At 47.6% G+C, this 288358-nt stretch overlaps 5 protein-coding genes and 1 long non-coding RNA gene across 9 annotated transcripts; 4 read left to right on the plus strand and 2 right to left on the minus strand.

Moving 5' to 3' along the window:
- Window positions 1-1626: 1626 nt before the first annotated feature.
- Window positions 1627-55346, plus strand: LOC149331932 (uncharacterized). 2 transcript variants are annotated; one of them, XR_016285124.1, is made up of 3 exons: window positions 1627-2415; window positions 51974-52113; window positions 54899-55346. XR_016285124.1 is itself a non-coding variant. In XM_089556945.1 (3 exons), exons 1-2 carry the CDS (start codon window positions 41205-41207, stop codon window positions 51977-51979), a joined length of 1116 nt encoding a protein of 371 aa, XP_089413071.1. In that variant the 5' UTR covers window positions 40638-41204; the 3' UTR covers window positions 51980-52113; window positions 54899-55346. The 2 variants fall into 2 exon arrangements, 1 of the variants encoding a protein (XP_089413071.1); XM_089556945.1 differs by lacking the exon at window positions 1627-2415 and adding an exon at window positions 40638-42314.
- Window positions 55347-59144: 3798 nt separating this feature from the next.
- Window positions 59145-134371, plus strand: LOC149331933 (uncharacterized). Of its 2 annotated transcripts, none has more exons than XM_089556947.1 (4): window positions 59145-59364; window positions 81717-81833; window positions 82641-82753; window positions 133756-134371. In XM_089556947.1, the coding sequence occupies exons 1-4, from the start codon at window positions 59328-59330 to the stop codon at window positions 133894-133896; spliced, it is 408 nt and encodes a 135-aa protein (XP_089413073.1). In that variant the 5' UTR covers window positions 59145-59327; the 3' UTR covers window positions 133897-134371. The 2 variants fall into 2 exon arrangements, with proteins under 2 accessions (XP_089413073.1, XP_089413074.1); XM_089556948.1 differs by lacking the exon at window positions 133756-134371 and adding an exon at window positions 111464-111562.
- On the minus strand, window positions 130284-144279 carry LOC149331934 (uncharacterized). Its single transcript, XR_016285125.1, has 3 exons — window positions 143774-144279; window positions 131454-131562; window positions 130284-130348 (listed from the first exon to the last, which is right to left on the minus strand). It is a non-coding gene; the product is annotated as an uncharacterized LOC149331934 (long non-coding RNA).
- A 30287-nt stretch (window positions 144280-174566) lies between these two features.
- Window positions 174567-178541, minus strand: LOC149331935 (nucleoredoxin-like protein 2). 2 transcript variants are annotated; one of them, XM_089555600.1, is made up of 3 exons: window positions 178309-178541; window positions 177366-177451; window positions 174567-174984 (listed from the first exon to the last, which is right to left on the minus strand). In XM_089555600.1, exons 1-3 carry the CDS (start codon window positions 178495-178497, stop codon window positions 174840-174842), a joined length of 420 nt encoding a protein of 139 aa, XP_089411726.1. In that variant the 5' UTR covers window positions 178498-178541; the 3' UTR covers window positions 174567-174839. The 2 variants fall into 2 exon arrangements, with proteins under 2 accessions (XP_089411726.1, XP_089411725.1); XM_089555599.1 differs by having other exon boundaries at window positions 177366-177469.
- Window positions 178542-191241: 12700 nt separating this feature from the next.
- On the plus strand, window positions 191242-219067 carry LOC149331936 (uncharacterized). The gene is made up of 6 exons (XM_089556946.1): window positions 191242-191637; window positions 204999-205149; window positions 207496-207641; window positions 209084-209213; window positions 210380-210480; window positions 218341-219067. Exons 1-6 carry the CDS (start codon window positions 191607-191609, stop codon window positions 218487-218489), a joined length of 708 nt encoding a protein of 235 aa, XP_089413072.1. The 5' UTR covers window positions 191242-191606; the 3' UTR covers window positions 218490-219067.
- Window positions 219068-259233: 40166 nt separating this feature from the next.
- On the plus strand, window positions 259234-271595 carry LOC149331937 (uncharacterized). The gene is made up of 5 exons (XM_089556949.1): window positions 259234-259386; window positions 267486-267624; window positions 267821-267966; window positions 269223-269352; window positions 270200-271595. Exons 1-5 carry the CDS (start codon window positions 259335-259337, stop codon window positions 270450-270452), a joined length of 720 nt encoding a protein of 239 aa, XP_089413075.1. The 5' UTR covers window positions 259234-259334; the 3' UTR covers window positions 270453-271595.
- Window positions 271596-288358: the final 16763 nt, after the last annotated feature.

Raw genomic sequence — 288358 nt, forward strand, 5'->3', positions numbered from 1 at the left:
CGCACTGACCAGGGTCCGGACATTTTTGAAAAACAAGCCCTCTGCATAGATGAGGCATCGAAGATAACCTCTGCAAAATACTAGAGCCATGCGCGCCCCGAAAAGCTGCGAAAATTCAAATCAAAGCCCGCTCGTTCTTTCCTTCAACAAAAACGTCCCCGCCCCACTACTCTGAACCCCCTTGACGTCATGGGGGTTACTTTCGCTAAAGGCACTCCATTCGTGCATCGTTCTGACTGACGGGAGAACGTTGGGGGTAGCCTTGGCGTCGCGTCGTCTGGTCTGCACAACGCTTTCTGCAGCGCCTTCTGTTTTGCCACATGCCTACAAACCCGCATGAAGGAACAACAACAACAACAACAACAACAACAAAAAAAAACTGCGGAGGGAGCGTACTGCGACAGCCGTGAACCCTAGCCATAAAAAGTAAAAAATAGTAAAATTGAGTGAGTTGGTGAAAGCATGAAATGCAGGACGATGCAGAAGCGTGCGCCGACACGACGAGATGCAGGCCTGACAAGAATGTATATGCAGCGCGTTCGAAACTGTCTAAAGTGCGTAGAGGCGAAAACGTTTTCCGCATCACTTTGCCTATGTGACACTGGTGACGTCACCACTGGATTACGTCACACATAATTGATGACGAAGTAATGACAAACTATTAATTAGTAACCAATTACTCATTAATGACCAAATACTAATTAACTGCTAATTAATGACGCTTAAGCTTCGTCTTTAGGAGTCGAACGCGGCAGCGTGTTGTAGCGCTGCCAGGCAGTCCACGGAACGCCACCACCCGTTCGGCGCGATGCCTTGCTCCCTCCGAAGAAGGATGGAACCAACTCCTCAAAAGGCCAGACAAGAGCATCCAACTGGCACTCATTTCGTGGGCCCAGGAAGTCGCCCCCACCTGGGGGCCACACCATGCCCACCTGCCCTAAATCCCTCCAATCTATGGCAATAAAGTTGTTTCTCTCTCTCTCTCTCTCTCCCTTCGAACGCGGCGCTTTTTGAGGAAAGGAAATGGCGCAGTAATTCTCTGTCATCTTGGTGCACAACCGGACCGCTCCGTAAAGGAAGGAAGGAAGGCCACCACCCGTTCAGCACGATGCCTTGCCCTTTGAACACAACGCTTTTTGAGGAAAGGAAATGGCGCCGTAATTCTCTGTCATCTTGGTGCACAACCGGACCGCTCACTCTAAACTCACACTTAACGAGATCCCGGCTCACTCAAACTCATGGTCTCAAACTCATATAGCTCAGAACTCACTTGAGCTCATTCACACTCAAGATTCATCGGGTAAATCATTTTTTACGACTCACGACTCAACTGGACTCTTTTATCTCGAATGACGGCTCATTGGCCTCACTGACTATTTATGACTCATTTGACTCAGTTTAGCGCGTCTTTTCCCTTTTTGAGAGACTTTTCTTGCTCCTGCCTTTCGCTCGAATGTTTACTTGCCATCCATTCTTTCAGTTTTTTTCCTGCACATATGCACCAAGCTTGCCTTTATCAATCGCATGGATTATTTCCCTCTTTGATGGTCCCTAGGCGCTGATTTGTAGCCAATCTCTACTGAAACGTCCCGTACGAGTCGCTTGTATGGAACTATGGAAATAAGGATTTGATATGATATGGAAAAATACATGGACATCCATATGTTGTCTCTATTAGGTCTATGAACTTTTCATATGATTTTCATATAGCTTCTATATAGTGTGCACGACTTCATATAGAGTCCGTATTCCATAACCTCTATACTGTCTCCATCTGCTCCATACTGACACCATATAATTCATATAGAAATATGTAGAATTATGAGACTCGCCTCAAGAGAACTTTCAGCAGGGGTGGCAGTAGACACAATAGATCTGTTTACTGTGCAGGCAGATACTTATTTTGTTGCTAACTGCCAAAGCTTGCTGTTTAGAGCGCGGACAAAAGAGCCCAATGGCATGATCGGACGCCGCGCACCCCACTTCTCTAGTTTCGAAACCGAAACCCAGTGTTGTGCGGCGGCCGGCCAGTAAAAGACGTGTAGGATAGAATGTCCAGGGGACGCTGTGTGCATCTTTATATTCTTCGGGAGACATTGGCTTGGCATCATTTGCATTATACCAGGACTATTAACAGACACGGTAGAGTAGACGTCCGCGTTCCGCGTGCATCGAACGTACTGATATCGCTGGAAAGCAGTGAAGTTGGTTCAGTCAGTCAGTTAAATGGCATGCTGAAACACTGCATTGGTGAACCTTCTGATCGGTCGGGCGCCCCGCAAGAGACTGCCTGGTGTTGCGTGTTGCTTGTGTGTGAATCACTGCGACTACTAAAGCCATGGACGACCGTGCAAAAGAACTTGGCGACGTCAAGTGGGTGATCCGCGTCTTGATTGTCAACAGCGGCCCTACCAGGTATGCTACCTTAGTGAAAGACTATCGTGCTACACAGGAGGGCGGACCGATGCTCTACATTGGGTTTGATTATCCAGACTGCCTGAGCTTTCTTAGAACCTTCTCTCGTGTAGCGCACTGGGGACGACGTGCTCATCAGCGCAAAGCTCAACGAAAGCGTTCGCCATGTACAGACGATGGTCCAAGCTCAGAATGCTCGCGAGACCGTCCTGCGTCCTGTAACGCGTCCAGCACGGGAACGGCCCAGCGTTCCGCAGCTTACGGAAGCCATGCTGGAGAACATACTGAAGCTCATGAACGAAGGCGATGTGACGGCCCTACCAGTTATGCTACCTTAGTGAAAGACCACCGTACTAAGGAGGGCCGTCCGATGCCGTACTTCAGTTTTGACTATCCAGACTACCTGAGCTTTCTTGGAAGCCTCTCTCGTGCGGCGCACTGGGGAAGACATGCTGATCAGCGCAAAGCTGGACCAGAGCGTTCGCCATGTACTACAGACATTGGGCCAAGCTCTGAAGCCTCGCGAGCCCGCCCGGCGTCCTGGAGTGCGTCCACCACTGGAACAGGCCAGCGCTCCGCAGGTTCCGGACGCCATCCTGGAGTGCATACTGTAGCTAATGGGCGAAGATGATGTGCACGAACGCGTGATACAGGACGCATACTATCCGCGCTACGGTACGTCGCTGGGCGTTGAGCAGTACGGCTTCACATCTCTGGAAGACTGCCTGGCGTGGGTCCGATTGGCGGCAGAGAATGAGGCAAGCCTGCTACAAGCTATAATTGCAGCGTTGGCGCAGTACCCGGAGGTAATTTACGCGCCACGTTTCGCTGAGGCGTCTGCACGTGAGCGAGGCCGTTCGTCGACCACGATAACCGTAAAGCTGTTGCGCCGCTGCCGCAAACTGTTCCGCGTGCAGAACGACTCTTTGTGAAATTTCATCCTCCAGCCAGACGTCTATTCAGCCGCCGTGTTACCGCCTCCGGAACCTCTGCCTGCCAAGTCTGCTCTGCGTTTGACCGGCATGTGTGCTAGCGCCGGCGTACTGACTGTGGCTCTGTTGGGCGTCTATTTGAACGAAACCCGTAGATTTAAGTTAGTAAATAATTCGAAGTCTCTTGAAGTCGAGTGTGGTGATTTTCGTCGATGATTTTTTTAGAGCGCAGCTCTGGCGCCCGTTTCTGCGTTTCGCGACATCGCCGTCGCCGTTGTCCGCTGTAACTAGCAGTGGACGCCTTACTTCGAGAACAGTGGACAGCTCAATCGTGGTTCAAGCTATGTGGAGGTAAAATTGGCAAATTGGTTTTTGAGGAAAGCAAATGAAGCAGTATCTGTCTCACATATCTCGGTGGACACCTGGACCACGCCGTAGGGAAGGGAGGAAGGTGAGAGTGGAAGAGAGAAAGTGGCGCCGTAGTGGAGGTCTCAGGAATAATTTTGACCACCGGGGATCTTAACGTGCTCTGACATCGCTTAGCACACGGGCGCCTTTTGCGTTCCGCCTCCATCGAAACGCGGCCGCTTGTCGGGTACGAACCCGTGTACTCCGGCTCAGTAGACGAGCGCCTTAACCACTGAGCCACCGCGGCGGGTTGCTGTAGTGATATATGTGCGCTGCATGTGTTGGCATTGACAACGTTGTGCCAGAAACGCGTCGCTGAAGCCATTGTGCGGGCTCCCTGGGTCAGTGGACGCCTGAATCGCGCTTATTGGTAGAAGCCGCCGCGGTGGCTTAGTGGCTATGGTGCTCGGCTGCTGACCCAAAAGACGCGGGTTCGATCCCGGCCGCGGAGGCTGCAATTTCTTTGGAGGAGAAATTCTAGAGGCCCGTGTACTGTGCGATGTCAGTGCACGTTGAAGAACCACAGGTGGTCGAAATATCCGGAGCCCTCCACTACGGCGTCTCTCATAGCCTTAGTCGCTTTGGGACGTTAAATCCCATAAACCAAACCAAACCAAACCAGAAGCCATAGGCGCTGAAGCGCAGTGCGCATAACTGGCTCCCTGGGTCAGTGGACGCCTGAATCGCGCTTATAGGAAGTACGTGGGGTGATGAGAGAGAGATGTGGGCTGCATGCGTTACCGCTGACAACGGTGAGCGAACTCTCGCGATCAACCATTAACTGCCATCTGCCATGGTGGCAGGGTGGGTGGGGAATTTAATGTAGATATGAACACAAACAGGAATTTCTTACCGTTTATGCGGGACAACATCCAGTTCCTCTCGCTCGTAACGCCTCCCATGGCTGACAACCTCGCGAAATACTTGCACAGACCTTGTATTTGAGAACCAGGCACTGGTGCAGCAAGTCGAGCATATATGTATATCTGTCTATTTCTCTGACCACAAAGCTTGCTTGATGACAGTCAATAACTGTTAGTGGAGTGTTTCTTGAAGAAGGAATATGCGTGAAAAATAAGTTGTCTGTAATTGTACATACATGTCTTGCTCCAATTCATTGCCTCAGTCTATAGAAAAACGAGCAGCTGACGAGCTGTGCCGAACTTTCGCATTAGGAAGGGTAGCGGATCGGGCTAGTTGGTGCAGTTTTGACATTTTTCGAAGCGCTAAAACAACAAGGACGCAGAGGGAACAGACAGGGACGAGCGCTCGTCCCTGTCTGTTCCCTCTGAGTCCTTGTTGTTTTAGCGCTTCGAAAAATGTCAAAATCGCTTTTGGAAGTAACGTAATCGGCGATAATTTTTTTCATGGGTGTTTAACGTCCCAAAGCGACTCAGGCTATGAGGAACGCCGTAGTGAAGGGCTCCGGAAATTTCGACCAACTGGGGTTCTTTAACGTGCACTGACCACACACGTAACACGGGCCTCTAGAATTTCGATGGAGGCGAAATTCTAGAGACCTAGCGTAATGTGGCAGGAGAAAATGAATGAATTAATGAAAATGGATTGGCTAGGTTGGGTGGTGTAAATTAAATTGGTTTTTGAGAAAAGGAAATGGCGCAGTATTTGTCTCGCATATCTCGGTGGACGCCTGAACCGCGCCTTAAGGGAAGGGAGGGAGGTGTTGGCAAGAGGTGCCGTAGTGGAGGTCTCCTGAATAATTTCGTCACCCTGGGGATCTTTAACGTGCACTGACATCGCATAGCACAGGGGCGCCTTTTGCGTTTCGCCTCTATCGAAACGCGGCCGCCGTGGTCGGGTTCGAACCCGGGTTCTCCGGCTCGGTAGACGAGCGCCTTAACCACTGAGCCACCGCGGCGTGTTATGGGTGGTATAAGCAGCTCAGAGCTGGGCTCAGGTTTATCTCCGCATTGGTCGACGACAGCAAAGCTTACTAGCAGAAAAGCTAAACAAGGATCTTCAAGAAAGCTGCCAAAGACGCAAGCTAGCAATTCTCAGAGCAGCGTGCTCATGTCAAATATTAACGCAGTTTACTGAGAGCTCGGAGGAGAGAAAAGACTAAAGAATGGTGCGGTTCGACTATTAAGGCGAAATCCTTTAATGCCTCATACTGTCGTTAGCAGACGCGTCGGCAGCCGTGTCGACAGACGCGTCGGCAGGAATGTCGACAGACGCGTCGGCAGCCGTGTCGGCAGACGCGTCGACAGACGCGTCGGCAGCCGTGTCGACAGACGCGTCTGCAGGAGTGACGACAGACGCGTCGGCAGCCGTGTCGATAGACGCGTCGGCAGATTCGTCCGCCTTTCGGCGTCACTGCTCAAAAGGCTCAAGGTTCCAGCTTGAATAAAGGCGCGTCAAGTGAATGCATGGGCTTCATAAATAAAATAAAAGGAGTAAAGTCAAGAAAAGGGAAATAAAAATAAGGAAACAAACAAAAATAAAAGCAAAATAAAAAGATGTGAAAATAAAAATAAAAAATAATAAAATTAAGAAAAGGAGCAAAAACAAAATAAGAAATATGAAAAATAAAAAAAAGTAAATAAAACAAACAGTGGCCAGGAAACGCTTTCGCCTTGCAGCACTTTAGAGACCAAAGTGCACCATGAATTTTTTACTGACCCTGGTTACAGAGCGAAAGCTATGGCGTATCGGCCAACTATACTCCGTCTCACAAGCTGTTTGCAGCACTACGAAAGGTACAGCTCTCTCGTCCAATCAGGATGGCGCGCACTACATTAGTGTGTTCCTACGCGCCTGTGGTTCGATCCACCTGATGTCCAGGTGGCTTCTTTCTACCTCTAGCAGGTGGCGCGTGATGTCTTTTTATTCTTTTTTTGGTTTGTTTTTGGACAGGCGGACGCCCGTTCCAAAGGGACTAGCCCCACTTTTTTTTTTGTCGCAACCTGTTCTCATCAGTTCCTCTGTTGTCGCGTCGCAGTAAATTTCAGTAATCGTGTCATGTGCATATAAATTTATTTACTCCAGCGTGCCGAGGCAGCCGAGTGTCGATGGTGGCGAAATGCAAAACAAGCCCATGTGCTGCGCGAGAGGCAACGCACGTTAAACGGGCTCGATCATCTCATCGTCCTCATAACTCAAATAAAATATGCCTACCCTGGCGTCGCAGCTCCGCTATCTGGCGCAGGTACCGGCGGCGACACTGCACAATGTGCGTCGCTTCGATTAACATCTCATTCCGAGAGCGCTTCTTGTATCGGAAGCCGAGTTTCTTCAACATCCTCTGCATTGTCGCTGCGGACACGGTCGGTAGCGTTTCGTCCTCTTCGAAATGCGCAACAACCTTCGCGATAGTTGGAATTTCCCCTCTCTGGAAAAAGGTGTGTACCACCCTTCGCAACACGCTCAGGTCAAAATCGTCAAGCTTCTTCGTCCGCTCGCGGCCTCTTCCGCCAGAACGCTTCTTCGGTGACAACACTCGGCCCGCGTTCAACGTCTCCGTTGTGCACCAACGTTTCTATAAACGTTGTCAACGTTGTTGTCCACTTGTAAAGCGTTCGCTCGCTCACCTGCGTGAGTTTTGCCGTCCTCTTGATGAGCGCATTTGTACTCCAACTGCCCCCGCACTCAACGCGAAGCGCTTCAAGAACATTTAAAGCCACCTGCTTCGCCTGCTTGGGGAAACAGCGCACTGTCGGTGTAGAGCAGACAGGAGACACAACAGACTCGACCGACGCCATGTTGGAAAGTGGCGACGCATCACTACCTCGCAGCAGGCCTCCGCAGAGCTGTGTCCGTACGGGCTTTGTCTGGTAATTTCACCAGTGATTGAAAGTTGTTGTTGTTGTGACTGAGAGAAGGATGAAGAGGAAATTGCACGGGCCTGCGACTGGCTCTAGTCAAGCCACCACCGCTGCCACGTGCAGATAGAGGAGAGTTAAAGATCACAGGAAAGAGAAAAAGGAAAGAAAAGACGCGCGTCGCAGCAACAACTGCGTCCGCCGGAGCGGACGCTGCTCAAAAAGAAGCGGCCGAAGCCGCGCTCGCCGAAGCGAGACACTCCCTACCATTTAAATATAGCTGTCCAAATCATGTTTTTAGTTGCAATGCTTATTGTTTTGATTAATAGTCATACACTCCTCAAATATTCGAGGGACTATTTTCTGCGTTTCTGCAGCCCTGATTGGACGAGAGAGCTCTACCTTCCGTAGTGCTGCAAACATCTTGTGAGACGAAGTATATACGCGACTTGGCGTCTGTAACGAGTGCGTTCCGGACTCTGGATAGGCTGCAAGGGTTGATGCGAGAGTTTGCTCACCAAATGAACGCCGACGGCCTATGGCTTCAGCGCCGCGTTTCTGGCACAACCTTGTCAATGCCTGCAGCCCACCACATCTCTCTCTCATCACCCCTCGTACCTATAAGCACGATTCAGGCGTCCACTGACCCAGGGAGCCAGTTATGCGCATTTCCTTTCCTTAAAATCATCGCAGTGTAAAGCGGCTTCAACGCCAACGCCAATAACACAATGAACGCTGACGGCCTATGGGTTCAGTGCCGCGTTTCTGCCAGAGCGTTGTCAAAGCAAACGCACGCAGCGCACATCTGTCAGTACCACCACGTAGCTTAAAGCACGACTGAGGTGTCCACTGTTCGAAGAGGGCGGTTATCATAGAGTTTCTTACTATTACCTAGAGGGAAAGCTGGCAAGCCGTCTATGGGAGTTTGCATGGAGACCCCACGTGACCACCTCAGCCACCATGGGCGCTCAAAGCATCATGGGGCGGTGAGCTACTTGTTGCGGAACTGTAACTTTTGGCCAAAAAATAATAAAAAAATAAAGCTGTTTGATAGCTACAAACGTCCTAACATTCAATATCTTGTCTAATGATTGCAACAAACGAGCAGAAAAGCATTTAAGTGCAAAGTTTGCCTAAAATAAGACATGACTAGCTTTCCTATTGGCCAAGTGATGAACACTAAAAAAACTAATATTTCGTAATTAACAGGCGCACTTTTAAAAGTAAATATGTTTTCAAAAAAAAAATGTTGTTGTTTAGATACTTTAAGAGGTTTTTTAATGGCATTTCGGAAGAGTAAAACCTTTTATTGGCGTCGTGTGTCGTCGCGTCTTCACTACTATGGCTTTTGCACACTGCGTTCGCGCGAAAGTCGTCTGCGCACACACGAACTACGTTTTCGGAATGAAACGCCTTAGTACTGCCACTCTGTGTTCCCGAAAAACTACGACTGTGCCGCAACAAGTAGCTCACCGCCCCATGATGCTTTGAGCGTCCATGTCGGCAGAAGTGCAGCGCCGCCAGCTTTCCCTCTAGGTAGTAGTAAGAAACTCTATGGCGGTTATGCGCCTTTGCTTTCCAAGCATACGCTCCATTGGTTTCGTAGCTTAAAGCGCGATTAAGGTGTCCACTGTACTAGGAAGCCAGTTATGCGCCTTTACTTTGCTTTCGAAGGTCAAGGTCATTTGAATATCAAATTTGCGCGGTCCTGGATTAAAACCTGAGGTCCCGTAGGGAAGCTGTCGCTTCAAAAATTAGCTGCGGTTCAACTACTGCTGAACCTGGTTAGAGAGTGAAAGATATGGCATATCGGGCTACTGACTATACGCGGCTTGACGTCTGTGACGTTAAGTGCGTTCTGGACCCAGGATAGGCAGCGCGCCCGCTCTGCCACCCTGGTAGGTGGCAGTTAATGGTTGATCGCAAGTCTGCGCACTCAATGAACGTTGCGTCCTATTGCTGCAGTGCAGCGTGTCTGCCACAACGTTGTCAGCGATAACGCATGAAGCCCACATTCTCTCACCACCCCACGTATGTATACCTCAAAGCCGCCGCGGTGGCTCAGTGGTTATGGCGCTAGGCTGCTGGCCCGAAAGAGACGGGTTCGATCCCGGCCGCGACGGTCGAATTTCGATGCAGGCAAAATTCTAGAGGCCCGTGTACTGTGCAATGTCTGTGCGCGATAAAGAACCCCAGGCGGTCGAAATTTCCGAAACCCTTCTCTACGGCGTCCCTCATAACCTGAGTCGCTTCGGGGCGTTAAACCCCCATAAACTAAACTGAACGTACCTCAAAGCACGATTCAGGCGTCCACTGGCCCAGGGAGCCAGTTATGCGCACTTCCTTTGGTTAATATCTTCAGAGTAGAAAACGTCAGCGCCAGCGCCAGTGAACGCTATGAACGCCGACGGCCTATGAATTCAGTACCGCGTTTATGCCATAATGTTGTCAATGGCAGCGCATGCAGCGCACACCTGTGAGCTCTCACTTCACTACCGCCACGTAGCTTAAAGCACGACTGAAGCGTCCACTGTTCCAAAGGGGAAGGTATGCGCCTTTGCTTTTGAAGCTCCCGCTTCATCGATTTCGTAGATTAAAGTGCGACTAAGGTATCCACTGTTCCAGGGGGCCAAGTTATGCGCCTTTGCGTTGCTTTCGAAGGCGCCGCTCTTCATCTGTTTCGTAGTTTAAAGCGTGACTAAGATGTTCACTTGAAGGTCATAGTACTGCGGTCCGCGACCTTGGCTTTATATGGCGTAGTGAAGCTTTCGCTCCAAAACTTATCGCCATTATCAGTGCCTTTAAGTGACAGCAAAATCTGAAAGACCCCTCAAACCCTCCAGAACGCCTAATCTCGACAGACACCTCATTACTCAGATCCCCCGGGGCAACATTCTCCTTGATTTGGAGGCAAGTTGCGACACACGAGCGTCTCAAGGACGCCACCGCTTATCTCGCAGAATTCTTCGTACGACTATCAGTGTAAAAAAAAAAAAAATCAGAGGGCAGTTAAGACAGGTTACGTACTGTGAAGGCGAAAACACGTGTGTCATCGGTAGTTTGACATCGACGCGTTTTGCACACTGAGAAATCTGAGAAATGAAACGAAGACGCGCATCCGAACGCTGATTCTACGAACGCTGAGTCCACATAGGTCCGATGAAACACTGGGACACACTATTTGAACACCTGTCGCGAACTAGCCTCAAAAGTAAGAGACGTATGCTATATGCAGCCTGGTTTGGTTTGGTTTATTGGGGTTTAACGTCTCAAAGCAACTCAGGCTATGAGGGACGCCGTAATGATGGGCTCCGGAAATTTCGACCACCTGGGGTTCTTTAACGTGAACTGACATCGCACAGTACACGGGCCTCAAGAATTTCGCCTCCATCGAAATTCAGCCGCCGCGGCCGGGACCGAACCCACGTCTTACGGGCCAGCAGCCGACCGCCTTAACCACTGTGCCACCGCGGCGGGGCGCCAGAAATCTTATGACCCCATGCGCAACTGTGCACGACGAACGGTTCCGTCACAATTTTGATATGAAAATTAGGTTTTGAGGAAAGGAAATGCGCAGTAGCTGTCTCGCATTTCGCTGGACGACAGAACGACGCCTTAAGGAATGAGGTAGTCAGGGAAGGCGTACAGTTGAAGTATAGGTAGTCAGCGCGAATCCCTGTCGCAAGCTAGACTCCAACAATGCTAGCACATGTACTGAGCTGTATGCAACGAGAAATCATAAGGCACCGCCCTGAACTCTGTGCGGGAAACGATTCTTCATAATTTTGGTACGAATTTAGTCGGGAAATCTGGCGCCATGTTGAGGAGAGCCAGTGTGGGGTGTATATAGGCGAATTAGCATATAGTGAGCATTATCGAGTAGGGCACAGGGTTATGTAAGGCTGCCGGCATCGTCGTTTCAGCGGACGCGGTGGTTGCGACGCGCGCGTCTTTTCTTTCAATCTTTCCTCTCACATCTTTCAATTCTCCTCTGTCCGCACGAGGCAGCAGTTGTGGTTCAGCTGAGCCAGTGTGAAGGCCCGTGCACTTTCCATTTCATCCTTCATTCAGTCGTAACAACTAGCATGCACATGACTGTCTGAAATGGCGGTGTTCGGGTTGTTGTGGGCGTTTCTTGCTATAATTCCTCCCCGAGGTCGTCGTGCGTGGAGGTCCGGCGCATCCAGCGCCCACTTCTGTTAAGGTAAAGGGGTAATGCCCGATGTTGCTACGGCCTCTCGTTTGACCAGTGAACGGCTCCCGGTTTGTCGTCTTGCGTTGTCGCAACCTCATAAGCAGCAAGATTTCACTCGGAAACAGAACGCAGCAGCACGTCGCAACATTTCGCGGCAACACTAAAGTAAGCGTCACACTCAGGGACAAGTAATGCACTCGTATTTACATGTCATAAGAATTGCAAAGTGCCCCCATAATTTTTATTGCGAAAGCAATACTACTTGCACTTTCACGCCTTTGCCATGCCACGGCGGTGACCACCATTGACCTTCATTTGACCTTGATTGCATTAGATTGGATTAGATTAGATTGGATTGGACTGGACTGGACTGGATTGGATTGGATTGGATTGGATTAGATTACATTAGATTAGATTACATTGGATTGTAGTGGACTGAATTGGATTTGAATTGAATGGATTGGATTGGTTTGGATTGGATTGCATAACCGATGCATCACCGCAAGTCTAACCGCAAGCACCACCACCAGCTACACTACCAGCTGTACCATGGCGTAGGTACGGATATTGGTTTCGCAATTACCGGGCTTAACCAAGCTAAGCCACAGCGAATTTTTTTGATTTCGATTCTCTGTCTAGGCGGCTCGCAACCCGGTGGGTAGGCTTCGATGACTTCACAAACACACGTGACATCTCTCAACAATCATTAATTTAATTGCCACCTGCAACGATGGGCAGGTAGCTCACAACAGTGTGGCCGAGTCGCCACCGACCACGGTGGGCAGGTTTGTGATGACGTCACTAGATCACGTGCTCTCTCTCGACTAGTCCATGACTTTCATGACGCCGTACATCAGCGAGGTTTTGGTGCGACGACTCCAATGCTATCGCATTGCAGGGTAAAATTCGCCGGAGTGGAGGGCTGTAGATTAATTCCAGGCAGCGGGGGATCTTTAAGATGCATTGCAATAGCAAAGCGTACGGGCGCCTCTTGCGTTTCGCTTCGATCGAGACGTGAAGAATGCCGAAAAAATACGATAGCGACAAGAGAGAGAGAGAGGGAGAGAAATAAATTGTTAACTTACGTGTTTCCTGCCATCCGCCGGCGAGACGAGCAGCAGGAGATATGCTGCTAGAAGCACAGCTCCACAAATACTGCACAAAGAGCGAAGAGCAAAATGGTAGGCAGCGTCTTGAAATGAATGCGACATGTTGCGGGCAGAAAACGGCCAGGAGGGATAATTGCTTTATACTCGCTCGTTCTACAAAGAGTGTCGGATCCAGTACAAGCTTCCACTAATTTCCCCTGCCTGGTTCCTTGGACGCACGAATCGACAGGCACGGAGGTCAGCGTTTAAGAAGCGTACCGTGAAGCGACCGTCTTACAATCGGCTCGCCACTGCGTCGTTATCCTCTCGGCTTCAATTGCACCGTCAACGAGACGAGCGTCCTTATTCAGTCGGTAGTTCAAGCAGGTGGTTGGGGTGAAAAGCATTTATTATATGTACAGAGACGTTGTTTGTCTGGGAGGTGACCTCTAGTGTGCCACCCCACTACTAGATGGGGTTCCTATTCCGGGACCCCATTTGAGTCTACCGCAGCTCGGGTACACCGGACCATGGCCTGTTGGTCGTGGAGCCGACTTCGTGAAGCCGAAGCACTGTCAATCCTGGAATTCTGCGCTGAAGTTAAACACTCGGCTTAAGATTTCAAAAAGTGAATACAGAAGTGACCCCGACACGACGAGTGCCGACAAAGGTGGGACTAGTCGCAAAAAAAAAGTGCGGTTTAGCTTTTGATGCGGCCTCTCTACCGATGTGTTCAAATCGAATGGGCCTGGGCCAACAGATGAAACACTCGGTATGTGCGCATTGAGCTTAATCGTGTTCACCAGTGAGAACAAGGCAGAAGAGGTGATCTTGTAATTGTGGCGTCTCAAGTTGAGCCTCGAAAATGAGGCCACCTTCTAATTGTTTACCCACAACACCTGTTTAGGGACTTTACTATGAAATTCGCCAGTGGGATAAGCGCAGTGCTAGGAACAACTACTCTGACACTGCACTCCATTTTTAAACGTACCTGCTAGGAGAGGCGTCCCTAAATGCGTTTTGCACAGGCATCACTTTGCATGAACCATCACACGCAGAAGAGTTTTATTTTCAGCTTTGGATTCCTTGTATTTCAGTACAACGCATACATAGCTGTCACCGACTCCAGCAGAGCAAAAAGTCGCTTGCGTAATCAGTGGTTGTCACGGCAGTGAGCGGTGACTTCTCTAACATCTACCTGCTCACGAACTCAGGCTACTCAGCAGCCTCAAAGTATTTTACCGCCTAAGCACACTGGACTGTGTGCTTAGGTTCGGCTGCGGTGCGAACTTAGAGCATAGTTGCAGTCATAACTTTCCCATTATAGAACGTGCCGCACCTTTGTAGAGAAAGGAAAAACAACTGATAGTCCTGCTGAGACCAACATTCAGGCCACGGAATATTGCCGCGTTTTCTATGCCGACTGACCGTAAGGCATTTGCCAAGAAGGCGCAGAGTAGTGGACTATTTAAAGGACACTCGCGATAAATTCTATTAAAGCGAAAGCTTTACTACTTGCACTTTCAAGCCTTTGCCGTGCGACGGCGGTGCACATGAAATGACCTTTCGCATGACCTCTGTGTGACGTCACGCCGAAGAGCTGGGCGACCATCTCGCGCCGTCTGCGAGTAGTGGCGGTGCCACCACCGGCGGCCTTAGATTAGATTGGATTGGATTGGATTTGTTTGGATTGAATTGGATTAGATTAGATTACATTAGGTTACATTAGATTAGATTAGATTAAATTAGATTAGATGAGATTAGATTACATTAGATTAGATTAGATTAGATTACATTACATTGGATTGGATTGGATTGTATAACCGATGCATCACCACAAGTCTAACCACAAGCACCACCATCAGCTACACTGCCAGCTGAACCATGGCGTAGGTACGGATATTGCTTTCGCAATTACCGGGCTTAACCAATCTAAGCCACAGCGAGTTTTTATTATTGTTATCAGTAAAATTTAGTTCTGCGGCACTTTTTGGGTAAGTTGGATTGTTTGTGGCAGAAAAACGCTCTTTGATTGGTTTGAAAATTACCCTTTAAAATTTTCTCGTGACTGGATTTGATCACAGTACGTCTACACCGAATAGGAATCCGTGATCGACATATAATGAACTCCTCCCCCCGAAGAAATTGAAAGGAAACTCTGTAGAGACAAGCAGATTACTTGCGGAATCGTCCGGTGATGGCGACAGCAGTGCTTGATTTTTTGGCCTTTACTGACTAGCAGTAGCCCAGTTTTCAGTGACGATAGCGTCTTTGTGGTTAGAATTCTCGAAGCTATCTGCTCAGGCCAGTACCAGTTCTTCCTCAGAGATTCTATAAAGATTAAGGATTGACCAGCTTATTTAAGCTTCATATAGCAGTTATCTCAACAGTCGTTAACCGTCGCGAATGTTGCCGGCTGATAAAAAAGTGTGTCGAGAACCAACCTCAACTTTCAGTTTAGAATTGTTTTGCTCTGATTCCGTAAAAGCACCTGCTTTTAATAGTAATATTTCCTTTTTCGATGCTGTATTTCTGTGCACTTCATATCAAGAATGAAAACATGAAGTGAAGCTTTTCTATTGCGGAAACCAAACCACTTGTGCCTACTCACTGGCAAAAGCGGTTTGTGTGCGGCAAAAAGAAAGGCAGGAAAGTGATTGCCCATGCCGAGGCTGAGTGGGCTCCGGATCAACTACACAGTATGTAAGGGTCTTGAAGACTGAAGAAAAGAAATATAACTTGCACCCTGAAGGATGTTGACACAAAAATATTACCCGCATTTCTGGTTCTGGCTGTTCATGACATACAGTAAAAAAAACAAAAAAAACTGATGTCTTAAGAATGTAGTGGAGTTTTCAGCGTTTCTATAAGCATGTAATAAGTAAAACAAGATAAAAATATGTATTGCTAACAAAACTGCTCGAACTAATGGCCGTGGACTATGATTAAGTCTGGTCTAACAGTGATCATGCGTGAATGAAACAGAATAACAAAAAAATCGCTTGTTATCTTCTAAATAAGATTTGTGGACGAATAGAGAAACTGCCTTTACGACAACGCATAGTGTCTTGTCTCCTTCTCGATGCACTAGAGTGACATATGCGCATTTCCTAACATCCCGCAAGCCTGGCCATGCATTCTTTTTCCTGGAGCCCAGAGACAGAATGTTACATTGTTTCATGCTTCGTCAATTCATCGCATATGACTGACCACAGTAAGGCTGAGCTCTAAAGAGAATCCATTCTTCTCAGAAGCGAAAAGATTTCATCACGCAATGGTTGGGGGGGGGGGGGGGGAGGGGGGGGCAGAAAGGCGAATCTTCAGGAGCCCAACCAATTAAGCGTCCCATTATGTTTCGCGCACGTCATATATTTCGCATCTTACGTTCGAGAGCACCTTTCGTGCTCATGGGGCCTGTTCACTTATAACTGCATGCACTGTTGAATTTGGCAAGTCACTTCTGCGTGGCAATGCCGCCGTTCACACAGCTACAAAGTAACCACGCACGATGGAGAGGCGTCAGGTTCACGTATACGTTGACTACCTTTCCTTAAAGGTGTATAGACACCTAACTTTCGGGTCCGTGTTTTGCTTGCTTGTACAGGTGGGTAAGTAATTATAATGAGTAGATTACCACGCCGTATCCTCCTATGACCGCTAAACAATTTATAATCAAATTTCTTTCTAGCACTGTTTCGGTTTCGGTTCCAACAGCCGGAGGATGACTGTGGCGTCAGAGAGAAGTTATAGGTCACGTGAGGGAGGAAAAACTGCGATATAATCGGTGCTTCTGCATTCGTTGTCATTCCGGCGCTTGAGAAAGGCTGGCTTCAGTGGTGCAGTAAATTAAAATGGTGAAGGAGTGATTGCATGGCAGTTTTTTCATGCCTCTCGTGACCCATAACCTCTCTTCCACATCCCAGCCATCGTTCAGCTGTTGAAACCGCAAACCGAAACAGCATGACAGAAAAGTTTGATTATAAGTTATTTAGCGGCCATATACGAATACCACACTGTGATTCATGCATAGTAGAGAAGAAGACATGCTACCAAAATTAGGTGTCTATACTCCTTTAAATCAGTGTCTGGACAGAAAGGACACGACACCACTAACAGGAGAAGAGGAATCAAGAATGACACAAATAAATTGCACGCAAATAAGGGCATAGAAACCGAGCTCAACTTACGCTTGGGATCTGGAAGCTGCCATGCACTGCTTGCTTGGGCCGTGGTCAAGACAGTATGCGGCTACGTTGAATCGGCTTGAAGGCGAAAGACGACGACGCATTCGCTGCTTAACGTCCAGGGAAAGAGTAACATCGGCGCCGAAACTATGCTAGGTCTTGTAACCAGGACGAAAAGAAAAATCAAATACGAAAGAGATAACAATGAGGAACGAGCAAGCGAGGGACAAGGAACTCTTGGCCTCTGCGCCCAATCAGCCCAGAAAGACTTCCGCAAAGACAGCCGTAGTGAAAGCAATTGGGGGTTGCTACATCTTTCTGCCCCTCCACCGCCTCCATTAAGAAACAACCCTTCCTTGTACTGCTATCCTTCTCAAAGTCCTCCTCCCTCTCCTCGGCATTACAACAAGAAACTATGTGTCTTTCTACACATCCTGTCGCACGCGACCCGTTCTGTCACATCGGCGAGTTCATTCTTTTATCGCGTAACGACTCCTGTAATCTCTTCGTCCGGTGCACGAAACTCTTGGGACAAGAAACTCTTGCTTGGGATGGGCCAGGGAAGATACTCGAGTGCATGATGTCCTTACTGCAGTCCAAAGAATGGGCATGGGCGGGGGGCAGGGACCAATGGTCCTTTAGGGTAATCTATTGGGTTCCAAGAGCGGGTAATCCTAGCAGGAGGCGTGAAAGAATCAGGTGGATGGATGAGATTAGGAAGCTTGCGTGGATAAGAGGTCCGCAGCTCATACACGCAGGGTTACACTAACGGGTGCGCTAGTGAGAGAACAACTTTATTAAGCTCTAGATTTGCTTTTCTTCTGCGGCGGTCAGATGGCTTCGTCCATCTGCTGTACAAAGGTCGGCTGCCCTTAGTCCAGGGCTCCGCTGGAAGCTGCTGCCAGTTGTGCTCACCGAATCAGACCTTCTTGGTCGACTCGGCGATCGCTGGAGAGCACTCCCTCCCATTGCTCCGCACTCGGGTTTGTTATAACTGGTACCACGCTTATCCTCTGGCATGCCCACGTTATGTGGTACAGCGTGGGTGGTTCTTGGCACCAAGGGCATTTGTCAGTGTATTGTGTGGGATACATTTTGTTGAGTACGTGTAGGTACGAGTGCGAGCCCGTTTGTAGCTGCCTCCACGCGACAGAGCGCTAATTTATTTTTCGCTCTATTCAGCTATCTCCATTTTGATTACTTCGGGCTAACCGTTTAAACCTTTTGTTGAGCAGGCTGAGGTACCTGCTATTACATTGGGCCTCGAACATGGTGTCCGAAGCTCATTCCGACGTCAATACTTCTCCCTTTCCCATTTTCATCCTCCACTTTTGCAGCCTTGCTGCTCTTTCGTTTGGTCCATAGTAGAGAAGCAGGCAAGATAGAAGTTTCCAAGCCACCCCATCCCCTTTGCCTGTTAGGAATACCGGACCCAACTGTGACCTTTCTGGGCTTAATTTTCATTGCCACTTGCTCGAAGACTATTGGGATACTTTATTTATTTATTCACACTGTCAGCGTTATGCCAAGAAAGGAGTTGTGGTTATAGGGTAAAAGAAAGTACAGTACAATAAAACGAAATAGAGTTGAACTTCGCGAACATTCAACAATTCAGTACGTAGTATTTAGGCTAACAAGCATAACATAGCAGAACATGAAGATAACCAATTTATTTCAAGCGACTCAAAAACATAATTACCTGAACTGAAAATTCAGAAGTAAGATGAAACTCGTCAACGCATCAGCGCATCAAGAGGGATAGAATGATTACCTCAGTCTATTTAGAACCATATAGTACCTTATACAGGTGCCAACAGCAAACAAGCCGTAACAATGATTAAAATTAAATGACATGTTATACATAAAAATTGAGACTAATCACAAATATATCACGAGGACGTTTTCAAAAATTTTAAATCAAAAGACTGAAAATCTTTTTCGGAAATTTATTCCATCCATCAATGGTTCGAACTAGAAAAACAATATTTGAAAGCATCTGTCCGAAAATCATGCGATGTGATCTGTCTGAAATGCGTTCTTCTACTGCCGGTAGGATTCTATGGCTTAGTGTGTCGGTCAAGTTTACCTTATATTTAGCTTTCAAGACGTGAAAAAAAAGGATATGAGCCTGTTATACTGCATTTTCTGCTTTACAGTTGTCAGCCCGGCCCTGCTTCTATATTCAGACACTGATTGAGTTCTAGAGTACGAGTCAAAGATGAAATTTAGAGCTTTGTTTTGTACCCGTTTACATTTTGAAATGTTCTGTTCAGTGCACAGCTTCCAAATTTAACCGGCGAAAGTTGGCACAAGACGTAGATACAATCCTTAAGCGATTAGTTTTACCTCTGTAGCAGCATCGTGAAGTGTTCGTGGCAATAACCAGATCTTATGCATGACCTTATTGCACACGTTGTCAGCATGCGTTGTCCTGTTTTCCTTGTTTAAGATGAATTCCTAGACATGTTGAATCGGTTACTTGAGTTAATTCTCCACCGTTGATGCTGTGAGAGAAAAGTAATTATTTTTTTTTTTTTGGCGCGTCAGGTGCGTGAAAATTTTTTCCTTTGTATTCAGTTCCATTTGCCGCTCGCCACATCAGAGACTAATTTTCTTCAAATGGTTGTCAAATTCCTGCTGGTCTTGAAGACAGTGGCCACTTGAGGTTGTTGGTACAGTTTCACAGGAGTGAATTGCCCGAAAATAAAAAAAGACAAGACGTAGAAAAAGACAACTACGCGCGCGACTGTTGAGTTCTTCCAATGTGCTTTTCTGTCGGGCCGTTCGTTCGTGCGAAACCATTTCACTGCCGTTATCACCAGGATGCGAAACTCGACGGGTGCGCAAATGAGCTCCGCATATTCATGTTCCGGATTGTAACGAGCGGAACCTCGTTCAGAGCGGCGATGCTGCAATATCCTCAAAGCTCAGCAAACAGAGTTCCGTCTCACGCCCACAGCGCTGCAGAGGTTCGCTTAGTCACAGCACAGTCACCCTGAATTGCAGAACATCCTGACAGACGCGTTCGAACAAATACACGCGCACGCGCTTATTAGTGGCGCAACAACTTTGGTCTATGTTCGTGTCAGCTACAAGGAGAAAGTAGGAGCCTGCAGCAAACTTCCCCACTTCCTTGTTAGCTAGCGCCAATACGGGTACATACGACGTTCTGAGCGCTGAATTAAAGAATAATTATTGGTTTGTTTGTTTTATGGGGTTTAACGTCCCAAAGCGACTAAGGCTATGAGAGACGCCGTAGTGAAGGGCTCCGGAAATTTCGACCACCTGGGGTTCTTTAACGTGCACTGACATCGCACAGTACACGGGCCTGTAGAATTTCTCCTCCAAAGAAATTCAACCGCCGCGGCCGAGATCGAACCCGCGTCCTTCGGGTCAGCAGCCGAGCACCATAACCACTGAGCCACCGCGGCCGCAAAGAATAATTATTCTCTTTATAATTAGACTTCTCTTGCGTGCCTATTGTATTGTATTGTTTATTTACTGACTATTAAAACATGAATGAATGAATGAATGAATGAATGAATGAATGAATGAATGAATGAATGAATGAATGAATGAATGAATGAATGAATGAATGAATGAACGATACGGGTCAGAGAAGGGTTCTTTTTAAGGTGTCATTGAAAATTGGCAACTTTGGAACAGCCTGAAATCACTCTGAAGATATTGATTCCGTATCAAACGACTCTAATAAGATTTATGAGGTGCTACGGTGAGTTCCCTTCCAGAAAAGGCTAATCCCTTTCAAGGTAGAAACTTCAAATCCGCCAGAATGGCGCGCACGAAGCGTCAAAAAGGGGAAAGCTGACGGTTCCAGAGTTGTGTACCTATATGACTTTCGCGCCACCTGTGGATTTCGAAGTGTACCGCTGGGAGTTTTTCTAAGCACCAAAAAATAAAGCGACCGTTCACTATGAAGAAATAAAGGTTGCGCTGATATCGGTGCTTCCTGTTTATTAATCACGCCATGGAGATAAGCTATAATGGAGAGTTTTCGAGCTGTTTAGGTTATTCCTAATAAAGGCCAGTTTAAATTGCTTACACTATATGAGGTATGCTATGGAAGATATTGCATTGGTACATCACTGACGACCCAGTGACAGGATTAAAGATCTAACGGTCTTCTATAATGTGGCTCTTTTTCATTAGTCGTTCGTTTTCACTCCGTGTACTGTACTTACGGCGATGAACCAGTAGTGTGAGGATCCACCTCGTTTGTGGGAGTTGCGGGTTTCGATCCCAGCTCCACTGGGTACCCAGCGGTTATTAAATGGTAGCTGGCTCTCCGCTGGCCTGTTTCTCGGATTATACAGGAGAAATACTTTGGAAAAGCGTCCTTGACTTGGAGCGTCATGGAGATCAAACACTAGCCACGGTCTTTGCACAAGAGTCTGCAGCGCCATTATCATAATCATCATCATCATCCTTATTTCCTTTCGTTTTTTTTTTTCGCCCGCAGACTCGCGTTCTCGTTACTACAGTTCTACCAAACACGGCAGCCATGCCACCTTTTCTTTCAGTGATTGATGGACATAACTGGCAGGCTGAGGAATTACGACTATGTTTCGACAGTGCGTAAAGTATCGTTGACTTACGGCTGAAGTATAAATTCATTCCAGTGCTCATTCACGTGTCAGTGTTACCGATAAGTCGGTTCCCTATCACACTGCCTACTCAAACGCATACCTAGTGTTATCGTAGTATGTATCGATATGCTGTTCTTTATTATCTGCTTTGTTAACGCCTGGAACGCCATAGCAACTGCATCAAACAAGTTATTGCACAATTCGCTGGCACGATGACCGTAACTCCTGCCTAGCGACCGCTCTGTGGGAAGTTAGTGTGCTCATAACTATTGGAGAGTTGTGTAGCTCGGGAATCCCTACGCCAATATGCAATGTCCATTGACCGTGTAGGGTTCTACCAACCCTACACGGTCAATGGACATTGCATTGAACCCGTGTAGGGTTCTACGAACCCTACACGGGTTCTGCGAACGACCTGGCAGGATCCTGCGCTCGAAGTTTCCTCCTCGGTCACCCACTTGAGTCTTCAAAGAAGGCGGGAGTTCATTCGTCCCGCCTGGGCCGGCGAGAAGCCAGGCCGGCCAGGCAGTAGACGAGAGTCCTTAATCGGGTTGCCTATGCTTTCTGTTTGAAAAAGTGTCGAGAAAAATGTGTGCTCATCGTTTCTTTATTGAACTCCAGTGGATTAAGGTCGTGGCGGTGCCCTGAACAGGATGCAAGCGTTCTGCCGTATTGCTGTCGTTAGCTTCACCTGCTGGCTTTCATACTGAGTGTTATTAGGGCTGTTTCAGCAGGCTGGAACGGCACAAAATGTGTTCTCACGTTCGCGGACATCGATACGAAATATATTGGCGCCGTTTTTCCGGGGTCTGAACTGAGAAAGGCTGCTCACAAACTAAACAAAAAGGTGATTTTTTTCCCCCTCATGATGTAAAAGAGAGCACCGGAAACATATACACGTTTCGGTACAGTTATAACAGATCACAGCAGAAAAAATACTTTTCAGGAGGGAATAGGTACTAGGCTGTTCCATTCATGATGACAAGGATAGCACAAGGGTAGAAATGATGCGGACAAGGGGACACCTTATCGCGCATTCAGCTCGAGTTCCACAAAACACAAAGTAATAAACGACTTCTAAAAATTATCCAACCAAGAACACGTCCATGTCGTGTGCGAGTCCAAGTCTAGACGTTATTAATCTGTAGACTACCTCAAGACTTCCTGCCGCTGTGCTAACGTCGCGTTAAAATTTAGCTAAGAAATGTCTTAAAACAACAGCCTGAAGCATCCTTTATTTCCTTCCAATACGCTTCATTTGCAGCCTATTTCGCCGTTTTAATGTCGCTTTGTGAAGTTTATAAATCTCAAAAGCTATGTGCCTTTAGTATTCATTTTTAAAATCGGTATTCTTTTTGCGAACCAATGGAAAAAGCTCTGCTGCGCTACGTAAAAAAGACCGCGCTTCACCAGTGAACATTTTATTTTATTCATTGCGCAAGAAAACAGAAACAATGAGTCAGCAAAATGAATTCTGATTGGCATTAGGATTTATTAACAAGTTTCTGCAAGGTGGTCAGGAGGTCTAAAAGATCATTTCAAAAATTCCTTAACGGGAATCAGGTGCAGAAGGCAGCACAAGGAAGCAAAGTAAGTTCTGTTCACCAACCTAGAGAAGTGTAAAATGTTTTATGGGAAGCATCTCCATCTGTAAATGATGGTTAATTGTTAATGGGGGTTTAACGTCCCGAAGACGCACAGGCTGAGGGACGCCGTAGTGAAAGGCTTCAGAAATTTCGACCAGCGAGGCTAGTCCATGTCACGGGGGAGAATGCATGGCGTAAGTTTTCTGCAGGCTGTAGAGGCAGAAAAGTGAGAAAATAAAGGAAAGCATGGGCACCTGTGTGGGGACTTAGGCCAAAGAGTAAAAAGGACGAAAATGTCGGGAAGTTCATTCAGCTTTACCACTTGATACCCTCTACACTTTCAAAGGGTATAGCTCTGTGCTGCTGCACGTGCTGCACATGCGCCAACAACAACGTTTTCTTAGTCCCATGGTGCACCTAGATAGCGCGCGTGCGAAGGGGGCTACCGGGTTGAGCTATTTCCTGCAGTCAGAGCGGCGCACGCGGAGTCCTCTAGACGTCTCAGCTAGTGAGCGAAGCAAGAGCACCGCAAGACGTCCGCCACGCCTTCCGTTGTCCTCACTGTTTACGACTGGTTCTACTCCGCGCCGAAAGATGGCGCCATGGTTCCGCACTAGTTTCACTCTCCCGCTTGAGCGACACTGCAGATGGATGGTTATAATCCGTGACCTTGCCTTGCAATGATGTTCAGTCTCTATAATGCTCTACGCCGGTGCTGCGAAACATTTCATGCTTATCTCTACTCTCGGCGACAAGAGCGGGTGCATTTTCTTGGCGGGAGCGCGTCTTCCTCGAACGGCAGTGTATCTTTACTCCTCTCTGCATATTCCCGAGTGTGCATATTTGCATTTGAGTGTGTGTGTGACTCAGGGTGTCGAACCGGAACTGAACCCGAACCCGAAACCGGAACCGAACCCGAATTTTCGCCCGGAACCGGAACCTAACCGAACCCATATTTTTTTCGCCATCTTGGAACTGAACCCGAACCGGAACGATTCAAAGGATTTGTTAAAACAGATGCTTGGGCAAGTTGGTAACTCATTTTCACCGGAACAGCGCGCACTAAGACATGGACAAGAAGGGAGACACGACACACACGAGCGCGCGTGTGTGTCGTGTCTCCCTTCTTGTCCGTGTCTTAGTGCGCGCTGTTGCGGTGAAAAAGATTCAAAGGAGCCGTTCCGAACCGGTTCGGGACCCGGTTCAGCCCCAGTTTTTTTGCATCCCGGCATACGTCTTGTTTTCCGACAAAATGAGATGATCTATCGCATAGATCTACCCACCCGTAGCTGTCTGCGCTGGGAAGTGAGAAAATTGTACCCAGTATATACGACAGCAAACTTACAGGAGATGTGGTGCCTGGGAAGAAGCCTAATTGACCCTTCTGTAATGTACTACCGCCAATTCTAAACACTTGTAGAGTACGGTCCACTGTTAAAGGGAACATGCGATCGCGTGGCCTCCGCGCTTCGCGGAGCGCTGCCGCCGAGAACTTGTGGGAATTGTCGGCACAAGACGCATGCGCAGTAAGCATGACGACTGGTCACTCCGTGCATGCGCCTGATGCCGCCTATTCTCGCCGCATCCAGGCGGCAGGGCTACCTGAAGCGCAGAGCACACGCGATCGCATGTTCCCTTTAACAATGGACCGTACTGTACGTCAGGTTTATGAGAAATATTGAGTTAGTACTCCTCCCCTTTTACATATTTGCGTAAATCTTTAATCAAACTGTTAGGACTGCTCTAATTCAATGAAGTACTATAGACACCAAACTTTTGCTTCCGTGCTTTCTACTTTCGAACAATGCGTTAGACGTTGCTGTACATGGAGCACCGCGTGGTATTCACCAAAACATAATAAATAATTTACATTTGAATTTCTTCTTGACCCTGTTTCGGTTTCACCAACATAACGATGGGTGTGACGTGTAGTGGAAATTAGGTCGCGTGAGGGGCTACAAAAACGGCAATATAACTGCTGATACGTCGTTCGTTGTAATGATAGGTCTTGAAGCCGGCTGATTTAAGTGCTACAGTGAGTCAAAACAGCGCATCAGCGTTTGTATTAGCTTTCCCGTGCCTCACGTGACCTAATGTCGAACTCACGTAACAGCCATCATTCGGTTGATGAAACCGAAACAGCATGGAAGAATAAATTATTTTCTAAATTATTTAGCGGCAGTAGCCGAATACCACACGGTGATCCATGCATTCTAATATCTATGGCGTCATTTGAAAGGAGAAAACACGCAATAAAACTGGGTGTCTATAGGCATTTTACTACCGATTGAGAATGCCTTCCTTTTCTTTGCGTCATTTCCGACAAATAGACGAAATATTAGTGCGAGGACCCAACAATGTTGTGAGAAAAAGAAATGGCGCAGTCTGTCTCACTTCTTGATGGACACCTGAACCGCGCCGTAAGAGAGGGAGGAAGGTGGGGATGAAAGAAAAAAAGAGAAACAGGCGCAGTAGGGGTGGGCTCCGGAATAATGTCTACCAGCTGCGAATCCTTAAAGGGCAACTGCATAGGTTTTAGAAATCGACGAGCTTAAAAGGGTCAATTTGTGAAACTTCCAGGTAAAGTATGCGAAGTCCTTTTGGCCTAGCATTTGAAACGGTGACGTAATCACCAATTAAAATGGCGACGGCCTTCAAGCTTCTCCGCAGCGCACAACGCTAAGGGGGGACGCATGATGACGTCATCGAAAGTATCCGTATATGTCCAACGCATAAACGCCTTTGAAAGAAAAAAACCAACGCCACCGAAGTCAAAGCCCGGCGAACGTTGTTTGGCAGCCTCCAACGAGGCACGGCAGGGCGTGGCTGACGGCAGCAGTAATTTGAAATCATACCTTCCGTGACATCTCACTGAACTTCGCCGCACTCCACTGTTGCTTTGAGGAGAAGTGCAAAATTTAATCGTCGATTACGTCACTATTTTAAATGGTAGTGCAATGCAAGAGCGGGGGCTAGTTGGTGCTTCATATTGATCAATTCGCGCTACAAGGAACATACACACGGAAACACAAACGGACGAAGCGCTTCGTCCGTTTGTGTTTCCGTGTGTATGTTCCTTGTAGCGCGAATTGATCAGTATGGGTAGTGCAAAAAACTTAGCATACTTTACCTACAGCCTATATAGATTTCAATCCTTGAGTATCGCGAAATTCTCAAAAAGTGGCGCAGTTGCCCTTTAACGTGCACTGACATCGCGCAGCCCACGGTGCCTTTTGCGTTTCGCCTCCAACAAAACGTGGTCGCCGGAGCCGAGTTCGAGCCCGGGTACACCGAATAAGTAACCGAGCGCTCGATCTTGAATTCTCGATCTTGAATACTCTGTCTGGCGACTTATGTCTACTTCTCGCAGTCATATTTGCCGTTCTTAGTGTCTGACACGACAGGCTTATGCTTTTTGGCGTTTTTTCGTAGAACGCTTGGGCGACTGAATGCGTTGAGCCTTCACAACAATCTGCCTCGGCTATATCGGGTACAGGTGGGTGATGAGGGGTGGAGAGATTGGTGAAAGTTTTTGAAGGTGCATTTTTACCAGTGAATGCTCTGATGTGCACCCACCGGAGTGTGAATCAAGGATGGAGGCTGCACGCACACAGCGAAGTTATTTTTGGGAAAGCAGGCTATACTGCTACCGCAGTAAAATGAATAAATAGAAGAGTATGCATAATCTAACCTCTGACTCCGAGCGGGATTCGTACTAATGGCGGCGCAACAGAAAACTTTGTTTACAGATGCTTTAAGCTATTCGGCTATCTTGTAGGCTTTTTTTATGTTTTTTTATGGGGACTGGCAAGTCGGTTTCGGGGTGACGGAAAGGTATCTGCCTGTATGTATACGTGCCGACACATGACAGTTTCGTTTCTCAGTAGTGCGCGGGAACGTAGAGGGCACGTGCGGCGGAAATTTTGGTGCCCCGTAAGTACACTGCGTACGAGAAAGTACCAACTGACTCTCACCCAGACTTCGCGCACTTTTACTGGGAAGCTCCCAGACACCCTTAGAGCGTGTGGGGGTAGAGGTCTCGGACTCGAAGGAGCTGCCCTCGACTCAGCGTGGCAAGCTCAGCGGAGACCAGCCACCAAGTGACAAGAGGTTTTTGGGCGTTCGGTGCCCAGCTTTCGCTGGTCGCAAGCCAGAGAATGGGTCGGAGCCAAAGGTTCACAAAACAAAACAAAGTTTATACAGCAATTGAGACGATACAGAGGGTTTCACAAACACTAGCACAAAGACAAAGTGATTAGCAACACAATGCATCGCGTGCAAAGTTAAACTCGAGAGAGAATACAATACAGAGGCAATATTGCACCTAAAGTGCACTAACACAAGAGAGAGAGGTAAACAAACAAAACACAATTTGTTCACCGGGCACTTCGGCAGTCCGACGACCAGAGTTCCACGACGATGCCGTCCCGCAGACTGGCGAACGTTGCCTCGTTGGTCCGATGCTGGCCGAGTGGTGTTTTCCCCGGGAGTCGAACGTGCGCGCTTCGATGAAGCTTAAACGGCGGTCCGGACTGACTTGACAGCGGTCAATGCCTTCTTTTATAGGCTCGCTTTCCCGTCTGTTTGTTGTACGCGCCAAAGTAGGCGCGCACATACACTCAGCATTTACAGTGCTGTCTCCCTTCTCTATTCTCACTGGCCGCGCGTCCCCATTGGTCAGAGTGAGGAGTCGTTTCGCGAAGGTTCCAGCGTGTTCTAGCGTGGCGCCGTCGTGGCGGCGTCGCCGACGTCCGAGTGCAGAGGAGGGGGACGTGACTTAGTGCACGCAAGGCTACGCCCTTTTCCTCCGGTCAGCAGAAGAACCGACTCGCATGTTCGAGAATCTTCGGCGTGGATGACTCATTCCTTCGGCGCACGCCGTGGCGATGGAGAGAGAGGCACGCGCTCGGCGGGGGCTTTCCCTCTCTCCTGTTGGGCTCGCGCCGGTGAGACGCTGTGCGCGCGGCAGTTTTTCTGTGTTTGTTTCTAAAATGCGCCGAATTTTGTGACACTGCCCCTTCCTTTAAGAATATTGTGTAACAATATTCACAAATCACAAAATTCGCGCGCACATGCATGCGCTCACAAAGTCAGTGGCGAATGCCAAAATACATACATCAATACCTTGGTACTTTCACATACATAACCCAGTGCAATAGACAGGTTGCACTTCAAAACACGCCGCATTTCGATGGTACAATTCGCGCGCAAGTGCATGCGCTCACAATGTCAATGGCGAATGCCAAAGTACACACATCGATACCATAATGTTTTCACGTACGTAACTCTATGCAATGTTCACAATGCACATAAAAACACACCGCGATTGGGCAGTACAGTAACACAACATTGCAAACAGGAAGCACACAAGTATGAGGCATACTTTCTCCTATACTTCCAAGTTTGGCCTACACAGTTCACGGCGAACAGACTGGCCCTGTTCTAAAATTCGGGAACACGCCTGGCTCTCTTTCCTAAGTGATTCTTTCGCTCTGTCAATGTCTGCCTCTTGGCTTTCTGCCCTGGGAAATTCTTTCATATCCCAAGCATACAAAAAGTTTTCGGGGCGGCATGCACATGCGAACAAGACAATCGACATGTTCCAAGGCACTTGCATCAGAACGCAGAGACTCACAATAAGGACCGGTGTGAACACTCTCCTGGTATCCTTCCCGAATTTGACGGCGCGGCAAGCAAACAGCCGAAGCAATGTGCCGATCAGCACGAGAATCATTTCCAGAGTGTGTATTGCGCTGAGTTTGGCAGAAACTCCTGACACATTGTTTTCGCGTGTCCTTCTCTGGTTTTTCGTTCCTTCCTTCGGCGTTCGTGCTCCGCTGCGGCCACTCACTGGCTTATCCTCTAGCTTCTCACAGCTGTTTCCTTTGTTTCCGCACGTTTCTTGCGAAGTAGGCTTCTCTTGCGCGGAACGTTCCTGCGCTACATTTTGCCGTTCTTCCTTCTTGGGGGATTCTTTTATTTCTTCCTTTCTCGCGCTAGCTCGCTCGCGCTTCCTTCGCCGCTTTTTTTCCTGTCGATCACTGCGATGCTCTGACGTGCAGGATTCGCATTTTCCTCCCTCGCGGCGACCGTCTGGGTCCTTGGGAAATTTTGCCCCCTTGATGTTACCCAATATGAGGTCGTATATGGGGCGTTCCATGCAAAGTGCAGTCAGTTTACCGCTGTAGTAGGGAGTCTGCACCTGTACTCTAGCTTCTGGTAAGCGCTTAAAGGATCCGTCTACTAGCCGCACAAGGCTCTTCGTTCCAGTGAGATCCTTATCTCGCACCAAGCCTCGCTTTATGATGACCGCGCTGCTTCCTGTGTCTCGCAGCACTGAAATTCTTCGCGGCCCTACTTTCCCTTCCGAGACAGGCATCCTGTGCATACCGGCTTCGGGTCGCGCGTTCACTACCGCGTTCACAACGGGTACCTTCTTGCCGTTTTTCAGCTCGACAAAGCCGTTTTCGTCTTCTTCCTCCAGGTGATCACCTGAGGAGGCTCGCACGCACGATACCTGGGGAACGGACTTGCCCGGGTTGGAACAAGCCGCGGCTTTGTGCCCCTTCTGGCCGCACTTAAAACAAGCTGCAAGGTTACTGTTCGTGGCGCTGTTGCGGCAGTTAGATGCGTAGTGGCCTGTCTTGTTGCACAGGTAGCACTTCGGTGGAGGCTTTGGGCTGGATCGAATATCGCGGCTGTCGGATTTCTCTGCGCTTTCCGAATTTGTATTCTTGACTTTACTGAGATTGGTTCCTCCTTGGGCTTCAAGAAATTGGTCGGCAAGTTCTAGCATTTCAGAGAGGGTCTTGGCCCTTCTCTCCTTGAGGTATAGCGCCAAGTTCGGGTGACAACTGCTCAGGAATTGTTCCTTGATCAGCAGCTCGCGGAGTGCACTATATTCCTGTGCAATTTCCGACAGTTCCGTCCACCGATCAAAATAGTGGCTTAATCGCGCCACATATTGGGTTGCCGTTTCTCCGTCTGTGGGCTTTCCTGTCCGGAATTTGTCCCGAAATCCCTCGGTGGTGAGTCGGAACCTTTTAAGCAAAGCGGCTTTCACCTTGCCATAACTTGCTGCGTCTTCAGGAGACAGTCGCCCGAATACACCTAGTGCTTCGCCACTCAGACACGTGCTTAGAACGGTGGCGCGCTCACTGTCTGACCAATTCTGGCTCACTGCGATCCCTTCGAATCGCTTAAGGAATGCGTCGAGATCGTCCCTTCTTTCATCAAATTTTGGAAGCAACCTGCTGGCATCTATACGCAAGCTGCTACCTTCCTCTCTAGGGCTCTGAACTACAGCTGACTGATTCGCACCACGTTGCAGTTCCAGTTTCGCGGCAAGCAGCTTCATTTCGCGTTCAAATTCTTTCTTTTTCTTTCTCCGCTTCTTCTCGAGCCTTCTGCCTTTCTTTTTCAATTATCTCTCTCTCTTTTTCGGCTTCTTCCCGAGCCCTCTCTCTTTCTTTTTCGGCTTCTTCCCGAGCCTTCTGCCTTTCCTTTTCAATTCTCTCTCTCTCTTTTTCGGCTTCTTCCCGAGCCCTCTCTCTTTCTTTCTCGGCCTTCTCTCTTTCCTGGTCCACCCATTTACGCAGTCCAGCTCCGGACAACCCCATCTGGGTGCCCACCTCTACAAGCTCCTTTAAATTCATAGTTGGAGGCCGAACTCTGTACTCAAGGAAACGAGTACCTCTCCACGGTGAACCTCATTAACCGCTTCGGCGCGGCACCTCACAATATCGCTCTGCTGCTAACACTCGTTTACGATTCGTAAACTCCTTCTGACTCTTTCTCCGTTCTCTGTGCTTGCAACACCAAACGTCCTGTCGCGGACGCCAGAATATATTGTCACCCAGACTTCGCGCACTTTTAGTGGGAAGCTCCCAGACACCCTTAGAGCGTGTGGGGGTAGAGGTCTCGGACTCGAAGGAGCTGCCCTCGACTCAGCGTGGCAAGCTCAGCGGAGACCAGCCACCAAGTGACAAGAGGTTTTTGGGCGTTCGGTGCCCAGCTTTCGCTGGTCGCAAGCCAGAGAATGGGTCGGAGCCAAAGGTTCACAAAACAAAACAAAGTTTATACAGCAATTGAGACGATACAGAGGGTTTCACAAACACTAGCACAAAGACAAAGTGATTAGCAACACAATGCATCTCGTGCAAAGTTAAACTCGAGAGAGAATACAATACAGAGGCAATATTGCACCTAAAGTGCACTAACACAAGAGAGAGAGGTAAACAAACAAAACACAATTTGTTCACCGGGCACTTCGGCAGTCCGACGACCAGAGTTCCACGACGATGCCGTCCCGCAGACTGGCGAACGTTGCCTCGTTGGTCCGATGCTGGCCGAGTGGTGTTTTCCCCGGGAGTCGAACGGGCGCGCTTCGATGAAGCTTAAACGGCGGTCCGGACTGACTTGACAGCGGTCAATGCCTTCTTTTATAGGCTCGCTTTCCCGTCTGTTTGTTGTACGCGCCAAAGTAGGCGCGCACATACACTCAGCATTTGCAGTGCTGTCTCCCTTCTCTCTTCTCACTGGCCGCGCGGCCCCATTGGTCAGAGTGAGGAGTCGTTTCGCGAAGGTTCCAGCGTGTTCTAGCGTGGCGCCGTCGTGGCGGCGTCGCCGACGTCCGAGTGCAGAGGAGGGGGACGTGGCTTAGTGCACGCAAGGCTACGCCCTTTTCCTCCGGTCAGCAGAAGAACCGACTCGCATGTTCGAGAATGTTCGGCGTGGATGACTCATTCCTTCGACGCACGCCGTGGCGATGGAGAGAGAGGCACGCGCTCGGCGGGGGCTTTCCCTCTCTCCTGTTGGGCTCGCGCCGGTGAGACGCTGTGCGCGCGGCGGTTTTTCTGTGTTTGTTTCTAAAATGCGCCGAATTTTGTGACACTGACTAAAGCTTTAAGGGAGACCTATTACTCGCGCTACGGGGTCTCCCATACTGCTGAAGCAGGAGGGTCTTGTACATGCAAAATCCATCGGCTTTTCGTCCTACACCTCATAAGGTGGATTATACCTTGGGGGATACCCCTAAAAACATTTGGTCAACACTGTTCCCACTTCGAGTTATTGCTCAATTCGCTCTCGCCCTACCATAAGCTTGCCGTCCTGGTTAGCTCAATTGGTAGAGCGACTGTTCCGGTGTAGCGGTGGTCCTGGGTTCGAACCCGGGACCAGGACGAATTTTTATTTAACTACGAAGTTTCTGAGAAAGCTGTATAGCTTTCCTTTGTAGCCGTTTGGCTGCGCTCGGGTGGACGTCAATGAGTAATTACTCCCTTATTACAAGGTGGATTATAGCATATATACATAGCCGATTTCCATTAATTTCGAGTTCATTTCATTTTGCGGCTCTTGCCGTAAATTCGTCTTTTTGCTGCCGACAATAAATAAAATAAGAACTCACATTAAACAATTTTTTCATGCTCAAGTAACGCAGTAAACGCGCCAAAAGGAAGACGGGAGACGACACGAGCGCAGACTAACAACTGGTTTTTTTATTCTGGGAAAAGTATATTACCACGCGCCTAACGCGCCGCGCGGCCTCCGCGCTGAGTCGAAGACGACGACGAAGCGGCGGTGGGCTCTCGTGGCGCGCTGTTCTGTTGTGTGTCGTGGAAGTTGGCTCCATAATTAAAAGAAGGCTCCCGGTCTTGGGTTCTTCCCGACGTCTACCTTCACGGCTCCTCTGGTCGGGACACTGGTGGAGGTGCGGGGTAAGGCGAAGGCCCAGGAGATGGGGCCGCGCGGCGCACGACGTCCGCGTACGTGACTGGCTGGACAGGAGTCGGGTACGGCGCGGGATCGTATGGGGTCGGTTGCGGCGCCGGCACAGCTGCAGCGTCTTGTGCCCTGAGTGCCTGTCGGACTTCCTCGCGGATGACGCTGGTGACGGAATCGACGCGAGGGGCTAAGGTGGCTTGAAGGTGCTGCAGCTCCTCGCGGACCACGGAACGAATGAGTTCGCGAAGGGAGTCCGCATTCGTCCTGGGTTCATGGTCGAACCGGTCCAACGTTGATAGAGTCGACGTTTGGCGCAGTTGCCGGTCGTACTGATGGGATCTTTGCTGCAGCAATTTCTCCATGTGCACGGCGTCGGCCAGGAATTCCGCGACGGTGTTGGGCGGGTTCCGCACGAGGCCGGAAAAGAGCTGGTCTTTTACGCCGCGCATCAGGTGCCGAAGCTTTTTTTCTTCAGGCATGGCCGGATCGGCGCGATGGCAAAGACGCTTCACATCCTCGACGTACATGGCAACACCCTCACTGGGAAGCTGAATTCGAGAGGACAGTGCACGCTCTGCGCTCTCCCGGCGGTCGGTGTTGGCGTACGTACTCAGGAGCTGACGTCGAAAGTCCCGCCACGTAGAGAAAGTAGTCTCATGGTTTTCGAACCACGTTCGTGCAGAGTCTTCAAGGCTGAAGTAAACGTTACGCAGCTTTGTAGCGTCGTCCCAGCAGTTAAAGGTCGCGACCCGTTCGTAGTGAGCCAACCAATCTTCGGAATCTTCAAACAGGTCGCCGTGAAAGGGCTTAGGCGTGCGTGGAGTCTGAAGGGTGAGATAGGTGGGGCTGGCTGCAGGGACAGTCGTAGGCAGGGCTGGCAGTGGCGTCGCCATGAGTGGAGTGGTAGTTGAAGGCGCGCTCACAATAGGAAGGGCCTCGGGGGACAGGCCGCGGATCCTCCGGCTGGCACGATGGACAGGGGTGGTCACAAGAGGCGGACGCGTCGAGTCGTCCTCAGGAGTAGGGAGCATCGGCCGCACCTCCACCAGTGTCACGACCAGAGGAGCCGTGAAGGTAGACGTCGGGAAGAACCCAAGACCGGGAGCCTTCTTTTAATTATGGAGCCAGCTTCCACGACACACAACAGAACAGCGCCATGCTGCCGTACGGCGACGCAGAGCTTCCCCCTGAAGCTGGCCACTTCGTGGAGCAAGCAGAGCAGGCCCGTCAGCTGGCCCGCTTGCACATCAAGGACCAGCAATCCGCCGATGCCCGACACTATAACCTTCGGCACAGGGACGTGCACTACGAGCCGGGCGACCACGTGTGGGTGTGGACACCAGTGCGCCGCAAGGGATTGTGCGAAAAGCTTTTAAATAGGTATTTTGGCCCGTACAGAGTCCTGCGCCGCCTGAACAGCGTCAACTACGAAGTTGTCCCCCATGGAACTGTGGTCTCCGGCCCTCAGCGTCAACGGCCTGAAATCGTGCATGTAGTGCGCTTAAAGCCTTACTTTTCGCGTGACTGAGCGCTGTGTTCACGCTGTTTCGTACCTTTTCCCCTTACCCCACGTGTGAACTTGACTCTCCCTGCATGTCATCTAGCGCGCACTGTATAGTTCACCTCACCCCCAGTCTTTTTTTTTGTTCCTCCTCCCCTCACTGTACATACCCCATTCCACATCGAGACGATGTTTGCTTTCGCGGGGGGAATAATGCCACGCGCCTAACGCGCCGCGCGGCCTCCGCGCTGAGTCGAAGACGACGACGAAGCGGCGGTGGGCTCTCGTGGCGCGCTGTTCTGTTGTGTGTCGTGGAAGCTGGCTCCATAATTAAAAGAAGGCTCCCGGTCTTGGGTTCTTCCCGACGTCTACCTTCACGGCTCCTCTGGTCGTGACAATATAAAGCCGCAGGACACAGGAAACAACCTCAAAAAACAGAACAAAGGTTAAAACTTAAAAACCATACTGCGCATGCACATCGCATCCTGACGTCTTTTTAACGAAATTCGAAGAGTATCTATCTTCCACAGCAGACGGCACTCCCCTAAATCCTGGACCTCACACAACGCCAAGAAAGCCTGACTCCTACTACCAAATTGATAGATGGTGAAGCAACACACTCATCGGCTTCCTTCCAGATTCCATTGGCCTCGACCAACTCCCTACAAATGCAAACGGGGTTATTAAACAGGACACTTGTCTTATCTACTGGGGGAAGCAATCGTTGCACTCGCTGCAATACAAAGCCAATTTGTACGACACCGCTATCTTTTTCACCCATCTGTGATGCTCGAACAATTGCTCATTGCTTCCCCAATTAGGAAGACAAGTCTCCTGTTTAATCACCCTGATCGAATTTGTAGGGAGATGGTCGAGGCCTTTATGAACAGGAAGGAAGCAGATGAGCGGGTTGCTTCACCATACATCAATTTCGTTGATAAGGAGCCAGGCTTTCTTGGCAACTGTGTGAGCTCCAGGAGATAGGGTAGCGCCGTCTACTATAGAATATAGTCTTCGAGTTTCGATGAAAAAGATGTCATGACTCGACTATGACGCGCATGCGCAGTACGGTTTTTTTAGTTTTAATCTTTGCTCTTCTGTGTTTTGGATTGTTCACGGTGTCCTGCGCCTTCATATACGTTTCCGAGAATGTAATAACCAGTTGTTAGTCAGCGGTTGTGTAGTCTCCAGATTTCCTTTTGTCCTTTTTCATGAACCCTTTACCAACTAGCCCAGTTTTATGTTCTTGTAAACAAATCTTTGGATTTTTTATTTTGTACCGTGATGTGCAAGAAAAAAGAAAACGCATAGCAAGGTTGACTGAAACCCATCTGCGTTATAATTTTTTTTTGTCCTGAACCCGGTTGAACCCGTTTGAACCGGTTCGAGACGGTCCGAACCGGTTCGAACCGGAACGGAATGGCCCTCTGGAGCCGAACCCGGAACTTAACCCGAAAGGCGTGAACCCGAACCCGAACCGAACCCGAAAAAATGGCGGTTCGACACCCTGTGTGTGTGTGTGTGTGTGTGTGTGTGTGTTCCATGCACGTGTGCACGGCATATAGAGAGAGCCAGAAAGCGCGAAGAGGCTTATGAATACGGACGTCTGCGCTAGCTCTGGTTTTGAGTTTCGTCGGCGGTGTCAAGCAGGTCCCACCGCTGTTGTCGACGTTAATAAGTCAGCTTTTTCGCTGAGGTGCCCCCCAACCTAGAGTTGGAAAATAAACATTGAATTGAATTGAATTGAATAACATCCCATGGAGAGTGCTCCCAGCCATACCCCAAGTAAACTTGGGTCCCCACCTGGAACAAACGGCACACTCTCGGGAGCACACACTTACAATGCAAATGACCATAATGACTGAGACCCGCTTGTACTTATGCACCTGGCCAAAAGGAAGGGCTCAAGTTTCCCTGAACCTGAGCCATCCTCTTCATTATCCACATGTTCGAGCGCGTTCTTAAAGGTCGTAAAAAGATCCCAATATGCAGGTTCGGGGACCAGAAATTTCTTGTTTCGAATTGTTTAGTGCAAGGTGCAGGGTTAGTTCTGAGAAACATTGAGTAATAAAAGATGGTTGTGAATCGGCTGGTATGTAAACGCCTGGCTAGATTCTGCTCCAAGCCCTAAGCTGGAATGCAGCTGTGTTGACAACGCTGTGCCTTTCCTCTTCATCCTTTCGCTGGCATTCGGCGGATCCATGGGCAGCTTCTGACGGGTGCTACTGATGGCCAGATGTTTAGACGAACCTCCCAAGATGAAGTAGATTTGCAATGAGGGAGTATTTCCTCATTGCTGTCCATCCAAGCGCAGCTATTCGGCTACAAAGGAAAGCTGTACAGCTTACACAGAAACTTCGTAGTTAAGGAAGACTTCGTCCTGGTCTGGAGCTCGAACCCGGGACCAAGACAAATTTTTCCTTAACTAGTTCGAACCCGGGGCCACTGCCTCACCAAAGCAATAGCTCTACCTAAGCAGGAAAAACAGCGCACAAACACGGGACGAGAAAGAACATGACGTCACAACGCGCTGACTGGCAACTGACTTTTATTCCACCAGATGCGGGATATACATAGCCGCAAAAAAGATCTGAACAACAAAAACAAAACGTTATCGACCACCAGGATACATAAGGTGCGATTATTGCAGACGCTTAGCACGAGTCAAAAAGTGGGCTGAACCCCGGACCGTCGCTTCACCGGATCAGTCGCTCTACCAACTGAGTTAACCTGGACAGATAGAATATGGCAGGGCTAGAGCGAATTTATCTGTAACTCGAAATGGGAACAGTGTTGGTCAGCTGTTCAGGGGAATCCCTGAAGGCGGAGTAGATTTGTAATAAGGGAGTAATCACTCAATGGCGTCCACGTCAGCCATATGGCTGGGCTTGGGTGATGCGTATAATTCCTCCCTTATTATATGTACTACTAACAATCAAGCGGGCTGATGCTATGCGCATCATAGAAGCCAGCAGCATTGAGGACATCCCACATTTGTCACATATTTGCTAGCATGCACGCTGAAGTCATTGAACATATATAATTAATTCTTCTGAATGAAAATCCTCCATGATTTACATATTTAGAAAATTCCTGAAGTATAGCAGAAGACCACATGCAGTTTAAGAAGACGAGACAAGCGCAATCACGAAACTATTTAATCGGAGTGGGCGGCCTCCAAACATTCGACTCAGGTCGGCGCACGCGAAATACTTTCAAAACTGTCCCGACGGCATTCTTGAAAGGAAAGGATTTAAAAAGGCCATTTGCAGAAGGCCGCTTTCGTGTCACTGATGTAGACTTGGGCGTTCTATGCCATATAACTTTCGATAATTTGGGGACTGTAGAGTTGTGGCTTTCTTTATGAATCTGTTATCTCTCGTAGCCGTGGTCAACTCGGGCAGTCGCTGTATGTACTGTATCGTAAAAATTTGCATTTTCTTCATCGTTTATTGATAATCTTTCGAGCTCCCATGCGACGTAATTTACGCAACGCACTGTCTGGCCAGAGTATTATTATCTGCAGGTCAGATTGGGCATCCACCCATTTCGAGCATTTCACCTAGGGCTTACTGCGCTTCTTGGCGCAAGGACTCTGCTTGCAATGCGAGAGCAAAAGTGTCGCTATCAGTGGCCCAGGAAATCACATAAAAAAGTTCCTCTTCCCACTGGTGCCAGCATTGCAGCAATGTAGGCGTCGCCACCGTCGGCATGTCGAGCCGCAAATGGGGAACAAAAACGCATCCGCTAAGCAGCAGTGGAGGAAGACGTAGGAGAGTGGGCGAGATCTTGCTTCTTTAGCTTCTTTTTTTCGGGAGCTCGACTTGCCTCCAATTATTTAGACCAATCAGAACAATCGATTTTGAAACGCGCGCTGCGCATGGGGAGCCTCACAAATGATACAATCGAAGAGCTCTGGTCGCCCTCTACCCCCGCTAGGCACCGTTGCGGACCAATCAATCAATCAATAAATAAATAAATAAATAAATAAATAAATAAATAAATAAATAAATAAATAAATCAATCAATCAATCAATCAATCAATCAATCAATCAATCAATCAATCAATCAATCAATCAATCAATCAATCAATAAATACATAAATAAATAAATAAATAAATAAATAAATAAATAAATAAATAAATAAATAAATAAATAAATAAATAAATAAATAAATAAATCAATAAATAAATAAATAAATAAATAAATAAATAAATCAATAAATAAACCAATCAATCAATAAATCAATCAATAAATAAATCAATCAATAAATCAATAAATCAACAAATCAATCAATAAATAAATCAATCAATAAATCAATCAATAAATCAATCAATCAATAAATCAATAAATAAATAAATAAATAAATAAATAAATAAATAAATAAATAAATCAGACATGAACTTGTACGTACAGTATATGCCCACGCGATGAGACAAAAGGAAGAAGCTGCTGGCATTCTTCCTGACGAGGTCTCACCCCGGGTGACACATCAAAAATAGAAGGGTGATCAGATTCATTAAAAAGTCAACAAACTCTTCAGGTACGCTTTCCGTCCCGTCCGTCGGAACGACGAGCTCCGACCCCGGCTCCTGCGCCTTCGGCTCGACGCCGCCGGCACCGCCGGAATCAGTGGAGCCACAGTGAGGGTCACTTGCCAGACCGCCGGTTGACCGTGGTGGTCGTACGCGCGGCACATGTAAACGTCTGCGTCTACGAGGGTGACGTTTCGGATGACCAGCGTGAAGTCCGATAGCGTGACGTAACGGGCGCTTAGCGAAGGCAGCTGCTTGCCGTACCACTGGACGACGGGGAGAGGGTAACCCGTGGCCATGCATTCCAGGCGCGCCGTCTCGAACATGGGCACTGTCACCACCGTGCCTGAAGGCCTGATCGTGGCTGGCACTGAGGTTAGCGGCGTCGACCAGTTCACACAGCATGCAAAGGGATGGAGAAGAAGAGAGGAGAGGACAGTGAAGAAGGTGCATGAGATTTTAGCACACGGTGAAATTACTATAATATGCAAGTCATTTGACCAGGCGGGTTATCCATTTTTGCATGTCTGTTTTTATAACCAACAACTAAGCCCCCCCCCCCCCCCCCCCCGTCCCCTCCCGGCCCTGAGTATGCATGAAATGACACATCACATAGCAAGGTCCAGTTGTAAGCAGTCACATGACCTATAGATGTAGACCTGTGTGATTGCGGAGCCTGACCACACCTTAGCTAGGGAGCATTTGGGCTGCTTACGTGGAATTTAACGCCAGAGATTTCTGGCGTCGCTGTCAGTAACATTTAAAAGTGGTAATAGGATCAGTCATTTGCGCGGTGAACAGCATTCGACAATGACGCTGCCAATGGTACTTGATCATGCCACTTTCCATAGCACAGCATTTCATATGTAAGAGGGTCTAGGGTTTCCTCACTGCAATGCGAAATAGCAGCTATAACCTGGGCCCCCTCGATTTGGTTGCAAGCGTGTCCAAATAAATGAAATGAAATAATTCGGCTGGCCAGCAGCACTTGATGGTGCTGCTGGTGATAAGCATTTGATAGTGCAGTTGGTGGTAAACATTAGATAGCGTCGAATTATCGCTCACCGGGGAAGCCGACGTACATGATCTGTCGGCTGGTCCAGGGGTTGTCTGTGGCGCGGATGGCGAACCCAAGTGCTGCTCCTCCTACCAGGCCAGCAGCCATGAGCAGAGGAAGCAGCCGGCTGGACACGCCCTCCACCACCTGCTGTGGGCGTTCCTCTTCCACCTCCACCGGCAACGGAAAGCTGCCGCCCGATTGGACACCACTTGACGACGACGGGCCTTTCTGCTGCTGCTGCTGTAGCTGTTGCTGCTGCAGCTGTTGCTGGCGCTGCTGCACGAGCGAGGTGCCCGAATTCTGGACTACGGAGTTCCACGGAGAATTTTCGGCGCTGGGGCCACCGCCGTCCGTTCCGCCGTACCCGCGTTTCTGTGGGTTGGAAACCCGCGGAAAGGCAATGGACAAAACGGAACGTTTTAAAAAATTTGAAGGGACACGCTTAAAGTCCGCCTTAAAGGGAGACTGAAGCACTTTTTCTGAAAATCGGGCTGGCAGCGGCATCCTACAGTTTTCCATACTGTATGCTGGAATATCGCATCCAAATAAGGCAAAAACAAGCGCGAATTGCCTTTTTTAGCCGAAATATGCGGCCTGTGCCGCGGGGCACGCCGTGCGGCGCGCCGCCGCCCGTGATTGGTCAAGAGAGGTCGTGACGTCACTTTGAGGACTGGAGAAGCTGCCGATGCGGATCTGGCGCTGCGTTGGGGGCAGATCGCAGCTTTCCGTGTCGTTGTAACAGCGAATACGGCGACTATTTTTTTTTACTGACCACCGAAGAAAAGGATACTACAGTTTGCTCATTCCACGTATCGCCTGAAACCAAAAAAGACACAAGCAAAAAATTCTATGCCTAGCACAAGCATACGCCAGCGTCAAAGACGCGATACAGCACAACATCGGCTCGTATTCTCGGAAAGGAGGGAGGGCGCCACCAGCGCCACCGTGATCGGCTGTGCGCACACCGAGCTCCAGCAAAATCACGTCTACGTCCAGGTTCCTGACCTCGGATCGCCACCAACCGGTCTATAGGAGTGCTACTTCATCGCCTGTACGCCTGGTAATCAAAATTCCAAGCGTTCTGCGCCGTTTTCTGGCACATCAGCATCTGGCTGGCCGCCCACGCCGGGCGCGCTAAGCCAAGCCTACATCTGCACCGCCGGGGCAACGCCCCCCGCGCTCGCCAGCATGCTCGCAGCCGGAACGGCGGGGAGCTCGCCTAGCCAGTCAGCAGCCCAGGCGCTGAATCACAAGCACTGTGCTCCCGCGGCGCCCCGGCAAGCCACCTCAGCCACGATCGTCATGAAATTTGCGAACCACCTCAACCTCGGCAACACTTTATTCCCTGTGCTCTGTCGGTCCGTCATGGATTCCGCACGCCTAACCAAGACTGAACGTGACAATACCTACATCAAACTCCGCACCTCGCAAAACATCCTGGCCATCGATACCCACCGCCCAGCCGCTGCTGACAAGCTGCTCCAACTCAAGCAAGTTTCACTGAACAACACCCAGTACGAAGTCACCTCGTACGTAGCTAACGACCCCCTTAACGCCCGTGGTGTTATACACGGCATCACCATGGACTTTACCGAAGACGACTTTGCCGCTAACCTTCGTGTTGACGGCACCCGACTACTAAGCGCCCGCCGTCTCGGTCGTACCAACACACTTCTGCTCACCGTCGAAGGGCCCCGTCTACCACGCTATGCCGTCTTCTACAGCGGAGTGTACCGCGTCTACCCGCAAAAGCCCCACAGCAAACAATGCACGCATTGTCACGCCATAGGGCACCGTGCCGACGTCTGTCCTAACAAGCCTAGCCTTGTTCGGTGCTCGATGTGCAGCCAACCGTTTCCTCCTGACCAAGACCCAACGACTACCCCACATGAATGTGAACCACACTGCTGGAACTGCAAGGGCGACCACACACCGTCTCATCCTGAGTGCCCCGCAAGGAAAGACGCCGACGCTGCAGTCCTAAAGTGGCACCGCGCCCAACGACGCCATCGCGCCCGCGCCGCCCCTCCACCCCCTAAAGCCGACGCGACCATCTGGCCGCCCCTGCCTACCTCGAACCGCTACGAGGCCCTTCAGCTCTCCTGCAGCAGAAACAGCAGCAGCAACAGCAGCAGCAACAGCCCGGGGCACGAGACCGCGCAAAGAAGTCAATCTCGAACCAAGCCCTCTGCCAAGCGGCCACCGTCCACCACTTCTGGTGCGGCAACCAGCACCTCCACCTCCTCTACTAAACCGCAAGCTTCCGTGATGCAGTCACAGACTCCACCAAGTCACCAGGTGAGCGGTCCATCTCCCACATCCATCGCACCCCCTCCCCCGTCCTTCCAACACCGGTTTTACTCACGTCCCTCCACACCTACTCCACTTTCACCCCTCCCTACCGACAACGCTATTGCTCTCATACAGCAATCCCTTGCTCCCGTCCTATTGGCCTTACAACAACTGACGGCTCGCGTCGAGCAACTAGAGCACCATCTCCTCTCCCTCGCGTCCTCTGCCCCATGCTCTCCCGACACAGACTCCAATGCTCCCCCTCGAAAGCGCGCAAGCGCCCCTCCTGTGCCTAACCTCGACACCATGGAGGAAGACCCGCATGATGAGTGATATCATGCGACACACATCTCCACCCCAAAACCCTCTAATTATTTGGCAGTGGAACTGCCGCGGTTTTCGTCGCAAGAAAAATGCCCTCTTGCAACACATGCGGATTACTGGCGTTAACCCAGACGTCATCGCACTGCAGGAAACGCACGGTGCCTTTTCTCTTCCAGGTTACGACCATTTTACTCAGCCAAGTATAGTCATGAAGAGAAAAGGACATCAAACGCCCCCTCCTCCGCCGATTTTGACGGTTACATACATACGGCGCACGATACCCACCATTCAGGAAGAATAATCCCACCTCAACTCCGGGACGAAAGAGCATGTCCTGACACACTCCACCTATCAGGGTCACCGTATCACGATTTTAAACTGCTACTGGACTCCCTCCGACTCTAAAACCAGCATCCCACTTTTGCATACGGCCCTCCCTGCCTCTAATGTCCCTACTACTTTCGTCCTTCTTGGTGACTTCAACTGCCCACACCCTGCATGGGGATACGACCGTAGTTCAGCCTCCGGACGAAAACTCGACCGCTTCGCCAGTATTCATCACCTCACCCTCCTGAATGACACGTTCATGCCTACACGTCTAGGATGTGGAGCACAATCCGACAAAAACCCCGACCTTGCATGGATTCGCAGCGATCTCCGCGCTTCTTGGAGTAATACGGGTGACACGATGGGGAGTGATCACTGTATTCTTCAATAACGCTCACGTCCCAGCGACCCTCCAGACCACCCGGAACACATCTACCTCCCACTATGCTCGTAGACTGGCCAAAGGCTCGGCCAGCCCTCGACTCCTTATCAGTCTCACTCGAGGACCCCGAAAAATGGTGTAGCGCCATTATGGAGACCGTCTCCCAACACACCAAACATATCCACCGATCTCCCGACTATCCATACATTGACACACACCTACTTGGGCTATGGAAACAACGTCGCCGGGCCATAAAAGCTTGGCGCAACTGTAGATCTAGCCACGCACTGAAAAGAAAAGTTGCTGAACTAACGCAAGCAGCCCAAGAATACGCTGACCAACTAGCCACGAACAACTGGCTTCAGCTCTGCGATGACATGGTCGAGAGACTCCACACTCCAAAAGTCTGGCACATTATGCGCACTCTACTTGGACAGGGTAAACCTCGTAACACACTTCAAAAGCTACAGTTGGCCCTCTCCGTCTCACAAGAAGAGCTGGCTGAGCAAATCCGAAATCAATTTTACCCATCCTCTACTTCTCCTGCCAGCTCCCCGTCATACCCTTACACCGAAGAAGAAGCAGACGAGCAAGGAATGAATTCTGACTTCACATTCGCCGAACTTCAGGCTGCTCTACGCTCCCTTAAGCGAAACACAGCACCCGGCCCAGATAAAATTACCTATGGTATACTCCGTAACCTCCCCGATTCAAAACTAGACGAACTTATTCAGATCATTAATACTGTTTGGCGCTCCGGGAAAATTCCCGCTGCGTGGAAAGAGGCACACGTAATTATGATTCCGAAACCAGGAAAATCCTCTGCGCTGATCACTAACCTCCGACCTATATCCATGACTTCTTGCCTAGGGAAGCTGATGGAGAAGATGGCCCTTACCCGCCTCGAATGGCACCTGCATACCAATCGCTGTCTTGCTCCCACTATGGTGGGATTCCGCGCCCACGTATGCACACAAGACATTGGACGGCAAATCTATAAGATTTGTACGCCTTCCCAAGCAGCGCACAGCTTCGAGTTTTGACCGGCGTGGATATCAAAAAGGCTTTTGATAATGTCGCCCACTCCGCAATTCTCACCAACCTGGCAGACACTCGGCCTGGGGTCCGCATGTTCAACTACATCAAAGACTTTCTTACAGACAGGACCCTCCGAATCATTGGCCCCGACGGCACACCTTCCGCCCCCTTTCCCCTCACCGCAGGTACACCACAGGGATCCATTCTTTCACCTATGCTTTTCAACTTGGCAATGAAAGAACTGCCCCGAAAACTCGCTGAAATTCCTGCCTACGCCACGCTATATATGCGGATGATATCTCTCTCTAGTCTACCACAGGAAACGCCGGGGAACTAGAATCTACTTTGCAGCAAGGCCTCGACGTCGTTCAGGAGCATGCACGCCGCATAGGTATGAGTTGTTCCGCCGAAAAGTCGGAATACATCGTGGTTTCTAACGCTCCTCAAAAAACCGCTTCTTCCTACCGCGAACTCATTCAACTCTCTCTCGCGCAAACCCCTATTCCCCGACGGAGCCACATCAAGATCCTTGGCTTCACTTTTCAACAAGATGGCAAGTGCAACGTGTGGCTTAGCCAACTCCTGCAACAACTGAACCAAATTCGCCACATGCTGTCCCGTATATCTCGTCAAAAGCATGGACTCAGAGAACACGAACTCCGTCGAGTTATAGAAGCACTCGTTTATTCGAGGGTCATGTACGCCTACCCCTATCAACGCCTCACATCCTCTCAAGTAAGCAAACTGGAAGCGTCTCTGCGTCGCTTCACTCGATTAGCCATGGGAGTTCCCATCTACGCCGCAAATGCTCTGATCGCAGACGCCGCCATTTTCAACTCCCTCGAAGAACGCGCAGCAGCACACCACCGAGCCCAGATACACCGTCTCTCTACCTCCGAGCAAGGCAGAGACCTCCTCAGCCTTTTCGAACACACCATTTCCCAACTACCCTCGCTTCAACCATCTGCTCCCCCGTGGAAAAGCCTCCCGCGTCTTACTGTAAAACCCATTCCACGCCACATGTCTCCAACGATAAATCCCGGGCGGCGTGAAGCACTGGCGAACCATTTACCCGCACTGGGCCACGACACTTACTATACCGATGCCCATATCCTCGAGCACCAAGTAGTTACTGCAGTAGTCGGCCCTCGAAGCACCTCCACGCATCTCCACACAGGAGTGCCCTCCTCAACCGACGCAGAAACGCTGGCCATAGCAGAGGCGATTACGCTTCACGACCACCTTTCCTCCACCATCACCATACGTGCAGACTCTCAGGCTGCCATACGCTCATTCGAATCTCAAAAACTCCCTCCCCATATCCTAGACACTTTGCTGCAATACCTAACAGCCCACCCTACGCTCCATGTCCGCCTTGACTGGATTCCTGGTCATCAAGGTATACCGGAGAATGAGCTTGCTCATGCTCTGGCCCGTGAAAAAATACCACCGGGCCCTCCGACTGCCTGGCCAGCCCATTATAATCCCAAGGCAGACCGCGCTACACACCGACAGGACCGCCGCGAACACCTTCGCAATTTGCGCCACATGCGACGAACCCTTCCGTCACCCTCCCATTTCCTTTGCCTTGCTGACGCCACTCTAATTCGACAGGCACAGACTAACTCCCTTCCCTGCGAACTGTATTCCCACTGCATCCTTCATAAACCGGGCAAACCCGCCTGTCTCGTGTGCGGAGAGCACCCCTCAAACATTCATACATATTGGTTATGCCCCCGCGCCACTAACTCTCCCACCATACCTTCCTCGCATACCTTGCCTCCCCCCTTTCACCTCACGTGGGCCCGATGGACCGCTCCACCAACCTCTCCGCAGCCCACCCTCTGGCCGCTCCTCGCCGCCCGCATCCGACGCATCCAAGGGACACGTGGCCCCACTCCGCCACCGCCGATAAATAACGCCCACCAAACGGGCAGATAAGAAGGCTCGGACTTGAGCTGAAAAATAAAAGTTATCTCTCTCTCTCTCTCGGAAAGGAAGGGGTGCGAACAATACTCAAGTCAATTACCACCACCGGACGCCTCCTGGCTCGCCCGGAAGAGCGTCATCCTAAAGAAAAGGCCCAAAGCACTGTGTAAATCCTGTTCTCAGTACCCGGCGTTGCAGGTTGGGGCAAGAAAGTATTTCAAGTGAACGATGAAGGAGCACAAAGTTGGTGTCAAAATTAGCGAAGCGCAGTGGCCAAGCACTGCGAGGCATGCGACCACAAGATAGTGACGCAATCATGGTGCGCTGGAAACCAAGCCAAATACGCGCACAAATACGCTTCACTCGTGGCGCGTTCAGCAGATGCCTGAAAATATTAATCGCTGCCTCGGAAACGTTTGCCCTTCCTAGATTTGCAGTTTAGGTTCAGTGAAGTAGTTGCTAACTATATGTGTGTTTAAAAGCCAAGCTAGCTGCAACTCGACCGCTGCCACAACTTGATGAAGAAACCGAGTAAGGTTGCGGTGTTTTTTTGCAAAAACTCGGTTGGAATTCATTTCTCTCATAAATTTGCATCCGAAATCAACGTCGAACGCTTTCATTTTAATTGCTTAGCTAGGATTAAACGAGATGCCGCATATGAAGAGCTTCGATGCTTGCTTGCTTTGCTTTATTGTGATTTGCTCTGCTTGCTTGCTTGCTTGCTTGCTTGCTTGCTTGCTTGCTTGCTTGCTTGCTTGGACACGTCGAACCGAGTATAAAATCACTAACCGAGCCTTGCTGAGCACGTCTCAGGTGGTCTGGCCGCACCTAAGCTGAGGAGAGCGACACATGCTTAAGCCTCTATAAGGTTTCTTCAGGGGCTAAGTGAGCATGTTTCTACTTTTAAAAGAGGCGCTTCTTCAGAATGGTGACACGCCTCTTATGCGCGAGGAAATCGATGGAACTGTGTCATGGTTCAGCCGCGCCTTTTCGACAGAAATCTCCAGAGATCACACTGGGACAAGCTCTGCCTGTAGCCGCTCTTACGAAAGTGTTTCGAGCAGAGTAAGCTTGCTTTAGTCGGCTTGAACTCTTCGTCACAGCAGCGAGCGGTTGCGCTGCGAGCTTGTGGTCTTGCGGAAAACAGTGGAAGACGACACAGTCGCGGTCGTAGTTGTTCGTGGACACGAACGCAGAGTAGCACCTGTTGAATCTGATTCTCAAGGTCGGCTGACACGCTTTGTACGTCGCAACGCACGTAGTACGAGGAACAACGCATGCAGCACGAGAAACAACGCGCGCTGAAAGCGCGCTCGGGTGCGCCGAAGCATCCCCGGCTCCTCAACATGACGTCACGCAGGCCGACATGGACGAGGTTTCCCTCTCCGCTGTTCCCCTCTCCTGCGCTCGCGCGGGGCGCGGGAAATTTAAACAGCGCGTTTTAATTGGTGATTGCGCCACTGTTTTAGCCAAAATCGAAAAAATAATTTCACAGACGTGATCAGCAATGACACTACTTCAAAACCCTAGAAGGTTAGCCGATTCGAAAACCGCCTCAGTATCCCTTTAAGGGTATGATGCGACAGCGTTAATGAGTGAATGCCCGTATATGCGGAATTGGTCACTCTGGATTTTCACCACTCCTGGTGCAGTGGTGCAACGGTTAAGCGATGCGCCACACTCTAAAAAAAAAAGGTAGTTGAGGTTACTACATTTTGGGCTAGCAACAACCGTCACATATATGACTACCTATGTAGTAACTGTGCGTAGTAACTGGAAGGTAGTAACATTTACTACCTCTGGAGAGGTAGCAACAGTAACTACCTGCAGTAACATTTGCTAGATTGTTAGATTTGCTGCCATTCAGGAAACCCTTTTCATTATATAAAAACATGGGGCACTGAGTAGCAATGTCACCAGGAATGTTAGTGTATATACGTGTGCATATTCCTATCATCTATTTCCAGATCAACGTAGTAATGGATACTACCAGGGTTATAATGAGGTAGTACAAGTGTAATGACTGCCAAAAAACGTAGTAACAGCAGAAGTCTCTACCTTGTTACTACTTAATTTTCTTTTGAGGTAGGAACAAGGTCGTAGGAACATAGTACACAGGTAGTAAGGGTTAAAAAAAAGGCTGCAACAGCAGCCGTTACTACGTTTCCACTACCTTTTATTTCACTGCCCTGCCATGGCAGGTGCTGCCACCGGTGGGTCTTGTGCGACCCAGGTTGCTCTTCCCAAGCAAACTATCATTAATTTAACTGCCACCTACCACTGTGGTCCGCCTGCTCATAATCCGGTGGGCAGATTGGGATGACGACACACGGTCACGTGACCTAGTCGGCCCACCTAGGCTGCTTCTCTTGGGATTCTTCGCTCATAACGCCGACGACGGCGGCGAATTATCTGGGGAACGGGAGCCTTAAAGCTATCGCGTTAAAATTAGGGACCCACTACGGGAGACGTGGGATGCTCTGAAGCGATACTGGGGAATTCGTTTGACGCTCTAGGGTAGCTGCTGTGTATGGTATTCCGCAGGGAGCTTCTTTGAGGGACCACTTTTGGAGCCGCTGCGGAACCACTCGTTTTGGTTTGGTTTGGTTTATGGCGTTTAACGTCCCAAAGCGACTCAGGCTATTAGGGACGCCGTAGTGAAGGGCTCCGGAAATTTCGACCACCTGCGGTAATGTCAGTGCACGTTAAAGAACCCCACTCGTTTTGGGATAGCTAATCGAATGTAAGGTTAGACTCCTGAGAAAAGAAAATGCGCGGGAACTTCCGCAATAAGATCGCACAGCGACTGGTTGTAGCTAAGCGCCGCTGTAAGGGGTCTGGTATTTCGATGGTTGCAGATGTCGAGAAGTCAGCCCCGCTCGTTCGGTGGAGTTCGCGGAGATCTCTGGGGTTCACGTTTGGGAAAGGGGTCGAAACGCGTCTCTTCTTTTGTCCTTTTTAATCACGGCAGCTATGCGAGGGGCTAAAAAGCACGTTAATTTTTCACGCTCACCAAGTTACGGTCCTGCATCTTCGACCCCTTCCAGATTGTGGACCGAACACCAAAGAGGACAGACCGTGAAGACGAGAGCTCGCGCTTGCCGCATCCGTGATCGTTTTCGCTGCAGTGGAATAAGTTTTCTGTCGCGACATAATGCCTCGACCAAATGCGGCCCCAATGATGTTTGCGCAGAGGAAAAAAAATCCTACTGTCGTAAATTAAAGAGGTGGTTAGAGCCAAACAAAGATTGCTGTTTTTCTGTAGATTGGCGCCCTACTTCTGCATTAAGAAGAGGAAGACGAGAAGCCATGCTCGCGGCTGCGCTCATTTTTTTTATGTGCCTTGGCCACTCCCCCGTAGTGGGTATGTGCCATTTTGTTTGAGGCCGTCCAACCAACTCATGGTTCCATGCCGCACGAGCCAGCAGTCCACGTCGCCATCTACAAGACTGGTCGCTTTCCCTAGCAGCCATCTTTCTCGGATCTGGACTAACTGGGCGTTGCTCTAAGTGTACAGCATCACCACCATCATCATCATCAGCCTGACTACGCCCACTGCAGGGCCAAAGCCTCTCCCATGTCTCTCCAATAACCCTGTCCTGCGCTAGCCGCGGCCACCATATTCCCACAAACTTTTTTATCTCACCGACCCACCTAACTTTCTGCCGCCCCCTGCTACGTTTGCCTTCTCTTGGAATCCACTCCGTTACCCTTAAGGACCAGCGGTTGTCTTCCCTTCGCATTACATGCCCTGCCCAAGCCCACTTCTTGCTCTTGTTTTCAACCTCTTGCCATATTTGCATTCGGGCTGGAAGCACTGTACGTCACGGGGGTATAACTCAGGTCGATCTGCACTGAGCGGCCGTAATTGACCTAAATCTGGAGCTGGACTACGAAGTGCGCACGCATTCGAACCGCTTTCAACTCTCGGTCCCGCCTTGGGGAAACCGTCCGTGACGGGTAATGTGCAGCTGGGTTTATCAACGTTGATGAAATCTTGCGCAAGGACCGCCGTTCATATGAGATGCGGTGCGATAAACCACAGGTGCAGTGAATAGGAAACGTCACAGCGGAAGTACCATGTGGTCCTTTTTTTTTCCTTTCTATTCCTGGCTTGTCTCGTTGTATATCACAGTGAATTGACCAACTTGCCCAGCTTTATAACCTTTCTAATCGGGGTGCAGGATGGACGCTGGTGGTTAGGCTAGCGATCTTCAGGACGGCGGTTTGTTATAGCTCTTCCGTAAATGCACGGGTAATTGCCATTGGCCGGTGCTCCAGAGAGAAGTTTATAGGCTGCTGAATAGTTCTCACCCATAGGCAGGATAGTTCTTACCCATAGGCAGGCCCATGAAAATCCTACTTTTGTAGGGGAGAATTTCTGGGCAGAATTAACGGCCTAGTTCCATCCCCAAACGTTGGTTGAAAGTATACATTATAAAGCTCATCATCCAAAGGCTCAACTTCGAAGAAACCTTACCGGCATTCCTCAGCTCTAAATAGATGGCGAGAGCGTTGTGCACGTAGGCGATGGCCACAGTACTTCGACCATTTCTTTCCTATTGTAGCCTGCTGAGAAATAAATTCCAACGTTTAAGTTGATTAAGAATGGAGGTATACCCTTAGATCACGGTACTCGGTTGACAACTCTACATTAAAACGGTAACGCATGGACACCACAGCCCGTGGTGTCCATGCGAGGTGGGCGCATGGACACCACGGGCACTTACTACAGTCCATGTACTTGGGGTTTACGTGCCCTTCTGTGCGCTCCTTCCTCTTATAGAGAGACCTGCCTTATAGAGACCTGCATTTTCGGTTTGCGAAATTTAGTGCGTGCGAAATAATCTAACGGCGAAATCATTAGCAAGACTTTGAGGTATAGAATAATAAGTTTGCAGTATTCGCCGCAAAAGTAATGTGGGTGGTCCGTTACGGTGAAGTGATAGCACTCGACACCCCGCACTTCCGTTTATATACTCGCACAGTCAGATGTTGTCACGAAGGCAAAAAATGCACAGGAACACCTAATTACATTGACTTTTAATTCGATAGCATTAGAAGCTGTTGAGGGCCGCCGCGGTGGCTCAGCGGTTATGGCGTTCGGCTGCTGACCCAAGACGCTTGTTCGATTCCGGCCGCGGGGATTGAATTTCGATGGAGGCTAAATACCAGAGGCCCGTGTGCTGTGCGATGTCAGTGCATGTTAAAGAACCTCAGGTGGTCGAAATTTCCGGAGCCCTTCACTACGGCCTCCCTCATAGCCTGAGTTGCTTTGGGACGTTAAACCCCAGTAAACCAAACCAAGCTGTTGATATATTTAGGGATGTGACGTCACTTCCGGTCTAGTGATGTCCCTGCCCTCCAGCCAATGGGAATTATCAGGTGTGGTGACGTCACCTTCCTTCAGCCAATGACCCGGTCTGGTGAGGTCTCTTACCACCAGCTAAGGAGAATGACCATGTCTGGTGACGTCATTTCCCCCAGCCAACGGGAATTATTCGCTCTGGTGACGTCGTTTTCCTGCGGACAGCGGTATAATTTTATGACCGATGGCACAATTTTTTTTCCCCGATGACACTTTTATTGCCATCGCAATAACACTCCAGGCTTACTCGTGGGGAGCCGGGTAAAATTATCCTTCATGGTGCCGTGAATGACGCAGGCGTGATCGGTGCCCTGGTGGCCACCGCGGTGGACCTGCTGGTGTTCTCGGCGAGCCCGCCCACCCTGCAGGTGTAGATTGAGATCCTCATGACGGTGCCCATCCTCTGGCTTCCTACATACATCGTCACCCGCGGACTGGTAAGCTCCATGTTCTCGATGCGCTGTTAGAGCCCCGCGGGAGTAGGTCAAGAGCAAATTCAATAGTAAGGTGGAAAGTTGGGCGAGTTGAATCTTATTCATGATGAAGTTTAGCGCCAAAAACGAGGACAAAGTAGGAGTGAAGACACAACACAAGCGCTCGTGTTGTGTCTTCACTCCTACTTTGCCCTCGTTTTTGGCGCTAAACTTCATCATGAGCAAATTCAAGCACTCCTTAGAGCTGTCAGATCTTGATACTCGTTGGTGAACACCGGGCAGGGCCGGATTAAGAAAAGTGGGGGCCCTGGGCTAATGCGCATCTAGGCCCCTTCTCCCTTTTCCTCCACTGATCCCCGTGCCCCCTGCTGCACTACTCGAGCCGCCGCGGTGGCTCAGTGGTTATGGCGCTCGGCTGCTGCCCCGAAAGACGCCGGTTCGATCCCGGCCGCGGCGGTTGAATTTCTTTGTGGGAGAAATTCTAGAGACTCGTGTACTGTGCGATGTCAGTGCACGTTAAAGAACCCCGGTGGTCGAAATTTCCGGAGCCCTTCACTACGGCGTCTCTCATAGCCTGAGTCGCTTTGGGACGTTAAATCCCCATAAACCAAACCACTACTGGAATGTGTCCCATGTTTCATTGTAATTCCACCTAATTAAAATGAACGAAGTACGATCAATGGGATTCGTGTAACAGTAACGCAGTAGCATTAGTTTTGCGCACAAAACACTACGGGACTCTTGGAACGCGCGACACGTGTCCGTCGGTGCCCGAGCGCCGAACGCCACGGAAGAGCCGCGTGAGCCGACCGACATCATGCGAGGCTGCATTGCAGCTAAATTGCAGCGCGCTGCGTGCGCCGCCTACTCTCCTTTTTCACTGACACCGTGCACAAGCCGACAGACAGGTTTTTGTTCGCAGCACTGTTTTAATGCTAACGCATTAAAGAAAAGCAGGCTGAGCTAGCTTCCTACAGTCGAGCTGGGTGCTTCGGCAGCGACTACGAAATAGAAACACTCGTTAATTAGTGCCCCGAGAGGGTAATATTAAAAGTTGTTAAAATTAATTTGACTACAGGATGAACGTTTACTACTGCCCTCACGAGGCGCATTTGAATAGCAGAATTAAAGTCCTGGATGAGTGGTGAGCGTGCTCGGCGCTGAGCCGAGTATCCGGGTTCAAATCCAGCCGCACGGCGGCCGCGTTTTGATGGAGGCGAAATGCAAAAATGCGCCCATATGCTGTGCGATTTCAGAGCACGTTAAAGATCCCCAGGTGGTCGAAATTATTCCCGAGAGCTCCAAAACGGCACCTCTTTTTTTTTTTTTTTGCTGCCGCGGTGAATCAGTGGTCATGGCGCTCGGCTGCTGACCCGAAAGATGCGGATTCGATCCCGGCCACGGCGGTCGAATTTCGATGGAGGCGAAATTCTAGAGGCCCATGTACTGTGCGATGTCAGTACACGTTAAAGAACCCCAGGTGGTCGAAATTTATTGGCAGTCTGCTATCATTTTCTTGTACTATTGAATTATTTTCTGGGGCAAAACGTAATGCTCTTGGTTCACTGTCGGGCGACGTCCTTTGCAAATTTGTAGCTTGACACAGTAGAAAGAAAGACTGTGCATCCATCAAGGCGTTACAAATGCAAACTGTGGGCTTTACACCAGATCTCCTTATTTGTTATTCAAAGAAAAGTCGTGGGAAAGTACATAATACTTGCAAATTAATGCTCCAAAGCTAGACAGAGGACATTGAAGGATGCCCTGCTGCGGGGTCCAGGTTACTTTTGACCACCGGCAGTTTTGTAATGTGTACTGGCATTCATGTATTTTAACAAAATATTGTTAAAATGCATAAATGCTGCTGTCAGTGTAGTCGGCATTAAGAGAAAAAATTCCGGTGGCCCTCCTGTCACTAAGTCACGTGACCTTGTGACGTTATCACAACCTGGATCTAAGAAACCCCACCAGTGGCTGTGTTTGAAACAGCCGCTGTTCCAAACATAGCCACCTTCTGTGGCAGTGGCACATCACTTAACCGCTCCTCCACTGTGCCAGGATCGGTAGGAGGACTTCCTCCGTTCAATAAATGTAAAGTAGGGAATGGCCAATATTGCATACTTGGGCATGTAAGTAGAACCTAGGCGACAGAGAAGGACTACTTGTGCGAGAGGTATCAGTAATGCTATTGCACTGTATCCTTAAGTGTGGGTTAAGCGTTACGTGATGGCGAAGTAATTCTTAAGTTCAGGTTAAGCGTTACATGATAGCATAGGAATTCTTAAGTGTAGGTTAAGCTTTACATGATGGCGAAGGAACGAATAGTTTCCATTTCTGTGAAGTGATATGCCAAGAAAACCCTAGGCCACTGAAGGGACCATTTACGCTATCACATCATACCCTGAAGGCGGGGCTTAAATGCTCCATAAGGTTTTTGTCCCTAGCTAAATGCATATGAGCATTGAAACCGTGGTGTGGTGCTCGTCAGCTAAGTGCCTAAGCCACTGAGTTTTTGTGTAAACATTGGATTAGGGCGCTTAGCTTGTACTAGCTAAGTATAATAAGCCTCTTAGTAATCAACTTGCCTAACTTTGTTTTCTGGTGGCAAGATGTATTAGGCTGTTTCATTTCGACCAAGTTGTCTATCCACTGGAGAGAGAACTTAGAGCAGTCAGAATAATGAACACAACAGGAAGGGCACTTCTCACTGTACTTCCAGTGGTTGACCCTCTTGTCTGTCCTGGCTTCACTTGTTGCATCAAGTTGCTGATTGTATGGTTCTACACAGGGCGCGTGGCTATTGAATACTTGGATCCAAACCCCGAAGTGCAGAAGAAGTACGCCTTCAAGTGTCACCGTGCCAAAGACAGCAATGGCATCGAGCTCATCTACCCTGTGAACGCAACTGTGAACGCATTCCACAACTTGTACAACACATTTGCGGCGGGAGACAGTGACGGCCACGTGAACATCTGGGACGGCTTCAACAAGAAGCGTCTCTGTCAGTTCCACAAGTACCCATCGAGAATTGCATCCCTGGCCTTTAGCCATGATGGCTCGCTGTTGGTTATTCATTCCTCTGCGAACAGGGCGAGATTCATAAAAAACCGCACGACGCCATCTTTGTGCGTCGTGTCACTGATCAGGAGACAAAGCCGAAACAACTCCATTATCACTGACTTGTTTTTGTTTTATTTCTTTATTTTATTCAATAAACATGAATGTTTAACTCTGAACACCTGTACTGTCTCCACTTCAGCACCCCTTTTGAAGTGACCTTGTGAATTGTTCTTTATCCGTTTTCATTTTGCTGGATGACTTTTGAGCTTATAAGCTTTTAAGCAACAGACATTAGCTGCATATGGAAAGTGTACAACTTGGTTGATTTCAAGAAGCAAAATTGGTTGTTAGTAAGTGGAGCTCAATGCTCACAGTACTTTCATCCAATATTTTCCTTGTTTGCATTAGCTGAACTCAAATTAGAATATTGAAAATTCGAACTCGCCAGAATCGAGCTTTTGGTTCATTCGAACTGACGAATTGGCCGCGTCTGAATTACGTGTATCTCAGTAAGAAAAAATGCCTACTAATTTGAATGCACGAGCGAGTGCCACTGTTAATTCGCTCAGTCTGAGCTGAGATTTGCCATCGGGCATCCGCAGGCCAGAAGTTGAGTGGTCGCACGGCGAACGAGTAACCACGGCGAACCACGGCGAACGATTGCATAAGCTGCCACGCGCAGTCTGCTGCGCTGAAATTGGCCATGGTTTCTTTGCGGCAACCGAAAGCTCCTCGCGAACATAAACGTAAGCCCAGCTGTGCTGCTGAGAAACGTAGCAAAACATTTTAAAATTCTATGTTTTGGGCATAGGAACGTTTCTTTCCGCTTGGTAAGCGGCTTTGGGCAGAGTTTCGTGAGAATAGTATGGCAACATTGGGATAGCAGACGGCGAGTACGTCTCACGAAACTCCGCCGCGGCTTTTGTGGAAACCCTCGCACATTGACTTACATTAGAGGAGTGAAGACTGTCACCAGCGCTGAAATCACATACACAGCCAGTTTAAACCACTAGAGTGGTTTATCACTGAAACAATGTTATTTATTTCTGTCACCAATATCGGCAACTGTTATTTTGCTGGTCCTGGACTAGGGTGACTCGTATCCCCATCGAGGCGCCCAGTTGTGGACGTGATGTCACTGCGTTGTTGCCGTGGTGGCAGTCGTAACTTAAAAAAAAAATATATCTAGAAAATCAGAGCTAAATATAACGATTTACTTGTAGTGGCATACAAAAAAGTCAGTGGTGGGAATGCTGCGGCGATTGCGCAAACTTGCGCCTTTATATTAAATCTGATACATGCTGCTCCAAAGTGCCGAGGGGCTGCACATGCGCGGGAAGGCTTAGCGCGGTTTACGTGTCCGCTGTTTGGAACGCCTTTGTCGGTGACTGCTTTGCACCCGCCGCGGTGACTCAATTGTTAGGCGCTCGGCTACTGTGCCGCAGTACCTGGGTGCGAACCCGACCGCGGCGGCCGCGTCTCAATGGAGGCGAAATGCGGAAGGCGCCCGTATTCTGCGATGTTATTGCATGTTAAAAATCCTCAGGTGGTCGAAATTATTCCGGAGACCTCCACTGCGGCACCGCGGGTGCACAGTACCATGTAGTAACTGAGCTGACGTCGCATGAACAGAGGCTTCGGACGACGTAGGCGGGACTCGTCTCAGGATATTAGGGACGGAAACTACCTCGACCGGGTAGTTTTGCCGGTAGAAATCCGTCAGTGCATTAGAGTCGGAGCGCTCCCTACCCAATGGGCATTGGAAGTCCTATGGATGTCCTGCGGATGTTTAGGATGTCTGCAGGACGTCCATGGGAGGTTCAGTGCCCATCGGGTAAGAATGTGCTGGTGGGTCGTCACGATGGACGGAGAGGGCCAAGGCGCAGCTCCTTAGAGAAAAATACTCGGGGGATGGAAGCACCGTGGAGTCTCCGCTGGGAGCATTTCCCGCAAGGTAGTAGCCTCGGCAGTTACGCGAGCAGAGTTGGGATGGCTGAAGAGGATACTACAACGCTACGAATTACTCAGGAAGGCGCCAGCACCATTCTTTGCGATTACAAGACGGTCCTCCGCAACATTGCGCGAGGGCGAATCTCCGCCACCGAGTACCACGATGCCAAAAGGCAGGAAAGTTATTGGCCTGGTTTGGGTCCCGGCTCATGAAGGGGCCTCTCACCAGTACGCTCGAGGTTTTGTCAGCCGTGCTGGTGAGGAAGACTCCGACGCGGGGACCTTGCGAATTGAGACGCTGGACAGCTGCCAGGCCATTGCGAGTTATTACAGAGATCTTAGGGGCGAGTCTGCCTCCCCCGAATACGTCGCTGAGCCGAGATCAAGCCACCACGGGGAGGCGACTGCAGACACGGTCGCTGCCAAATTCATGGATCAGTGCGAATATATTTCTGATCTAGTAAATCCTTACTGCCAGCGTTGCGGTGAACTAGCAACGCTGGATCACATAATTTGGGATTGCGCGGAGGATCTGTCTCCAGCAGGCCTGGTTATAGCTCCCTCAAAAGCATGGGAAGCGTACAGTCCAAGGCCGTGGCAAGAGTGCAAGAGGTAGCCAGAAATATTTTTCGAGGGTGTCATTCGCCGCCGGTAGAAAAGTAAAAGAAAGCCTGCGCCCAAACAGTATCGTAGTCCATAGAGTTAAAATACTTTTAATTGCTTTCATAAAGCCGAAGGGTCCGTCGTTTCGTTCACTCTAATCTCTACATAAAATACTTGTGCACACAGGATTGCGTGAACTTGATTCGCAGAGAACATACGTAAAAAACGAAAAGTCGCGGCAGTTTCAACTATTTTCATGTGATTTACAACAACACAAGAGCTTCTGCTCAATAGCAAAGTCAGCAACTGCGAACGAATGGTATTTGTCAAAATTTATACTTCATGCATGTAAACCTGCGCCCGGCCGCAGAGGCGCTTAAAAAAAGCACTTTTTATTTTCATAATAGTTTATGATCATTTGAGGACAACGCAAAGGATGAAAAAGTAGGCTGACGTGAAAAGGTATGTTTAATCGGGTGAACTGCGCCTACTGTTAAAAGGAGTGCCATACTTCGTGCGGTAGCGAAGAGGTGTGATTCTTCTCAGCAATAAGTTCCGCTTCCTATTCTAGAGCCACGACAACGTAGTACATACATCGATCTTTTCGGGAATAAACCGACACTCTTCTTATTTTTGCTTTTACATTTTAATATATCGATGCGGTGTGTAAATAGCATCGGCGAAATAAAAAGGCCGAAAGGTGTGTGAGAGAGAGGAGATGCGGCACTCAGAAAATTTCGGGGGGGGGGGGGGGGGGGGGGAAGGGGTGCTCTGGCACTGACCCCGCAATGTGCAATATTCGCAACATTCGCAATATCCACAATATTCGCAATGTGCTTTCCTTCACTGTTTATGCTCTAGTGATATAATGGTAACGTTCCAAGGCGCCCGTTCAAGTGAGCGCGGTTTCATCGATAACTTGCCTTATTCCGTTGCCGTCTCTCCTATCGGGGTGAATAGGTGACGTTGCACTTGCATGAAGCAGCCTGAAAAAAGTCAGTCGAGCGCAGTAGGGCGAGAGCCTAAAACTTAGGTGAAACAATGCGATCGCCGCCTAAAAAAAAAAGAAACAAAGGTTTTTGCTGTAGCCTCAGATGGAACACGTGCGAAGTAAGGCAAAAGATAAGGTCACACCCGCTTGTTCTCGGCACGGCGGGCGAGAATTCGCGAGATTAGGCCTAAGTCTACCGGGCAGTAGCGATGCGGCGGCAGCATGGCCGCGCCCTTTCAGTGGTGCTCGGGTGTAATTATCTTAATTATTGGTGACGTTGTTGGAAACTGACCTTGACTGAGTGAACTAATGAAACCCTTCCTGCCTCGCTCGTCGAACTGTGATGTCTCCTGAAGCCCTGCATTAATTGGGGCCTTGAAACTATTGTCAAGTTAGAGTCGGACCAGAATTGAAGAAACCAGCTATTACCGCGGCGCCTGACAACGTCGTGTTTGTGCCACCTGTTCGCCTGTCCATCGCTAAACACGGCGGATAACCTCTTCAATCACGAAACAACGAACTTCTGCAAAGGTACCACTGCTGCCAGCCTGTCAACGAAGTGCGGTGTTTTCGGCGTCGCCCCTTCAAAGGGGGAACTCGGCTTGCATGGACGATGCCTTCCCAAAGCTTCATCCGCGGCAGCAAGAACGGTAAGTGCGATTACAATCGGTCCGTTCTGCTACTCGCACTGCTGGATTCGCGAGTTTTGCAATACTCGAGCTTCTGTTAGCGTAGAAAATGCGCTGAACGCACTTACGAAGATAGCGTAACAACTTTTATCCGGAGTGATTTCTGGCGCCAGTCGCAGAAGCACAGCTAGCTGTAAGCAGGGATAGGCAACATGCGATCATGTGTAGCTGAGGGGTGATCGCGTGTCTGTTGTTGGTCTAGAAGTTAGGGCACAGCTGCAAGCAACGATAGGCAGCACGCAGTGATGTGTAGCTGAGAGGTGATCGCTGATCTAGAAGTCAAAGGCACGCCCTGAGACGAGCGTCTCTTCTAGAAAGCTGGGAGGGAAGTAAGCACCGAAGTTGTCGCTCAGCGATTACTGCAGATTAAAGAATTAGAAGCACTGTTTTTCCCGGTACCGCAGGGATGGAACTTTCGTACCAGTGGGTTTAAGCATTCTCCTTTAGGAGAGAAAAGGAAATGTGGGGAGGTTAGCTGGAAGAGGACACCGGATCGATACCCTGCACTGGGGGAAATGGATGAGAGGATGTCAAGGTGCACGAGAAACGGTAAAGCGCTGTTCTCTAAAGAATGAAAGAGCCGTTCCACTTCGTAACACCTTAGAAGACTTCATTTTTTAGGTGATAGAAAGGCACGAGATTGGCTAGCATCGGCCCGAATGCTCCGTCTTTTGCATCGATTGCACTGGCACGCATATATTGACGAGGGGGCCCGAAGTTTCGCCGAGACTTCAGCCCACTCAAGTTGCGCTACTATGAACTATGTCGAGGGCATTTTGTTGGCACTGTGTGGAGGGGGGTGGGCATTTTGTTGAACAGCGTGGAGGGCATTGTGCTGCCGGCTGCCTGCCTCAGCTTTATCTGCCGCTCTGCGTTCGCACAACAGAGTACGCGGCCCTGTAATTAGCCACAATGTGTACGCAGAAGCAGAAAACCTTCGCAACGTTGTCGCAAAAAAGCCCTTGGCGTGAAATTCCTAACTATTCGGCTCCGGCATACATGATCGTATCGCACAGATCTTCATTAACTAGTCGCGTTCTTTTATTTTTGATACCTTTTGATCGGCCACAACAAGAAGTAGGACCAGATTCATGCCAAGCTGTCGCAGACACGATGCGCTGCCAAGTTCCAATGCTATCGGGATTTCTTCGCCTATCTACGTAGCGGTTTGCTGCGATTATCTTTACAGTCACCATTCAGGTTCATCACCGCCGACGCGCGGCCTTAGCAATCGTCTTTCGCCAGGACTCGCGTATGCGCGCCAGACGTGATTAGAAGGCTGGCGAAATATCGCAGTTTTGAAGGAGAAAAGCTTCACTACCCGCACTACAGCCGCGCTTAGCGTGAGCCGTCGGAGCCAAGATTTGCCGCAGCTGCGCATGCGCGAAACCGAGCGACGTCACGCGCGGCGCAGGTGGCCGCAGCCGCCGCCGCGCCGACTCCGCCGCCTGACCGGGCGGCGCAGCCGCGCGCTACTGCGCATGTGCGCAGCCTCCTCACCGCCGCTACTACTGCGCGCTCGCCTCCTCGACACCGTTTGACCTTTCGCTGCAGCCGCGTGTTTACCACAGTTACTACGTATGCGCAATGAGGGGCTTGCCTACACCGTTATCGTGGTGCTCCCAGTGCATTGTGCGCGAACTGCGACAGCCATGACGTCAAGCAAAGCATAACTGCAGCTTTTCGCTTGTATATCCAGGCTTAACCAGAGCTAAGCCACTGCCATTTTTTTTTCACTTATGATTTCGCAATGTTAGAAACTGTTCGCAGAGAAGTATGTATACGGGCTTTGCCAAAAACACCATATATGTTTCACCTAAGATGTTCAGCAATTTTTTAATATGGGCTTTTTCAGTTAGAAGAGTGCTTTTTATCTGCATAGCATTGTCAGCGGTATAGCTCATCAGAGTACTGCTAAAACATGCTAACTTGTAGGCTGATTAACTAAACTTTGCAGTTGTTGCTCAGTTTTATTTAGTGAGATGCGTGAAATCCTTCGTGAGTAATATCCATGCCAGTTTTTAGAATTTCGAAAACGCATTTACTTTCGCCCCGCCACGGTGGCTCAGTGGTTACGGCGCTCGGCTGCTGACCCGAAAGACGCGGGTTCGATCCCGGCCGCGGAGGCCGAATTTCGATGAAGGCGAAATTCTAGAGGTGCGTGTGCTGTGCGATGTCAGTGCACGTTAAAGAACCCCAGGTGGTCGAAATTTCCGGAGCCCTTCACTAAGGCGTCCCCATAGCCTAAGTTTCTTCGGGACGTTAAACCCCAATAAACCAAACCAAAAGCATTTACTTTCGGTGCCACCAATTTTGCCTACGTCGCGTCAAAATACACGCGCTCTCGAAAAGCTTGCAGGCGAAGCAACCCCTGCAGTGCTCGTCCAAATAGCCAAAATATGTTGGGCCATAGCGCGGAGAGCAGCTGCGTTTCAATTCTAAAAACTGATATTCATATTATTTGCGCTGGGCCACATGCCTATCAGTAAATAAGGAGACTAACAGTAATAATTAAAAGTTCACTATTTTATATCAGTTACCATCCTACTAGTTAGTAGTTCTTAACTGTATTCTGATGCGCTACACTGCGGACAATGCTGTGCTGAAAAAGCGCTCGTGTAGCTCAAAAAGCCCATTTTCAATACTCGCAGGTCTTCTTAAGTGAAAAACTCGGTATGTAGTACAGCCTGCCTAGTTCGAATCCGGGCCATGCACCGTGGCTCGCTTTGGCGGTCCAAATCTGTCGGCTGTGAGGCGAACTGTTGCTCACCTGTCCGGGACTTCCCAGAGTGCTATAGACAGCCCCAGTACATGACATATAAACAAACTTTTTTTGGCTGTTTTCCTACAGCGGTTGCATAGTCCAGCGCAACATGAAGGTTCACTGTCGCTTAGGCCGAAAGGCACCAACAACTTTTTACTGGTGTAAGGTTCGTTTACTCGCCAGCCAATAATAAAAATGGCGGTACAGTGTTGAGAAACCTAATGACTAGCTGTGCTGATGTGTGCTGTACTCAGCCTTCTTGAGGCATTGCACAGCGTTAGAGTACTTTATTTTAGGTGAATTAGGCCCGAAGTGATCGCCTGCAAATCGCCAGACTACGTATTATCGTGCTCAGCATGCAGTTCAGCGCCTGCATTCGACGTCGACCATGCAGCGGTATGCGCTACGCGGTCGCAAGGTTAGTTGGTGGAGCGTTGTCTAGGAAAAAGTAAATATAGCTGTAATTTAAACGTACACTGAATAGTAATCTGAACTCGGCTTTTTACCGCGGGAACTCGATCTACACGTTCTAGGAATTCTTAGAAATTTCGAATTATAGTCCTGTGCGACCGATTTCCTCAATTTAAATCGAATTAAACTTCCGTCTCCCGCCTTTTTTTGAACTCGCCGCAGACGGTAGGAGGAGTCAACCGATATTTCAACCAGTTCCGTGGCGGCTTGCCGCTCTGCCATCGGCGGAATGATACGTACCGGTCGGCGAAAGCAAAGAGTCCGCGCGTATTTTTATTTCTGTGGGCCTAATTTGCGGCTATGTAGCCTCTGGCTGGAGTAATTTATTCACGGCAACCTAAAAAACAAAATACAAGCGAAAGCGAAGCCGCCACACGACCGCCTGAAAGGCACTTCACGCGTTAGTTGACTCCTCCTACCGTCTGCGGCGAGTTCAAAAAAAGGTGGGAGCCGGGACGTTTAATCCGATTTAAATTACGGAAATCGGTCGCACAGGACAATAATTCGAAGTTTCCATGAATGCTCGGAACGTGTAGATCGAGTTCCCGCGCTAAAAAGACTAGCTTCGATTACTCTTCGGTGCACCTTTAACACACACCACACAGAAAGACTGACGGGACGGGACGGGCTCCGAACGACAGCGCCCGTCCTGTCCGCCTTTCTGTGTGCTGTGTGTTAAATTAGCCCTGTTTTTACCTTTTGTTAGATAGACACCGCTTGAATGTGTCGTGATGGACACTGCAGAAGACCATGCACTTTCTAGTACCAGCTGCGTGTATAACTTTCCGACACCGCCGGGCGACCGCTGCTTTGTGATTGGAGCTCCGCCTATAACTTGAGTATTTCAAGACATAGTGAGCGCCATGGTGTCCGTTCATGGCGTCTGTGGCAACAGTGTTCAGAGTTTCGCTTGAATAGCGTGGGATCCCCACGACTGTATGGTACACGAGTCACTGTCGCTGCTATGTCGACTTTCTTTCGATGATCCCAGGCAAAAGTTAATTCACCCAAGAAATGGTTTGCTTTGGAAGTCACATTTACAGACCTGCCTGCATTTTGTAACCGTTACGTAACTCTATGCTGAGCCACGTTGCAAACTTTACTACGTTTTCTGGCGTGCAGGGGCTTGTCAGTTCTGGTGAATGACCGTGACGTTTTCTCTTTACCGCAAAGTCAGTTTTTTTTAGTGCTTCGGCAGTAGACGGATCAGTACCGAGGCACTTGATCGTCATTACCTATGGCGTCCTAAAAATCACCCTCAGTTCCCTCTGCCTGCCAGGTAGCACCGAAGCATTAGACCAATGTGACATTTTTCTTTTGGTCAAACGTTAATTAAGTTTTCTTAATGACCTTTTTTAATAATTTCTTTACGTTACAGATGAACATCCTAGTAAACTTTTTCTAACATTATTTAAACATTATAACAACGTAAATGTAATATTGTCGAAAATAATGAAGCAACCCTGCACTAGTATGCAGGCCCACCATTGTGACAATTTAATCAACGCTTTGCAAGGACCAGCAACGAAGGCGACACTTCGTCTCCACAGTAGAGCACAACATGCGACTAGAATGTACTTACCTCCGAAAGCATGCAGTGGAGTCAAGCTTACACGCCCATTACTGAGAGGTGTCCCATGAGTGGTAGTAGCGAAAGGATAATAAGCAGTTTAACAAAATAATCTGCTTGAGCATGTTACCTATGGCGGGCACAATCTAAGAGATTTAGTTGCGCGAAGCACTGCTAGTTGAAAAACATGTTTACTGTAAAATTAGTGGAGAGTGTTCTGGGGCTCGGTGCTAGAAATATATCTGCAGTGTTTTATAGTTATGATTCAAATATAATAATGTTTAATAAACAATAAGGAGACATTGCTGACTTGGAACGTTAAATATATGTTTATGCTGCAGCGTTTACCATCATTTGTTCATTTTTAACATTATAACAAGAGTTGAAAGCCAGGATTGGAATAATATTTATGTTCAGTGTTAAACTAATTTTTATGTGTAACATATAAACTTAAATATTAATTTCTAACAGTTAATGCAACGTTTCAATGTAACAATGTTACTGAACTTGCATAAATTTTTCATAAGATTGTTCTAATTTTCCGTGCTACCTGGGCGTGGCCAGCATATCGCCTTTGACACGTGTGGGGATGTGGGAGGGACAGCTTTATTTTAACAAAAAGGATCCTTTGTTCCTGACCAAGAGTCCAGGCGTCTGTGCTTCACTGAGAACTCTGTACACTTGCCATGATTGGCTAGCTGGTTGAGCAACTAGCAGAATGTCATTCCATGAGGAGGCGGACCGGTTGGGTATGGGGGACCTGCCATCGGTTGGGGGCATTCCCACACCGTGTACTGTGCGATGTCAGTGCGCGTTAAAGAACCCCAGGTGGTCGAAATTTCCGGAGCCCTCCACTACGGCGTCCCTCATAGCCTGAGGCGCTTTGGGACGTTAAACCCCCATAAAACGTCCCACAGGTTGTGTATGAGGGTGCCTTGGCCGCCCCACATGTTGAGCAGAGTAGGGAGGTCAAGGTGGGGTGGTGGCGATGAAGGAGGTGCGATGAATGTCTGCAGTTGCCGCCAGACTGCACTGTATTTTGAATTTCGTGTACGGTGAGGTGGTGGGAGGGTAAGCGCCTGTTTTTCTAATAAGTGGTTTTTTTTATGTGAGAAGAGCCCCAGAGGATTCCTGCGTGGGCTTGGGTGTCCCATCTTCTTAGGGCCTGAAGGATAGTTCTTGAGTCAGCGTATGAACACGCTGGTTACCGGGGATCGATACTTACCCAGGAACCCACGTGAGGGTTATCTCTTGGGTAAGCGTATGTCCTGATGCGAGAATGCGTCGGGCGATTGACGTGATAACGCTTTGCTGAGTGACGGTACACAGCTTTGGAGACGGTGGAGATATCCGTGATGTTGGGATCTTGTGCATAGTGTATAAGCACCAAGCCCATGGCCGCGCCTTCAGCCTCCGTGGGGAAGGTGGCTGCGGCCCCGATGGTGCCATCCTCGATAGTAGGCGGGGACAGCGGCATAATAGCCTGGTAGGGTGCGTTGTGCCGCGTTTACATACATGTCGGGTCTGCCTCAGTAGTGCTTGTTGTAATACTAGGCTCGTGCCTGGCGTCTGGCCCCGTGTAGCTCGGGGCTCATATTTCTGGGTAGAGGTTTGATGCGCATTGGACCCTGGATGTCAGGTGCAATGATTTGATAGTTGGGGGCAGGTGAGCATGTAGATTGGAGCCTGGCGAAGATGCCGTAAGAGATGTTGGCCGGTTTCTGTGCGGGTTAGTTGAAGTATCTGGTTGTCTCGTTTGGCTTCGTGTAGTTCCGAGATAGTTTTGTAGGTGCCCGTTGAGAGTAGTGATTTGTGCTAAGCGACTGTGGTAGGCGGAGCGTTGAGATTATTGCCTTTCTAATAAAAACATCAGCTTTGTCTTGTGAGAAAGCGGTAAGGAACGTGAAAAGTCGTGTCTGGTGATGAGGGCGTCTGTCATATTAAAGGTTTCCCTCTCCGACAGTCCATGGTTGCATGTGGCTACACTGTGGACGAGACCCTCGATTTGTTTGGTTCGCTTCTCCAGGAGTTGTACAGGGAAGGTTGCATCCAAAACGTCCTGTATGTGCAGTCCAAGGACCTATGGAGTCAAGGACGTTGGAGTCCAAGGAGTCTATTGACCAACTCCAGGGGACCAGCGGTATGTGGTCGTCGTACATTCGGAGGTGCATGCGTGGATCCCGGGGAAGTGGTCTGATCATCAGCAGTTCCGATTTGAGCGGGGAGCACATAAGGCCCATATTGGTCAGGTTCGAGGTGATGATATCAACTGCCAATTGTAAGGTGTCTTGCGCCTCTCCTGTGGAGCCTTCAGTCGTTGATGTCGGCGTATATTGCCGAGTGGAGGTCAGGTATGTTGGTCAGGTGTTTGGCCAGCGGGGCTAGAGTTACATTAAATAAGAGGGGGGAGAGAAGAGCTCCTTGTGGAGTGCCCCGGTTGGGGAGGGAGAACGGAGGTGACGGTATAGTGCCGAGTTGGATCTGGGCCGTTGATTGTGTCTTATTAAGAAGGCTTGGATGTAGCGCCACATTTGCGGAGGTTATGTTCGTGGCTAGTATTGTTTCTGGCTACTTTAACTATCTTATCCATATTTTTATTTATTTTATTTACATGATACTGGAGACCTTTTTGGTCCAAGCAGGGAGGCAAAAGCAAATTGTACAAGAAATTGTTACAGAGCATTGAACAAATGCAGCTTACGTGCATACATATGTTTAAAATTCATGCATGCAGCTATAAAAGCACTCCGAGATACTTCTTTGTCAGATCTAAAATAGTCACAAATGCAAGTTTCAGAAGGGCATTTTGAGTGGTTAAAAGATATATATTGCTAATGACATTTCCCTCTTTGTCTCTTAGCGCATACATCTAGTATCTACCTATGAGTAGTTTTTTCTTCACTGCTTTTAGGCTACCTCCGTTCCACTCCTACCTTTATTCCTTCCTTTGCGGCGCTTTTCGGGTTGTCCACCGAGATGTGTGATGCAGTTACTGCATCATTTCCTTTCCTTAGAACCAATTCTCAAACTAATTTTGTTTTCTTCAGGGCTCGGCTTAAAACCTCGAAGTCCGTCTCAAATACAGGAAGCATCCAGTAGCAGCCGGCCTCAACACGATTGATTCCTTGTTGCGTGCTGCCCCTTTCCATGTTGATCGTATTATTAACTCTTCCTCAAAACACATTAAAAAAAGTAATCAAATCAGTTCCAAAATACGATGCACAGAGCGATCTCCACAAAAGCGATTGGCTCTCCGAAGCGCGCGTCCCGCCCTACAACTTTGATAGGGCACACTACACTTTCTCTTAAAATTAAAAAGAAAACAAACTAAACTGACCCCGGAGTTGAGTTCTACACGGGTCTATCCGGCGCCTTCCTAGAACACATTCAATTATGACCTCCCGAGCGTTTCCCACGCTTAAGACGTTGCCGTAAACCGGAAGGGTCACTGTCGTGCGATCTTTGGCCGTTTGCGATCTGCTGTCGCTTGCCGTTCTGATCTTCTTTCTTAGAACTGTCCTATCTCCTACTCTCTTCTTGGTTTTTCCTTTTTTCCCGGCGGCGAGGGCTAACATTGTGTGGCGGACGACCCTGTTTCGCGCCATATTAGGTTACAGTGGTGGTGCGCAGTTGGCGTGCGTAGGGCTTTTTAAGGGCTCCTGTCCAGTCCCCATGTTGGGCTCCGCGGTGGGCGGCTGGCGCCTTTGTTGAACACCAAAACTTTTTTATGCCTTCTCATTTTTTAACGCCGATCTCCGCTGCAAAAGAGGGCGCACCGAGACAGCAAAATTCTTCCCAAATAACCAAAACAGCTTAGAACGGTTCCACGAAGTGCACTCTGAACACGCAGAGAAGAACGGCTAGATGCATTACACCATTTCTTGTCACCAGAACTTTCACAGATAGCATAGGCCAGGGCTATAAGATAAAAAAACCAGCAAACGGTGACCTCCTACTAGTAATCCTGTACAACCACCAGCACGAAGAGTAAGCAGAAGTCACCTCTTTTGGAGACACACCTGTGACACTCAACCCACCCCGATCCTTGAACACAGTGCGAGGAGTTAACGCAGACGACGGCCTTAGGCATGTAACAGAAGTACTTCTTGAAGGACTAGAGGAACAAAACGTGACTAACGTGTAGAGAATAAAAATGAGGAGAGGCGACCAAGAAATAGCCACGAAACACATCATCCTGACTTTCGCATCAAGCATATACTCCCAGAATCCGTAGAAATCGGCTGTATGAAACTTCCCTTCGGGCAGTACATACCAAACCCACGACGTTGCTTTCAGTGCCAACGGTATGGCGACAGCTCTCAGAGCTGCCGAAGCCAACTGACTTGCGCGAAGCATGCTTCACACGAACATGATTCTGATAACTGTACACTTGAACCACATCTGTGCGTAAATCGTGAGGGCAGCCATCCGACGTACTCATGTGCATGCCTAATAGCGATATGCGAAATACGCAGCGCCAACTCTCGCCGCTCCGAGAACCAAGTCCTCCGTTTTGGTTGCGTACAGAAAACGAAACCGCGGCCCAGCGTTTCGTTAAAACGGCTGCGCTTCGTTTGAAAAGTGAAATGCCGATGGGCTTTTACGCTACGGTGTCCACTACACAAAGAAACTACGATGCGTGCCAGAACCTGGTGTGTTCTAGCTTGTCGCTTTTCTATTTCTTTTACTCTGTCCCAACGTTCTCCAAATGCCATGCGATCGAGGTACAAACTTAGGCTCTAAGCACGAAAACATTCTAAAAAAACTATAATATCTTCCGCCGCAACCGAGAGCAGGTTAGCAGAAGTTCGGATGGCGTTCCCATCATCGTTAAAAATGGAGTTGCATTTCGCGAACACAAGCTTAAAACTAGATTAGAAACTGTGGCAGCCATCCTACAAACATTTAAAACATTTACGGTATGCTGCGTGTACCTGGAGCGACATGTTAATCTAAGCAATCATGAATTAAAAGACCTTTTGGAGCAGCACCCAGAGCCATATCTAATATCTGGAGATTTTAATGCGCACTCCAGCTTGCAGGGTACTGACAAAACTGACACTAGAGGACAATTCATTGATGATGTTATACTGTGTAATGACCTCTATCTATTAAACACTGGAAAACCAACCTGTTGTTCTCCTAGCTCAGGACAAATGAGCTGTATAGATTTATCTTTTAGTTCGCCATCTATTTTTAGATACAAAATTTGATGACCTAGATAACCCACATGGAAGTGATCATCTGCCTATACTAATCAACATCTTCACTAGAAGTCACTCCATCAAAATCATGACGTTGGAAGCTGCATCTCGTCTACAGGGCACTGTTCCGAGAAAAGGCCAGCCTAGAAAAAAATAGTTACCGACAACCTCAGTTTTAGACAACCTTAACGAACTTTTCACGACGTGTACTATTACCGCTGCGCGCCTAGTCATCCCTCAGTCCTCTGGAGTAGTAAAACAGAGTAAAAAAGTATTGCATACAAGAACGTAGGGAAGCTAAAAAGATAGAAAAGAATGCTTGGGGATTTTCCCGTAGGTATGAAACGCAGGATAATTGAACAAACTTTGGTTTGGTTTTTTTTATGGGGTTTAACGTCCCAAAGCGACTGAGGCTATGAGAGACGCCGTAGTGGAGGGCTCCGGAAATTGGGACCACCTGGGGTTCTTTAACGTGCACTGACATCGCACAGTACACGGGTCTGTTAAGAAGGCGAGAGCGAAAGACCGATGTATCCGTCACAGTGCCGCAAAAACGTCTCGGCAAAATTATGTGTCGTCATAAACAGCTCAACAACATTAAAACACATATGGGAGAAAGCTCTAAAGATAAATGGCAGCTATTCCCCATTCACAGTTCGCCTTCTGACAGCCCCTGCTGTATAGACAGATATAGAACAGGAAAGCATTTCGGGTGAATACTTTTCTGCAGTTTCCAGTTCGTCACAGTACACAGAAACAGTCCTAAAATACAAAAACACAGCTGAAAAACACACTGACAACAAGTGGCAGCACAAATGAACCTTGCAATAGTTCAATCACGCTTCAAGAAATCCATGAACTAATTTCCACTGATAAAAAGGCTGCACCCGACCCATATGAAGTACCGTCTTTGTCAAAAGTAACCAGGCTGGATGGTTTGCTTCTAGCTCGTGCAGTGGAGCCCTTACGGCTTCCCTGAAGCTGTAATGGTCGTTAAAGGTAAGGACTGGGTGTCTTCTTACCTTCCAACCTCTTTTGATCTTTAGGAAAGCCCCATGGGCTCCACTATACAAGCTAGAAGCAAACCATGCAGCCTGGTTACTTTTGACAAAGACGGTACATTATCAAATGCTAGCCTATCTCTCCAGATATGTCGTAGATACACTTTGAAGACTTTTTTGTAACAAATTTTGGGCATTGGGGAAAGTACCCGAAGCCTGGAGAAAAACTATTATTGTGCAGTTTCTTAAACCAGGAAAGCCACCAACCTCTCCTAACAATTATAGACCCATAGCCCTTACCAGTTGCCTCTCAAAATACTTTGAAAGTGTCCTGAATATGCGATAAACTTTTGTCCTTCTATCCTCCGAACTTCTTGACATCCGTCAGTGTGGTTTTAAAAAGGGATGCTCCACTCCAGATCACCTAGTTCGTCTTGAAATGCTGTCCGGGAAGCTCTTGTACACAAACAACACTGCAGTCTCTTTTGATTTAGAGAAGGCATACGACACAACCTAGAGGTTCGGAATTATTCATGACCTTGCCGAGCTTGGCATCCGAGGCAGAATGTTGACCTGCCTAAAAGACTTCTTATCTAACCGTTCATTCCATGTACGCCTAGGCTCAACCCTTTCGAGGAATTTCATTAAGTAAAATGGATTACCACAGGGGCGTATTTTAAGCGTAACACTTTTTGTTGTAAAGGAGAACTCTGTTATAAAAATAATTGCAAGGTGCATTATGTATTCACTCTATGTAGACGTTCTTCAGATGGGCTGCACATCGTCCAATGTGCCAACAAGTGAAATAAACTGACAACATGGACAGACAGAAATGGTTTCCGCTTTTCTTTAGAGAAAACAGTGCCCATTTTTTTTCTCTCTGAAACGAGGCTTAAAGGCAGATTCCATCCTACACCTGAACGAAACTGAGCTACCCGTAAAAGATCAACATAAATTTCTAGGCATAACGTATGACATAAAGCTCCCTTGCCAGCCTCTCATAAACGCGCTGAATAAGAAAGCCTTCCGATCCTTGAGCATACACAAAGTACCTTCACGAAAACACTGGGGGGCAGATAGGACATGTCTTTTAGCAATATACCACTCTGTGGAACGCTCTGTCCTGGTTTATGGATGTATATTGCATGGTCAGCGAGACCATCGTATCATAAACGAGTGGATCCATTACATAACTTTCCACTGGCGTCTACAGGTAGTTGCCCATAAATAGTCTTGATGTAGGAACTAACCAACCATCATTTACAGACAGAAGAACCATGCTTACGTGTTCATATATTCTAGAAATTCGTTCACAACCTAAACACGTCTGTCACCAAATAGTTACAATGTGCCCTTCTAGAATACTTTTTAACAATAAACCGCAAACTACCAGGCCACATGCTTTTGCGTTTTGAAGAGATGTGCCAAAACATCTTCGTAGAAGACACATTACCTGGCATTGATCGAAGACGAGATCCACTGCGGCCCTTGGTACAATTTTCGTGCAATCTGTGATTTCACTCTTGCAGAGTTCCGTAAAAAAACAAACCACAAAGCAACATGTAATAGCAGAACTTCTTGCGCTCGGGGAAAAGTACAGTACTTTCAGAGCTTTTTGTACAGATGGTTCAGAAACAGATGTTTACGTTGGAAGCACAGTGACACAAGGGAATTTGAATGAAATAGTAAGGCTTCCGCAATGTGCTTCCATCTTCACTGCCGAATGTTACGCCATCTGTGCAGCCACTGAAAGAATACTAAACAAGAACCTCACAAATAGCATTATTTACACAGACTACATTAGCAGGGGGACGTAATTACGGCAGCTTTTAACACATACAGCCGTTCATTTAACAAAAAAAAAGAACGAAAAAGCAAGAGAATCGCAGGTTTTCAGGTATAATCGGAGTGCTTCCCTTCGAGTCGTGAACAATATTTCCGTGTATTCTCGTTCCATACATATAAATAGTAAATATAAATATAATGAACTCTTATCTCCACCCGCATAACCTAGTAGTAGTAGTATTAGTACAAGACCTTTATTCGGCTAAAATTTACAGGCCGAGCATGTCGACCGCCTGGGCGACCAGGAGTCGCTGTTCTGCCTCCCCTTCAGCGCCAAGCCAGTCGAGCCAGGTGGTGATGGATAAAGAAGGTGGGGGTAGGAACCCGACTGCTGAGCAGCCGGGCAATAGAAGGGCAATGAGCCAGGTCCACATAGATACAGGGGCAGTTGGGACAGGAAGGGTCTGATCGATAGCGATAGAGAAAGAGGCGAGACGGGGTGATAGCTGCATTCATTTGGATGTGCCGAAGAAGGCCAGCCTCCGGCACCGTGAGCGATGGATGTGGGGCCTCTCCCTTGTTCTGGCTCGTAATTCCGGGAAGCTATCTCATGAGACTAAAGATCTGATTAAGAAACGGCAAAGCATGAGGACGTCTAACTCCATAGATAGAATAGAACTAATAGAGCTGTCGAAGTTAATAAATAAGCGTAAGGTAGCCGACATCAGGAAGTTTAACATGGAGAAAATCGAGCATGCTCTGAAGAGCGGAGGTAGCCTAAAAGCAGTGAAGAGAAATTCTAGGCATAGGTAAAAACCAGATTTATGCGATAAGAGACAAAGAGGGCAATGTCATTAGCAATATGGATAAGATAGTTAAAGTAGCCAAACAGTTCTTCACAAATCTATACAGTAGCGATTGCAATCAGAATGTTACTGAGAGAGGCAGTAGAGCACACCAATGGGACATCCCATCAGTAACAAAGGAGGAAGTAGAAAGCCTTAGGAGCCATGCCAAGAGGAAAAGCAGCTGGTGAGGATCAGATAACAGCAGATTTGTTGAAGGATGGAGGAGAGATTGTGCTCGAAAAACTAGCCACCCAGTAAACGCAATGCCTTGTGACTTCGAGCGTACCTAGAGCTTGGAAAAACGCTAACATTATCTTAATTAATAAGAAAGGAGACGTCAGGGACTTAAAGAATTACAGACCGATCTGCTTATTGTCGGTTGCCTGCAAGGTATTTACTAAGGTAATCGCTAATAGGGTCAGGACAACCTTAGTCTTCAATCAACCAAATGATCAGGCAGGCTTTCGTAAAGGATACTCGACAATAGACCATATTCACGCAATCAGTCAGGTGATAGATAAATGCGCAGAATATAATCAACCCTATATATAGCCTTTATTGATTAGGAGAAAGTATTCGACTCAGTAGAAACCTCAGTAATCATGCAGGCATTGCAGAATCAGGGTGTAGAAAAGTGTTGTGTGAAAATGTTGGAAGATATTTATAACGATTGCACACCTACCATAGTTCTCCATAAGGTCAGCATTGAAATTCTAATAAGGAAAGGTGTCAGGCAGGGAGATACGATCTCGCCAATGCTCTTCACTGCCTGCTTACAGGAGGTATTCCGGGGACTGGAATGAGAACAGTTGGGGAGAAGAGTTAATGGAGAATACCTGAGTAATCTGCGATTCACTGATGACATTGTCTTGCTCAGTCTCTCAAGAGATGAGCTGCAAAGCAGAACGGTAGGTCTTAAAATTAACATGCAGAAAACCAAAGTAATGTTCAACAGTCTGGCAAGGGACAAGCAGTTCGCAATTGGTAGCGAGGTGCTGGAAGTGGTAAGAGAATGGCTCTACTTAGGGCAGGTAGTGGCCGCTGATCCAGATCATGAGAGGGAAATAACTAGAAGAATAAGAATGGGGTGGAGCGCATATGGCACGTTCTCTCAGATCATGAATGGCAGTTTGCCGTTATCCCTCAAGAGAAATGTATATAACAGGTGTATCTTACCGGTACTCACCTAGGGGGCAGGAACGTGGAGGCTAACAAAGAGAGTTCAGCTTAAGTTAAGGACAACGCAGCGAGCTAGGGAAAGAGAAATGATAGGTGTGACGTTAAGAGATTGGAAGCGGGCGGAGTGGGTGAGAGAAAAAACGGACGTTAATGATATCCTAGTTGCAATGAAGAGGAAGAAGTGGGCTTGGGAGGGCATGTAATGCGAAGGCAAGATAACCGCTGGTCCTTAAGGGTAACAGAGTGTATTCCAGAAGAAGACAAACGTAGCAGGGGGCGGCATAAAGTTAGGTGGGCGGGCATACGATGGCTGCAGCGGGCAAAGTACAGGGTTAATTGGAGAGACATGGGAGAGGCCTTTTCCCTGCAGTGGGCGCAGTCAGGCTGATGCTGATAGTGATGATAATGTCCCCGTGAATGTGTCCATAAAGTTGATTATTCATAGAAACGAATATCCGGGAAAAACAAGCCAATTTATTACGAAAAGAAGTTGGTGACGAGAGTTTGCCTCTGTGCATACCGAGGAGAGCATTATTATTCAATGCAGACAAAGCTGAGCTACGTGAAGGGCGTTCTCTCGGTCACCATTGTCCCAAAGATACTGAAGCGTTTTCTGTGGAGACCCAAGCCATGGCAGCACTCTTCGATGGCTAGATTTAATCCAAGTGTTTTTTGTTTTCTTCATAAGCGCACTAAATTCGCATGTGTACTCGCCACTCTTGCTCTTCATAGAAGCATTCAGTTCCATTCTTGATGATGACGATGAATTCTTATGGCGCAAGGCCATAAGAGGTCAAAGAGCGACACGGCACAAGGTTTTTTCGTTGCACAAGGTGGGGTCAAAGACCCATTTCCCAAGTATTTCACCCTAAAGAAGCCGAGCACCAGGCCAGGGGAATCTTGTGCCATTGTATCGCCGGTGGGCATCCGGCGGCACTGGGGACATTCAGTTCCATTCTTCCGAACTTCATGCTGGCCATTGTAAGGCTTTCGACTGGCTTCGCATCGCCTTCACTAGACAGCTTCCAAAGAATTTTCTACATATTCATGAACAGCTTGCTTGGTTGAGATGTAGGATGTTCTGGCTGTTCAGAAAGAGTGGTAGCTAGTGTACTGACACCGTCGATGTGCATCAGTGGGTCGAAGTGCAACATCACAAGATAAGCTTACAATATTGTAAATAAACAAAAAAAAACGAAGTTGTGCAGCTTGGTCTAGGCGAGTGGTTGCGTTCCTTTTTCCTCCGAGGAATGCCGCAGGTTGTTTTTAGCGTTGGTGGCGTCAGAGTTCAACTCCCTGGACGAGTGTTCGCGCCCTGCTCGTTTCCGGTGTCCCCGTATACCTCCCTATACTAGATGTGACCGTGGCCGGGGCACAAACAGGTGCTGAGTTTACGTAGCCACGAGCTCAGTGCCACGAGATCATCGCCGCGCGCATTCGTACCGCCTTGTTGACTTCAAAAGTGTGCCATCGGCATTCTCAGTTGACCCAAGTAACGAGCCCATCAGCCTGTATTCTGAGGTTTGTTCACCATTGCTGTAAATTTTGTGCGTGGACACGTCGACCTACGGAATGCGCTGTACGCCGCTTTAGCAGGCCACGAGACGACGTAACAGCTTGCTGCCTTTGAATACCCGCGCCTTGTGCATTCTTGCCTGCCCTCCGCTTGTTAGGGCGGTGACTGGAGAACAGAACAGTGGAGGGGCAACCCACAAGTAGGCGTGAAGTTATCAGCAGATCAGCTCAGGTCTCCTTGACGAGCCGTTAAAGGTTTCAGAGCCGCGGCCGGGCTGCAGCGGGGTGCTTTGAGGGCTCCGGATCCGTGGACCGTGCGAGTAACCCGAGAGACGCTTAGACAGCCATGCTGCTCTGTTGATACTTATGACTTGGAGGCAAGTGCTGTCTCGCTTTTCGAAGAAATTACTGAGCGCTTCTCCCGAGTTCTGCATGTAGTAGAGGGCAAAGGCGTGGTCGTAGTTTCCTGCCTAGCCGAAGGCAAGGAAGCTGTAGGCGTTCATTCTCTCCCTTTTGCTTTTGGAAGAACCGCCGCACGGGAGACAGCAGCGAACGGATTGCTCATTTCGTCCAACCACGTGACAGCTATTGTTTTTTTTTCGAATATTTTATATTGGTTGTACGTAAACCTAAGTTCTTGGTCTCCAGTACCGTTCTGCCTCTATCTAGCAAGCTCCCTCCCTGGTGAGGAAATTCATCGGCCACAAATCACGTCAGCCTCCGGAAAATTAAGAGTAGGGGATCGAGAGAAAAAAAAATTTACTCGTGCGCTGCGACAAACACGAGGTTACTGCTTTGCATTGGTAGAAATGCTTACTGAAACGCAGGAGAGAGAGAGAGAGAAACAACTTTATTGCCATAGCTTGAGTGGATGCTTGTAGCGCGACAAAAAACAGACAAGGGACAGAAGACGAACGGGACAAGCAGCCGCCGCGGTGGCTCAGTGGCTATGGTGCTCGGCTGCTGGCCCGAAAGACGCGGGCTTGATCCCGGCCGCGGCGGTTGAATTTCTTTGGAGGAGAAATTCGAGGCCCGTGTACTGTGCGATGTCAGTGCACGTTAAAGAACCCCAGGTGGTCGAAATTTCCGGAGCCCTCCACTACGGCGTCTCTCATAGCCTTAGTCGCTTTGGGACGTTGAACCCCATAAACCAACCAACCAACGAACGGGACAAGCGCTCCCGTTCTTGTCCCGTTAGCGCTTGTCCCGTTCGTCTTCTGTCCCTTGTCTGTTTTTGTCGCGCTACAAGCATCCACTCAAGCAAAATGAACCAACTCGCCCAGCAAAAAGTGTTATTGAACTTTATTGCCATAGAGTGGCGGGATTTAGGGCAGGTGGGCTTGGTGTGGCCCCCAGGTGGGGGCGACTTCCTGGGCCCACGAAATGAGTTCCAGTTGGATGCTCTTGTCTGGCCTTCTGAGGAGTTGGTTCGATCCTTCTTCGGAGGGAGCTGGCAGTAATGTTCTAGGGGGCGGATTTCGAGCGCAACCCCAGAGGATGTGCGCCTGGGTGGCGATTTCTCCCTGGTAACAATTTTGGCAGACGGGGTCGTATTCCCCGTCTGTGATGAGTGAAAGCCTAGAATGGCTAAGGATGGAGTGTGTCTGCAACCTGCGGAGCAAGGTGGCTTGCGCTCGATTCAAGTCGGGGTGTGGAGGCGGGAACTGGCGTCTCATCTCTCTGTGGAGGTTGGTTATTTCGGCAAAGGTCTGGGGAGCCTCGGCAAGAGCGTCTGGGTCCGTGGGGCCGGCCGCCCGGTTGGTTAGTCCTCGGGCTAGTCGGTCGACCCCTTCGTTTCCAGAGTTTCCCGCGTGGGCGGGTGCCCAGACCAGGTTGGTCTTATGGTCGGGAGTGCAGCCGCGAAGGGTGCGTGCAGCGGGGTGGCAGATAACACCTGCCGAGTAATTTTGTATTGCTCTTTTGGAGTCGCTGAGGACTGTGCGGGTACGTGGGTCAGCGATGGCCAGCGCGATGGCGGTTTCTTCTGCCGCTGTCGGAGAGTGAGCTACTACTGTGGCGGCGGTGACGAGAGTAGATTGTGGCGTGGTTGCACAAGCCACGTATGTGTTTGCACTTTGCCGTGCAGCATCTACGTATATTGCGTGTTAGTCGGCAAGGTTTGTGGCATCTAGTGCTTGGGCTTTCAGCTGACGGCGCGTATCATGGCGGCCAGGTAGCATGTTTTTGGGGTTGGTTTTATAACTAGGCGGCTATAGACCCCTATCGGAATGGGCGTCGTGGGGTGGACGTCGCCTATGGGGTTGATGTTGAGACGGTCAAGTATGAGCCGCCCGTGTTTAGTGCGGGAGAGGCGGTGGATTTGGGCGGTCTTGTGTGCCTCTATGAGTTCTGTGAGCGTGTTGTAGATGCCGAGTTGGAGGAGGTGCTGTGTGCTGGCGTACTGAGGTAGCCCCAGTGCCGCTTTGTACGCTGAACGTATAATGCTGTTCACAGCTTCCTCGTCCTTCCGGCGGAGGTGATAGTAGGGGTAGGAGTAGACTATCCTGCTAATGAGGAAAGCTTGCGTGAGCCGACAGAGGTCATCCTCCTTCATACCTCTGCGGCGGGTGCTGATGCGGCGGATAAGTACAGCGTTATGAACGCCGCTGTGAGGTTCTTAGCTTTGTTATTCCATTGCCCAAAGTTTGTTTTCATGCAAAGAAGACGTAAACACACTGAGAAAGTTAGGTCCTTGCGAAAATTCTCCACGTATACATAACGAAGTCCGTACTAGCGAGGTACGACTATATATAATTCCGAACCACGATGAGGGTGAAACGCCGTGCCATGTTTGATGAATACATAGTATAGCGTTGTGCTAAAATAGGCTAGTGGGAAAACAACTCAAATGAATAAAGAAGGAATGAAGGGACGGTCTAGCCAATACCATGCGACTGACATACACGTCGAATGCATAAGCTTTGACTTATTCGGTTGCTTCGTAAGCAGCGTCACTTTTTCCCGGACCATTTGCGTTGGGAACTATTATTTAGACGCTGAACAAATATATTCCAGATGCTACATCACGAATAGTTCACCTACCACGTGTTTTTTTCGCCACATTTTGCATTGGGCTGATCATGGTGAAAAATTCGTGGTCGGTGTCGCACAAATCTATTCACTCAATTTATTCTTTTCATTCACAGTTAGTGAATCGAATCGATTACAAAGAGGCGTTATGGAGTGCATAGGCGCGCAGTTGTCCTCTCCTTTTTAATTTCTCCGGCACCAGTCCTGTTTTTAGTTTGCGATTCTCGTGGGCATGGCTTCGTCATCATTCTTTTCTTTCCCTTTCCTTCTATCATAGGACATAAGTTAGGTTGGCGAGCTGTTTTCGTAAGGATCGGCAGCACACTACACTTTTCTTCAGGCGTTTTGCAGGGGCTTCAGATGCCTTGCAGAGAAGCGAGAGGTTTCGCTCAGGTGGACTTTGACGGGCGAGCCGATGTAAAAAACGCGCATTCCAACCTATGCGCCGTTGTGGCCTACCTGTTTTCACGAGTGTAATTTAAGGAAAGTAGACATTTGTGATAAATAATAAAAAATAACAGCCAAATATACAACGAAGCCGCTTACAAATACATATAAATGAATACAACTTGGTTCTGTCGTGCCTCAATGAGCGTTATTCCTGTCGCGTGTGTCCTGCAAAATTTGTATGTGTGCTCATGATTGTGTTTTTTATCAAACCGGTAATATAACACGTATCATCAAATATCCCTCAAAAGCGACCTTAAAAAGCGGTATTAGTTGCTGTCGACATAGAAGCCATACATAAACGCTCTGAGCTCTCATGCCAGAATACCGGCTTTTCTTCTTGCGTATACTTTGGATAGTGTATGCAATGTCGGGTGCAAAAAGTGGTACGCAACATTAGAGGTTGTATGGCTTGCTGCTTTTGCGGCCATTTTCGGCATTTAGGCCAAGCTGGAGCGCCACTCATCGAAACGAGCAAAATGACTTGCCTCTGGATCAAAACGGTCTCCTTCGATCACAGTACACCACATATCTAAGGTGCCGTAACTAGTTGTTACCAAGCTTCTCACATGATTCTCGGTCGATAGATTTTTATTTGCCTACTCAAATTTGTTCTATTTATTTTTGATTTTTTTGAAGCCGGTATCCGACCTTGAGGTCGCTAATGGAAACCTCAACCTCAGATGCTTAGAAACACTTCTAGAAAAGCTACCAGAGCCATATCTGTTAGTCGGAGAACTCCTCTTTCTGGGGAAGTGGAGAAACTAATCCCAGAGGTCGCATTTTAGAAGATTTTATTCTGTGCAGTAATGTGTGCCTACTGAATTCAGGAAAGCCCATGTACTGCTCCCTAAAAACTGCAAAAATTAGCAGTTTAGATTTATCGTTTAGTTCACCATCACCTTTTAATGATGTTAAATGAGATCTTCTGGACAACCCACGCGGAATGGATCATTTTCCACCCATTATTATACCTGAAGAGATAACTGTACAGCAGCTGTATCCCACCAGTAGTCACATACGAGGCAGAAACGAGGAGGCTAACGAAAAGGGTTCTGCTTATGTTAAGGACGACACAGCGAGCACTCAGGACCAATGCCACTCCGCTAGCCCCGATTACACTGTGGAGGTCGACAGGACCAACACACCGAGGTATAGCCCGCAGGCAAATTGTTTATTTGGGGTGATTCCAAAACACGATAACCGCCCTCGGTAGCGCAGGCAGCAGGAAACGGGCACGGGGAAAGCTCGATGTCACCTGGAAAAGCCGCGTTTGTCTCATGGCTCCGTCCATCCCGTCCATCCCGTCACGCTTTGTCTCATGGCTCCTTCAACTCTCTCCCCGTGGTGGGCTGCCCGTGCGGCCACCGAATACACGAGGGGGAAAGGAGGGTCGCCCACGTGACGATGTGGATGCTGCTTCCCAGCTTTCTTCTCTGCCAACCCCGAGAGAGCCGGGAGGGTAAGGGTCGCTGTAGGCCACTTGAGAGAGTTCGGCAGGATATGCGCCGCCTAGGGCGGTCGAAGGGTAGACTGGATGCTCGCAACTGTTATCCCCAACCGTTCCCAATCTAGGTCTCCGAATACCTCCAGCAACTAGGCGGTGAATAGCATTGGAAATATAATGCCTCCCTGTCTGACATCCTTCCGTACTGCAATTTTATTGCGGTGGTTATGGAGGACACCTGCGATCTTCTAGTCAAGTGCACCCTCGGAGGGCGAAGCCCTCCTCTAAAATAAGCAAATCACGGAACATGTGCTACTCTCGCTTGCACTCACTTCCTTCTCTCGACCTCATCCCCTCCGTTACTCGCATCCCCATCCCCCGAAAAATTAATTTGGGCCCACTGCTCTCTGGAGTCCCGTTGTAGTTTTTTCGGGCGCGTTCCGACTCGTCCTATAGAAACTGCCCCCTTCCATACGCCGACCTAGGACAATGCCACTTCCATTGTCTTATCGCCCTCCCAATACCTATACTTCTCTCAAAATCCACCTAGCGTGCCTGGCTGGGATCGGCACAGCTGGCCGACTAAGTAGCCCTGGGCGCTCTCCCAATGTCGTGCTGCTCTACCCTCCACCATGCTTTTCCATCCACCACCATGATTTTCATTACAATAATTCAGCAATATGATGGCTTCCAATATTCCCTTCATAAGCTGTTCTAGTGTGAAGACAGTGGCATTCTTCGGCATTGAACCCCAGTCCTCCGGCTCAGTAGCCGAACACCCTTACCACAGGGCTAAGGCAAAATTCAACAGCAGCCATGGGCTGTGCACTGTCCGGGCGCGTTAAAACGTCGGGTGGTCCAGATTATTGTGAAGATCTTCACTGCGGTGTCTTTCATAGCTCATGAGCAGTTTGGGGACGTTAAACTGAGCACAGCATGTAGCACTGTCACCTTATAAAAGCTGAAGCTGATCCAGGGGTTGCCTGGATCTTTTCTTATCTTGCCCTTAATTCCCTTACCCCCCCCCCCCCCCTGGTAACAAATTTGTGCAGGTCCGTGCTGTACCCGAGCGCGGGGCTGGATGACCGGAGGAACAGGAGAAGTTGTCCACGTTGCTGCGCCTGAAGCCTTGGGCGGCAGAGCTCACCGTCTCCGAGAACCTGCACACGGTGAGCACATCGCGCAATTCAGCCAAAGCTAAAATGCTGCGGAACCATCTAAATGCATAGTCCGCAGGAGCAGGACTAAGGAAAGCGAACTTTTTTTGGATGTCTAGAGTATATGAGCTCCCCTTACTGTCACAGTTGTATTGTGGCCATGATGTTCATGAATTATAAAAGATCAGTTGCGTTTGGTATATTTGAAGGACTGGTCATGCTTGCAGTCTTGCTTTACATGTTGTTTGGCACCTGTGCCCTGCTGCAAGCGCGCTATAGTAGAAGATATACGCGCAGTGCAAAAGCAAGGAGGTGACACATCAGGGGGAAAAAAAAAGGCGAGGATCCGTGTGCGAAACTACATATACATGAACTACGCGGACGACTGGGTGCTGTGTGAGTATTTGGAACCCCGGGGCCTGCTGAACTAGTTGCAAGTGAAATTAGTGATGACACATTGGAATGATGCGTGAGTCACGGATACGCTGCGAAAATGCTGAGAATGATTGAGTAATTGGGTGCGATGTCAGGCGTCACTGCAATTCAGCAGTGACGCCGTATGGCTGCTATTTAGTAATTACTTTCTTATTATAAATTTACTTCACCGTGGGGGATTTCCCTAAACATCGCACTACTCCTGTCTTCTAAGGTCCCTATAGTGGCATGCTAATTGATCGCATGTATAAAAAGAGAAAAAAATTCCAGAAACAGAAAAGAACAAAGAAAATACCTGAAGAGAACCGTAGCAGGCACCGGGCTAACCGTGACGAAAGTTGACAATGGGCTACAGTTTCAAACCCCCATAACAAATTTGCGCAGGTCACGACTGTAGGCAGACACGTGGTTGGATGACTGGAGGTGCAGGACACGTTTTCTACGTACACGAGAATCTTTGGACGGCAGAGCTCACCGTCTCCGAGGACCGGCACACGGTGAGCACGTCACTTATTGCATTCCGTGCGACAATGCCGCAGCGTCAACGAGATGGTCTGTAGAAGCAGCAGGATTGTGGAAATTGCAAACTTGACTTGGCTGCACAAAGTACCTGCGCTCCCCACACTCCCACAGTTGTGTTGTAGCCAGGGTGTTTATAATATATCTCAAGGCAATGATGTTCGGTATATGAACGGACCAATCATGCTCGTCAGTGGGAATTTCGAACTGCATTTTCTATGACTGCTCAACTGTGAGCATTATGGAGTAGTAGTATAAACTTCATTCTGCAAAATGGGACGGGGTTTAGGGGTTGGGGTCTTGAGCAGCAGGTGGTGTTCCTAGATACAGGGTCCCATTGGTTCTTGCTGCCTCCTCGGCCCGCTCAACCAGCGCAAGCTGATCTTGCGGGTCGGAGCTGGACAGAAGCGCCTCCCGCTGCTCGACTGACGGGTTTGTAATTTTGGGCTCTATCGGGCTCGCCCGACAGCCCCATGTGGAATGGTAGAGGGTGGCTATCTCTCCGCACCACACGCATTCTGGAGTGTATTGCGAAACACAAGGCGCCATGATGTGAGGAGAAAGAGGCCTAGCTTCTCTTTCGAGGGTGACAGCGCCCGAGCAGTTACTTTTGTGAGACAGGATGAACATCATAATCAGAGAGGGGGGGGGGGGGGGGTGGAAAGGAACGCGGATTTCGCGCGGACTGTTGACGACGCGCAGAGACATTGCAGAATCGTTTGGAGATAGCGACGGCCCCACGGAAACGTTTTTCCTTACAATCAGGCTCATCCTTGCATTGATTCCGCGGAACAAGAATTCCTTGCTGCTGGAGGCTAAAAAAAAATAATGTGGCTTGTAACCGCTTATGAAGTGAATGAACGTAATGGCCTCATTATACGCGGAAAGCTTACAAGAAGGTTAGGCCCTAGCGTCCAATGGTGGCCATCAGGGTGGTTCCTGGTAGCGTGTTCTCCCCGCCTTTTCGGTCGGGTTTTGCACGTTGTTCGGCGGCTGCCGGCATGGTTCACTGGAACAAATTATTCGCTTTGTCGCTTTGGGGACCATAGACGAAGACACGTACAAACTGCGAAAACGAAGTGCCCACAGTAATTTTTAACTGGCTAGCGAAGCAGCACTTACCACCAATTCGTTCTGCACTGTTTAGTTCACACGCTTGTACTGCAAAATTACAAGACATCAACATGACGAAAGCCGGCGCTGTGGCCGCTGGGCCCAAAAGACGCTGGTTCGATCCCGCGGCGATCCCGCTTCCACGGATGATGATGATGATGAAAAGCCTTTATTTAATAAAAGAGGTGAGGCTTTCTTAAAGAGCCCCGCAATGGGTGGAGTCCCTATTCCGGGACCCCATTGGTCGAAGCCGCCAGCTTAGCCCTCTTGACCAAAGCCTTTTGGGCCTGAAGGTCCGAGCAGCCAAGCAGGGCCGCCTCCCATTCCTCTCTGGTAGGGTTGGGGTGGGGGGAGAGAGCTGAGTTGCGCTGGCAAGCCCAAACCATGTGGTAGGTGTCAGCCACCTCGCCACAGTGTTTGCACACAGGCGACATGCTAGAGGCCCATGTGCTGTGCGATGTCAGTGCACGTTAAAGAACCTCAGGCGATTAAAACCTTCGGAGACATTAACTAAGGCATAGCCCATATCGTGAACATGAAGACAGGAGGGACTCCGACTTATAACTTTGTTTAATGAAGGTACAGTCGGGGACAAAATTCTCCGGACCACGTGTTCCTCTAACGAAGCCGATAGCTTTGCTAATAGTCGGCGGCTGGGGACCACCCTTGTGGAGGCAAAAGTTAAATTTTTGTTCTTTCATCTCCACAAGTGCGGTCTCCAGCTGCTGTCTGATAGTAGAGCTATAAGCTTTGTTTGAGGAACACGTGGTCCGGAGACTTTTGTCCCCGACTGTACCTTTATATTTCTATATCGATCGGCACACTGCTGCAGGTACCGAGGAAGGCCACAGCAAGGACACGTGGACAAGACATCCGAAAGATACCACGCACGCTTTCTTTTTTTTTTACTGGACGTTTTGTTTCATAAACGTTCATGAAACAAAACGTCCAGTATAAAAAAAAAAAGTCTGTGTGGTTGCTGCGGGCTTCTGCGGTACCTGCAGCAGCGTGCACCCTCCTCTTGCGCTTCGCTTTTTTTTTTACGCAAACAACTTATATGGTTCCAAAATTTCCTTGGCCCACCTTTAGCTGCGCGATCAGGGGATTACTTTATTTTACTCTGGACGAGGACCTATACAAGCAGTTTCTATCATCGATAAGATTCCCATTTTCGGTCTATTCCTTTCTCTCCCTGAAGCCACCCGTAGTTGTTCAATGACCTCCTTAAATTCCTTATTGCGTCAGCCTCGTGGTTTCCTTTTCCTTCCCAGCGGTTTGTACCTTTGCTTGTTCCATTTCCATACTGCTGAGTAGTTCTAATTACAATCCCACTTTTCCATGGGGCGTTAATCTTATGCTTTCTCAACGCCTGCTGCTATTAGCGCTATTTGTTGGACGTTGAATTTTGCTTTCGTTTTTTTTGTGTTTTATACATTTCTCTTTTGATCAGGGCACGCATATGCAGAATAATACATCTATGATCACATCCTAGGCTATACTCTCCCTCCTCGTCTATTTACATTTTGGAAAGCTTGCTGTACAGGGTGTTTCACGTAACTTGAACCAGTGATTAAAAAAAGTGGGGAATCGGATTTGGGTGCAACCAAAGACATATTGTTTCCCGTCGTGTGGCGCTCCTCAGTGTATCTTTAAAATTCTGTTTAATTAGTTAAGCATCAAATTAAGCAAGTTTCCTAATACTCACTTTAGAGGCACGTGCGTTCTGTTAAGTGTGTAGAGGGGGTTTAGAACGAATCGATTCAGCTTTTTGTAGCAACGTACTTCCTCCTGATCATCATCAGCCTGACTACGCCAACTGCTGGGCAAAGACCTCTCCCGTGTCTCTCTATCTAATAACCCTTTCTTTTTGCCAGCTGCGGCACCCGTATCCCCGCAATCTTCTTAATCTCATCCTCTCACCCAACTTTATGCCCCCCCCCCCCCCCCTCCCCCGCTACTACGTTTGCCTTCTCTTGGAATCCGCTCCGTTACCCTGAAAGATCAGTGGTTATCTTGCCTTCGCATTACATTCCCTGAAAATGAAAATTGGTTTTGAGGAAAGGAAATGCCGCAGTAATTGTCGCACATATCTCGGTGGACACCCTAACCGCGCCGTAGGGAAAGGGATAAAGGAGGGAGTGAAAAAAGAAAGGGGGTGGTGGTGGTGAAAAGCATTTATTCGGCTATATTGTAAGCAATTTCTTCGCCTTCGTCGTCGTCGCCTCTCTGGCTGCGACTTCATTCTCTTTCACCTGATGATTCCCATCGTCATCGCTTGAGGCTGTTCGCTTGGAAGACGTCTCTGGCGAAAGGGCTAGAATAAACGTCTTACGTGAAGTCTTCCCTTACAATATTTACAGAGAGGTGCTTGCCCCTGAGAGGCCCCTAGTGGGTCTCGCCCCTTGCAATACTTGGCGGACTCCCTCATTCCGGGATCTCGTTGGTCATGACCACTGCGCACGTCCTCCGAACCAGGCCGTGTTGGGCGGATAGTTCCTGGCAGCCGGGCAGGGCCGCCCCCCAGTCCTCGCGGGTAGGGGAAGGGGTAATGGGGGGGAGAGAAGGATTTTTCATGCATGCCCAAACCATGTGGAAGGTGTCGGCCACCTCCTCACAAAATGAGCAGCGGCCTTCCAAAAAGGATTAAAGTGCTTGAGAACCGCCGGACACAGCAGGGTGTTTTTAATGTTTGTAAAGAACCTGAGGAGAGTTCGTTCGCCAGCTTTACCCAGTCCCTTCATAGGAACCGGGTAGCGCCGGCGTGCGGCACGTTAGTGCTCAGCAAAGTCTTGAGAAGAAATAAGAGGGCTGTGATCTGGGTTAAGGTCCTCCGAAGGAATGCCTGGTGCCCGGTGAGTGAGTGCGCGGGCTACCTCATGGGCGGCTTCGTTACATGGCATGCCTTGGTAGCCGGGGACCCATATGATTGAGCGATGAGTTGGATCGCCGTCGCGAGTACTATGGTGAAGAATTTGGTAGAAGAAAGGAAGAGAGGCCGTCGTGGCGGTGGCGAATAACATTTATCAACAATTAAACAATTACAGAGATGTGATTGGGGTGGGGCCCTATTGGCACCTTCCCCTCACAATACTAGAGCCCCTATTCCGTAATCGCATTGGCAAGCAACGCCATCCTCGTCCGTTGAACCGAGACCTTTTTTGGGTCTTGAGGTCTTGACAGCCGAACAGGACCGCCTCCCAGTGCTCTCTGGTGGGGTTGAGGCGGGGGGGGGGGGAATAGATGGGCACTCCCAAACCATGCGGGAGGTGTCAACCACCTCCCCACAGAGCTGGCACGCGCCGTCAAAGGATGTGTTGAAATACTTAAGCCCCGCCGGGCACAGTACAGTGTTAGAGTTTTGATGAGGAGGCGCTCGTCAGCGCGTCCAGTCTCTTATAAGGGGTCGGGTAGTGCCGGTGCTCCTCCTTGTAGTAATCGGTGATTTGTTTGAATGTAAGGGCCAGATTGTCTGATTCGGAGTAGGCTTCCAAGGACAGGGAGATAGCCCGGGGAGAGAGTGCGCGAGCGGCCTGATCGGCCTGTTCGTTTCCCTGGAGTCCCTGGTGACCGTATGCCCAAATCAGGTTGCGTGAAGCTGGATCTTCGCATCGGCAGCTAAATTGCAGTATGCGCCAGACAAGGGAGGGCCACTGAGCCACCGCGGCTCCGCTTAGGCCCCATTTATTCCTCTTGATTTCATCTACGATGTCCTTTGCCAGTTGCGGCCACCGTATCCCCGCAAGCTTCTTAATCTCATCCGCCCACCTAACTTTCTGCCGCCCCCTGCTACGTTTGCCTTCTCTTGGAGTCCACTCCGTTACCCTTAAAGGGCAGCCCGCAAGGGCACCTTGTGTAACGAGGTGTTGGTGCTTGGCGCCACCACGGACCCTTAGTCCCCATACCGAAGCTGTCATCCGTACCGTGGCGATAGGTTGAAAGGTGGAGGGAAGAAACCTTGAACGGTGGTGGTCGAGGAAGTGGTCAATCCTCGGCCGATGGGCTCCTCGTCTGTCTACCAGGCGGGGAGTCCCGGGACCTTCCTCTGTGTATAAGGGTGAATCAGAGGCGACAAAGTATCAGGAACCCTTAGTTTATACCTGCCGTATGGAAAAATCTGCAAAAAAATCTGATCGACCCCCGAGGGTCGCACCGATGTGAAGAAACTGAGTCCACAGAAGCCAGAAACGTTTGCGAAGTTTTTTATGCTGCACTCAAACACTAATGTACCGGTAGGCAACCTATCTGCATTTGTCATCGCCAACACCCTAAAAAGTTGTGTAGGCAAAGACTACAAAGCAAAAAAGCAACGAACCGGAGACCTCCTTGTAGAAATAAACACAAAAGAACAGAGCACCAAACTGATGTCATTACAGAATCTTGGAGAAATGAGCATACAGGTAACCCCGTACCGCACCCTGAACCACTCAAAGGGCGTCATATCTGAATATGAACTCCTACAGAGTACCGATGCGGAAATGGAAGAACTAGCCGAACAGGGAGTAATAGCAGCCCGACGAATAACCATCCGGAGAAACAATGCTGAAATCAAGACCAAACATATTGTACTAACTTGCAATAGCACAAATCTGCCTGACTCCATCCATGCCGCATACCTCCATTGTAAAGTCCGCCCATACATACCGAATCCGAGACGATGTTTCAAGTGCCAGCGCTTTGCACACAGCATGTTGGCCTGCCGAGGCAAACCCACTTGTGTCACATGCGCAGAAGACGCACATACAGAAGAAAGATGCGAACGCACACCAAAGTGCATCAACTGCAATGGCGCACATGGCGCGTACTCCAGGTCGTGCCCAGTCTGGAAAACAGAAAAACAAATCATAACTTTGAAGAACACAGAAAACCTGTCCTACCTTGAAGCAAAAAAACGCGTCTCTTTCCAACAGAAAGGGACATACTCTGAAGCGGTGACGCGGGGACCGCCGCCGCCTTCAGTTTCTGTCGGCACACAGGTCGATCCGAAGGACCTGGGGACGACAACCAAGTCCCCACCACAGAAGTCGGTGACACAGTCCACAGGGCTGAAAATTTCGCGGGAAGACCACGCGATCCTCGCCGGAGGCCCTCAGGCCCCACTTTCAGCAGCGGCATCCTCGGCGACAGACACCCAGAACAGCTCTGCTGAACTGGACCTGTTGCCCCACCCCTCTAAGAAGGCAACTGCTGACCCAAGAGACTCTGCCCCTGGAGCAGAGCATGATTCACTATTGCCAACAAAAAAGACGAATGCGAAGGCCACGGGCCATCGCAAACAAGAAACATCCTCCACGTCCACCGTGGAGGAGATGGATGTCAGCGAAAGTCCGCTGACATCTAAAACACACGTATCCGCGGATTCTCCGCGGAAATCCGGCGCCACGAAAGTGGCGATGGATACAACTCCTGGTTCGCCACCGCTGCAGCGGCGGCGAGACTCCCTAGAGAAAAAAGGGAAACCACGAATCACTGCCCCTGAGAATAAGTAACTTTCCCCAATCCCCAACTTATCACAATGGCGTATCTAATACAATGGAACTGTAGAGGTCTACACAGAAACTACACAGACATAACCGATACGCTCAAAACAATGGCACCTACAGCTGTGTGCCTGCAAGAAACGAACCTTGGGCCACAGCACACAAACATCTTAAAAAAATATAATATTTTCCGGAAAGACCGAGTGCAAGCTAGCCGACTCTCAGGAGGCGTCGCTATCATAACGCAAAGCGATGTCCCTGCAAGAGAGGTATCATTAAAGACGAACTTAGAAGCGGTCGCAGTAAACATCATTAGCCATAAAACAATAACAATATGCTCTGTGTACATACCACCACACAACACAATAGCCATGCATGACATAGAAGAACTTCTGGAACAGTTGCCAGAGCCATATGTAATAATAGGGGATTTTAACGCACACTCCTCATTCTGGCGAAGTGAGCATACTGATTCCAGGGGTCAGCTCATCGAGGATTTTATTCTTTCGAATAACATATGTTTAATGAATACGGGAAAAGCCACGTACTGCTGCCCCAGCTCTGGAAAAATGACCTGCCTCGATTTAGCATTTGCATCACCATCTGTTTTTAATGATTTTATTTGGGATGTTTTAGATGACTCCCGGGGAAGTGATCACTTACCTACGGTTTTAAAACTAACATCAGCTACATTCGTCCTCCCTACGAAGCCACGGCGATGGAAAATTCACCTCGCCGATTGGGCACTTTTCAGAACGAAGGCCACACTAGAAAAAGAATATGCCGAAACCCTTACTATAGAAGAACTAAATGAAAAATTTGTCACATGCTTAATATCTGCAGCAATAGAAGCCATCCCAGAAACATCTGAAATTTCACGAAAAACACATAAAGTTTGGTGGTCAATGAATGCTCAATGGCTAAAAAGCAGCAAAACAAGGCTTGGGGCAACCTTCGCAGATATCCCACTGCAGGAAACTTGCTCATCTTCAAAAGGGCTAGAGCCAAAGCACGATACATTAGACGCAGCGCAGAAAGGGCATCATGGCAAGAGTACATATCCTCCATAAACAGCTCAATATCATCAAAGAAAATGTGGGAGCAGGTGCGGAAATTCACAGGAAATTTTACTCCGTTCACATTTCCAATCCTAACAACACCCGGTACTCAAACAACATTAGAAGAGCAGGCCAACATATTGGGTGAGCATTTTTCCACAGTTTCAAGCGCATCCAACTACACACACACATTTCAAAAGCACAAAACAATAGTAGAAAAACAAAGCCTGCCCTTTGGAACATGCATACATGAAGACTACAATCAGCTTATTACCATGCAGCAACTAAACACAGTACTAACATCCGGTAAAATGACAGCACCAGGCCCAGACAATATACATTATGCCATGCTTGCTCACCTCTCTCAGGCTGCCATAGAGGCTCTCCTAAAATTTTTCAATAAAATATGGATGAGTGGAGAAATCCCCCAAGCATGGAAAGAAGCAATCATAGTACCCTTTCTAAAACCTGGCAAACCACAAACTAATCCCACCAGTTACAGGCCAATAGCACTAACTAGCTGTATAGCAAAATCATTCGAAAGCATTCTAAACATCAGACTAACCTTCATACTTCAGTGCCAGCAACTTTTAGATATACACCAGTGCGGTTTTAAAAAGACATGTTCCACAACCGATCACCTTGTACGCTTTGAGAACACAGTCCGGGAAGCGTTCATCCACAGCCAACACTGTATCGGAGTCTTCTTTGATCTGGAGAAGGCTTACGATACCACGTGGAGGTTCGGTATCCTCCGTGACCTAGCGGACCTAGGTATCCGCGGCAGGATGCTGAGCTGTTTGAGCGACTTCCTGACCAATCGAACGTTCAGAGTCCGCCTAGGCGCAACCTTCTCCAAGACTTTTATCCAAGAAACTGGAGTGCCCCAAGGGTGCATCCTCAGCACGACCTTATTTGTCATCAAAATGAACTCCATAGGAAAAGTAATCCCAAAATCGATAATGTACTCAGTTTACGTAGACGACCTCCAAATAGCATGCACGTCTTCCAGCATACCTACCTGTGAGCGGCAAATACAAATAACAATAAATAAACTGGCTACCTGGGCAGATAGAAACGGATTTAGATTTTCCCCTCAGAAAACAGTAGCGGTTCTGTTCTCTTCGAGACGAGGCCTACAGGCCGACCCCACACTATATTTAAACCAAACCCCACTACCTGTCAAACAAGAGCATAAATTCCTAGGGATAACTTTCGATAAAAAGCGCACTTTCTTGCCACATATAAACAGCTTAAAGAAAAAAGCTTCCCTGGCCCTCAATGTGCTGAAAATACTATCAAGAAAACGCTGGGGGTCTGATAGAGCTTCCCTGTTACATATATATCGTTCTCTGGTTCGCTCTAAGTTAGACTATGGGTCCATAGTATATGGCTCAGCAAGACCGTCCTACATAAAACGACTGGATCCTGTCCACAATTTTGGTTTAAGGTTGTCTTCCGGTCTCTTACAGAACTTCACCAATAGCAAGTCTGTATGTGGAAACTAATGAACCTTCCTTACAAGATCGAAGAACAGCACTAACTTGTACATACATCCTCAAAATCCTTTCTCAGCCCAAACATCTGTTACCCAATTGTCACGAAATGCCCATCCCGAATACTCTTCAACAACAAGCCCCATGCGATTAAGCCGTTGCTCTTGCGCTTCGAAGAAAAATGTCAAACTCTGAACATACTAAACGAAATCAAAAATATTGCTCCAAGACACGAAGCGCTACCACCGTGGTACACTCTCCCCACAGTGTGTGACGTCACACTAACATGCCTCAGGAAAACCTGTACACCACACGACCATATAATACAAGAATATCTAGCACTACAAGAAAAATACAGAAATTACACGCCATTTTATACTGACGGGTCAAAAACTCATGCTCATGTAGGAAGCGCAGTAATACAAGGAGAAAATAAAAATGCAGTACGACTGCCGTCTTGTGCTACAGTTTTCACCGCTGAGTGTTATGCCATTTGTGTTGCGGTACAGAAAATAACAAATGAAAACATCAAAAACAGCATCATTTATACAGATTCACTGAGCGTTCTTACAGCATTAAAATCCAAAAATGCCACGGAGTCACTGATAGGAAGCATCATACACAACATAGTAAAGATCACAACACAAAAACATGTTATAAAATTCTGCTGGGTTCCCAGTCACGTTGGCATTAGGGATAATGAGAGAGCCGACATGTGTGCTGCACAAGCCGGAACCATGGAAATAAAACAGGTGATTTTGCCTCCTAGGGATTACATGAAGTTAGTACGTAGCAAACTAAGAGCCAAATGGCAAGCCTCTTGGGAAAATGAAGGAAACAACAAGCTGCATACTGTAAAGCCCATTTTAAAAGAATGGAAATCATGCCGCCATAAAGAGCGTTTTATCGAAGTAATTTTATGTCGTTTACGCATAGGTCACACACACATCACCCATAACTTCTTATTAACAAAAAAAGACAGACCTCTGTGTGAAATGTGTGGTGAGGAGCTCACAGTAAAGCACATTTTAATTTCTTGTTCGCATCTCGAAGTACTTAGAAAAAAGTTTTTTACGGCATTTTACAATGAACACATTCCATTTCATCCCGCATTGCTTTTAGGCGAGCAAACACTTGTCGAGTTTTCACTTGTTTGTAAGTTTCTAAAGAAAGCCAATGTTTTAAATCTATTATAATGTAACCTCTGTACACTTGACATAACATCATCTAACCTTGTGTTTGGCGCATGATAGCCATAGTTGCTTATGCGCCATAAAACCCCATATAACGTAACGTAAGCTTAAAGGGCAGCTGCACCACTTTTTGAGAATTTCGCGATGTTCAAGGATTCAAATCTATATAGGCTGTAGGTAAAGCATGCCAAGTTTTTTTGCACTAGCATTTAAAATGGTCACGTAATCGACGATTGAATTTTGCGCTTCTCCTCAAAGCACCAAAGGAGTGCGGGGAAGTTTAGCGTGACGTCACAGAAGGTATGATTTCAAGTTACCGCTGCCGTCAGCCACACACTAGCGTTCCTTGTTGAATGCTGCCTAACAACGTTCGGAGGGCATTGCCTTTGGCGACGTTGGTTTTTTCCTTCAAATTGGGCGTGTATGCATTGAAAATGTACCGATACCTTCGATGACGTCATCATGCCCCCCTCCCCCCCACCCTTGGCGTTGTGCTCTGCGGAGAAGCCCGAAGGCCGTCGCGATTTTAATCGGCGATTACTTCACCATTTCAAATGCTAGCCCAAAAGGACTACGCATGCTTTACCTGCAAGTTTCAAACATCCGACCCATTTAAGCTCATCGATTTCTGAAACCAATGCAGTTGCCCTTTAACGACAACCGGTTATTTTGCTTTCGTATTACATGCCGTGCCGAAGGCCATTTTCTCCTCTTGATTTCGACTGGGATGTCCTTAACCAGCGTTTGTCCTTTCACCCACTCCGCCCGCTTCCGATCTCTTAACGTTACACCTATGATTTTTCTTCCCATAGCTCGATTCGTCGTCCTTAGCTTAAGCTGAACCCTTTTCGTTAGCCTCCATGTTTCTGCCTCATAGGTGAGTACCTGTAATATACATCCGTTGTATACTTTTCTCTTGAGGGATATTGGTAAACTACCATTCATGATATCTGAGAGAGCCTGTCATATGCGGTCCACCGCATTCTTATTCTTTCAGTTAATTCATTTCATTTATTGTTTTCTTAAACGCCTGAAGGCATTACATAAGGGGGGACGTATTGTTGAAACGGCTTAAGGCGATGTGAACATGCATAACAAACAGGAAATCAAACGTGCACACTCACATGGCAAGGGCTCCAACCATGACAGGATTCGACAACAGGTGATACACCACTCTTGAAAGACAGATTAAACAATATTTGCTGCAAAGTGCGCTTATGCGACCAGGATCTGTATGAGATGAATTTTTATTTTCTCCCGGAATGTTTTGTGATCAGTTCATGAAACGATGTCGTTAGGGTGTGAATTCGAGTGTTCTCGCGTTGGCAAAGAATGGGTTGTTGTAAGCATTCGTGCGGGCACCCTATGCGTGCTATCGGGTTTCCGTGACTGAGCCGTAAGGACGTTCGTAGTGACGTGGTTAATAGAGTGTGTCGTGTTCTCGTGCTATGACAAATGTATTGAGTAATCATAGGCGGGAAACGACAGGGCGTGACTCGGAGGGACTGCTTGAGGGCGGTGACGCCGGTTTCTCTTGAGTAACATGAAGTAATGAACCGAGCTGCACGATTTTGGATCGATTCTAAATCGACGGTGAGATATGATTGCCATGGGTGCCAGATGGATGATGCACATTTAAACCTATTCAAGTTTATTTGCATCTATACATGTACAGATGACGGGAGTGCAGACAAAAATCCAAATGGATTTGGCTTGACGGGGTCTGTACCCCCTACAGAAATGGCACTATGCACAATAAAGAGAACGCAAAGATACAATAATGGATAAACGAAAAAAAAGTATTAGTGAACATTCTATAACATTCTATGCTATAACAGAAATACATACGGCCAAAAAAAAATCAATGATAAAATGCTGAAAGGATTTAAAAAGCAGAAAGCATAAAGCATAAAATTATACAAATAAAATAGCTTTGAAATTCACAAACATAAATAATAAGTTACTAACAAGCAAAGAAAATTGGTTAGACATTCATGGCGTCAGTGTATACTACAGCAAAGCAAACAAAACAAAAAAACGAATCCACAATGAGCCCATAAAAGGAGAGCTACGTTGTTATTAAGTTTCTAATGAGTTTAACAAAGATGGCAGTGTGTGGCGTAACATTTGTTGACCGTAGTTAGTGCGCGTTTTAGGAACGTACCATGTTTCTCTGTGACGTGTGTTGTAAATGTTAGAACTCATTGTCAATAGAGATAAATGCTCGAAGTATTTGGTGTTCTGTTTTTTCGCAGTAGTGAAACGCTTGAGTAAAATACTACGATATATGGAGGTGACCGGCTGTAAGTTAAGGGCACTGAAAAGAGGCTGCGTATGAGCGTCATATGAGGAATTAGCGATAGCGCGCACTGCTTTCTTCTGCAAAAGATAAAGCTTTGTGATGTAAGACATTGTGGTGTTTCCCCACACTAAATGGCAGTAATTCAGATGGGACAGGAAGAGACAGTTGTAAAGCAGCTTTTTCACGCTCAACGGAAGAAAAAATCGAAGTTTCGTTAGTATCCCCACAACACGAGCGATTTTGTTAGCAACTGAGTCTGTACAAAGATTCCAAAGTAAGTTCTCTTGAAATACGACCCCGAGGCACTTAATGGATGGCACAATGTTGATAACCGAGGAACCCATTTGCAAATGGCCGTCAATGTGGACATTTTTGTTTTTAGGTTGAAAAAGTACAGCCTTTGTCTTGCTTTTATTTATAGACAGTGAATTCAATGAACTCCATCGATTGAGTTCGCTTAAAGCAGCGTTCGCAAGAGCCAACAGGTCCCTTGCACAACCAGATGTAAAAAACAGACTAGTGTCGTCAGCGTATATGATGAATTGGGCAGTGGTGTCAATATTTATTATGTCGTTAATGTAAATATTAAATAACAAAGGTCCAAGAATGCTTCCTTGAGGTACACCAGAATGAATGGGTAAGTTATCTGAAAGACAGTTATTTATTGAAACCCTCTGACACCTGAACTGCAGATAGCTTTTGATTAAGCTAAAGAATGGGCCCCTGAAACCATAAATTTCAAGTTTTGTTAGCAGTGTGGTGTGATTAATTGTGTCAAAGGCCTTTGAAAAATCGATGAAAATGCCTAGTGTCACAAAATTTTGCTCAAATGCTTGTAATATTAGTTCCTTTTGTGTTAGTAGAGCTAACTCTGTCGAACGACCCTTTCGGAAACTGAACTGACAGTCAGTAAGGATATTGTGTTTTTCGCAGAAAGCGGTCATTCTGAGTGTTATTAATTTTTCTAGGCATTTTGAAAATACAGGTAAAATGGATATTGGTCTGTAGTTAGACATGTTGTTTCTATCACCGGCTTTGAAGAGCACTGTAACCCTTGCGAGTTGCATGCGCTTAGGAAATATACTGTTTACAAAGCACAAATTATAATTATAATTATAATTTTGGCCGTACAAATGTTTCGTACGCCAGCTGTTTTATGTTAGGGGATGCAGATTTCAGATTATTTCTCTGGCAGCCAAGTGTGAGTGAAGTATCGGAGCAAATAGTTGTAATGTGGGTGACCCATGAAAATGATGGTGCGAGATGTACACCTAGGTGATTATAAGATATTGCAGCGGTGATCGGCACTGATGAGATACTGTTAGTGTGCACATGCGATATGGTGGGTTTGTGAGTGAAGGAAAATGATGTGCATTCAGATAGATGTAATGACGCTCGCCATTTTTCGCACCATGATGCAATAACGTCAAGGTCCTGTTGCAAAACAAGGTTATCAGTCGGGATATTTATTGCATTATAAATGGCGAATCATGCGCGAAGACTCGTAATTTGCATTGAATGTTAGAGGGTAGGTCGTTAATGTATATTAAGAAAAGTAATGGTGATAGGCCGGCCCCTTGAGGGACACGTGATGTTACATCTCGTAAGGGTGACTACAGGTTTTCTTACTGAATTTGATCCTAGTGCCAGTGGAAATAATCTACGCGCTGACTGATATAATCTGCGTGCCATGAATTTAATCTGAGTGCAAAACATTTAATCCACGCGCCAGCGTATTTAATCCAAGCGCCAACTCAAACAATGCGAGCGCCAACCAATTTAATCCCAATGCCAACGCAAATAATACGTGCGCCATCTGTTTTAATCCAGGTGCCAACCAATTTAATCCACACTCGAAAAACGAATGCTGTAGAAGACTCCAAAGCATAGAACACGAATACCAGGAATAGAAATTAGGTAATTTTTCAAACCATGCGATGCCTAAGCGAAGTGTCCACACATTGCATAGCTTTCATCAATATTATAACCAACACTACTTTGATACAAGTGTTTTAAAGCGCACAATATCAGCATTAAAAAGCTGCACAGGGGCTCAGTGCTATGGCTTACTGGCTCTTTATTATGACCATAGAACGGAGGAGGGCACAAATGCACACACTGTTTATAATGCAGCATTGAATCCACTGTCTTCAATAAAAGATGCGATTATTTTGCCAGATAGTCAAAGAAAGTGTTAATAAACCGTACTTTAGATTAGCCCTACGTAGTTTCGTGTGAAAAAAAGGTACACAGCCAATGATGGAAATTTCCAAAGCAAAAGGCAAGTTTTGCGCCTCCATTTCTTGTGGATTGTCGTCTGCGTTTGCAAAATATGCTAGGACAATGAAAAAGACATAGATATGTGCACTCGTTATAGAAATCTGTGAACTTTCTTTTTCAAGAAATAAGATTTATTTCTCAGGCACGTAAAAAAGCATTGTTAAAAACACAGAAGAAAAGGAAGTTTCAAAGCAGACGGCTTTGTGTGTGCCGCATTGTGGCTACATTTGCACAACGGAGTAGAGCCGGACGGTGGTGGTACGCACTCGTATACTATAAGCAGGTGATAGTGTACCACTTTTCTTACATCTCGCATGGACATTAACGCGCAGTATTTTCTTCCATGGAAGACGATGAGCCGTGCTCTTAGGTCCTAATTGGACACCGAAAACGAGGACCGCCATTCAAGCTCCCAGATGCACCAAGAAGAAAGAACAGCAAAGTCTCTGAACATGACAGGGCCAGAATTCTCGATGTGTCAAGGCGCGGAGGAGACGTGAAAAAAAATGGCAGACACGCTGGGCATCAATTTAAAGACAGCAAGATCAATTGCAGCTACCGATAGAGAGGTGTTGAAGAAAGGCGGAACGTCGAAGAAATTCGGAAATGAGGTTGTAGCGGCTCTCAAAATTATTATGGACAACAACCCTGCTTTCACTCTAAAGCAAATAAAGCAGGCGGCGGAAGAAGAATTGCCCGGAATTGCCATCAGCACAAGTAGCATCGATCGCCTACTGGATGCGCACGGCTACTCTATGAAGTTGGTGACTCAGAGGCCGATCGACCGCAACAGAGATGACGTGAAACGCACCCGCAAAACATATGCGCAGTGGCTGCAGTGTGAAGGACCCCGCTTGTGCAGGTTTTACGTTGATGAGACCAACTATAATATATGGTGTTCAAGGAGCTTCGGCCGTGCGATTAAGGGGCAACCTGCGGTGCAGACGACGACTGGCACCAGAGGCGCAAACCTTAACATTATCGCCTGTATGTCAGCAAATGGTGTCATACATTGGACGGCTGTCGACAAGGTTCAGTGGGTCGTGTTTAACGAATTTTTGAGCGATATATCAGCCCGTGTCGAAAGTGAAGAGGCTGGTTCAGAAGCCGTTTTTATTTTTGATAATGCTCCCGCTCACAGCCAAGCGGAACAGGCAATCCTGGCCAGCCAGCTGCACTCAATCAAGAGGTTGCCTCCTTACAGCCCATTTTTTAACCCTATAGAGGAAGTGTTTTCGAAGTTCAAGTCTGAAGTCAAAGCTTTCCTCAGCGAGCGGAGTGACTTGGCGCTCACCACTCCGCCCGGACTGACTAAAAGGGAGCATCGGCGCAGTTTATTGCTCGACGCTGCTCCACACTGTATGCAGCAAGTACAGCGAGTAGAATGCGCTGCTTTCGACCGCCATAACTTTTCTTTTACACCAGCAGCTCTGCGTGAAGATGACATGTAAAATGTGAGATCACACTTTGCGCCACCTAATGTCCTACAGAAAATAAAACTGCATTTCAAAGACGGCCCCTTCTGTGCTTGTATAAACCTAGATTGTTAACACCGCTATAAGGCAGCCGCCAGTAGCTATTCTTGACCTAGGCTGTAAGCTCCGGTGTAGCTTCTCTCACTTTCCGTTCTAAAACTAAATAAACCTTGCAGTGAAGAACCGTTCCTCCGGTTCTGTGACTCGTCCCACCTAGAAGATCTCTGCATTACACTGCTACCTTTGTTTCTGCTAGTGGTGTTGAATCTTTATCACAGCCTCCCGAAAAAATTCTGCACCGGTTGCATGAAAACAGTATAAAGGCCGGAATTGTAACTAGCATGCAGATTCAGCGCATAAGAAAACCCATAATCAGCAGTGCTTACCCAACTAATTAATACACGACAGTCACAAGCCTCAAGAGTTGCATAAAATACTGAGGTTTAACAGCTGCTAATGGCTCTTTGATGTTGCAAGGTATGCGAAGAAAACGAAATAGTGCATGAGAATGTGACTCACAGGCTTGCATGGTCTCAGAAGTTATCTTAACTTCGCTTTATTTATTCTCTGTTCGCATTTATTCGCATGCGGATTAAATTGGTTGGCACCTGGATTAAAACAGCTGGCGCTTGTATTATTTGCGTTGGCACTGGGATTAAATTGGTTGGCGCTGGATTTGTTCGAGTTGGCGCTTGGATTAAATACGCTGGCGCTTAGATTAAGTGCATGACACTGAGATTAAATTACATAGCAGGCAGATTATATCTGTCGGCGCTCAGATTATTTCTGCTGGCACTAGGATTAAAGTCAGTGGGAAAACCTGTAGATGTCATTTGCGGATTTGAACTTCGAGCGCTCTTTTAAAAAAATGTTCAAGCCAGCATAATTAGATTGGTAGGAATCCCGAGGCACGAAAGTTTCGCAAACAGACGATGATGAGATACGCATTCGAATGCCTTTGAAAAAGTCTAAAAAGATTGCATCTGTCTGGAGGTTATGGTCCATGTCCTTAAGTATGTGTTGGGTGAACACGGCCAGCTGTGTTTCACGTGAAAGCGATTTCCTGAAGCTATACTGATGCGGATAAAAGAGGTTAATTGAATCTAGGTGGCACATTGAGTTTGATGCTATAATGTTCCCTAGAAGTTTAGAATTTATGCTAGTAGGGGATATTATATGATAGCTGGGCATGCGCAATCACCTGTTTTGAAGATGGGAACAATTTGGGCTATCGTACGATCATCAGGAATACTTCCCGTGTGCAATGATGGGGTAGATATTAAACGTCTAATCTAATCTAATAAATCTAATCGAGCCGATTAAATTTATGTCTATAGGGTAGAGGATACACCAGAATTTGATGGGATTTGTTCTGAGAATAGATATAACAAGCCAGGAGATAGAAATTTGTCTTCCCTTTCATGATCCGGAATAGCGGTCACTACGTGACCTAGGTAGACGTATTGCCTTACCAGAGTACACGTTTCTTCCCTCCTTTATTACTTCTATTTCGGCGAGGTTCGGGTGTCTATCGAGACGTCAGGAAGTTAGAGCGGCATTTCCGTTCCTCAAAAACGAATGTCTTTATGCTTCGGAAAAGGTAACACTGGAAACTAGGCAGTTTTTTCGTGTAAGCTGGCCCTTGAGTCCGTGAAGTGTGCTGGGAAATCCGCGAGCGGCAGAAGGCCGAGTGTGCACTTGAGCACAAATCCGCTAATGCCAATCAGCTTTCGCAGATTAATGCGCTAAGCCGGCAAGCTTAGCGCGAGGAACCTTTCAATCGAAAGCCTTACTAGCTCAATTACGATAAAAACGGGCGGCGTATATTTTTTTATTCAGTTCCGATACTCCCATGGCCCACAGGGCATTATTGATTTGAGCGATACATAGAAACAAAAAATTCATTGGTTACAGGAGGGCATAACGCATACAGCAAAAAAAAAAAAAACCACTACTGTGACACAATGAAAGATAATCAAGAGGAAGAAATGGGCTTGGGCAGGGCATGTAATGCGAAGGCAAGATAACCGCTGGTTCTTAAGGGTAACGGAGTGGATTCCAACAGAAAGCAAACGTAGCAGGGGACGGCAGAAAGTTAGGTGGGCGGATGAGATTAAGAAGTTTGCGGGGATACAGTGGCGCCAACTGACAAACGACAGGGTTAATTGGAGAGACATGGCAGAGGCCTTTGCCCTGCAGTGGGTGTAGTCAGGCTGATGATGAACTGGCGGAAATATGTCAGTCGATAAACCGAAGCACGAGAATGAATACATATGCCAAGAGGAAAAAATTCACACAAGGAGGCAAATTGATATGAGAAATATAATAACGCCATTTGTGCAAATGTTGAACACTCAGATGGGCACGTTATAGAAGGCTATAATGTAACAGAATGCATGGGTACAACCAAATGAAACGCAGAATAGAAAAATTCAAAAATGACTATGGTAAGCAATCATATACTGACATCTTCCTCTTGAACTCTTCAATCTCATTTCCGAGTAAAACTTGTGGTGGAAGGTGGTTCCACGCCGACGATGCATTTGGAATGAAAGAACTAATGCATATTGTTGTACAGCACCGGGGAACGCCAACTTTGCATGATCGATCAATGTGGGGTGAACCATATGTGCGTCGTCAGTGCATCTCGAAGAATTCAATTCATCCTGTAAATTTTGAAGAAACAGACACATGAGTGATACTGCCCTGCTAAGGAAAAGAGGGGTTAGGGACAATTATTTTTTTTATTTCATTGACCCTCGACAGCCCGTCATAGTTACGGGTGATAAGACGGGCAGCTCGGCTCTGTACTGCTTCCAGGTCATCAATAACATCATCAGCCTGACTACGGCCACTGCAGGGAAAAGGCCTCTCCCATGTCTCTCCAATTAATTCAAATAATCATAAATTACTTAGGTATTCTCCATCAACTCTTATCCCCAACTGCTCCCACTTCAGGCCCCAGAATACCTCCTGTAAACAGGCAGTGAATAGCAAAGGCGAGATCATGTCTCCCTGCCGGACACCCTTCCGTATTGGAATTTTATTGCTGACTTTATGGAGGACTATGGTAGATGTGCAATCGTTATAATTATCTTCCAATGTTTTCACATAAAACTCTTCTACACCCTTAATCCGCAATGCCTGAATGACAGCTGAGTTTTCTACCGAGTCGAATGCTTTCTCGTAATCGATGAACGCTATATATAGGGGCTGGTTATATTCTGCGCATTTCTCTATCACCTGATTGAGAGCGTGAATATGGTCTACCGTCCAGTATCCTTTACGAAAGCCTGCCTGATCATTTGGTTGATTGGCCCCGCCGCGGTGGCTCAGTGGTTACGGCGCTCGACTGCTGACCCGAAAGACGCGGGTTCGAATTTCGATGAAGGCGAAATTCTAGAGGCGCGTGTACCGTGCGATGTCACAGCACATTAAAGAACCCCAGGTGATCGAGATCTCCGGAGCCCTTCACTACGGCGTCCCTCATAGCCTGAGTCGCTTTGGGACGTCAAACCCCAATAAACCAAACCAACAATTTGGTTGATGTAAGTCTATGGTTGTCCTGACCCTATTAGCATAACAGAGTTAGCATATTCGAATTTAGCGCGGACACGTGACTTGTACACAAGAAGCTTGACAGGTGCCGGTGCTAAATAAAAATTAAATTTCAGATGTCCAAGCATGCGGTTAGAATGACGCCGAGATGTTTGTAAGATGTTAGGGGTGTCAGAATAGAAAAAGAAATAAAATAGGAAACGTAGCATGAATTTCTGCGACGCAAATGTGCATTACATTACACATAGCCGCGTTAAGCGTCATTTGCCATTGCGAACACCAATTAGAGATAGGTATTAGCTTTGCCTGGAGTGATGGAACGTCGTCTGCAAAGAGTCCTATTGAAGATGTTACATTTTTAGGGAAGTCGGTAATGTATAGAAATGCATTAGTGTGTGTGCAGTGGCACATGGTACGAAAACTCCCAACAATGGCAAGAAGAATAGGGTAGCGTCAAAACAGAAGCTTGAAAGAACGCGAACATTAATTCATAGAAAAGGAGACGTCAAGGACTTGAAAAATTACAGGCTGGTCAGTTTACTGTCCGTTGCCTATAAGGTATTTACTGAAGTAATCGCTAATAGTAGGTATAACCTTAGATTTCAGTCAACTGAATGATCAAGCAGGCTTTTGAAAAGAACACTTCACACAGACCATATTCATACTATTGATCAGGTGATAGAGAAATGAGCAGAATATAACCAAACCCTATATATACCGGGTGTCCCAGCTAAATGTAACCAAACTTTTAAAAAAGGCGAAGTGTCATAGTCTAGTGAAACCAACTGAGAGTTGTTCATAAGTCGCGTGGCCTAGTCTTGAGTATTTCTTCGCCCTTCAAATTTAATTAATTATATAAGTTTAATTAGCTAACTTTTTAATTATTGACTTCAAGAAGAAAGTGTCAATACAAAAGTTTTAGATCACCTCGAAAAACCGCTAGTAGTGCTGTTTCTGTCAAGTTACGATTTACGTAGATTCATTTATTGGCATTAAAAGAAAGTTGTCACGTGACCAGCTGCTCGCTCACTTCTCTGCCCCAATGTGCACCCAAAGTCTCATCGAGGAGAGGACTTCAGAAAAAATGGATTTTATTCTTTAAGGCGCGTCTTGGGAGGTTGAAGTGGCACAGTTGTCATGTGGAAGCTTTTCCTTATTGTGCGGGTTATGGTTAAAGGCTGGTAAAAAAACTGCTTTACGTAAATATTACTTTGCTGCAAATGTCTCAGTAAGCTGTTTCTCAAAGCGATCTAGAACTTCTCCATTGACACCGTGTTCCTCAAGTCAATAATTAAAAAGTTAGTTAATTAAGCTTAACTAATTCGTCAACCTTGAAGAACGAAAAAATACTGCAGACTAGGTCACGCGACTATAAACAACCCTCATTTGGTTTCAGACGGCTAGGCCACCGTGTGTTTTTTAAAAGCTTGGTTACATTTAGCTGGGACATCTGGTATATCGCGTTAATTGATTACGAGAAAGCGTTTGACTGAGTGTAAATCCCAGCTGTCGTGCAGCAATTGTGAATTAAGGGTGTAGAAGAGTGTTATGTGAAAATATTGGAAGATATCTATAACAACTGCACAGCTACCGCATTCCTCTATAAGGTCAGCAATAAAATTCCAATAAGGAAGTGTGTGAGGCAGGGAGACACGATTCCGCAAATGCTATTCACCGGCTGTTTGCACGAGGTATTCCGATGCCTGATTTGGGAACAGTTGGGGATAAGACAGGGTTAATTTGAGGGACATGGCAGAGGCCTTTTCCTTGCAGTAGGCGTAGTCAGGTTGATGATGAGGATGTATGAGACCAAAAATGGCTCAGAATACGGTTCTGTGAGCAGGAAGTTAAAATTCGAGAATCGTAAGTCATTAGCATACATAAATCAGGCGGTCATTCCAGGCGAACTCAGTGTCAAGTAAGGCGTCCGAACATTTAAAAGATGAGCCATACAGAACCAGCGAGCGAGTGCAACAGTAGTGGAAGAGTTAAACTTTTTTCAAATGATTGTGGAAAGAGATAAGCTGTTTTAGAGACGTTCACACTAACTGCATTTTGCATTTGGGAGCTTGCGACTGAGAAGCGGTAACCTTGAGTGGAGTGTATGCAAGTAGTATCCGATCCACAACCCAGGAGATGAAGTGAAAAGCATGATCAATGAGTTAGACAGTCAGTGTAGAACGGGTCATGAGGGGATAATAACTAGAAGAATAAGAATGGGGTGGAGCGCTTATGGCAGGTTTTCTCAGATTATGACTGGCGGTTTACGAATATCCCAATTGGTACAAGGCGCAAGGGTAGACAGGACGAACGAAGAACGAACACGGACAAGGGGGAGGGGGATACATGAAAAAAGAAAAAACCTTTATTGTAAGAGAAATTCGGGGCACGCCCCAGGGTCCTCGCACGACACCACTGCACTCAAGTGTTATGATCCTAAGGTCGATAACACTGGCAGCCCAGCCGGGTCTCCCAGTCCTCCCATGTCTTGAGGTTCTCTAGGTCCCACGGGCAGAGGCGAAGGGTTCTGAGCATAGGGAAGGAGTGAAGGGAGAGAGTGTGTAGTCTGTACCAGAGTGTTGCTTGTTTGTTATCTAGGGAGGGGTGGGGAGGGGGCAGAACTGGCGTGAGGCCCTGTAGGCCTACGTCAGCACGCTGAACGAGTGCATGCGCTTCTCCGTGAATCCCTGATCCGAGACCACCTGAGCCCGGTCTAAAGAACCTCGGGCTAAATGGTTGGCGGCCTCGTATCCGGGATTCCCGGAGTACGCAGGCACCCATATCAGCTCCATTTGGCGGGGTGGGGGTGCATCGGGCGAGTCCAGTATGCCAAAAGCAGGGACTTAGACTCGGTATCGAGCAAAATTTAGAATCGCAGTTTTCGAGTCACTTAAAATGTACCGGGCTTCCGTGCGGGTGATATCAAGCGCAGTGGCGGCTTCCTCTGCAGCTTCTGGGGACGTGTCTGGAGGGAGAGGTAGTGTGAGGAGGCCACCACACCCGCTGTCGCTTCATCATCCGTGCAGGCAGCGCCCACCCATACGGCGTCTGGCTCGGAGCCGTACGCTCGATGGAGTGCCATCGCACGTGTTCTGCGGCGTTGGTCATAGTGGGACGAGTGCATATTCCTCGGAGCTTCTTTCGCTGTTACCTGAGACAATGGGACGGTCGGGACGGTTTGGTTTGTGAATTTTCGAGAGGAGGTAGAACCGTGCGGGGACTGGTCTGGCCGGTGTCATTGCTGTAAACATATCCTGGGACATCTTTTGTTTTTGAAGGAGAGATGTTATCTGATTGTTAACTTCGACTTCGAAGTCTCCTATGGGGTCGCCAGTGAGTTCAGTGTAAAAGTGTTTATTTTGGAATTGTCAGAAACCTTCCTTTAAGTAATCGGTCTTGTCCTTAACAACGATAGCGTCGCCTTGGTCCACAGGCTTGAAGACTTGAGGGGTTGTTGTGGGCTGCTTTTGGTTTAGATTTTGAATATGATGATAGGAAATGCTATTGAATACCAGTGATGTATACATATGTAAATGTTTACCTCTGTGTTTGACTGGAATCCATGATTTGCCGGGTGTCCTTGGTACGTTCATTTCACGGTCTGTTTCGCGGTTTTGGAAACACTCACGCAGGCGTAAGTTCCATGCGAACTTATCTGGATCCTGGTATAATTGGAACTGACTAAATTTCTCCCGTCATGGGGTAGAAGGTTAGACACGTAGAGAGGAACTCATTCCGATGATTTGAGTGCCAGGCTGGATACGTTCACCATGTTATCAGATCTAATGGAAGACTCGCTATTAATAGTCGCGCAGTTCTTCTCAGGGCTGACGTGTTTCTAGTAGGAGGCAGGGAACGGGGCACTGTTGTGACACCAGCCTGCCTGGGTTTCCTAAGTACTTTCGTTCTTCGAATTTCTTTTCCTTAATTATTTGTGTCGCCGTGAGATCCGGTTAGCGACGGGTATGCTCCAATTCGATTGTTTTTCGTTGACTGTGCCGTATAAGTAGGTCTGCAATGCATACTGAACGGTTGCGTAGAATACCTCTCCACTCAGGCTTCTCGTCGGCATTAAGAGCGGGGTTAGTTGCAACCGCAAACCGTTTGGTACGTTTCCCTGTCATCATCATCATCGCTCAATCTTGTCTTCGGAGGCGTGGCCGCCATTCTTGCAGATTGTAAATAAGGGTATTTCACCTAAGACTCTGCACAGTTTTTAAAAATATGCTCTAAGCTTGAGGAGGGCTTCTACCCGACAGCACCTCATGCCTGCAATAATTGGGGGTTGCATAAAAAAAAAGAAATCGTGTCATGCCAGCCGTTTGCCGCGGAATGTTCCGGATGGTGTCATAGGATTCAGCGCGTCGTGCAGCATAAACTCACTATTATTACTATCAGTATTGATCGATTAAGCAGTTGAAACAATTTAAAAAAAATGCAAAATCTGTTCAAAGGTGCCAAACTGACCAGAATGGAAAGCCTAACCAACTATACCGGGTGTTTTTTTTAGAAGGCCCAAAATTTAAAAAAAAGGTAAATTGCTTTAGATTTATTTTAGCACTGGGGCTATACCGGAGGCTACGGCGGGCGCCAGGCAAGAGGAAAACTGCTTTAATTAGTTCGCTGATTAACTAAATATGTTAATTAACATTTCTAATTTTTGTTTTAGGGGCTATGTTGTATTCGCAGAATTGGAGATCGTCCTCTGAACAGTCGAACCGAGAAAAAACAATTTCAATTAAAAATTTTACACGCACGTTAAGAGGCGCGAAAAATTCAGCCTGGTAGGCATCTTCACACCGTAACGCAGCGGCGGGAGCGCCTCTGACGTAGTTCACTGCGCCCTGCGCTATCGCTGCTTATCTCGCTTCGCTCCGCGGCCTCTCGGAATGCCGCGCTGGAACAAAAACGCATTGGGCGCATTTGTTTTTCAGTCCCGGACTGTCCGGGACTACTTGCGGACTCGAGTCCGGTATTTGTTTTTCTCGGGCAGCCCGAAAGCTCCGCCCACCTGCTTGCATCGCCATAGCAACGCGTTCGTTTTTAGCCTATGGCAGTCCGCGGGCTGCTTGGGGCTGCTGAGAAGGCAGCAGACGATAGCTGCGCGCCGCGCTGGCAGCCATATTAAGTTAGACTCCGTGTGCATTTTGAGTGCTTTTCGTGTCCCTGGAGGTCGATATCATGCGTTAAACCTTCACATGAGCTCCGTAGCTCCTCTCTGAGCCATCGCAAGACTTTTTGTTCTTGCATCTTTGTTTATTTTCTTGAAATCCACCGCACACGGACGCGCGTTCGGAGCTGCGAGCGCGTATTGTTTGCTCGTGTCGTCAAGAGGTTCTTGTTCGCTTGTTTTGCCACATGCTGTCTGTACGCTTACCTGAAAGCATCGCAGGTGAACCACTCGTATACTGGAGCAGCTATAGAGCTTGTTGTCAACATTTTTGCGGAGGCTTTCGTCTATCCGCCTTTCCGCAACGAGTTGGGCTACTTTGTGCGAACTTCGCCGCAAGCAGTAGCGGCGAGCATACCTCCGAAGCTGAGTTCTGTAATGCACCTACGCTAAGCTGACAGTACAGTCTTTAAATCGACTCAGTATCATGATCGAGCGCACGGCGTTGCTTCGGCGTCGTAGTGGCCGTGGCTTGCATCGTCTGCTAGCAGATGACAGCGTCCTTGTAGGGTAACCGAGGGGGAGCCCGACTCTGGCGCCGTGTTCGAAAGCAGCCTATGGCAAGTAGGTCATGTGACCATGACGCTTTTCCTGTCCGAGCGGAAGCCGAGACCTGCCAGCAAGTAGTCCGGGACTGGAAAAACAAATGCGGCCATTGACACAAAGTGCAGGGCGGAGCGAGCTACGTCACAGGCGCTCACAGACGCTGTGTTAGTGTGAAGCTGCCTACCAGGGTGACTTTTTCTCGCTTCGTTACGCGCGCAAAAAATTTTTGCATGAAAATCTGTTTTCTTGGCTGGACTGTTTGGAAGACGATCTACAATTCTGCTTATACAACATATCCCCTAAAATAAAAGTTAATTAGCGTATTCAGTTAATCAGCGAACTAATTAAAGTAGCTTGCCTCTTACCTGCTGTCCGCCGTAGCCCTCGGTATAGCCCCAGGGTTAAAATAAATCTAAAGGAATTTACCTTTGTTTAAAAATTTTGAACCTCTCAAAAAAAAAAAAAACACCCGGTATGCTATCGCGCCACCTTCAAGGTGGAGCTCAAGTGTCATCTGCAATATTTTATTCGGCATCGGAGTGCTAGCTTTCAGTATCAACCAGCATGCTGCTGCAGGTACCGTAGAAGTCCGCAATAGCAACCAAACACTGACAAGAAATCCGAAAGGCACCACGAACACTTTTTTTTTTATTGGACGTTTTGTTTATCATGAACGTTCATGGAACGAAACGTCCAGTAAAAAAAAAAAGAGCGTGTGTACGTGGTGTCTCTCGGACGTCTCATCAGTGTGTGGTTGCTGTGGACTTCTGCGGTGCCTGCAGCAGCGTGCGCACTCCTCCCGCGAATGCGGAATGATGAGGAAAAAAAAAAAAGAACCGTCCTCCCCCGGGGAAACCTCCGCTGGAGCAACGGGCATCCGCCCTCTGGATACCCGGGGGACAGCGAGAAGAAGAGCTGTGCTTTTAAGCACAGGTCCTCCCCTTGTCCTCCACACACGGCGGCCGAGCTGTGACGCTGGTGGGACCACCAGGCACCGTTTTTTTTCTACAGCGATCTGCTGTGCCGGCGCTGGGAATCGAACCAACGTCGGTGGGGATATTCGCCCAAGCATTGCCAACTGGCGCGCTAACCACTCGGCTACCGTGCGGCTCTGGCTTTTGACGGCGTCGGCGAGTGCTGATAGAAGGGAAGGGAAGCAGGCCGAAACTGAGCATGCGCGGGGGATGCGGTTATCTCGAGATCGGGCGTGCCAGCAGAAGCATGCTGCGCGTCGAACGTGGAGCGGCCGCACTAGTGTGGAAGTGCGATACCGCGTGCGGCACCAGCCCCGTCATGGTATTTCGTCCGTGCAGATGAAAGAGAGTTGGGAATGCGAAAGCCGCAACCTGAAACTCGATTGGTGCCATGGAAGCGTTGATGGGACCAACATGGCACAGAGTACATCGCTGTACACATTCAGCCAAAGCGTTGAAGCACTGTGTACTGTTTAATAAATATAATACAGATTTCTGGCCCTTGCAGCCGGACCGAAGCGGAAAAAATATCGCGAGAAATGAATGCTCACACGTAATCGTGTTGGACTAACCCAAAGAGGCAACAAAACAGGAAAAGGGCAAATTGGTCGAAAGAGACCAGTTACACAGTCTAGTGTCTGAAATGCAAAATGAACAGTGTATACTGAACGAAAGAGACCAGTTACACAGTCTAGTGTCTGAAATGCAAAATGAACAGTGTATACTGAACGAAAGAGACCAGTTACACAGTCTAGTGTCTGAAATGCAAAATGAACAGTGTATACTGAACGAAAGAGACCAGTTACACAGTCTAGTGTCTGAAATGCAAAATGAACAGTGTATACTGAACGAAAGAGACCAGTTACACAGTCTAGTGTCTGAAATGCAAAATGAACAGTGTATACTGAACGAAAGAGACCAGTTACACAGTCTAGTGTCTGAAATGCAAAATGAACAGTGTATACTGAACGAAAGAGACCAGTTACACAGTCTAGTGTCTGAAATGCAAAATGAACAGTGTATACTGAACGAAAGAGACCAGTTACACAGTCTAGTGTCTGAAATGCAAAATGAACAGTGTATACTGAACGAAAGAGACCAGTTACACAGTCTAGTGTCTGAAATGCAAAATGAACAGTGTATACTGAACGAAAGAGACCAGTTACACAGTCTAGTGTCTGAAATGCAAAATGAACAGTGTATACTGAACGAAAGAGACCAGTTACACAGTCTAGTGTCTGAAATGCAAAATGAACAGTGTATACTGAACGAAAGAGACCAGTTACACAGTCTAGTGTCTGAAATGCAAAATGAACAGTGTATACTGAACGAAAGAGACCAGTTACACAGTCTAGTGTCTGAAATGCAAAATGAACAGTGTATACTGAACGAAAGAGACCAGTTACACAGTCTAGTGTCTGAAATGCAAAATGAACAGTGTATACTGAACGAAAGAGACCAGTTACACAGTCTAGTGTCTGAAATGCAAAATGAACAGTGTATACTGAACGAAAGAGACCAGTTACACAGTCTAGTGTCTGAAATGCAAAATGAACAGTGTATACTGAACGAAAGAGACCAGTTACACAGTCTAGTGTCTGAAATGCAAAATGAACAGTGTATACTGAACGAAAGAGACCAGTTACACAGTCTAGTGTCTGAAATGCAAAATGAACAGTGTATACTGAACGAAAGAGACCAGTTACACAGTCTAGTGTATACCGAATACATGATATCCATTGCAAAGTCTAGTGTCTGAAATGGAAAATGACAGTGTATACTGAACGAAAGAGACCAGTTACACAGTCTAGTGTCTGAAATGGAAAATGAACAGTGTATACTGAACGAAAGAGACCAGTTACACAGTCTAGTGTCTCAAATGGAAAGTGAACAGTGTATAATGAATAAATGAAACCCATCACACTCTGTCTAGCACCTGATAATCCTACGAACTCCTGCGAATTTGAAGTGGTCTCTCGCGATGGCACTGCCGTTGCAACCTTGTGTTTCTTGAAGTAACTTATATCCTGCTGTCCCTTCGTGCAGGTGTGAAAGAGCACTCCACGCTGGGTAGTGGCCCCACCACGACCAATGTCCACGCACCTCCTTGTCCTCGGCCTGGGACTGAAATCTCCGCTCCTCCCATCCGTGCCACTACCTGCGAGGGTGGAGATTACATACTCAACGAGATTACAACTCCGATGACGCATTCCTCATTCAATGCACGTGACACTGCCATTATTAGTACGGCAGCATCTCTGTGCGGTAGGCCACGCACATGCCAGAAAATGTCTGCCATTCACGAATCATTAATTACCAGGAGGTTACATACGTTTCGCTCACAGAAACAACGCTCCTTTGCGCGCGCCATTACCGACAGGTCCCTTCCCGACCTGTCAATCTCACCGATACGGGGCACCAGGAATCCCAAATGTAACAACCCTCCAACGCTTTTGCGTGCTACTGTATACGTACGCTAAAGCATCCCACAAGTTTTTGGCTTGCGCTTCTACACCTACAACAAAGCCATACCCGTTCAAAAGGTTCCCGGCCATCTTGCCTCGCCGCGCGGCTACCTTTTTCACCGCCGAACAATCGCACCGATCGTGTTTCAAGTTGCGGCTTTGGCATTCCGACCTTTCTTTTATCTGCACGGACGAACCGCCATGACGGGGCTGGTGCCCCACGCGCTATCGCACTTCCGCCCTAGTGCGGCCGCTCCACGCCCGATGGCGAGAAAACCGCATCCCCCGCGCATGCTCGCTTTCGGTCTTCTTCGCTTCCCTTCTATCAGCACTCGCGGACGCCGACAAGAAACAGAGCCGCACGGTAGCCGAGTGGTTAGCGCGCCAGTTGGCAATGCTTGGGCGAATATCCCCACCGACCTTGGTTCGATTCCCAGCGCAGGCACAGCGGATCGCTGTCGAAAAAACTGCGGCTGGTGATCCCACCAGCGTCACAGCTCGGCCGCCGTATGTGGAGGACAAGGGGAGGATCTGTGCTTTTTCGCACAGCTCTTCTTCTCGCTGTCCCCCGGGTATCCAGAGGGCGGATGCCCGTTACTCCTGCGGAGGTTTCCCCGGGGGAGGAAGTTTCTTTTTTTCTTTCCCGTCGTTCCGAATTCGAGGGAGGAGTGCGCACGCTGCTGCAGGCACCGCAGAAGTCCGCAGCAACCTCACACTGACGAGACGTCCGAGAGACACTACGTGCACACGCTCTTTTTTTTTTTTTTTACTGGACGTTTTGTTCCATGAACGTTCATGAAAAACAAAACGTCCAGCAAACAAAAAAAGAAGGGTACGTGATGCCTTTCGGATGTCTGGCCGGTGTTTGGTTGCTATTGCGGACTTCTACGGTACGTGCAGCAGCATGTTGATACTGAAATGCATCCGAAAACGCTACGTACGGTTTTTTTTTAATGCACTCATATCCTGATGTTCCATAAAAAAAAAAGAGAAAAAGGGCGTCCGCAGTGTGATTCGTATTTCTGCCCAGTGTGTGCTTGCTGCGGTCTTTCAGGCACGTGCAGCAGCGTGCCCTTTCGTATCATAATATCTAGCACATTCATGACAGTACGCACAATACAGCGGCTGCACTCCTCATTGTCTCTCTCTGCACTGTCAACATCTTCGTGTCTTGTATTGTTGCTGTATTAGCGCGCGCACTGTACAACGTAAACTTCACTAGCTCTAGTTATTGCTTTGCCAGCTGGTCCATGTCGCCTTGCTACAACTGAGCAACGTAAGGTGCAGGCTGCAGACAATCATTGGAATTTACTCTCCTTGTGCGAATGGCTCACCACTTCCAATTATCACAGTCCGTTGCAACTCCCGAATTGATGGCCACTTGCCACAAAAGTCTGCGAGAATCCGGTAAGTGGAACCGTTAACACTTAGCGAGTCTTCTCTAATTACTGGCCTCCGTCTTGAATGCGCTACGTAGTTCTACATTGTGCAGTTCACGCGGTGCTACAGCAATATTGCATGTCACAAACATGGGGAAAGTGCAGAGAGAGTCGATGAGGACCGCAGCCACTGTAAACAATTTCCTTTTATGATGATCATTTTATATCGTTATACTAATAGGCATGCCGCTGCAAATACCATAATAGACCGCAGCGAGCACACATCAGAAAGACACTAGGCAGACCTTTTTTTTTTTTTTTACGGGACATCAGGATATGAGAGGATGCTAAAACAATTATCCAGGAACAAAAAACCAGACGCGTACGTCGCGTTTCCGGATGTCCGGTCGATGTACGCTCGCAGCTGTCCTCCACGGCACCTCCAGCACCGTGCCAATCAACGTCCTGCGGTCGCAATCAGTAGTTCCCCGCTGAATTTACTCAGAAGGGTTGAAATGCGGGCCAGTTGGTACATTGTAAACTGAGAAAAAAACCAGTCACACAAGACGACGGACAAGAAGAGAGTACACACCACAACGACTGGACTAACAACTGAAGTTTATTGGAAAATACATGGTCCGAGCAAGGCCAGCAGAGCATGCGCAACAGCATCATCACTAATCACTGCGCAAAAGAGACAAAGACAAGAAATCTAAACTATCGTGGACGATCTAAAAAAGCAAATTCTTTTTCAAGTAGGCGCACCGAAGTTGTGCTTATACAATCAGAGCCTAACAAACCGATATGATATGCCTCCAGTATTTCCCGCTCCTGTTTTCCCTTGCCTCTACCAAGAATGGTGGCATTGCTAAACAAAGGATAACAGCCACATTCATTGCAATGGCGAGGCAAGTTTGCACCGCCACCGGACCCCAGGGAGGAGTGATGCTCACGAAGCCGGTCATTAATACACCGGCCAGTTTGGCCGATGTAAACTCTCTCGCATGTGAGGGGGAACTTGTACACCACCTGTGCGACACATGTCGTGAAGCGATTCTCATGCTGCGTTGTGCAAACGTGGTTTCTTTCCCTGCCTCGAGAAATGCGCGAACACAGTCCCGACAGCTTGCAAGGAGCAGAGAACACCATGCTCACTCTCTGCTTGGCCGCCACTTTTTTCATGTTGTGGCTCACTTTATGCACGTACGGCATGACCTCGAACTTCTTTCGTTCAGTTGGCCCAACGTCAGTCCTCTTCGTGCGTCCTTTCTTGAGGTTCTGAAGCAGCGATTCAGCCACTGCCTTCAAAAGGGGTTTAGGGAACCCCGCGGCTTCCAAACCTTTGCATTGATTGTCAAGGCTGGTTTTGATGGTATGGTGACAGCTTTTTCCCAGTGCATTGCGGAAACAGTTCATCGCAATCCCTCTCTTTACAATCTTAGAGTGCGCAGAACCGAAAGGTAACAAAGCTTTCTTGCTTCTAGGCGAAAACATCCAGCATAAATGGCCATCGTCAAGGAATGTTAGTTGCAGTTCTAGGAACCTGATAGAATGATTGCTAGGCAGTTCATGAGTAAAATTAAGAGTGCGTGAAGAAGCTTTAAAAGCAGTCAAAACATCGTCTACTGCTGCGGGCAGAGTGTCATTAGGTGAAAGGTCTAAAAATACTAAAAAATCGTCCACGTACCTAAAAACTTTGCACACACGCTTGTCATGAAGTAAGTTTTGAAGTGTTCTGTCAAATTTTGCTAAAAATATCTGGGAAAGCACTGGGGCAACGCTAGAACCAATACATATTCCATTTTTCTGAAGGAACAAGGAACCTTTGAATTCAACAACAGTAGATGACAGGTAAAAAGATAACAACTCCAAAAAAGAATCAACCGGCATGCCACATGCGTTCTGAAAGTTCACAGGACTACAATAATCAATAAGATCACGCACGGCTGCAAAGAGTTCATCGTGGGGAATGCTGTAGAAGAGGTCCTCAATGTCAACCGAAAAAGCCGTGGTGGCACCGGGGATGCCGAGATTAAGTGCGTCAACAACCGCAGCCGAGCTGGCCACGCTATAAGGGTCCTGTACAGGAAGGGCCGTCAACTGCTGCTGAAGAAATTGGCTCACTACCTTCTGCCATGAACCATTCTCCGTAACGATGGCTCTCAGAGGGCAACCCACCTTGTGTGTTTTAGCTGAAAAGAACACTTGCAGGCGGTCACCCTTGCTTTTCATGACACCATTCGAAAGTTTCTCCAAGTTGTTTTCTTTCAGGAGCTTCATGGCGGCGGTCTTTATCCTTGAGGGCTTCCGACTAGTAGGCACGAAGTTCTTCGACACAGCAGCCAATGCCTTCTCTCCAAAAGACTTTGTCGGGAGGACCACGAAGCCACCTTCCTTGTCCGCTTGGAGGAGGGTCAGGTCATTTTCGATGAAGTGGTCGACAACTCGGTTTAGCGCTCGTTTGCTCTGCACTAACTGCTTGCCATCAACCTTCAAAAGAACGTCCACCCCTTCAGACAAACAGCGCTGTTTCTCATCCTTGTGTGCTTTATCAGCCAGCCGATGTACGGTGGCTAGCAGCTCATGGCTCCTTAAGTTTGGTGTGAGGCTGTACTTAGGGCCATTTTTCAGCAGGTCATCAACATCCTTGGGCACTGTCGCACCTTCCAGGTATACAACTGAGGCTCTGTTTTCCTTTGCCCGTTCTTTTTTTGGCAGATGCACCCTTCGTTCTGGAAGCGTTCTGGAATCAGCTGAGGGTGCATCTGCCAAAAAAAGAACGGGCAAAGGAAAACAGGGCCTCAGTTGTATACCTGGAAGGTGCGACAGTGCCCAAGGATGTTGATGACCTGCTGAAAAATGGCCCTAAGTACAGCCTCACACGAAACTTAAGGAGCCATGAGCTGCTAGCCACCGTACATCGGCTGGCTGATAAAGCACACAAGGATGAGAAACAGCGCTGTTTGTCTGAAGGGGTGGACGTTCTTTTGAAGGTTGATGGCAAGCAGTTAGTGCAGAGCAAACGAGCGCTAAACCGAGTTGTCGACCACTTCATCGAAAATGACCTGACCTTCCTCCAAGCGGACAAGGAAGGTGGCTTCGTGGTCCTCCCGACAAAGTCTTTTGGAGAGAAGGCATTGGCTGCTGTGTCGAAGAACTTCGTGCCTACTAGTCGGAAGCCCTCAAGGATAAAGACCGCCGCCATGAAGCTCCTGAAAGAAAACAACTTGGAGAAACTTTCGAATGGTATCATGAAAAGCAAGGGTGACCGCCTGCAAGTGTTCTTTTCAGCTAAAACACACAAGGTGGGTTGCCCTCTGAGAGCCATCGTTACGGAGAATGGTTCATGGCAGAAGGTAGTGAGCCAATTTCTTCAGCAGCAGTTGACGGCCCTTCCTGTACAGGACCCTTATAGCGTGGCCAGCTCGGCTGCGGTTGTTGACGCACTTAATCTCGGCATCCCCGGTGCCACCACGGCTTTTTCGGTTGACATTGAGGACCTCTTCTACAGCATTCCCCACGATGAACTCTTTGCAGCCGTGCGTGATCTTATTGATTATTGTAGTCCTGTGAACTTTCAGAACGCATGTGGCATGCCGGTTGATTCTTTTTTGGAGTTGTAATCTTTTTACCTGTCATCTACTGTTGTTGAATTCAAAGGTTCCTTGTTCCTTCAGAAAAATGGAATATGTATTGGTTCTAGCGTTGCCCCAGTGCTTTCCCAGATATTTTTAGCAAAATTTGACAGAACACTTCAAAACTTACTTCATGACAAGCGTGTGTGCAAAGTTTTTAGGTACGTAGACGATTTTTTAGTATTTTTAGACCTTTCACCTAATGACACTCTGCCCGCAGCAGTAGACGATGTTTTGACTGCTTTTAAAGCTTCTTCACGCACTCTTAATTTTACTCATGAACTCCCTAGCAATCATTCTATCAGGTTCCTAGAACTGCAACTAACATTCCTTGACGATGGCCATTTATGCTGGATGTTTTCGCCTAGAAGCAAGAAAGCTTTGTTACCTTTCGGTTCTGCGCACTCTAAGATTGTAAAGAGAGGGATTGCGATGAACTGTTTCCGCAATGCACTGGGAAAAAGCTGTCACCATACCATCAAAACCAGCCTTGACAATCAATGCAAAGGTTTGGAAGCCGCGGGGTTCCCTAAACCCCTTTTGAAGGCAGTGGCTGAATCGCTGCTTCAGAACCTCAAGAAAGGACGCACGAAGAGGACTGACGTTGGGCCAACTGAACGAAAGAAGTTCGAGGTCATGCCGTACGTGCATAAAGTGAGCCACAACATGAAAAAAGTGGCGGCCAAGCAGAGAGTGAGCATGGTGTTCTCTGCTCCTTGCAAGCTGTCGGGACTGTGTTCGCGCATTTCTCGAGGCAGGGAAAGAAACCACGTTTGCACAACGCAGCATGAGAATCGCTTCACGACATGTGTCGCACAGGTGGTGTACAAGTTCCCCCTCACATGCGAGAGAGTTTACATCGGCCAAACTGGCCGGTGTATTAATGACCGGCTTCGTGAGCATCACTCCTCCCTGGGGTCCGGTGGCGGTGCAAACTTGCCTCGCCATTGCAATGAATGTGGCTGTTATCCTTTGTTTAGCAATGCCACCATTCTTGGTAGAGGCAAGGGAAAACAGGAGCGGGAAATACTGGAGGCATATCATATCGGTTTGTTAGGCTCTGATTGTATAAGCACAACTTCGGTGCGCCTACTTGAAAAAGAATTTGCTTTTTTAGATCGTCCACGATAGTTTAGATTTCTTGTCTTTGTCTCTTTTGCGCAGTGATTAGTGATGATGCTGTTGCGCATGCTCTGCTGGCCTTGCTCGGACCATGTATTTTCCAATAAACTTCAGTTGTTAGTCCAGTCGTTGTGGTGTGTACTCTCTTCTTGTCCGTCGTCTTGTGTGACTGGTTTTTTTCTCAGTTTGAATTTACTCATGCAGCGCAGTCGTCTCGCGTACACCGTATCCTTGGTTTGGCCCGTGGAAACCCGTTTTTCTCGCGCCGACATTCCGCCGCTTCGATTTTGCACTTTCTGCATGTTTAACCTCCATAGCAACTCCTTCGCTCTAGAGAAGCCTGCAGGCAGTGGTGCGCAGCTGCCGGGAAACTAGCAAAACGCGACCGCGAAGGATGTATATAGTGAGTGTTCAACTTCAGACTTTACACATCTTTTTTTCTTCTAAAATAGGCTTTCTGTGTTCAAAAAACACTTTTTTCGCACTGTCGGCGGTGTAGTACATCAGAATGCAGCTACTACGTGCTATCTAGCAAGACGATAAACCAATATTCAATAGCTATCTTCTAAACTGTTACTGTTACGAACCTTGATTATTAAAGGTGCAGTGAAGAAAAATCTGAACACGTTCCGAGCATTGTTAGAAGCTGCGACTTATTGCCTTGTGTGGCCGATTTCTCTAATTCAATCGAATTAACGTCCGGCTCCCGCCATTATTTCTTGACTTCTCCCCCGTACGGTGGGCGTAGTCGACCAATGCGTGGAGTGCCTTCAGCCAGTCCCGTGGAAGCTTTGCTTTCGCTTTATTTTGTCTTTTTGGTTTCCGCGAATAAATAGTTTCATTCGCAGATAATATAGTCGCAAAATACGCGCGGACTATTTGCTACTATACTCCGTCTCACTACATGTTTGCAGCACTACGAAAGGTAGAGCTCTCTCGTCCAATCAGCATGGCGCGCACTAGATTAGTGTGTTCCTACGCGCCTGTTGCTCGATCCACCTGGCTGGACATCAGGTGGCTCGTTCCATATAAAAGAAGGCGTACTGCTAATTAGCTTCTTTCTACATCTAGCAGGGGGCGCTTGATGTCTGTTTATTTTTGTACAGGCAGACGTCCGTTCCAGACGCACTGGCCCCACTTTTTCTTTTTTTTTTCTGTCGCCACCTGTTTGTATCATTTCCTCTGTTGTGACGTCACAGTTATTTTCAATGTTCCTGCTATGTTTAAATGAATTTATTTATTCCAGCATGGCCACTACACTATTAAGCAAATGCAAGGGTCAAATGCAGGCCGGGGCAACCGAATGTCGATGTTGGCGAAATGCAAAACCCCATGCGCTGCGTTAAAGTCAACGCACAAGCGGTCAAAATTAATCCGGAGCCGTCTGCTACGGTGTCTGCAATATCTCATGAGAGACGCTGCGAGGGTACTCCGACTTTCGCGCGTACGTTAGCACATTAATGGGGCTCATCACAACTCCACTCAACTCTGCTGGTTTGTGTCGTCGTCCAGGTTGACAACAACAGATGGTCCTTGGTCAACAGCATCGTCAATGACATGGTCCAGTTTCCTCATCCCATCTTCCTCACTAATAGCATGCTGCACGTAATTCTTCCATTTCTCAGTAGTCACTTGCATGATGCCTTGCCAAACCAGAGGCTCCACGTCTTAGAGCTTAAGCGTCTTGTTTTGACTGGCGACGAAGCCCTTGACATCGCTCCAAACAAACTCTATCGGGTTCGATTGGCAGTGGTAGGGTGGCAGGCGCACATCGAGACGGCCAGCAGCTTCGGCGCTGCAGTCCACACGGTATCGGTCCCCACCTGTGTTCACGTTGTTGCCAAACTTCATGAGCTCGGCCTTCACCCTGTCGCTACTCCACGCGACCCGTTTTCCAGGTCTATGTCTTTTTTTGAGGCTACTCATCCGCCGCACTTTATCCTCCTTCACAGAATGATATGGCGCGTTGTCCATCGGTGTAACGCAGCCGTCTTCTTCAGGGACAACATTCGGCCCGCCTTCAACGTCTGCGTTGTCCACTGGTAAAGCGTTCGCTCGCTCACCTGAGTGAGTTTTACCCTCCTCTTGGTGAGCGCATTCGTACTTGAACTGCCCCCGTTCTCGACACGAAGCACTTCAAGAAGCCAACTGCGATGGTCTGCTTAGAAAAACAGCGCACTGTCGGTGTAGGGCACACTGACGACACAACCGACTCGGCCGGCGCCATGTTGGAAAATGGCGATGCATCACTACCTCGCAGCAAGCCTCCGCAGAGCTGTGTTCGTACGGGCTTTGTTAATTTCACCAGTGATTGAAGCACTCTATACCACCTAAATCTACCAGTCCACATTATGGTTTGGTTTGGTTTATGGGGTTTAACGTCCCAAAGTGACTAAGGCTATGAGAGACGCCGTAGTGGAGGGCTCCCGAAATTTCGACCACCTGGGGTTCTTTAACGTGCACTGACATAGCACAGTACACGGGCCTCGGATTTCTCCTCCAAAGAAATTCAGCCGCCGCGGCCGGGATCGAACCCACGTCTTTCGGGCCAGCAGCCGAGCACCATAGCCACTGAGCCACCGCGGCGGCTTAGTCCACATTACGCTTTCAATTGCTGTGCTCATTGTTTGATTAATAGTCCTACACTGCTCAAATATTCGAGGGACTATTTTTTGTGTTCCTGCAGCCCTGATTGGACGAGAGTGCTCTGCCTTCCGTAGTGCTGCAAACAACTTGTGAGACGAAGCATACGTATTACTCCGCCGATGGCACAGCGGCAAGCCGCCACGGCACTGGGTGGCGCGTTGGTCGACTCCGCCCACCGTACGGGAGAATTCAAAACAAAAAAAAAAGGTGGGAGCCGGACGTTAATTTGATTTAATTAGGGAAATCGACCACACAGGGCAATAAATCGCAGTTTCTAAGAATGCGAGAAGCGTGTAGATTGAGTTCCCGCGGCAAAAAGACGAGTTCAGATTTCGCTTCACTGCACCTTTAAGAGGCCTGCAGCCCACAGTAGCATCCAAAGTTTTTACAATAATAACGGCTACTCTCAGCGCTGTGGCACAACAAACGTTGTCTGTTTCGACGTCTTACATGCACTAGGGAGTTTGCTGTGCCTCCAAGCTTCTTGAAAGATCGTGCATTTTGCCTCGATGTAGCCACGTAACTCGTCGAAATAGCCAAGATTTGTTGGCCCACACCCTCGAGGGTAAGCGTATTTTCGAAATTATAAAAACTGATGTAGAAATTACGATAGGCTACAGGGGTCTCAATAACTAAGCAGCCTACTAGTAAGTCAGTTCGGAGCTGACACTTACACTCACCCGATTATTCGGGCCAGTTGCTATAGCATTTTCGAAATGTAAACGTTACCTTTGACAGAACGAGCACTCGGTTTCCATTACTTATTCTTCAGGCGGGAAAAGCATTTGTAGCATGGTGTTAGTAACAACTTTACTTTCAAGCAAAAAATAAAGTGAAATCAGCTCTTTCCAGGTTGTTGGTTGGGTGGACGATTAGGTTTTCCGTGATTTGCTGAGGGTGTTGTCCAGAGGAGGGGGGGGGGGGGGGGGGCTTGGGATGTATCTGCCTGTGTTTGTGGAGGATAGCCAGCAGTACAACGGGCTTCAGACAGTTCTTGTAGAGTGTTACGGACCCACATGCGGAGGAGCCTGTTGGTTGAAGTCCCTTGAGGCGGATTTAGGCCCGATTTGTCATCAGCATCAGCCTGACTACGCCCACTGCAGGACAAAGGCCGCTCCCATGTCTCTCCAATTTACCCTGTCCTTTCCCAGCTGCGGCCACCGTATTACTACACATTTCTTGATCTCATCCTCCCACTTAACTTTCTGCAACCCCCTGCTGAGCTTGCCTTCTCTTAGAATCCACTCCGTTACCCATCAGGGCCAGCGGTTATCTTGCCTTCGCATTACATGCCCATTTCTGCCTCTTGATTTCGACTAGAATGTCATTAACCCGCGTTTGTTCCCTCGCCCGCTTCCGATTTGTTAACGTCACGCCTATTATTTTTCTTTGCATAGCTCGCTGCGTTGTCTTTAAGCTGCACTCTCTTTGTTACCCTCCACGCTTCTGCCCCATAGGTGAGTACCGGTAAGATACATTGGTTGTAGACTTCTCTCTTGAGGGGTATTGGTAAACTGCCATCTGCGCTTCACCTCATTCTTATTCTTCTAGTTAGTTCCCTCTCATGATCATGATCAGCTGTCACTACCTGCCCTAAACAGCCATATTTTCTTCCTAGACGGTTGAGTATAACTCATTGATCATACTTTGCAGTTCATACCCTGATCGACTTAGCAAGGCAATATCATCAGCGAATCGCAGATTACTAAGGTATTCTCCGCTAAATCTTATCCCCATCTGTTCACATTCCGGGCCCCGGAATACCTCCTGTAAACATGCGGTTAATAGCATAGGCGAGATCGTCTCTCGCTGTCTTATTAGCACGTTTACGATGTGGGAATCCTGGCCTTCCGCCGTCGCCTTTGCGCGGCTGTGCCGGCCTCCCGCGTTGTTTCTCCTCTTTCCCTTGCTCCCGCCACAGGCGGTGGAGAGGCGGCTGGGTGACTAATCACTGTCATTTGGCCACAGCTCCGCCCCGGCTCCCCAACGGCCTTTGCCATTGGCGCCTTTTGGCGGGAATTTGGGACCCGCTTTGGGGGCCGCGCACCGCGCGACCGTCCGAGCGGGGCCGAGAGAGAGATCCCTCCGAGACAGCGAAAGGTGCGTACGTTACTGTTTGTCCCTGCCGGCCTTTGCCGCTCGGACCAGTGCTTACTCGAGCTCGCCCGCACGTGTCCTCTGACCTGCAGCGGCTCGAGCCTGTCCAGCGGGGTCCAGCGACCTCAGACAGGCGTACCTTGCGTTGATTGCCCACTCTCTCTCGCAACCGGCCCAACGGTCGACACGAGAGGGAGATCACAGCACTGCCGCGGGGACATTCTCCTGCAGCGGCGTGCTAGCGGCGCGCATTACTCGAGTCGCTTCGTGCGCGCAGCGGAGCCTTGCTCCTCGCGCGCCCCCGGGACGGGGTGACTATTGAGTGTTTGTGTACCTGCTGAAGGAAGACGTGCATAAACGTCTCCTTTGTGAACTTGGAGGCCTATTTCTTTGCGGCGAATCGCTCTCCTCCCAGCGGAGGTTGAGTGCGCCGCATCGGTGTCCCAGTGTGTGTGTGGTGACGGCTGATCGGGGCCCTTGGCTCGCGCGAAGCTCGAACCCGCGGTGGGTGGTGGCCTGTGTCCACTTAGAAACCCACAACTCTTTCCTCTTCTATCTTTGTGAGGTGGAATATAGGGCAGTGAGTATACCATTCTGCTAATCACGAATGCTTGTTTGGTATTTTTTTGATTAGCCTGATGCTTTGATGTGTCATGACCGTGTGTTTGGACAAACGTTTCCAGATGCGGAGTTTCTGTACCTCCGATACTGGGAGGCCGTCGACCGTCACTTGTATAGAGGGTTTTCCCTTTTTGTGACGGCCCGCAGTCGGGTGGAGCAGCAGGATTCGGTCAGCGAGTGTGCAAGGCCTATACAGGCCACGCAGTCCGTACCGCTTCCGCTTGGAGGCTTTCCTCCATTTCGCTGGAATTTTGCCGTGGTCGTCTGCGTAGGAGTGGGATCCGCTCTAATTTTCGGCCCATGGGTATGGGAGTGGTGTCGAAGAGTAGTGGAGATAAAACTCAGCCTTGAGATGTGCCCCTGCTTTCTAGAGCTAACGAGGGGGATTGTGTGGACCCAAACCATATCTCCGCAGTCCTAGTTACTCATAAAGGCGGTTAAATACGCGTGTGTTCTAGCCCCTACACCTCAGTAAGATAGTGCGTTTAGTTTGGTTTCGTGCGTCTGCCGTGTCTCAGGTGTAGAATTTCTTCTGAGTAGGGGTGTGCGAATATTCGAAAATTTCGAATATAATTCAAATATTATTTTTTTATTAATCGTGTTCGATTCGAAATCCACATATTCGTGTTGTTTCGATTATTCGACACGACGCGAATATTCGTATCTAGCCGAATATTCTACTGCGAGCACCGGCGTTCATTTCGGTCCGCAAGTCCTATCGACAGAGACATAACAACATGGCGGCGCCCAGAGCAATGCGTAACGTTGGGTTCTAGGCACTACAGTTGTGCCATGCAGTAGCTGACTGCACTGGTGAACTTTTTTGTGGCTATACCTGCGAAGCTGGTATAGTCAGAGCAGTGCACGAAATACCTCTCAATACGAGCCAGTTCAGTGCCAATTGAGAGGGCATTTTCTGTAGCTGGAGAAGTTGTTTCAGCTAGAAGGGAACTACTTTTGCCTGACCAAGTAGAGCAGCCGACAACCTTTTATGTTCATCCCAGCAACGCGCTTTTGTGCTTATGGCAAGCTAGCCTTGATCAATGCTGTGTCCTAGCCACCTTCTCTGATATTTTCACTCTTCTAAGAACAGTGCTCGAGACTGATACTTTTTGTGCAGCCACACGCACCTTTCGTGCTCATTTCATCACTGATAGTTGAACTGTGATGTTCTTGGGTGCTCAAATAAATGTTTTGTAGTGGTTAAATGTGTCTGTCCTTGATTATTCGTATTCGATTCGTATTCGAAAAATTTGATATTCGCACACCCCTAATTCTGAGATTTGAAGCATCACGTCCTGCGTCGTGTACAGTTTGCTTCTAAATCCCAGCCTCGCATGGGGGAAGAGGCTGTGTTTTTGCATGTGGGTTTGGAAACGGCCGAGGATAGCGTGTTCGTACAGTTTTCCTAGGCACGAGGTGACCGACATGGAACGGAGGCTTGCCAATTGAACTGGTTTACCTGGTTTTAGAATAAAGGTGACCTTAGCGTAGGTCCATTCCGGGAGGGGGTGCCCCTCTCCAGTGTTCATCGAAAAGCTTGGTTACGGCTTGAACCAAATTTTCGTCCAGGTTCAGTAATGTTTTGTTGGTGATTTTATCCGCGCCCGGCGCCGACATGGTGCGCAGCTTGTGCATACCTACTCTCACTTCCCTTGTCGATATGTCTTCGTCAAACACGGGGTTCAGAGGGCTTGAGTATTTGAGGGGTAGGCTTCTAGCTGTGGTTGTGAGATACCCGTCTTTTAAGTTTTGGATCAAAGCGCTGTCTTCCACAGTTAATTTCTTGGCGCTGCGATTTACGTTACGTTGTTGGGAGTCTTTAGTGTTTTTTGCTTCTAAGAAACAACGTAGAAGCTTCCACGTGTTTTTCAGTCCCAGATTTGCAACCGCATGGAAGCAAATCTGGATTTGCTTCCATGCGGTTGCAAATCTGGTCCCACTGTTGACGGGTTAGGTGTACTGCGTGTGCTTCAATCTTTTTCCTAAGGCTGCTATCCTTAGTTTAAGAGGCCGTGTTTGTTTTTCAGCCATCTTATTTGCATACTGGAGTGTGTTTCCCACATGTGGACAAGTCTGCTGTCCACGATTTTCGTTTCCCGATTACTCGGGATGTGGCACTTCCGACGTCCTATGTGAGTGCATTCACCCAGTTTGCAAGGTTCTCTATCTCAGTAGTGGATTTCTTCCGGAGATTCCTGACTTTATCCCAGTCTGTGATTTTTAGTGTCCTTTTTACAGAGGGAGAGATTGCCTTCAGTGCGGAAGTTGTTTGAATGTTGTAGTCGTCGCTGCCTAGGGAGGTCTGCGTGTTGGTTCACAAACACTGTGCGATGTTTTTGGTGATCGTGGGATTGGGCTGGTGTTTAGCTGCGCGCTGTTGTGTATCGTTAACGGGTTAGGGCCTCATTTTGCATTAATGTCCAGTGTTGCGATTCTTTTCTGCACTTTTGCTTGTAACCCCAGCTTACGTTTCTTGCGCTAAAATCTCCTCGGGTTCTTCGCGCGGTTGTTTAGCACTTTTGTAATAACCGCAAGCGGAGGGGGCGAAGGGGGGGGGGGGGGGGCTCCGCTGCTTTTTGGCGCGCTGTACGTGTTGAGGATGAACAAGCTGGGGCTTCTTCTGCTTTGGGACGGAGGGGGAGATGCAACGGTTTGTCTGATGTTGCCATCAGACCTCGGGATGCATCGGGCGGTTGGTGTGTGTATAGTGTTTTATGGCGCACAGGCAATTAAGGCCATCATGCGCCAAGCATACGGTGTTACGAAAATTTTTCCGCTGAATTTTATAGAAAAGTGAAGAATCATCGGTGGTGTAGGGGGCCTAAAACGTTAGTGCGACCTAGTGATCACATAGGAAAGAATTTCTAGAAATGGCTAATATTAAAACCTTTAAAGGGGGTTGGACACCTCAGCAGCTATCCTTGTTGTCTTGTTTTGTTAGCAGGAATTGGTCCGTAAGGTGTGTGTGGCCTATTCGGAGATGACAGAGAACCACTTGCTTGAAACGTTCCTGCTGCACACATGACTTCCATTCACCCTAAAGCTATCTTTACCAAGCGCAGTTTGCTATTTACTTCATTTTTCAAAGGCGAATGGCCTTTTTTTTCTTAATTTACGTTGTACTAAATTCGTGCAATCCTTAAATGGTATACATTGTTTATTTTGTCTTCCCACAAGCTTCAGCAGCGCACAAATCTGCTCTGTCGTTGCCTTTCATTCTGACATGACTGGGGACCCAGCATAATTTTGTCTTTTGCTATGTTGTGAATGGTGTCACCCAGTGACGGAGTGATTGCACTTCTAGAGTGAAGAGATGTCAGTACCATTAGGGGGCCTGTGTAAATAATACTGTTCGTGAGATTCTCGTTTACTATTTTTCCTGCAGCTGCACAAATGTCAGGACAGCGCCCGTCCTGTGTTTTTCGTGTTACTTCTGTCCTCGTTCCGTAGCGCTGTTGTGAATCTATTTGTCAGGTAATGTGTCCTGTATATTGAGATTCTGGCATATCTCTTCGAATCGCAATACCAGTGGCCAGGTAGCTTGCGGTTTGTGGGTAAATAATATTCAACAACGACATTTCGCCACAACTGGATAGTATATATCTTTTGGTAGCGATTCTTCTGTATTCAAGGGAGGTTTCATTTATTTCTGCACAGAGGTTGACTATGGGAGTTGTTCTGTATGCGCCACATGAGAGCGCTAGGCCTCAGTTTTGTACTCGATCCAATTTTTACGGCATGACAGACCTGCCCAACCGTACAGTGAACCCATAATCTAATAAGGAACGTACCAAACTGACAGTTGCAGGCGGAGTGCTCAGGCGGTCGCATTTATGATAAGGACATCAGCTTTATCTTGTTGTGTTTTGATGAGAAAGTGGTAGGAAAGGTGATAACTCAGTCGGCTGGTGATTCGGGCGTCTGTCATGTTAAGGGTTCCCCTCTTCGACAGGCCGTGATTGCATATAGCAAATCTGCGAATTAAGCCTGCCGTTAATTTCGGTTCCCTTGTCTAGGAGTTCTATATGAGGGTGGCACCCAAAGTGTCTTGTATATATAGAGGCCAAGGATTCCGAGTCTGTTGGCCAGGGGTGTGTCGCAGTGTATGCGTAGAACCCGAGGAAGTTGTCTGATCACGTGGAGTGATCATTTGAATGGAAAACACTTAAGGCCCATAAAGGTCAGTTTCGAAGTGATAATATCAATTGTATATTGTAAAGTATTTTATGCCTCTCCTATGGAGCCTTTTGTCGTCCATGAAGTGGTGTCGTAGGTGTATAGTGCCGCGCGGAGGTCAGGTATGATAGTGGGCTAACGCTATTTTCAGTAGGAGGGAGCAGAGAACTGCACCTTGTGGAGTGTCACCTTTATTAACCCTCCCAATCCAGAACACTCCACAAGGTGCAGTTCCTGGCTAAACAACTCACCAACATACCTGACCTGGATGGGGACGGATGTTCTTCTTGTTGTACATTGCCCCCCCCCCCCCCCCCCCCCACTGTAATGCCACGGCGCTGTGGGTTCCTTACTAAATAAATAAATAAATAGATGGTATAGTGCTGGCTGGAAAACATGTTCAAACAGTTTTTTCACGCAACTGATGAGGGAGACAGGGCAAAGGTTTCGGAGGATGACTGCCTTGCTGGGTTTGGGAATAAAAGTGATGTGTGCATGTTTCCAGGTGGAGGGCAGCGCTCCATCAGTTCCTAAAGTGAGGTGTCGTCAAGGTTGCGGAGGACCTTGTGTGTTATGTGGTCTGGTCCGGGGGCTGTTGGGCGGCGTATGGTAATCAGTGATCGTTCGACTTCATCAAGGGTGTTGTCCTTGTCGAGGTTCGGATTAGGCCGAGGGGGCCCAGGACAAGTGATTCCGTCCCAATCGATAGAATTGTTTTCGCAGTGCATATGTCTTGTAGAGTTCGGTTGATGTCAGTGCCCTTTTTGTAGATCAAGGTAGCGAGACGGTTCTCGCAATCACAAAGAGAACAAGGAAGAGGAAAGCCTCAGGGTGCTTGCCAGCGTTTCGGCAAGAAGACTTCGTATGGCCCAGGTGAACAGAAGCCCCCTTCCCCTTCCTTGTTCACTTTGTGTCTTTTGTAGATCAAATTGAATAATCTTCTTGACTCGTTTGCTGGGGGTGTGTAAAGCTTGCTCAATCCTACTCGCCCAGGGAGCTGGTTCTGGTGCAAGATGAGAGCCAAGTTTGTCTCGCTCTCTGAGGAGTTGAGTGCTTTGGGTTATTGGAGTTTAACGTGCCAAAGCGACTCAGGCTATGAGGGACGCCGTAGTGAAGGGCTCCGGAAATTTCGACCACCTGGGGTTCTTTAATGTGCACTGACATATCACGGAAGAGAACAGTGGGGAAGAAATATTTTGGTTTTGAATGTATGGGTAGTAATAAAGATGGGGAGGTTGCTGCCGAGATAATCTGCTAAGACACCCTGTGGCTTAACCAAGACGTGCGGGCTTGCATATGTAAGCAAGGTCACCGAGGGCCCGCATGTAACACGTGCCGATTCTTGCGGGTGTGTTTAGGTTTGTGTCGGTGTACTGTTTATAACTGGTAAGGTTTAAGGAGTGAGGATGGCTGTGTGATGTGTGGGTGCTGTCACCGAATAACATTTAAATGGGTTATGACTGCGTTTTTCAGACTCATTTTGTTCGCTATGACTCTCGGAACAACTGGGAATGAGGTCATTTGGTGCAACGAGTAATTTGTAATTGAATTTTTAAAACTTGTGCTGTACCGTGTGGTAGTCAGGTAAGAATAACGCGCTCGCGATTCATGACGCCGTGAACCAACGCTCACGTGCTTTCTCTCAACTGAACGAGTGAACTGCGCACTCCTCGTAACGAGCGTAGGGGAGTGGGTGGCTCGCTGTTCGGGATAGGAGTGCTGAGGGTAAAGGGGGGGGAGTGACGGCAGGGGGACAAAGGCAACAGAGGTCCGTGTCCTTCCCTTTTCTGTCTACTGCCGATCTCGGCGGCTTAACTGTAATGTGTCAAGGTGATTTTGCATCGGTTTTCCACCAGACGGCGGCGCTGTCGGGGGAGGGGCTTAGAGTCAACTTCAAATTGCAATTTTTAGCTAAAATGCCCAAGTAGAGCCCTGCTTCTTTTTTTAAGTATGCATAACAACGGTCGTGGCTAGAACGCCACGATTTGTTGGGAGATCATAAATGACCCCTTTAATGTACAGGTTGCTTGTTCCTGCGTAACTGCGTTTGGTGTGGAATTCTTCTGTCTGAATGTATTGTTCGACTCCTTGGTGAGTGGTATATGGTGTACGTGACGGTGGAGATGAGCCTGTTGGTTGTGAATGGCCTCTTGGGGGGGGGGGGGGGGGGGGGGGGGTTACGCTTTCTGGACGACGTATACCTTCGTGCGTGTCCTACTGACATGCACTGACGGATGACTATGTGAGCAGCCTATCCGTCAAGCTCACCAAGACAGCACAGGCATAACTGTGTGTGCCCACCCTCCGCCATTCCTAGAAAAGCTTTTCCCGCCAAAAAAATAAAACGGTTGAAAGTAATCGCTCGTTCTGTTTGTCGTCCCTCTGCTTCAGGCCTTCCTGTCAAGGTTATCGCTTCACTTCAAGAATCACACACAAGCATGATTGCTCTCTCAGTATACCAAAAACAGGTTTCCTTGTGATACTTCATAAATATCACGGCTGCAACACCGCTGTCGCTGTATGCATGAGGAGCACATACTATAGACATATAAAAAAACTGCGCTTTCCGCAGTCCTGTTGCTACTCGCCCCACTGTCAGAGTTTGTGCTTCGTCTACAGACCATTCAGTAAACTGTGCTGCATTCTTGCGCGGCCTGAAATGAATGATGTGCTCACCGTGTGCTTGTCTTCGGTGAGCTCTGCCATCTGAAGCTGCACTTGGAGCTACGTGGAGAACACGTCCAGCACCTCCAGGCATCCAACGCCGCGCTCGTAAACAGTCGTGTCCTGCGCAAATTCGTTACGGGGGCTTCAAACAGCAGCCCTGATGTCACACTTTTCCAGAGCACATGGTTAGCGCGGTGCGAGCAACGGCGAGCCCCTACTGCAGCTGCGTCGGCGCGTCTTTCCAGTAATGCAAGTTTGGATAGCTTCGTGGCTTGTATACTATAAGTAGCACTTGAGAGAAAACGCTCGTTCTGTCGTCGTCTCTCTGCCCCAGGTAGTTTTGTGAAAATTAGTCATTCCATTGCAAAAATCACACTGAAGAGCTTGATTGGTCCATCATTAATACACCAAAAATGGTTGCCTTGTGAAAGTTCATAAACATATGGTTACAACACAAGTGTGACAGTACGGGGAGCGCATACTAAATGCATCCAAGAAAAGATGTCAGGGTTTTAACTTGGTTAAACCTACAAGTGCGAAAGCTCTAGTTTTTGCCTATACCAAGTATTCTTTGGTCCCAATAGGCTAAGGTCAAATTTCGTGTGTGGCCCGGGTCATACTTTGGAAAGGCCTCAATTCAAATTTGGAGGTCGCCATCGTGTTTGGCTTGGTAAATTATGGTTGGACATAGATTTTGGTACAAAGTTGAGTGAAAGCGTGGGCAGGGTGTGTGCCTCATGTAGGGCATTTTTGGTCAAAGAGAAATACGCTCTGTTTAGCGTTTGACCTTTCGCCACATCCGTGCGCAGTGCGCATTTGTAAGGAGGGGTACATAAGGCGCGCTTCCCCATAGAACAGGCGCAGACACTCGCCATAGAAGGAGAAGAAAAAGCAACAGTCGGACGGCGCAGAAACCCCCTGGCCAATCCCCCGCCATGGGTATGTGCCATTAAGCCTGAGGACATCGTCATCATCATCAACACCGATCCAGAAGTGGTAGTTTGGGAGTTGGCTGAAAAGCAGCGAGAGCTTTTCGCTTTGAGATATCCAGGCTTAACCTTAGCTAAGCCACAGCCAAATTTTTTAGTCGGTGTTTCGCACTAAAATTTCACTCTACGCTGTCCTGCTTTTACTCGTCCGACTGTACGTGCTCGTGCTTCGTCTACAGACCGTATAGCTGTGGGTGCGGCATTCTCGCGCGGGCTGAAATGAGTGAGCTGCTCACCGTGTGCCTGTCCTCGGCGACGGTGAGCTCTGTGCCGTCCGAAGCCGCACTTGGAGAACGCGTCCAGCACCTTCAGTCATCCAACGCCGCTTTTGCGTACAGTCGTGACCTGCGCAAGTTCATTAGGGGGGCTTGACACAGCAGCCTCTTGGCAGCCATGACGTCACACTTTTTCACAGCACGCGGTTAGCCCGGTGTCACCTACGGCGCGCCCCTGCTGCAGCTGCATCGATGCGTCCTTCAAGTAGCGGAAGCACGGATAGCACAGTCACCTGGTGTACTATATGGTAGCTGGCCACTTCAATCTGCTGCATTGCAATATGTAGTTTTGTGACCGGCGAAACAGGACGCAGGGGGTATTTGCTCGGATAAAAATTGTTGCAAAAGTTAGAGTGTGCCTCCACCGTGTAACACATCGTGTGTGGCGCTGACGAGCTGTGATACCCTTTCGAAAGGATAGCAATCTCTAGAGGGCATGGGTCAGTGCGGCACAGCTATCTCGATCGACATAAGACACTTTCCGAAAACGACTTTCTTTGCTTGGACCATTTCGTCAACGTCGGCTGCAAGACAAGTCTCACACTGTTGAGGACCCTCGGAAAACATCATTGAAACGAGAGCACTTCAAACCTGATGCTGGGCCTTCCAATTTCTCAAGAATATTCGACTAGTTGTACGCTTCGGAAGAACAGATGGAAAGAAGTGCATGCTATTTCATCCATTAGTGGGGCACAAGCGAAAGCCCCGTGAACCAGCGTTGATTCCTCTCCCGCAGGGGACACTGCAGTGGCCGATCATTTATCATTGGACACGTCTCGGAATCCTCTCAATGTCCATCACACTTGGCTAGCAGCCTACTTCCTTGATAGGAAATGGTTTGCATACCATGCTAATGAAACTAAATAGGACGACCATTGGTCAGATGACTTCGCAACTCTTTGGCCACCGTGCACGATCACATATGTTCCATTCGCTAAATACGCAACATACCCCGGCTAAATATACATGTATGCTGCGAGGGCCTACTTTTGCGACAGTTTTGCGTTGGATGCAGTGCTTTAAATGCCCACAACGTGCTTTCGACGATTGACGCCTCTCGCGGCGATTGTTTTTAGCAGGATCACCACCTCGAAAAAGCGTTGGCGTATTCTGCTCGAGCTGAGAAAGGTAAATCCCAAATTTTTCTCCGTGTAATCATGCAATGTGCAAATTCTATTTATTTTAAGCTGGAAGACAGGTTTGGAAGCGGCACCCGGCTTATTTCTCCTGGGCTGGCGGGGTTTGTAATCGCCTCTATGCAGGTGGCGGGAATGAATCGCCATTCGATGTTGCAAGCGTTCTTGAAAGGAAAAAAAAATCACGTCACAAAATCACAAATCAATCTAGCGCTTGCGGGTCGATGGTCATGTCATTATGTATTGAAAAAAAAAAACAACAACAGATAGCCCTAGAAAAAATTACTGGCTGTGCTCCAGGAAGAAGGGTGGCAAAGCGCTGAGGGGAAGTCGTGTTAGGTAACTCCTGCGATGCTTGCTCAAAACGAGGCTCAACAAGCGTTGAAAATCAGTGACGGCGTCAAGGGTACGCGACGGGCAGCGGCAAAAACAGTCACGCAGGCACCATGCCTACATAAAAATTAATTCTCCGCTCCTCCCCAGTAAAAAATTTTCTGCCCGCGTTCCCAGTTAAGTATTATTAAGGAGAATATTTTTTACCTATTTGAGGACTTAAAAGCGTCGCAGTCCTGCTATCACGGAAATAGTTAGATAACGTGATCACATCAACGGAGCAGGACGCTGCTGATTGGTTTATGATTTGGTTTTATGGGGTTCAACGTCCCAAAGCAACTCAGGCTATGGGGGATGCCGTAGTGAAGGGCTCCGGAAATTGCGACCACCTGGGGTTCTTTAGCGTGCACTGACATCGCACAGCACACAGGCCTCTAGAATTTCGCCTCCATCGAAATTCAGCCGCCGCGGCCGGGATCGAACCCGCGTCATTCGGGCCAGCAGCTGAGCGCCGTAACCACTGAGCCACCGCGGTGGGGCAGGACGCTGCTGAGTACGCTCAGCATTTTGTGTGCAGTAAAATTTGTTCAAAGTGCTTACATTATACTGGTACTATAATTTGGAGAACACTACTGAGTACGCGCTGTATTTGGTCTGCATAGTAATATTTGTTCATTGTGTCTAGAATACATTGCCACTATAATTTGGCTAAGATGTGTTGCCATAAAGGCTGCGACAGCAGTTCCAAGAATGTGGAGCTCTCGATCTAGAGTCGGCATATTTACTCTACGCAGGAGTACACTGGCTTCAGGACCCCTACCCCGCCTGCTGCCTGGATCCCGGACAACACGACTGCTGACTATGATTCTCAGTGGAACATGGTTGACGAAGAGAAAGTGGAAAACCTGCTGGAGCATCTGGCGTTGCTGGTCTGAAAGCCCTCGTGGCTGGACGGTTCCGGAGGCTATTCCCTACATCGCGGAAATTCCAAGCTACACAGGATGCGTCGAAGAATTCACTGCACAGCTAACTGACAGGGAAGGTTTGTTTATGTTTACTGAGGACTACCTAACAAATGTCATGGGTATGAGCTTAGGGATGGCTCTCAAGGTATGCAATGTGGTGAGGTCACTGATAGAAAACCCGGCATAGGTTTCGCGACTAGTTTAACATCATCTGCATGAAGACATGACCACCGACCTTATGGAGCAGGACATCAGCAATACTTCATGTGTGACCCATGGAGACTGGGATGCAGCAGGACATCAGCATGCCTTCATGTCTAATCTCGGAGATTGGAGGGCTACAAAATTCTCACCATTTGCACTGTGTCAGCGTTGCGCCTTGAGTGAATGTGTCTCATGCAGCGTGTCAGCTCTCGCTCCACCATTTTCGCCAAAATGAACAGGTTTGTTTTGCATTTGCCTCCTTTCTGGCACTGCTCGTCGATATTGGCTAGAATACCCATTCCCAGAGGAACTGGAACTCGGTCACCAGCTGCCATATCTGACAACGAAGCAGTGTTGGGAATAACGCAGGGTTACTGGCAATGGGTGCTTGGTACTAGGTCGCTGGATACTGGGAGGTAAGTGCAGCATTTATGAAACATCGAGGTCTGTGCTCATTAAAGAGACAGTATATTAATTACTGACTGAAACACGTGTCATGAGATTATATTCGAAAAAAAAGTACCATGATGTAAGAGTGGAGCAGTGCCATATCGGAGGAAACAAAAATATATAATTTTAATTTGGCATTGAAAAACGCCTAAGAGCGATGAAGCCTTTCCATTATTGGTGTACCCACCACGTGACCGTATCTCCGAGATGTGCACTGTTTGGAGCGGTAACCACGGTCTTCTAGAACGTCAGTGTCCACACGACGGACCGGAGCACGGGAGAAAAGGTCACGTGAGTGATGTGCCGAGTGCGAGAACACACCGAGGGAAGGAAAATTCTAGGAACTGCTGTCCTCTTCGCTCATCTCGCGCTGCCCTCTATTCGCGAGCAAACTCAGCGTAAGGGGGCACTGTGATGTCTGGCGGCTCACAACAACGTGACAGCCCGTTGAAAAGGGGTGTGAACGTGGACGTGATCATCGTCATCATAAATATATTGCTACACTGGGCAAGATGATGTATTTGCAAAGGTCCGTACGTGGTCTGTGGATGTGTCCATGCATATAACTGGTCGCTTTGAAAATGTATTGCTGTTCCTGGCTTGCGATGAAATTCGAGCTGGTTTGTGGAAAGCGGTCACGTTTTTGACGGTGAGCGCTTAATTTTGACGTGCTCTAGAATCCCCATGGGCACTGAAGCCGAAGTTGTGACATTATTTGCGGGACAGATCCGCATATGAGATAGCGGTCTGACTGAGAGATGCATTTACGGAGTCAACAGTAGAGTAACCAAGGTGTTCCAGCTGTGTCCCCAAGAGATGGAAGTACGTCAGGACGGTGTTCATTCATTCCCACAGATAAGGACCTCGGTGATTTTGCCATCAATGAGCATGAAAGCCAAGGCGCCGCGCTCGCCAGATGTTCTTTCACTCTTCGCGCTCTCTTATGTGCCGCGTTGTTGCCGCTAAATTTTTCGTTGCAATTAGCAGTAGAAAAAATTCTTCGAGTCGAATGCTAATTATGCTCTCAGTAGCAAATATGAAGCTACCTTTCGCGAAAAGGACAGCAAATAATTCAGGGGCACTTTGACTGTCTAAAGCATAGTGTCGAACCGGAACCGAACCTGAATCCGAAACAGGAACAGAACCCGAATTTTCACCCGAAACCGTAGCTGAACCGAACCCAAAGCCTTGCCATTACTGGTGTACCCACCACGTGATCGTATCTCCATGAAGGTGGGTCCAGACGTGCGGACCGAATCGCGGATGGTACGCGCGCGTCAGCGCGGTTATCGTGACACGTGCATCCGGGAGTCGGTCTGAACGTCGGGCATTCACACGAACGCAGCGGACAATCCGCGCATACTCTCGCCCACAGCGGGCTTGCGCTGTTAGCGTGGCTTCGAAAACTCAGCTGCCGAGAGTTTAAACATGAACGCCGAACGAAAACGTCGTCTCGCCGCACTGGTTGTCACCATTAAAGCGTCTGAGGGCGAGAAGGAAGCTTTCGCGTCTAAAACGGTTATGTTGGACAAAGTCAAGGTTGGAAAAACAGTGTTTGGCCATGCAGGACCTGCTGTACGAGGACCTACTTGAATGCGACCCGGAGAGTACAAACGCTTGCTGCGGCTTAGTCCAGAGCAGTTTTACCAGATACTGGCTCACAGAGCTCCTTCTCTCCATATTCACTCAAATAAGCAGAAACAACAAAGCTAAGCGGGTATTTACGCACACGCTCAAATACACAGTACGACGCAGTGAGAGAAATACGAAAAGGAGGACACACAATGCTGCACTCGAGCTGCAAATGCGGCGAAAAGCGCGCCAAAACGAAAGGCGCCAGCACGGAGCAAAGCCGACTTCATTCAGGATAGCTAGCCAGACGAGCGCACCTAGAAGCAAAAACAATCCCGGTCCGCCGACAAGCCCTCGGACTGAAAAAGGCTCTGGCCTTTTTCATTCGGTCCGCGGTCGGGGCCCAGAAAAGTGCACGCCGCCGGCTCAAGGTCGCTCAGAGCAGGGACGTTCACGTTACGTGGGACGCGGACAGCGCTGACGCGCCCGGACAATCCGCGATCCGGTCCGCTCGTGTGCGGATGCTGCGGATGCAGAGGGAGTTGGAACTGGTCCAGAACGTCAGGGCGATGCAGGAGCAATACGTCTACGCCGATCCCGGAGCTTCGAATGCGGAGCGAGTGGAAAGGATTGTCCGACAGAGCCACCCCACGTTTGCTATTTGCGGAAGAAGTCACTGCGGCGACTTGAACGAGCTAGCTGTGGCAGCGCGTCGGGTAGAAGCCGAAATCTCGGCAGCCTGCGCCGCCGCTCTACGCGCTCTATCACACCAAAAGAGTCCTAGATTTTTGGTGCAGGACTAACGCATTTAAAAATTCCTTTCCTTGCGCACTATTTGCGATTGGAATTGTTATCCGCCGATACGGTCAACTGTACAACGGTTTCGTGATTCCTCTGCGCCCTTGTGCCTCCCCCCATCAAAATGCATTCATGTTGTAAACAGTATCTTGTGTCTTTGTTCTGATTTATCATTCAACGTCCTGTATCTAATTGTTTGCTGTTTCTGAATTTGTTGATTTGTATTGTCCACTCCTGCCTAAGTCCTGTATCTTAGGCCTGTAAAATAAGTAAAAAAATTTTTACCAGCACTTCTGACAGATACTCTCGGCTTGTATGCTGACACGCGAGTTTACGGCTACTTTTTCGGTTTGTCAAGCAAGAGAAGCGGTATTTTCCGCAAAATAATATTTATATTGCATTTGAACGACATTTCCGAGATAACTCATTAGCAGTGTTTATACTCGGGTAAGATTTTTGAATGCCTTGGTAGCGTTACCGTCATCGTGGCTTTTGTGAAATTAAGTGATTTAACTAAGTGATCTAACAGTCCTTGAATTTACGGTGCGTCACCATAATTGAAATGTGCTGTAAATGCGAAGCAAAAAAAAAAAGACATGCGTGTAGCCTTTGGCAAATTTACAAATATGTGTAATTCTTTAGGTGCTTGGCTCAAATAGTACTTTGCACCTTTCTTTACAGAAGTCTTTTTGCAGCAATGCTGTCAGCTGCTTACTGCTGCATTTCACACCATCCGGTCATGTGGTGATATTGGTGTTTTTTGAGACTGAGATCTTCTAGAAGGGATTGTATATATTTGAGGTGTTTGGCAAGTGGTGGCCCCAAAATTAATGTGTACAGTTAATAAATCTCACAGAAGGGTCCACGGATCTAGAAGCAGCTGCAGTTAGTGAAAAAAATGGTTCTAGGAAAAAGCTAAAATACTAATTGACCAAGATGATTGGCCTACAATCAAAGAAACTGCTTGGATTTAACGTGGTGTTAGAGTGAAGGCCTTATGATGGTCAAGGCATTTCCAATTGTTGCCCATGCTTGGCCTTCCTTAGAATGGCCAATGGTTGGCCTGTCACCACATCTAAACACAAACTTTGATTGGTGTCCAGCATTTCGCCAGTTATGGAAGCGTTGGCCACTGATGATTTGCCCTGCTGAAAAAAGTTGTACGATGCAATAAGCTCATAGAGTTCGTCACACAAATATCATAGAATTATCATACAAATCATAGAAAATTATCATACAAATGTCATACATTTCTGTAAAGTCGTGCAATCATCAAAAAGATGTCACAGAATATTATACGAATTGTGTAATATTTTATGAGGAAGCCTCTATGAGGTTATTGCATCATAGATTTTTTTCAGCAGGGTGAAACCGCAGTTTCCAGCGCGGTGCACACAGCTACCGTTGCAACATTCCGAGCTGCTTTTCTTCTCTTTTGTCGATTTTCTGACGGGGATCCTGTCTGAGGCAAAGTGTTCGAAGGACTGAAGGGGCAATAAATGAAACGTGCTTTGTCTTGCTGCAACCTATACTTTCATTTCAGTGTCAGAGTTAGGTTTGGGGTTTGGAATAACGGAATAAAGTTTTTTCTTTACAAATTAGGACTTTTTCAAATGTTTATAGTTTCCCTCTTTGCGCGCAATCTGGCGGTCCATTCTTTTTGGTATGCAAGCCCTCGAGCAGCTGCTGGAAGACCCTATGAACCCAGCAACGGAAGAAGCAACAGTGCCTGCATTCGTGTAATAGTGTTTCCCTCTTGGCATGTGCACAAATAAATAGAAGTATGCGCTGCATATTGTCGTTGTCTTGATTAGTATAACAAAGCATTTCCCGCTGCCCAAGGCTGCAGGGCAGTAATACGTCAACTGTAAGTATTCAAGTTCCACTATTTCCCGATTCAGACAGTACAGCTGTAACGGAGGGTGCTTTGTTAAGCACGCATAGCTCGTAGTCACGCTTTGTACTTTCAGTTACTCTTTGTAGCAGGCAACGTCTTTTTCTGCGAGAATGTCTCCGAACCTAGCACCACACTGACACCTGATGATGAAATAAAACTCATTGGTTAATAGACTGCAAACAACAGAAATTGAAAAATGAGAAAAGAACTTCCTACTGCTGGCTGGAGACTGAGAAAGAAACTTCAGTAGCGTTTGTAATTTACTAAGACGACCATGTTCAGGAAATTAATAGAAGATGCCATTCATAGAATTCCTCATCAACGCATGTTGCGCTTACCAATAACAGAGCTTCTGTTGCGCATAAAACGTAGCATATTTTGCATTACGTCCGTGGACATCAGCTGGCTAGTTTCTGACTCCGTGCACTAGTATACGTTGTTTGTGCTTTCTACGTGACGTAGGGTGCCTATTTATATTCCTTTTCGTCGAGATTTAAACATCCACGGTTGTTCTCTGTGCGAACGGAGCGACCAACGAATGCCACGACGCCAATGCCGGAACTTGCTTTCAATTTCCCAATACAAGTTTTAGCGCTCGGTAAGTCCTTTTAATGCGTTATGCTCGCTTCAGCAGTTTTGGTCCAGCACGTCTACATTGACGCACCTGTAGGGCATCTAGGGTTTTTTTTTCTCCAGAAACCCATAGCGCCAAAGGCTTTATAGTGGGGCTACAGGAAACAAAAAAAAAAGAGTGCAGCTTCACAAGAGTGACAAGAAAGCATTATTTCATGTAACCCACAACACATCTTGAACGCACCTCTGCCATACAAGTTTCTATGCTTTCTGTAACATTGAAAGCGATCTGACTATACTTAATCAGCAACTTCACTACCTAACCATTATCCCGTGACCAGATTAACGGACGGCCTAACCATATCAACGAATACACCAATTTCATAAACTTTTTTTTTAATGCATCGGAAATTAATTTTGAGAAAAGAAATCACCGCTTCATTATGCTGACTTTCACATGACCGGTGCGACCTGGCTTTTATTACCGTGGTACACGTATTTCTTGCCGTTTATGAAGTATCGTGCGTGAGATTGACTTCTTCGACACTGATTTTCGCGAAACTCCCTACACTTTATTTTTCCTTGCGTACGCCTTCCCAAAAATCCTCTTAAATGCTAACTTTGCTTTCTTTTTGTTTAGAAAAAATTTTATTTACATATGTACACATGCCAAGGTTACTAGATACATTCACATTTACAAGAACACATGACACATGTAAGGCGAGCCATTTAAAGAGGTACCATAAACATTTCTAAGTTACTAACAGGAATGGGCGATGTAAAATAGGAATGCATATATACCGATTGTCAGAAGAGCGAAAAGGCAATAACTGGACATTGAAACATTGAAAAGGATACTTTAGCGCCAGTTTGGCCTAAAAACCAAGACAATACGACCGTTATTTACAGAAATAAATGGGCATGACCACTGTCGGAGAAACTCTTCCTCACCCAAGAAAAAGAGTTCCTCGGACAAAAGCCTGATCAGCTCCCGTCGGAGACGGCCGAGAATTGGCCACACAGCGCGGCGTCGAAAGCCACTAGCGACCGCGGCGTATCGACTGCGCCATAAACTAAAAAGACCTGCAACTATTAACAGGCGAGCAAAACGGCCGCTGGGGAAGCGGCCGCGGGAGACGAAGCACGAAATGCCCTGCCCACGAAATCCCGCATGAACCGCGCGCCAAAAGACACGCGCTACAACACAGGTGACTGTAGCGTGGCGATTAGATTCCGGGAGCGGGCAATTCGGACAGGTACTGGAGCATAACACACCCCACCGCTCTAAACGATCACAAGTAGGGAGCACTGCCCAGCCAAGTTTCCAGACAAAGTCACGTAGATGATCTGGGAGAGGTGTCGACGCTAAACGCGCCCGCTGAACCCGGCGCATAGGTGAGCGGCGAGACGCCGGCACAACAGGTAACAATAGCGTGCCCATAATGTCCACCACACGGTCTGCAACGATGTTGACAGCAGGTGCTACTGCTCTAACATGCCTGTAAAAGGCCACTGATGAAGCGTAGAAAGCTGTAGGTTGCTCTGACTGGGGTCCATGATTAACAGGGGCCGCCGGATCCAAAAAGCGTAAAGAAGGGCCCAAAAAGTACCGAGCCAGGATTCGCGCCGGAGACGAGTTTCCTAGCAGGATACGCAAAATACTCTTCAACGCTAACAGCGAGGACGTGACGGACAAATTTGGAAAGGCAAACCCTCCTCTTTCCCGTGGTTGTCCAAGAACAGCACGGGCCACAAGCTCGGTTCCGCCTGACCAAAAGAACGAAAAAACTGTAGTCTGCACTCGCCTTATGACACGGAGGGGTGGTTTAACAGTGTAGCAGAGGTACCAGAAGGCACCGAGCATGACGGACTGAACCAGGTAGCGCCTCTCAAGCAGAGGCAAATCGAATGTCTGCGCCCTTCGCACACGAGCTGTAATGTCTTCGACGACCGAAGACCACACACCATTCCATATTCCAGCACAGTCGTAGGTCACACCTAAAATGCGCATCTGCGCGCACCACTGCAAAGGTATTGAAGATGTAATACGAGTTTGGGTAGACCCCACAAAAAAGTAACAACTCTTCGAGTAATTAAGAGCAGCCCCAGACAAGGAGGCGTACTCACGGAAAACATTTAAAGTTTCAAGCAGGCTGCGTTCATCAGCTAAGTACAGAGTGATGTCGTCTGCATAAGCAGTGACGCGTACCGCTTCGCTGCCTGGCAAAGCCAGACCTCTAATAAAGGAGTGGCGATTGACTGCCAAGAGGAAAGGCTCTAATGCTAAGACAAACAAAAGGGGGGAGAGCGGACAACCTTGACGGACGCCGCGGCGAACATCAAATGCGGTACTTTCCCGGCCATCGAGGAACAGAGTGCTTGAAATATCTCTGTACATCTCTTTAATGAGAAGCACGAAAGAAGGTGGGAAGCCGAAAGCATCCAGCATCCCGTAAATGTACTCGTGCTCTAAGAAGTCGAACGCCTTTTCCTGATCAAGGGAAACAAGAAGACCATGTGCGCGCCGTCGTAAAGTATACGCTAGGATGTCTCGCGTTACAGAAGATAAACTGTGTATTTCACGGCCTGGGATGGAGCAAACCTGGTGGCAGGAAATAAGTGACGGGAGGAGAGCTCGTAGACGACGAACGAGTAATTTTGCTAATACTTTGTAATCTGAATTTAGCAGGGTGATAGGGCGCCAATCTGCCGGACATGTCGACATAGGAAACTTTTTAGGAATAAGGACAATGCGGCCTCTTTTGAATGATTAAGGAAATACGTGCTCAGTAAAGCATATTTTTAATACTTCCGAGAAAATAGGGCCCACAATATCCCAAAATTCTAAATAGAACTCCACAGGAAGGCCGTCTGGACCAGGCGCTGAGCCTCGTTTCATGGAGTCCAACGCCTCCTTGATTTCATCTGTTGTTGGCACAGCCATAAGGCCGTCATGGAGTTAAGTTGAAACCTGCGGCAAGCCTGCTAAAAATGGGGCTGCGGAAACGACATTGCGATCAACTAGAATGACCGACTGAGCAATACCCCTGAAATGGCTAAAAAACGCACTGAAATTCCTGCCACCTGGTTGGGACGTAGCCCCGGCGGAAGATGCAAACGCAGGGGCACCTTGAGTGTACAACAGCTCTTGGCGGGCCAACCGAAGCACCTCAGGATGAGCAGTTGGACTGCGTCGACAACGCCATGCAGCCGCTGTCAAAGAGGAGGCACGTAAAAGACGCTGTAGGCGCTCCGAAAGCTCCTCTTTCCATGCGCACATAAGCGACGAAGGCGACGGGGTGCTTTGAGCAATACGTAGCTTCGCCGTCACCACACGCACCTCATCTGACACGCGAGCCCTAAGGGCTCGACCAGATGCGGCGCAATGGTGACGCCACTGCTCCTTCAGACGGTCCCAGTCACCAGGCACCGCCCCAACAACCGAAAAACGCAAGACCCGTGTGAGCCCCTCTTTAGTGCTGGCATCGTGAAGTATGCGTACATCCAACCGCCATGGTCTATGGGGTGATACTGCAGGCGCCGGAACCGTGAGTGATAGAAGAAAAGGGCGGTGGTCTGATATGTGCACCGGCGAGGATGGCAGCGTCAGTACATTAGCTACACACACTGACCGCGAAAGGCTCGCCGGAACGTACGCCCTGTCTAGCCTACTCGACGATAACCCGCGACGCCAAGTCCACACAAAGACGTTGCCATAGAGGAGCTCATACGCGTCCGTGAGCATGAAATGGTTCACTAAGCGGCGCAACTCACGCGCATTCCAGCCTGGCCTACCCCTACCAGGGCCTTGCACATCGGCGACCGTATCGAGCACGCAGTTGAAATCGCCCAACATCACAACATCACGCCCTCCAAGAAAATACACATCTAAATCTTTAAAGAATGCGTTTACCAAATTGGAATGCGCAGGCGCATAAATACAAAGAATTCTCAGGTGAAGTGCGTTAAACGTGCAGTCGAACGCCAACACGCGTCCAAGCGCATCGTAGGTAACATGATGATCGCGCAACAGTGAGCGGTTCAAAACCAGAACGCCAACGCCGCTAGAACGCGTGCTGGCGTACGAAAAGAAGGCATCGACGCCAAACCTACGCTTGAATTTCAACACGTCACCGAGACGAAAAAAATTGGTTTCTTGCAGGCAGACGATATCGCAACCCGAGGAACGAGCGAATGCGACCACCGTTGCCTGCTTCAAAACACTGCGGAACCCCTGCACGTTTAGAGTAATAATTTGAAGGTTAGTCATTTTGGAAATGAAAAATGAAACCTGAACAGTCGTGATGCTTAGGCAATACAAAGCGCGCCGCGAACGGCGCTAAACCACCTCACTTTTTGCGGAGGGTCGGACCAGAGGAGGCACGAGGCCTCCTTGGCCGACCGGCAGAATTGTCCGAGTCCGTAGTCGACGCATGTGGACGCTTTAAGCTCGAACTTAAAGCGACCATCTCAATATCCGACGACTCTTCGCTAGAAGTGCTAGCGCTGATCCTCGATGTTGAAGAGGACGGCGACTGCACAGGGTCAGCGTCTGGAGATGATCTTGGCTCTCGTACAAGCGATGACGAAGACGACGATGGCGGCGTCGGGTCCTCCTCAGGCGTGATGACAGTCTCGTCAATGACGAGGTTGACTGAAGAGGCCGAGGACGTCAAGCTGCTGTCGTCACCGTCGACCTCAGCTATGTCGGCGTCCCTGCTCAAAACCGCAACGCTGGCCGCGGGCTTTAGCGCGGGCTCCGAGGGTGGCACGTTCTCAGCCTCAGATTTTTCCAGGGACACAGTAGGCTCGGCCCCTGTCTCATCAGGGGCGCTCGGAGAGACTTTGTTAATTAGCAATCCTTAAAATCTGCTTTTCAGCGTAGGAAGCGAAAATATTAATCGAAGTACGATCTCTGCAAGATCTGGACTTGTCCAACCTACGAGCACTTTCATTTTTACCGATTCAACACACGTTTGATTTACACGTATAACTGCGACAGATATAACGAACGCTCGGCTATTAAGGCGAAAGCATTTAATGCCCCATACTGTTGTTAGCAGACGCGTCGGCAGCCGTGTCGGCAGACGCGTCGGCAGGAATGTCGACAGACGCATCGGCAGATTCGTCCGCCTTTCGGCGTCACTGCTTAATAGGCTCAAGGTTCCAGCATTAATAAAGGCGCATGTAGTGAATGCATGGGCTTTATAAATAAAATAAAAGGAGTAAAGTCAAGGAAAGGAAAATAAAAACTAAAAATAAGATGTGAAAATAAAAATAAAAAACAATAAAATTAAGAATAGGAGCAAAAAATAAATAAAAAACAAGATATGAAAAATAAAAAAGTAAATAAAAACAAACAGTGGCCAGGAAACGCTTTCGCCTTGCAGCACTTTAGTGAGCCAAAGTGCCCCCTGATTTTTTCTGCATAATGCACTGAGCTAGAAGTGTTTGCCTAGTGCATCTGCTTGGTGCCGAAATGTACCGCCAGCAGTGATAACAAGAGGTAATGTACGTGCACTATGCCCTCGAAGTGCTTTTAGTGTACAGTACACTTTATGCGTATCTGCGTAAGAATTTACACAGGAGAGAAACGACTGCTAACTTTCCCGCTTGGATACATCGAGTACGCTTGCATTTGCTTTAGCTCGCTTAAAGTTCAAGTTGCCAACCGTAGAATTATAGCGAAACTTTTACAACGAATTATTTTCGTTCTCACGAGCTCTTCTGCAGTGTGCATCCTGCCCTGCTCTACGTTTGCTTTCTATTTCAACTGGTGTCTTTGAGATGGATTTCTGTGCAGCGCCTATAATACGCAGTGCGACCAAGAATTGAAATTCATCTATACCTAGTTATGAAATTGATGAAGATGACAATGGAGCATCTTTCGATCAGCAATCCGTTCTTTAAACTTACTAGGATTATTTACCTTCGGGTTTATATTTTATGTGCATTTTAGAGATATGGGAAAGAAGTCACTTCTATAGAGATTATCTACAACAGCCCTCACAGTAGCTGCCAATAGCAAGGTCTATCGCAGCGCGTTAGCTGTGTGCTGCATTAAAGCATGTTGGTTCTCTTCTATAGAATATGCATGACCCAGATAACAATATGAATTTTTCGACTAGCGCAACTCGAGAATCGGTTCTAATACCTCCCCACAATGGGCGGTGTCCGTCAATATCGCCGACCAACAGGAACGGCTCCGGAAGCTGGTAAATGAGTTTTTAAAGTTAGTCAATGGAAAGTTGATGATGTGGTGGTATGTATAGGCAACATACGGTTATTACTCTACTACATGTTAGTGCTCGTATTGCCACTGCCTCTAAATCTGAGAGGCAATTGAATTCTGAAAAACAACAGCAACGACACCTGATGAGGAGGTACTTCCTTGCCAGTCCTTCCGGTACACTACATATTTCTCCAGAAAGTTTCGTTGAGTTTACCGTAGGCAAACTATGTTTGGTTGATACTGCGCGAGTATTTCGATGCCAACCAGCTTCTTTGTAGCCCTCGGCAGTTCCAGTGCATAATGCTTTCGACAGCCATAGTTGTAAGCGAGGACGCGAAAACTAGCCGGAGTTATTCACATATAGCCGCATTTATTATCCTGCTAAATTGACAGATGTCTTCGGTTTGAGACGGTCTTGGAAAATCCGCCTCTATTTGGGGGACTCCTTCAGCGTCTCCGACGCTGAGAAGCCTGGTATTACCTCCACTGGAGACGCGGAAGCAGATGTGGATTCGTCAAGAGGGAGAGACTCTCTCTCGCGTGCCTGTATTTTCTCAGAGCTCTGTGAAAAGTTGACCTCTGGGACAGGGAATGTTGGCGATGGTGTATTGCGTGCCCAGACGGCGCCCGCCTCTGCACGCTGCGTCAGCGTAGGATCTTCCGGAGAGAAGCTAGAGCTTCGTCCGGGCTTCAGAAAACGTTCTTTTCTGTAACCTTTATCTGGATTACTTTTTTTTTCTCTTTCTGGAACGCCTGACGTGTTCGTGAATGCGCAGCGTGTGTCCTGTGACAGTTGGGACATTCTGCTTGACCGGCACTGCAGTTATCAGTCAGGCGCTCATGGGCACCGCTCTTCGCATTGATGAGATTTCCACGGCATGTTTTGGATCCGTGTCCGTACTCTTCGTAGTTGAAAAATCTTCTCGGGTTTGGGATATAGGGCAGATTTTACAGTGGATGATTCCGATTTCACAGTATCTGGTAGACGGCACCGTTCAAATGTTAAGGCGATATCGGATGCCAACGCCTCTTCCTCGTTTCGCCTCATAGTGATGCGGCGAAGGGCAATCGCACCTTGATCTCGGAAGCATTTCAGGAGATCAGACCCTGTTTCGCGGGTCAGATGGCATTCTGATATACCACCTTGTACAGTGTTTAGATTCCGTTTGAGGGGTGACTGTCACCAGATGGTGAGCAAACTGCTTTTGCTTGAGAGGATGTCAGAGTGATCTTCCTGCGAAACTTCAACCAGAAGGTCATCGGATGAAAGTGTTTTTGCTTTGTAATTTTTTCCTATCATTCTCTCAAGGGTTCTAGCAATAACAAAAACAGACACTGCAGGAACTTTGTCGTTATCTACTAGGGAGTGAGAATAACCGCATTTACAATGATTGCACCGGTATTGATAAAAACACTTATCTAAAGCAGCCGTATTACATTTCAGAGAGACTAGACAACACGAAAAAGATGAAGAGTTATCAATGCCGCATTAATGTATTTAAGTATTCGTTTTTCCTACCCCAATTCTGGACTGGAATAAGCTTCCGATTGATGTGGTTTGTTCACCTGGTTTCCAAAGTGCTGTCGAAATGATAACCTGATGTATTTCTTCCAGGTCTCATGCGTTTACCAGCGCTTTGCCGATGTGTTACCATTCATACTACTTGTGAACTCCTTTAGTCTTCTCTTAGTATGCTGTGTTATCCTTGCTGACATGTTTCCCAATATCTTCTGTGCATGTGTTATTGTATGTAGTAATATCCCCCCATAATGCCTCATGGGCGCTGTAGGTACTCGCAATAAATAATTAAAAAATATCAGAAAACGAGGAAAGTAGTCACAGTGCGGTCGATTTCTAGTGGAGCCTTCTACGGTGCAGTTGCTTTTCAGGAATTCATCAGGCTTTTTGGAGGAAGAGGAACTCATGCGATATAGGTATGCTGACGGTTCCTGAAATGTCGCCTGTGTTGCCCATTCTTATTTACAGAAAGGTCCCGGAGCCCCTGACTCGTAAACAGACGGGGAGCCCGTCGGCCGGAACTTGACCATGGCTCCAACCGCCGCCGTTCATGGTTTCTAACATTCACCTTAAAAACTATCGCCACGGTGCGGATGACAGCTTCCGTATAAGGGGGCTAAGGGTCCGTGGTGGCACCAAGCACCATCACCTTGAGACTCAAGGTGGCGTTGCGGTGATGGGAGCGAGATGCTAAAGCCCCGTGCACGTTAAAGAACAACAAACAAACAAAATAATGTATGAATGAGGCAAGATGAACAACTAGATGGGAACTTTCACTCGTAAAAGCGATTGGAAGCGGCAGCATAAAATACCGAGGAAGTAATTTGTGAGGGTAATGAAACAGAACGAAGTTACTCAAATTTAACTTGATTATGACCAAATGTTTCGGAGAATCCCCCAAGGTGGAGTAGATTTGTAATAAGGGAGTAATTACTCATTGAGGTACAAGCTTGCCGTCCTGGTTAGCTCAATTGGTAGAGCGACTGCTCCGGTGTAGCGGTGGTCCTGGGTTCGTACCCCGGACCAGGACGAATTTTTCTTTAACTACGAAGTTTCCGAGAAAGCTGTATAGCTTTCCTTTGTAGCCGTACGGCTGCGCTCGGGTGGACGTCAATGAGTAATTACTCCCTTATTAACTTGATTATGTTAGCTTATGTCGATTATATAAGCTGGATGATTGTCCTCTGCCGTTGGCGCATCTTCCTGACGGCCTTCAGGCTCGCCTAGCTCATTTCTGTCTCAAAACCTGCTTTGTACGAACTATTCAAAGCTATCCTCAACTTCCGATTGGGAAGATATAGATTTGGGCACCTCTGTTTTTTTCCACATCCATGCCGGTATCCCGAATTGGGTCTAAAAATTACAACGAGAAAGCCAAAGGAATGTTCAACACTCTAGCAAGGGAACAGCGGTTTGAAATTGGTGGCGAGGTGCTGGAAGTAGTAAGGGAATACGTCTACTTAGGGCAGGTAGTAACCGCAGATCGGGATCGTGAGAGGGAAATAACTAGAAGAATAAGAATGGGACAGAGCGCATATGGCAGGTTCTCTGTGGTCATGAATGGCAGTTTACAAATATCCCTCAAAAGAAAAGTATACAACACTTGTATCTTACCGGCACTCACCTACGGGGCAGAAACGCGGAGGCTAGCGAAAAGGGTTCAGTTCAAGTTAATGACAACGCAGTGAGCTACGGAAAGAATAATTATAGTGTAACGTTAAGAGGCCGGAAGTGGGCTGAGAGGGTGAGGGGATAAATGCGGGTTAATAACATCCTAGTCGAAATCTAGAGGAAGAAATGGGCTTGGGCAGGGCATGTTACGCAAATGGAAGATAATCGCTGGTCCTTAAAGGTAACGGAGCGGATTCTAAGAGACGGCAAGCGTAGCAGTGGACGCAGTAAGTTAGGTGGGCGGATCAGATAAATAAGTTAGCGGGGATACGGTGGCCGCAGCTGGCAAAGGACAGGGTTAACTGTAGAGACATAGCAGAGGCATTTGTCCTGAAGTGGGCGTAGTCAGGCTGATGATGATGATGATGCCGGTAGCACGCCTGAACGATATTCTTTCTCGTGACGTCTCACTTATCTAACTCGGCCACTCTGAAGACCCAGTACTTTCTCCTCTGCCTGCACTGCCCCGGATATCATAGAGCCAACGATCCATAAAAACCATAAGCAGACTGAATGAATCTATATGCAACGCATCAAAATGCGCAACCAGCACCAGACTCCACTTTATTGCAGCACACCCAGCAACGCAACGCCACCCGATTACCATCTAGAATAGCCATCGCAAACAGCGAAGACGCCGCAGTCTCAGAAGCACAGGACAAGCAGCCTAACGCACCACTGTCGTAGCCAATGGCATCGGCAAATGCTGCTGACATCCTGCAACGATGTGCCTCGAGTAAAGGCCCTGTGCGCAGCCTAGCATCTAGAAAAACTGACACAGCTACGCCGACTGTTAAGCCGATCACTACTTCTTCGATGTTACAACCACACACTACTACTACCATTTACGCAGCTCCACAATATCAACAACATATCCAACACATACCGTCAATGCTAGAATCTGATATGAACAAAACAGAGATCCCGTTAACGTGCTTTGAAAAGACTGAACAGACTTCACCGCCTGACTGACACTGCAAAGAAACTTGACTCAGCCAACGAACGCAACGAAACACGCCAGAGCATGCTTGAACGCCTTCTCCCAAATGAAAACTTTAGCTGCGAAAACATGGCGTACATTTCTCAGTCGCAAAAGAGGCAAGGAGAACACCTAGGAAACACGAAACATTTTCCGCACAAGCTCATACCGCTATAATGCTGGCACGCAGGACGTATTTCTCATACTACAAAGCACGCTTCTGCAGCCAAAGACAGCACAGACACAGGCACTTTTCGCAACAGACATAAAAAAGACCCTCGATAATGTTACACATGATCTCATACTCAAGTCCGTTCAAGACACACGATGCGGCCCCAACATGTACAATTACATACGCAGTTTTCTCAAAGGTAGGGTAGCCCTTTTCAAGGCAGCGCCGTCTCTCTCTCCTCCCCAGTCAACATTACCCGTGGACCACCTCAAGGATCCATTATATCTCCAACCCTCATTAATATATGCCTGAGAGCTCTATCCATGATCTGAAACCGTCATCCCACATTCTACGCCGTTACCTTGTGGAACGAATCCGGATGTCCAGGGGACGTTGAAAGGACCCTCCAGGAAAGCATACACACCATAGTGGATCACTTCCACGTAACCGGATTCAAACCGTCAGCAGAATAGTCGGAATTCCTCCTGATGAATCGAATGCAATACCAAAACAAAACCACCGCCCTGTTACAACTCACCCTACTCGGCAGACAGGTACCAAAGGTGACAGCGTGTAGAATACTCGGACTCCTAATACACGATTACGACAATACAAACTGCAACCATGTACAATTTCAAAAAAGTTTTCCTATTCGTACCGCACAGTGCGTGAGCCACATGACTGAAGGAGCACGAAACATTAACAACAACGGTTTATGGGGTTTGAGGTCCCAAAGCGACTAAGGCTATGAGAGACGCCATAGTGGAGGGCTCCGGAAATTTCGACCACCTGGGGTCACGGAAAACAAACCATACGGTGCGGTTGATGCAGCGCCCAAACGCACTTCTTCGAACGACTTCTTATGAAACGATACTCGAGCAATGAACTTCACAGGATGAGAACGCAAGACAGTTGAAGCCAGGGCTACTGCGCTGCGAACGGAAATTCAGTGACCGCGAGTGGCATCATGCCTATGCAGCTCCAGGCTAATGACTGGTTATCAGGAAGTGAAAGCCGCGGTCATTGTCTCACGCCTCGATGGACACCTCAACCACGCCGTAGGGGAAGGTGGGAGTGAAAAAAGTAAATTAGCTGTGGTTTAACTACTGCTCAACCTAGTTAGAGAGTGAAAGCTCTAGTGTATCGAGTAACTAGAAGCGGCTTGGCGTCAGTAACGCTGAGAACGTTCCGGACAACTACCAGCACGGGAGCTCGTCGAAGAGGCTGCGTCTTCGTTCCCTTCCACGTCAGCGCCGTCTGCGGCGAGATCAGTCCCGGTAGGCACCTTTTCAACGCGCAGAGTGACGTTATGCTAGGTCACGTGACTTGCACTCTGTTATAGGGTATATGACGTCATCCATTCACCCATTGTTATTCTTACATTTTGCTAAATTTTTCAAAGTCAAGCAGAAGGTCACATCGTGTTTAGCACTTGTAGTTATCCACTGCTATAGAAACATATCAACTCATTAATTGCTGCAATTAAATTGTATAATTAATGTTAATTAGGCAAAACTTCATCTTTACAATGATGCATTACATGTGGACATTGTTTACTCCAATGTATTGTCATTACTATACTATGACGTCATCATGGTCAACCACAGTAACTAGTACACGCCTAGATGCAATAAGACTAGCGATCCTGCGGCGCTACTCCGCGGCCAAGCGCGGAGCTCGGCGCTGCGACCACCTGTTTCCAGACGCATATCCGTTGTCTAGGCACGCCGTTGCTAACCGCCTGCTACTCCTCTCGAGGCTCCGGCGCCGTTAAGCTTTTGTTATGAAAGACTGCCGAGATCTCACACACCTTATCCGACGGATCCTTAGCAAAAAAAGTGTACGACGCCATAGCGTAGTGTGTTAGGCTTTCCACTCTGAGCAGTTTGACACGTTTAAACGCAGGGCAGTCTCCCATTCCTCTCAGGTGGGTGTGGGGGAAGGTGAGGATTCTGAGCACATGGCCACACCATGTCAAAGCTATCGTATATCTCCCCACAGTGCGGGCAGCGCCCATCTATGTACGGATCAAAGTGTTTGGCGATGGCAGAACAGAGAAGAGTTCCTGTCTGCACTGCAGGTGCCGTGGAGTTCGCTCCTCCGCTTTGCTCAGCCCCTTGGCAGGTGTTGGGTAGAGACGGTGGCTGTCGCAGTAATGAATTAAGATTTCGCGGGACCGCAGAAGCGGTTTATGAGCTACTCAGCCAGGAGAGCTAGAATGAGGAGCCCGGTGTGTGATCGCTCGGGCGGCCGCATCAGCGGCCTCAATGCCTCGTAGACCCTGGTGGCCAGGAGCCCAGATTACATTTGAACGAGTTGGATCGGCGAAAGCCCGTCTTACAATTTGGGAGGCAAGAGGTGATATTTCCACTGCAAGGTAGCGTTCACAAGCCCGGCGAATGTCTGTGCTAACCGTTCTCGATTTTGGATCGGTGGCAGCGAGAGCTATTGCTATTTCCTCCGCTCGCGTTGAATTCGGGGCCCTAAACGATAGGCCATCGACATTCACTCCCCGGGGGACTACGACAGCCGTGCAGAATCCCGCGGCCGACGGCCCTGTGATGTCTGCGTAGTAGACGCCCTGTTTAGATCCATATTGCCTCTCAAGCGTGCGAACCCGGGCTTGTAGTCTGCCTTTATGTGAAGTCATGTCCATGTTACGCGGGAGCGGAGCGACACAGAGCATATGGCGCCACAGCATCGGCCTCTTTTGATGACGTCGACAATGCTGTCTCATGCCTTTAGTGCCAACTTCAATGTACACACTGTCGAGGCACAAGTGGATACTGTCCTCATTAGGGTCCACGGTAACGTGAAAGTTATCACCCTTAACATTAACCGCTAAGTCGGAATCACGTAAAGGCCACGGCCACGAGATGCGAGGTGATGAACGCGTCCCTGTTAGCGAGGTAATGGACGTTAAATTTTTCCTTTCCGTTCTTTTGAAAAACAAAAAAGTGTATAAAAGTAGACGAGCCATGTGAATGAGCCCGGAATGCAAAAATGAGAAGGTAATGAAATAGCGCTCCGATGATCTGTGCTGCAGCGGCTACGTGGATGTTCACGGCCGCTAGAAATCATTACAGCGCCGGGCAGCATCGCCCTGGCCACTGTGTTCACTCGCGCAAAGCGCCGTAGCGCGGCGGCCGCAAGACATGGACGCAGCGGGCAAAGCGAACGCCGCACTAGGTGTTCACCAGTGTTGTAGGCGTTACCGAAAAAAAGTAACTAAATGCGTTACTCGTTACACTAACAAAAAAAGAACGCGTTACCGCCCTACGTTACCTACAAAAAAAGGTAACGCATTTCCGTTACCGTTACCGAAAAAAGGATCGCACGTTACTTTGCCGTTACTCCATGGCCATAAATTTTAATCAGTGGTGAAGATAAACGCCACTAAGCTTCTCTGTAATCTTATGATTCCCAACAGCGTTGGCAGTCCATCGCATATAATTCCAACTTCACAAAGAAAACATAGCTGAACTGAACAAATTTACAGTAATTCTGGTGTGCTTCTGCTTACGAAATTACGCGGAAATTGTGTAGCAATAACGAAATGCTTAAATGTCATAGTTCAGAAAAATATATTTGGGCACATAAACAATTTTTTTTTACTTGAACCTGCATAATTATTGCAAAAATGCTGAGTGTTTGCGTCAAGGTGTTCAAGGTCAGCTTCGCTCGCAAAACTTAGCCGCAGTTGCAGATAGAAACAACTGGTTGACTGCAATCCCCTTTTCTGTGCTGTATCATTGTACTCTTTCTATGGCTCTCTTGGGGCCAACTTGAAGTGAACTGGCGACATTCATGAGTTTGCTCACAAGAGGGAACTGCTTTCACCAAGAATGCGAGAGTGTCGCCTGGGAACGATACATTTTGGTTGAAAAACAAGCTTACGCAGAAACTCACTTAAAGATTTCTCCAAATGGTTCATTGGTGGCTTGGCATGCGTCCACTCTTTAGAGAGTTGTGTGTGTGGGTGGTTTGGGGGTGAATACAAGTGGGTGACTGCGTGTTCGTGCTTTCTTTTTTAGTTGAGTGCGTCGTCAAGGGCAGGTGTTTTCTGGCATGCATGCGAGCCGCAACAAGGGTCGTCGAGAGCACCGGTAGATTTTGTTTATTTGCACCATCATTTTCGGCGTTTTTTTTTGAAAAAGAGGCGGAGGGGAACAATTGAAATAAAAAGTAACTAGTAACGTGACACGTCACGTTACCGAAAAATGTTAACGTAAGTACGTTGCCCGTTACAGGTCCGAAATGGCAACGAGTACGTTACTAAGTTACCGAAAAAAGTAACGCGTTACCGGTAACGCCGTTACTTGTAACGCGTTACCGACAACACTGGTGTTCACTGGTTACCGCTGACCACCCGAGGGCGAGCGGCATCGATTTCTCGCCCTCTATCCTCGGCGCAAGCGAGCGGCAGTATCCGCCGGAGCTGCTTGAGGCCCATTCAGAGCGGCCTGAAACATCCTTAAGTCCGTTCACTTGGACTGCATACGACCCGCATACCTTACGGCACGGTTCGGGTGTCCACCGAGATGTGAGAAAAGCACTGCGCCATTTCCTTTCCCGAAAAGCGAACCAACCAAGCGAATGCCACTGCATGGTCGCGACGCCGAATGCACGCGCCGAACACAATGTTGTACACAGTCCGAAGATGATTGCTCGAGGCCTAATCTAAAGTACTCTAACGCGGTTCAATATCGCAGGAAGACTGACCAATACGCGGGAGCTTAGCTAGACGCTGGACGATCACCCCACGGTCCGCACTATCCTGCAGCGCCATTTTTACTGAAGAGCTTAAGTGAACATGAAAGCAGAAAAAATTTGATGCAGTTTGGCCTAAACGACAGCGAACCCTCATGTTTCGTTATACTGTACAGCCGACGCCGATGAATATCCAGCAGGAAAGGTGCGCTTCTAAGCCGAGTAGTGGACCCCCTGGCATTCCAGGAAAACCAGAAATTCGGGTAGACGAAGGCGAGATTCCTCCTTGCCCAAGAAAGATTTGGATTGCACGAGCGATCCATACTGCGTGGCAAGGAAGCAAACCCGTTGGGGTGTGCATTTTTGACAAAGGCTCTACACCTTCGCGAACAGTCCCGAAAAAAGCGTAATCACCTGCGAAGAACTGCGATACCTTGCCAGCCTCCTGGTTTCTTCTGGCGGGTGCATGAAAGGCGTGGCAGAATGACAACGCAAAGGCCGCACGTTGGCAGCGATGAATAGGAATGCCGAGGGTGAAGATAAACGCCACTAAGCTTCTCTGTAATCTTATGATTCCCAACAGCGTTGGCAGTCCATCGCATCTACGATAACATGCATGAATGCAGTTCTGCTTCTTGAGGCGACCGAACTCAAAAGGAATAAAAAAAAATTACGAGTCCAAAAATCTTTTCTAACGCGACGATTCAATGCCACCTTGCGCGACATAGGATACGGTCATGTGTGCAATCGCCAAACTCTTGGAAATTTCACGACAAGGACTTAACTGGGACAACGTCGCGAAGGCTCTCTGCGTGCGCATACTAATTATTGGATGATAATTGCGATGCGTGCTCAGTGGCGTGCACTTAGAATGAAACATCAGATTTAGGCAGGTAGTCAGCAGTAACATCAGTACGCTCAAGTCTCGGCGAAACAAAGACCCTGCTTCTCAACATATGCGCGCTATTGCGAGCGATATGCAAGAGTGAGTAACAGAACGCATGCAGATGCGACTCAAGCGAGCGCCGGTGGTTGAACTTAAAATTGAAGGCTTCTTCGATGTGGATGAAAATGGCTTTCGAAAACACAATCTTTTCTCCCTCAGTACCGGATAACAAAATGACTTCTTCACACAGTTAAAGCCTGTTTCACATGCATGCAAGCGAAAACGCTTGCGATTTCTGTCCCCGAAGCAGAAAAACGTGTTTCGAGCGGCCGCGACAGCTACAGGGGCCAATGTGACGATGTTCCGAGAAGTACGAAAGTTTTCGCGGCGTCGCGCCACTCATTCGCTTGAAACATCCTTAACCTTCCCGGTGTTAACACCGGCAAGAACAGTGCTTCTAAATTGAAAACCTGCAGTACTCGCTGAGTGAAGAACTACGGCGCTTACTTCCATCCGTGCTTTCTAGAAGAGGCGAGCCGTGATCGCGTCAAGGCCTGAGTTTCACTTCTACATCGGCCACAGCCACGCGACCACCCTCAGCGGTATATGACTGTAGCTGTCACTTTCTTTCACCAGTGCTTCTGCGATTTGGGCAACAAATCTCACGGAGTAAATATAGGTCGTTACGGGTTCTTCGCGTGAGCACTAAAAGCACTTTCTACGCTAATAAAATTCTCGATTGTTGCAAGACTCGCGTATTCAGCAATGCCAATTACAGAACTGACCAGATGCCATCGCACTTACCACTCTTGCTGCTGAGGTTGAAGCTTTGGGGAAGGCTTAGTTCATGCAAACCGATCGTGTTCACACATTGAAGATATCACGCCAACAACACCGCACTTCGAAGACAAGCCGGCACTGGCACGTTGACAAGAGTTCTTTCTTCCGCCGCAGAACAGAATATCCATCGTGAATGGCGACGGTCAGGCGAACAGCTCACACGAACACGACGTTGTCAGGCGCCGGTGGTAGCTGGAGCTTCAGAATTTTTCAAGCCATAACTTGACAGAAATGACAAACAGGGGCTGGGGTCACATTACGACGAGATGCATAAAGGGCGCATTAGTCCAATAATTAATGCCAGTTTCGAACTACGTCACAAGTAATTAACGAAATGACATCCGAACACCGCTGTAACGGCGAACCGCCGCCTTGTCTCGGCCAGGTAGGCTTAGGCCTAGTCTGGCTAATTCTCGTCCGCCGGGCGGGAACAAGCGGGATGCCTGATAGCAGAGTTGATAGCGCGTGCTGCAGCTGAGGCCGCAGCGACTCTTTTGTTTTCGTGTTTTTTAGTTTTAAGACTGCACTGTTTAATCTCGGTTTGAAGCTCACGTTCAGTCGCGCTCGACTGCTTTGCTTTTTAGCAGACGGGAGCATACCAGTGCCACGTAACCTTTCCGTCGCGATTGGAAAGACGGCAACAGAGCATGCTTGGCTGTCGCCGAAACTGCTAGTCCGCTTGACTGGGGATTCCGTAGCGTTACCATACTATCACGAGAACAGTGGCAGGAAGGTTGAAAAATATCCATTTCGACCTTTGGCAGACCTCTAGCGGTCGAACTACTATTTTCTAGAGTGAAGATCACTTTCCTTAAACAGTGCAACGAAGGTTAGGGGCCAGCTATGCGCATATATTTTTCCGCTCTTCTTGCGGAAATGAATTGCGGCAGAGCATTTGAATATGTTAACCCCCCCCCAAAAAAAGAGAAAGAACATTACTGCCAGCAGCACCAAACCTTGAGTAAAGCGTGTGTAGACACGTGCGTGGAGGCCGCACTTTTTTTTTCGGGATTTTGACGGGGTGCTGTTCTTGCAAGAAAGCGTAATTTTTCTACTCATTTTTAGCGATTACAGTGTAGGCGAGATTATGCATGTGTATACTGTTTGTGCGGCCACCCTTGTTTTAAAACGATTCAGCGTGGGTCTGGGGGACCCTTTACGGAGAGAGCCCATTGAAATTATGGATTATGTGCGACGTCCAGCCAGAACTGCTTCCAATAAATTTACCAGACTGGTAGATCCCTTTATTGCCGAAGGTCGCGTCACCTCAAGTTGTTCTCACTTAGAATTAAAGCGAAGGCATATGCGTATAGTGGTGGGATTTGTCGTTGGACTATAATCACGGTTTGGCTGACGGTTCGAATCGGTGCTTCGCTCGTGGGACCCACGGCCGTAGGTGAGAGGAGGCTCTCATCTGGCCCTGTTTTCCGCTCGCTGATGAAGGAACTCAGGAAATATGGCATCTTCATCATATTATGAAGAGTGCGTTGTTTGTTGCTCCATGCGGAATGTGCTTAACGAGGAAAATCATACACAATGTCAGCGCTGTATGCCTGCTTTCTTCCAGTTGCCCGGGTGCCATTTTGGGGGGAACAGCATTTACACGCACGGCCCAAACGCGGCTGTATACCGTATTCTGCGCAATAGTCACGAAGCTGTAAACTTATAATCATCGTCTCTTGTTATCGGCGCTGTTCTGCATGCAGAGGCGACAATACTGCGTGTGCACTCTGAGCGCCCGCTTTCCACAACGTTCGTTGGGCAGATAGGTCCTGTATTCGCAAATATCTCATTAGCGTGAATTACGCGCCCCGAGATTCTAAGTAAGCAGCCTCCAAATGCAAAAACTACATTAGGAGAGAGACGGAGAAGAAAACTCGCACGATGGTATATTTTACGATATGTTGAGGTAGAGAATACGAGAGTGACTTCATATATCTGTATTGCTCCAGAGCGCTCTTTTATGTTTATTACGCATACTCCCTGTTCGACTAGCGGTCCTGTCCAGTCCGCCGCTATATAGGCGCTCGGCGTCACCAGTGACCTTCTCCTCAGGCGGCGCGTTTAGCCAACACCCTCTGAAGAATTTTGACAAGAGGGTGTTGGTTTAGCAGCAGGACCGTGCTACATTCATCCCCTCTCGCCACACTACCCTCTCTCCTTCTACGGTAACCATCCTTCTCCCCCTTCTTCCGGAGTAACTGCCTTCCAGGCGGTTCCCGTGGCAACCAGTCTCCGCTTGTGCCTTACGCCCACGCTTTTCCTTCCAAGGTTCTCATTCATCTTCGCGGCAAAAATGGCACGAGAGTTCCCAACTACGTTAACGGAGTGTGGTCACTGTTTATTCGATATGTGAAAATAAGGAGTTTCGCACTCATTGGTTTCAGCGGGCTGCCGGCAGTAACTGATTGTATTGCGTGCAGTGCACATGGGCATGCACCAGAGTAAGTTGGAAAGGATTACTGCGGGAAGCTAAGATATGAAAAGTTCACGACAACTGACGCAAACCACAGAAAAGGAGCCTGAAAGAAATCGAGTGCAGCGCATGGACGGCTGACATTTGCTAAGTGGGCTTGAACCCTGGTTCGTTTTTTTCGCTGGCGAAGCACGCGTAGAATATTCTCGATCTTCGTAGTTTCTTCAGGCATAGTCGGCACTAGCACGAGGTCGAAGCCACGGCTTATCTTTGAGCGCCCGGAACAGATTCGCCACTCGCACCGCGCGCGCCCGCTTGGAAGCGCGGCCCGAAGGTCAGTCTCCACTGTGCAGGAGTATTCTTACCAGGCTCGGAATTAACTTTCAACCTACGAATAACGATGCTAAAGTAGACTTACCCCGCGACTATAGGACGGCCCTACTAATCAAACCACTCCCCAAAAACATGCACCCCGTACACCATGAGGGTAGAAGACAAGCAAGAGCCAAAGCCTTACATAACAAATACAGACAGTGCGCTGGAACACTTTATGTAGATGCGGCAGAATACAAAAATACCAATGCCTTTGCAATTGTGGTTGTGAACGAGAATGGTGACCACATCGTCTCGGCGACAATCAAAACGAAATCCTCTGAAACGGCAGAAGAGGCGGCTATAGCCCTCGCCCTAGCGCATACCCAAGGGAGCATCATCTTCAGCGATTCCAAAATGGGTATCAATAATTTCGCTAAAGGGCGAATTACAAACATCTCCCTTAGAATCCTTAACGTAACCAAATTCTCACCAAATTATTCCCAATTGATATGGGTCCCAGCCCATTCGGGGAATCCGGGGAACGAGGCAGCCCACAATAAAGCCCGAGGTTTCGTCGACCGGGCAGTGGATGAGTCTGGCTCCCTGAATTTCACGAAGGACTCCATGATCACATATCATGATCTCACCAATCATTTTAAACTAGAGAGGAGAATTTTCCCCCCTCCAGACAAAAGACTTACTAAAGAACAAGAGGTTACGTGGCGTCGTCTACAGACGAGATCGATACGCACCCCATCACTCCTCGCGCACATTTATCCAGATCTTTACAACCCAAACTGCAAACACTGTGGCCAACGTGCTACCTACGATCACATCCTGTGGGACTGCAAAATAGAGCCACCTCCGGGTGATCTAGTTACAGCTCCTTCTCTCGAGCGGTGGGAGACCGTGCTGGCTAGCTCTGACCCCAGAACGCAAGTTTTGGCGGTGGAGTGGGCTGACAAAGTCGTCGAGGGCTATGTACTCTCGACCACTTAACGCGACCTCTTGCCAAGCTCTTCCCGGCGAATAAAATGTTTTACAATCAATCAATCAATCCACTGTGCACCAATGCAAGCGCCCCCGCACAGGCGCTGCGAACGAAGTAATAACGCGAACGCCGCACTTACTGTCGTCCAGCCAGCGCGACTCAGACTTCCTCGCCCGCCCAAGAGCGCGGAAGTCTTTCACCCTCACGCTCCATACCCAGGTGCCAAGTGCGCGTGGGAGACGGGCGCCACCATCGGCTCAAGCAGCCGCTTCGCGGTGATGGGCTGCATATTTTTGAGAAATACTGTATGTATGTTGTCCATGAAGACGTTTACGAAGAACTCTTCGGCCGGAAGGGACGCCACTGCTTTGCGACATTCCCTGCGAAACGGTGGTAGGCTGAAGCCTCGGGGTGAGAAATCGCCACCTTCCAGAAGCGCCACCCACCCACCCAACGGCGTGGGCCTGGGCGAAAAAGTGGTGCCGACGAGGACACCAACGACGAAGCCGGATTTTCTACAAAACAGGAGCGTTAGCGTTAAAAGTAAATGGAGCTCACCAACATCCGCCGGTGGGTGAGCGGTCAGAAAAACCTTCACCCACCAGAAGCTCACGCAGAAGCGGAACGAAAACGGAGGCGAAGTCAAGTTCAAAGACGCAATGTGAAAATGAAATGTACAAACAATACTGCGAACGCCCATTTTCAGTGTCACATCGTATGATCGCCCGCGAGTTTTAAAATGCTTCGCTGGTAAAAAAATTCTCCTATTTTGAGATCGAACTGAAATCACCTGACCGGAACATTGCTATTGGCTGGAAGGAGGTGACGTCACAAGACGGGATCATGCCCATTGGCTGGAGGTAAGTGAAGTCGTCAGAAGGGAGCATTTCCATTGGCTACAGGGAACCGACGTGACAAGACGGGAGCATTTCCACTGACATTGGAGAGGCCTTTGCCCTGCAGCAGGCGTATTAAGGTTGATGATGATGAAGATTCTCACTGGCTGCAGAGAAGTGACTTCACAAGACCATAGCGTTTCCATTGGCTGGAGGGAAGTGGCGTCCCCAGACGGGAGCATTCCCATTGGCTGGAGGGAACCGACTTCACCAGACGGCAGCATTCCAATTGGCTGGAAGGAACTGACGTCACCATCGGGGAGAGTCGCGTCAACAAGTATGAGGCCGTGATGAGGAAAACATGGACTGATTTAGTGGCAGTAGTGTCGCGGTTCAATGCGCTGCCTTGAGCCAGCAGGAACATACGCGAGGGTCCAGCGCGAGGAGGGAGCCCAGGCAGGATGCTGCTAGGTGTTGTCTTCATGGACGGCCGCTGCCACCGGTGCTGCGCGAGACCAGTGCTGCTTCTACAGCAGCATTCCTATTGGCTGGAGGAAACTGACTTCACAAGACGGGAACATTTCCACTGGACAGAAGTGACGTCCCCAGCCAGAAGTTACGTCACTTTCAGTAAACACGCCACCAGCTTTTAATGCTATCGCATTGCTAACCATGTAAATTGGTTAATAATAATAAGTAAATGTAATAGGTAAATAGGTCCACGGGCATTTTTTTTTTCACCCTGGCTCCAGCAAGACCGCTTCCGGCGGTGACGCAGCCCTCGTCGACTTGATATAGTCGGACTGACACCGTCAGAAAGATCACATTACACGAAAAGCCGTTACATTGAGATTACCCGCTATGGACTTAATTTAGCTTACCGTCACAGCACCAGCTGGAGCACTCCTTGTATCATATCAGATCGTAAATCGTGGCCTGCAAATCATCTGGGTGCTATGCATTGCCACGTGCTTTTCCCATGCCATCTGCGTGCACTGACCCCTTTCCACCTTCGGGTATAAATAACTCCGATCAATAGATCAGGGCGTTCACTGCTTCTTGACAACCTGGCTGTTCACTTTTGTCGTTCCACTCAAGGACGATACATGGCGCCAGAAGTGGGATGCAATGGAGCAAGTAAGGCAGTCGGAACCCCTGCGTTTGATAACGGACGGAGGACGGAATTGGAAGCTATTTCGTCGGAAGTACGAATTTTTTCTTCGAGCCATGGCATGCGATGACAAACCAAGATCAGAGGCGTCAAAGACGGTCCTGCTGCTCAGCGTTGCGGGTGAGGAAGGCTTGGACGTTTTCAACAACTTCGTGTTCACACGAGAAGAAAGCGAGGAAGACTGCGCTACCGTGATTTCAAAGTTAGAAGTGTTAAGTTGCTGCCCGACATGACAGCCGGTTCGGTGATCGAGAGATTCATCATCAGCCTGACTACGCCCACTGCAGGGCAAAGGCCTTTCCAATTAACCCTGCCCTTCGCCAGTTGCGGCCACCGTATCCCCGGCACCTTCTTGATCTTATCCGCCCACCTAACTTTCTGCCGCCCCCTGCTATGCTTGCCTTCTCTTGGTATCCACTCAGTTACCCTTAGGGTTGGTTAGTTGGTTGCGACTGAGAGAAGGATGAAAAGGAAAGTGCACGGGCCTGTCAACTGGCTCAAGCCGAGCCACCACCGCTGCCACGTGCAGATAGAAGAGATTTGAAAGATAAGAGGACAGAGCAAAGACGCGCGTCGCAACAACCGCGTCCGCCGGAACGGACGCTGGCTGAAAAATAGATACACGGCCGCAGCCCGAAGGCTGCAAACCGAATGCCACAGATATATTAGCTACCAGCGGTTATCTTCCCTTCGCATTACATGCCTTGCCCAAGCCCACTTCTTCCTCTTGATTTCATATAGGATGTCATTAACCCGCGTTTGTTCCCTCATCCACTCCGCCCGCTTCCGATCTCTTAACGTTACACCAATCATTTTCCTTTATTAGCTCGCTGCGTTGTCCTTAGCTTAAGCTGAACCCTCTTTGTTAGCGTCCCCGTTTCTGCCCCATAGGTGAATACCGGTAAGATACAGCGGTTGTAAACTTTTCTCTTGGGGGATATGGGTAAACTGCCATCCATGATCTGAGAGAACCTGCCATATGCTCTCCGCCCCATTCTTATTTTTCTAATTGTTTCCCTCTCATGATCCAGAGCAGCTGTCACTACCTGCCCTACATGGGCATAATCCCTTACTACTTCTAGCACCACGCCAGCAATTGCGAACTGCTGCTCTCTTGCTAGACTGTTGAACATTACTTTCGTTTTCTGCATGTTAATTTTTCCCACAGTTCAGCATTGACGAGTTTTTTTCTTTTTGCACGGCTTTATGATTGCAAGCATGTTAAATTTAGCCAGGAATATTCCCAACCTAACGGGCTTGCATAAAAGGGTGTGCAAATCGTGAAGCGGATTCTGATGAAATCGAAAGCGGCAAATGAGTGTTTCTGGATGGACATGTTGAATTACAGGGCCAGTCCCACCGAAGATGGCTGGTCTCCAGGCGAGCTGCTGCAAGGGAGGCGGCTGCGCACACCAGTGCCGGACTTCAATCCCATGCCGGTGATACAGGTGAAGACACGCAGCCGGATAAGTCGCAAGGAGTGCGCTGTACCTCGCCTCAGCAACGACTTGGTGCGTTTGAATGGAAAGTCCTGGGCACGGAAAGAAAACGTGATTGGACCGGTCCGGCCACGAGCCTTTTATGTGCGCACAGAAAACGGTGCTGCTCTTCGGCGCAACCGGCGGCACCTTTTGGCAACGAGGGAACGGTGTAATATCAGTTCGTCACAAGGGCTGGAGACAACAGTCACTGCGCCTACACCGACAACACCGACGCTCTCGTTGCAGCATAAAGAGGCATTGGCAACGGGCAATCCGGCTTAAATAACTCAGCGGCCATCGGTCCAACCACCGCGAAGGACGACACAACAAATGCGGCCACCGGAGCGTCTGCGTTACTACCAGCGATTCCGGCAGACAAGCCAACGATGTCGAGTTTGGTGCTGAACAGTTCAGCCGGAGGATGTATCATACCAGATCGTGGTCTGCAAGTTATCTGGGTACTGATGTGCTTGGGGATCGGGACCAGGGTCTTCACCGCATTAGGCCGAAGCAAGCAGACTACGGAGAGAAGCCTTCGGGAGGAATAGCAAGCTTGAAGGTTTATTTTACATCATGTACAGTAGCAAGGAGACCAAAGTCAGAAAATGGGGGAGGATCCCTGGCACCCCACAGATTGCTACTTAAATGCAGTTCACATTCCCCTGGCACCCGGCTAGGGAATATGATGTCTGGTTGAGCGTCCAATGGGCCGCCAGCGTCTTCCTAGGCTCCGCCCTCCTCACGTGGCCGCGCACACCGCACAGACACACACACACACACACACACGGGCAAGGAGGAACTTGGCGTCTCTCAGTCGCGAACTGTTGGTTTTCCGCGGGCCGACCAGGCCCAAAGGTCGTTGCTGCTGTGTGATGACCTTGATTGATGGGGACGCGAGCGCTGACCGCTCACCGGTGACCTCTTCAGTTCGGTGGGAGGGACAAATCAGCCGTGTCGCCTCTCCGCTTTGTCGGCTCCTCAGGGCGCACGCGGGCACTGAGTTTGCGGCGCCGTACGCGGGCACTGAGTTTGCGGCGCCGTCGCCCCGCCGTCGTCTCCACTGGGTCTCGTCCGTCGGTCCACGGCAGTCCGGGAGAAGCGCCGCACTCAGCCTCCCCGGCGAAGGGGATTAGACGCCTTTGTGTACGCCGACGCCGTTGCCAGTAGCTGCCCCACGCAGTGTCTCTTTTGTCTTCCCCGAGCAGCAGCGCTTCGGCCAAAGTGGCCTGATGGCGCCCGATTGGCTCGCCTGTTTCCGCTGCCAGTCCCCAGGAGCGCAGTCCGGCACCAGAGCCGCATTCAGCATCGCCGGCGAAGGGGATTAGAGCCTTTGTCCACGCCAACATCGTCGCCAGAAGCCGCCCCCAGGCAGTGTCTCTTTCGTCTCCTCCGAACAGCAGCGCTTTCGGCCGTTTACCTGACGGCGCCTGAGTGGCTCGCCATTCTCCGCTGGCTGGGCCTCCGATCATTACAGTACTGTGCAGTGCCACGTGTTTTCCTCGCCCTCTGCGTGCACTAACCGCCTTCCACCTTCGGGTATAAATAACACCGAACAATAAATGAGGGGGTTCACTGTTTTTTGGCAACCTGGCTGTTCATTCTTGTCCCACTCAAGGACGATACACTCCTCACGAGTACGTGGCTGCTTCGTCTTTGCGGTTCAGAGCAGAGGTTGCGCGGTGGGTGGCGTGAAGCTCCTTCGCCATGGCAGATGCGAGACAAATTGTCTCAGCAGCAGTAAGGAGCCGAGATTCGGTGTGCTCGTGGGCGTCGTCCACGTAGGCGAGATAACCGCTGGTCCTTAAAGGGCAACTACAGAGGTTTTGGAAATCGACGAGATTAAGAGGGTCGAATGTGCGAAACTTGCAGGTAAAGCATGCGAAGTCCTTTTGGGGGTAGCATTTGAAGTGGTTTCGTCATCGACGATTCAAACAGCTACAGCCTTAAAACTTCTCCGCAGCGCACAACGCCAAATGGGGGAGGGGAAAGGGGGGGGGGGCATGATGACGTCATCGAAGGTATCACTACATTTACAACGCACAAACGCCTGCTTTGAAGCAAAAACCGACGCAATCGAAGGCACAGTCCGCCGAACGTTGTTTGGCAGCATCCAACGAGGCACGGCAGGGTTTGGCTGACGGCAGCAGTAATTTGAAATCATACCTTCCGTGACACCCCACTGAATTTCCCCGCATTCCTGTAGTGCTTTCTGGAGAAGCGCAAAATTGATTGCGTCATCGTTTTGAAATACTAGTGCAACAAAACTTGGTATGATTTGCCTACAGCCCATAGAGATTTGAATTCTTGAACATTGCGAAATTCTCAAAGTGTTGCAGTTGCCCTTTAAGGGCAACGGAGTTGATTCCAATGGAAGGCAAGCGTAGCAGGGGGCGGCAGAGTTAGGTGGGCGGATGAGATGAAGTAGTTTGCGGGGACACAGTGGCCGCAGCTTGCAAAGAACAGGGTTAATTGGAGAGACCTTCGCCCTGCTGTGGGCGTAGTCAGGCTGATGATGATGATGATCGCAAGAGTAAGAGAGAAGCATCCGTACCAGCTAGCTACCTTGGCCGTGGCCGGTCCGTATACGGAGCCGCCGCCTGCTAAACGCGTGCTAGCGGGTGAACGCCGTGCTCGCAAAGCCAAACATCTGCCGGAACGTAGCAGCGGGGGTAGCTGTTCATTGAATTGTTCGTGTTAGTGATAAGCCGTTGTAGTAATTTATTGCAGCGCATGCAGTGCTACTGTCTCTGCGAAACAGCCGGCCCGGGTGGCCGAAGCATCAGCTTAGGCAACATCACCCACCAGAATTGTCGCATTAGATGTTTGATCATCGCGCGTCATTTTTTTTTGTTTCATCTACGCTGTCTTCGCTCTAAGAAGGTGGATAAATTAGTGTAGCAAACACGCACAAGGAACCACACACACACTGCGTTTTAGAGTGGGAACTCTGCTCCTTGGGGTGCAGCTTCCGATTTCAATGCGGATAAGACAACGACCTTCAATGCGTCACAAGGTCAAACTGAACTTGACTGCGTGGTGGTATGGCCCAAGCTACGGTAGTATGACCACGTGATCACATGACTGACCACTTGGTACCTGGCCTTGACCTTTGACCATGAAATTTGGTTTCAGACAATGGAGGCCATGCTTAATAGAGCTGTAACTAGGATCAAGCCACGTTGAACCCAAGACTTTTTTTTATTTTTAACGTCTGCTAGCCTCGTACGCCTTCCGAACATTAAAAATGCGCTGTGACGAAGTTTCAGACTGCTGATTTTATGCGGCAACGTTTGTTTATTCAACATTATGGGCACATTTTAAACACATTTATCAGCTATGTACATAGAGATAAAAGACCGACACGCAGACATTTTATCGCAAAACATGTAAAATATTGTCACGACCAGAGGGGCCGTGGAGATAGGCGTCGGGAAGAAGCCAAGACTGGGAGCCTTCTTTTAATTACAGCACCAGGTTCCAGGACACCGAACAGAACAAGCGCGCCTCGAGAGCCCACCGCCGCTTCGTCGTCGTCGTCGACTCAGCGCGGAGGCCGCGCGGCGCGTTAGGCGCGTGGCATTATTCCCCCCCGCGAAAGCAAACATCGTCTCGATGTGGAATGGGGTATGTACAGTGAGAGGAGGAGGAGCAAAAACAAGAGGAATATGGGTGAGGTGAACTACACAATGTGCGCTAGATGAGATGCGGCGAGAGTCAAGGTCACACGTGGGGTAAGGGGAAAAAGGTAAGAAACACAGCGTGAACACAGCGCTCAGTCACGCGAAAAGTACGGCTTTAAGCGCACTACATGCACAATTTCAGGCCGTTGACGCTGAGGGCCGACGATCACAGTTCCATGGGGGACAACTTCGTAGTTGACGCCGTTCAGGCGGCGCAGGACTCTGTACGGGCCAAAATACCTATTTATAAGCTTTTCGCACAATCCCTTCCGGCGCACTGGTGTCCACACCCACACGTGGTCTCCCGGTTCGTAGTGCACGTCCCTGTGCCGAAGGTTATAGTGTCGGGCATCGGCGGATTGCTGGTCCTTGATGTGCAAGCGGGCCAGCTGACGGGCCTGCTCTGCTTGTTCCACGAAGTGGCCTGCTTCAGGGGGGAGCTCTGCGTCGCCGTACGGTAGCATGGCGTCTAGCATCATGCGTACCTCTCTGCCATACACGAGACGGAACGGGGTGAACTGGGTGGTTTCCTGCGTCGCAGTATTATATGCGAAGGTGACGTAAGGCAAGACCTCATCCCAGGTTTTGTGTTCAACGTCGACGTACATCGAGATCATGTCCGCCAATGTTTTGTTGAGCCGTTCTGTTAGACCATTGGTTTGGGGATGATACGCTGTTGTTGGTCGATGAGCAGTATGGCTAAGCGCTAAGATGTCACGTAGGAGTCGGGCTGAAAACGCCTTGCCTCGGTCAGTAATGATGGCCGATGGGGCGCCGTGTCTAAGCACGATGTCGTGCATAAAGAAGTGGGCAACTTCGGCGGCAGTACCTCGCGCCAGGGCCTTCGTTTCAGCGTAGCGGGTCAAGTAGTCTGTGGCGACTACGATCCACTTGTGGCCGGTCGACGAGAGTAGAAATAATAGCCCCAGAAGGTCCATGCCAACTTTGTCGAATGGTACTTGTGGCGGCTCGATGAACTGAAGCAGTCCAGGAGGCTTGAGCGCAGGTTTTTTCCGCCGCTGGCATTGCCGGCATGTCCGGACATAATGCTTTACACTTGAAGTAAGGTTGGGCCAGTAATAGTTCTGCCGGATTCGGGACAAGGTGCGTGTAACTCCAAGGTGGCCGGAAGTTGGTTCATCATGGCAGGCAAGGAGGACTTCATCCCGTAGATAAGACGGTATGACGAGCAGGTAAGTTGTCGGATTTGAGGCAGAGTTCTTTTTATAAAGCACTCCTCTCCGCAGGCAGAACGACGACAGTCCACGAGCGAGGTATCGTGGTATTTCAGGGCACCCACCTTCGAGATGATCGATGAGCAGACGCAGCTCGGCGTCGGCACGCTGTTTGGAAACGAGCTCAGACGTGCTGACCGCTCCAAGGAAGCTATCATCGTCGGTGGCGTCTTGTGGGGGAGGTTCGACGGGAGCGCGGGACAAGCTGTCAGCGTCGGTGTGTTTCCGGCCTGACTTGTAGGTGACGGTGAAATCGAATTCCTTCAGGCGTAATGCCCAACGTGCGAGGCGGCCGCAAGGGTCCTTTAAATTTTTCAGCCAGCACAGCGAGTGGTGGTCGGTGACGATACAAAACGGTCTGCCATACAGGTATGGGCGGAACTTAGCGGCGGCCCAGACTACCGCTAAACATTCTTTTTCCGTGGTAGAGTAGTTCAACTCAGCGCGCGACAGTGCGCGGCTGGCGTAGGCAATTACTTTGTCGACACCGCTTTGCCGCTGAACTAGAACAGCGCCAAGTCCGACGTTGCTCGCATCCGTGTGCACCTCTGTGTCGGCATCTTCGTCGAAATGTGCCAAGATGGGCGGTGATTGGATTCGGCGTCGTAACTCGTCGAAGGCAGCCTGCTGTTCGTTGCCCCAGGAAAATGACGTGTCATCACGGGTTAGGAGCGTCAGAGGGCTGGCGAGCTGGGCGAAATTTCTAATGAAGCGGCGATAATAGGAGCACAGGCCCAGAAAGCGTCGGACTGCTTTTTTGTGGACGGGGACCGGAAAGGCAGCAACGGCAGCAAGCTTCTCTGGGTCAGCTCGGATTCCGTCAGCACTAATGACGTGCCCGAGGAACTTCAACTCGGTGAACCCAAAGTGGCATTTTTCTGGTTTGAGGGAGAGGCTGGCGGATCGAACGGCTTCGAGGACAGTCCTGAGACGGTGCAGATGTTCCGTGAACGTTGCGGAAAAAATGATGACATCATCAAGATAAACAAGGCAGGTCTGCCACTTCAAACCTGTTAGCACGGTGTCCATCATTCTTTGGAACGTGGCAGGAGCACAGCAGAGCCCGAATGGGAGGACGCGAAATTGATACAGCCCGTCCGGTGTGATGAAGGCGGTTTTCTCAAGGCCCCTCCATCAACTTCTATCTGCCAATAACCACTTCTGAGGTCGACCGAAGAGAAGTACTTGGCTTGACGAAGTCGGTCGAGGGAGTCGTCGATACGCGGGAGCGGATACACGTCTTTCTTGGTCACACTGTTAAGCTTCCTGTAGTCGACACAGAATCGTAGTGTCCCGTCCTTCTTTTTCACGAGCACGACAGGAGACGACCACGGACTGCTTGACGGTTGGATGACGCCGTCTGTGAGCATCTCTTTTACCTGTGTTTGGATAGCATCTCGCCCACGAGGGGACACGCGATAGGGCTGCTGATGGATGGGTCGTGCTCCTTCATGCGTGATAATGCGGTGTTTAACTATCGACGTTTGTCGCACTTTAGACGACGACGTGAAACACGCACCAAACTCCCGCAAGAGGTCCTGAAGTTGCCTCTTTTCAGCGGGTGGAAGGCCTGGATTGATGTCTACGTTGGTGACCGCTTCGGTGTCAGCTCCAGGTGTTGAAACACGCACCAAACTCCCGCAAGAGGTCCTGGAGTTGCCTCTTTTCAGCGGGTGGAAGGCCTGGATTGATGTCTACGTTGGTGACCGCTTCGGTGTCAGCTCCAGGTGTGCCCTCCTCGCAAGCAAAGCATTCGGCCACTTCCTGAACATAGTCGACGTAAGCGATGGCTGTGCCACGAAAAAGATGTCGATGCTCATTGCAGAAGTTGGTGACAAGGACCTCTGTACAACCGTCATGAAGGGATCCAAGGCCTCGTGCCACCGCAACTCCCTTAGTGAGTACGAGGGAGACATTAGGCTCGACAACCCGCAGTCCCCTATGTGGCTCGTCACAGGTAACTCTTGCGAGAATGCTGGCACGTGGTGGCACCGTAACGGTATCGTCGGCAACTCGCAGGGCGGATCGAGAACCCTGGTGCGCAGGTTCTTCTGTGGCCATTGCGGTCGAAAATGTCACCAAGCGATTCGGGAGGTCTATGATAGCACCGTGCTCACGAAGAAAGTCGATGCCAAGGATGACATAGCGAGAACATTCGCGCAGAATGAGAAAAGTGGCAACGAATGTGCAGCCTTGGACCGTAACCCGGGCCGCACACATACCGAGTGGTGCGACAAGATGTCCGCCGGCCGTACGTATGTCGGGGCCGTCCCAGGGTGTCGTCACTTTTTTCAGGGCCGTCGCAATCCGTCCGGTAAGGATAGAGTAATCTGCGCCCGTATCGACCAACGCGCTAACCTCCTTTGTGTCGACGAGAACAGGGATATCCAAAGAGGCCCTTCGTTCAGCGCGGCCCGTCGATGGCTGTTGTGGATGACTCAGTCGGTGCGGCGGCGGAAACTGGTCGGCGACTGGGGTTGCGTCGTCGGGGCGATTCAAGCGGCGGGTAGAGGGAAACTCTTCGGCGATGCGGCGTTCGGCGTCGGGGCGATTGGGTCGGTGCGGCGGCGGAAGCGGGTCGGCGATTGGGGTTAGGGCATCGCGGCGAGTCGAAAGGCGCGTCGGGGAAAACTGCGCAGCGTTGCGGCATCCGACGTCGGGGCTGTTCGGTTGCTGCGGCTGTGGAAGCTTTGCGGCGGATCGGCGTTCGGCGGCCTCGCCTCCAAAGGCCGCCGGAGCTAGTTTTCCCGACGAGGGCTCGAGGAACCGCGTTGTCCTGAGGCGAAACGGAGCCCAGAGGGGGAAGACCGACGTGGAGAAGGCGATCGCGACTCGCGGCGCGGAGGAGACGGCGAACTGCGCTGGCGGGTGACATACTCGGCGATGTCTTGAGGGTGCTCTCCAGGCCGTGGACGGGGGCTGTCGATAGAAAATCCGCGTAGTCCCATTTCGCGATAGGGGCACCGCCGGTAGAGATGGCCGGCCTCACCACAGTGATAGCAGAACGGTCGTTGATCCGGGGTGCGCAAGAGGTCAGTCTTCCGCGGTGCCTGGCGCCGATCCGCCCAGTAAGGAGTAGGCTGAGCAGAGTGCACCGCGACCAATGGTGCGGTGTAAGGCAAAGGCCCAGGAGATGGGGCCGCGCGGCGCACGACGTCCGCGTACGTGACTGGCTGGACCGGAGTCGGGTACGGCGCGGGATCGTATGGAGTCGGTGGCGGCGCCGGCACAACTGCAGCGTCAGGTGCTCTGAGGGCCTGCCGGACTTCCTCGCGGATGACGCTGGTGACGGAATCGACGCGAGGGGCAAAGGTTCCTTGAAGGTGCTGCAGCTCCTCGCGGACCACTGAACGGATGAGTTCACGAAGGGAGTCCGGATTCGTCCTGGGATCATGGTCGAATCGGTCCAACGTTGACAGTGTCGACGACGGACGCAGTTGCCGGGCGTGCTGTTGGGATCTCTGCTGCAGCAATTTCTCCATGTGGACGGCGTCGGCCAGAAACTCCGCGACGGTGTTGGGCGGGTTCCGCACGAGGCCGGAAAAGAGCTGGTCTTTCACGCCGCGCATGAGGTGCCTCAGCTTTTTTTCTTCAGGCATTGCCGGATCGGCGCGATGACAAAGACGCGTCACATCCTCGACGTACATGGCAACACCCTCATTGGGGAGCTGAATTCTAGAGGACAGGGTGCGCTCCGCGCTCTCCCGGCGGTCGCTGTTGGCGTACGTACTCAGGAGCTGACGTCGAAAGTCCTGCCACGTCGAGAAAGTAGCCTCACGGTTTTCGAACCATGTGCGCGCAGAGTCCTCAAGGCTAAAGTACAGGTTACGCAGCTTTGTAGCGGCGTCCCAGCAGTTGAAGGTCGCAACCCGTTCGTAGTGCGCCAACCAATCTTCGGCATCTTCAAATAGGTCACCGCGAAAGGGCTTAGGCGTTCGTGGGGTCTGAAGAGTGAGATAGGTGGGGCTGGCTGCAGGGACAGTCGGAGGCAGGGCGGGTATTGGCGTCGCCATGAGTGGAGGGGTAGTCGAGGGCTCACCGACAAAAGGGAGGGCCTCGGGGGACAAGCCTCGGATCCTCCGGCTGGCACGATGGACAGGGGTGGTCACAAGAGGCGGGCGTGTCGAGTCGTCCTCAGGAGTAGGGAGTAGTGCACTGCACGGGCTCGGGCCGGCCCGCGGGCCGGGCCGGGCCGGGATATGATTTGTTTTGCCGGGCCTGGGCCGGGCCCGGGCCTGAAGTTGCGGGCCCGCGCCCGGCTCGGGCTTAAAGCTGCGGACCTGAGCCGGCCTTCGGTTTGTACAGAAACGGCTGATGTCCGACTATTCATTCACTATTGCAGAGTGAAGTACACAACTGCAGCATTGGAGCAGCGGCACGGATATGCTATGGGTTATAGTACGCGCTGAGAAAAAACTAAGCTTTATTCATTGACTTGTTTATTTCCTTATTTCCGCGCCGCGGTGGCTTAGCCGTCAAATTTCTTGGCTACTGAGCCGGTGAAGCAGGGTTTGCTCCTAGCCTCGGCGGCCGCATTTTTATTTAGGTCCAGGCAAGCATGACAGCCGTGTACTTTGTAGTATCATTGCTCGTTGAAGAAACCCAGGTGGTCGAAATGATCCGGAGTCCTCTGCTTCGGTGTCTCTCACAGCCCCCAGAACATAGGTTTTATTTTTAGCTATATCTTTCTCATGAGAGAAAATTCACAAACTAAAGCGCGTTTGGTTTTCTTTTTGATCAGCTGGCCGGAAAATCTCGTACATTAGATAGCCAGAAAAGCTTGCGAGAGTTTGTAGATCTCATCTCATAACCACATCTATCCCTCCTCGCTTCTTCAAGAGCCTTGTTGTCATGACAAGTGTTCTGCCCTATAAGTTATCACGTGATTCGCGCGTTATCTTTTGGTCCACGAGTAAAAGTAAAATTCAACCTGCCTTAGTTGGCCATTGATCGTTCGTCATCCTAAAACATACCTATAAACTATTAGAAATGCATTCGGGAAGAACATATAAGTTTAGGATGCTTATAGTCTTCAAATACACACCGCGAAATACTCAAGCCTTTTAGCTTTTCGTTTCTGCTGAAAGGCGACCAGTTCGGCTATGAGTTCAACCTGAGAGATCGCGTTCACTAAAAAAATGTCATCCCACTGCTTGCTAGCCAGCTTTAATGTTTATACTTCGCTGGCGGCAAAATATAACTGATTAAAATCATGGGGGAATGAAAAGTAGTCTATTACGCTCGTATGCAGCCCTTTTTATTTGGCTCTCGGAACATCCGAGTTTATCTTTGCGCACGTACACGAGATCACTGTCCAAAAGACAGGCCTGGCGAGCGCTACTGTTAATCACTTCCTTCTGGGTTAAAAAGAACCAACTTTCTTCAACCCAAACTGTGGTTTCAGAACCTTTGTGGGCGAGTTCCTTATCGATATAGTCGCAGTCTGCTTGCCCAGAGCAAGCAGTATACCTCAAGCGTTACTGTGATACGGGCCGGGCCCGGGCTGGGCCTCACTCCGGGATTCACGGGCCGGGCCGGGCTCGCTACAGCGATAATTTAGCGGGCCTGGGCCGGGCCCGGGCTTGAAGCCGCGGGCCTGGGCCGGGCTCGGGCTTCAGGTCTCGGGCCCGGGCCGGGCTTGGGCCTCAGATTGTGGCCCGTGCAGTGCTCTAGTAGGGAGCATCGGCCGCACCTCCACCAGTGTCACGACCAGAGGGGCCGTGGAGATAGGCGTCGGGAAGAAGCCAAGACTGGGAGCCTTCTTTTAATTACAGCGCCAGGTTCCAGGACACCGAACAGAACAAGCGCGCCTCGAGAGCCCACCGCCGCTTCGTCGTCGTCTTCGACTCAGCGCGGAGGCCGCGCGGCGCGTTAGGCGCGTGGCAATATATTATAGGTATACAAAAGCCAGTGTCGAGCTGTGCAAATGGATATGAAAAATGCGTACACAAGCACATTCGATAGTACTGGGTACAAAGATTGCGACTGCAAGCTTTCGCAGAAACCTAGGAAAAGTTCTACCACTATGCAGGCTTCGCGAGTTTTGTACGTTAAAACCCGGATGACGTACAGGAAAAAGTGCTGTTTTTATGCTGTTTACTATACTTGCCAAATACAAGGTGTACATAACGCGTCACCCAGTTGCGTCATTGCATGTACATCTGCTCTGTTGATATACAGGTGACGCAACGCATTTCATTACACCTTACGCAATGTTCGCGGGTACGTTGAACGCGTTGGTCCCAAGTAAGCGCGCTAATTGCTGCATTCGTTTGACGAGTTTGTTCATATGCAAGTGAGCCAGTCCTTGAAGGCCTGGCTGCCTTTGGTCTGGACGTCGGGCCTTCCGTTGGCGCAGATGAGCGCCCCGTCCGCCTTCAGAACCACCAGCGTTGGTATGCCCGCCACCTTGTAGCGAGTCTTCAGCGTCCTGCGAACAAAGTAACTTCGCGTCCATTACTCTGTCCCGAGACACTTTTTATACACGTGTATAAGATGCACATATCCTGGCTACATTTGTACCTTTATGCACAAACTCCTTCCTATCGCTCGCCTACTGAGTTCGAACCCGACCGTGGCGGCCGCGTTAATAAGGCGGATAATGATAAGGAAAGAGGCTATTCGGATAATGACAGCGTCCATCATACCGCACCTCAACTACCCTCTCCCGTAACAATGAGCTGGCTCACCAGCTTGCCTGCGATACTATACACCGGGCGCCGGGGATCCCATGGACGAGTCCACCGACGGAGCAGGCGGTCAGGGCTTACAAACACACTGTCGACGAATACTACACGCAGCGAAAATTGGACTTAGCTGATTTACCGCCACCACACCAATCCTTATCGATCCGTGTGGCTCGCATTCTTCGCCGAATACAGTTTAATCTTCTACGTACACCAGCCAAACTTCATCTATACCGGCGCACTTCCACAACTCAGTTCCCAAACTGTCCACACACATATGCGGCCATAGAGCACTGCCTTACTCAGTGCCACGCAGCCTTCCAGTCCCCCGCCTATCCTCCCCCCCCTCCCCCCCCCCCAACCGTGGCTCATCTGGCTCGCCTCCCTAGATCTGAAGCAGCAACGTGTCCTCGTCGCCTTGGCTCAGGACCTATTGAACGCCCAATAGAAAGGATTTTCTAATAAAAGTGTCACACCACCACCATCCGTAACAGATATCAATCATGACGGAACGGAAAAATAAACGCGCTAATTAGAAAGGCCTCTAGACTGGCGTTAAGATTGCCACAAGTGCTTCATAACATCGTGTTAAGATTAACCCCATGCGTCTCAGAGAGGAAGTACTTGGACGGTCTGGGATTCTACTGGGCTTTCGAAGAACGTAAAAAATCTATCTGCTTGACTCCCAGATCAGGAGACTTAAACGGATCAGGACGGGCCGCACTCTCCTCTCTAAACTCAGACTTCTCAACCTATAGAAGACCATAGCGATCAAACCACAAACATCGCTCCAGAAATCAGACACCTTCGTGGTTAGACCGCTGCTCAGGAGTATCGACCCGGCCAACCACGAGGGCTGAAGTAATGCCACAGAGCTAAAATCTTGGACGAACATCTAAAAAAGGCCCAGTTTGTGATGTACGTGGATGCTTTGGTTTGGTTTGGTTTGGTTTGGTTTATGGGGGTTTAACGTCCCAAAGCGACTCAGGCTATGAGGGACGCCGTAGTAAAGGGCTCTGGAAATTTCGACCACCTGGGGTTCTTTAACGTGCACTGACATCGCGCAGTACACGGGCCTCTGGAATTTCGCCTTCATCGAAATTCAGCCGCCGCGGCCGGGATCGAGCCCGCGTCTTTCGGATCAACAGCCGAGCGCCGTAACCACTGTGCCACCGCGGCGGGTACGTGGATGCATTGAGGTATAAGGGCAGAGAGGCGGCCGCAGTAGATATACGGAGTAACTATACCAACCAAATGCATCCGGACGGCGGAAAAGGTGGCGATAGCCCTAGCAATCTCGGAAGTCAACAGAAGACGAAACAGTTACTGGGTAGTATCAGACTCACAAGCAGCCAGTCGAGCCATCCAAAACAATAAGGGTAGCCTCATAGAAAACAAACTCCTGGCCTGCCGGCCAGAAGGAACAGACACAGACAGGCAAAAAACAATCGTTCTGGGTCCCCAATGATGATGATAAAATGATCTTATTGGTACAGAGAGCTATGACTGGTCCGACTCTTAAGGGCCGGCCCTCACAAAAACTAAGGGGGGGGGGGGGAGTCCCTGTTTTCAAGATTATTCCGGAGCATTCTAACTGCGACCCATCTTCTTTCACTCCCATCTTCCTTCTTTCCCTCACGGCACGGTTGAGGTGTCCACCGAGATATGTGAGACAGTCACTGCACCACTCATTTCCTGATAACGAAACTTATAATTTCGACCGCCTGGGGATCTTGAACGTGCACTGGCATCGCACGGCACACGGGCGCCTCTTGCGTTTCGCCGCCATCGAAACGCAGACGACGCTGCCGGGGTCGAACGGGTCCTATGGATCGGTAGTCGAGAGCTCTAGTCACTGAGTCACCGCGACGGGTCCGTAAGCCAAAATGGTCATTCTTCAGTCACTAATTAATTAGCCCGTGCATATTCGGAGTCACAAATAATGAGTGCGAAAAAAACCTAACATGTTATGTTGGTAATACGATAGCATTAGAAACGGTTTATGCCTTTACCGGAAGTGACGGAACTTCCGGTCTTGTGACGTCACTTTCCTCCAGCCAATGGGCGAGTTTCATGACCAACGATGTATTTTACATTAAAAAACATTGAGCAGCGCGTCACTCACAACTGCAGATTATCGCCGAAGGGAAGCGAAAGCCATTCTGCGTGGTGGTTCTTCAGGTCGTCCCGCATTTCCTCCGCAGTTCGGTTCTGCGAGAGGAACACGACCTGCGTTGGTGAGAACAGTCTACCGTTGGCTGCGTGCCGCGTCGAAACCACGCCAATTCCCACCGAGCAGCCACGTGTCTTTTACACCGGTGTTGCTCTTAACGCCTTGCTAACCACTGAACTATTGCTAACCACGGTGGTGCACGGCTCGATAATAAGCGCAATCTTGTGCATTGCTCTTTGCTCCAGCAACATGGCGGGTATCAGCGCAAGCTACTAGCTAACTAGTTTCAATAGCGATCATTTACTTGGCCTTCAATCTTCACGGGTCCTTGCCCGCACCAGTATAGCTACCCGCTGAATGGAAGCCGTGCCGATTTTGCATCGAATGCCTACCAGGCCGAAAGGAACTTGGCGGTATGTGGTGCTCCAATCCTAGCTGCCTTTCGTTGCAGATTGAACGAGGGATACAAAAACTAACCCTTCAGGTGGCGCTGCTAATACAACAATTCACTGGGGAGGAACGGCAAGTCCAGGCACAAAAGGGCAGCCTATATGTTCACATGCAATGTAGACCTAACCCAAATGCATCGTGACCGCTTGAGACGAATTGGACCGGGACTCTGAGGAAGCGTTGAAGCACTTGTTCCCCTGGAGTACCACTTCTGCCGCCACCATAACTGCGCTTGTCATATGGCCTGGTGATTTACCAATAACGCTATACTCGTCCTTGCGTTTTATGCGCATTTTATGCCACGGATTGGATTACAAACTAGCCCAAACCCACACCTTACTAATCTTCGTCTTTAGTTGCGTCGTTTTCTCTGATTGTCACCAAGTTACCAACCTGAGCCCAAGACGTGCGGCGCAGTTAAGCTTTCGGGCGCGCATACACGTACCTCGACAGGGAGTCCGAGTTGCTTGGCTTCCCGGTATGCCTGGGCCAGCAGGGGCGTGAAGGAGCAGCACGGCGGACACCACTGGGCCGAGAAGTAGAGGCAGACGATCCGCTTGTTGCGCAGGGCCGCGTCGGCCGAGATGCCGGTGCCGTCCTTCGTCAACAGCACTTTGCCCCGGAACAGTTCCATCCACGACCCACTCTGTCAGAGGGTGGGCCGAAAGGCGAGGCACGTTGGGCTGCGCAGAAGGCAAATCATGCCCACGTCCAATTGTTAAGAGCGCTACGCACTATTTTAGCGGCAACCGCGCGAAGCCTAGCCCATTACTGGCAATGGGGAGGGAAAGCCGAGACATGGTAGTTGTTTTATATGTGGTTTTGGTTTCAATTTAGTGTATTCTTTTGTGACTTCTCTCTGTAGATCAGTGTAGATGTGTCCTTAACGCGAGTTAAGGACATCGTAGTCGAAATCAAGAGGAAGAAATGGGCTTGAGCAGGGCATGTAATGCGAAGGCAAGATTAACCGCTGGTCTTTAAGGGTAGCGGAGTGGACTCCAGGCGTACAGAAGCGTAGCAGGGGTCGGCAGAAAGTTAGGTGGGCGGGTGAGATTAATAAGTTTGCTAGGATAGGGTGGCCGCAGCTGTCACAAGACAGCGTTAATTGGAGAGGCATGAGGAAGGCCTTTGTCCTGCAGTGGGCGTAGACAGGCTGATGATGATGATTTTGACTGTTATGTGGCCAAAAATGACAATTATCGGCGTCATCGTCAAAGAAAGAGTCTTTTGTCTTCCACTCGAGCAATGAGCCTCGTCTCCGTTCCTTCGGGGCCTTCGCCCCACCACAGTAGCCATGAAGAAAAGCGGGAACTGATGATGTTATTCGAATTTCTCTATACGACATTCGTAAATTTGGCTTCAGAAGTTCAGATCACTTTCCATTATCAGAAGAATCCGGACCCACTGGGGTTTCACGGTACAGAACATAGCAGAAGGACGACTCGACGTTGTAGTGCCGGAGCCCACATTTCGCTGGCGGGCCTGTCTAAACCAGCGCTGCGCGCCCGCCGGCGCTCAAAGCAGGCCCAGACTTTCTCGGACAAGTCGCGACATGGAGCGTGACTCATCCCGCCGCCGCGGCGCCGACACGGACCCTTCCTCCTCTCCTCCTCTCCGTCGGTGCGAACTCCTCCGACGCTCGCCGGCTCTCGACCATTGGTCTAATTTGAACGGTGGCCAGTGATTGGAGGATTTGAACGGCTGGCTGCCGTAACCGTTACCAGCGGCTATAAAAACGGAGCCGCGCTGAACCCGAGCAGCAGACGGGCAGCAGAAGAGCCATCACGCCGGAGCTACGCTCGCCGCCGGGGCCGCCCTTCTTCTGTGTGCCTGTCCGTGGTGCTCTTGACCCTTGTATCATGTAAAAGCCCTTGTACATACTGTACATAAACGTCCTTTTACTCACCGTCGCCTCGACCGTTTCCTGGCTCGGACTCCCAGTCCCAACAACGTGCGCAAGGAAGTTGAACAGGACAGAAGGACAGAAGAGAGAGTTCGATGGACAGGTAATAAAATGTCTAAGATGCTGTGAGGTAGAAGGCTTGAGGAGGTAGTGTAGCTTCGTAGTGAACAAACGCAAAGGAGTACAGCATTTGGTAAAAAAATATAACAAGCGTTCAGAATTCCTACGTTCCGAAGTCACACACTCGCAAAGAGCAACGACGTAATGCTGGACTGCCGACCAACTTGACATGTTACTTCATTGAATAATGGGTGTAAGGGGGTCATTTGGGTCATTTGCAAGTAATAGAGGTAACAACCATGCGTCATGCATGTGAGAGCCTACATGATCGACGTAACTGCTGAAACTGAAATTACGGTCACATTACGCCAAATTTCTGTCAAATTTTTAAAGATAACTGAGATGTAGCTACAACACCCGGCCTTTCCTTGCATGTGTTGAAGCTTTACTTCAGGAACATGACTTACAAAGTGCTTAAAGGGAGACTGAAGCACTTTTTTTTTGAAAATCAGGCTGGCCGCGGCGTCCTATAGTTTTTCTTGCAGTGTACTGGAATATCGCATCCAAATAAGGCAAAAACAAGTTAGAATTGCATTTTTTAGCTGAAATATGCGGTCTGTGCCACGGGTCACACCGTGCGGCACGCCGCCACCCGTGATTGGTCAAGAGGTCGTGACGACACTTTGAGGACCGGAGAAGCTGCCGATGCGGATCCGGCGCTGCGTTGAGTGCAGATCACAGCTTTCCGTGGTGTTGTAAAAGTGAATATGGCGACTATTTTTTTACTGACCTCCAAAGAAAAGTATACTAGGTTTGTTCATTACACGTATTACCTGAAACCAAAAAAGACGCAGGCAAAAAATTCTACGCCTAGCACAAGCATACGCCATTGTGAAAGACGCGTATGCAGACCATGCGTAAAAGGTTCCAGTACAACCTCGGCTGGTATTCTCGGAAAGGAAGGGGTGCGAACAATACTCAAGTCAATTACCACCACCGAACGCCTCCTGGCTCACCCGAAAGAGCGTCATCCTAAGGAAAAGGCCCAAAGCGCTGTGTACGAAAAATCCTGTTCTCAGTACCCGGCGTTGTAGGTTGGGGCAATAAATTATTTCAAGCAAACGCAGCAGCACAAAGTTGATGTCAAAATGAGCAAAGCGCAGTGGCCAAGCACTGCGAGGCATGTGACCACAGGATAGTGATGCAATCATAGTGCGCTGGAAACGAAGCCAAGTACGCGCACAAGGCTGCTGCTTGACTCGTGGCGCGTACAGCAGATGCCATAAAATATTAATCGGTTCTCGGTAACGTTCGCCCTTCCTAGATTTGCACTTTAGGTTCAGTGAAGTGGTGGCCAACTTAATACCTGTTTAAAAGCCAAGCTAGCTGCAACTCGCCCGCTGCCACAACTTGAAGAAACCGAATGAGGTTGCGAAACATGGTGTCTTTTGCAAATACATGGTTGGCATTCAGTTCTCTCTTAAATTTGCATCCGAAATCACACAGACATATGTCGAACGCTTTCATTTTAATCGCGTAGCTACGATTAAACGAGATGCCGCATATGAAGAGCTTCGATGCTTGCTTTGCTTTATTGTGCTTTGCTTTGCTTGCTTGTTTGCTTGGACACTTCGAACTGAGTATAAAATCACTAACAGAGCCTTGCTGAGCACGCCTCAAGTGGTATGGCCGCACCTAAGCTGAGGAGAGCGACACATGCTTGAGCCTCTATAAGGTTTCTGCAGGGGCTAAGTGAGCATGTTTCTACATTTAGAAGAGGCGCTTCTTCGGAATGGTGACAAGCCTCTCATGCGCGAGAAAATCGAAGGAACTGTGTCATGGTTCAGCCGCGCCTTTTCGACAGAAATCTCCAGAGGTCACATTAGGGACAAGCTCTGCATGTAGCCGCTCTTACGAAAGTGCTTCGAGCAGAGTAGGCTTGCTTTGGTCAGCTTGAATTCTTGATCACAGCAGCGAGCGCTTGCGCTGCGAGCTTATGATCTTGCGAAAAACAGTGGAAGACGACACAGTCTCGGCCGTATTTGTTCATGGACACGAACGCAGAGTAGTACCTCATGTTGAATCTGATTCTCTAGGTCGGCTGATACACTTTGTACGTCACAACGCACGCAGCACGAGACACAACGCGCGCTGAAAGCTCGCTCGGGTGCGCCGAAGTATCCCCGGCTCCTCCACGTGACGTCACGTTGGCCGACATGGACTAGGTTTCCCTCTCCGCTGTCCTCCTCTCCTAGGCTCTCGCGGGGCGCGGGAGATTTGAACATCGCGTTTTTAATTGGTGATTGCGCCGCTGTTTTAGCAAAAATTGAAAAAATAATTTCGCACACGTGATCAGCAATGACACTACTTCAAAACCCTAAAAAATTACCGGATTCGAAAACCGCCTCAGTATCCCTTTAAAAGCTTTTTTGAAAGCAAATATTGGCATGCCGTATTCCTGGCGACACAGTCTCTTCACACATTCCCATCAGTTATAGAGTTTTACACACTTTACTGCTTCTTAAAGTCAAATATGACAGATCGAGGTACAGCTGAGATTCAAACAGAATATATTCGCTTCAAAAGCGAAGGTCTCGTCATTCAAGAAATGGGCAGAAATAAGAATGTTATGGAGCCCAACAAATTAAGGCTCGCAGTATGTTTCGCGTTCGTCGTCTTTTGCATAGATTACGTTCCAGATCACCTTTCGTGATTATGCAAGCGGTTCGCACACAAGTGCATCAACTATATGAATACTTCGAGGCACTTCTGCGTGCCTATTCCGCAGTTCACGCAGCTTCCAAGTAACCACGCACGCTGGTGAGGCGTCAGGTTCGTGTAACCGCTGTTCTCCCTTATGTGGGCACTGGAGCATCAATAGAAAGAACACGTGCCATAACTTTAGAACGGGAATCAAGAATCACTCCACTAAAATCCAGAAAAATCAGGCCGCAAAAACTCAGCACACCTTACGCTTGGGATCTGGAAGTTGCCATATAAGTCTTCCTGGTTCAGTGGGGAAGACAGTATGTGGCTTTGGTTAGATGGTTTGAAGGACAAACAAAAATGAAGACGACAACGTAATCACCGCTTCACTTAAAGGGAAGGAACAACTCACATGCCAAAACTAGGGGTGGCCTTGTATCCGGGATAAAAAAACAAAACAAATTAAGCGCCACGGAGACGCCACTTTAAACAGACGAAAGCAGAGACGAGGCACACTTGGAGTCTGCGTCCAATTCGCACTGAAGTTGTCTACAAAAACAGCTGTTTTCATAGGAATTGGGGGTTGCTCAATCTTTTTGCCCCACCGCCCCATCCTCCTCCCCTTTGTTTTCCCCAGTTCCTCCTCTCTCTATCGGCATTACAAACGCTAAACATGATCTTTCTACACATCCTGTTTCACGTGACCCGTTTCGTTGCATCGCCGAGCTCATTCTTTTCTCTCCTAGTGGCTCCTGCAATATCTCCCTCCGGCCCTCGGCGTCTTTCTACATTTCGCTCTCCCATGGACCTATGTTTCACTCAGTGCATAAGCTGTTGCTGCGGGGCAGTGCCTTCCTCATGAGAGTTTTCTTTTTTTTAAATCTTCATAGAGCCGACGAGAAAGAGTCAGACTTAAAAAAAAACAGGAATTTTTTTCGTCTGATTTCTTACGTGGTGGTGAAGCTGTGTCGCCATTTCCTCGCGAATTGAGCATTCTTCCTCTCGAAAGGCTCGGCCATGTTCTAGCAAGACACGGTAACAGCGCAATATATCTATAAACGTTGCTACTCATGGCCCGATTTGGGGAGAATCGGCAAAGCTGCGAAAAGGAGCCCGTCAAATGGTAAAGTGTGGTACAGAGCCTAGAGAGGCAAAGCAGAGCAAGGGATTCAGACATTTTTGTAAGGAAATCTAAAGCAATGTTCAGACCTTAGAGACGTTAGAGTTGTCCCAGAGTGCATCACGGACGACTCTAGCGCCTTTTCGCTACTACTGAAGTAAAAGAGCGATGAAGGAAGAGCGAGGTGCGTACCCGCCGCGGTGGCTCAGTACTTAAAGTGTTCGTCTACTGAGCCGGAATGACCGGGTTAGAACCCAACTGCGGCGGCCGCGTTTAGATGGAGGCGAAACGCAAAAGGCGCTCGTGTACTGTGCGTTGTCAGTGCACGTTAAAGATCCCCAGGTGATCGAAATTATTCCGGAGACCTCCACTACAGCACCTCTTTCTCTCCTTTTTTCACTCCCACCTTACCCCCTTCTCTTACGGCGCGGTTCAGGTGTCCACGGAGATATGTGAGGCAGTTACTGCGCCATTTCCTTTCCTCAAAACCAATTTTCAACAGCGGAGCGCCTAGTCTTAGCTGTTAAAAGGGCTAAAAAATCCCCTGTGCCCCTTGGTTTCTGTGGCTGTTGGCTTCTTTCATATTTATAACGAGCCCCTCATAGCGGCTTCGGCCATGTGGTGTATCTGTTCTCGCTTCGGCGAGTGCGGCTTCGGCCGCTTCTTTTTGAGCAGCGTCCGCTCCGGCGGACGCAGTTGTTGCTGCGACGCGCGTCTTTTCTTTCCTTTTTCTCTTTCCTCTGATCTTATAACTCTCCTCTATCTGTACGTGGCAGCGGTGGTGGCTTGGCTAGAGCCAGTAGCAGGCCCGTGCAATTTCCTCTTCATCCTTCTCTCAGTCACAACAACAACAACAACAACACCTTCCCTTGTTTGCTTAATTGCTTAGCGAGGGCCTCGGTTCTGGCAGCCTTGACGCCATAGGAAGCATAAGTGGGTTCTCACGCAGCTTCCACCCTCTCCGTTAGATTACGTTCTACGTCACACCTGCGGTAACTCAGGACGTTCTAAGTCCGCCGCTTATGAACGAGGGTGGCGCTGATGAACACTTTCAAGGTTAGGTTACTTGTAAACATCAATACCCCTGAAAACAGAAGATTTGACAGCCGTCGCCGTAGCTCAGAGGTAGAGCACCGGACGCGTAATTCGGAGGTCGCGGGTTCGGATCCCACCGGAGGCATGTGGTTGTTTTTTCTTCTGCTTTTCTAATCAATTAGCTTTAAGCGATAACATATTCAGTAATGTTCGAAATTGATCAACACCACGAAATAAATAACTAAATTAAAAAAAATCCCTGGTGCCCCTTGGTTTCTGTGGCTGTTGGCTTCTTTCATATTGGCCTAACGACGTTTATATTGGTAAGAAGATCGAACGAAACACGTGAACTCTGCTAAGCGCTAAGCAACTTCACTGCGGAGGCTATCTTCTTCCGCCTTAAAACCATCACACTTGGGATGGGATTGCTGTTTCTACTGAGTGTCTTTCACTTTGTCCCGTCCTAACCTATAGTAACCGGCTCTTCCTTTTAAATTCTGCTTCATCTGCCCCAGTTCTCTTCCCTTGGAACTGCATCGCCCACACCATTTTTCTGAGATACTCTTCCTCCTTTCTCATTACGTGATCAAACAACGGAGCTTTGACTCGTGTAGCTTCGCTCTTAAGTTTAGCACTTGAACCGAGCCCTTAATATGGTTACTGGTTTTAGGGGCTATAGGAATAGCAAAATTTTATTGGTCTTCGTCGACCGAGACGTCAAGTTATACTGTCTAGCCAGTTATACTGAATATGGCAGGAGACAGGAGATAAGCGATGCATTACTCATAGTACATCACTGCACATATTTAGCCTAAAAAGGCTCCAAATTGCATTTTTATGAGTTTCGATGCCTGATCTGTTGGAGACGAAGCGACAGCGCAAGTGAAATTATCTACACTGGAAATCTATCAAATGCGACTTTGCGTGAGGAGAGCTATATAAGATGAAAAACTGCTGCTCAACGCTTGCAAGGCTCCTCCTCTCCATCTTCCTATTCTGCGGAGGTTAAGTGCCTGAGCTGCCCAGGTGAGATGCTTGCAAAACCCCGCTTAGTTGCTATATACTTTATATTTTTCTGTCTTCTTGTTCGCGTGTCTAAATAATCGGATCGAAGACGACAGTGTCCCCGTTCACATTCCATTCTCTATAATTTATATTATGGAAGCTATGCTCCTATACCCTAAATCCCGTCTCATCTTTTCCTAGAGGAGATCAGGGGGGTCTTCCGTAGACAAATTTTCGGGTGGTGGTTTGCTTGTGTAGCGTTTCGGCGGCTGGTAGACCAAATTCCCTTTCGCTCTACTATAGGGTTCTTCGTTTTCACATTTCCGCCGCCGCGGTTGCTCAGTGGTTATGGCGCTCGGCTGCATACCAAAAGACGCGGGTTCGATCCCGGCCGCGACAGTCGAATAGCGATTAGGCGAAATTCTAGAGGCCCGTTCACTGTGCGATGTCAGTGCACGTTAAAGAACCGCAGGTGGTCGAAATTTCCGGAGCCCTTCACTACGGCGTCCTTCATAGCCTGAGTCACTTTGGCGCGTTGATACCCCATAAGCCAAACAATTTTCACATTTTCAGTAGTTTTGAGCTAACCATGTAAACTTAACATGGAGCAGGCTGAGGTACTCTCATGCTTACATTGGCCGCTGCACACGGCGTCGGCAGCTCAGACTGTCGTCAATGCTTCCTTACTTCTGACTTTCACTCTCTTTTTTTTTCAGCATTGGTTTGTTTTTTGGTTCAGCGTAGAGGAGCAGGACAGGGAGGTGTTTTCAAGCCAGCTCCCTCCTTTTTCCAAGTTAGGAATATCAGATCCAAGTCTGACTCTCCTGGCCATCCAAGGCCATCACACTACTGTAAAAGGGTGGTTACTTGGGCTTGTTGCTTCGTAGTTTCACAGAAAGGAATTGCTCTAGAAAAAAAAAACTGGACACTGAAAGAAGAACACTTCAGTGCGAGAGCTTATTGTGTTCTTTATTCAGCGTCCTGTTTTTGCGCGCCATTCCTTCGAGTGAAACCATCGCACAACTATTATCACCAGGATGCAAAACTCTTGGTGGGGACATATGAGCTGCGCATATTCATACTGCTGACTGTAACGAGCGGAACGTCGTTCTCGCCAGTGCAACATCCTCAAGGCTGAGGAAACAGAGTTCCTTTTCAAGGCCACGTTGGTGTAGGAGGTTTGTTGCGCACAGCACAGCAACCCTGCATTGCAGAACATCCTGACGCGTGCGCGCTTAGTGTTGCCGCAAGACCTTTGGTCGAAGCTCAAGTCAACTACAAGAAGAGAGAAGGGGCATACTTCCCGCGGTACTATACGACATGCTCTGTGCCGAATTGAAGAAAAACACGCAGAAAAACAAAGATTGGAGCGGATGAGGGGAAAGAGATAGAAAAGTTTTATTTAGGATAGAGTAATTCTCAGGAGCCATGGATGAACCAGGCTTGCTGGTCGAGGTTAACGCTGGTCAGGGCCTCCTCCCACTGCTCGTGGGTCGGGTGTGGCGCTATTAGCTTCATGTCCGGTTTGTCCTGGCATTCCAAAGACGTATGGTAAAGCCAGAGGCTTGTTCCGCACCAGGGACAGTAACTTGGGTATTGTGTGGGTCTAATGTGTAAAACGTGAAGACTAGTATATGTGTTTGTATTCTCCTTCAGTGAATGGCATCCAATGATTCGAAGGGTAACCTGACATCGGAAAGAAACGAGGGAGGAAGACACCTTCCGCCTAGTCCAAGCCCTGGTTATAAGCAGGACTACCTACTGGCTCCCCTATCAAGAGATTAGAGTCGTTGATAGAAGGGCCACTGATATATCATCAGAAGGGGAGCCGATAAAACTGCCCTAAACATGTCACCAACGACATCAACGGAACGTCTTTGGGCACTCCGAGTACACAACACCTTCGAGAAGCTCAAGGAGAGAGATCGTGGCAGCGTCCGCGGCTTTCCACGCGACGTGTAAGGAGCACTGAGATGCTGATCTACACTGGAGAAAGATTTTTTGAAGGGACAGGCGGAAAGGGAAGGGTGTAGAAAATCATTAAATGTAATAATTGATACAAATATAAGGACATAAATGGGATGAATACAGAGCCAAGGGGAATGCAAGATGGTTTTAATATGCGTCAAGAAGACCAATGTCCGGCATACCACTGAGAAAAGTTACGGTACGAGGTTAGTACAGCCATATTATAGCATTTCGTCAACCTTCTTGACATACCGAGCAATTCTGGACAAAAACATTTTTTTGAGCGCGATACTGTTTATGAACCCACTTTTTTCTTACAGTGGAAGATTTCATTATAACAGTCAATATATCCGCACATAACCCGCGGCTGTCTTATATTTTTTTTTCTCTCTGCGGTGGTCAAAAGCGTTCCCTACTGGTTTTCTACGGCAGTCTTAACTCTTCGATGCGATCGATGGAAGCACTTTAAAAGAAAGATTTTGCTACATATCACAAGAATGGGCCATTACCTTCAATATTTCTATAGCAGTATCTTACAATTTCCCAATGTTCAAAATATTTGTCCGAGAAAGTTGAACGTGTGGGTTGTTGCCAAAGTAAACTCATCTTCAGCTTCAAAAGTATGCGGCATGCATCAGCATTATGATCATCATTATCAGCCTGACTACGCCCACTGCTGGGCAAAAGCCTCTCCCATGTCTCTCCAATTAACCCTGTCATTTGCCAGTTGCGGCCACCGTATTCCCGCAGATTTCTTAATCTCATCCGCCCATCTAACTTTCTGCCGCCCCCTGCTACGCTTGCCTTCTCTTGGAATCCACTCCGTTATCCTTAAGGACCAGCGGTTATCTTGCCTTCGCATTACATGCCCAGCCCGAGCCCACTTCTTCCTCTTGATCTCAAATAGGATATCATTAACGCGCGTTTTTTCTCTCACCCGCTCCGCCCGCTTCCGATCTCTTAACGTTACACCTATCATTTTTCTTTCCATAGCTCGCTGCGTTATCCTTAACTTTAGCTAAACCCTCGTTGTTAGCATCCACGTTTCACCCCATAGGTGAGTACCGGTAAGATACAGCTGTTGTATACTTTTCTCTTGAGGGATATTGGTAAACTGCCATTCATGATCTGAGATAACCTGCCATATGCGCTCCACCCCATTCTTATTATTCTAGTCATTTCCCTCTCATGATCCGGATCAGCTGTCACTACCTGCCCTAAATAGTCATATTCTCTTACTATTTCCAGCACCTGGCTACCAACTGCGTACAATGTAAATTGTACAATGTAATTTTTCAAATAAACAATTTATTATTATTATTATTAAACTGCTGTTCCCTTGCTAAGCTGTTGAACAATACTTTGGTTTTCTGCATGTTAATTTTTAGCCCCACCGTTCTGCTCTGCCTGCCTAATTCATTGATCATGCTTTGCAGTTCATGTCCTAAGTGATTTAGCAAGGCAATGGTATCCGCGAATCGCAAATTATTTAGGTATTCTCCACTAACTCATATCCCCAACTATTCCCAATTCAGGCCCCGGAATACCTCCTGTAAACAGGCAGTGAATAGCATAGGCGAGATCGTAGCTCCCTGCCTGACATCTTTCCGTATTGGAATTTTATTGCTGGCTTTATGGAGAACTAAGGTAGCTGTGCAATCGTTATAAATATCTTCCAATATTTTCACATAACACATAACACCCTGATTCCGCAATGCCTTCATGACTCCTGAGGTTTCTACTGAGCCGAATGCTTTTTCGTAATCAATGAACGCTATATATATGGGCTGGTTATATTCTGCGCATTTTTCATGGTAAAAAAAAATCATTTTTGGGTTGCCTCGCCAGTCAATCACCTCGTATTGTTCCGGAGGATGGAGCGCGGATATCTCTTTGTGCTTCAATGGGTTTTATTCACGTGATTTGTGCGACTACAAAGAAGTATTTTTTTTTCCTTCAGAACGCACCCCGCAAACTGTTTTCCATGAGTGTACACATCAAGAGGTATACATATGTCTTTTTAATTTTGCCGAGAACTCCGATGTCCTACATATAGAAAAATTAAATATCCAATGCACGGCGCCGCTGCGAAGGGCAGGCTGTTACTAGCACTGCAAAACCTTTGTCAGTAAAAGTTTTGTGAGGCCTCGAGCGCCACCTTCAGTTTCTGTTTTCCCGTTCTCGTGCAAACGAGCGGTATGCTGAACTGTACTTTATTTTACATATTTCTGCAGGGCAACAAAGCTATCGGAAAGGAAAACTCAACTAGCGAGGTACATGCCACCTCTCCTAAGCTGGAAATGACTACAGCTGTAGCGCACATTACAAAAGTGTACATTCTCCTTGGGCACGGGTCGATTTGGTCAGGTAGCAACCGATGGAACATTCTCAATAGCTCCTTAGGGCCTTAGGGTCCAAACTTCCCTAGGTCACCTGGCCAGAAGGGGGGCGCTCCCAAAACCCTGCGCCATGCTCCACTAGGCATAAGACTCCATTTACTGAGCGTATATGCAGACTTAAGAAAAAGGCCGACAACCTCCCTCTCCCCTTCTCAGCCCATCTCCCTTCAGCGCGAAATTTTCTTCTGAGCAACTATTCTTAGCCCCCCTACGCATATGGCTCAAAAAGGCGTGGTGCATATGACACCATCCGCCATAAATTCGTTGACCCAAACAAAGCCCTTGTTTAAACATTCAGGGCTGGCAGGCGAAGGACGACAGAAAAAGGGAGACAACTGCATGTCATGGACAGAACCACATGTAATGCCCACTTGCAGGCCTTTGAGGTAGAAATACACAAATAAGAAGCAGTCAACTGTATTTCTGAAAGCGCCCTTCTTCAGTGAAAGTCTTCAAGTCAGATTTCTCTTGAAAAGAAAGCTGTCCTACATTGTCAAGAGGACTCCATTATACGCTATCGCTCTATCCTCGATAAGGGCGGCATTTTGTCGATCCCGCGCCTCCCAGACACGTCGCCTCACGCGTAGCCCGCCAGGGTGGGGGGGGGGGGGGGGGGGGGGGGGGGGGGGGGGGAGCATCGCACTTTTGTCTGGGCTGCACGTTGACCTCAGCCAGGTCATCGTCGTCGTCAGCGCCGTGCCACCGTACGCACCCTTGCGCGCTCGAAGCTCGTTCTGCCGACACAGGCAGGTAAGCAAGCAAGCAAGCGCAGGCTCTCCCGCAACCCGCCCGGCCACCCGACGGCCCCCACATTCGGCCGCCCACCGCCGCTGCTCCACTTTCACCGACCCGTCCGGTGGCTTTGCAGTCGGCTTATTTCCTCGCACAAGGAAGCGACGGCGGCTTTGAGAAGCCGCGCTAACCGAATCTTGCTTCTGCTGCTGCCTACACCCTGCCCAGCCATGTCTCGCCGTGTGTCTCTCGCTTCAAACAGAAAAAGGAAACAGAAAATAGGCTGAGATTGCTGTCTGGGAGAGGCATAGGCGGAGTAGTAGCCTTTGGGCGTGGAAAGAAGCGTCGACGTTGTCGAATTTTCTTATTATTATTCTTATTCTTCGAACTGAGGGAGGTGGTGCAGTGGGGGGGGATCGTCAAAGGTACGATGGGGGGTTTCGTTCGTGGCTGGTGGCCCCAATTGTCTCCTCTTCTTCTCCGCGTCGGTGTTGGCCGCACATTAGCTGTAGGCAAACTTCTCCTCGTCTCTGCAATCGAGCCTTGCAACGCCCTTTCCTTCTCATCCTCCCTCCTGCTCCTCCGATTCTGTCGTCTTGTTCCGTGTAGGTTATAAAAAGCTGCGCCCGTCGACCAGCTATCCTTTTTTTCGGGGGCCTTGTTCAGTCTTGTTTCTGGAGTGTTCTCGATCGGCTCGTCGCAGTGACGGTATTGGATACGAAAGCGTATAGAGTAACGTCGCGACCAGGTATAACGTCCTTTCCTACACCGTTATCAGTCTTCTTCGAGGAGCTACCAGTTGAAAAGCAGTGAAGATGATCGCCCTGAGAACTCTACTTGTCGTCGGTGAGTTGACAACTTGCAGCATGACGGGTAGATGTATTTCGTTTACGCCTAAGCGGCTGCGATTACGATCACTCGTTTTAGGCCTAACCTTGAGCGACGGCTTTCTTCCCTATGTGAGGCAAATGAGGAAAAAAGGTCATGTTCCTGGTAATATTTCATTGATTTTTATGCTTGCACGCTCCGAATAGTGACGAAATCGCATGTGCGCCAGATTAGAACAAGTTCGTAGGCTTTTCTGGCAGCGGGGAGATATTAAGGCAAGCAGGTGAGGGCTAACGAAGGCTGATACTAGCGATATTGCCACGTGTTACTTGGCGTTGTTGTTTAAATATGTCAATTGCAGTTCTCCGCTTCTGAGCCGTACATAGTAAACGAGTAAATGATATCCTGTAAAAAAACACGGACTCTTAGCCGCGGACAACATGCCTTTTAACTAACGTACGATAAGGAGAAAAAAAACAAACTAACAAGCGTCGGGACTGCGCTCATTGCTGTATTATGTGCTCATCAATAAGCAGGTCATTAAAATAAGAGCTCATGGCTGCGTTGAGTAATATCCCAAACAGGGGTATACGCTGCTCTGTCATCACCATTATCATCATCATCATCTGTCTGACTACGACCACTGCAGGGCAAAGGCCTCTTCGATGTGTCTCCAATTAACTTTGTCCTTTTCAAGTTGCGGCCACCGTATCCCCGCGAACTTGTTTATCTCATCCGCCCACCTAACTTTCTGGCGCCCCGTGCTGCGCTTGCCTTCTCTTGGAATCCACTCCGTTACCATTAAGGATCAGTGGTTATCTTGCTTTCGCATCACAAAGATACAACTTACAAAGATACAAAGTATAATGATACAGTTAATGTCCTGCAAGCACGGACCGCTCAATAGGTTGGCAGAGACCAGCTCAGCAAGAAATAGAAATGAAGACAGAGAAAATCTTAGTAACATATGGGGACCCATGGTAGCGAGAGGGAAGAAAGATACGAAGACAAGTTCTCGTGTCGAAACGTCCGCTCGCGGACTGAGGCTCCCCCTCAACCCTCGTTCACTTTGTCTTTTGTTCCTTTGTTATTGTTTTAGCAACTGATTGTCAGTAATAGCCGATTAAATACTGGCTCCAGCGAAGCATGTTTTCCACGCATCAGGTACTGGAGACTAGTTATGGGAACTAACGAAGGCTTTTGAAAGCACTAGACGCAGTATGCCATGGGTATACTTCCAGGCCCAAGGACGCATTGTTCTCTAGGCCAGCTTTATTCTGCGGCTTGCTTCAACAGAGCCGTAAGTTTACCTTGAGAAAGCTACCACGCCGACAAATATATACGAAATTCTGTTGATCAGTGTATGTTGCAAAACCGTCTATTCAGTTGCATATGCGCGTTGTTCAGAGTTGTTAGGTTTAAATTGTGTTTCATATATTTGCGTTCGCTTAGGCACGGGCCGTCGATTTTACGGCCTCTGTACAGGTGTGCAATGTTTTTTTTTGCCTTCCCAATCTTCCGGTGTAGAGAGGTTACAATGAAAAAAATGTTTACGGACAGCCGACACCGCATAAAATGAAGTGCTTCAAAAATGAACTCTTTCGTGTGAACACATGCCGCTTCAGGACGCCTAAAATTCTCCGTAAGAAGTATGTCTGGGCGAGTTTCTGGTTTACACTAACAACGCCGCATTGGAGGCACGGGCAAGGAAACAGCAAGGACGGTGCATTGACCTCAAACGAAATTTTATTGGGTCAACCATAAGATATTTATGAATGAGTGGGCAGAACGTAAAAAAAACAACTAAGGGAATTCGTAAACTACAAATGAAGCAGCGGTGCTCACACATGTACAATATTTGTGACCGCTTGTAAACTTGTTTATTATTATTCTTTTTGTCAATCCTTTAAAATTGTCTACAAATGTGCATTTGAGCGCTGAATAGCAGTTGCAAGTGCAGCTTTCTTGCAAATCACTTTTAATTGTGAGGCAACTGTGGAATATTCTAAGGTGCTGTTAAGAACACGATGGTAATGGTGAATCTGCCGACATGCCGACAAAACTGGGACATCGCCTTGACAAAAATTGCTCTGTAGTTCTAGAACAGCACCTACAAAGAGAGGGCACTCACTGCTCCCGCTTTTATTTCTACTTTCGAGATGCGTTTACCTCCCTTACCTCTGGAATTGGAACCACTTTTGGGTCGGCTGTTTGCTAAACTAAGTAAGCAAATCAAGAAGGCTTTCTAGGAGCGCAGGAATAAAAATGGCGGAGGCGGCATTTAGAGTCCCGAATGCGTGTTGACGACATCTTAACGAAAATCAGGAGTGGGGTGCTTTCAGCAAGGTAGGTAGCGAGCGATGCCGATGATTTGCTCAGGTAAAAGAGTGGCCACCAAGAGAGGGAAGCATGCCCGCGGATAACATGGGGTTAGATTTGTGGCCGAAATAAGGAACCTTGCTGAGATATCGATATGGCGGTTCATGGCTGACTGGACATCATCGGACAACACATTTGTTGTGAAATTGACTTAAGCTGACATTCTGAGAATAATCACGGCGAGGAACTTGACGTATATGCTTGAAAGCGAAAACAGCTAGCAGTACACTATGCTCAACATTCTTGCACAATAACTTTGAATACCAGAAGCTTGTAAGGTACTGCTGAATAAATACTGAACGTGGTGGTCTATTATTCCGATATGTAGAAAAATCATTCTTTTTAGCAGCGCTTCCATCGAACGCATCGAGCAGCTAAGACTGCCATAGGAAACCAGTGGGGAGCGCTTTTGACGGTAGCAAAAAAATTCAAGCCTGCCGACGGTAGGTCTGCGGATCTATTGATCATTATAGTGAAATATTACAATATATGAAAAAACTGCGCTCATAAACTCTTTATCGTTCAAAAATACTTTTGTCTAGAAGCTTTGGCTATGAAGGGTTTGGTTTGGTTGATTGGAGTTTAACGTCCCGAAGCAACTCAAGCTATGAGGGACGCCGTAGCGAAGGGCTCCGGAAATTTCGACCACCTGGGTGTCTTTAACGTGCACTGACATCGCACAGCGCCCAGGCCTCTGGAATTTCGCCTTCATCGAAATTCGGTCGCCGCGGCCGGGATCGAACCCGCGTCTTTCGGGTCAGCAGCCGAGCGCCGTAACAACTGAGCCACCACGGCGGGGGGTATGAAAGGAGACTTGCAGGTTGACCAATACAGAATTCTGGCTGGCTATGCTTCACAGGAGGATTAAAGAAGTGCTGGAAATAAGGAGAAAAGAGGGAAGAAGGAATAATCCAGATCGAAGGCGCAAGGGATGAGTGCCGTTTTCAAAGTTTGATGAAGTCATATAAATTGCGATGTCGTGAAGGATGCGCTGCGCCTAAGTGGTGGAGACTGACGTTAAGAGCCCGATTATTGTTCACAAGCTGTGGGCGCGCAGTATGATGTCCTATTTTCAATTTTTAAAGCATCTTAAACATGTATATTATAAAGAATATAACAAGTATTTTAGAAGTGATGTCGTTCTGCTGGTGACCGCAGCGAGGGTCAGTTACAGACAAATGCCTCCGAAAGTTTTTTTCTGGCGACTGCAAGCATGCCAGCTGACTTTGGATTGACGCCTATGCATATGATATTTTTTGCGTGTGAAATAGCCAAGTGGATGAAATAATCAATCTTTGAGAGGCGAAAAATTTCGCATTGGTCAGCTGTTTACACTTAATAGCTTTTAAAGGAAGGTATTCAATTGCAATTTTCACTTCTGATCATCATTAATTACAAATATTGCTGCAGCGGTTCGTACCACTATAATTGCTTTCATATCGAAAGGGCTAATTTGTGCCATGGGAAAAGGTTTGCCATTGAGATAAGAATTGAACGCAGACCTAAAGTGCCGATTTTGCAGGGCACTGAAGCATAGGTAAATGAAACAAAAAAAAATGAAAGAGACAGTTGAACGTAGTTCATTGATCACCATAGGGACAAGGGACACGTTATACACACTCAGCTAAAGGGTTTTCATCAGAGCTCCGGTTACGGACAGCACTTGGGGAAAAAGATCCGCAAAGACTCCTGTGAACTCGCTATCTTACCAAGGTCTGTCCTAGGTCCAAGGCAAAAGTCTTCGACGAGGGTCCGCCGTTTTCAAGAGCGTCGGAGAGCTATGCAGCTAGTGTGGTTAGTCGGCATGCAAGTTGAATAATTTGGCATAATTATTGCCTAAGTTGGCATAATTTATTTCTCCACTGCATCCTGTCGTTATTCCAACAAACAGGTTACGAACTTTGTTATGACGCTGAAGCCGTTTTTGATTCACACATTTGCCAATTTAGGTCCCATAGTTCGCACGCGCAACACGCGTACAACGCGCAAGTACTACTACAACGCGCAAGAAAAAACGAAAGGGTTAATTGCTAAAGCTCTACTTTATGATAAATAACGTCGATAACGTCTGAAGATTTATTTTCTTGGGTGTTTTGTAGTAATCCATTAATTGCCAGCCTCTGGTGACTATCAAGTGTGCGTGCATTAATTTTGAATATTGTGTTTTCTGCGAGTTTTTTGTTGTTGTTGTTCTATCGCTGCCTGCTTTGTAGGGAGGCTGCGGGCTTCAGTCAAGTCGCTTGTTGTCAAGCGGCTTTTATCCGCTGTCTCCCCCATCACTGATGGAAATAAACAAGTTATTATTATTAAACGTTTTCCTTTGCATTCAAACTACAATGCGTAATTTTATAACTTGTGATATCATTTCTACATGAAATGCACTAAATCGCTCCAGCTCAGACAGTAGCGAAGCAATGGAACGGAATAACACAGTCGCACCAGTGTGGGTTTCCCGAATTTCATTCTTCGTATTGGGCCTTCTCACGTTGTCCTCGATTTCTGTCACCAACTGCCACCTCTTCTTTCCCGGGTCGGCGTGCAGCAGGAAGTCCAATGCGGAAGAAAGCTTAGACACCGATCGCCTTGCAATTACGAGTGGTCTGACTGTACGCTTCATTGCACCTACCACTTCGTCGCGTTCTTCTTACAACGGTTTGCGCTTTCAGGACGCTTCGGTGCCCCCGTGCGGGTACAAATCGAAGCGCGCGGCCGAAGGAGGTTATTTACCCTGAAGTGCTGGGTGCGGTCCCTGTTCCCGTTATTTGCTTGCTGCCTCTATTTTTCTTTTCTTAACGCTGCCGGTAGGTATAGCGCTATAATTGCGTTTCGCCGTTCTTTCTGTTTGACCTGCTCTAACATGGCAGGTGCCTCACATAGTCGTAAAGACGTTTAACGCATTGAATCTCATCAAATCTTTCATATTGGCAGTCCGGCTCACGCTGGCGAAATATTTCGCAGCGCAATTAGGAATTGAGACTTAAAAAGGAGCGCGTATACAGTGCGATAGAAGGCGCTAGATGGGAATGCCTTTCTTTCTTTTTTTCGTTCTAATAATGTTCGACAGACAACCTAAATGCCCGCAGCGTCAGCTATGTCATACAATAACCGAATTATTTATCGCCACAGTTTGCTGTATAATTAGCCGTAAAATAATCGTAAATTTCCTGCTAAGTCTTTCATTTTCCTGAAAACTTAGGACTAATCGTGATTCCATTTTCCTTTTAGGAAGAATGTGTGCCCAAAACTTTCCAGAAAAAGAAAAATATGTTCCGAATAGAACGTAACTACTGTTGATGACTACGCAGATCGGTCTACACGCGAAGGATGTACGACATTGGTGCTACAGTGACAGCGTCGCTGATAGACGCCATGTCTTTATAGTCGGTTACAACTCAAGAGCGAATCGACAGGAGCCCCTCTAAGGATGACCTTTAGACAATGGCTTCAACAGGTTTTTCTGACGCCGCGGTTATTCTGCTTAAGCCATGGTTCATCCCCTTTCATCTGCTATCTTCTACGATGCCACGGTTGTAGGTCTGAGGTGATTAACCCCGATACCATGGCAATCGCTCAGTGTCATTCACTGGAGGGCCTCCATTGAGGATCATCTGCCGATTCGATCTTCAGTTGGATCCGGTCGTAGTGTTTCTGTCTGGCTTAATAGTTTTAGCCGCGGATACAATATGGCACCAAATGACAGTCTGAGAATTTTTGGTCGATGTCTTTAATTTTCTATTTTCATCTAATTCATTCCTCCGAGTGCTTTCATATAAAAAAAGGAAAGGCAAAGTCATTCTGTGCAAAGATCTTTAATTAAACTACCCGTTCATTAAAATACCTCAGGCGACTTCAGGAAGACGCAAGCGGCTTAGGTTTTCGTGACGAACAGTCTGTGGTGCAAGATTTAATGAGCAATTTTGGTATTTCTGTGGCATGTAAGAAACCACGAACCATAGTAAACCAGCCGCACCAGAGTTGCGAGCGAACGCAAATCACTCAGTAGCCGCCGCGATGGCTGACTGGTTATGGCGCTCGGCTGCTGACCCAAAAGAAGCGGGTTCGATCCCGGCCGCAGCGGTCGCATTTCGATGGAGGCGAAACGGCAGAGGCCGTGTACTGTACGATGTCAAAGTACGTTAAAGAACCCCAGGTGGTATAAAATTACCGGAGTCCTCCACTACAGCCTCCCTCATGGCCTGAGTTGCTTTGGGACGTTAAACCTCATAAAACAAAATCACAACGAAGAAATCCACTCAGTGAAGACGATGCGCTTTGAGCAGAAACGAAGAGATCAAGGCAACACTCAGCCATCATATATACTTCTCAGCTTGGCTCAAAGATGGCGCCACAGGAGCGCTGTGCCCTCGCGATCTCTGACGCCTTCTTTCTCCTGCGCTTCACGGCGATTTCTTTGGGCATTTGCGGCTGCAAGTCTGCCGTGGGCTTTCGTTATTAATACCGATTGTTAACATCGTATCCTACCAGCTTTCTTCTCATCGAATTATCAGGTGATGAAAGGTTAATTACTACTGGCGTTTACTATCGACGCCAAATTTGTGCGCGTTACAGCGATTCGCTGCGGTGACAGCGAAGCCGACACCTTTGTTGAGATTGCAGCAGACATGGTTTCAATGATTCCGAGTAAAGAATCTCGTGCCAACAAGTGGTATTGCTTCACTCCCTTGTATGTTGGGCAAAATTCCAGGAAGGAAAATTTGTTGACGCCGAGTATTACCCTCTTATCAAGCGCCGTCGGGTCCTGTGCAAAAGAGAATGCCGAGCGCCTATCAGCCAATGATGTGCGCAGGTGGTCCCCTAATAAACACGCTCCTTTATTTGCACCTTACCCAGCTTCTCGAGCGGCTGATTGATGAATGTGTTGTTAAATAAGCGTGTCATTCGACCGTTAGACAGGCGTGTCACGCTACCGAACAAAACTTCTTCTGGTCGAATGTTAAGGGGAATCCCCCAAGGTGGAGCAGAATTTTTAATGAGGGATTAATTACTCATTGGCATCCACCCAAGCCCAGCTATACGGTTGCAAAGACTGCTGGTGTCGCAAACGTTTTCTTCTTTAGCTGCGAAGTTTCTGAGAAAGCTGTATAGCTTTCGTTTGTAGCCGTATGGCTGCGCTTGTGTGGATGCTATTGGGTAATTACACCCATATTACAAAGCTTCCTGTGTACATACTGGAGAATTCTCTTTTGCAGCTATCATTCGCATCAAGTTGAAACACGTGCCCAGCACCAAAAAGCAATTTCAGTCCAGTCCTGCACAAATGAGTTTTCCGCTTAAGAAAGTTTGGAACTCAGCAATCGAAACAAATTTCTTAAAAAGAACACAAGCATAGACAACAGCCCAGTAACATGGAAGGCAAGACGCATGTCACATATTATTCACTACATATACGTAATTGTTACTGTCAAGAAGTACATTGATGCGCAGGTCAAGATATAAGCTAAAATCAAGTCGCACCAAGTTCGTAAGTTTCAGTTGATGCACCGCGGGTTAACACTCGTGGAAAATATTGCTCGCATCTAAATATTGAATTAGAAAGTGCATTGCACGTCTTTATTGGGCACTTGTCCAAGTTTTTGACTTCTCGTCACGGATAGTGCTCATTTCATCAAAGCTTTCAGAACATCACACAGAATTTTCCGATGCATAGTATGCTTTCGGCGAGAGGGGCAATTTATGCTTGAAATACAACGAGAAGGTGTTCAGTGTCTCGCTTTCAAGGTCTTTCAAGGTTACCGCAAGTTTGTCCTATGCTGCATAAAAAGTTTTCGCGTCAGAGCTGCGCCTAGGCGTAACTTATGCATAATCGTTTCAGCGCAGCGGTTGGCATTGAGAGCAATGCAAAATTGAATGTTCGGTACGGCGTGAGGTAATGTTGAGTTCTCCCCAATATTTCAAAACATGTGCTTCGGGTGATCGCGGCAGAGTTGCGCGCTCTGCGGACCACCGTGTCCTAGAGAAATTATGCATGTATTATTACTTCATCACCTCGTTATCAACTGGGCGCTTAACGCTGAGCGGAAAGAGATGTTTCTTGACATATTTAATCTGACGCTTCGTGCTTACAACAGAGGCTCTACTGAATATGTATATGTTCGTATAGATGGGCGTATGATAATGGTAATGCACGTATTGCGTTTACCCCTTTCCCAACTAGAAACTTCACGCGTGGCAGTGGGCCACCGCACATGCGAGCCTAAACCATTCCCTGAGCGAAGGCCAGAAGCAGGCTTTCACTGACAGCAGGCTCTCACTAGCAAACAGCCACCACCTGAAGCTAAAGCATCGATTAATACCAACGCCATCGCGTGCCCTATAACTCAATACATATTCATAGCGCATGCAGGATACTCTCGTTACTGCTTTCAATTATCCATCGCTCATTCAAATCAGGTAACGACTGGATGGCTGGAGAGAATCAAAAAGGCATGTGTGGGTGGCGATAGAAGGAGAAACGCGAACGCTATGCATGAGGAAAAGAGATGGAGAGTCAAGCGTACGACAAGCACTAAGCGACGAAAAATGTGGTCGGAAAGATAAGCGAAATACTGAACGGCTGCGCGGTAGTCCCCGACAACGTCATGTGACCCTCTTTATACATGACCGTGACGCTGTTCGACGAATCGAGCCGATGCGGTGGCCGTTTAGCACATTTTGTTGCTACCCCGCAGGCGACTCAAGTTGGGGATTAGCCCTCAAACCTCCTCAAAATATATACAAAAAACGGAAGCTGAAAGGGAAAGCGTAAGCTCTCTGTCACGCGCGCACAACGGAACACCACAGATGTACATGCGGCAGTATAATAATGTTATTACGACCTCGTCCGTCCTTGACTGTAGGCCCGACGCCAGCGCAGGTGATTCCCCGTCGATGGGTCGACGTGCCGGCAGGCTACCTTTATCTCACTTTTTCTGAGCGTGGTTTGTAAATGCACCCGCCTGGACCTCTTCGAAGAAAGCGTTGACCTTCCTTTCGCCAAGGAAATGAAAGCCCCAACATTGGCATCGTTCGTGTTACGTAACTTATGGCATCTCTTTCGGGGCCGCGGAAGTCGAGGAGGGGTGCACGTAGGCCAGGGGCCTTGTTCGGTGAATCGCGATACACGTCGGCATTCCCGAAGCGAGCAATTATATACAAGGCGTGCCATCTACAGGAGGTCATCATTTCCCCTTCACCACGGACGCATTCCGCAAGGAAAGAGAAAGTGAAGCCAGCCACTACGTTCTTCAGATTGGTGATAAAAATGTAGGCCGTCCTAGATGCCTGTGGTGACCCCTTGACAACAATCAGATGCTGAAAGAGGTATGGTTGCTCAAGAATCAGTAATCCCAGGAACGCCAATGGCATATTTTACTTGGCTGACTGCAGTGACAAAAAATATCTCGTTCTTGGGCACAGATGCAACGAATTTTTGTTTCACGCATTTTGCAGTTAGTCTGCATTAAAATTTCGCTTCCGACAACTTTTACATGATTACAGTTGCTTTTTTTTACAAGGGCAAGGTTAGCAGCACTGGCGAGGTATCTTGAAAACTGTGGGAAGTCTTAATTTCCGCCAATGTAACCTTCAACACACTGGCTATAGCGACTATAGCGTGGGTGACTATAGCGTGGGTTTGTGACATAAATCGATGGCATGCTCAGTAGCACACAGCACCAAGGGCACAGGGAGGCTGCAGGGAAGCTAAATCTATTGAATCACAGCTCAGGTATTCTTTTGAGCACCGTAAGGCTCATACTGCATCGAGAAGCCAGATCCGGCTATGCCTTGCCTATTGAAGGCCACCATGATGAATCACCGATTAGCCCTCACCAAGATGCTAACTGAAGGTCACACTTTGCGTGACAATTTGTCAACCCAGTGTCAATGCCCGTTTCTTCGTTCTGTTAAAACCAATCTCCTCTCAGGTCGAGACGTGCTGTGCAAGCATCGACACCAACTTGTTCAGCGCCTTTTTCTCTTTCATTGTTAATTTTTAAGCTCTGTTTCGCAAGCATTAGCAGTAGTTTCTTAGCCGCATGCAATGAAATAGAGAAAGCTGGGCAACATTTTGGTGAACGCTTCGTCTTATTACAGTCCCTTCTTTCTGAACGAAGAAAAAGTACCCCACGGAACAATGGTATTTATGTTGTCGAATGCAGAATGCTGTAATTGTGCGCAGGCTGTGACGCAAACTGCTCAAACACGTGCACATGTACACACAAAGACAAAAGTACAAAAAGGCTTGTACACTTGCAGTCCTACACACACGGAAAACAGGAACATACTATCAAGGAAGCGCCCACAACACAAAACTAGAAACATTAGCGTCTGCTCCCATCGTCGTCACGTGTGAGGAAAGTTCGTTAATGTGAAACAGAGGCATGAAAACATCTGTTTTCCGTTCTTTCCGGCTTCCCAGTTCGCCGATGCTGGAGCAGGTTGCAATTGGAGGGCAACGGTTGCCACATGCATTGGTTTTTTAAGCATGAATGCTTTTAGTTCTCATCTGTGAACTATCCTAAGATAGCCTGCACCTTTCAGTAACGCACTTCACGCTTACGTCTAGTCTCGGTGGCGCGATGCACTACAATTTTTACGCGCATGTGTGGGTATGTGCGTGCGTGCTTGGGCTATATAAACCCCTGCTTCGCACTGCCATAATCTCGAACAGATCCATTATTACATGACATATCACTGCTCATATACCATTAAGCAAAGGAATTTCAGCAACATATCCGCTATTCAATTTATAATAACCACACATCAGTTACAGTGACGAGCGGTAGATAAGGGCCTAAATATCCACCTCAAATCACTTGAATTCTTCAAGGGCCACCGTAAACGGGTCTTTTAAGCTAGGACGCCTTTATTAGGACGTTCTTGCGTGCTAGAGGTTGAAACTGTTCAAAAGACCAGGACATAGGCAACGAGGACGTGATGTTTTGTGTGTTCCTCGTTGCCTATGTCCTCCTATTTTGCGCAGTTCTAACCCTTCCGGGATGCCTTTATCCAGGGCCCTATCTAGTCAGCGATGAGGATGACTCTCTTTCAGACAAATTATACCATAAGTAAACTGTGCAAAGGTATAAGGAAACTAAAGGCACAGGAGTTCAAGGTATCAACGTCATGGAAGAGGAGATGTATTGCAAAAGGGTACTGTCTTGAAGTAGTCGGTACATGTTCATCAGGTAAAGGCACAGCGCGACTGAGACAGGACGTGTGTCTGTCTACTTCTTTCGTCCTAAGTTTCGCTGTGCCTTTACATGAAGGGAGAGGATCTGTTACGCTCAAGAAAGAAGTAAACCTCTGACACACGCACAGGAAGGATAGTTACTCCGCAAATGTGATATGCGATATGATTCGCGGTCCCGAACAACTGGATCGCGAAACGACATGACAAGTTGGCAACATCAATGCTGTAGATCATACAACGCAGTCCTTCTAACAAAAGCTTTGAATTTTCATTTGCTACGTCGCTGTCTGATACCCACATTGCGCAACTAAGCACCTTCCAACCTGCAGTTAAACTGAGTGGAGACACGCTTCCATCGCAGTAGTCACAGCCATAAATGATAGTATTGAGCTACGTGGAAGACATTCAAAAGCCGACCCATTCATGTCCGCAAAATGAGTTTCACCTATACTTCAACAGCCACGGCTTCGAGACCATAGTGCCGATATGCGATGAGATGCGCTTCCGATAATGGCTAGCAGTGACTTAGGAAGCAGGGTGACAATGTGCTTGCCTTTCGTGTTCTCGAAATGGGTGTGCACCCCAGAAATTCTGTCGCTTTTGTAATACGAATTGGTTAGGAATCAATTTTTACGTATAAAACTGATACTGTAAGCAGTGTACACAGCGTGGTGACAAAGTAAGTAATAAGTCATACCCTCTGGTTTTCCGAGGAGCAAAAAAATCACAGAACATCGTCGTTTGCGTGTCAAGCGGCACTACAAACGCATCCGCCGTGGCCGAAACTAGATATATAGGCTTTACAGAACGCATTCTTGACTAATGAAGCAGTGCCTCTCCCACATTTTTGTCACAGTGCACAACCCAATACATTAGCTTGCTCTGCAATAGCACGCACACTGTATTGCTCAGATGTCTTTAGGGCCCATGGCTTACATTTTTGGGCTATATGGAGAAGACCTTGAGGCACCCATAGAAATGAAAAGTCACTGAAAGGTCAGGGTGAGGGTGCTCTTACTCTACAGAGATTCAGTGCTTCAGGGGTTCCATAGAGGCTCAACTCAGAAGCAAAAGGCTTGGCTTGAAGATTTTTGATCGAAAGTGTATTCTGTCTTACAGGCGTCTTAACCAATTTGTGAAACGTGCTTGCTGGAGTTGTCTGGGTTCGAAATCCAAAGGAGGTTACTGAAATGTGAAACCAGGCTAACAACAGCTTCACTTCAACGTCATCCTCGGGAAATTGAAATGAGGATCGAGGTTCTTGACTGTTCCACTTAATCCTGTAAAGTGCACATTGCAAGACAACGCGTCTTTAGTTCCTTCAGGCTTTAAAATTTCTTTTCTTGATTCATTTTGCGCTCTCCGATTTGCAGCCGGCATCTGTGACGTCACGGGTGATGGTTAGCAAGCAGTGTATGCGGCCGGCCTCGCGTTCAAAAAGTAGAATGCGAAGGAATAAAACGGGGTTATACTTGCTCATTTATCAGTGTTTCTTTATAATTTTTGAATAACGTTAACATTTCTCATAAGTGCTGTGTTCTCAGTGTTGTGTAATGTGTATTCAGTGTGTTGTTCTGTCTTGTTTTGTTGCGTTTGATGTCGTCAGCAGTAGTTATTTCTTGTAATATATGAAAAGAAGCATTCGGCGCCACTGTCAGGCGCCATCTCCTTCCCCGGCCATGTCAATAAAAAGTAAATTATGAAAAAAATCCATAAAAAACAAGGTCACACAGACTTGATTTAAAAGGGCACTACGTGGTGAATGTGCACTCGAAACAATGTATCTTGATCCTACCCTCTTTACCAGGATTGTCTTCCATCGCCATGGCTGGGCCAACCACAAAGCCTCCCCCTGGTTGCACAACCGAGAGCTTCGAGAAGTGTGGCACCGACCTCATCATCTTCGCCGGTGGACCAGTCATACCCACCAACAAGGAGCAGCTACTCACCTCTTGCCCGTGAGTTTCGCGCGCCGTCCACTGCGAGCGCGAATTGGTTCAGGGAGCGCCTCCAAATCTTTTCTTGAACCACCCAAAATTCTTGCATTTCAGCTACGAGAGGCATACGGTGTTAGCAAAAGAGTCAGACTAGAGACTATCTCGAAAAGAAAGAAAAAAGCTACTTCTATGCAAAATTATCATCTTGAAAAAATCGGGGCGAACCTATCAACAACGAATCGCTGGCGGACCCATTAGAATCACCGCTTGACCACTTCTATTCGGGTTCATCTCGCATCATAGCCCCTGCTTGCCTACTCCTGGTGTAATAAAAGGAGGGTAGCAGGAAATTCTTGGTCGCAGACCGCGGTAAACAGAATTCTGCACACATTTGCCGTAGGGCGAACCATCGCCTCCAGACACTTAGGCATTGACGTCTTTAAGGGTGAAGGCAGAAGAAAGGGTGTATCTATCCCGGACGGCTGCTTCTTTAGTCGACAAAGTGCTTTTCTCTTATGTATCAAACTTCACAGATGAAAATAAAAGCTGGACTGATGACTGAGAAGAGGATTAATGAAATGCGGACTTTATGGCTATTTCCACTAGCCGGTTTGCAGCTGAGCCTCGAATAGCAAGCGTAAGAACGGGTGAATTCCGAAAGACGCGGCCGAGTCGCGATGAAAAAGAAAGCAACGAATGTGCTCAGGTAGGAAACCTGGCGGAGCTCTCATACCTTACCGGTTCCAGCCTTGCACCCGACAGCCGGACGGCAAATTTTTGTTCCCAGCAGAATTTTTTTATGAAACAGAGCACTCGCATCCTGCAACTAACTCTTGAAATCGAAATTGAGAGGAACACAGAAAAAAACAAACAACATTTAATAGGCACGTACACACCAAGGGCTTCCGACAAGCGCCACATTTTTCCTGGCATTCCAGCCAACGACAACCAGAACTCAATCACGCGAAGGTAGAGGTCCCCCGTATATGTACGCATACCTCTTCGAATAAGCCATTGAATTTCGGACGATTGTGAAGAACTTACGAAATATACTTGTAATGAACATCTCGGGAGGCAGGCATGCGTTGTGATTCCCCCTTTTACTGCTCTTTTAACTACTTGACTGCTGACAGAGATTAACAATGCGAGAAAATATTTATTCCTTACGACGATGTCATAAGCAATCAAGCGCAGAGTTACACGGCCATGTTTAAAAAAAAACGGAGAATAGAGGAAAACTGTGAGTGCTCAGTATGGAAGTGGCGGCACAAAACTCTTGCAATTTGGAAACTTCGCGCCAACTTTTTTAATGAAGGGAGAGCGCTACGAAACCATTTGTCTTGAACCGAGCAGTGAAACCCACCAATACAACCTCGTTCGATAAATCGCATCGGCATTTTTAGCCATGGAGCAATAAAAAATATTCCAGATCGACGAAGGCAGCCACGATTACGTAGTGACCGGATAGCCAACAATGAAGCGGAAGCGTTCAAAAGAAAGGGGAATGAAGTATTAAAGTGCACTGTTTGGGATTTCCACTAAGGAGTTTTGTTTTTCTGCCTCGACTAAGGCCCGCTTCATGGATCAGTATCTGCCATAAAACTAATGAGAACGTTCAAAGTTCCGAGAGCGTTCGCTTGCTCTATATAATTAATAACTTTTGTGCAGCATACGAGATGCCTGTAGACATCCTGGCATTGGTATATCAGAAGCATCTGCTGTCCTACGTGGCATGATGCGTGCGATATGACATGGCGACAGCCACCTACCAAGATGTAAAGCTAAGCACGCACGATACCTCACATGTCATCTGTTGTAGAGCAGTAACCTAAGACTGGATGCTATAAGCTGTGCGAGAAACTGATTGAGGGGTCGTTTAGATGACGCAGGTGCAGGTTGTGCAGAATAGGTGCTTGTGCTCGCAAAGGTGGATGATAAAGGATCTTACACAACGGGGGATGGACTGATCCCTCAGCCCACTGCATGGCTGCATGCAAGCTTGGCATGTCTCCCACCGGAGACGATAAACCAAGTTTAAGACTTCCATCGACACTGATGTACCTTCTTTGTCAAAAGTAACCAGGCTGCATGGTTTGCTTCTAGCTTGTATAGTGGAGCCCTTGTGACTCTCCTAAAGACCAAAAGTTGCTGGAAGGTAAGAAGACCCCCAGTCCTTACCTTTAACGACCATTTCAGCTTCAGGGAAGCTGTAAGGGCTCCACTGTACGAGCTAGAATCAAATCATGTAGCCTGGTTACTTTTGACAAAGACTGTACATCTACGCTCCTGTCAGCGTTTTCCATGCAGAAAGGTATAAGAAAGTGAACTCGAACTGAACTACTTCTTGCCCTTTTTTTTTTGCGGCAGGAAGGAGAAGGCGTCAGAGAAGTGCGCCCGCTCGTATTCTACCAAGTGTCTGGCCCGTTTCCCTCGAGGCATGGTCATGCTGCTGCTCGACGGCATCCGTAACGAGGTCAACGCCAAGTGCAACACCAGCAGCCCTAGCGGACAGGGTGAGTACCACACTTTCTCGCCAAAACGGCAGGAGCATCGTTTAAATTTGCGAAGGGTAGACAACTGACAACCTCTTGGGAACATTGCCCCTGACAGAAGAGGATGACATTAAAACTTAGTCGAGAAAAGTTCACAGCATTCGATAGGCTTTGATTTTTTGCCTTGCTCGCCGTGGAACTGTGAATTTTTAAAATGTTATCTTAACCTTGATGAACATTCTCGCTGGCAATTGCAACCAGTACTGCGTAGAGCTTTACCTAGCGTTTCTTCCCTCTCGTTGTAACATCAAATCTTAAGTCACGAAGCAAATTTAGTTTCAGCAAACTGAGCCGATGCTAGTTCATTCTGTGCACTGCTCTCAGTGTTTATTGCTTGCCCCCTTCCAGCATTCGTTGCAGTCCCTTGTGACGTCATGGCACCTGTGAAAGGATGGCTAGCATGTAATATATATGCAAAGTTCTACTAGAAAGGCATTCCTAACCAATGGCATAAGCACAAGCTAATGAACAAGAGACAATGTCTTCACGAACTGAGGCCTCACCCTTATTTTTCAAATAGGTAGTGCAAGGGCAGTTGCTTAGTATTGTCTACATTCCCGTCTATTCATTAAAATATTAAATATATCTAATCAGATATACATCATGCACAAAATAATCGTTCGTGTTGAATATAAAGCGCACTCTCTGTAACTGCACCAAATGCCCGAACGAAAATGCCAGTCATGAAAAAAAAAAGCCGGACAAGAATAATGATCACTGATACCTTGCCTGAGACGATATGACGGGTAAATTAGCGATTAGTTCGGCTGCAAAAAGAAACACATTGAGTGGCGAAGCGTACAGTCATTGGGCCGCTTCCTGTCCAACGCTTTTTCATTGCAGTTACAAGACAAAGATGAATTTAAATATTTGTGACAGGAGCAAAAGAAAAAGTTTTAAGCCACTTAGAAGAAATTGAACACGCAATATTTTGCCTGTCAGGAGGTGCCGCACGTAAATACGATCCCTGCCCATAGAACGCATGCCAACTCGGATGTAACCACAATAGCCGCTTTGGTGTGCTTATGTGTCTTGTGATGACCATACAGTCTCCAGGCTGCAGAAGGCCAAAACGGCGCCTATAACCCTAAATTTTAAGAAATGCGCCCGTAAAAGTACGAAACAAAAACTTCCAGCACCTGTCACCAGTCATAGGTCTTGTTTTTATGAGCCACTTTAAAAAATAAAACTGGCCCAATGGCGTCCTAAGCTCACAATCGGCTCTGTAAACACCCTGCACCTTCGCCACTGTCAAGAAGCTTCAATAGATTTCTGTTGCAACGCAGATCAACTGGAACCGTGGCTCACTAAAGTGGCTCTTGCACTTTTTGAGAGGGGCTGTGCCTTGTTTTCAATGGTGCATTAAAAGGGCGTTTACTTAGTGTTCTTTCTTTCCCTCGCAGAGTACCTCAAGAATGCACCTTGTCTGAATACCAATGGCGCCCGTCTGCACCAGTGCATGCGAAACTTGACCCTGGTGCTGGACCAGAGCGTAGAGGCACCACAGAAGAGCCGCCTGGCACTCTCTTGCTGGTAACGTCGCATTCTACTTTTTAAAGCATGACGGCAAAGAACACTTGTCTACCGTGTGGAGATATTAAAACTACCCCTTCCAATTGAGCCTTGATCTCCAATAAGAAAGTCCCCAATTCGTTCTGTTAGCCTCTACGAGTTCCGCTTGACGCATCCAGGATGAACTTTGCTACAAAATGACTTCAACTTGAGATGACAACAGATAAGAAGGAATAAGATGTCAAAGGACATTTATCTTCATCAACGACTACAGAATTCATCGTTCAAAGAAAGAAGAGCTTAGTGCAGAGTCTGTTTTGAAATCTCTCGCTCGTCATGCAATGTATTAGGTGTTGCGAGAAACAAGCGGCTGAAAAGACGACGCTGAAAGGCACAAATGTGTGTCGGAGTCAGTTATGGGGAAGGCAGCGCGCAGAGTAGCGCAATCTCACCTAGGTACGAAATACTGCTATGCATTCCTTAACAATCACATCTCCCGGTGAACAGCGATAAGACACGAAACAAGGTCATTTTGTATCGGCCGCGTAACCCCGGTGGCTTCCCACCTGTTATGAAACTGAGGTGGCTTCCATTGCTCATTCCGTAATATTTTGTTTCTCCCTAGACATAAAAGACTTCAATAATTTGAGTTAGTACATGTTTCAGTTGCATACCTCATGGCACTGCATTCAATCCAGAACGATCCGATTCAGTGTTATATAAAGATTGAGCACACGTTTAGCACCGGTAAGCGAAACTTCGTACATCTCCTAAATGCAGCTCTGCACCCACAATTTTCGAAATACATGAAATAAATCCGTGCAACAACGCTACTGTTTTGTTCTTCAAAGTTCTTGAGAATTCTTACTACAATCTGGTGGAGTATTTGGTGATGCTAATGGTGCATTGTAGAGAGCGCCTTTTAGAGTGCTTAACTTCTCGCTGTTGTCTGGCTACTAAATGATTATACTGGAATTTGACAGTACTCCTTCGGTGCATATATGACTAGTTTTCAACAGACCAATGCTATCGCTAGTGCATATGAGAAGCGGCATTCGCTGGTACTGAGAACTTGCTCTAATGGGAGAGAATCGTCGCACTCATGTGATCGCTTTTCTTAATACGAAACGTCACCCTATTCACGTTTCCTGACATACTTTGTCTTACATTTTTTTCTTTCTTCGCAGCTCCTTCAACACTTACAGGACATGCATGATTGATTCTGTGAAAGGAGCGTGTGGAAGTGCTACCACGGGATACGTGGACAAGCTGATCACCGGATACGCTGGTGAGTAGAACACGATGACTCCTGTCTTTTGCATTGTTACTTAGGCATAATGGCCTTGTCATATACATAAAGTCTCGAAGTCCAGGCTTTGTGATTCTTCTGCCTTCACTTAAATGGTCATGCCATCTCACTGTTCTCACCTAATGCAGCGACCTGTGTAGTTAGCACTGATATGACAGCGCCTTCCGTCGTCCCTTTGTAAATGTCTGTGGTTGCGTGTTTGGATGTGGTTGCCGAATGTCCTTTCGGCCGACGAGAGTGGGTATTGGGTTAGGCAACTGCTGTCAATTTTTTCAACGCACGGTCAATGATAGCACCGACCTTCCGGTCCCGGTTTTACACCTCACAGGTTGAGGTATCTCTCCGCTTGAACGCACAAGGCAGCTTACCAGGGCCCGCACGAAGAACGTGTCCGTCTACCAAGGCACCCGAGGGTGAAAAAGCGCTCCGGGCTGAGCGATCACATCACGGACTGAAGCACGTGCTTTTGGCTTACGGGTATTCCGGCACGCAACCCTCCCTGCGAGGCTCAGCCGGGGCGCTACCCTCTCTATCACTGAAGGCCACGGTAGAAGGCTACCGTGAAATTGAAGTAACCCTCACGCCGCGAGAACACTACGAACGAGGTGTTTAAAACCAAGAAGTCATGCCAGTTTTCCTTAACAACTCAATTCTCAAGACTGCCAGACAGCCAGCCAAGCGAGCGGTAACAAGCCAGCTACACAGCTAGCCAGAAAGCCGCACCCAGTTTGGCACTGCTATCTTGGGGTGTTCTGATTCGGGCGCTATTGACCCAGACGGCACGCTTCGTCTAGCAAGGGGTGCTCTGGCCGAGTCGGCTAGCGCAAGCGCAATCGCGACTGTCGATCCACTTTCACCTTGAAAACAAGAGCAAGAGCGCACGTGGCAATCTCCCTCCTCTGCACGCGACCCACATTAACCGCTCCGACCTGTGCGAAGCTCCGATCACTGCGCCGTTGAGTCCGTTTTTCACTACCGCGCCAGAGACGTCCAGGAAGTGTCCCGGGCGGGACTTCTGCCAAAGCCATGAAAGGTATCATTCTTAAAGGACGTGGTCAGGCCTGCGAGTTACGAGGTGCTGGAGAGGGAAGTCTGTAACGCGCCGACCTACATACATGCAAGTGGGCCTCTCCTAAGCCGACCGCCAACGGCCGTAGCTATTATGCAGTCTTGCGCACCCCCTCCCTCCTTCCCACCCGGCCTTCCTTAGTGATGCCAACGGCCAGCCGATTAGATTAGTTGCCCTTGACCGAGTCGCAGCATTCATTCGGTCGTTATTAGCATCGCACGAAGCCTGTAAGCGGCTGTACGGACCAAGATCTTCCAGAGGATCTCGGCTTCTGGCTCACGGCGTCTTGCAGCGTGAGAATCAGGGTGATAACAGGACTTATGCGGAGTGCGCGGTGGGTTCATTCTGAGTGCTGGTCTTTGCGTATGGCCCTACTGGCCGTAAGCTTGCAAAAAGTACACAAGCAATGCCCTTCTCGACACCTGTGTGTCGACCCACTTAACGTGATCGAGATGCGCGGCAGTGTAGTAGCGACTGGTTTGCATAAGCGCAATCGGCAGCTGCACTGCAGACGCCGAGAGATTATCTTCCCTTTAGGAACCGAGCGAGGCGCCGGTTTTCGCGAGATAAGTTCTTGCTTTCTGGCCAAATCGTGCAGCGCTTTACTAGGGACAGACGGGTTTCACTCGTTTCGAGCCGAGCTACTTTTTACGAACTTTTAACGCCAAGAAAATGCAGAAAAGCAGTCCGTAGATGGAAAGAGCCCTTTTCTGGGTACAAGAGTAGTTGGCGCGTGTTCGGTCAGTGATGGCGCGCTGGAGGCTTACCTGCTGGTTGGACGCTCTCTTTTTGCACAGGTAAACTGAACTTTGTTCATTGTAAGTTAGTCGCGCTCACGGTCGGTGTGTGTTTCTCATTAAAATTACTTTCCTGGGTTCTGTAAAGATATAGTGGCTGATTGAAAAATATGGACCACGCTTCAGCGTTCAGTGTCTTCTGTCGCGCTGCATAGCGGGAATGAAATGTTTGCTGCTTTTGTGTACAAGAGCAAAAGTAAACGCTACTTGCATATGCATCAAGCATCAATGACGGTTCGCTAGGTAACGCGTCAGAAGTCTTTGACCGCCGAAGCGTGGTCTATACTTTTGTCCGCGACTGTACTTTTCTTCGACACGCTGCTTAACTATACTGGTGTGCCGACTTGTTTCCTGAAAGGCCTAATGAAAGGAATCCCGTTCTTCTTTGAAACCTTGGACCAGCGTAAAAACGAAGACATAGGAGTAGAAGAAGCGGACAAGAAACACGCTGGACATCAACTAGTTCTTAACTGTGGAAAGAGAGGCGCATAAGAAACGCAACGTGGAGCGGTTACAGATAAAAGGCAACGTGAGTAGGTGGCTAGTGAACGTGCACACCGCGCTAACAGTTATCCAAATAGGTTATTTGTATGAATGATAATACGAGGAAAGGAGCATTGATGGAGTTACCCTCGCTTTTTCATTCAGAGCACTTCCAAAATGTACCTACTTAGCTTCGTGCTTCGCTTTCCACAGACCATTGTGGGGTAGAATTTGGTTTATGTTTTCGACACTTTTGCTATGTTTCCACTGCATTACAAAACAAGGTGATAACTGTATCAGCGTTCCTTGTGTGGTACTGTGGCCTCAATCGAGGCTGCAGGATCTAGAAAAAAACGCCAAAACTGCGAACTTCAGACTTCAACATTGCAATTATTCAGTTTATAAGAATATCTGTGGAAAGATTTTATATTTCTCCTGTGTAAAATTCAAGCCATTTAGCCCCCTGAGTGGTTTCTTTCTTTCTAGTTGAGCTTTAGTACATAATTCGTGCGTGGTATAGCTACAAATGGTGGAAGGAAAGCAATTAATTTTGTCTTTTTATAGCTGGGCTGATACAAATTTCAGCCAGTGCTTATTGCAGGACCATTGCTCTTCTGCTCTTCTGGTCTTCCTGGCTAGCGCGTGCGAATCAACGGGCGCTAGCTACCATGCAAAGCATGCCGCCAGATTTGATATGGGAAGTAGTGCGGACCTAATGCGAAGAAACAAAAAAATCAAGCGAGAATAGAGCTGCTGTCATCTTCTACGCAAGCTTGGCAGTATGCACAAGCCTTTGGCTTTTAATACGTTGACATGTATTGAGCTTTATGACTCAATGAGGCAGTGGGCTCAACGCTGCTATGAATGAGCCAGAACCCTTCAGCTGTACCCTCCACGCGCTCATCCGGTCAAGAGTTGTTTTGTATACACTTGTAGTGCTGAGGTATGACTTCTTTATATATGCGATCCAATTGAAGATGGTGCATTCATATAAACATCTAGAATGACATCTTTTCCCAAGAGGACACCATTTCTGAATGGGATATTAATTTCTTCCACTGGAGCACTAATCTCTGTATTGAGCCGTACAGACACGAGGGTGTCTGTTAACGACACCAATGGCACATTGCAGTTCACAGTGAAAAGCTTGCGCCATAAAATTTCTAGTTGTTTGCCAAGGCTGTGTCAATGAGATCCACAGTCTAATAGGGCGGCAAGCGGGGTCTAGTTAACCGGTTTCGGTAGAGCAGTGTACAAAACAAGCAGGCTCCTGGGGAAGACGAAATTCCAAACTTTCTTTCGAATTTTACATCACTCAATTCCATCGCATCATAGAAAAGAGTTACAAACCTGCTGGAGAAGCTCACGGAGTTCCTCTCCTACTTTCGTTCACTCAACGTTTTCGCGAAATGTTCTTCCGAAGCTTTTTCGCCTTTCCAGAGTATGATGCCCCTTGCATTGCTAGAGTAGTTATTCCTTTAGTGAAAACATGATGCCAAAAAAGAACATTTGATAATTTTTATTGTCTTGCTACATGTTCATATTCGTGCATACGAAGCACAAAAATGTTTGCAACTCTAGGCAGGTCGTCTGAATACATTTGCATAGTTTCAGCTTTCCCGTACTAATATTGATGTAGTTTCACTCTCGTTAGTTCCATATCTTGATATCCGATGCAAACGTAGCTATCTGCCCAACTTTCGGCTTTTATGAGTACCAAGCGATGGATGTTACCATTAACAAATGACACAGGAATACTGAGCCTATGTCACATATTGACATTTGGCTGCAATACAGCACACGTGAAGGTAATGGTAAGTAACTTTTTATTCTCAGTGTAACATATGCCGGAATGAAGGCCAAGGGGAACCACAGCGGCAGTGAGAGTCACAAATACACAGTCTTTTCATCTAAAAAGGCTCAAGTAAAAAGATCAGGCTGACTCTTTACAAAAATTGGGTACCTAAGGAATTGACGCGCCAGTTTATCCTTTTATAGCCCCGGTGATCAAAGTCACAAACGGGAGAAAGTGGCTGAGATTGTTTATTAGCCTCAAGGATTTCTTTATTTCCTTTTTTTTTCGAGTGTCTCGGGAAGTTCCACAAGAAAAACGCTTAGCTTTGCAAGATCAGCTACCAAAAGTTCCCCGAATGACAGGGCCAGGTGGAGTGCTAAGACATCAGACTAGGTATGAATTCCTTTCAAACATCTTGTGCCGAGGGTCAATCAGATCAGAATTACGTAAGTCGCAACCTTATATCACATCAACAGATGTCACGGAGGCGATAAAATTTTCATAGTGCTCTCGGCGTCACCTTTAGGAAGCCAGTCTTGACATTGAACCTATGTTTGAAAAGCTCTGAAGGAATAACATGCCGTAGGCGTAGCGCAACTGTCATTAGAGGCGGCCCTTCTGCTCATAGGTGACTGTCGTTCAAAAGCCATCATGAAAAGTCACATTAAACCGCCATACCTCCCGCCGGCTGCCTTCGAAACAGACATTTAAAAGGTCCGAACGTAATGCATTAAGTGTTTCATAATAGCTTTTATTTGTTTCTTCAAAGCAGCACAAGCTTCCGGCATTTGTCTATGCGCATGCCAAGTTTGTGCGGCGCCTTTTCAGTGCCATGAGCAAATCGTGACGTTTTCTAATAGTGCTCAGTAAGCTTTCTCCATGCTGTATAAAAAGGCCGTATATGATATAAACTGTAGTGAAGAACTAGTAGTCGGAACAAGAGACTAACTTGACAAAGGGCCAGTTTCATAACCTGCAAAGTTTACCGTCAGAATTAAACTCAACAGAATGCAATGCCACTCACTCCATCAACAGAGTAACCGTACGAGACAGTTGGTGTGGACCAAACATAATGTAACCAGCATCGAAAACGCGAAGACAAGAACAAGTACACAGGACGGCACTGTCTTGTATACTACTTTTTTTTTACCTCAAATGCCCCAGTTGGGGTATTACATGAGGGGTGGGCTTATTACAGGCTTTACGTTATTCTTTCGATGAATGACTTGAAGCGGTCTGGATGAATGTGGCGAACTGCTTCGGCAGGAAGGCGATTCCTATCCTTTGCTGTCTGAACGAAAAAAGCATTCAGATGCGCAGTGGTATGTGCTGATGGTGGGTAGACTGCTTTGCCGTGGTTAAGGCGGTGAGAGGCTCGATGTGCAGGGACGATGACACAGCTACCAAGTGATGAGTGGTAAAAGTTGTGAAAAAGGCATAGTCTGGCTATTTTACGACGCGAATGGAGGGATGGAAGATTAGATTGCAACTTCGTATTAGTGACACTTGAATGATAGGAGTAGTTCGAATGAATGAATCTTGCTGCACGATTTTGAATGGATTCGAGGGCGAGAGAAAGATTTGACTGATGAGGGTCCCAAACTGCACATGCGTACTCCAATTTGGGACGGACGAGTGTTATTTAGGTAAGCTGTTTTATAGAAGGAGGTGCTAGTCGCAGGTTACGACGTTAAAAACCGAGCACGCGGTTGGCGTCTTTAGTAATGTTAGAAATGTGGGACGCCCAGTTCAGGGAATTAGAAATGGTGACACCAAGGTATTTATAAGATTCAACAGCAGAAATTACGGTTCCCGTTTTCTGGAAAACAGCTTTCGGTAATTTGCAAGGCAAAAGCGCTCTCTAAGGATGGGACATTGATATGTACTATAATAAAAAAAAATTAAACATGAACGAGACCAATCCGCTAGAAACAGCACAACGAGAATACCGTATATGAAGGATACTGATTACTAACGCATTCGTTTATAACCTCAATGAAGCGAAGGCAGCTGCGGGTAAATATTAATGATCCCCTCGTCTGTTTCGCCTCCAGCAGCTGTTAATGTTATGTCCCATAAGCGCTAAAGCTACCCTGCCCGCGTATCATTCGCTTCTGACCATACATCATTTGAAACAACTCCGAGAGTTTTCGCCTTTCTACTAAGCGAAGAAGTGATAGCGCTCTCCCTACTGCGCCCATCCCCCTCCCTCATTGCCTTTTATGACTGAGAGTAACCATCCCAGTTCATATATGGAGTATGCCCACTTAGAGGACCTCCATTCACGGGGAAGTTCTCTAGAGTGCCGGCTGCAAAACATACGCTGCACAATATTAAGTTAGTACTCACTCAGCATCTATCCATGCGCAGCCATAGGGCTACAAAGGAAAAGTATGCAGCTTGCACAGAAACTTCGAAGGTGAAGAAGAGTTCGACCTATTCCGAGTTTCGGATCCGGGACCATCGCCTGTCCGGGGCAGCCACCCTACCAACTGATCTAATCAAGACGAGATAGTAGTGCGGGATCGAGTTGATCAACAACTCAAGTGGGATCAGTGTTAGTGAAATGTTTGAGGGAATCTCTCCAAGGTGGTGAAGATTTGTAATAAGAGAATAATTACTCATTAGCATACATTCTGACCGGCATGACGTAATTCACATGGGCCAACAGATAACCGTGGGGCCTTTTCGTCTACTGCACAACCAATCGCTCTCAAATGTTTTTTTTTTCGTTTGCGGCTATATTGGGAGTGCGGGGAATCCCCTTATGGCACTGGGGGCACATTGACCTATCGAAAGGAGATCACCAGCCGTGTTCCCACAGTGTCGGACGTAAACATCGCTCGCCTCCGAAGCCTTTAAAGCGGTCACAGGGACAGCAACCGGTGACGAAGTTTTGTCCTTGAACTGTTTATCCACATACGACAGGTGGCATCGTGAAGGGGGCCCTCAGTATGTGAACTTTGTGCGCATGCTTACTTTCCTTTGATGCACTTTCTCCGCGTCGACACTTTTCTACGTATCTCTAGAACGATCGCTCCCGGGCTTAGCGGCATAGTGCGCACGTGTGGTCGCTTACGTGGGAAGGGATATCGGGGTTCCCAATCTTTCACCGATAGAGTGCACTGGCTGCTTGTGAACTGAGACGTGTATCGCACAAAATCGTGCTGAAGAGCAGCTACTGCGTACCTGTCAACACTTGCGCCTATTTGTTTTCGGCTTTGCACGGACGCTTTATCCTGTCTGAGAGTAACAATGACGCAGCTATTAGCTTTCAGTGTCATAACTAACGACGCCAAACTTTAGTTTAACGTAAGGAACAAAACAAGGACAAGGTTCGGAAAGAAATAACAGAAGCAGGACATAATGGGACAGTTTATTTCTTTTTCATTATTTTAATGTGTTTTTTATTTTTTCTTCTTGTTTGTTAACTTAACCAAGTGGCATCCTGCATGCTTGCCTCGTTTTTTTTGTTCAGTCTTCCAACGCTTACTTTTTACTTGTGTGACTTTGTTTCCTTTCCTTCTCACACAAGGAGAGAAGGAGTAGCCTACTCCTCTGATAAAAGCGAAACTTCCTTCACTTTCTTAGCCCGCATCTTAACAAGGGGAGGCGATAAAGGAAGAGACTAGTGCTTATAATTCTGCATAGTGCGATCTGCCTCTGACAGCATCATTCTCACCTTCCCATCGCAGGCGACCTTCTTGACACCGTTTGCGCCAACTACAAGACTGGCTCTGACGCTTGCAAAACCCTTCCACCTCTGCCAAAGTCGACCAAGACGGGCAGGTCAACGTCCTTGCTCTCGCCACTGGCCAGGATTGTGACCAGCCTCAACGGATGAACCACTTGTATTTTAGGGACTCAAGACGTGATGTCTTGAGACCGGCCGGGCGATACCGGAGGTTGTACGCCATTGTGGAAACACACCGACAGAGCGCGTCTATTTTTTATTCAAAGAGACGAGCGGCACGTCTTCCGTTGAAAGGAAATATGTCTCAGGAACGTGTCTGAGTTGGTCAAGCCCGAGCAGGAGCTTTAGATAAGCCTAGGCAATCAGATTTTATTGTTCTAAGCGGTTTTATTTCATGAACAAAATATAGTCCGTTGAGTGCCAGCCAACAGGCAGGTACAGCCTTTGTCAAAAGTATAGAGACCAGTGGAGGGGTTGCTTCTAAGCCTTGCAGTCTGGCTTTTGTAGCATCTAACCAGCAGAGAGGGGAGGACCAAATATCTTCTAGCCTTCAAGAGATTTGAAACGCTGGGTACGTATAGCGAGCCAGACGACGCGACTTAGAAGCAAACTCCCCTGGACTCCAAACTTTTGACCAGGGTTGTTCATAACCTACCGAAAAAAAAAAGCGATTGGTGTCGTATTTTGTAAGAGCTGCTTTTCTGAACCATACAACTACGCTTCTGCCATTCGTCGCTGCCGCCTGTAATGCCAGAACATAGCCAGTAAGGAGTGCATATCTCCGGTTCTGGTGTTAAAGGCAGTGATGACCAATGGCAAAAAGGCAGATAAATGGATCGCGAAAATCATTCATTACAAAATGCAAGCTTCTGTTTTTGCGCACAAGAGGCCATTTGGGAGAGTTTGTGACACTCTTTCTTCGTGAAAGCCCTGGCCATTAACGCTGTTAAAATTCGACGCTGAACTCCTCGTAACAATGCCACATTTTTTTGCGGGGTTGGCTGCGACGTGTCACATCTTCAATGCCTTGACTTGGATTTGCTGAACAGGCTTTAGGCTTGGTGCAGCCTTTGTAAGTTCAATAATCCCCATGCATACTTATGCTCACTTTCCCATATATGTGAGAGTGTTGTTGGCGCTGCTGTGGATAAACTTAACAGGTTAGAATGGTCTGCAATGGGCAAGAGCTTTGGTTACAATTTGTGATTAGCTCCAGCCTGTCACGCATCATTCTGCTGTGCGAAATGTTTTCTTTACAACTAGCATTTTATTTCCTTACGCTGCTTGGAGTATTTAAAATGCTGTCACATTTTAGTTAAACAGGCTTAGTCCAGTGCTTAATCCTAACAGCTTGGAAACTATGTTCTGTAAAGCTCCTGCTCGTTAATACCTGCCATGCCTTGCATCACCAAGGGTGTCCTTCAGCTGCTGCAGGCATATCTTTGCCTTTTGTAAGTTAAAGCAGTGAACACATCGATATTTGTTGCAATAGAGGAATGAATATAGCGTTCGTCCGATTGTTGCCTGCTGATAATGTGGGAACTGTGCGAACTGCGATTAAATTTATTGGCACCAATAAACACGTAAGTACTGAACAAGAGCTCCAATTATACTCTTGTTTCCGTTTAAAATGTGCCGAAAATAGACCTTTACGGAATCAATAAAGCCTAACACGTCAAGAACCTCCCATGATCGACTTCAAAAACCTTTGACATCAATACCATGTGAGGAAGATTTTGTGTGAAATTTGGAAATAAAATGTTAAAACCCACTTGTCCACTAGTTCGATTCTTTTTCTTGCAGTTACGCAACGCTTGCCTGTAGCTGGTTGCTCTCTAGCCAGCCTGGAAGCGCTTCTGTTTGTTGTCAGGTGTTTTGAATGACAAGTGTTCGATTGTGAATCCTTGAAGCTTCTAGCATGCAATTTCCCGAAGTTTAAGCTTGAGTAGTTTATCATCATCACATTATTTAAGCAGCTTCCGTAAACAGAGTGTAAAATCTCCAGACAGCCGAAGTGTGTTGTGTTGTGTTGGGTTTAATGGCGCATAAGCGACTAAGGCTATCATGCGCCAAGCTCAAGGTATGGAAAAATTGGTTTGAGCAGAGTTTGCAAACAAAGTGGATAAAAACGGTGGTGTAAAGGGCCTAAAAGTAATTTTTTTTCTACCTAGTAGATGAAAGACAAGAATTTTAGAGATGTCTGTTAGCAGAAATTTTTAAAGGTTGGGTAACCGCCGCGGACATACTTGGCTCGGCAAGGGTTTCCCAGGCAGCCGGAGTAGCGCACTTGTTCCAAAAAGCCCCGCGCTGTTTCATTCTGGTCATATTTTGGTGGTTAGAGCTCTCCATTTGTTTGAAGACGCTGCCGTTGGGTTCTATATCAGGCGAACATACCACGAATAAGGTTACAGAGGTGTTTAGGTACGGATTTTCTTTCTAACAGATAAGAATGTCGGTGACAGCTTTTCCTAACATAACTTAATCAGGTAAGTTACCTGGGCTTTAGGATATCCACCACTACTCTTGGCGTGGCACGTTTTTGCTGAAGACTCCATTACGACATTGCATTGCTGTCACGTGACTGACGTGAGCCTGTGCTTCGTACGAGAGAGAGAGAGAAAGAGAGAGAACTTTAATTAAAAAGAGAGAACTGAGCAGGCGTTTAAATTCGCTGAGTTGCTGCTCTGCGTGGGGAAGGGATTCGCGGATAGAAAGATGAAATTAGAGAGGTGTGGGAAACAGGATGACGAAGTCCAGTGCATAGGGAATGCGCAGCGATAGTGCACATAGGAGGGAATAGAGTTTGTCTGGAAGACTAATGACATTTAAACAACCTAATGAAAATTTCACACTTCGTCTCTGCTGCCTATGGCAGGCCAAGGACCCTAATACACAGACGAGTGTTAAAGGCACTTGAGTGAGTGGTTCCATAAGGTGTTAATAATGTTCACACTTCTCAGAATACGATGGAATTCTAACAAAATACGTTTCACTGTTTTTACTAAGCCGCAGTTGTCCCAACACTTCGCTGGACCCACAAGGAACTCTAAGACGTTAGTAAATGTAGCGTTTAGACGAAGTCGATGATGAAGAGCTTGCCATTCTTTTAATAAATGCTGAACACACTTGTATAATTTGCCTGCGAAACCAATACTGGCCAAGGCTGCGAGTATGGCATGATGAAAAACAGAGTAAAAAAGCAGCCATGACATCAGGAAAGGCAGCTGTCGGGATGAGCCTAGCATGACGGCCCTCTTCAAGTGACGAAACAAAGGTGACATTATCAATCGCTTACCTGCTTTGGCAGAACCCGTTCATTTCTTGGGGGTACCGTTTTCGGCTTTCAAGGAGCTATGTGATGTGCTTGTTGATCATTCTCTCCGTAAGCTTATCTAGGCAACGCAGTCGGGCGATGGGCCAGAAAAACGCGTAGCTTGTTGGCTACTTCTCAAGTTTCAAGACGCGGTCATTTTTCGCCTAGTTTCTATTCTGTAGCCACCTCAAAAGTTCTCCGAGAAGTATCGTAGTATTTGAGGATGAGAAGGAAAGTGTTGCGAAGTAATTTTGAGATGGCTTCATAGCTCACTTTTCATGGCCTAGTGAAGGGTAGGTCCAAGGCAAGCGTCGCCGCCTGCGTGAACCCCAGTTGTCCTTCTGTAGAGAATGTTGATGGCCTCGATACCACTGACACAGTCGGAAATGTTCATTGGAAACTGTTTTAAAGATTTTTTCTTTCGTGCTGAAACAGTGCTGCGAAGAGGTGCAGATTTTGGGGCGGTTTGTGCATGTTTCCAATGGTTCGCCAAATTTTGACTACTGGTTGGCGCAGATTCAACGTTGAATAGAAGCCGCGCCGTCTTCGTCGACTAAGCTTGTCAAGGTATCGCCGAATCGGTCACTAGGCCCCCCGACAGGCACGAAGGTTTTCAAGGGTATTGCGCGGAGAGCTAACCTTTCTGCTCACATGCGAATAGCGCACAACATTCCAAATCTCACGTCACTTCGTGGCAATCTCACATTTTTAGCAGACATTCGCTACTTGTTCCCAGGCAGTGAGCTATTGTCGAGAATAAATCTTCGTTCGGGGTAGCAGCAGTGATTCTGCTGCTAGCTGCCTCCTTGCATGCGCCCTTTTCCGTTGATTTTATAAATGAATTTATTTCGTGACATCTGCGCACATACAGCTGATACAAGAATTGGATATTTGTGCAGCTGAGCTTGTTACAAAGTTGACGTCGATCAAGCTGGCAGTCGTCAGGTCTCAGAGGTAGGTAACACTGCCGTCATTCAGGGGTTCAATTGAATGTTTTGAAAGAAGGCCTGCAACTTCTGCACCTCGCGAAAATGCTTGTGAGCTGCCCCAGAGTTCATTATGAGCATTGAAGCCTCCGCGAACTATACGCGGTAAAGGCGTCGAGGCTATCAATATCTCAAGCCTTGAACCATGGAATGGCCTGCCTGGCTCCAGATATACTCCATTGATGAGAGTTTACTCTTCCCTGCCAATCACGCAAAAACTTTACTGCTGCACCGGATTGAAACCAAAGGCAGCGATGGCCATGTCAAGATGCAAAAAATCCAAAAACAGATGGTTCCGAAACTGTGCCCTGCTTCAGGTCATGAACAACGATTTACTACCCTTGAATCAAAATTCTTGATGCGTGGCAGACGGCAAGATGCATATAAACTTCGCACCTTAAATAAATATATGTTGTTAGTAATACACTTGAATGCTCGGACATAATGAATCCAATGCGCAAAATGGGAAGCATGACCAATCTGACATCATGTACTTCGTATATAAAAGTCTATACCCCATGCTTTCTGTGTCTATGCTGATTACGTGCTCTGCAAGATTCGTAAGCCGATCCTCTCCTTCGCTGCCGAAACTTACGCGTGCTGCTTGACTAAAAAGCAAGCTTGTGTAAGAAAAGCCTCGTAAATCCGGTGCGGTGTTCAAAAATCATTGCTTCCATTTTTCCCGCTTTTTAACCTGTAATAAATAGCTGAAAGTACTTGCAACGTAATAAAATCACACAACCGCGCAGCCGTTAAGCTATTTGAAATGCTGCTTATAAATATATGCTCTATGGAGTGTCTGCAAGCGTCGACAGGGGCGCCTCGACCCCCATTATCTCAAACGCAAAGGCAGTTCTTTCACTGAGAGCTAAACGGGCATTAAACTTCTATTTACGTGTTCGTTCTGTATTGCCCTCCAGCCCGTCAAGCTGCTTGTCTGGCCTGGTGCAGGACTACCTCTAAGCCGACAAAACCTGTGACAAATGCTTGTCGACAAGGAAGGCGTTGTATTGCACAAAGAAATGCCAAGACACCGCCACCCGAAAAGCCGGTAACGAATTAGGCCTAAAGACAAGAACAGCTTTCCTCGTGCTATAAATTCTCAGTGCTCCAGGTTCACGTACCGAAGGAACGGCAACATCTCCTACCGGAAAGAAGGAAACAACGCTGGCGGCTAGGCACGGGTTGCAGCTGTTCCAGGAATAAATTCTTCCTCTTTTCCAAGGCCCAGATTTTCCATGCGCATATAACATCGCTGATAGAAGCCACGCACATTGGCTGCATCATTTCTGCTGGACCCTGTGCCCTGGGTACACAATCTCAGAGACACCACGTGCCATCCGGTGTTGAAGATCACCTTCAGAGCCGCCTAAACGCCTCACATACACAAAAGGAGGGACGTGCCGTGCAGATGCACGCCTTCTCAGCTCGTAGGCAGCTAGGCAGCGGGCTACCACTTTCCTTGTAACATACATGGTAGGAAAGTAAACCTGCTTACGGAAGGGTCTGCCTGAGGTATGGCTCTTACAAGACATTGTGCCGTAGGCCCGCCGACGATATGCTCGAAGTTTTCTCACGAGGTAATCGATAAAGTATGTCGACCCGTGAGTGAATCTGGGCGGTGGGCAAATAAGTTTTTTTTTATGAAAATTGTTTTCCTTTTACCTGTTGTATGAGCAACGCCCTTGCGCTAGGTTACTTGCCATTCGAAAATTCAGCCGCTTCTAATTTAGAGAAGACCTCCTCTTTTTTTTATTTCAAACGAAGATCCATTTACAAGGGTACAATACGCAGAATGCTCTAGGACCCGTAGCCAGAGGCTAGTTTCGGGTCCATCACAATATTGTACATTTTAAATCCGGCACGCCAAGACGACACATTGCGTTCATAAAGTAAAAGTCACATTCTCTACAATTAAGAGATAAACAAAAGCAAGCGTACACAATACACACATGCTCAGAAAAAGAAAAACAAATACGCCATAACTTCACATATTCATCAGGAACGTTTTCAAAGATTGCACAAAGTTTCTTTACAGTTTAATATCATCAGGTCTACCATTCCAAATCAAATATTCATGCTAAAGGTCGTGTTAGTTTCTTAAGCAAGCAATTAGCATAGAGATAAGATAACGCACAATCTTACGTGATTCTGCGTTTTCCACGTAACCTGCAGAACTGTCTTTAGCAGTCAGAGCTCAGCGCAAGACGTTGGAAACCTTGGTGGGAGAGAGAGAAAATTAAAATTAGAGTGAAAGATGAACAATGGCTCAGTTCTTGCAGTCTAGTACGCATTAACCTATTCAAAAGACGGGCGTGCCGCTGTGGTGAATGTCTATTAAAGAGAGAAGCGGCTCTTTGTGCGACTAAAATGTGGCTGCTTTCCACAAACGACAAAAGATCACCTGATGTCATCTTCTGGTTAAACACATTTTCGCCTCTTTATATATGCAGGTGTGTATGTAAACTCTTTATGAAAAGTTTTCGGGCATATGGCTTGTTATCAATCACAATATAAACCATTTTAGTTACTTCTGGAAACCTGTATGTGTGGCTGCGTAAATGTATGTACTACGTATCTTTAGGAACAGCGCAAGTAAGAGGACCGAACGAAGGACACACACACGGGCGCTGCTTCGTTCTGTCCTGTTTCCTGCGCTGTTCTTAGAGATATGCATTACCAACTAGCCCACCACATCGCTCTTGTATGTACTACACATGTATTGCGTGTGTGTGCGCGCGTGTGTGTGTGCGTGTGCGTCTGTGTGTGTGTGTGTGTGCGAGGAGTGACAAGCATACGGCCTCGGCATCATATGTATTATGCGTCCAATTATGTATTGCCTACATTTAAATACACAAGGAAGTACGCCACCGACAGCCAGGATGCCTAATGACTCAAGGAAGAATATGTCAGCATGTTTTATGCGTATTTCTAATGAATCTGTTATGTATTAGTGTACCTACTGAGACGTGAACTTGGACTCACTTTTAAATCATTGCAAGATGCAGAAAAGCACAAGAATATTTCCAAGCGGAGTGTTACCAAACAGCATTCTCTTCTAAATTCGCTAGTAACTATACCATGCCGTATAACAGCACAGAATTGGAGCTCGTGTGAAAGAAATTGAATTACAGTATTAAAGGTAAGAGAGACGTCATCATCGTCATCAGCCTGACTATGCCCACAACAGGACAAATGTAGCTATAATTTTTCTCCAGTTAACCCTCTCCTTTGCGAGCCGCAGTCCCCTTATTCCCGCAATTTTTTTAAGCTCATCGGCCCACCTAACTTTATGCCGCCCCCTGCTACACTTTCCTTCCCTTCGAGTACAGTCCGTTAATCTTGGCGACTATCAGTTATCTTGCGTTCTCATTACTTGCCCCACCTAAGCCAGTTTCTTCTTGATTTCGACTAAGGTGTCCTCAACCAGCGTTTGTTCCCTCACCCGCTCCGCCCACTTCCCGTCTCTTAACGTCACGGACAGGGTGACGACAAACTTACTGACACCGCTCAAAAGGGATTTGTCGAGCGCTGACTCACTCCATGAGATCAAAAATAAATAAATAATAAGTGCCACGGATGTAGTGGTTGACGAGCTCAAAGGAAAGTGAGGGTCATACACAGTTCACCCTGGAGTTCCGCCAGTCAGGTGAATGCCAAAAGAGAATAAAAGATCGGTTTACCATGGGACGGGTGTCCCTTGAAAGGCCATAGCCTACGTGCAGTACGTACAGGAGTCGAGTAAGCAACGGTTTTTCATACAGAACAACTTTGCATAAGACCGTTGCATCTAACGCTGCACGACAGAGCCATGACAGGAGCTGAGACGGTGCGAGACCTACCGCATAGTTGCGAGAGTAAACGCAGCAACAAGACAAGGTTGAAGGTGTCGCTAGGCGCTTAGATACCGTCTTTCTTATGCAGCGGAATCAGCGGACAGGTACTCACGCAAGGTTTTGCTTACTTCGGAGGTCGTATATAGAAAGACGTGAAAGGAAATGCAAGCGTTGTAGTTGATCATCTTGTCACTTGTACGTTTGTAAGCAGTAAACGTTTTAGTGCAATCTTATGCCCGCCGAAGCACGGGTAAACAAAAACATAGTGGCGCTCTTAGTTATCGGGCTTGCACACAGAACGGAATGTGTAAATTTAGGAGGTCACTGACGGGTTCTTGAAGTGCTGCCTTACGAATGGCTGCAGCATAAAGTCTTTCTTTTTTTTTCTGTACACAAAGCTCCCCTCTCCAGTTTCGGGTTTCGTCTGTTAAACTATTTTGGTGTCGCTTACTCAGCGCCCACTCAATTTATACTCAATTCATTTTTCGCGCCAACATGGTGCGAGTCCAGTTACTTTTAGTGACTGCGGTAGTGACTGCGGTTGACGAGCGCGATAGTCGACTAGATTTGTCTTCACTGCTGTGTCTGCATTCACGTTTATGACCCATTTAATTCCATTTTCAACACTGCATTAAGCGCACCAAAATGCAAAGGTGAAAATTGCGCGAATAAAAATAAATGCAATGTTAGCGACACTTTGCAGTAGCTCCCTTCTTCCAAAGTTGTATAAATAGCGAAATCAAAAATATAGAGGTAAACCCAAATGCAAGTGCCGCTTTCTCCCATGACATTATTTGTATCGGCGTAACAGGAGACCGAGGGTAAACTGATTGTTGCCGCACTTTAAACGAAAACAGCGCGACTTTTACCGAAAATTGAGCTCTTAGCAGCTAGAAAGGGCCAGAAAATAAAATATAAGTGCCAGCATCCTCAGCCCATTTCGCATGTAAACTGCCTCCATCGACACAGTTTTATTTGTGCCGATCCTACAGTCTATGCCTCACCAACATTGACTCCAATACGCTGATTCCAGAGTCCTTTTTAGAGCAGACGACAAGAATTTTAATAGAGGGAAGGGAATCTTTTTAAATGCATTCCTCGCAGGAATAAATATACTGCTGCCGAAAAAACTCAACACACCCAGAAACCGTTACAGAACCGGTTTTCACAAAGAGGAATTTATGGACGCTGTCTTCAGTCTGTCTTTAAGAACTGGAATTTCTGAGATCATGTGGATTTTGAATATGTTTTCCTTGAATGCGTTTCTTTCATACCTGCGAACATTGCGATCGACTGACAGCAGGTTGGTATAAGTGACTAGGGAAGTAACCGCTAGCTGTATGACGACAATGCAGCCATGTCCGCCATTCTCGGATAAAAATTTTGAAAATTGGAGAATTATAGAGTACTCTTACAGAAATATTTAAGGTAATGGTCCATTCTTTTTATATATGTAGCAAAATCGTTCTTTTAACAATGTTTTCATTAATCGCCTCGAACAATTAAGGCTGCCATAGAAAACCAATGTGGAACGCTTTTGGACGACAGCAAAAGCGTTAATAGAACAAAGCCGCGTGGCTGAGTGGTTATGGTGCTCGGCTGCTGACCCGAAAGACGCGGGTTCGATCCCGGCCACGGCGATTGAATTTCTTTGGAGGAGAAATTCTAGAGGCCCGTGTACTGTGCGATGTCAGTGCACTTTGAAGAACCCCAGGTGGTCGAAATTTCCGGAGCCCTCCACTACGGCGTCTCTCACAGCCTTAGTCGCTTTGGGACGTTAAACCGCATAAACCAAACCAAACCAAAAATAGAACACTGGAGTCGGTTGACTGGCGGATATATTGATTGTTATAGTTAAACTTTATATTATACGAAAAAATTGAGTTCGCAAACAATTTCCTCCTTTAAAATGCTTTTCTCCAAAATTGTTGAGTTTGTAATGCTATTAGATTTTTCTGCATATCGCACTACGGAAATAATTATAAAGCTTAAGACTAGAAGTATCATGAGCTTTTAACTTTAGCCACACCATACGAAGAAAAACCACTTGGTATAGGCCTGTGAACACGTCCTCACTTGCGCACTGCAAGAGAGAGAAAGGAATTTTAATGAGGAAAAGGCGGAGAGTGCACACTGCAAAAAGAAACGATCGCCTTCGGGGTTGCCTCACTGCACTAAACCTTACACAAAGCACCATTTTCCGGTTTGTGACAAGCCTTTGCAAAAAGGGGGGTGCTGTATGCTAAATATTACTGTTTCCCGGAATGAACCCAAATAAGAAAATGACGAAGAAAAATGAAGTTCTGCGCGACAAGTTTTTCGCCTCATTCAAAAAGCATCTTCTCCAAGATCACCAGTAAATTTCCAGGCCAAGGTGTGCTAAAAATCATCCGACTCTGCAAACTCTTGAAAAAATGGCGGCTTTTTATCCGTGGCTCGCTAGTTGGGCACAACACAATTTTCCAGAACGAACTTACTCGACGGAATCAGGGTTTTAATATTTGTCTTTTGAGCATAGCTCAGTTAACCACGCAGCAAAACAGGCTTGGATGGAAGTGCCCACGCACTTTTACTCTATAAACTCGTTTGGTCGAGCTTCAAAGAGAAGAAAAAAAAAGCGCATTTTAAGTTGTGCCCCATCCCGAGCTTGTTCTTGTCCTTTTGTTCACGGTTAGGCCACGCCTAGCTAGGAAGGAAAAAACCACTTCGCTACAGCGGCGTGAAGATTGCCCAAGGTAGAAACCAACAGAAGCAGTAACCGACTTCAAGGTCACCGCGTATAAGGACTAAGATGCAGGCTATTAGTAACACTTTCAGGCGAGAAGCCGTAGCCTAAATGTGCCTATTCTTAATTTACTGCGGAAATGGCTTTACAGGCAACCATGTACAAGTGCTGATTCCCAAAAAACCTATAATACCCCGCGGCTAGCTATTACAACCATTATTGCTTCGCGATTATAGCTTGAATGGCGCAAGCGACGCGAACCCTAAGTGTTACATTCTTTCAAAGCCGGTTCTATGATTAGATTGATTGGCAAGCATGCCATGCACGTGTCGATTTTCTCAACCTTGCCAATGCAAGTAAGCCAAAAAGTAAAAGCTGCTCATCCATGACCATCATAACGTGAAAGAACTCGAGATAATTAATTATGTTTGCAACAACACTGCGACTGCAAAGCTACATTTTAATTGCGCCTCTGCTCCGTACAAAGACTTCAAGGTCTCTCGCCTCGCTAATGCTTCGAGGCTCGTCTGGGACCTTCGAAGGACGCAAAACATCGGAATAGCCAAACACGACCTGCACGAAAGAAGGCGTGATTGAGGAAAAGGTCTACGTGGCAAGATGAGCTCGCGGGCTTAATGAGAACCGAGCGTGCGCTGCGAATGTGCTCAAGGGACCAGCTGGAGACTCCTGAAGTGGCTACGTTTTATGCGGGCCACGGCGGGCACTAAGTGTTGTTGAGCTTGAGGAAAAGTGCGTTAGCGTTTACCGAAAACAAAAATAAAGAAGGAAGGTCTAGCCGCATGGCCTCCATCTTTGTCAATGCTTGCAACACTCGTTGGCAGACACACAGGATTAATCGATTGACGACGTGTAGGCTCTTCGAGTGCTCTCCGGCAATGAGTCTTTCTGGTAATAATCTGTCACTAAGCAGCGCACCCTGTTTAGCATGCATGGCTTGATCACTCGCATCACTGATGAGTGAACGGATAGTGTGTGGCGAAAGGTGTAATGCACGAAAGGCATCTACGCCGAGTATATTATGATAATGGTGAAATTTTATGGCCAAGGGAATCTGTGGCTGAACAGAGCCATGACACAAAGTGTTTTTTTTTTTTTATCTACTCAAGGTGGGATCAAAGACCCATTTCTCAAGCAGTGCATCCTAAAGAAGCCGAGCACCAGGCCGGAGGAAAACTTGTACCTATTTTATCGCCGGTGGGTACCAAGTGGTGTCGGGGGTCGAACTCCGCACCTCCGGCATGGGAACATTGATCATATGACATGAACGCGAAACATTTACTAAGTATACTTCGCTATTCTTTTACGGATTTTTTTCTACGCAATATTTCCTACCTGTATCGGCGCTCTGGCACATATCCAAAACGTCCGCAGTGTAGCCATTCACGCGAACTGTCAGGATCTCAAAACTGCATGCATGTGCCTGTGTCACGTAAAGTAACGTGCAGGTCTCATACTCGCTTCTTTGATGCGGATGTGTGGTCCACGAGCAGCGTGACGATCAGGAAGTGAGCCACACCTGTCGTTAACTGCAGCGTTGGACTGTTGGCAGGGCTGTTCTAAGATGATACCCAAAGCCTATGTCACAAATGCTGTAACCCATGGCGGCGTATCGATGGCTGTATGGAGTGACACGCTGAAAGCCAGTAGGCAGGAATCCAACGGATATCATACAGCTTGAAAGCTCTTCTATTTCACAATCTTTGAGTCTCTACGACAGGTTTCTTCACAACGTGTCTTTTTTCTGGCCGCACTGAAGGCGAAGAGATGCAACAACTACCACGTCACATTGCATCGCTTGTGCATGTTGCTATGCAGAATGAAAGATGAGCATGAAATGAATAGTAAAAGTGCGAGTTAGGTGACTGGGAAGGAAATTCACTTTTTAGAGAATTCTGATGTGGCACCGGGTCGGGTGATGAAATTCAAACAGGCACTACCAGACCGTGCATCCCGGAAAGCCAGAATCATTGCTATGGTTGCACAGCAAAGCCCAGTCAGTGGTTCTCGTTTTTTGGTTCCACATTGCAGGGCCTTAAGCAATCGGCAGATATGTAAACGACTAGTCGGTCCTGTAAATTACTGACAATGGATACATATGTTGGTGAAATACTTCTAAATTGAAACGTTTGTTGATTACCGTTAACCTTGAACGCATGCACCACGTTCTTCCAGCCTTAAATTCACACCTTCATGACTATGCAATCTGCCATGCATGTAGCAAGACTTCGACAACGACTATGGATGATGTATACTACAACGTTAGCACTTACAAAACCGTTATTTGTTTCCATTTCACCTCGACTGCAGTCGAGTAAGTGACAAGAAATACCGAGGCTCTGGCAGCTTAAATGCATCGTCTGCGTGTTCAGGAAGATCACCGCGCCCCAAAGCTCACGGCGAAGAGAGATTTTTTTCATACCAGTTCATGTTATGTTATGTTATGTTAGGTTTAATGGCACATAGGCAGCTAAGGCCATCATGCGCCAAACACAAGGTATAATAATTTCTGTGCGATTTAATAAAAATGTGAAAAGGTGATCAGTGGTGTAAAGGGCCTAAAAAATTACCTATCTACTAATAACAGAAAAAAAAAGATTTAAGAATTGCTAAAGGTAAAAGCTTTAAAAAGGTCAGGTAGCCTCAGCAGCCATCCTTGGCTGGGCGAGGAGGTCGAGGAACCCGACCAATCAAATAAAAGCCTCAGCCCTTTCTTCACGGGTGAGGAAATGGCTGAGGGACATCATGTGAAGCTGTGGGTCATGATTTATATTTTGTTGAGAAAACCTGCTTCAGTTAAAAATTTAAAAACACAAGATATGTCCACAATTGCATTATCGCCTATGAGTAGCGCTGGGTGGAAAGGAATGGTTTGCGTGTAAAACAGAGAAAAGCACTTTTTCCTTAGTTTTTCGAGTTTAGAACATGAAAATAAAATGTGGTTAACTGTAAGTTCACCTCCACATGCACAAACTGGTTTATCTTGTTTCGTGAGCAGAAAGTTGTGTGTAAGGTGCGTGTGACCTATACGGAGACGGCAGATAATCACTTCTTTGAAACGTTCTTGGTGTACACATGACTTCCATTCTCCTAAAACAGGTTTTACCAAATGTAGTTTATTGTTTATTTCACTATTCCAAGCAGATTGCCATTTTTGCCTTGCTTTAAGATTTACTAAGTTTATGCAGTCTCGATGCGGCACATTTACATTTTTTATTTGCTTGTCACGTGCTTGGGCAGCGCATAAATCTGCTCTCTCATTGCCTTCTATTCCTACATGACTCGGGACCCAACATAGTTTTATGTTGTGTCCTTTAGCTGTGGATGTTACTATGTTGTGTATGATGTCACCGAGTAGAGGAGTGATAGCATTTCGAGAGTGGAGAGCTGTAAACACACTTAAGGAGTCTGTATAAATGATACCGTTCTTGACGTTCTCGTTTACTATTTTTTCTATGGCAACATATACGGCGTAACATTCGGCAGTGAAAACAGATGCACACTGCGGAAGTCTTACTGTTTCCTCCCAATTCCCTCGTACTACCGCGCTTCCTACATAATTATCTGTTTTTGAACCATCAGTATAAAATTCTGAAAAGCTACTGTATTTTTCTTTCAGTGCAAGAAATTCTTGTATGATATGCTGTTGTGGAGTTTTCTTTTTACGGAACTGTGTAAGTGTGAAGTCGCAGATTACAGGAAAATTGTACCATGGAGGTAGTGGGTCTCGTCTTCGGGCAACGTCAGGTAGTGTGTCCTGCATATCGAGATTTTGGCACATCTCTTCAAAACGCAAGAGCAGTGGCCTGGTAGCTTGAGGTTTGTTTGCAAATATTATTCTAGAAGGACATTTTGTTACAACCGGATAGCAGATGTGTTTTGGTAGTGACCGTATTTTAAGGACATATGCACACGTTAGAGTGGTTCTTCTAATTTCTAGTGAGGGTTCATTTGTTTCTACATAGAGGCTTACTATGGGGGATGTCCTGTATGCACCGCATGAGAGGCGCAAGCCTGAGTTATGTACTGAATCTAATTTTTTTAGGTAAGATGGTCTTGCTGAGCCGTACACAATGCACCCATAATCCAAGGATGAACGTACCAACGAGCGATATATGTGCAGAAGACATGTTCTATCAGACCCCCAATGTTTCCTTGAGAGTACTTTGAGTATGTTTAAAGATTGCGAGGCTTTCTTTTTTAGTGTGTTTATGTGCGGTAGGAATGTAAGTCTTTTGTCGAATGTTATGCCTAAAAATTTATGTTCTCCTTTTACTGGCAGTATAGTTCTGTTCAAATTTAGGGTAGGGTCATTCTGCAAGCCTCTTTTTAGTGAGAAAAGAATCGCTACTGTTTTCTGTGGGGAAAACTTAAAACCATTTCTATCTGCCCATATCACTAGTCTGTTTAATGTTAGTTGTATTTGCCTCTCACAGGTTGATAAGCTGGAGGATGTACATGCAATCTGAAGGTCATCGACATAGACTGAATACATAATGGACTTTGGAATGAAGTTTGCTAGCGAATTCATTTTTATGACGAAGAGTGTAGTGCTTAGAATGCATCCTTGCGGTACTCCATTTTCTTGAATGAAGTTCCTCGAAAGTGTTGAACCCAGGCGTACCTGAAATGAACGGTCGGACAGAAAATCTTTCAGGCAGTTCAGCATCCTTCCACGGATACCTAGATCTGCTAGGTCGCGGAGAATGCCAAACCTCCAGGTAGTGTCGTAAGCTTTTTCCATATCAAAGAAGACTGCCAAACAGTGTTGTTTATGAATGAAAGCTTCTCGTACTGTGTTTTCAAGGCGGACAAGATGGTCAGTTGTTGAGTGCGCTTTTTTAAATCCACATTGGTGGACGTCCAGAAGTTCACGGGATTCGAGGATGAACATTAATCTAGTATTCAATACGCTTTCAAAACATTTTGCAAGACAACTTGTGAGTGCTATAGGCCTGTAACTATCAGGGGAGGTTGATGGTTTTCCATGTTTCAGGAGAGGGACAATTATTGCTTTTTTCCAGGTGTCCGGTATTTTTCCTGATACCCATATTTTATTAAAAAATCTTAAAAGTGCCTCTATGGCAGGTTCCGAGAGATGAGCTAGCATTTCATAATGTATTTCGTCTGGGCCGGGTGCAGTCATTTTACCGGCGGACAGTACTTTATGGATTTCCTGAAGAGTAATTGGGTTATTGTAAGGCTCCTTGGTACTGCTGTTAGTTGGGAGTCTTTGTTTTTCGGCTGTGTTCTTATACTTTAAGAATGACTGTGTATAATGCGAGGAACTGGAAATTGTAGAGAAATGTTCTCCTAGTATGTCTGCTTGTTCACCGATGCTTGTTTGGGTACCAGGGGGTGTCAGAAAAGGAATTGTGAATGGGGAGAAGCTGCCATTTAGTTTACGAACTTGCTCCCACATTTTTTTGGAAGTGATTGTACTATTTATGGATGATATATAATTCTGCCAGGAAGTTTTCTCAGCAGCGCGACGTACGTGACGTGATTTTGCTCTCGCCTTTTTAAAATTGATAAGGTTTTCTTGTGTTGGGTATCGTCGAAAAATTCCCCAGGCTTTATTTTGTTTCTTTTTAGCTTCTTTACATTCTTGTGTATACCAGAACTTGTGGTTTTGTCTTACCAATCCCGAGGACTGAGGAATCGCTAGGCGCGCAGCAGCTATGATACAGGTTGTGAAGATTTCATTCAGTTCGTCAACGCTAAGGCTATCGGAGTATATATTATCCAGGCTGGCCTTTTCTCGAAAGAGTGACCAGTCGGCTAAGTGTAGTTTCCAACGGCGAGGTTTACTTTGGATGATTAAAGGTGACGATGGTATGCTGATAATTACTGGCAAATGGTCACTTCCATAAGGGTTGTCCAGGACTTCCCATTTAAAAACTGTAAAAACTGATGGTGAACTAAAAGATAAATCTAAGGGGCTAGTTTTTCCAGTACTTGGAGAGCAATAGGTGTGCTTTCCTGTATTGAGTAGGCACACATTGTTGCACAGTATAAAATCTTCTAAAATGCGACCTCTAGTATCAGTTTGATCACTTCCCCAGAAGGAGGAGTGGGCATTAAAATCTCCGACTAAAAGATATGGCTCTGGTAGTTGTTTTAAAAGTTCTTCCATGTCCTCAAGTGTTACTGTTATATGTGGTTCAAGATAGATGGAACATATTGTGATCGTTTTAAAATGAAGAACGGTGACTGCAACAGCTTCATATTTAGTCTGAAGTTTGACTTCGCGAGCTGGAACACCACTCTGAACAACGATAGCAGCGCCTCCAGAGAGCCGACATGCTTGCTGTCGGTCGCAACGAAACACTTGATATTTTTTCAGAATGTTTTTGTGTTGCGGGCCTAAATTGGTCTCTTGTAAACAAAAAATGACTGGGGAAAGTGAAATTAAAAGATCTGTTACATCACTGTAGTTTTTTATAAGTCCTCTACAGTTCCATTGGATTAAAAAAGCCATTTTTGTTGTTTTTCTTGTTTTTTTTTGGAAAGATTGAGCTGAAACCTAAGTTTCTGGCTTTTCGGGTCCCGTTATTCTGGCCCGTCCTTTGCGACGCTCGAGTGAGCTGTGCCGCCCGAGCGGGACGGACGTGCCAGGGGTGACATCCATCACCTCGGAGGAGGTGCTGGAAGCCCGCGAGGAAACCGTGCGTGTGCGGGTTTCAGGCCTCCCACGGCGGGGAGTAGCCTGGTTGTCCGCCGACTCAAGGGACGGCTGGACCTTTTTGGGAGACGACAGGGCAGCTTTCGCTGTCCCTGCCTGGGGCGTTGATGGCGCTGCCTGTGTCCCGGTAAACGAGACTTGGGCAGGCGCCTGATTGCGGTGTGATGCACCGCCCCTGCGCACCACATCCGCGAAGTTTGTCCTAGCTGTGAAGGCGAATGGATTAGACTGTGAAAATCGTTTACGTGCTTCTTTGAATGAAATGTTTTCTTTTGTTTTCAATGTTATGATTTCTTTTTCCATCTTCCATGATGGGCAAGACCTAGAATACGCTGGGTGTTCGCCTTCGCAGTTTGTGCAGTGTGGTGATGCTTGACAGTTCTCGGATTTATGTTCTCTTGATGCACATTTTGCACATGTTTGATGGCCACGGCAACTCTGGGAGCCATGACCAAACCTCTGGCAATTAAAACACCGACGGGGGTTTGGAATGTAGGCACGAACTCGGATTTTTTCATAGCCAACTTGAATAGATTCAGGGAGTGTGCTACAGGCAAAAGTGAGTACTAAGTGTTTGGTTGCTATTTCCTTGTCATCTTTTCTGATTTTTATTCGGTGCACATTTACAACATCTTGGTCACTAAGACCTTCCAACATTTCCTTTTCGGTGAGCAAAAGAAGATCATTTTCAGAAATTACACCTCTGACAGTGTTCAGGGATCGGTGTGCAGTGACAGAGACTGCAACCTCCCCAAAAGACACAATGTTTGGCAGTTTTTCATGTTGCGTGTTATCTTTGATTTCGAGCAATAGGTCACCACTTGCTAGTTTTGTTACCCTGTAGCCGGGGCCCAAGGCATCTGACAGACTCTTAGTAACTATGAATGGGGATATCTTTCTGGCTGGTTGCTCTGTTATTTCGCTATGAATAACATGATACTTTGGGAACGTTTCTTTTCTGGTGAGGAACTGAGCTGTTGCATCGGTCCGCCCTCTTTTGAGAGGGCGATCAGATTTTGAAAGGGGGGGAGCCATAAAAAATTGATGTTTTTCGGTCATGGTGCCAGCCACCCACCATGGAGTCCAACAAGGGGACGCGACAGGAACTTGAAAGTCCTGCCTACGCCAGCTGTACACCTTAACTATAACCTAATATGACTCAACTCAGGGTAGTTGGTCACACACGGTTAACCCTCGCCGCCATGAAAAAGAGGAAAAAACGAAGAAGAGAGGAGGATACAGGAAAGTTGTAAGAAAGGGAATAGGAAAGTGAAAGATAGAGGGGAGGATAGGAAAAGGCGACTGCCGATTTCCCCCGGTCGGGTCAGGCCGGAGGTGCCGTCTACAGGAAGCTGGGGCCAAAGTGGTGTGTTGCCTCCGCCGAGGGGCCTTAAGGGTCCAAACGCTCGGCATCGGCTCAACCACCAGGATCCCCTTTTCCCCGGACACGGCGATGCCGCGCACGGCTAAGCGCGGATGCTCGGGTCCGTGGTGACGCATTGTTCACCATCATCCCACCTGCGAGGATGTCCCTGCGGATGCTCGGGTTAACCCCGTGGTGTCGCCACTCACCAACGTCTGCATGCTGCAGACGCCTCCCTGCGGGGACCATACCAGTTCAAATTGTGACGCCAACGAAAACCTTCTGGTCACGAGGAAATGGAGGCATCACAGCATGGTGCATTAATCTTTAAATATTAATAATCATATGGGCTTCCTTTTTTACTAGACGATTCACATTCAAGGCATTATGTCACGAATGATTATACACTGCCCCTCAGCAATTTTTCGCAGCATGTTGGCTGCCATTCTTGACGTGAACAAAATATGGCAAATACTTATAGGAGTATAAAGAAAGAACCAGAAAGACTGACACCCTTTCTTAATGCCGACAACAGAATAGAAATACAGAGTGGATGGTAATGAAACTTATAGGCGATAATTAATAAAATCGGATGTGAAGCTGTGCAGTGAGTGACTAACACAGAACAAGCACGAAGTGCCTTATAGTGTAGAGAATTGCAAACAATTCCTCACTTTGACTTATGAGTTTGCGTTTAAGCATTGCGTGCCTCCAATACGTTTGTTGCTATCTGATGATCTCATAAGAGCTACTCTCGGTCAAGCAGGGAACTGAGTGAGGACGCATTTTTTCGCAACTAAATATCAGTTTACTACCATGGTTGTGGTGAAGAGAGATTTTTTTTAAATAGTTCAGATTGTAAAGTCAAAGAAAACTTTCTCATCACAAGGAAGGGGAGGCATTAGAGCGTGGTGCATTAATCTTGAAATAATCATTTAAGACACTCCGGAGCCTTGATGAAAACACGCATCACACGACTCGGCAATTGCTTAGGAGTAGCGAAACAAAAGCGCCAGAAATGGTGCCAAAGTTCCTGCCCCTGTGAAGTCTCCCCCATTCTATTATCCTGCCTTGGACACTCTTTTTCTTTGGTCGCCTAAAGCACATTATGGTTTCACTGATAGAAAAATTCCACAGTATCTTATCTGATGTCTGCAAACTAGCGGAATTTGTTAATGCGGTTGTTGTACAAAGAACGGGCGCGTTACAAAACACTCGAACTTTAATTTCCCTTCAGCCATTTCGGAGAAAAAAGTCCCAACTGGCACAGGGTTATGCCGGACTACTTAGAATAAGCCAACGTTAACTGCTTTCTAATGCGTTATGTCTGCTGTGTGCCTAGCCTTGGCACCGACGTGAACACGTGTGGTTACACACAAGTTTTAAACATGTCAAGGCTCTTCTCAAATGAGAGAACACTGGCCTGGCTGTCTCTTCGAGTAAGGAGTCCTAAAAACAGCGAGCAGGGAAATGCACCGGTGTACGCATGTGTGTGTGTGCGAGAGGGATAAGCATTAAAGCGACATATTCTCCACGATGCAGAAATGCACTTGTGCACAAATACAAGTACTTCTGATTGTATTTCTAGTTCGTACTGTTATTTGGGAACATTGAACAACATTCAGAAATGCAGTTGTGCACCAAATACGAGTACTCCTGATTTCATTTCCATTTCGGACTGTTGTTCGCTTCATCTGTGAAACACCAACTGCTTCGTCATAGGGTAGAGCAACACCTTACCGATTGCCCTCGCGCCAGGACAGATGCCTCTCTTTCACCGAAAAAGCAATGTCAAGCAGCAGCTACAGTCACCTGTTGGCAAGTTTCCTTTAGGCAAGTTTCCTAATCATAGCTCCTCATACAATGTTCTCTGTCATCCCCGATTGTGTTCCCTTCCTTGGTTATCTAGTTTGTTACTCTAACCGAGCACCGGTTGTCTGCATTCATGATCTGCCACTGTCCGTAGTTTTCTTTTGACTTCAACTAAAATATTATTAACTTTTCTTTCTTTTCTCGTCCATGACTCTCCATTCCTGGCTCTTAATGTCGAGCGCACATTTTCTTTTCAGCAGCCTGCACTACTTTCATTATTCTCTTTAAAACTTCTTCGCTTGCCTCCTAGCTTGGGCCTCGCATGCGAACTAGAAGGAAGAACTCGCCAGGTTTTTTGGGTGCACCTGTGGGCGGTATGCACAACTCGAATACCAGACAAATACGTTCTCACCCATTTTTATGGCATTTATATTTGATTTATCATCATGGTAAACAGCTGAAACTGGTTAGCAGATATCAATGTGTTCCCTCACTGCAACAACTTTCTACGTGTTGTTAATTTTTCGTTGTTGAGAACTGCTTTATTTTTGAGCATACTAACCGCAGAAGGCATCCGTGGCAATATTTTTATAACCGAGGACATAACGGTTATACTTCGAAATTTCGCACACAATATGCGTAGTAGGACAATGTCAAAAAGTAGGACTTTGCTACGTTCCCTAATAAGCATTGATCGCGCTTTTATCCCGAATCTAAACTTTCAAATATTAGCAGTAATGCAAGTATAAAGTGAGAGTAAATTGTCGGTTTTCCTGAGAGTCTTACGGAGTAGTGCTTTGAATCGTCCTGTGTTGGAGTATATCTGCAGTCAACTTCGTTTGTACTTTGTAATATAAACTTGTGGTACCTTGACTGAACGCTCATTCAGTGCTTGAATGACTAATAATGTTTAAACCTCAAACACACCTTTCCTTTATTTACGAAGCCCAACCTGAGACATATTTGCATCCTAAAGGCTTTCTGTAATAAGCGATAAGAACCAAGGTTGTCTCGAAACAAGGCTCCGTTATGCGGGTTAAGGAGCAAAAACCTGTTGCTCGGTTACTTTTGGCAAAGGGGGCACCCCACTTTTCAATCTACATGCGTGACAATGGGTTTCTCGTCCTTTGGTACAAGCTTCGAATTTTACAGCTGATTACAGGCACAGAAAATAAAGATAATTTTGTAAAAAAGAAAAACTGCTGCTCACAACGAAATTAAGTGAATGCCAGTTGGTGCAAGTATATGACCCACATTCCAGACTGCCACACACCTAGTCTGGTTGCATTGCTTCGTAGTTAGGAAGAAACTTATACGATTTTCACAGCAGCACAAGTTGATTTATGCGCGATTTTTTTCGACTTTTGCCTCTATCATTTCCTGCAGAGAAGAAAATGTATCCCTTCAGCGCGACCTAACATTTTCAAGGAAAACTGCGCAGATTCTTGGAACAAAACTGAAATAATAAACAGTTATGTTGGAGTGGCCTGCATTTTAGTATGGTTAATGAATTATTCACAGAAATTGAAAGGTGAATTAATAAAACACCAAGGTTCCGACGAAAGCTTCATTTTCAAAGTTGTTAAGGGTGTAAAGAAACAATAAATTTCGCAACTTCTGAGAAGTCCCTTTCATTCCGAACATCTGTTTCCCTCTCTGAAAGAAGCTCGATCTACAGAAGAGGGGGAGAGGATTGCGGCCTCTTGCTGGCTGAAGGTGAGAGCATTTGCGCCAGCTTTGGTTCACCATGTTAACGGCCGCTACGGGACCATTGCCAAGTGTGGGGTATTCCAAGCACGCTCTCCTCTCGCGATGATATGGAGGTTCGCTGCTATTGTTCAGGTCACGGAAACCCTTTTTGAACGGAGCTACGGCATTTGAAAATTAATGTCCTGTGGTGCCATTGAATGGATTAAAATTTCTCATAAAAACTTCTCGCTATTCTCCGTGGGTTTGAAACTTTAGGCTGAGTGGCTTGCTAACTCAATAACTAGATCTGCAACATTTGAACAAAAATACTCTTGAAGAACTTCTCTGAGTTTTATGTTCCGAACAGCAGCAGATTTTGTTCATCCCTCGAACTGCATTACATAACACGCTCTGCAGTTATCGTTGTTAGTTATAGCTCGCTCAGTATTGCTATCAATTTTGGTCATTATTGGTTCTTTCACTGAGTACCGCTACATGTCACAATGTATTTTATAAGTGGCCTACGCAAGTTTCTTTGCCCAGCTAACCGTAAATACAAAAAGAAAACACGGAGAACCAAACCCTAATTATGTTTAGTTAACTAACCACACTTCACAGCGTGAAGCCGTGTGAATGAGTGAATAGATTACTAGAAATTATTGGAGAGGTCACCATAGATAACGCACATGTATTGCAGGATGTGCATACAGTATATAAATAGCCGCTGTAAGCTATAGAGCTCGGGTGCTACACCAATCGAAGGACGTTATGATGATGAAGCGTTGAGGCCAAAACCGAAGTAAGTTAGGCCGCGAGATTCCTCTGATACCCTGCTGCCTGAGAGCCGTTTACGAGGGCTGGGTGAGGGCCGTCGTCGCGAGAACGTAAGCACAGCATTTATTTAACCGTTTTATCTGATAATCAATTCAACTGTCACCCAGGAGAAATAGTAGCACTTTTACGTGCCATACAAAACCTTAGGAAAGTGTTCTTTCTTTCTCTGTGTGTGCGTGTACGTGTACGTGTGCGTGTGCGTGGGTACGTGCGTGTTTATTTGTGCACGCACGTAAACCCAGCCTCAGAAATCGCTTTTCTGCAGAAGACAGACTAGCATGATGTCCTTGTAAGCTTACACCACATCTTTGGAGACTTTTATTAGGAATGAACATCGCATATTTTAGATATTTCAACAGCAAGGTGCGTTTCACAAGCCTAATTAGCCCTGTTGCTAAACAACTAACAACACCTTTTACACCTTAAGTACCACGCATCGTTCGGAAAATTTAGTGTTGAAGTTCCTTTAAAACTAAAGATTGAAGGGCGGCTACTCAGAATGTATTTATTGTGATGAAAAACAGCGCGTTAAAAACGGCGTCAGCGCATGTCTACAGGTCATTTCCGTTCTCCTTAGCCCCAGGGTTCTCCCGCGCTATATCAGAAAAGTACCTCGTTCATCACTACAGGTTCTGTCTCCATGTTGCTACGTAATTCAGAGCAACGCAAGAATATGCATGTTTATTCATGTTCTCAAATGACACCTGTCATGCTACAAGCGTGCCGTAAGCTTATCTAGGCCTCACATACCCCCAAATCTCTCTAATTGGTTCAGGATATCACGGTGCATTTTTCCTAGAAAAGTCTTCGAAAGTACACTCCATCCCATCTCCTCTTCGCTGTCCTGCCGCGTAATAATGTATTCAATACACACCACTCACTCTTCGCTGTCCGCCTAGACTCCGGTTTCGCAATAAGTGGCCCAAGATCGGGAGATAGCGAATGGACGATAGCAGGTGATGAGAGCCTCTTGGCGCGATCGTCCGATACAGGCCTGATCGCATGAGAACGAAGCTTATGAAATCCGACTACGTCCTCCCACGTTTGCCAGTTTTCTTAGAAAGTGCGACCTTGCTCTAGTTTTCCCTTTTAATTGTCGTTCGTGCCTGGTGGTGAAAGGAGCGGCGATGTTTGATAACTGATTTAGGTTAGCAGGCTGCCTTCACTAGTATTACTTTTTAGCAAGAGGCAAGTCTATGCAACAACATGGCCAAATAGATAACAGAAATATGTTGGCAAACAGAACCGGTAGCTGAATGTTTTTCTCCACTTTCTATATACGTACTTTCCTCAAGGCAGCGCTTAACGATAGCCTCGACTTTGGTCGTTTCAGCGCGAGCCTTTGCTAGTGCGTTGCGCCAGAAATAGGTTTATCTAAACCAAATCTAGAACTTCTCTCTTATTGAGCAGAACGGGGTGAGCGCCACTCCGAAGTGAGGTGGCGTTGCCAAACGATAAGAAAATGGCAGACTCCCTTAAATAAAGCATTTGCGTGAGCTAGAAATAATTAACAGAAAAAAAATGGGTTTGTTATGATATGAAAGAGAAAACATGACTACTATTGAAACGAAGAAAGGCGTAATACATCTTTGTTATTGTTATTTTTTCATAGGAAAAACATAATTTATAAATCGTTTAGAAAGTTTAAGTTTAGGTTTACGTTTAGGTTTCTGATGCTTAACGTCCCAAAAGCGACTAAGGCTATGAATGGCGCTGTTGTGGAGTGCTTCGGATAAATTCGACTAGCTGGAGTTCTTTAACATGCACTGACATCGCAAAGTACATGGCCCTCTTTGTATTTCGATTATAAAGTAGTGCCACCTCTGCGGCTGGGATCGAACCCGCGTCTTTCAGGTTAGTATCTGAGCATAATAACCACGGAGCCACGCAGCGGCTAAATCGTTTAGATGGTAGATAATACAAGTTTAATGAATTAGAACTTGTCAGAGACATGAATTCAACCGACCACCTGCTTTCCCCATTTCATGGTCTAACAACTGAGCTGCAGTGGATTATGTCTTCAATTTATTTTTCGACGGTATCTACTTACCTATAAGTACACTCTGAGTGTGTTCACCAGCGCCACACCCGGCGGTGCGGCAAACACAGTACACCCTATTAGAACGCGAGTCCCGCGTGGCACACAGAAGAAGATTAGAAAGCATCCTTGCCCACAATTCCTATCGCACCAAGACTGTCGTATCCATTACCATCGTTTTCAGACAAGAAAACTAATGAACAACGGAAAAGTAGGGCTCAATAAGACATCTACGAAAGAAGGCAACAGGCGATGAAACCAAGGAAAGGATACGATGTTTTTCATTGTTGTTACTTCACAAAGGAAAAGTGAGCAGGAACGGGGCCTCTAAAAGCGCCCGAAATAATGTTCTTCTTGAAGTGTCAAAAACAGCAAGGTGCGGAACACTAACCGAGCTCACAGGTCGAAAACACTGTGATGAACGTAAACCACTACGCGTGACTTATACAAAAGTGTGGCACTCTCTGGAGCACGATGTGAAAATTTTTAACAGCCTACTTCTCTCGTACAGAATGCGAGCTGTTTGCACTGAACGACTCCATGGCTGGTCTAACGCCAGCGAAATGTAGAGCTTGCCAAGCCACCATATCATCATCATCATAATTAGCCTGACTAAGCCCACTTCAGGGCAAAGGCCTCTACCTTGTCTCCCCAATTAGCCCTGTACTGTGCCAGCTGCTCCCACCGTATCCCCGCAAACTTCTTATTTTCATCCACCCACCTAACTTCCTGCCACCTCCTGCTACGCTTGCCTTCTCTTGGTGTCCACTCCGTTACCCTCAACGACCAGCGGTTATCGTGCCTTCGCATTACACGCCCTGCCCAAACCCATTTCTTCCTCTTGATTTAGTCCAGGATGTAATTAATCAGAGCCGGTTCGCTCACCGACTCTGCCCTATTCCTGTCTCTTGACAGGACAAGGCAAGTACATACGAACTGACAAGCCATGAAATCTGGTTGCTTGGAGCCCTCTACAAGCCCTCACCGTTCACTAGGGCCGGCTAAATATTCCTCCTGCCTCGCGCTTGTTCGCGTTAACCTTCGGAACATGGAGGTGTTATGTTAGAACTTTTCACGCTTTCTGCAGATTCAGTGCATCAGTATGCACAAGAGTACAAGAAAGCACTTATAGGAAACTGCGGCAGTGATGTGCATTACTTACAGTGGCTGATTCCGAGCCATAAAAAGTTAATTAGCAGTGCAACAGACGGGAGAGGAAGAGAGACAAAGACACGAGCGCTGACCAGCAACTGAAAGATTTTTATTACTGGAACGGCGGTATATACCACAGGCACGCCCACAGCATAAAAACATAAAACGTTAGAGGCAAGGCAGCAAGATTCTTCGCATTCTTGGAATCTTGCTGCCTGGTGTTATATTTCCTACGTTTTTACGCAGTGGGCATGACCTGTGGTGTATATTGACGTCACTGCATTGAATATTCTTGCTGCAGTAAAATAAAGTCTCTGCGTCTCTTCTTGTGCATTATGCGCGCTGATAGTATTTTGTGTCATGAACCAACTAGCCCGGCTAATTCCTCTTTTGTATTACTGATCGTTATAATGGCGTATGCTCCAGCTGATGGGACAGCCCGTAGCTCTCAGAGGTGTTTACTTTTGGCTGTCATACCATTTATTAAATGAAACAAAAATTAATGCTGTCGGAAGCGTTATGGCCTATCGGAATATGTTTAGCTGTAGTGAGTTTTCCTCAATCTGGCTCTCGACGGCCAATTCACCACAGAGGAGCAAGCACGGCCAAGATTGATAAAACAGCATGCAATGTGGCCACCGTAGTCGTAGTTGGCTGGCTTTCTGTTCGCCTAAGGACTGTGTAGTTTAATAGCGACTACGAAGGCCATTACCCAAAAAGGAAGCACACCCCTTTAATTAATCTATGTTTGTGCATTCTTGCTTCAAAAAACTTGAGCAATGCAAACACGTGCGTATTGATAATTTTGTCTCAGCTAAGGCATAGAAAGCTGGAAAAAGGTGCTCATAGAGAGTTATGTATTAAAGGAAGTTTAGCCGGTTGTGTCCAGACACCACAACGTTTGTGGGGTCCGTCTACTTACGACCCTCATCTATTCGTGCTCTTGTTTTCAGATAGAGTAAGAGGCAAACCTTATTTTATTTTGTTACTGAGGTGAGAAGAACCGAATAAAGCACGTGATGAATCAGCGGCTATACGTTTTTTATGTTGCTTGATAGGTTGATTTTCCAGACCTGAGTGACCACTCTCAACACAAGCCTGAAACAGCGTCGCAATTTTGTATGTTTACTTGCTTGCTTGTTTGTTTGTTTAGCCGGCTGGGTGGCTGGCTTACTTGTTTGCTTCATTGCTTGCTTACTTTCATGCTTGCTTGTTTGCTTGGTTGGATGGTTGGTTGGTTGTTTGCTTGCTTGCTTGCGTGTTTGCTTGTTTGCTTGGTTGGATGGTTGGTTGGTTGGTTGTTTGCTTGCTTGCTTGCTTGCTTGCTTGCTTACTTGTTTGTTAATTTGCTTGCTTGCTCTCGCATATTTAGGCGTGACTGCGACAGGCTATGAGCCCGCGTATGAGCCAAACAGACATAGCATATTTGGTCTGAAGGTTTTTACGCCTAAGCCAGGCCAGACAGCATAATTCTGTAGCACAACCTCAACAAGCCGCCATATGCACAGTGCTTGCGCGGAAGAAGCATTACATGTCTTGTAGGCACACAGCTTTAACGGCGAATAGAAAATTCAAATTTTGGGGTGGTGCTCCACGCATTGCTAGATTTTCAAAAAAAAAAACACACCCACAAGCGCAGAGCCGCTCACTTGCACACGCACGCTTAAGCGCTCATACTGATGTAGCTATGAAAGACGGCGATGTATCAATTGTCACGCAAGTATACGTGTCCTAAACGGGCACCGCGGATAATGCTAATGCAACGAAAGCGCACGAAACGTTTGCATTGCAAAAATGCCTGGGTCATCAGTCTCTTTCCAGAAGTACGGCCTATGTATGTCTACCGTAGGATTTTGTTTTCTTCGCTCAATAAACGAGAGGGTAGAAAACACCCCGGCGCATTCACGGCCAAGGACAGGATTATTGCCACGTCTCCCCGCGCGTGGCTAGAATGCTTGACTGCCTCCTCTATACACTTATTGCAATTTTTTTCTTCTTTCATTCTTACCATTACGCCGCAATCTTACGCCAAGCTGCACATCTTGTCCACGGTTGCCACATACATTTCTCAACACCCGAGGGAAAAACGGCGGGAGCAAGTCTCGTGCGAACACAGAGTGTGCCAGGGTGCTGGCTGTTTTTTTCCTCTTTTTGCACCGTTTTGTCTGTTTTTTGTTCTCACGTCGAGAATCACAGTCATCGTCCGGGTCATTGGGGCTCGATTTCCGAGCCATTCCACTACGTTCACGGAGCATGGTGTTTTCCGCGTAAGAAGGTCACGGAGTGAAAACAACCTTCGCTACAAAACACACTGAGCAGGGAAGAGTTCTGTTAACTTTATCGGCTTTTGTTTTCTATTGCCCGCACATGATAGGTAGTTGCACATCGCATACATCGAAAAACTGTTTTCTATACGGCTGGCATTTCAGGTACAGTGTTTAACAAGTCGGTGTACCGCCCATTGGTGTAACCTGGTTAATGTGCACACAAAACATTTCTTCCTTGACAGTGTTCGGCTCTTTTGATTATTTGCTATGTTAGGGAAACTGCCATGTTTATTTAAACAATTAACCGCCTGTCTTGCAAGTACACAGTTTCATCGTTTTCTTCATCTGATATCTTTAGATTGGTTCGTATTGCTCTTTTTCTTATATCTTAGTTCACGTTAGCTCGGGCACCCTGTATATATTAAGTAACAGCTCTACTGAAATCATGTGTCAAGTCCTCAGTCAACGGAGGCTGCTTTCTTGGAACTTTTGCCGCACTTCGTTGAGGTAGTCCACAGCAGATGGAGTGGGAGGCAAGTGGAAGACAAGTCCTCTTGTTGAAACGTTTGTAAGCACCCTGAGGCCTTCACCTCCCTTGTTCACTTTTTGTTTGAGGGTAGGTCAGATTTGCCGGTATCCGATCTCATTCCCGCTCACTTATCATTGTTTCTAGTGTAGGAATACAAAACCTAAAGTGACTGCAGTGGTAAATAAACTTGCAAAAGCGTTTTACAGGATATATAACGGAAATGTTGCGGGAACGAACACTTTTCTACCAAGATTTCTCCCGCGTCACAAATAAGACCCTTAAAATCAGCTGTCAGTCAACTTAGCATGATTACCTATGCTGATGATATCCACGTAATCACGTAATTCATTGGTTATGATGATGTCCCGCTTGTTCTTTTTATGAAAAAAATAAACTTGCATCGGAATACACTCCTATAACCGGCACTCATGTAATTAGTTTTCGTATCTCTAGTGAGCATCGGCAGCACCTTAAGTATAAATCTTTATTAGGCACACCACCTACTACTGCTATATTCTTATCGTGATGACGATGGTTATCAGCATATGTTGCTTATTCAAGCGTGCTATATGCATGCGGGAGAGTATATTCATATACGAAAGAGTGTCACGGTAAGAGGAAGGGACGCTTAAGAAGACGCTGAGAAGTAGGGTACGGCTACGTCTAGACTACGGTCATACGGTCGAAACGCGCGCTGTATGACATCAGCAGACATTTAAGTCAATAGGACCAGGCAGGTTGCTGTTTCTCACGACATAAGCTAGCCATACATGTTTCACGACTGCAGCGCGAAATACGCCGCTTCTAAACAAATAATAAGTAGAAAAGGAGGCACAAGAGCAAGGTTTCATGCTAGTTGGTACTGCATACCGATAGAAAACCGCGCGTGGAACAAGGACACACGTTTCCTTCCTTCTATGTTGGTCTGTCCGAAGCCAGAGATTCTTAGCACCTTTCGCTAAGTCACAGGTTTGACCGTACCTTTGTTTAATGATCTGCATGAGCTGGGTAGTAAGAAAGGAGGGTCTGTATGTATGTTAAAAAAGGAATCATTGGTCAATTACTACACCAGGTTGTCCGCAACCTGTTCTGTTGAGAGGCTGCGTTGCCGGCCCTGGTCGCCAAGATCAGGCCCCAGCAAGGCCTGGTTATTCTTCCTTACGACATCGGAATCTTTTTTCTTTATCAAGTGGAGATGTGCACGGCATCAGGATTTCTGAAGCCACTACGCGGTTTAGTTTAGCAGAGCAGTTTAAACGAATACATGAAATCAGCTAGCCGAATGATTTTTCTACCCTGCAGCGCAATTTTTATTGCTGATTAAGCGACTGCCGTGCCAGGGAAAAATTTATGAGTCCAGTTTGGCCTGAAGGAAGGCGAAAACCGGCGCATGGCGCGAGGCTGTACGTGAAGCGAAACGTGAAGCTGTAACACTTCTTCAAACTGAACACCGTCACGAAATAAACGCAGCGCATGTTCGGTTCTATAGCAAGCTGAAGAGTTAGGCGCCCGGCCTATTTGCCGTCGTGGTCGTGGCCTGGCCGTCGACAGAACCACCGCCTGCTAAACGCGTGCTCAGAGTGCGACAGCAAAGTAAAACGGCAGCGTAAACGCCGCCGCCGGCAATGCTTTTCTCTTAACCGGTCGTATTCAACAGTACCATTTCGTTCGGTGCTTTTCGTATTGTGATCGACAACCTTCGTAGCTGTCCGATGCGGCACGCATTATAAAGCAGTCGAACTGGCAAGCTCGGGCTCTTCGGCATGAGCGTGCAATGAAAACTGAACTGCATAAGCGGTACGCTCTTGTTAAAAATCAGATCAGAATGTAGACAAGCTAGCGCCTGAGAAAAGGATTTTGTTCATTTTATCTTCGCCGATTTCAGCCTCCGGCGAATGAAAGCTGCTCCTTAAGGCAAATAGAAAGCAGGACTGATGAAAACTTCTTGACGGTTATCTTATCTTATCTTGGCCGCAGATTATCTCGCAGCAAGGGCCAATGTGAAGGCCTTTCCTGTGCAGTGGTCCCATTCTCAGTATTTTGTTTTATTTGAAATCATGGTCGAGGACGCTTTGTCGTATTTTATTTTCGTTTCGCGAGTTTCCTTTGTTGGCTGAACAATAAAAAAGAAGACGCTGTGCTGAGGCGACTGTGTAGGAAGCAGCTGTGTAAGGTATTCCTCACAGTTCTCGACAACTTCCCGACTCACACGTGAGTCTAAAGAAATGTCGAATAAGTTGATTAATTCCGACTGTTTACTTGCGCACGCAGAAAGGAAAAAAAAAAAATACTAGCCCATACTGCACAGGATGGCTATTAGCATTCACTTCGCTCTGTATAATACATGATAATAATGCTTCGTGCACAGATCAAGCAATTTTTCGCTCTTAACTAAAGAGTCACCTGCCTTTTACATTTTTCTCACCATTACCTACTGACGTTATCCTGTGCTAGTGTGTCTTCTCTTATGATGATTTTTTCCTTTGCTTCTTCTCTCTGCTTGTTTGTTTTTGTTGTTATTGTTCAAATGGTAGGGATATGCTGTTATACATGCTTTTTGCCTCCGTCTTATGTGATGACTACGGGCCCTTTAAGTTTCAATAAATGAAATGCTTTGTTTCATCGTGGTCAATGTTAGCTGACACACCCTGTACATGCAGTGTGCATGGCGCCTTGTTATAAGTTAGGGCTTCCGGTGTTCTGGCATTCCATTAGCCGACATCAACGTGGCGCGCTCCTTCAAGAGAACTTTTCATCGGAAAACGCTCCGAGGGACCGTGAATGCTAGTAAAATGTAATGGATGGTTTTTAACCTAACAAGAAATGATTTCTTAACTTGACCTCGGTTTAGATGTGTATTGACATGCCGTGAAGTGGTGGGATATACCGACTCCACGATAGCTTCAACCCACAAGGCTTCAGCCCACAGCACACAGAGCTTCAGCCCATATGGTCGTTGCGAATATCCGCAACGCCATAAGAGTAAACGGTTCCTTGTTTAACCACAATTGCTACTCCTGGCTCTGTCAGTATGTAAATTTCCATGTCTAACTGTTCTTGTAATATGTTACTGCCGGTATTTTTTTTCATTCAAAATACATAAAAAGTTACAAAACCGAAAAGTGCAAATGTGCAAAAAAAGAAAAGAAGCAATTTAAGACAGTACAGACAACTGTTCAGTTAGCTAGGTTCATTTCTATATAAAGCATAATATACGCTGCTCAACTTTTCGCAACAAGCTTAACTTGCGACACGCCCATTGATAAAGATGAAATCGCCTTGCTGCTGCCATTGCAGGTCGCTAAATTGTCGAAGGACAACCGCTTGAGTTCTCCGACCAGAGGACAATGCACGTGAGTGAATTTTGTTGCTTGCCATTTGTTTTTCTTGTTGCTCGTCTTTCAACCTTGGAAATGGTGATAAGAGGATAAAGTGCTTATGCTAATGTGGCTTTTCTTTTTGTGTGTGAGCGAGTGTTTGTGTGCTCGAAACGGTGTGGTGTGTTCTGCAAATAAAAAGAAAACTTTTCTTTACAGGGTTCGAGGGAGCATGAAAAAGTTTACTTCGGCCCAGTCAGGCATACCAATCGCCTGAAATGCCAGCAGGTATGAGGGCACTCTCTTGCTTCTTAAATCTCATTTTAATATGTACGCAGACAAGACCTGTCTTCACAAGATACAGCGAATGAGACGTACAGGCCGAACTACCCCATCGCCACCATTGCCCACATTCTATTCCAATGCCCCGCGGGGCCTGGAGCACTTAACCAGCTGGAAAGACTGGGAGACCCTGCTACGCTTTGGACCCGGCCCGGCAGAAGACAGCCACGGACCGGGATGCTGACGTCATGAATCGTAGGAACATGAACGTTTGAGTGTAGTGGGGTCGTGCGGGGGCCCAGGGGCCTGTGTTCCCCAAACACCTCTGTTAAAATAAAAGTTCTTACCACCACCCGAACTCTACGTTCCATCTAATCTCTATTTCACCCGACGAATGCCATGAACAAGGAGGCGCAGCGCTGATGATGGTGACAATGCCGCTGCAATTACTAGGGAATTTGATTGCGAGCCAACGCGTCTCTTTGTCTTTCTAGATCACGCATCCCGTAAACTTTTGCTGCTGACTGTGCATGCTGCTGGGTAAAAGCAACATGCATTGTGATCTATCACGTAGTTAAAGGCGAATGACATATTACTTGAAACAAATGTTAACTAATTCCTTATTACAAATCGTAATTCTTAAATGATTAACCGAAGCTGACTCATCCGTTCTTACATAAGTAAAGATCGATCGATGTACAAACTCAAGGCGGTCAACGGAGAAAAAAAAAACACCCCAAATAGCACGTCCACACCATGACAAACACCGTTGGATGTTGGAGTGAGCATATTGGTTTAGCCCACATCGAGTCTTTTAATGCGTAACAAGCAATAAACACAGCTTGATTCGTCTTCGTCTCGGTTGGAAAAAAAGAAGGAAAAAAAAATAAATGTCATTTCTGCGGCCTCGAGGGAATTTTAATATTTGGACACTGCGGACCGCAAAAAATGACTAAGAATGCAGAGGCAACGCAAAGCTGTTTATTAGGCTTGTATGCAATCATTTTAATTCGCCTCTAAGAGCTTTGAGACTGCACTCACACGAGATAACTCTTCAAAAAGCCGAGCTAGTGAACCCTCACCAGCTTCTCTTCTTTTTGTACTTATCAAACCAATTGTGTAAAGCGTTATTGTGATTTCAGAGCCTTTGCGAGGCATTTATTTACTCGTGTCTTAAGAGCCTGCTCACACAGAGTGAGCAAATTACCTCTTGGACTGCTGCGGCGAAGTATCGGGCCGGGCCCAACAACAAGCTTGGCGGGCAGGGCCCGGGTTCAGTTAAGTGGCAATTTAGCGGACTTGGACAGCACGCGGGCTTCAAGCAGTGGACCTAGGCCGGACTCGTGCCGAGCTCGGGCTGAGCACGGCCCTCAGAATGAGCCCCGAGCAGTGCCTTATTTGCATGTGTTGTGGGTACTGGCCAGCATCATAAGTTCTTCAATAAAATTTCCCAGTTGACACGGCCTAACTGCGCTTAACAAGGCAGGACGAAAAACGGACAGAACAATATACTCAAGCAGCACAATTAAGCAGCACAATTTTTAAAACGCATTGGCAATTGCCGGTGCAACATAAGCCCATTGTGAAACCATCCATTTGAAATACTGGGCCGATTGCATGTGCTGCTTAAGCACAGGTTAAGTGCAGATGCGCACGGTTCCTCACGGAAGACAAAACAATAAACATGTCCCACGAAAGAGAATGTATGTTCAGAAGCATAGTTGGCAGGGATATTTGATGTTGCATTGCGAAGTTTTTAAAACTTCTCTTAGAGAATGCTGGAACAAGTTCTGGAAACCACCTCTAGAAAAAAAAAAACTACGAAGTGGCACGCAAAATAGAACCACCCTTTTCTCAACCGGGCTCGTTCTTGGTCAAATCAAGTCTTAATCGTTTTCATTTACTTCCTACCCCTGTGGAGATCGTACATTCGAATTTCTCTGCGTCGTCACTCTGAAAGTTGGAACGGTTCCAGAATTTATCCAACTTTGCAACCCTGTCATGTGCTGCGCGGTCACAAACCCCCAGTATTAGTCACACTGCGAGGCATGCTTCTGTGATTGCGCATCCATTTGGCACGCGAAACTGTCGTAAGAGACTCTGGGATACTGGAATCGGTGACCAGGAAACGTGGTTGCGGGTTTGGAATTCTCGACACGACTACGGCGTTACAAGTTAACAAAACAGCGCCTGGGCGGCTGCCAAAATCTTCGTCCTGGAATCTTCGCGATGCCATAAATCTTCACTTGGGAAACTGAAGCCGAGGTTCATTGTGGTCGATTGCAACAAGAAACTTCGACTCTAAGAGGGGACTAATGCAGGTAAACGTGTGAAACACAGGCTCGCCACGTTTTATTGCCTTGTTTTTGAAACTTAAAAAAGCAACGCGCTCTTCCGCAACGCGGTGGCGAAAACAAGACGCTTTCGCAATGGTAACGCGGATTGAAAGCTTCTAAGGTACAAGATGAGAGATGTTGCAAAAGAATTCGTTGCTCAAAGCTATTGCCTGTAGCGACAGAAATACCAGAAATGACATTAGTCACATTCTGCAGTTAATGATGCTACTAATCCGAATAAAGTTATAATTAACAGTACACAACGTTATTTAAAGCAATGACGAGATGTAATTTTAAGGCAAAAGTCTTATATGGCCCATTAGCAACGGAACTAGGTGTCGTTGTGGGCGTCCTGGATAAGTGGTCCACAAAACCCCCAATGACATTATCAGCAAAGAAAAAATTTCTTCCAAATGTGCTGGAAAATTGAACAAAGGACCCCAAAACCGCGTTGCTTTTTGACGAACAAACCTTATCCCAGTGTATGAGTTGCCTTACGACTGTATGCTATTGGGTAGGTTGTCATTAGAAAGGAGCGAAAAAATTTAACTTAATAAATAATTCCTTTTGTCTGATGTCTCAAGTGTCCTCCGTAATTTTTGCTTGCAAGTCTAAGAAAACAGCGCCAGCACAAGGCGCACAGCGTCGAGAAAAAGGTGATTGAAAAAATAAAACAAAACAAGTAGTTCCTGAAATAAGTTTCATAACAATCATGTCCATCATCTCTGATTGGAACAACCCATCGCATCGAGGACGAGAGGCCCTTCAGTTGTAGCTGCCTCGGTCGAAATAGCACATACCCCTGGTGGGGCATTGGCTAAATTTTGTTGCAGGACCAAACGAAAGAAAGATTAGTTATGCTAAATAAGTTCGAACAGTACTGGATAGATGAATGAGGAAGCTGGGAAGGTTTGCAATAATATTGTAAGAGATTGTGACATGTAAGGAATGAGCATTGAAAATAGAAAATCTCATTTGAAGGGAACAACTTTTTTTTTGTGAGGAAAAAAGTTTACAAACACAAAATTTCGAACGCAAACAAACGATATGATTGGTTCCACGGCTGTTATATAGCAGACACCTTCTAGCAAGTTTAAGTAGCAGGCGTTGAGTGGAACATAATTCATTGTGATTTCGAATGTTGTACGAGAAGCCAGACGGCATTCCTACCAGTATCAAGCAATCTCAAGGTGCACTGGCCCCAATTATTCTGACGTCACGAAACCCGGTCGTTGTTCACAGGAACAATCAGTGCTTTTCGGCTACGACGACGTCATCAGGAATTCGGCAATCCAGTTTGGGCGGTACTCCGTGACGTTAAGGTTCACTGCAAGGTGAAAACTGCTGGTACAAAATCGTTTGTAACTAATTGTTAACGCTGCACAATGGTGATTTGAGCTCATTTTCATAGTTACAATGCTAGCCGGCCTCTTTCAAGTAAAAAAAAAACTAACACTCAAGAAGCTTGTGTCTGTACCCTTTTAACAAAGGTATCTCCCGGTTGCAATGACATAACTATGAAGAAAATGGATGGAGAAACTCGCGCATTGACTTCAGTGCATAATCTTTGACGCCTGCACTGAAGGAGAGGATAACTGGAATAGAAAGCCTTAATCATACGAGGGGTCTCCAAACACGTTCTTCTCTGAGGGGCAAATCGTGGGCAGGTATTAAAAAAAGTGATCTAGCAAATCAACTTCACCGCATGACGCGCAAACCTAATTCTACGGCGTTAACACCGAACGTCACAAATGAAGACCTAGACGTTCAGTTCTGCAGTGCAAGAGCGTCATGGATGGCTTGCATTGTCATGAGCTGTATTAACGAACACTCCATGGGAAATTTAAATGCTGCTACTCCGCTGTAGCAAGAAGGGGCTCATATTCATGCAGTGAAGATGTTCGTAACTGTCAAACTGAGCCACTGGCATCAGAGTGAAATTTGGTATAAGCGATGCAACAGATACATTGAAGCCTTAATTTGCTAAAAAATCAGCCAGAAGATTTGAATAAATGACTTAAAGCCCCGGTATTCACTGCAACCACACTCCTCTGACATCTAGTGAAAGAAAAAAACCAGGCATGGATCTGCTTAAAGGAGCATTACTCGAGCTTTACAGCACTGGGAACGCAGAGAGGCTGTCAGAGGGTACAATAACTTGAAATTGTTTGCCGGGATCCTGCGCAAGACCATTCCAGTGCGGACAAGCTTTCAGTTAGCTCTTTACGTGCTTTGCTCTCACGACAGTGTTATGTAACTTTTCTTCTAATAGCACTAACCCTTTTGTGATAGCTGCACCGTCTTAAACAATGGATGGTAGCTCTCTGCATCTGCTGATCATCACAGGCAGAAGTCAACCTCAATCCAGAGAGGAGCAAAGCCATCTTACTAAAATTGATTAATTTTTTAATATAATATTGTTGTAGATCGCAGAAATTTGGGGCGCGTTGTTCGATAGGCCACATCGTGCTGCTGCCAGATGTCGGAGTCTTATCTAAGATAGAAAGCTACAAACTTCGTGTCTTCAACAGTTGTCCTTTCTACATAGTAGCCCTAGAAATAGACTAAGGGACCAAACAATGCGTGTCCAAGCAAAACAATAAACGTTTTCGTATAAACAAACATAACCCAGCATAACCGCATGGCGTAGAATAAAACACCAGCTAGCCTTTCATGCTCTGGACGGACGTGGTTAACACAGCAAGCGTTCCGGTCACGCATCTCGCCATGTGGACGGACCACCAATCTCGTTAATTAGCCATGCACATCTGCACGATGCATCTTTCGAGGAATCTTCTTCGGAGACGCACCCCAGCACAGCCTAGTAGCGGCATATCGTAGAGTGTATTGCACTCACCGCTGCGCACCGGTAGCGCTACCATCCTAAAGTCCGCTTTTATACTCGACTACATAGCATTGGAAGACTGCGAGGAAAAGAGCACTGAGCGATGAGCGACGACATGCTTGAGCGCCGTTTTCATAGATGCATGATTGAGATAAATGTGAGTGGATTACCGAAGGAAACAACAACAAAAAAATTGGTTGGTTGGTTGGTTGGTTGGTTTATGGGGTTTAACGTCCCAAAGCGACTAAGGCTATGAGAGACGCCGTAGTGGAGGGCTCCGGAAGAAAAAAATTAACTCCATTAGCATGCGGGTCTTTTATTGGCAACTAACGCCCTATACACTAAGATGTAGGCTGTACAGGAAAGAGGATTCGAAAAGAAAGATACATTTCGAAGTATATAACTACAGAAAATATGGGCGAGACTTGAAAGCTTCAATTTAGGTTAAACATGGTATGTGGCCTCAGTATTGCATTGATAGATTCTTGCGATGCCGAAGCATTGCTGCTGTCAGCTATGCGGCACGTCGTAGCAAATGGCTCCGGGATAGTTTCGTCCACTTGGGCTCATTTTCTTTTTTAAACACGAACTGAAATGAAATGTGCAAGCACTGTTTTGCGTTTCACCTGCTTTGAAACATACCCACCATGGCTGGGATCAAGGCTAACACTTTTAATTTACCAGCAGAAGGATATAGCCAATGAGTGACTGAAGCGGCAGCTCCAGTCTTCTAAGCCATGGACATTTTTATGTATATTTCTTGTGCGTGTGATTATTATTTGTACGATACATTTAAAACAAGCCGTCTTGTCTCATCTACTGGACGGGAAAGCAGAAAAGACCCCGTCGGAAAGGCATTTTAGACTCCTTTTCCCAGACCACCTGGAAAGATTTTGTGCTATTTTTTCCCAGCAGGGAGTTGACCAATTCTATTTATTTGTTGGGCGCGGAAATTAAGTTTTTCACGAAGCCACGTATGTGATCACTGAACCGGAATGGTAGTTACTATTTGCCGCTTCGATAAATGAATAGAATGCGGGGGAGAATGATATCCCTGATTTTTAAAATTCCTAACGAAGTACAAAATTCTAGAAAAATGCTTTTAGATTTCCTGAAATGACCGGATATCACTAGAGAGTATAGCACGATGAAAATGAGTCGAACGATGAAAACTAAGAAAAAACAAATTTACAGCTTTCTTTTCGGTTCTTCCAACTCATTAACATCATTTTCAAATGATGTTGACAAACGCCGTTCCCACTTCGTCAATAACATTTCACCAACACTGTTCCCGCTTCGGTTATTGATCAATTCGTTCTCGCCCTACCATAAGCTTGGCGTCCCGGTTAGCTGAGTTGGTAGAGCGACTGCTCCGGTGAAGCGATGGCCCCGGTTTGGAACCCCTGGACCAGGACGAATTTTTCTTTAACTACTAAGTTTCTGAGAAATCTGTATAGCTTTCCTTTGTAGCCGTATGGCTGCGCTTGGGTGGGTGTCAATGAGTAATTACTCCTTTATTACAAATCTACTCCACCTTGGGGGATTCCCCTGAACATTTGACCAACATCATTTTTAATGCGCAGACCTCATACTGTGCATGCATACTGCAACTAAGTTCTAATTAGTGAATGGTAAGCGAGTAGTTTTGCGCGACCGTATTCATTTAGGTGAGAAGTAGGTTGAAATTAAAAGGGTAGATGTGCGGGTCACTTAGATCTTCATATCTTAAAACAATGCGAAGGACACGGCATAGGACAATAGTGTCGTACGGAGCTTGAAATTGTTGAAACTGATCGAAACTGAAAATGACTGAAACTGCTACTAAGCCGGGATTGTAGTTATTAATTACAGTATTTGCAAGGCGACGCCTGGCGCCTACAGGTAAACAGCTCCTTCGGCACGAGCATGTGTCGAACATTCTTCGTATGCTTTCATAACAGCTTCTTGAATAAACAGCGCGAACGAACATAACAGCCCGCAGACGCCTGCGCGTAACTCTCGGTTCGGTCATAATTCCCGACACGTTCAGCAATTCCGCCTGCTGCGAACGGAACGCCGACCTTCAATTAGCCGACGGCGCATAACCCAACACGTGCAACGCGATTCAAGGCAGCCGCTTCCCAAGCCACCGAGAATGCAAATCGAAAGTAAGCAAGGAAAAAAAAAGAAACAAGAATAAAATGCGACTCAAGAGCAGCGCGTCAGTTTTACGCTTTCTGTTTTGTGTCTTTTCTCTAGCTGCGACCTTGCTACTGTATCCGCTCAAAAAACGCCCAGAGATGCTCCTTCGCGAAGCGTGCAGAATGACTCGGTGGTGTTTGATGGTCATTGGACGCCTTTGAAGCGTTGGTGATGAAAGGCTAGAGGAGGGAAGGAGGGGGGGGGGCGGGGGGCAGAGGAAGAGTGGTTAAGATTGTGAAGAGGCGGAGGGGAGCAGTATGAGGCGTTACGAGGCTGGCAGTGAAATTACTACCTGCTCGTCCACAGTAGTGAATGCAGCAGCCGTCGCCTCTCAGGTGCTGTCCTCAAGGCAAACATGTTTCAAAGCCGTAAACGAGAAGGGGGAGGAGGGGGGAGGGGGACTACCAAGCATCGAAAATAATACACTCTCGCTTCTCTTCCCCTCCGGTCGCATTGGTTCGTCGCATAATACGTTCCCTCTCCCTTCCCTACGCTCTCTTGAGAGGGCATGCGCGTGTGCGTGAGTGCGTGCAGGTTTGTAGAGGCTGTCTTGTTTGTATGGCATTCGTCTCGGCGAATAGTTGGTGCGAGTGAGACCTTTTTTCAATGTGTGTGTGTGCGTGTGTGTGTGTGCGTGTGTTTGTGAGCGCGTGCGTGCGTTCGTGCGTGGCTCGACAGAAGCGGTGGCGGCTGTTTACGCGCATGGCCGGCGGCCAATCCAATAAATGGCAAGGGCCGGCCACGCCGGCAGTAGAGCGATTTCCAATCCGCACTCAGTAGGGTCAAGATGAACCGTGCGATCGCGATCCTGTGCTTCGGCCTGGCCTACGCCGCTGCAGGTGAGTGATGGTTGCTTGCGTTGTGCAGGCACGAGATCGGGAACTTTAGGAATTGTGCACTGTCGGGTATATCTGTGCTTTAAACATTTTTCTACTTAATACACAGGCTGAGATTAGCAAAAAGGTACTTTTTCAGGACGATGTTACAGGTGTAAGCTCGGAATGCTTCAATCGATTTTAATATGTTATCTCGACCGATTCGAAGGATTGGGACGCGACAGAGCTGGGCCTTCATTGACTTGAACCAGTTTCAGCTTTTGTAGATTCGAGAAAACTTGTCTTCGAGGATTTCGAAATGTTTCGCTACCTTTCAAGGAGCCAGGTTTGATAATCCCGGCAAATATATTCTATGTTCGAAGATTTTTTTTCAACAGCTTATAAAATTCGAGTATCTATCTTCAATCGTAGATCACTCCGGTTGGGTTTGACAGGAATGTACCTATCGCTCCTGCTTAATTAGCCATTTTTTAATAGGAACCCTGAAAGTGAATCATCTTCATAAATTTCGCGCTCAAGTAAGAACCACAGTATGCAGTCCCAGTGGCTCTTCACGGTCACGGTGACTATAGGTGAAGTTTGTTACGTCGTCCGATAAGTTGTAGGGGATTTGTTGCGGTGTCTACTTTTTCAAACTGTATCGTCGTATTTGTCTTCATATAGTGTGACGGGGGAGAAGTAAAGAATGCGGTGGTGGTGCGGCTAGACACACATGATAGAAAGATCTAATAGTTCAAGCCTGCCCTTAGCGAACCGCAGGATAGTTAAAATCTTAAGGCTCAGTTCTGGTTGAGCTAATGAATGCGGCTGGAAGGGTAAATTAGCGAAAGTGTGTTGGAATCAATATTTCTGATAGTGGAATTATTTCTCGCACCAAGTGGTGATGCCTAGTTAGAACCGCGGTTAAAATTTCTGCTGATTACGGGAAAGTAAAGTCGCTGCCAGCGAGTGCCGTGAGCGAAATTTGTCTAGAGCTTTTCAACCTGAGCGGAAAATTATAGGAGCTATTGCGGCGTGGCGACATTATTAGGTAGTAGTTCAAGCACGGTATACAGGGTTTAACGTCTACGAGTGACGCGTAGGATATCGGGAACGCCGTGGTGGAGCTCTCGCGATACAATTGGGCCACCTGAAGTTCTTTAATGTGCACTGACAAAGCCGAGTACACGGGCACTTTGCATTTCACCTCCATCGGAGCCCAACTACGGCAGCGAGGGTTGAACACCCATATCCGGGCTCAGCACTCGAGCCCCATAACCACTGAGTCACCGCAGTGGGTTACCTAGTTACTAGAGCTTTCGAGGTAACCACTGAGCTTGCAAATCAAAAGGACGCTTCTTCTAAAGTGAGTCGTGAAGTCGTTCTCTAACCCTTCTCGAAATCTCGAAAACCTCGTCGTATGGTTCTGTCGAATCCGTCTACTTTTCCGCTCAGCTTAGCGTTTAGCTCGTTCACGTCGCAAAAGCCAGACCGACGACGATAGACATCTCACCGTTCGGTCAACCCCAATTCTCGGAATCGACTGAGCGCATATTCTGGGACGTAGGTGTGTTAATTTTTCTTTTATTCGTAGACACACGCCTGCAGTTTCCACTAGTGTTTATTCGTATAATTTTCTACCGTGTGCGGTTACCACGATCAGAGCATTCTGTTCGATCAGATGGCCTGTTTAGAACTGAAAAGAATTTCGATGAAGACTTTTATGCCGACATAAGAGGAATAATATTTAGTAGAAATATTTTTGGGATCATGCCGCGGAACTTTAGCACGTTACTCAATACCATATGTGCCCAAGCACGCACGCACATATACACACGCAGTGAGAAACAAAAAAAAACATTAAGAAAAGACGCGACCAGAAGCTGCTCACACTTGTGATTGAGTCCAGTGTCACAGGCACATTCGGCTGCAAGTTCTGAAGTTTAGAACAAATAATGAAGAAAGTTGGGCCTATAAATAGAACTGACGAAGTCAACATCCCTCTGCCTCGCACTGAATTTCATAATTCTTCGTGTAGACGCCGCTGCTGGCTGCACCGGGTAGGCAATGCATCGCAAAAACAACACGCCAAGCACTGATCTGTCACGGACGTCCTCTCAGTTGCAAGCCTCATGAGCTTTCGAATTTCTTCTCTTTAACCCCACCCAGACGTGGCCGTGTAGTTTTACGCTTACTTATAGTTAGGCGGGAAGCAAGCACTCAATCCTCGAAACTCACCAGCTTGCTTACCGAACCTGTCGCTTTGTCTTAACCACCGCCTTCACCGCCTTCGCCACCTTCACATGAAGAAAAAACAAAAAGAACAAACCCTTCCTTCTTGTAATCCCTCCTTTTGACGCGCTTCCGGCCGTGTGGTCTTGCGAAAGCGTTCATTGAGAATCTGAGGTGGCCTTGAGAGAAAGAGCGCAACGATATCTCCACTGCTCCCGACAGTTTTTCCTGTGCTTAGCTTGTCAAGATCTGTTATCTTATTGATGAATTCAGCACAGCAACCTTTTTCCTTGCTTAGTAGCGCGAAGCTTTGTTGCGTGCTTCTTGAGCGCATTCAACAAAAATAAAAAGCAAAGGCTGTACGTTCCTCCGCGGGGATCGGTATCTGCTTGCGTACAAGGCGCAGGAAAACAAGTGCAGGTGAGTAATTCCGAGGTTACGCGTTTCGAGCGTCAGACAGGAAACAAGCCGGAGAATTAGCCTCCGCACGTGCGCAGGAAAAAGGAATTTGCGTCATGTGCATAAACATGCAGTATTACGTCCATTTGATCACAAGAAGGTCCCACAAGGCGCATGTTCAACCAGCGGTTGCAAATGAAGTGGTTATAAATCAGTGAAGACCTTGGCGCTTACAATTTTATTAGGACGAGTGGCATTGCACAAAGCAGAACACAGGATACGAACGTTCTAAGTAAAAAAAGAAATCTATCGTCAGCTGACGGGGTTTTATAATATCAAGCGGTGGTTCATATTTCATTTCACATGTTCACATGTTCACATGTTTCACATGTTCACTTGAAGAGCACGAACAACATGATGCTACTGATTGCGAGGACGTCTTCAAAGCCATTCAATGTTTCGACATACTGAATTATACTAACGAAAATATAGCACTTTTCTAATGATATTGTCACGCTGCGATACGACAGGTTAATTTTAAAAAGGTGGACTATGCGTAGTGTTAAGATTTTGGTATCTGAAATACGAGAGTGAAACAAATCCTAGCAATGCTACATTGCTTCGACTAATTACAAACCTCTAGGTCCGTTATAACAAAAAAAAAGCAATTCTTTTCCACAAGACGTCAGTCATTAAATTCCATACAATGCATATGCGTACACATGCAAAAGAGAATCTTATCAAGCCGCGTTTAAACTGCGATAGTTCCAGACGTAATTCCCGATGACATACCAGCAGTTGTCCCGCACAGCAATAGCTTTTGGAAGTCTTACTGGTCAGCATATATGCTGACGCCATTTTGTTGTGATAAATATGACTCCGTAGCCATAACAAGCCGATTGCAAAAGAAGCAGCCCTGTCCATTACACTTTTATATACTGCAGGTGCAGCATAATCGCGTTACAAGCGCGCAAGACGCGCCAGTAGGACCTCTAGGTGACGCACGCATCGAGACTTCGGAAAACCGTGTTTCACTTTTACTTTCCTTTGTAAAATCTAGTAGATAGGGTCGCCATGGAAGGACGCACACAAAGGAAAGACTGGCATTCCTCCCATTGCGTCCTTGCGATTGCTATTATCGCTCAAACGAGTTTATTTCATCACCACGGCCTTTTATGCGTAGCATATTGCAATCACTCTGTTCAGCCCTTGGGCGCGGCCGGGCAGCCACCAAACCACGTGACTTGACGTCACGTGGTTTGGTGACGGCACGTCACGTGGTGACGTGACGTCACCAAACCACGTGAAAAATAAAAAGAAAGGAAGAAAAGAAAACAAAAAAGAAGAAAAGGAAAAAATAAAAAAGGACGGCTGAGCATGGTGGCGGTTGCCACCGCCCCGTTTCAAAGGGGGTGCTCCTATCCATCCATCCATCCATCCATACGTCACGGAGGAAAAGCTGGTGAGAAAATCGAGTGCCGCCAAGCAATACCTCGCGCAAAAAGACCGCGCAATATGCAACGCATTCTTGGCTTAACCAAGCTAAGCCTGGGCATCTTTTCTTTGGCCTTTTCGAGAATGGCCTAATTTCGGCAATGAAGCTCTTCTTATCTTCTGCAGCTACACTTCACAAGTAGTTCACGCGCTGGTATCCGCCACGTTATGGGAATCTCTGAATAGAACTACGCATTGAGCAAACACTCAAGCGTCGCAACGTGACGTAATATCATTCGCGGAGTGTCCGTCCCGAAGCAGACAGCGGAGGTGCACTTTATTCCTTAGGCGTAGTATGTATTGAGTCACTGAAGAGTTGATTGCAAAAACAGCCGAGCGAAATGAAGCTCAAGAATTGTGAAAAGCAGTACTAAATATAGCCGAGCATCATCGGAACTCCCATAGACCTTTTCTTTGCAACGCTGCCATCTTGCGAAACTATTCTTCTTCACAGTGAAAGACGGGCCGAGCACAGAGAAGAATGCACCCCATGATTACAAATTAAATTTGGAAAGTTTGGATCGCATTCATATGCTCATTTAATTACCAGAAGTGTGCAGTGCCCCGAAGCACTGCAAATGAGGACCCTGTGAGTACAAGAAAACGCACGCTGTACTCACTCCGAACAAGGCTTTACATATAGAGATTTAAAACCAACAATTTAATATATGAGCGGCGTGTCAATGCAAGTGAACCTGGACATGTTAGGCACAGTCAACATAAAAACAACAGAAATTCAAAGTAAACAATCAGCAACGTATTTTACGTGTTGCACCAGTAAACCTACACTGGGGCGTGGGCGTTAGTAAACAAAGTGACAAAGTGCAAGTTTAACTCCTACTGTAAGTGTATGCCGCGCAAAGGTGCGACTGTTTTTATTTCTTTTTAGGTAGCCCGACCTCACTAATGTAAATACACGCGACGTTAGAAGTCTTCTCACTAGAGAAAAACACATCATTTGCCTTTTCCACTCCGTCAAACAAAAAAAGAAAGTGGCATGGAAGCGTTCAATTCGATTGGAATGTATGTACAAAGCCAAGAAATGTTTAAAGAATTCAATCTGATATATATTATGCCCGAAATAACACGACCAGCAAGTTAACTAACGAGCAAGGCGGTAGCAAAACATCGTAAAAAGGAGTGCCAAGCTTCCAACCCTATTCATTTTCTCCGAAGCCCATAACGAACAACATCGATTTTTCACACGAGTGATAGGAATCGGTGTTAGGCCCGTCAAACATTCCTGCAGGCGGTTTTGCCACGTGCCGTCTATTTTTTTTACGACCTCGCCGGTGTTTCTGAATTACACACCTTGGGCGGGCTGCGTGCCAAGGCGTCGACGCTAGAACGTAAAGCCTAAAGTTTGCCTTTAGAGTATTTGTTTTTGTTGCGTGCAATAAAACTACGGTTAGAGAAGCGAATTGGCACAGCAGTGGAATCTGCACGTGCTTCTCTCTCTAAGCCTATGTAAATAAACGGATTTTCCTCGACCTTCTCGCTAACTATTACGACACCTACGTGATATAACGCAGCCAATGGACTCTCTTCAAGGTCTCGGTACTGCCGCCCTTGAGCCCATGAAGGATTTAGAGATAGTTTGCAGCGGGGGATGAAGGTTAGCGATAAAAGTTAATACACCGCTTTTCACTGTCGGTGGAAGTGTGCCTGCTGCGTTCTTGTGAACGGCATTAGACAGTCAGGAAGCCAGCTAGAAATGTAAATTTTAACGCTGCCTTCAATTAATGCCTAACCTTACCCCGCGGTGATAGGTATGACTGGGTCCTGGTATGCCCAACTCATTAATGGAATATTAAGGATAAATTTAAGACCGCCTGCCTCGACCGATTAAGCATTCTAATGACAAATACAAAAACGTATTTTACCTGCAGACATATTTGAAATTTCGAAAATAGATAACACGAACGTTGTCGCCACCGGCTGATTTCGCAAGTAAACTGCGGCGTGTCCACAAAATTTCTGTTTCGATCACGACCAATCAATCAATCAATCAATCAATCAATCAATCAATCAATCAGTCAAGAAACCGGTCGTTCAATCAATCAAGCACTCCCTCAACCAATAAAGTAATCGGTCAAGCAATCAACATAACTAAAACCACAAGCGGTTGATTAAAGCCTCTATGAAAGCCTCACTGGACGACTTGAGCTGAAGACGGCCTGTCGTTTCTTTAGGCACCTAGCACTGAGCTTACTGCCTGGTTTCTGTTATGAGACAGTAATATTACAGTGCTACGGTCACACTATTTCATTGGCTTGTTTTATCTTTGCATTCAACATGCACATAGAAAGCGTTCGGGTATTTAGCTGGGGCAAATTGTTTGGTAGTAATCAAGATCGTTCGTCCATCAGCTGCTTTCAAGTGGCCGAACGAAACAGCTCAAAGATGAGAGCTACAGTCCATCTAGTGGTCCCTCTCCTCGAAATGACTTGGCTTGATGCGCCGCGCTGATTGCCGGCTTTAATTTGCATCCTGTTCCTGTTCCCGCATTAATTTCATTCCTGCCGGCCAAAATTACAGCCGGTGTATAAACAGAATTCCGGTTGAATTCATGAGGTTTCCTCACGGCAGCAGCCATGATGATGGAGGCGCTTTGGCAGCGCGGCTAAATTTAGACCTGCTGTCCGAAAAAGCAGACGTCGCGAACGGAAGCCACTGATGACGGCGATTATCCAAAACAAAAAGGAGGCCTCGCCAGCGACGTAGTGTCTTCGAGCCAAAAAGAACGCGAGCGATGATGCTATCGCAGCTATGCAGATATCACACCGCGCAATTCAACCTTCGACGGCCGTCTCCTAAACGCGAGTCGCAAATCTCGTATTTCCGCTGCAATTACTCCTACCAATTGATGTTTTCATCACACGTGACCTGCCGCAGGCAAAAAGCGGGACGAAAACAGAAAGACAGGAAGGGATGGCCCTGCATCTTAGCAGACACGAGTGGTCTACGTGACAGGATACGCGCAACTTTCTCTCGCTTTGCCGGAAGGGAGGTTTAATTCCTTCCCGTGCAAAGCAAATTAGACATCAAATGACGTTTCGGAGTCCCCGCTATGGTAGAATGCATCGGCCAGACTAAAATATACAATCATGTGACCTTGCCATAAATAGAAGAAACAAAAAGTAAGAGTGTGCGTTCTTTGTGTTCAAAGAGGCATACAGGAAGCTCTGCAGCTGTGTAGGCACAATCGGGTGTTGTTTTTCCGGGAATGAAACAATTAGTGTTATGAAGCTATGTACAATGCGCCGCCTCTTTACATTCAACTTGCAAAGACTGTCAGCCCATTGTGACACGTGCTTTTCTGTTGTCTCTACTGTGTTTTCAAAACAGGCGCTCTTTCTATCTGTGTGAAACATTACCAGGAAGCACCTGCTGTTTTTATTCGTCTCTTATTAGCCCATTCTATACTTTGTTATACAATTTATGCCTTTGCAGCGTGCGTCCTCAACTGTCTATTGTCCTGTCTTGCGACGCGTAATGGATTCCTCCAGGAGAAGAGGGCCCATTGATAACTTAAAATGCTAACAGGTGCTTAAGAATGCGACGCTCTCACAGAGAATTAAGAGTAATTGCCATTAAGACAAAAGTGGACGGCATGTAATCGTAATATTACTAGTTATTCAAAACTGCCTCAATCCTATTTACCACGCTTCTGGACTCGTCAGAGCAGGATTCTTTCGCAGGCAGAATTGGGCCACCCATACCGAATTGTCACTTTTGGCATAATGGCAAAAACTGCTTTAAAAATTTACAAATACCCATTTGATAACGGCTGTCGGAATAATTGCCCGGCAGGAACTAAAGGTTGCGCAGGAACGAGTTTATACGAAGACTTAATTTGCGTATTTCGGCTGGCCCATTTATTTATACCTAGATCACTGAATTGGACGTGCTGTCTTTCTTTGGCAACCAGCTCGCTAGTTGCCGCACAGGTGAATGAAAAGCAACGCTCTGAATATTTCTTTCCGTTTGTTGCGCAGGCGTGTCCGGTTCTACCATCTACAAGGACCTGAAAGGGTGCACGTCGGCTGAGGCCGAGAAATGCGGCTACGACTTTGTCCCCTACTTCATTAGCACAAAGCTCGCTGAGGATGCCAAAGGTCTCGCAGCTCAGTGCACGTAAGTGTGTTCGTCTACCTTATCTATACAGAAAACGCAAGAACAATGTTCATCTGGACAGTTATGTGACTGTGAAGACGTCACATACAGTGATGATGCGATGATGCCTTAATTGAAAGCTGTTGCTGGCAGTCCAGCGCATTGCAGAATGATGTACATTTCATTGTAACAATTTCGTCCACTTCCACCGTTTCAGGAAGTTCAAGGGCCAGCTGAAATGCGGTGAAAACTTCGCGGTCAAGTGCCTCGACGGCCTTCCGAAGGGTGTCATCTTGCTCATGCTCAGGGCGGCCGTCGATGAGTACGACACCTTCTGCAACGCCACCCACCCCAAGCATAAGGGTCAGTACATCGGTCGATGGTACCGCATTGTCAGCGGCTTGAGAGTTTGACCCACCCCAAGCATAAGGATCAGTACATCGGTCGATGGTACCGCATTGCTAGCGGGTTGAGATTTTGACCCACCGCAAGCATAAGGGTCAGTACATCGGTCGATGGTATCGCATTGTCAGCAGCTTGAGAGTTTGTACTCTCGATGGTGATATGGGCACCTTAACGTTTGCTTAGAGTCTTACGCATAACCTGTCTGCATCACCTGAATGTGCCTCCGGAAGCAGCCGGAGCTTGCCTGAACACTTCTAAATGAACAGAGAAATACTAATACCTCTAGTGACGATTAAATTTTTATTTGTCTAGAAGCTATCGCGAGCCTTTAGAAGCATGAACATGTCTAGGACGCCAGCAAAACGTTTAACTCCTCGGCTGTACAGCAGCATGCTAAAATGTATTGGATTATTTAATCTTAAAGTCGACTAGCACACTCTTTTCTAACGGTAGTAAGCAGCAACCCCAGAACAACACTATATTACGGAGAAACCAAAAAATCAACATGTTTATCTTGACAGCATTCGATTTAGGAATCCAATCGATTATCTTAATGCCGGTGAGTTAATAGCTTTTTTTCCTCTAAAGTAATGCATAAAGCACATTTAACCTCGGTCCAATTCATTTCTTCTTTCGATTTTACGACCTTCAAATGAAAAGGCCATGGCATCTTACTCCACTCTCTCAAGAGTTCCTCTTTAGCTCATCATCGAATGAGATCACGCGTGAATGAACGCAAGCATGCCTTTAAAAACATATAAGCTGCCCTTTCTGGAGCCGTTCGACTCGGCCGAACCTCACTTCGACGCAGTGATTTCCCCAGTGAAGATTATGACATCTGGGTTTAGACAATCACTACAAAGCCGTCTTTAAATGTTTATTAACGTTTACGCGTGCCGAATATGCGGTATTGAGTTTCTTGATTATCATCATCAGCCTAAACACGTTCAGAGCAGGGAAAAGGTCCCTCTGACTCATTTCCAACTGACTGTGTCCTAAGCCAGCGGCACCCATCCTACCCCTGAAAACTTCCCCATCTTGTCTGGCCATCTGACTATACCGCGACCCTTGCTACGCATGCCTTCTATTGTAATCCACTCCGTTTCCGTAAGGCACAATTGGTTATCTGCTCACAGCCTCACTTGGCCTGTCCATGTCCGCGTTGACTTCATCGCTGCCTGCTTATTGTGCCGTATGCTTTTCATCGACTGCAGAGTACCTGGACAGCATCAAGTGCATCAACCAGGCCGGCCCAGGCATCCAGAAGTGCATGAGTGACATGTTCGTGGCCCTCCACCGCGCTTCCAAGGCCCCCGACCGTCAGCAGATTCCTTACTCGTGCTGGTAAGTAAGCAGTACCCATTGCAGGGTGTACCTGATCTCACTTCGCGACAGCGCACAGCTAAACTACTCGTTTATTTCTTAGCAAGGCTAGGTCGAAATTGTTACCCAATCTGGGTATGTGGCACTGACGAACGTTGTGGCATTGACTTGAGTAACAGACGTCCATACCTCTCTCACAGAAACTAGTAGCAAGAAAGTGGCAAGCGGGCGACATGTTAACTGGCTTATCAGCGGGCTTTAATAATGAGGTATTATGAAAAACTCTTGAAAGCGCTACGCGCAGCGCTGGTTGAGAAGCGGCTGATGTCCGTCACCTTTTAATTCAGCATTTCTATTCATTTGAGGTCGTTTAATAGTTTGAAATAACAGCTTCAGGGAACGTAATCTCACTATTCAATGGGTACCGCACGACTCATGCTTTACTGCAGTGACTCAAACACTCCCGCTGACTTAGCACTCTTGGTAGGGAACATATAATTGCTTACCGGAGAAGAAATTTGCCAGAAGATTACTGGGTGACACGTCTTTGCCTTTGATAATTGTGGCTACCTGTAAAGTCTCCCGTCTTTTTAACTTGCCATGATTCTAAAGCTCACAGCGAGTCAATGAGTCACTAAGGAAGTAAAATTAAATACAGTGAAACCTCTTTACAACGAAACTGTTTATAACGAAATAGCGAATGAAACAAAATAATAACGATTTCACTTGGTAGCTCGGATAACACCGGCTATAAAGAAGCTGCGGTTATAACGAAGTATTCACCGGGCCCCTTCGACTTCGTTATTACGAGCTACCACTGTATATGAATTAAGACCATTCTGATGTCCTGCTGTCTCTTTACGCTCAGCTACTACCACGACTTCATCGAGTGTGCCGAGAAAGCTCTGACCAGCAAGTGCAAGCTGCCGGCAGCCACCAAGTTCTTCAACGACATCATCGACCACGTGTTCGGCGAGGTCCTCAGCCTGGCCTGCAGCAAGTACAAGAAGGGCACAGGCGCCTGTGAAGCCCTCCCCGTGCTCCCGACGAAAGATGACAGCAAGGCACGCGACAAGGGATTCATCGATCCACTGGCTGTTATCGCCAGCAAACTGGGATAGATATGTTACTCTAATTTTCTAGTGACCTTCGCAGGCTACTAGGCCACGGACTGTCATAAGGATACGTTGTCTCACGTCTCTTCGCTTGCAGTGGACGAGACGAGCGTGGTACAGATCTGTGGGTGGGCGTTGAAGACTCGCTCGACGAAATGTCGATGAAATTCCTTTCGCGTGCCTTTATGACAGCCGTGCTACTGGTTGTCTTGCGAATGGTTTAGGCACCCCATTGTTCACATGCAGACCTCGCCTCGGAAAGCGTCCTCTTGCGATAAGCGCCACACTTATGAGGCACCGACCGTCAGATGGCTGTACAGCCTGGAGAAAATGGTCGCTATGGCAACGACTCACATATGGAGGCGTAGCATAGAACCGCAAACAATTATAGCAATAAGCCTCGTTATGAAGGCAGACCGCGCAAGCGCCGTCTGGAGGAACGCAAGTTAGCTGCGCGATGTGTGATTCAGCGAGCGTCTAACAGGTGGCGCTGAAAGCTGATGCCCTTGGAAAGTGGACGGCGTAGGAGAGAGTTGGCACGAGGCGCTTTCCGTCGTGAGGTGCTGTCGAGTTGTTTTGTTCTTCATTTATCATCAAGGAAAAAAAACAGAAACGTGTGTGCACTGTCTAGCATATCGATGGAGCTGCTTTCATTTGCAGCTGGAAAGAGAGCTTGCGTGCTCTGAAGGCTATAAAAAAGCCATTAGTCAAATGGGGCACGTGGCTCTAGTGCTTACTGCCAATACTGATTCGTCTTTTAAGATGCGAAAACACGACCGATAATCGAATGTTTTCGAGTGCGAGCAGCCTGAAGTCTTTATCGCCAACGTAGTCTGATATCCAACAAGCTAAGACTCTCAATGAACCAAACGGCCTGTCTACGTTCAACAAATAAGAGCCTAATATGCGCCGTATGCTCACCATGATAGCTCCAGAAAGGGAAAGCCATCAAAGTGCTTTGCTTTTATCATCAGGAAGGCTGCTTTGGTGCATCATCCCAAATGCTTGAGTTGTGTGAAAGCCTGTGCAAGCTTCGTGTGATGTACATAAGTGTGAACATCATGAACATGTTCATCCTCAGAGTGAAACTATGTGAATATGTGCGTGAAATAAAAAACTGTTTTTGCCGGTCTGTCGGCAGAATACAAATATTTGTTCATGGTCGTTTTTCTCGCAATGAACCAAGGTACAAAACGTGACTTAAGCCATGGCTGTATGCCCAAAACAGGTATGTGCCGCTTGAAAAAAACTGAAGCCACGCTGTTCTTGATCGCGAAGAACAAGCAGAAATTGTTTCCGCGTCGTGGCAACTTAAATCCACAGTTACAACTTTTGGAATTTTAAACCAGTTTGTAGACAGGGCACACATTCTGGATTATAAAGTAACACAGGGCCATGAACTCGAAGGCTGCTTACACTTCGCTCATTACATATCTAAACAAAGCCAAAAACCAATTTCGTCTCCTCTGTGGCAGTTAAGTCACAGCATCGGGCGCACCGAACCACCCACTCCTTCACATCACCAGTTGTAATTGTCCAGATGACTCCACTGCGAGCTTTTTCGAAAACTCTCATTACCCTCAGGTTAGGGATCACATGTTTGTTGTCCAGGATATTAACTGGGGATATTGTATATTTTCTACATTCTGCGCGATGCAGTACATTCCATTGCGCATTGGTACATCCCAACCTAGTTACCCCCTTCTGGAAGGAAGAAAATCCAGCGATAAGTGCTCCTCTTCCCACCCGCTTAGAGCACCTCTCCCAATAAGATTCCTTGAATAAACAGGCACAAGATCTGATAATCTCCATACATGGAGGAAGAAAAACTGAAGAGGGAGCGTCCGGCGACAACCTTAAAGCCTAGTATTAACAAGCAAAAATATAGTATATAAAGAACAGAGTATATCCCCCCCCCCCTCCCCGTGATCACACCACGTGGCAGCGTGCGGTAAAATCTAGCCCCGCTGCGCGCGGATGCGCGGATTAGCGCGGCAAACTGACGTAGATCAACCTCCTTGCTGTAGATGCCCCGCGCCACAAGCCGCGCATACGCGCGCACTAAAACATACCAGAACCAAAACATTAAGGACTGACTGGGAGAGCGAAAAACTGAGGGATAAAAAAGGCTTCATAAGCACCCGGCTTGCGAACGCTGGCACGTGACGTCACGCTCCCTCCTTAGTTTTTTTTCCTCCATGGCTCCATACAATTTATGAAACTCCTTATACAAACTGAGCTTTAAAACCTGGGTCTCCGTTTGGGCGAACATTCTGAGTTGAACAACCCGTCGCGCCATCTGCGGCGATCAGACAAACTGCTCAGCACTGCTCAAAACTTATACAAAATAAAAAAAAAACAGTTTCAGGACACCATCGATAGCTGGCAGCACACTTCAAAGGCAGCGCCACCGCTTGTTAAACCTCTTTAAACCGCCGTCAGGTGTCCACAGGAATAGTACGATTTCGAAGCGCACTTTCAGAACTGGTAGATCGGAGAGTTCTCCTGGGTCATCAATTTGTATTTTCAAATGAAATCATTCCACCGCTCTCATATGCCGACGTGGCGCAAGCCAACAAGGATCAAATGAAAACCCACGTGACACTTTAGTCTCTCTCGAGACCATTCTCAGTGGCCATCAGGTAAAAGCGGGGATTTTCGAAACCAGCATGCAATGTCGGCGCTGTTTGGCCTGTGTAGCGTCATTTGTTGAGATATTGCTGAGCTATTCAGCTATATATTATTATTATTATTATTATTTTCACATACTGTCAATCCCATTGGGATTTTTACAGGATGGGCATATAGTAAGAAGGTACAAAGCGAATACAAATGGAATGGTATACATTAAAAACACTGTTATTTTCAAGTAATTACATGAGTATGGGAAAAAAACACAGATAACAGAAAATAAAACACATAACGAGAGAATATTTTTCACAGAAAAGGGTGCAATTTTATACATTGTAAGTAATATGTTCATAAAGATGCTGTTACATGCAGTGATACGAGTGGTCTGTTGTACTTGAATAATTATGATTTAATTATCTATTTAATTATCGCTCAACTGTTCTTCTACCAAAGTTACAAATTTCTGCAAAGATGTATTAGTAGTAATAGAGGGGTTCAAACTATTCCATTCTTTTATGGCAAGCGGGAAAAATGAATATCTGAAACAGTCGGTTCGGAATGCGTACTCTTTAAGGGTTAATGGGTGCTTATGCCGGGATGGTCTGGATTCATCTACAGATATATATAACGAAGTATCTATGTTTAATGTGTTATGAACTAATTGGAACAATAATTTTAGTCGTGCTAGTCTGGCGCGTTTCTGTAAAGTAAGCATACATGCTTGATTTAGTAGTTGGGATGGTGAATCACTGCTCCTGTATTTGTTAAAGATAAATCTAATTGCCTTTCTCTGCACTCCTTCTAGTTTGTTAATGAGTTGTTGTGTGTAGGGAAACCAAATCGTATTTCCATATTCGAGAACTGATCGTATAAATGTGTTATATGCTAACAGTTTGGTCTCCGGTGGCGCTTCTCGAAGCCGTCTTCTAAGGAAGAACAATCGTTTTAAAGCAGATGATACTATGCTGTTAATATGTGATTCCCACCTTAGATCATGTGAAATGATTAATCCAAGGTATTTGTGTTCGTGAACTCGGGTGAGCGGTATGTTATTGATGATGTACACATATTCGGACCTTTGTTTTTTACGGGTTACAGATAAGAAGGCTGTTTTTTTAATGTTCAGTTCCATTTGCCATTTGTGACACCATATTACCACTTCTTGACATTACATATGACATTACATATGAGATATATTATATGGCATCAGTTATATATGATATATGAGATACTGTTGATGTACGTTTTGAGTCCGGTCTGGGCTGCGACATGACATGTTGGCACTGCAACATGCGCTGGTGCAATGACAAACTTACGGACGCACCGCCCTAAAGTCGTTGCTTCAGTGCCAGGATGCTTTCTCGTAGAATGACAACGGCAGCCAGAAGACAGTGGTCCAATATTGGGTCAAATTCACCAGGTTTTCAGCGCCCCAGACGTGCGGCAAGGTTGCATAACGTCATATGTAGGGGTGAGGGTGCCATAGGTGATCGGAATGTTATAAACATCTCCACCGACCTATAAATTATGACAATGTTGTCCTCCGGAGACATGTCCTATCTTACAATTCGGCAGAGCGTCGAGGCTACCTTAATGTACAGTCAGGGTCAAATGAAACGCCAAGAAAATAAAGAAAATGGAAACAGCAAAGTGAAAAGATTTTAACTGACGGCAACTCAACATTATTGAATTTTATTTTCACTTCTACGGCGTCAAAACAGTTTCGTTGAAGTTACAATGAATCCAGATTAAATTTCTTCAGCACGGCCTAATGTTTTTGTGCTTTAGTGTTAAAGTTACAGTTAATCTGTTCGCGTTGCAACGGACGCTTATGGTTGGCTTGCTTTTAACTTTATAGGGTTTAAAGTCCCAAAGCGACTTAGTCTTTGAAGGATACCGTAGTGGAGGGATATCTAACTCGCACTGACATCGCACTATGCACGAGGTCCTCTAGAATTTCGCCTTCATCGAAATGCGACCGCCGCTCCCCGGACTGAACTCGCGTCTTTCGTGTTAAGGTAACGTCGCGTCGTACAGATTTCTCAGGCAACTGCGCAGCGCTCGATGAGCAAAGAATTCTTCCACTCAGCGTTATTTTTTACATCTGAAGTCGGCAAAACATTGCCTGATCTCATCCACATACTTATTACCACACGCAGCTAAGGTGTTTTCGAGTTTCTGGAATGGAAGGAGTACCCTGGTGGCAAGAAAAACATTACGTCGACGATCTGTACGGTTTGGTCCCAGCGGTTATACTTGCTTACAGGTTGGTAGCGCTTCAGTCAATTTCAACGCCCTCCACCGGACAGCCGTGAAACGTCCTCCTCTTACGCTGATGCAGCCAGGACCTGCCCTGTTCCGAGCTCAATAGTAAGCTAGCTTGCGACCCGTAGCTGCGACCCGACCGAGAGAGAGACTGCGCACCTCTCGCTAAGTATATCCTGGCATAGCTGCGCTAAGCCACTGCCAATTTTATTGTCTACAAACGCACAAAAAAACATAATCGTATATGATGATACAGAGAATGTGGAATTATGCTCCGAGGACTCGAGGAGCGTATAAGCTGAGGCCAAAAGACCAAAATCAGAAAAGGTTTACGCCGTTTCTAACATTCTCACTTTTAAAACAGAGGCGCGACGATGTTTAGACTAGTGGGGCCAGCTGGTGGTTAAGAGGGGAACCATTGTTGTCAACAAACCGACGCCTCTCTTAAGCCTAAAAAGGGCAGAATCGTCACTCTCAAAAAAAAAAAGTAAAGCAAATTTATTGCTCGTACGTTTTCTTATGTGCGAAAGACCGGTGTACGATTTATGGCCATTGAGCGCGCTGAAGAAAGCAGTAACAACGACGAATACAGTCCGAAGCAAGGCGTCATGCGCTGAAGAACACATCCATATTTGTCACCGCGGGAATGCAACTTCGTACTCGCCGTCCTATTGCCTGTCGGACGAGGATGTCATGACGTCACGCTCTTCACCTCGCGCCGACCGGGAGGGCTTGGAGCGCGCTGATAAAACATCGAAGATAAAACCATCCGCTGAAAAATATGCGCAGTGACGACTAGATTTCGGCGTAATCAAATTCCGATAATCTATTTTCAGCGTTTTTGTCCAATTTTAAGATTTCGCTTCAGTATGCCTTCAACGTCCTAAAGCATCTCAGGCTCGGTATCGACTGAGTAATAACGCAGAACATATAATCAAAATTACTGGTAGTTTGGTTTGGTTCACGGGGTTTAACGTCCCAAAGCGACTAAGGCTATGAGAGACGCCGTAGTGGAGGGCTCCGGAAATTTCGACCACCTGGGGTTCTTTAACGTGCACTGACATCGCACAGTACACGGGCCTCGAATTTCTCCTCCAAAGAAATTCAGCCGCCGCGGCCGGGATCGAACCCGCGTCTTTCGGGACAGCAGCCGAGCACCATAGCCACTGAGCCACCGCGGCGGCAAAATTACGGGTAGTGTTCTTTTGAAAATATTATCATTCAAATAACATGAGTTCAACCTCTGGGGTCTTAAAGACTCGCCTCGGATGTAATGCTGAAGCATCCTGTAATCGACCTCAAGTATTAACCGGGTGAGGCAGTAAGAAATTCGACGTTTTCAGTAAGGCTCGTGTGGCCTTCCAGGATGCTCAGCCCGGCCTGCGATTCTTTGAGGCAGCAGACACACTCGGTGCACAAGGGCATTATTGCCCAGTGGGCAGAGCTGTACCTGCAATAAACGCGTGCATGTTGATTCCTTTTCAGACGAACCAGACCTCCCTTAGACGGTGCACAAGGGCATTATTGCCCAGTGGGCAGAGCTGTACCTGCAATAAACGCGTGCATGTTGATTCCTTTTCAGACGAACCAGACCTCCCTTAGACTTATGCCTGCTGCAAACAACTTGATGTCAAAAGGGCGTTGCTCGATGAGGAAAGCCGTCTACTTTATTTATTTATTTATTTATTTATTTATTTATTTATTTATTGTACCCTCAGGGCCATAGGCATTACAGAGGGGAGTGGGTTAATTAGGATAAATAACAATGAATACAATACAGTGAAAACAGGTAGTACAGAATAAATTTTCTCCAAATTAAAACAAACAATATTCACAAAGAGTAAATAACATAAAATCAATGTACATAACACAGTGGAAACAGATATAACACATGAATCAACATCTTTCTGAATAAACAATGTTAGCTATTGCATCGTGAAAGGTTTTGTTATCTGCAATGGCTGCAATATCGGGGGGAAGGCGGTTCCATTCCACAGATCTGCGAGGAAGATATGACTGAAAAGAAGATTTGGTGTGGCATGTTGGGATGCCAACCTTGTGGCGGTGATCGATGCGACGTGAAATGTATTCTGGGGGTGATATGAAATAGTCGTGAAGCGTAACGTGATGATATAGCTTGTCAAATAGTGTTAGGCGACCAACTTTACGGCGAGATTGTAACGGTGGGAGTGACACGTTAGATTTCATGGCTGTGATGCTTGCCGTACGGTTGTAATTTGAAAGAATGAAGCGAACGGAATTATTTTGGACTAGTTCCAAGGAATATACAAGGTTATCATGTGTAGGGTCCCATATTGATGCTGCGTATTCTAGTTTAGGACGTATAAGTGTTTTATAGAGTATAAGCTTAAGAGATGAGGGAGCGGCTGAGAAATTGCGACGTAAGTACCCTAACATGTGGTTAGCGTTATTAATAACGTAGTCAATATGAATAGACCATGTTAAATTTTGAGTGATATGAATACCTAGGTACTTGTATGTTTTTACCCAATCAAGAGGAGTGCCGTTAAGATAATATGAAGGAAGAGCGTTAGGTGCACGGGAAACACGCAAAGCTTTACATTTATTAATGTTTAATTCCATATTCCATGTAGTGCACCAGTCTGACACCAAATTGAGGTCTGACTGGAGAGTGTCAGTATCGTTAACGTTATTTATTTCCCGAAATATTACACAATCGTCAGCAAAAAGGTGAATGTTGGAAGATATGGCAGAAGGAAGGTCATTAATATAGATTAAGAATAGGAGTGGTCCAAGGACCGATCCCTGTGGAACACCAGATAGCACGTTAGCAATCGGTGAATTAATGTTATTAGCATGCACAAATTGCCAACGGTTAAGAAGGAAAGATTTAATCCAGTCGAAGACGTTAGGATTGAGATTAAGATGGCTCAATTTATGTAGCAGCAATTTATGACATACTTTATCAAAGGCTTTGGAAAAATCCAAGAAAATGCAGTCAGCACAAGATGAGTTGTCAAGTATGCGATACAGGTTATCAGTAAAGGCAAGTAATTGAGTTTCACACGAGTATGTTTGACGAAAACCATGTTGCGCTTTACCTTCTGAACAGGCTAAGTTAGCTTTTGACCAGCGGTCCCCTATCCTCTTTATTCTCTCGATTAGAGACGCCTTGAAGCCTTTCTTCTCCCAACTATAGCCCCCTCGGTACGCGACATGCTTTGGCGATCGGACCAGAAACGCGCACGTACGTGCTCTGATGCATGATGTAGACCGGGAGAGGTATATTGACGAAGCTCTACCCACAAAAGGGGTTAGCGCGAGCGAGCAGCATCAGTTGCCCACCGTCGTTATCGTTTTCAAGAAGAGAAGGGAATTCAGGTCAATGCCTCAGCTCCATACAGTTGACACCAGCTTTCGAGATATCGTGGGAAGGACACTAGCAGAGAGGTAGACAATGGTGCTTTCCGCATTCCCCGTATTCCTTTCCCCAGTCTCGCACTTCGTCATGATGCCAGCATTTATCTGAGACCATCGAACTTCGCCGTGAAAGCAGCCAGAAACGCGCCAGGAAAAGGGCTTGCAAGGGGCGCTCACTTAGAACGCCTGGAACTGGAGAGCCGGCGATGCCAGTGTCTCAATGGTGCGTCATTTAAGGTCAGGTTTGTTAGTTGTCCAACACACCGCTGGGGGACTGCGTCGTCTGCTACAGAGGTTTTCGAACGCTTCTAAATAAAATACTAGATGCTTCACAGCACTTATATTAAAATAAATATTGTTCATAACATGCACAATACATCGAGCGCAAAATTAGCCGAAATTAACTTTCGGTCAAGTAGGCCTTTAACGACGCGCAGACACGCCCGTGCAAGCACCACCACCTTCTACCCGCCACAAATGCATTTATTTTTTACGCTGACCAATAGTAGCCAAGTCAGAATGAATGCATATCTCACCTTCGTATTATCTATAAAGCTTACGCGGCCAGCGTTACCTATTGCGAAGGAAGTGAGATTGCTCATCTTTGGACAGGGACAGCTTAATATGCAGCAAAGCGGAAAGTTGGGCAAGTTGGATAACGTTCATGATGTAAAAAATAGCGCACAGCGCTATTCAGGCGTCCATTGACCCGGGAAGCCAGTTATGCGCACTTCCTTTCCTTAAAACATCGGACTGTGAAACGTTATAGCCAACGCCAAAGAACACAATGACAACCGACGGCCTATGGCTTCACTGCCACGTTTCACGACTTACAGGCCCAACAAGCCTTAATCGGGCGCCCCCGGGCGGCGGCCACCGCCACTGGGGTCCCAAACTATGGACCTCCACGGCTGATCCAAGCATAGCTCCTGTCACTTCTGAATGAATGTTTTCACCACCATTACACACAACGTTGTCAATGCCAACTCATACAGCGCACATCTGTCACTACCGCCCATAGAGTTTCTTACTATTACCTAGAGGGAAAGCTGGCAAGCCGTCTATGGGAGTTTGCATGGAGACCCCACGTGACCACCTCAGCCACCATGGGCGCTCAAAGCATCATGGGGCGGTGAGCTACTTGTTGCGGAACTGTAACTTTTGGCCAAAAAATAATAAAAAAATGAAGCTGTTTGATAGCTACAAACGTCCTAACATTCAATATCTTGTCTAATGATTGCAACAAACGAGCAGAAAAGCATTTAAGTGCAAAGTTTGCCTAAAATAAGACATGACTAGCTTTCCTATTGGCCAAGTGATGAACACTAAAAAAACTAATATTTCGTAATTAACAGGCGCACTTTTAAAAGTAAATATGTTTTCAAAAAAAATGTTGTTGTTTAGATACTTTAAGAGGTTTTTTAATGGCATTTCGGAAGAGTAAAACCTTTTATTTGCGTCGTGTGTCGTCGCGTCTTCACTACTATGGCTTTTGCACACTGCGTTCGCGCGAAAGTCGTCTGCGCACACACGAACTACGTTTTCGGAATGAAACGCCTTAGTACTGCCACTCTGTGTTCCCGAAAAACTACGACTGTGCCGCAACAAGTAGCTCACCGCCCCATGATGCTTTGAGCGTCCATGTTGGCTGAAGTGCAGCGCCGCCAGCTTTCCCTCTAGGTAGTAGTAAGAAACTCTATGCTACCGCCACGTATCTTAAAGCCCGACTTAGGTGTCCATTGTCCTATTGCGGGGGGGAGGGGGGGACAGTTGTGCGCCTCTCTATTGCTTTGCTTTATCTATTGGCAACGTGGCATGGGCTTTGGTTACGAAGGTCACTTGAAGGTAAACTTGCGGCGGCTGAATTTCGATGAAGGCAAAATTCCAGAGGCCCGCGAGTACAGTGCGATGTCAGCGCACGTTAAAGAACCCCAGTTGGTCGAAATTTCCGGAGCCCTTCACTATGGCGTCCCTCATAGCCGTGTAGTGAATACGCTGCTGTCTTATAAGGTTCCTCTAGAGACATGTACTGTGTTGTCTATTCCTTTCGGCGGCCGCCGCGGTGGCTCAGTGGCTATGGTGCTCGGCTGCTGACCCAAAAGACGCGGGTTCGATCCCGGCCGCGGCGGCTGATGATGAAATAACTTTATTGGCACCCGTCAAGGAATCAGAGGGCGAAAAAGACGAGTCTTGACCGCCGTCATCTTCCTCCCCTTTCAGCAGGCTGGGATCCCTTGGGATTCAGCGGTGTCCAGGGCCAGACGGATAACTTCTTTTTGTTCTTCTTCTTTCTGGCTGGCCATTAAAGCCTCCCAGGACTCTATATTCCTGTCTGGTTTGTTGTGGCTAGGGCATGTCCACACCATGTGGATCATGTCTGCTATTTCATTACAATGTTTACACCTGGGGTCTTGGATCGCCGGATGCCATCTGCTTATTGCGAGTGGGTTCGGAAAAACTCCCGCCTGTAACTTTCTCCATATGACCTCTTCCTTTTTGCTAAGGCCCTTGCATGCTCCAGGTAATGTCTGTCTTCCTAATCTGTAATGGCTAAGAATATCTTGGTACGTGTTCAGCTCCTCGCTCGTCTGAAGGGGCTCTCTGCTTGACGAGACCGCATTGGGGTCCCGGTGTGTGAGTCCTCGGGCCAATGCGTGCGCTGTCTCGTTTCCCCGGAGGCCCTCGTGGGCAGGAGTCCAAACAAGGTTAATTAGTTCTGCCGGTGTCGGGCCGGCATTCAGAATTTTGACTGCTTCGACAGATACCCTGCCTGCGTTGTAGTTGCGGATAGCCGATTTGGAATCTGTTATAATCACCCTGACATTCCGTTGAGTTAAAGCCAGCGCAATGGCTACCTCCTCAGCCGCTGTTGCATCTCTCTGTTGGGTGCTGCAGCACGAGACTCGGTCTCCGCCCTCCCTGGTTGCTAGGGCTACGAAACCCGTTCTGCCTTCATATTCCGCCGCGTCCGTGTAAACCACGTCCTGTCTATTGGCTAATTTTTTCTGCAGAGCTTTCGCTCTGTCCTTTCGCCTACCCTCATGGTGTACCGGATCCATATTCCTTGGGAGTGGTGGGATTCTGATTTTGTTCCTTATGTCTGTTGGGATATTCTCCGTGTGTTTGAGCCGCGCTCGAGGTTCGAAGCCTAGCTTTTCTAGTATTTTTAGCCCCGAATGGCAGCGTAGGAGTCGTTGTTGTTGTGCTACTCTGGTGGCCTCAATGAGCTCGTCTAGTGTGTTCGAAATCCCCATGTTCAGAATTTTCTGGGTGGATGTGTACGGGGGGAGGCCCAGAGCGGTTTTGACGCCTTTCCTAATTAGGATTTCAATCTTGTTTTTTTCTGCTTTGGCTAGCCGTAGATATGGTGCCACGTATGTGATTCTGCTGATTACAAATGATTGAACTAGTCTTAAGAGGTTCGTCTCCTTCATTCCCGCGTGTTTATTTGCTATTCTTTTGAGTAGCCTACACGTCTGGCTTACACTCGATTCGAGTTTTCGTATCGTTTCGGTGTTCTTACCGTTTGCCTGTATCCTAAGACCCAGTACTCTAATCATCTCTACTGAGGGTATTTTGTCCCCGTTTACCGTTAGCGTTATCCCATGTTCATGGGGCTTTCTTTGTCTCTTTTGTGGGCCGAGGAAGAGCGCTTCCGATTTCTCGGCAGAACATTTGAGTCCTATTTGTTTTAGGTACGACTCAATTTCCTCGATCGCTCTTTGGAGGGTACCTTCGATGTGCGCGTCACTGCCTCTGGTAACCCAGAGGGTGAGGTCGTCCGCGTATATTGTGTGGTTGAGGCCTTCTATACACGCCAATTTATGTGGTAAGCCAATCATTGCAATGTTGAAGAGTGTTGGTGATAGGACCGAGCCTTGGGGAGTACCTTTGTTGCCCAGCCTTATGCCTTTCTCTTCCTTCCCTCCTAGGCTGATAGTAACTGTTCTGTTTGAAAGAAAGTCCTTCACGTAGTTGTATACCTTTCCCCCTACATTTAGAGTTTCTAAGCGTTCTAGTATGGCTGCGTGGTCAACGTTGTCAAAAGCTTTGGCCACGTCAAGGCCGACTATTACTCTGGTATCAGCTGTTTCGTTGTCTAGCACTTGTTCTTTAAGTTGAAGCATAACATCGCATGCAGAAAGATGTGTCCTGAATCCGATCATCGTGTCGGGGTAAAGCTTTTGTTCTTCTAGGAATCTGTTTAGCCTCGTTTGAATAACGTGCTCCATTAGCTTACCTACACATGAGGTAAGCGAAATGGGCCTCAGGTTTTCGAGACTTAGTTTCTTACCTGGTTTTGGAATAAGGACTAGGTTGGCCTCTTTCCACGAAGGTGGGATTCGGCCCTTATCCCAACATTCCTGCATGTACGCTGTTAGATTTCTAATTGATGCATCATCCAAATTCCTCAGCATGCGATTGCTGATTCTGTCTGGACCTGCCGCAGTTTTAGTTCTGAGTATGTTCAACTCCGCCCTAACCTCTCCGATGGTGATGGGCCCATCGAGAAGAGGATTCTCTGCGCCCTTGTACTCGGGGAGGGGTGTGGGTGGTGTGCACCTCAAGTACTTGTCCCTCACTTCAGAGATTAGTTGATCACTAGTGCCTTCGTATTTATATACGAGTTTCTGTAGTTGTTGTCGTGCCTCATACTTTGTCTTGTCCGGGTCTAAGAGATGTCTGAGCATTTTCCACGTGTTGGCTTTGCTGATTCTGCGGTCCATCTGCTCGCAGATACTACCCCAGTTTTGTCTGGTTAAGTTCAGCGCGTGCTCCTCGATATCTCTATTCTGTTTGGCTAGGAGCTTACGTATGTTTCTGTTCCCCTTGTTTTGAGCAAGTTTTTCTTCTAGCTCCCTTTTCTTGCGCCACAGGCCTATCATACGCCTGTCTACCTCTTCTTGCGTTTCGTCTGCTTCCACCTCTTCGGTGGCTTCTTTAACTGCCGCGAGAATGTCTGTGCCCCAAGATTCTATATCCCTGATTGCGTCTCGGGTATGAAGGTTCGCCCTGAATAGATCCCAATTTACCGCTGCGACCTTTTTGGGTTTTGGCGTGGGCGGTCCGTCTTCTACCACGATCTCAATAATTTTGTGGTCGCTTCCTAGGTCCTCCCCCGTGTTACACCACCTTGCCGTGATTTGGCCTCCGGTGAGAGTTAAGTCAGGTGTAGTGTCCCTACTCACGCTATTGCCCTGTCTTGTTGGTTTGATGGGGTCAGTGATCAAGATGAGCTCATTGTGGAGAATACTGTCCCAGAGTTCTCTGCCCTTGATTTGCGTATATTTGTATCCCCATGCGGGATGATGAGCGTTAAAGTCCCCGACAATGACGATAGGGTTTTTGCCCGCTATCTGTTTCGTTTTTGCGAATAGCCTGCCGAAGCCGCAATCCTTTCTCTGTTTCGGAGAGCTGTATACGTTTAAAACGAATAGGCTTTTCTCTCTCCGCTTACGCGGTATCATTTCGATTAGAGTGTGATCTAATTGGACGTGCCCTGTCTCGTGCTGCAGCGCGGTAACGTTGCGTTTGACAAGGGTAACAACCTGCGTGTTGTCCCCTCGGCCCGGGTACGATTTGTAACCGGGCAGCTTCGCGTTTTTCCCGCACTCTTGTAAAGCTATAATTTCGGGTTTGTCTCCGTTTGCAAGGAACGATTGTAAAACGGCCCGTTTACGCAGAAAGCCCCTACAGTTCCACTGCCAGATAGTATTATTGTTCTTTGGCCAAGGCATTTTTGGTTGCTTGGAATTCCGCGTATATCCATTGGTCCCTTTTCTCAAATTCCGCCGTGAGAGCAGCGTCTCGCTTTGCAAATTCTACTCTGATCGTTTCTGTGACTTGTTTCATGAATTGCATTAGTGTTCCGTTCAGTAGTTTCATATCCTGTTGTTGTTTGTCGTTTAGTTGTTCGAATTTGGTCTCAAGATCCGACTCTTTGGTACGTTTCTTTTTTGAAGGGGGTTTTTCAACCTTCGTAGTCTCTACCTCTTTATCCTGCTCCACTTGCATAGGCGCCATTGCCTTTTCCTGTTGCGGTTTGTTTTCCTCCGGTTGTTTAGCTGTCGTTTCTAGCATTTTGATCCGCTCTTCTTGCTTCTTAATATAATCAGTTAAAGTCTTAATCTGATCTGCCTGCTGTTTAATAAGTTCTTTTAATTCTTTAACTGTCTCGGAGTCCTGGGAAACTTTAGTTGGCCAGCTCACCTTTGCAGCTTGCTCCTTGCGTGGCTGTTGCTGTCCGGTTTGTAGCCGGGGGAAGGACTCTGACCGAAACCTCGTTCTGCTGCCGGATCTATTACGGGAGCGGCTGTTCCTTCCGTCTTCTTGCTTCGCTTCTTCAGCCTCCTGTTTGGCTTCCCATTGGCGTTTCTTGACAATATAAGGGGTGCGAAAGAGATTTTTGCACCTCTTGTCCCCGGTGTAGTGTTCTTTGCCGCATAGTTGGCACTGCGGTGTACATTGGTGCCCCTCGGGGGGCGATGTCATGCCACAGCCGCGGCACTTGGTCACCTCACTGTCGCAGACGTCCGAGCGGTGGCCAAGTCCTCCGCACTTGTAACAGACCTCATAGCGTTTCTTGTATAGAAAGCATTTGAAAGTGATTCCGCTCAAGACTACTCTGCGTGGTACTTTCTCTTCTTCGAAGGTGATTAGGAAAGATTTGGTCTTCCCCATTCTTCGTGCATCTATGACTGAAGGGTTGAATCCGTTAATGTTCAGTCCTTCTAGTACATACTTGTGTGTGTATTCCTCATCGATGCCATGTATGACTCCCCTGCCGCAACTCTCTGGTGCGTTCATGTAGGTGGTCACACCGCGTTCCTTGTCTCCGATCTTGACAGTTTCAATTTTCTCCACCTTCCTCGCGTTTTCGTAGCTAGGCGAGTGGTAGGTAATCGTACCTTGCTTGACGTTTATAGCTAGTCTGTCCTTCAGTGCCTCCTCGTCCTTGATTCCGGCTTTCTCCCTGATGGCCGCCGCAATTCTCATCTCGGTGGTGCTCTTCAGCATTGTTAGTCCTTCTTTGGGACGCAGAACTACTTTCCATCCGGTCGCTGGAAGTCTCGGGAGGTCTGAGGCTATTGAACGTTCAGCGAGTTTCCGTCCCGCCTCTCTGTAGGCTCTCGTGTCGCTGCCGTCGGTCGTCGCAACAGTGGCGGCGTTCGCTGCCGCCGCGTCTCCGGCACCATGTTGGCGTCCTAGATGGCGTTCGTCGTTCTCCAATTTTTCCGCTCGCTTCTTCAGTCTCATAATCCATTCCTCTTTTTCTTTTTCTTTGGGGTCGATGTCGGTTCCCACCACCGTCACTTCCATCGTCATCGTGGAGCCGGGCGTGGTCGGCGGTGGCGGGAGCTCGCCGGTCGCCGCCTTCTCGGAAGTAGGCCTATCGTGGCGTGTAGCGCTGGCGAACTTGGAATGACGATACAGTCTTTAAAGATGCACTTACAGGCACAAATGTGGTATCCTCAGGTTGCTTGCACCTTAGGAAACAGGTTTAAAAGACATTTACGGTCAACGTAGGAAAAAATCCGCCATGAAATCACTGATTTCGCAGAGCCGACGTGAACGCGTCCGTACTCCTCGACGCCCCCTGGCGGTCTCCCCCGCGGCGGCTAGAATTTCTTTGGAGGAGAAATTCTAGAGGCCCGTGTACTGTGCGATGTCAGTGCACGTTAAAGAACCCCAGGTGGTCGAAATTTCCGGAGCCCTCCACTACGGCGTCTCTCATAGCCTTAGTCGCTTTGGGACGTTAAACCCCACAAAACCAAACCAAACCAAACTATTCCTTTCGGGTGTACACCAAGATATCAGAGGGCAGGCATTTCCTTTCCATGAAACCAGTTTTTATTTCATTTCATTTTCCTTAAGGCCCTTACGGCGCGGTTCGGGTATGAGGCCGCTGATGCGGCCGCCCTAGCGCTCACACACCGGGCTCCTCATCCTAGCTCTCCTGGCTCAGAACCTCATAAACCGCTTCTGCGGTTCCGCGAAATCCTAATTCATTATTGCGACAGCCACCGTCTCTACCCAGCACCTGCCAATGGGCTGAGTAAGGCGGAGGAGCGAACTCTGCGGCGCCTGCAGACAGGAACCCTTCTCCGTCCTGCCATAGCAAAACACTCCGATCCGAACACAGATGGACGCTGCCCGCACTGTGGAGAGATCTGCGATATCTTTCACATGGTGTGGGCATGTACTCAAAATCCTCACCTTCCCCGTTCCCCCACCCCCACCCGAGAGGCATGGGAGACTGCCCTCCTCAACTGCTCCACGCTGGAGTCCCAAAGGGCTCTGGTCAAGCGGGCGCGAGACGGGGCCTCGTCGTGCGGTGTCCCGGACTAAGGATACCGACCATGCAGCAGGGTTCTTTAACCATCAAGCTCTCTTTGAATATTAGTTTTTTCACCACCACCACCACAACCACCAAGATATGAGAGAGACAGGCGTCGTTTCCTTTCCTTAAAACCAAACCAATCTTTTCATTTTCCTTCCCTTACGACGCGGTTCGGGTGTCCACCGAGATATGAGTGTTTCCTGGGGCACTGTTTGTCCTTCGTTTATATTTTAAGGCGAAAGCCTTTAATGGCTCATACTGTCGTGACGAAGACGTGTTAGCAAATTTGTCCGCGTTTCAGATTGGTCGAAATGGTCGTGACGTCACTGCGCGCGAATTGTGACGGGTGTCCACCGAAATATGCGAGGCAGTTACTGCGCAATTTCCTTTGCTCAAATACAATTTTCGACTGGTGTCCACCGAGATATGCGAGACAGTTACTACGTAATTTCCTTTCCTCAAATACAACCTTCATTTTCTTCACTACGGCCCCTCTTTCTCTTTCAACGCAGCGCGCCGAACGGGTGGTGGCGTTCCGTGGACTGCCTGGCAGCGCTACTACACGATGTCGCGTTCCACTCCTAAAGGCAAACATTAAGCGTCATTAATTGGCAGTTAATTAATGCACCAACAAAATGTGAAGTGAACAATCGCGTAGCAGAATGCAGCACTCAGGCTTTCGCCTTTCACCACTTTAGCCGCTAAAGTTCCTCGTGTTTTTTTTTATTTCTGATACTTTATTTTTAGAGCGCAGCTCTTTGGCGTCCGTTCCTGGGTTTCGCGTCGTCGTCGGCGTCGGCCTCGTAACCAGCTCCGCCCCCAATGTCACGCTTTTCAATTGGTCGAAATGCTCGTGACGTCACAGTGCGCGAATTTCAAATGGGGCCAATTGTACTTTGGCTAGTAACCATGCAACCAATCAAAGGGATCGTATAGTGATGCTGCGCAACTAAGTTGGACTGAGTTTAGTTAATTGCTTAATTAATCAATTAGCCTAATTAATATAGAGGAGAATGAAGAGGTCAGAAGAAAAGAAAAGAAAGACGCGCGCCGCAGCGACAACAGCGTCCGCGGAAAAAAACAGATAAAAACAGATGAAAAAAAACAGATAAGTGCGAAGCCGCGTTCCCTCCACCACCACGCACTTCCCTACTCAGTAAGACGTTGCTCGTTTCATATACGTTCTGTCGAACACCCTAGACAGTTCCAACAATTGACAGGTTAATGACAGAACACGATGGATAGAAATGCAAGAATATAAATATGAAATAGC

This window comes from Amblyomma mixtum, chromosome 8, assembly GCF_055824585.1.
Source record: "Amblyomma mixtum isolate Tamu chromosome 8, ASM5582458v1, whole genome shotgun sequence".
Lineage (NCBI taxonomy): Eukaryota > Metazoa > Arthropoda > Arachnida > Ixodida > Ixodidae > Amblyomma > Amblyomma mixtum.

What these genes read in the sequence shown, in the direction of transcription:
- LOC149331932 (XM_089556945.1), top strand. Translation starts at nt 41,205, where the DNA reads ATGCTCGCAGCCGGAACGGCGGGGAGCTCGCCTAGCCAGTCAGCAGCC.
- LOC149331933 (XM_089556947.1), top strand. Translation starts at nt 59,328, where the DNA reads ATGCCTTCCCAAAGCTTCATCCGCGGCAGCAAGAACG. An exon ending in TCTCCGAGAACCTGCACACG is followed by an intron (nt 81,834 to 82,640) that starts GTGAGCACATCG and finishes AAATTTGCGCAG; the next exon opens with GTCACGACTGTAGGCAGACA. An exon ending in TCTCCGAGGACCGGCACACG is followed by an intron (nt 82,754 to 133,755) that starts GTGAGCACGTCA and finishes TACTCTACGCAG; the next exon opens with GAGTACACTGGCTTCAGGAC.
- LOC149331935 (XM_089555599.1), bottom strand. Translation starts at nt 178,497, where the DNA reads ATGGAACTGTTCCGGGGCAAAGTGCTGTTGACGAAGGACGGCACCGGC. An exon ending in AACTCGGACTCCCTGTCGAG is followed by an intron (nt 177,470 to 178,308) that starts GTACGTGTATGC and finishes TCACCAACGCAG; the next exon opens with GTCGTGTTCCTCTCGCAGAA. An exon ending in TTCGGCGATAATCTGCAGTT is followed by an intron (nt 174,985 to 177,365) that starts GTGAGTGACGCG and finishes CTTTGTTCGCAG; the next exon opens with GACGCTGAAGACTCGCTACA.
- LOC149331936 (XM_089556946.1), top strand. Translation starts at nt 191,607, where the DNA reads ATGATCGCCCTGAGAACTCTACTTGTCGTCG. An exon ending in CAGCTACTCACCTCTTGCCC is followed by an intron (nt 205,150 to 207,495) that starts GTGAGTTTCGCG and finishes TTTTTGCGGCAG; the next exon opens with GAAGGAGAAGGCGTCAGAGA. An exon ending in CAGCAGCCCTAGCGGACAGG is followed by an intron (nt 207,642 to 209,083) that starts GTGAGTACCACA and finishes TTTCCCTCGCAG; the next exon opens with AGTACCTCAAGAATGCACCT.
- LOC149331937 (XM_089556949.1), top strand. Translation starts at nt 259,335, where the DNA reads ATGAACCGTGCGATCGCGATCCTGTGCTTCGGCCTGGCCTACGCCGCT. An exon ending in CCTGGCCTACGCCGCTGCAG is followed by an intron (nt 259,387 to 267,485) that starts GTGAGTGATGGT and finishes TTTGTTGCGCAG; the next exon opens with GCGTGTCCGGTTCTACCATC. An exon ending in CAGATTCCTTACTCGTGCTG is followed by an intron (nt 269,353 to 270,199) that starts GTAAGTAAGCAG and finishes CTTTACGCTCAG; the next exon opens with CTACTACCACGACTTCATCG.